Here is a 287621-nt window from a genome sequence, read left to right as displayed (position 1 = left end):
TTTACAAAATTTGACCCAAATACTGTGGAGAAAATTCAAGTGTAATGAATATATCCAGCAACTTGCTTGCAATTTTTATTCTTGAATGCAGGGCTTGTGCTCCTTCCAAATGTCTCAAAAATATGTGAATGTTAAAATCACTGTAATAACAGTGTAAAATGGGCTGTCTAAAATATACTGTCCCTGTAAGTTCATGCTGCAACTTACATTTGTTATCCTCATTAATGTAAAATAAAGGTAAAAAAAAGTAACCTCTTGTCTTTCAAGTCCAGACTAGAGAGTGATTCTGACTATAACCTTGTTGGGTTTCTCTGTCAGAAAACTCACTCGTGTATATTTGATTTACAGGAGAAAGCTGAACACCAAAGAAATAAAGGACATTTTTCAAAGTAGGAAGCAAGACAGAAGAGAATGTTATCTTACATCAACAAATGTTATTAAGCACATTATCTGACATTGAACTTGAAGACAGTCATGATGCTTCTAAGGATAAAAATCAGACATTTATGTTGCTTCTGTAATTTCAAGATTCATATTTAGCGGTACCGAAGCAGACTATGTAATTTAACTTGAATAACTGTATGTTATATAACAAAAGAATCTGAGCCACATAAGCAAGAGGTTGTGTCCCTGCCACGTCCTCTGAACTCAGAGGCTCAGTAGCTTCACCTAAAACTGGTGGCTAATACAGGAGGGTTGAGGAACAACCCAAAGGTGGCACTTGGCAAAAGTCAGCAGGGCTAAAAAATAACCATGAGGTAGCTGCAGGCCCCAACTTGGCAACGGTTGGCAGCAACTTCAACATACTTAGGAAAAGCACCATTAGCTTCAAGACTCTGTGGGAGACTGCAACCTAAGGACCTCCCCAGGTTCACATTTCCCTTCATATTCTGCTTTCCAGAAGGAGATCTTACCCCCTCTGTATGTAGGGATAAGAAATACATTTACAGTGAGATGAGAGCCGTAAGTCCAGTGCCCCAGCTAAGAAAAGTACGGGTAAGATTTTACCACCATTGCTTAGAAAAGCAGAGTTGCAAAGTGTATCATTATTTTAGTAAAAAATCTGATAGAAAGCGTGTAGCTAATAAAGTGCAATGTTGTATCAAATAATATCAACAGGGGATATTTTCTTTAATATAACCAACACCAACAGTATGCAAAACCCCTCCCCTGACTGGGTACCTAATGAGGAATTTTCCAAGACCCTTTCAGAGTAAAAGTAACTGCAAAAGACAAAAGCTCATCTTCTAACAGCGTTATCTTTGTCTATGTACGGAGAAACTTTTTACATGATTTGCATGCAAGTCTATTCCCTTCTTTGTGGGCATACCTGTTTAATTTGTGCACCAAACACCTGGTTATGCACACATGCTCTTTTTTGACAGAGCAGTTCCCAGTACAAGCAGCTGAAATCAGGACTCAAACACATGCCTGTTACCTTTTTTTTGTGGCAGCATGTTTATTCCACTATTCACTGCCCTCTACGTTTCTGAAAACCATTGCAGAACACCCTCACCATACCTCTCTGATTTTATTTTCCAAGCTTGTTTTTAAATGGCACTACCTTCATACTTAAAGCATGAAGTATTTCCATCTAAACTGTAACTATAGGTCCAACCAACATGTTAAGAAACAACACTGGAGTCCTACTGCACGTACCAAGCAAAAGCACTGTCCTCTGGTACCATGCCATCATTTTCTCTTCCACTGAACTATGGGCCTCATAGAAAACTTAATGCATACAAATTGCTAGTGTTGCTATTTCTGCACTAATGCCTCTTATTATATTTATCACCACCAGCTAATGATTCTCTGGCACCATTTACATGTTTACTTCTTTTTCAACAGGCTTTCACTGAAGCTGCAAAGGTTTCTCTTTTGACTGGTAATAATCATCTCTTCTTTCCCATTACTCACAAAATTAATGGAATTTATTGCTAGTAACTCACTGGCTATCACTTGTACATAAACATAATTCCGTTGTGTTTTTTTCTTTCCCGATACACATTTTTTGCCAGATACTGACTATGTATTAATAAACCTGAGTATTGGATTAAAATCAGCAAAAGATTCCCTTATCTTTTTTTCTTATTCACAGAACAATGGGTACACCTATTCTATTAAGTTTCCCTTTTATTTAAGGCCTCCACTGCCCCTAGGGTATCTTCACTGGTCAACCTCCTCTTTCCTCCCCAGTTGAAATAATTTCTTTCGAGCAACTTTTCTGCATCATCCCTTGAACGTGGTCACTACCTCCATGGGCTACAGAGAGATTAACCTGGACCCCAACTTACTCCTTTCCTATCAATCTAGAAATGCCTCTCCCCAACCCATGCAGCCTTCCTGACGAGGGGTGCAAAAAGAACAGGGACACTTCTGTGCAGTGTTTTGGCACTGATTAAAAAAAAAAAAAAAAAAAAAAAAAAAAGCCCTTGTGGAAATCAATCTTGGTGAAGGTCACAGCACAAGCACACCATGAGATAACAAAACCTCAACTAGAGCAGGTGCTTCCAGCACCTTGCACTTAAAAGCGGAGGGCAGAGACAGTAAGGTGGTTTAGCGCCATTAAAAGAAACCCAAACATGCACATACTTATTTTCTCCTTTTTGTTTTCAAAAGGCATATGGGAAAGAGACAGACAGAAGAGCAAGACACACAGAAAACCTGCTCGCTCACTGACAGTTTGCAAGGCACCATCTGCTCTTCAGGAGATATGCTATATGCACAATAAATTGAGATTTAGGTTTCTGTCACAGTCAAAAGCAAAACATTGTGAACACACACCTCTTTAGAGCACTTCTGGCACCAGCTTTCTGAACACTAGATTTTTGGGACCCAAAGAAGTGTTAAATCTGCCATAAATTTATATCAAAGAGGTTACAAAAACAGACTCCCCAAAGCCTTTTATTTACTGTGCCACAACAAGAAGATAACAGTAGCATAATTCCCAATAATACAATCCATCTTTCCCCCTTTTCCTGATTAATAGCTTTGGGCATCAGAGGTACGTCATTAAGGTACACTCACTTTTAAGAGACAAATAAAGCGATGCAGCACATGTGGTGGCCACACTTTGGGAGTGACAGATGATACTGGAGCTACACCCATTCCAGAGAGCCTAACAGGCAGGCACACAGCTGCCAGCTCCTTTTTCCCCAGTTGCCTTTAGAGGGAATTATCAGCAACACTTGATACCTGTGATGAACAGTGAAAGCTGAGATATGAGGGCCACTGACAACCACTTTAATAAAGTCAGAGCTCTCAAACCCCACATGTAATGTGCAATTAACATCAGAAGTGGCTGGCTGGTCTTACTTCCTAACAGTCATCTCATGGCTATATAATTATAGCTCATTAGCAGAGAGCAATACAGAAGATGCTGCACAGACATATGTAGATTTTGTTTACCCTTATTAAATGATTCAGAACCCTATTAACTATGCAAGGAGAGCTTTTAGAGGTCTTAAATCCCTAATAAAGACAGAATGCTCCATTCCTGGCCCATCTCTGTCCCATCTGGTGTATGGAGGTACTTCCCTGCACAACCTGACCCTGATACCTTTGATGTGGGCCGAGAAGAACAGACACACCTTGTTTCCAGATTTATCACCATATGGGGTGAAGAATGCCTTCTTGATATTGAGTTTGCTTAAAAAAAAAAAAAAAAAAACACAACCTTAACCACCTCAACCTTGAGCTAGAGTTATAAGTGAACAGAAAGGCTTTACTCACAACATCCGAACCAGACTGTCATTATAACTGTTCACAGAAGACACATCTGTTAAATAAGAGAACTAAGCCTAATTTGGGGTTGAATCACACACTTCTCTCCCACATTATTTTCCCAGACTGCAAGCTTTTCCTTGGGACAGATCCATATCAACCCTCCTTTCACACCTTGAGCTGCAGGTTGAAGCTCTTAAAGCTTTTTATTTTGGCCACACACACTAGATTTTACAGACAAACTCCCCACCGCACCTAACAGGGGAGCGACCTAACAGGACTGATGTATTTGGTACGCTACCAGCTTCAACGTAAGGTTGAACACAGTGGTACTTAACCACTTTGTGGTGGCAAGGCTTTTAGGGGTGGCTGAACCCCATTCCCCTTCTCTGTTTAAATATAGGGTAATAATATCCTAGCAATAAGCCACTAAAGCGCTTTAAATGTTCTCATAGGTTAATTTGTAAGTGTTCTCAACCACCTTCTACCATTTAAACAATGAAAACAAGAGCCAAGCTCTAACTTTAGGCCTTTTTTGTTCCTTTTATTTTCACATTAATATTCAAAAAACAGGTCAAGTTTAGTAGGTACAATGAAGATTATACTAGACCACACTTCATAGCACTGCCTAAAAACACTATTACTATCATTAAAATATAAGAGCAGCAGACTTCATTTTTATTCTATTTTAATACATCATGCAAGATAAAGAAGCATTACCACATTAGACACCTTTATCTTACACAGATTGATACTGTTCTGTGATACGATTTTGCAGTTTCATATACTCATACAATATATTGAAATGCCTGAAGCAAGAGGCAGAACTGCTCCTACCTCCTCACCACAATAATACTAATTGGAGAGACACTGAATCAGAGTCATTTTATCAACTGTTCTCCATGTTAATTTGAGGCGCAGAGGTTAAGTAGCTTATTGAACTGAAATTCTAGTGATGATTTAGTTTACTTGTCCATTAATGAGACTTTAAGCATTTATTTCATACTTTTTTTCCCCACAATTAAATAAAAGGCTTTGGTGACAGAAAGGATTAAATAAACACCAAGTGTTTCCTTATGAAGAACTGCTGTAGTACTGTGCATGCCATACTGTATATTGCTCACCTGTAAATTTGCTGTTACGGATCTACACCATTAGGTTGCACATTAGAGATGAACAATAGTAGCAGTAAGAAGCTTTACAGTAAGTAGTTCCTATGCTTGTTCAGCAGTTTCTTTATAAATTGTGTATCTGTACTATTCTATCTGAAGACCACAGCAAGCACCTAAAAAAGCCAGGCATATCTATTATGCCACTCATCTGATTTAAATAGCTTTTTGCTTCTCGGGTTCTCAGCAAGCAAACTGCACTTCTATAATGCGTAGAATTGAGATGCAGCATACAAAACCCAAAGCAAACCGCTTGCTGTGCGAAGTTTTACTGGTCCTAAAAAACCCCCAACAGGAACCTTACATTTCTATGAGCAAACCTGCAAGTACATAGTGACCATTTCACTGGAGGTTATAGTTGTAATGCAGCTCACCTGACGTGATATGTGGTTTTAGCAAGGGAGTTTTAATCTAATATTTATCGATAAGTCGATTAAAATGTTAGTTCAAAGATAAAAGCTAAATGCCACAGCTTTGCATAACACATTTAGTCTTAAGGGCTGTATTCAATCTCCTGTTGGCTTTGGACCACACTTGGTAAAGTGACAGTTTTCAAAGAAGTTTGTTCCAGCCATTAAAACATCATTATAACAGCAGTTTACACCATTAATTCTTCTCTTAAATGTAAAATTAATTTTATTACATGCCCACTGAAACAAGTATCCCTGACACTGCTATTTGAGCTGGTAATGATTCATTATCATGCTCATTTCAGAAATTATTTTCCAGTCATTTCTTCTGTTTTTTCGTATCTATGTGAAAAACAACAAAAACTTTGTACTGTCCAGAGGTGGTAGAAATAATCATCACTGAGGCACTAATTAATTCACTCAAAATAGTCAGGAGCTCTCCTTCCCTGAAGGTGAGAGAAGCTGGGTTGCACACAATAGCAAATGACAAACATTTATAAAGAATTTCATCAATAACTGTGCAGCAAAACACCATCCTAAGTCCACATTTAGGCACAGTAAGGTATTTGACTTGATCTGATCCACTGATACAGATGAGCAAAACATTTTGATCAAATCCTTACTGCATGAATCAGGTCAGCTGAAGTTATTCACAGAACAACTGTATCCTTTTGTACTTAACTGAATTATTTGAGAAGAGATCACCTTGTGGGTTTTAAAACTTGAGAATTAAAAATAAAGTGCTCTTTCATTTCTAAAAATATTCAATATCTATGTTTGCCTAAACAAAACACTTTATTTCAAATAGCATCTCACCTCAAAATTTAAAATCCTAGCACTTTTGAAGTAGAACTATTCTTTATTCCTTTTCACTTAATTCTTGCCCCGGCCTATGATTTGTTTCCTCCTGTTTTGCCAAACTCCTACTGCTTTATTCACAGCATCCTACTGACATAACCCTTGCAACCTTCCTGTAGGGATTTCCCTCTTTGCCCTACAGCCACTTCCACCCTTCCCCACATCCCCAGTGGAGTTACCAACCCCCAACAACAGTCTTCACAGAGGGCCTGATCTTTTCCCAGATCACTTCAACAAAATTTCCACTTCATCCTTCTGTAAGACATTTGATATTCTGTCTACCCTCTCACCTTCCTGATTATATTTATAGAATCATAGAATTGTCTAGGTTAGAAGAGACCCTTGGGATCATCGAGTCCAACCATCTACCCTACTCTACAAAGTTCTCCCCTACACCATATTCCCCAACACCACATCTAAAAGTCTCTTAAACACATCCAGGGATGGTGACTCAACCACCTCCCTGGGCAGTCTATTCCAATGCCCGACCACTCTTTCTGTGAAAAAGTCTTTCCTAATGTTCAGTCTAAGTCTACCCTGTTGGAGCTTGAAGCCATTCCCTCTTGTTCTGTCACTAATTACCTGTGAGAAGAGACCAGCACCAACCTCTCTACAGTGTCCTTTCAAATAGTTGTAGAGAGTCATGAGGTCTCCCTTCAGCCTCCCCCTCCTCAAACTAAACAGTCCCAGCTCCTTCAACCACCCTTCATATGATTTGTTTGCTAGGCCCTTCACCAGCTTCGTTGCCCTCCTCTGCACTCACTCCAGCACCTCGATCTCTCTCTTGTATTGAGGTGCCCAAAACTGGACACAATACTCGAGGTGTGGCCTCACCAGTGCTGAGTACAGTATTCACCACCCATGTCAGCAGTCCCCTGACCTTCTCCTTAGCATTTCTTAGTTTTCCTCAACTACCGATAGACTTTTTTTATTTGCCACAAGAGAGGCATCACAGGCAGCTAGGGCATGAAACGGTACTGAAGGAAAGTCTGAAGTTTCAAACAGGAAGCTAGATTATTCATTATGCATTAAATTAGAAATTTCATATCTTCTCTGAAGACATTGCATCAAAGCCTCCAACAAGAATGGTTTCTTATTAGCCTCTAAGTAAAAATTTTATCCTGTATTATCACAGCAAGTGGCTGAAACCAAAGGAATTTAATAAGCACCTCCGAACTGTGGGTCAGGTTCCTCACCGAGTCTTTAATTGGAATATAGTAGATCCTGCAGATGAACAAGCTCTATACCAAGGACACGTGCCTTTTGCCATTTCTGCTTTATCGGGGGTCAAACACGTCAAACTATTTTCACTAAGTCTCAAATTCATTTGTTCCTGAATATCTGGAAGGCTTTTTCAGAAAACCACCACCTCATCTCCACACCAATTGATTTAAACCATCTCTCCACCTTTTTTAGGCAAGTCTAGTGCATCTTACACAAGTGAAAGCAAATGCACAGCAATGCAGTAAAAACTTATTTTTGGAATTTCTACTGTGAATTCTCACTTATAGCCATCTGTAAATTGTGGCATAATTGGCTTTCTGAAATACAAACCTGAAATCAGCTCATGTTCAAAACCAGCTGGCTGAGGAGGGTTCAGTGACACAGTAGGCAGTGTCCAACTTTCTTCCATCAGTCTCTTCCTCTTCATCAGGGAAAGGGCTTCTCCGTCTGCTGCAACCCAGGAAAAGGCTCCAGGGATGTCTTTTCCTAACACAGCATGGGGAGGAGACAACTTCTGACATCGCAGAGTTTTTTTTACACGCCTGAGTCATCCCTTGGGGCATAACACCATTTTTTAATAAATTCAGATACAGTCAAAAAAAGCATTTCTGTTATCCCACATGAAAAAAACAAAACACTGCTTATTAAAACATGAAAGTCTTAGGGGGAAAAATATGCAACGCAGTCACAACAACCCAACTCTGGCGGTCAGCCACCCAAACCAAAATTCTGTTAAAGCAAAAAAAAAAAATCTCAAAGGAAAACAGGCAAATATTGCAGTTTTCTCTTTTCCAAAGAGAAATTCACAGGTAAAACAAGCAATCCTAATTTCAGAACTACATTCTCCTTCAGGGGAATTTTACGGAACACAAGTAGGCACAGCAGAAACAGAGGAGCTCAGAGGATGCATTGGACATAGGACTGCTCATGCTTGGGGCTTGTGGCACCCCCCTTGGAGAGGAAAACAGGGACAGGAGGAACAAAGCCACCCACGGCAGCCTGCATCAGCAGTAGTCATGCCCACGGGTCCCTCTTTGGCCTCTCACATCCCACATGTTACCTGAACACCACGAAGGCAAGCACCAGGTGGGTTTCTCCCAGACTGTGTAGAAGATAGCTTAAACAATGACAGCATATACACCACATTTTGAAGACTAAACTTAAAGCACCCTTTATCTGAAATATATCCCTAAGGAGACCATATGGCATCCTCTTCGCTAGAGTTCCCTCAAGTACTTCTCTGGAAAAAGCGCCTGTAGCTCAGGATTGAAAATAAAATATTGACAGTGTCTTTTCTGCATAGAATTAATAGCCAAGGGAAAAAAAAAATATATATCAAAATTTCACTTTCTGCATTTTTTAAGACTAGGTTTGGACAACAGCAAATCATCTCCTTTTATCAAGCCTGCACATTATGAAGGAATACACATGCTGCTGTCCTCATTTCACCCCTGCACAGCAAACTCAGAATTGCATGATGTTTGACTGTTGCAGGCAGCTTTGGATATGCTGCAGTGGAAGAGCCTGAAGGCCTACCCCTCACTCCACAGCCACCTATTTTCCTCCGTTACCAAAACTCTGCTTCACACAAAAGTGAATTGGGAATGCCCTTTTTCTATCTGGTACATCACAACGGTAATCTGTATATAACACCTTTCTGTTATCTTTTAAGCCACGTCCATCTTTAATTTGCCCTTTCAAGAACATTCATAGTAAATTTGCTAATATAACATATTCTCTCTAGGTTGCCTTGCCAAGGGGGCGCTGGATTCAGGACTTATTTCTGCTGACCCCATTCCTGTATTATCTGGGCTTCACACACCTGACAATTTTTCACCTCATTTGGAGTACACGCAGATATTCATCATTCCAGGATCTGGCTTGCTGAATTAATTCCAACGCACGTAGCCCAAGTTTTACTTACTCAAGTCTGACAGCATGCGATGTTTGTTATTTTCTCTTTGCTCATGTGGCTGATTTGCCTTTCATACAGTGTCATACAGTAAGTTTTTAAATCCTCATTTTTAAGGCCACAATAGGTAAACATTAAGTATCATAGAAGTTAGCATGAAGCCCACGAGAGCACAGGGGTTCAAACTGGCCTGGCTGTATGCGGCTTGAGTCAAGCTCTTCTTTCAGTACTTGGCAACCCTTTCTATTTTTATCTGGCAGCAGCTCCAACGCTTCACTTTTTGGACCTGGATTAGCTATTCATTAACATGGCTAGGTCCAAGTCATTCAGCACAAAGAAATTCTTTTTATTTCATGTGTCAAACTCAGAAGAAATCACTTCCCGCATTGCAAAGGTTCCTTTAGAACAGCAGTGTTGAATAACCGTTAAATCACAGCTAATAGAGGCTTTACAGGAAACATTTCTGTACATGAATACAACACTGAAGGGTAATGGACCTCCACTGAGCTAGCAAATTCTGCACAGGTAAGAGAAATGTTTTACCAGGATAGACAAGAGCTGCCAGAACATCATTTTAAAAGGGAAAGCAACAGAAATAACCTCAATAATACAGCACAGAGACTCTAGCATTGCAGGGATCCTTGATGTGACAGAGAATGAAAAGGCAGGTGGGCTTCACAGTGCTGCACCATTGCAACACAACACCATGTCACTCCAACACACAGGGGACATTCAGTCCCTCATGTAGTCTTGCTAAAGAGTGACATTGCCAGATGCCAACCTGACCCCATTGATTGCTACCTCCTCACGAAAGACTGTAAAAACCACACAGGTAAGTGCTCTTCAAAACCACCGGACAGATCACCGATATAAAAAGGTTAAAGTTAAGGAAACCAATATTTTTTCCCCCCACATACTTTTAGCAAAGCTGAATTCTGCTACAAGAAGAGACAACTATTCCTAGTCAATAAACAGGCAGAAGAAGAAACTCCCAGTCTTGTTAGTGTCTGATGTTAATTATAGACACAGTTTTAATAATATGGTGTTTAACAGCATGAAACAAGAGTCAATGCAAAAGGGCTTTCAGTAGTGGCAACTCCAGAAAAATACTACTTCTACAAATTCATCCTGATAAAATTCGGTATGATTTTAAACTGCTGTTTCTGATTTTTACTGTTCTGATTTTTAATACGTTTGGTAAAAAAAAAAAAAAAATCACAATCTAACCATTTTCTGTTTAAGTTATTAAGAGAAAAACCACAAAATTACAGGGACACAGGAATGCAATTTGCACTTCACGACCCACTATTCTAGACTGACCGGTGATAAAATTTTTCCATCCAAAGCCATTAGTGGCAACCTTGTTTCCTCCACTATGCTCCCCCAGAAAAATGAGTTTTCACTTCTGAGGGTCATAATTCAGCATTTCCTCAAGAAAACAAAACTTAAGACCCTAAGTTTTCCCTCCTGTACCTGCCTTACCTTATTAACTCACTTTTGTTATCTTTCAGCGAGGAGATGACTTAATTTCCTCTGAGTACTCTTACTATCACTGGATATTTTATTCAATTCCTACAGATCATACTCCTTTTAAATATTTTTTTTTTTTATTTGCAGTGTTTTAGTACATTTGCGGCTTTGCTACATTTTCTCCTCTATTATGCATTTGTCTTTTCATCAACACCTGTCTCACTCCAAAACAGATCTAAAGCCAGAGGGAAAGAAGTATTTTGCAGAGGGACCAGAGCAACTGAGGCTGCCTTGGAGAAAATTAAATCAGTGTCTCTGAAGTGATCAGAAATACCACGCTAGTTACAGTTGCCCAGTGCAAAGCAATTGGCTTTTCCCTGCTGAGCAGCTGCTATTGCATTTGCTTTACTGCAGCATTTTGTGTCTAGTACCTCCATGTGAGGAATTGCGCAATAACATGTTACTGGCAGCGTAAGGAAGGAACACGTGCTAAGAGAGAGCTACAGACCACTGGTTTTGGTTTTAGCAGTACCACACAGAGCATTAGCTACATCAAGCCCATGCAATACGATTAGATGAGTCCAGAAACTGGAACTTGGCAGAAAGCCGCTGAAAGTCCCCACAAAAAACCCCAAGATGTTCCCTAGAAGAGCAAGTATCAGTGAACCCTAAAAGCAGTAGAGATTGACCCCCAGGTGTCAAAAACATGAGCTATTTTCTCCTTTTAAAGTTGATCTTTCCCAAATTTCTCAGGAATATTGGGTCACAGCATGCTATTACTGTACAGAAACCTCAGCATGGAAACACAATCCCCCTTCCAAATAAGCCATAATCTTGATTGACTTAATACCATAAAGCAAATACTAGAAAAGTTGGCAGCAGAAAGATTAACATGTAGTGAGATCCAGTGGTTACCCATGCTACCTGCTCATGGTATTGGATAGTTCCACAATATCATTTGGAAAGTGTTAACACTAAAAGTGTTGCCTTAAAATTAACCAAAGAAATGCCCTTAGGAAATGAGAAGTCTTAGACATTAGATAACAACTTAAAGCTAGAAAATGGCAGGGTCATTCTGAGTTCTCAAGGATAGAAGTATCATGGCTGCTATATTCCATTGCAAGCAGAGGCCCTGGGGAAAGAAAAAAAGACAAACTTAAGATGAAAAAAAAGAAGGCAGGAAAAGTGAAATAATTTCCCATGCAAACGTTTTTTTTCCTTTAGCAGTAAGTGATGATGTTTTGCAGATATCTTTCTTTTACGAAGCAGGCAACAGACCACTCAATAATCTTTAAGACATTAAGAGACAGCAGCAGCTGTCTTTTTTTTTTTTGAAGCAAGGCAAAAAATGCAGTTGAGATGGAATGAATCTGCTGTTATGACAGGCCACGCCTGCTTCTTGAAAGAAAGACACAGCAAATAAAAAAAAAAAATAAAAAAGCAAAAGAATAAGGAAACTGAGTTTCTGCTTGAGGCAAGCTGCTTTCTCACGTGGCCTCTTTTCCAGAGCATAGCAAGTACAGTGCCAGGGCTTACACCCTCTCTAAAACCTGGAGAACTTGTACCAAACAATAGCATTTGAGGCACTGCTTTTAGCTGCTTTGTGGTCACAAGCCCATCACAGCATTAAAAGAAGCCATCTGAAGGTTTTTGCAAGAATTCAAAGGAGACAGGCCAAGGGGAAAAAGACAGAAGGTGAAGAAGGGTGAGGAAGTAGGGAGGAGTCAGAGGATGATGGGCAGCAGGTCTCAAGCAAGTTCCCTGCTGCTGATTAACCTTACCCAAAAACAACCTTTCCAAACACATGGGGGGAGAAAATGGAGCAGATTGCAGAAGGTTTAGAGAAAGAGGAACGTTATTAAGAAACAGCTAATGCATCTATAGAGGACAACAGGAACACAAGTGACCCATTGCTTGCCAGCCTGATGACAGGTAAAATGAGAGTGATGTCACCTGTGCCAGAGAGCAGGAGGGAGTTTTGGGTGGTCAGCCTTAGCTGTATTAAATTTAATCTGACAGAAAAATATCCAAGAAGTGTCAGAGGCAGAAATGGATGAACTGGTGGAGGAAGATAGGCAAGAAATGGAGAGGTATGCAAATAACCCTTTGGAGGTCAGTTGCAGCTGCACTGTATCTGTTCCACTATCCTTACCCTCCAGAATCTTTTCCCAACACTTACCCTTAGCAGCTCTGTCTGTAGCTCAAACCTATCACTTTCTTCCCTCTTTTAAAGCCAGTTCTCATGCCTCATCCCCATCCTCCTGCCTTCTCACATGCTGCAGGTGAGCTGGCCAGCTCTGCTGGTGAGCGTAGGGCACCCACACGATTTTGTCATGCCTGCAAGGCACACCACCAAGTAGAAACCCTGCACTCCAACTGCAGCTTTCAGCTTTTATATATAAATAAATAAATGTTTTGTTTCAAACTCCATGAAGAGTTCACAGCTGCTACAAGCAACAGGGCTGATACAGTTCTAGCAACTTAACAGCAACTCTCAGCCTTCAACTCCTCTGTCACGGTACAAATTTGTGTCCTAAACCCAATGTTATATTAAGACAATTTCTCAGCCAGATGTTTATTTTAAACGATGGGATAGCCTGTCTAGTGCTAGGAAATCACAGTTAATCTACAGATTTGCACTGAAACTGTCATCCTACAATAGTGTTTTTTGCATTGCAGTAGCTTCATTAGCACAGCCTCCAAAAAATTGCTCAAATATACTTCACCGTCATTTCAAATTGTAACAGAATTGTAATGATATTGGAATAGGCTGTCCATACATTTACATTGAAATTGGACTAATATAGTAATCACCATTCATCAAGCCATTTACACTGTCTCTACAGACTTACACAGAAGAGTTCGCCATTGAACTCCAGCACCATACAGCTTTATAACACTAGTTTTTGTTCTGGATTCCTTTTTAAACCTGTATTTATTTTCCTCTCCATAATCCAGATGGAAATCTGGATAAGACTGTTCAAGACAGAAGTTATGTTTCCAATTCCAGTGGCAAGGAAATATATATTGTAAAGTAATCATAACAAAGCTGCTACGTTTCTCACCTGCTCATTATAATTTCAGCTTTTATATGTCATTCAACACCACTGAGTTCTTTCTCCACCCTATTATCCTCTGCAAGAAACCTTCAATATTATTTAGGTCAACTTCTATCAAGAAGCTGTAGAGAACGACTAGATCTCTGGAAGTGTTATTATATGGTTAGTTTAGTAACCTGTACTGTTCACTTATCTAAAAATACTACATAATGAATGAAATTCTAAGCCATAGCAGCTGCAAATGCCTGACCACTGCATTGCAAATAACCAACCTGCAGCTTTTCATAATAATAATGTACTAAAAGCAAGTGCATTAGCCTCCAAACTGTCACTAGCAGATGGGAAGAGTCTTAAGGGCAGCAATTTAAGCAAACATGACCAAACAAATCTTTGCTCCAACCTGCCAAAAATTAAATTCTGAAAAAGTTAAGCTCATTTGCTTGAGGAATTTCCAGTTATGCAGCTACAACTGGGGTTTGGTGGGTCCCAGACAAAGCCACAGTGCTTAGATAGCTGTAAGGCAGTGGGTCTGGACATAGCCCCGTTTCAGAGGGGCTGGCAAAAATAACCACCCTGAGACAGCACTGCAGAACGGCAGCAAGGTTTGATCCGTCTCCTAATGGCTTCAGTCAACTGCACTGATCAGACTGTTTAAATGCACCATTAGCCCCAAACCAGAGAATATTATTTGGTTAGCATCACACATTCACATTCAAAAGCATGTAGTTAAAGTTCAAAATATGTAGTTTATGCCAGATACAGGCTGCTAATTCAATTTTCACTTTGGAAACGATATGCAAATTATTCCTTGTGCCCAGTGCAATCCCTGACGGAGACCAAGAGCAAAGAACGGTCCGATTTCCACTACACAGAGGTAGATGGGTGACCAGCCACCTTCCCGCAGTTTGACTTGCGATAGCATTTGCTAACCAACCCCTGCATTTTATCCCACAGACAGCAAACCACAAGTACCTGGGAAGACTAATGCCATCAAATCAGCCTTCCCCACACGATTGTCAAACTATTTGCCATTTTTCAAATGGGATTAATTTGCTACCTACCATCACCTGCTTTTTCAGAGATACAGCATTCTTATTCTTCTGACAGATCATATCTGGAAATACCTTTGCAGCACAAGAAAAAGCTCTGGCATCTTCAGAGACCATAGAAGGTGGCACAGCCATCAAACCGAGGGAGCCAGGGAGCACCTAGAAATCCTCCATTGCCTCTCACAGCTTGCTCTGTATTAACACAGGCGAGGTAACAGCCTCCAATACTTAATTTAGCACTGTTACTAGCTGAGACAGGTATCACCCACCTGTCTGGAAAGAGGGCTGTGACTGCAGGTCCTCAACGGCAGGAGTCAGGACAGTCCCCAAAAGGTGAGAGAAGATTGAGGAAAGTAACTTCAGCAAGTAACTTGGGCTTTATTCCATCCCGATCAGACAAGGAAAGAAAAAGCAACAGGAAGAGATATTTGCTGATTGAGGAAAAGGGAATCTAGGGTTTTCTTGTCTGCAGGTGCTGACAGCTACAAGCACACTCAATAGGACTCTGCAGATCACAATGGTTAAACTGGGGACTATCCAGCTCTATGCAGCTATTGCCTTTTATGCAAAGAAACATGTGACTTTTGCATACTCACACCTAGGCTAACACCTTTATCAATTAGAATAAAAATATTATTTTCCTTAAATTTCCTTTTTAGCCTCCTGGTTACAATTTTACAAAATTTACAAAAACCGTAGTCAAATGAATCGTCTAACAGACAGAAGAGGGAACTGCAAGCCAGCACTCCTAGATTTTCTTCCCAGCCCTGTCACTGCCCCACTACATGACTTCCGGCAGTCAATAAATCTAACTGTGCTTTAATTTAATAATCTATAAAGTGGATGTATTGCTCACTTAGCTTCACTGTCACCCAGTGAAATCAGTTAATATTCAAAAAAAGTATTTTAAGATTCACAGATAATAGGATATACTTCGAGTAGTCTCATTTGAGTATTTAGAGTTCTGCCCATGATTTTTTCCAGAGTAACAAACTCTGTCCTACCTCATCATGACTAAATCCAATAGAGATTAAAAAGCCTTAAACACTGCCAAAGGAATTAGCAAGAGTGGCACAAGCACTCTGTGATGCCCATGTAGATACAGAGCACCATCTAGTGTCACACAGAGCCCCTCTATCCCCCATCCCTGTGCCACTCCTTAGCAATATTTCTGTTCCCCTTTATTTGTATTGTGGCAACAGCCAGGGAGCCAGGTAAGAACCCTCATCATTTTAGATAACTTGGCCAACATGTAACAAGCATCTTCCTTGAACGTATCTCAGTGAATGGAAATATTTTCAAGGGCAAAGTTGTTAGGTTACTCATTTAGTTTGTGTTGCAGGGAACTGTACCAAAATCTGTTTTCCATTGACTCCAGTCAGAAAAGAGTTACACATTTCAAAGGAGTTTTCTGCTTCTTACACACACAAAAACACATCCACCACAAACACAAAAGAAAAGAAACATGAAAAAATGGGGGAAAAAAATAACATTAGACCCCTTCTAATGAAAGGTTCTCCTACAACAACATATAAGGGTAGCATGTCAGAAGTGAGGCTCTAATACACCTCCATGGCAGCTGCTGAAGTCCATGTAATAGAGCCAATACACCACATCCTAAAGTGGCAGCTCTGCCCCAAGAAACCAGTGGCAATTACAGCTTCTTCCCACAGTGGGAAAGGTGAGCATCCAGCCTGCTTGCACCAGGCATAAAGTCTGCAATACTGCTTCTGTGCTGGTACATTTACACCCATCCTCCCTAGAGCAAGGCCAGATGCCCATCTCACCTTGATGCTTGCAAGCTAACAGGAAGGGTATGGTGGGAACAAGAGAGGGCTCCCTCCATCTTCCTCCAAGTCTCCAAAAGAATAAGACTATGCCAGCCACCGCCACCACATCAGGAAGCAGGGGGAAGAAGCTCAAGGAAGTGATTTAACAGGTGTTGCAAATATCACAAAGCTGAGATACTAAAGGACTGAAAAGCTTCAGCTATCAAAAAAGGTTAGCAAACATTTACCAAGACAAGTAGCTCGATTACAACATACATGTACTTTTATAAGATACTGGTTAGTAAATTAACCCTTAATGTAACAGAGAAAGGTTGAAAATCAGCATGTGGAAGTAGAAGCCAAATTCAAAGTGAAGCAACATACTTTAAAACAATTTTAGCAATTAGCCAACAAGAGTGGCTAAGGAACTTGTATATTCTCCACCTCTTTGTGTTTTCAAATCAAATCTCAACCTTTTCAATATGCTTTCATCAAACACCCATCCCTGAGGCTCAGTACAGAGAGTATGTAGGTTAAATGCAATGACTTGTATTCACACACCAGAATGAATAGGGTGAACTAGGAGCTCTCCAGGCTGAAACACTGATCAGTCCCTGAAAATACTGCAAAGAAGTGTCATTTTGCTCATCTCCTGATGTGCTTCATAACTCTGCAGCCCAGAAACTCTCCTGAAGCACACCCTGGCAGCTCAGCTATCTCATTCTTCCTGGGTCTCACCTGTGCCATTTCAGCTCTGGTGGCACTTCTGCTGAGCTAACCGCTAAACATTGAAGAAAACAAGCTGAAACAGGCAAGCTTCATACCCTGAGACAAAAAAAAAAGAAAAAAATCCTATACTGCTCAGCTGAAGCACAGTGCTAAGCTCAGCATGTTGAATTTTACAAGGATTTTCAACTGGCATTTTACATTGTTTCAATATCAAGCCCCTTCTTTCATACATATCACAAAACCATTAGTGTTCAGCAGGAACCTGTATTTCCCAGAAGATCATACTTTCTCTCAATTGTTTTGACAAGCACTCATAAAAGCTACCAAAATCAGAATAGGCATTACCAAGTCTGCCATTGTGACACCTCTGTGCTGCCTTCTTGCACCGAGACAGATGCATGGAGCCCATTTGATGCAAGTCACATCTTTTTGACAACAGCCTCTCCATTTATCACATTTGCAATGTCAAAATGGCTGTCCCTATCACTACTACCCCTTTACAGACTATTTAATTTTTCTGCCTGTCATCATCTTAGTTAAGAAACATGGCTGCATGTTCCTCAGTACACAGAGCTCCCCAATACACTGTGCAGAGCCTACAGGAGACAATCACAGCAAGCCAGAGCTATAGCAACATGTTTAACTTGACCATGCGACAAAATGAAACCACACAGAAAAATGAAGCACTGTTTTTCAGAGATTTGGGTCCATGAGCACTTCTCATCCAGCAGAGCCTTGTATGCATGCAGGAGCATGTATGCACACATCTACATGCAAAATGCATCAGCGTAACCAGGATGGGCTTTTAGGGCTCATCCACCAAGGGACTATCAGGGAAGTAAGAAGTCCGCAAATGGGGGGAGGGGGTTCCACTAAGGAACAGAGAAGCCTTCAGCTGCTGTAACCTACTTAATACCATCACAACAGCCATTTTTCACCCAAAGTTGTTTGGTCAATTCAGCCATAAATTGCAAGTATTGAGGTAAGCAACAGTATGGATGGGACTATTAAATTGTCATATTTATACACGTATCATGATTGTATGCCTATGAAAGGCTGTGTAAGTGGAAACATAGGGAATCAGGGAAGAGAGAGGCTGGGAATCCTCGTGCACATACACACGGAGCAGAGAAAGCCCAGGGTTGAACAACCCTGGCACTTTGCATCTGAGACCCCTTTTCCTGCAGTCACCGCAGGAAGGAGATAGGCATGGGACTCCGTGCTGTCCCCACCTGCAAAGCCACAGTCACACAAACATCCTTTTAAATAACCTTCATGAAAATAGTCACTGAAGATAAAAATGCAGCAAGCTGCAGTGCATAACAGTGCTCCAGCCCCAGATTACACCTTTCAGCACTCCAGCAAGAGAAATAGTTTCTAACAACAGGTCTGCTCTAAGGGCAGGATCCTAAGTTTATGAGATGATCAGGTGTCAGCAGGTTTTACAAGACATTACCCTACAAATGAAAGCTCCCAGTCTTAATACCTCAGCCTCACATAACTATTTAGTCCTCAATGTTAGATTATGGAATCACAGAATTTTCAGAGTTGGAAGGGACCTCTAGAGATCATCTAGTCCAACTCCCCTGCTAAAGCAGGATTGCCCAGAGCCCATTACTCAGGACTGCATCCAGGCGGGTCTTGAAAATCTCCAGAGAAGGGGACTCCACAACCTCCCTGGGCAGCCTGTGCCAGTGCTCTGTCACCCTCACCGTAAAGAAGTTTTTCCGTGTATTTGAATGGAAATTCTTATGTTCTAACTTGTGCCCATTGCCCCTCGTCCTGTCACTGGGAACCATTGAAAAGAGCCTGGCTCCATCCTCCTTCAACCCACCCTTTAGATACTTGTATGCCATAATAACGTCTCCCCTCAGCCTTCTCTTCTCCAGGCTAAAGAGTCTCAGCTCTCTCAGCCTTTCCTCATAAGGGAGATGCTCCAGTCCCTCAATTGTCTTAGTTGCCCTATGTTGGACTCGCTCCAGCAGTTCCCTGTCCCTCCTGAACTGGGGAGCCCAGAGCTGGACACAGTATTCCAGTTGTGGCCTCACCAGTGCAGAGTAGAGGGGGAGAATGACCTCCCTCGACCTACTGGCCACACTCTTCCCTATGCAGCCCAGGATTCCACATCAAGAAGTGAGAGAAAATAGTCAATGATTCCTGTTCCAGCCTCCACACCACATTTGGTTCTTGAAATTTGGTTCTTGAATCCCTTTTCTGGGTTTTTTTTTTTTTTTTTTTGGTTTGGTTGGTTGGTTTTGGTTTTGTTTTTTTTTTTTTTTTTTTTTAACCCATCAAATGAATTATTGAATTTATGAGAGGCAGACTAAGCAAAAGCTAGCAATCAGTGAAATTAAGTGCAACTGGGTATACGCATCACATTGTAGACAAGTCTAGCAAAAGGCAACATTGCTCAAAGATTACAGATATCTGCTGTGATAACATTGCCAAATGACATGCACTTGGACACATCAAGTGCAAAGGTACAGGCTATTTTAAGAAAAAGAGTAAGATTTCTATGACACAGAGCAAAGTGGCACACAAAAAAATGCCATGTTTGTTGGGTAGTTTAGGAAGGCTCATCTGTAGACCCATCTCTGATTTAAAGACCTGATCTCGGAGAAACTTTATGACATTTTATTTTGTTACAATAAGTGTTGCCAAGTATTGCCTGCTGTTTTAATATTTTTACAGTTCCACATTGTTTACACACATACAGCACTGTAGGAATATGAAGTCTGAATCTGGCTAGCTGTATACTGATTGGCATTTATATATTCACTCCTAGTTAGAGGGGCATTTTCATTAGCCTGCTCTGTGTGGTAGGAGGGATGGTTTCATTTTCTTGTTTTAAAGCAGATAACAGGAGCTAGTGAGATTCATAACTCAGCTGTGTATGTTTCAGGTAAGGTATAATAAGAACATAAGTGTGTATGGCACATACATCTGTAGCTTCTGAGCAAACCTGTGGCACAGTAATAGCCCTTCCTGGGTGTATTTGAAATATACAAACATGCCGCGTGCTCCGTTAGCTGCCTGCACCAAACCACTGCACTGGAGAAAAGCACACATGCTTCCCTGGCAAACACCACAGCATACATCAGGAAGGAGGGCATCCCTCAAAGTGCAATTAGAAGCACCAAAGCCACAAGCATGAGACAGGAGGAGTGCCGAATTCCCAATGCAGCAAGCAGAAGTAACCCAGCTCTCTTCTTGCAACAGCTATGCACGCAGTGCAATCCTTATGCCACCTTAAAACAGGAAATTGTCCGAGATGTGGCCCTTGGAGTGAAGCCCAAGGGCCCGCACAACTTTCTGACAGCAGCCCTTGGGTTAGCTCACAGAATAGCCTACTCGGTACTCACCCAGGCAGCTCCCCTACTTGCATGAGCTCTAACAAACTCTTCCAATCTAATTTCAGCTTTGGCCAGTTTTAGGGCAGGTCTGACCCTTCAGGGGGCATGCAGCTGCACAGGATTCTCACTTCCTATTTTCAGAAGGGGAAGCAAGCCAACATAGCTACTCAAAAAGTGAATAATAAAACATGAACTTTAGAAAGAAAGAAGAAAAAGCCCACAGTTACTAGCCTTGCAACCTTAGGAAATCAGATGCTTTTTGTTGCAGCCCAGAACAGATGAGAAGTTCTGAAGGATTTTCAACACTCTGGAAATACAAAGTTTGGGTGTTAGTACAATCGTAATATAACAAGGAAAGTACAGTCCCCAGACAAAGTGCTTGTAACATTTCCAACACAGGCACAGAAGCTATCCAGTATCAGTTTTCTACTTCTACTTAGTATGTGGAGCACTTTGATCTCCTCAACTTTAAAATAGAATACTTAAGCATAGCGGTGCATCTGATATCATCTACCAGCACAATGATAAGAGGGTAAAATCTTGCATTTCAGGACAACATTCTTTTAAAATACACTCTTTGGCACAAAGACCAAGTATCAGCCACAAGCCCAGCAGAATATCTGAAAAAGTGATTGTGCCAAAAATAGCAGAAGTCTGCACATCCAACGGGTCATATCGGGTCCCCTTTGCAGTGTTTACAGTTGATTCACACTAACTGCTTCAAAACACACTTTATCATCACGATTTGTTGCACTGTGACAACATACAGCATTTGGATTCTAGAGTTTCCATGATTTTTTTGAGGGTAGACACATAACAAAGCAGAAATAACCAAAGCTCTATCCTGAAAGTGTGTGTAAGCAGAGTGAGCAAAGTGACATAAAAGCATGCACGAGGACAGTCTAGAGCTCAGGTTATTTGAGGAACAGTGATACTGAGCCCCCTGCTAGGAAGTACTCTTCCGTCATTCCTGGCTCAGAGATTACAGATCTTTCCTGAACCATGGTGTGAAAAGTGTTTTCTTTGAGGTCTCTTCCACAGGCAGATGCCTCATAAGATTCTTGCCAACTTTGGGCTCTAAGCTGCTCCTTCAGTGCAACTGTGGTGGCTTGCCCAGCTGCAAAGCACAGCTGTGACTACAAGCCTCCCCTTCACAGGGAGGTTGCTGTAGCTCCCTTTTGGGGAGATGAAAGCCAGTTCCTCAGAGACAATTTGGCAGAAGCATGTTGGCTACCGACTTGTTCAGCCTTAGTCCTCAACTGAAAAAGCACAGAGCTGGCACACAGCTCTTGTGTGTACTGCGCTATGGCATGGTCCAAGGAGAGGTTAATGAAGGTCATTTATTTTCCCTTGGGATTTCCACAGGGAGGCAAGGCTTAGTTAACAGATGAGCAATTAAGACAGATACCTCTTGAAGCGCTATCAGCATAAATACCAGCATCTCCAAGTAACTAACCTGGACTTGCACCTTTCAAAGTGGTTTGGGTTTTTTTTCCCCCTTTACCAACATAAAAGTAAAGCATAAAATGCTCTCTCCACTGAGTCTTTATAGCAGGATAATCAATGCCTGCTCATTATTACAGTGCAGGGGATAAAAAGAGAAATAAACACATTGTTTTGTCTACAAAATCCTACCATTAACATTTAATTGATTTCTTAAAAAAATTTCAGTGGTCAGTCTGTACAGATAGTCATTTACAGTAGTGCACATCAAGCACCGCACTACCTTGGCATGGCCTAGCTTCCTAGTAACAAAATGACTTAAAATACTCACAGAAGAAGTAGTCTTCAACGGTTGTGGCATTTTTTTGAGCATCTTGATTTTTTTGTGGTTCTTTGTGAGGCAAAGAACAATTCAAGCCAGCTTTTGCTGACAGAAGTTATTCTGAGGTTGCCTACATCTGCACAGAACCACGAATCTTTTTATTAGTACATAAATGATGCTTTGTGGTATGAAGTAGATCAACTGCTGCAGGCGGTGACAGCTTCTTCATATACTCCCAGCCCCAACACATTGGAGGAAGACTCCCCAACTTCCACCCAAACCTCAATGAGACTTTGGGACACGTGTAAATAATGAAAAACTAATGCAAATAGTAGTGTTCAGATATAGCCATAGTATAGGGAATAAAATCCACTCAAGCTCGATAAGAGGAGACACAGACATGTTGCTTATGGAACTGCATATACATGTCTTGCTATCAAAAGTCAAACTTCCAGACCAATGTTATTCCTAATGCCATTGACATTCTCAGAGTCTTTTTTTTTCCTGTAATAGTTCTTATACCTCCCTACCAGGTTGTTAGAGAAGCGGTACCCAATATTACCTTATTCAAGATATCACAGCAGTATTTTTCCTCACAAAGTTAACTAGCTTCTTGTATCTATCCAAATATTGGACTGATTCCTACCTTTAAATACTTATAGTTACTCTTCTTTCAGCAAGAAGTCTGTGAGAGCAACAATTACAGTTTCTCCAACATCCATTACTAACACATGAGATGCACTAAGATACAGACAGCAGTAGCACACATACCCAGAAGAATTACTACAGAAGCAGCTATAATAGGTACCCAAATTTTAAGGAACAATATAAGATTGTCTGCAAAGGCACTGACTTGTAGTTCTTTTTCCTCCCAACAAGCAATCTTCCTTTAAACACCTAAAGCAACAGCAGCCATAATAGCAGCCACTTCACATCCATTACTGCCTGCTTTAAGAACCAAATGACACCAAAGATAAGACCCACACCGCAACAATCCCAGGAGGCTAAACCTTCAAACCCAGCAGATCCCCAGAGGCAGGAAAAGGCTGAGAACACCAGGTCGAAGACACCAGTTTTTCCTCAGCATAAGGGGAAAACTAGAATTGTTATTCACAGGATCACAGGTGAGTCAGGCAGTCCAATGCCCCCCAAAGTAATTTGATTCCTGGGCATGCTCATGCAAAGTACAGAAGCCGAGAATAAATTCATCTGGCCTGTGGTATCCAGAGAAGGAAAACCTTGCTCTATAACATCCCCTCCTTTACAGATAAAGGCATAGGGGGAGCCTGCCAACCTAGTCATCCTTTTTACCTCGTAAGGTCATCCTTTTTACCTCGTAAGGTCATCCTTTTTACCTCGTAAGGGTAGCGGATGACGCAGCCCTGAGATGCTATTCCTCTGAAACACGTATTCACCATCCCTATATCATTACAGCAGCATTTTTCACCATTACTTTCACTGGGTCAGTTAATATCAGTCAGATATTCCAATAGTTTATAGATCCAGCAGCTGCAACACTAAAAATCACTAGGATTTACCCATGGGGTTTAGGGATTTTCAGCACCTAAACAGCTCCTGTGGCAATACAAATCCTGGTGAAACACAAAAGCATCTGAAGTATACATGCAGCTTTATAGGAAACAGTCTCAGTGAGCTACAGTTACTTATTTGACAAGCTTGAAGTCACCACAAAAAAAAAAAAAAAAAAAATCCCTCTGACTTATCGCTATTGCCTTCACTAGTGGGCACAGACCTGTGTCAAAGGGAAGATTCTATTGTGCTCATAATTTTGGAAGAAGATAGAGATTCATTCAGGGAATCGTACGAACTGAATAACTAGCCTGAGTGTTGGGACTCAGATGTGATATAACATCTTCCATCAAGACACAATGCTGTTCAGGAAGCACTTTCAGTACTTTGCTACTGCTGTTGAGAGACTCAGATTTATAATAAACACCAGTTAGAGGGAACACCAATTTTGCTTCTCTCCAAAGGGCTACTCCATAACTTTGGAGTGAATCATCTCCTTGCACTTTATGTGCAAACAGGATCCCACATTACTACCAAGCACTGCAGTGAATATGTGCAATAGCTCACTCAGAAAGAGAACACCAATTTAACTGGTTTTGTTAACCAAGGGGAATAGACATCTAGTCTACCAGCATGACAGGTTGGAAAAAGCTTTACTGAAATAAGGCAGGAACTTCTGATAATCAGATTCTAGACTGTCACAGTCTGATCAACACCTTTCAGTTTATATTTAACTATAGGTAACTCTGTGAAGCTACCTGGTGAACGGCTGGTGTAAACATGCCTTGAGGTCACTATTCATGAGCAATGGGGTGATCTGAAGTTGTACCACTGAAATCTCATTACCCTTTCACAACATCCTGCATTCAATATGTGTCAGTTTGGGATTTCATTTTCTTTGCACCAAAAATCTTCTAGAGAGTCCTTCAAGTGTTAGAGATTATTTTTCATCATTTTATTGATAACAAATAAGCATTTGGTCTTTAAAAAAAATATTTCCTGTTAGCAGTGTTGCAATAAATGGTTGTGAGGTAGAGCTATAGTGGACATTGCAAGGGCACACTCTTCTGTGCCAGCTAGAGACATCTCCAGGGCCACTTAGCTTTGGCTGCAGCTCCTTAACCATGCACAGACTAGTTACATACAGAAACAGCCTGCACTAATAAAAAAAAAAAAAAAAAAACCACACACAAAACGAAACATAGCCCAGCTCAACCCAAACACTTCTTCCTCCAGAAAGAGAGAGAGAGGGACCCAGAAAGCCATCAGAATAGGCTCAAGAGCAGCATTTTTGCAGCAAGTACCTATCCTCTCTCTCCTGCCACTGCAAAACAGTTTCACTGAATTTGGAGCCTCAGAAGATCGCAATGGCTCACCTACCAACTCAACAGAACCATGGCACATTTACGTGAACAACGTGCACATCCTTTAGAAATAGTTAATTTGTTACAAACATAAAGACACAAACACTTCTGAATGCATGCAAAATATACTTTCAGAGAACTTTCTACAATTCTCCACACGTCTGTAGAGCAATACCAATGACTTCCATACTTGCACTAATGGCTTAAAAGCCAAGCACCCACCATTAAAATGAAAACCAGATCGATTCAGGCAGTGAAGACATAACCTTGCTGAGAAGTTCAAGACACAAGTCGTAAAATAGTTTCATTGCTTCAGGTTATGGTTTTCTTACGGATTGCTGCCCACATTTCCATGTGGATTAAAAAAGGCAGAAGGACAACAGGAAAAAAAAGCAAGCTCACAAAAAGACATTGCACATGGCCTTTCCTTGACACACTCTGCCACACAGACTGACTCAAAATCAGTAGGTGAAGCCCGCAAGGGTAGACAGAACTGCACTTTTCTACTAATCAGCCCCAGGTGCCCTGACAGCTCCAGCACAGTCCTTCCACATCTGTCAGGCCACTCATGGAAAGTTGGAATTGAAGAAATTTGCACAAGAAGCAACTGTAAAAGTTGGGGGGGGGGGGGGGGGGGGGAGGGCAAAGGCTGGTCTTCTCTTCGGCTTACAGGGCTCCAGATGCTTTTTATTCCTTCCTCCCAGGCAGGGTTACATTTCCACCCACTGACACCCCCTACACATCCTTCATCAGGGAGTTCAGTGGGATTTCCTTACTGCCATCCTCAGCAGCTTCACTGCTAATGCTCATTTCTCAGCTGTTCCTTGCTTCCCAGCCTGACCACCTCAGCTTGAAAACAGCAGGCAGCTCTACCACCTCATCACTACCTCTCTGCACCTTTTACCAGTTTTACCTTTTTTTCAGTCTTCTCGGGTTTTCCCCACTGACCTTTTTTACCCTTCTCTTATTCAATAGCACACATTTCAAGGCACAAAATCTGCCTAATGAACATGAGCAGAGTCAAGAGCCAAAATTAGTAGCTTTATTCGGGAAATAACACTGTTATGAAAAACTCCCAGAGTACTCAGACCCTTAGGCTACATTTCCTAGTGATATTTCCTACAGTAGCTGTCAGAAAGGCTGCTCTGTGCTTTATGGAGAGCCTGTTCTGCTGTACAGAAAGACCCCAGCAGTAAAATGGCTTTTAAATCTCAGGCTCCCACAGCAGGAAAGGGCTGGTAACAAACAGCAGATGACAGCTAGCTGCTGGGCGAGCAGCTTCTGTCTTAGTACTAGAAGGTGCATTAGTTTTTCCTGGGACCATTTTCTCTCCTCCAAGCTAGAGGCAAGACATTACCACTTGCGTCTTGGTATAATATGAATTTCACAGAGGCTGGAGAATCACAAACACACCCAAGTCACACAGTCCTTGCTAAAGCCACATCCCCTGTATGTGCTGGGCCCAGGTAAGGAAGCTCCATCTGGCCCAACTCACCACCAGGACATGGATTTACATCTGCAGAAGATGCAAACACCAGGCTAGTGCTGTTCCCCCCTGTCCTGTTCCAAGTAAAGCATTCTTTTCAAGTTATGAAAAAAAAAAAAAAAAAAAATCTGCTTCAAGGAACTCAGATTTCAATTTTCTTTTCACAACAGCACATAAGTTTGCTTGGTTCCTTACCCACGGGTATTTCCTGTTTAAGTTACAACAAACTAGCTTTTAAAACTTTTCTTTTCAAAACCCACTTCTGATGAGGTACCTAGTTTTCTCTTGTCTATAAGAAAAGTCTCCAGGTTTAGTTATGTCAGTATGTCACTATGGAGAGGTAGGCTTGAATCTAACAGAGACTCCCATTTTATTCACTCATATCTAGCAATTAGCAGATCTAAAACCGTTAATACAGCATCTTTTGTGAGTGAGCCTTTCCACATCTGCATTCACCCACAGGCTGCTGCAGCACAGCTGAGTTTAAGAACTATTAAACTTCTCCACATCCCCATAGGTCTTCTGGATAATACCTGGTTAGTCCTGGCTTCAAGAACATTCAGGTTGGTTCACAAAAGTTCTTTTGCTAGACATCACACCACCAAGCCTCTTCCAAGTCTCTGCTGCTGCCCTTTACTTCCCCACTGCATAGCAGGCTGCTTTTCAAAAAATAATTCCTTCTATGCAGAACACTGCTGCCAGCTTATCAAAAATGGCACCAAAGAGTGTCACCTCCATCTTATCCTCTACAGCTTCCCTGTGCCTTTTTAAAGATTATTTGTTTCTATGACAAAAGTGTCTGCAGTCCCCAGCCAAGGTCTTGAATGAATGCACACTCTCCAGCAGGCTGGCCCCAATACAAAGAAACACAGTCTAAATACACAAGGCACAGGATGAAAGGAGAAACAGAGGTGCGAGGTCAACAGCAAAACCAGGGACAAAGCCATCTCTCTCGAGTCACGCACGAGTGCCCTTATCAGCACAGCACTCCCTTGCCTTGTGAATCAAAGGCCTCTCTGGACTGCACATATCCTACTCAGGGAATTTACTTACTTGTTTCTATATTGCATTCTGCCACAATTTGTATATCACTAACCTCTTCCTACCCTTCACTTCAAAACAAGCACAATTCTCATGGTACAAAAATCTCCTCCTCCCCCCCCCACCCGATATGTTCCTATGAGGACAGTGACCTCTTGTCGCTGTCAGTACTGCTAGATCAATCCTTCGGGAGGACTTACATCTACTTTATTTGTATTCAAGCAATTTAACATTGCTGTTTATTTAATTCTATATCAAATATTGGAATACTTTATGACAAAGTTAATAAAATGAATATTCACAATAAAGTTTGCAAATGCTATTGGAAGGCTAATGCAAGGTTTCAGATACTCTATGGATTTCTCCAGATTTGCTCACTAACATTTACAAACAGTCCTACCCAAGACCTGTCACAGGAGAAGGTCCCTGAAACTCCCAGGCCCTTACCAACAAAACCCCTCCGGGTTTGGGAAGGAGCACACACCATCGCATGTGCTGACACCATGCTTGATCTTTCACCAGCATTAAGTTTGAACAGACAACTATTTACTGCTTCGTGTGAACCCACCCGCCGCCTTTTGGTGCAGGCTGCAGGTGCTGATGGGCTATCTCTGGGACACTGTTGGAAACTCACCTCTGAAACTACGTGCAGAAGGTCACTGGCAAATTCACCACCTCTGGTGAAAGACACACTCGTCCAGGGACAGCGATCCCAGAACCTCTTGTGTAAGCAGAAGTGATGGAGCTTCTTTGTGGCCCTTTTAGAAAATGGTCTCAAGCAGAGCTAGGGGAAGGTCCTATTACTTGAGTACCTGCTCTTACTTCTGGTGCAGCTATAGGACAGCCCATCAGAAACTTTACAGGGAGAGGACAAGCTGATGTATAACAGAGCAGGAGGAATGGGATACAGACAAGGGAGCTGCGTGCAGAAGCGCCAGGGGAACCTAGGAATGACCTTGGAAATTGCTGCCTGCAGTGCCAGAACAAGCTCACTGTCAGGTAACATTTAACTTCACCAGCCTTATCTTCTTATAAATCATACATAAAGCTGGAGTTAGTCTCATTTGAGGTTCCACCACCAACACAACGAGGGGTTCCCAACAAGCTTTCTCCTATTTCATTCTTGACCACCATTCATCACCACAGCTCATCTCATTTCCCCAACACAACAAAAAAAGCACCAATTAGCAGCAGTAAGTAATCCACCATGTCAACGGGAGAGATGGGATCTCAAAAGTATGCCAACATCAGTGGTACTGACTGCACCTGCCTAGACCATGATGGGTCCACAGTAGCAAGACCTGCCCATCACAGGGTTAAGTTTTACCATCACAGATCTGAAAAGGTTCTTACCTTTGCAGTTACTTATTTTTCCAAAAAACAGATGTTGGAAAAAAGAAAACCCACCTTGAACTAACCACAATTCATTAAGAGATTTGAAATCAGAAAATTTGATCCTTTAAGATTCATAATCCTACTTTGGAGGACAGGATGAAGCTCAGTTTTCAGGGAACAATTTAAAAAATTGTACAGGATCTCTACCTTCATTTCCTATTTTAAAAATTGAGCTGTCCGGCTGCTTCAGCTCAGGTTTGCTGTTTAATATTTTTTCCCCCTCAATGTATCCCCATATAAGTGAGAAGAATAAGTGAATAGCTTCACTGAAATCACTTTCAAGTACATTAAATCCTTACTAACATAGCTACATTTACAGAATCTACTTTGTTAGCACCAAGCAAGCAGTTTCTCATGCCAGCAACCTATACAGCTAACAGTATCTTATTGTAAAATTATATTTTACACGACTCAATTAAAGTTGTTCATATAGATTAACTCAAGTATATATCTCCTTCATATTTGCAATGCCTGCCTTCGTGAGTTTTTAACATCAATATTATCCACATTATCATCTCACAACACTTTCTACTGTTATTAACTACAAGTGCTACTACTTACTGTTGTTGAAGATAGAGCCAGTCACCTTTATTTGACTTCATTTCCTTAGAAGGAAAGCAAAGCTGAGAAGTCTTAGCTTAACAGTAACACCTGACCCAATTCCCAATACTGGAAATAACACAAGAAAAGAAAATTGTTTTAGAGAAAGTCTGTGTACATAGAGTACCTACAGAGTCTTTTAAATTAAAAAGAAAAAAATTTTTTTTTTCCTGTCCTTTAGCTGCAAAACTCAGTTCAGCTGATGCCACAGAATACACTCAGGTTTTCATGACAGCACCTTAAATGGAGCAACACAAGATTATATTAAACACAGTGGGGTCCCAAAGTGGACACTCCCTTGCACAGGTTTGTATTTGGACAGGCTCTTCTAACCTTTTTCTTTAGTTTTGGTTAGCCTTTGACAGTAGTTTGCAGGGGCTGGACAGCAATGTTCACTGCCAGGGGAACAATAAGATTGCACAAGTGTTCCCATCAACCAAACACACTGTCTTTCAAAGCAATGACACATTTCTCCTCGTGCAGTGATTAAAAGTACCCATCTTACTGCTAGGCAGTAATGGAGTACATCACTCCAGTTATTGCTCCCTTGGTGTAAACCTGAACCTTTTGCTGACTGATGGTCACAGTCATTCTCAGATTGGCACAGGAGAGTCACTCTGGGTAACAGCTGCCTCTCCTACATACAGCTATTTGAATTGCAATAGACTGTACATAGAACATACAGAAACATACATACGCATTCTGCATGTCACATACACCTGTCCGTAATGGACAACAGGACTCGTATTTCATTTAAGGTCATTTTATGACTCATTTACTCTAACTACCTTACACAATTTGTACTTAGCCATTTGTTTCTCAGCTCTTCGCTACAAAAAAAAAAAAACAAAACCACACACACCTATACATGTCATTGTCTGAACAATCAGTATGTTTATAGTAGTCTATAGGTAGACGTAAGAGTCCAGATTTGTAAGAACTGCACTCAGGACCATCACAAATTGCCTTGTCTGCCCCCCCAGGAGAAAGAATGACTTTATATCAGGGTTCAGCACAGAGAACAAAGATAAAACCTTCTCTTCTAGATCACAGGGTTTGCTGGTCTTAAAAGCAACACGAGCTACAAACATCCCACTCAGCTGTCTTTGCCAAGAGACACAGACTTCGGCCCACAGTGTAGACTGGGCAAAGTCTCAGAGTCACCCTTTTGTTACTGGCTGCTGTAAAGCCCAGCAAAGCTGCTGTACGACCACAGTGCAAGCAGGCAGCAGCAAGATTTTGAAGTTTTAAAACATAATTTTGTGTAAGCCCTTGTAAATCCCCCAACAGTGACATAGCTCTGAGGGGAATCTACAGATCTGGCCCCAATACCACTCCCCCTTTAGGGACAGAGGAGAGAAAAAAAGGAAAAGAAAAGGAAAAAAGAAAAGTTACAGCTCCCAAATTGCTCACCCATCTGGTACACATGGGGACAGCCTGGGGATCCAACAACCACCACCACACCTCAAGGATCCCTGCCAAAAAGGAGGTGGGGAGGCGACAATGACACTACACCTCCAAGCACACACATAGCACAGTCTTTAACTCCTCTGCTGATCAGAGTGGGCAGGAATATTTTTAACAGCCTTTTCTCTCTTCTGTTAATTTCCTTTGGATTCTTCCTACCATACAACACAGCCTTTGCCAAGCTTCTCTACCCTGCTCAGTGACTGCCCAAGAAAGAAGGGGTTTTTTTGGTAGCTCCTCTGCCTGTCACCTTTACTTTTCTAAACACACATCTGCATTCTTAATCCCTGCTTTACTTCTCTCAGAGTAGCCTGCAAAGCAGAGGGAAGACCCATGCTTGCAAAATTCAATGTGACACCATCTCCTGCAAAACAATACCAGCTGAGCCCATTTTTGTAGTATTACTCGATACAGCCACACTCATGAACGAACAGAGTAGTCTAAAAGTAAATAAAAAAGTTAAGTCACTTCCGTTAGGTTTTGCCTATTTTGACTTGGAGCAACTGGAACAGCTGAGTTTTGTCCCCAGAAACTGTCTCATAGCCTAGTGATCAAGTACTGAAAAAACATTATATGCACTAAAGTTGCTAATACAGTAAATTAATCTGTTGTTAAGGGGCTTCTGCAGACATTTTGCATCATGTTCACATGATTTACTTCTGTTCTTAAGGAACTATTTCCTGAGGATGCCTTAAGCTACTTGATGAAGGAGAAACACCCGTGCCTGGATTAATTACTCTCTAACCTGAGGGTTCAATGGAGAACACTATGCTGTCCCACAATACCACAAACATCTTAGTGTTTTTTCCACTATTCTTATTCTGTACAGACCATAACAGGTGCCAATCCAGAATAAATACAAAGAAATTAGCCTACACAGTTGTAAGACCAGAGCAAGAAACACCATTTTAAAAAGAAATCTCAGAAACAAAGATAAATGGATACAAGGTTGTATTTCGATCACTCGGTTCATTAGAAGTAAACTTACTCTCCAGGCTAGCTGACTTGGCACAACAGCTGTAACTGACCATTACAGGGCCCCCAGAGGAAAGGCAAAGAGATGACACAAAAGTAAATATTACAGCTCATCTTCTATCTTAGAACTGATAGCATAAGGCGCGCAGATAAGATGCGCATACCTACACCACCCAGGTAAGGAATATATGATGATAACACTTCTTTAAAATGCAGCACTCCCTCACACAGAACTGTTATTTTCTTCTTGTTTTATTTTAGCATTAAGGATTTACTAATACTATTAAAAATAAGTTTCTCGTGCAGGACAGCTTCCCGGGGAGCTATGTCCAGGGCTGCTGGTTTTCTGATCTCCGGTAAAGATGGGGGTAACTTGTTTTTCCCAGCAGAAGTCTGTTCCCAGATGCTTATTTTCACAAAATACACATTGTTACATTGCACGAAGACAGAAAGCAAGACTAGTAGTAGGGATAGAGGTACCTGCTGCCTCACCTCCCAGGCTTGATACCCCTACATGTATCGGACAAACATCTGCTTATCCCCATACTCTGTCTTTGCCAAGGCCTTTGCACACTGTCCCCTGTTCCATGGATCAGTAATACCTAGATTCCTTGTCCCTGATCTGGCTCTATTTAACAGCTTTCAGCTGAGTTCCCATCAATTTTTATTCCCTTTTTCAGCACACTTAAACTTCTGCTGTTTGCAAGCCCCTGTGGGAATGCATTCTCCAATTTCACTGAGCTTTGTGTAAAAGATATACTTTGTTTGCTCCAAACCTGCCAGCTTACTACTTACTTGTTACATTCCCAGCTCATGCATTAGGAGAAATGAGGAATGTCCTTCCATCTCATTAAATCCAACACATGCATAAGGAGCATGGATTATCAGAAAGACTGCTGCTATTGGTATCTTGGGAAAATTAGCAATTTTCAAAGTTTCGTTCTGTGATTGAGATTCCTCTGGCATATTTGATGAGCTTAGCAAACTCGCTCTATACACAGCTTCCTCGTTTTTGTTTTTAAGCTTACATCTCTATTCACATACTGTGCGTAAGTGCTGCATCCAAGAGGTACAGCTGAGATCTGAACCCCATACGTTACCCAGCATCTAACCACACAAGGACAGCACCTGCCCTAAGAGGCTATAGGGACTTCCTCTGAAGACAACAAGGGCCAACATAAGACATACTTACATTTTTAGGATCACAGAATTATTTTGGTCGGAAAGGACCTTTAAGATCATTGAGTCCAACCGTTAACCTAGCACTGCCAAGTTACCACTGAACGGTGTCCCTCAGCACCCACGCCTATCCGTCTTTTAAATACCTCCAGGGATGGTGACTCCACCACTTCCCTGGGCAGCCTGTGCCAACGCTTGACAACCTTCTTTTGGTGAAGAAATTTTTCCTAATATCCATCCTAAACCTCCCCGGCATAACTTGAGGCCATTTCCTCTTGTCTTACCACCTGTTACTTGGGAGAAGAGAGCAACGCCCACCTGGCTACAACCTCCTTTTCAGGTAGCAATAGTCTCCTCTCAGCCTCCTTTTCTCCAGGCTAAATAACTCAAAGTCCCTCAGCCACTCCTCATAAGATTTTTGCTCCAGACCCCTCACCAGCTTCATTGCCCTTCTCCAGACACACTCCAGCACCTCAGTGTCCCTCATGTAGTGAGGGGCCCAAAACTGAACACAGCACTCAAGGTGGGGCCTCACCAGTGCCGAGTACAGGGGGACAATCACTGCCCCAGTCCTGCTGGCCACACTATTCTGATACAGGCAAGAATGCTATTAGCCTTCTTGGCCATCTGGGCACACTGCTGGCTCACGTTCAGCTGGCTGTCAACCAACATCCCAGGTCCTTTTCTGCCGGGCAGCTTTCCAGCCACCCTTCCCCAAGTCTGTAGTGCTGCATCGGTTTGTTGTGACTCAAATGCAGGACCCAGCACTTGGCCTTGTTGAACTTCACACCATTGGCCTCAGCCCATCGGTCCAGCCTGTCCAGATCCCTCTATAGAGCCCATCCTACCCTCAAGCAGATCAACACTCCTGCCCATTTTGGTGTCCTCTACAGACTTACTCAGACTAACTCCTGCCTGAAGCCAGGTTGAATACAGGTTGAATTTTTACAGCAGTGCATGCTTGAGAAATAACTACAGCCTCCAATAACAGAAATTTGGTTTCAAAATTTTTATGTTAACATATTAAATATTTCTCAGGGAAGAGAAGCAAGAAGTGGCTGTACTATATGGATCTGTGACAACACTAGCTCTAGTATTTTTTAGTAAGTATTATGAACCAGGAAACAGCCTAGTATTACCGTGAAAGTGTGTCTGCTGCTTTATAGCATTTTAAGAAGAGAAGTCCAAGTCCTTCAACCAATTATGTTACCTCCTTTCTACATTTGCTTTCCCAAAGCGTGATAAGAGACACTTCATTAAAGCACCTGGTTGACAGTGGCCTAGTTTAAATTTAATAAAGGCACACAGCTAAACCAGAGCTTTTAGACCTAGGGTATCATTTTACAAATAAGAAGTTCTTTGGTAGTGTTTGAACTGCTTTTGAAACTTCCACACCTGAATTTTAATGAGCAACGCAACAAGAGTGATATTTGCCAAGTTACAAACCCAGATTACCTCAAACCAGGACAACCACTAAGAACAAAAAAGCCTATGCATGATCTACTGAAACATCAGAGAACGTGTCATTTTTGGAAGTCAGTCACCGAAGATGGTTATTCACCAAGGACAGAAAAGTAAGAGAACAGGTATTGTTGAAGGACAGCATATTTGTACATTTTTATTCCGGAAAATACGGACTACAGAGTGGGCATCCGTGTGCCAAAAGCCATCAGCAAATCAAGCCTGCATCTGACACAGAAACTGGTGAAGCACTACTGACATCTAGTGCTACACCACTGCTTGTTATTATTAAACTGATAAGACTGCAGAGGCACCTATTTCTTTCTAATCCAAAAAAAGAACTCAAAACTAGATTTAAGACAACCATAAAATAAAATTTTAAAATTTAAAATTAAGAACAAAAGGTCAGGGCTTTTCTTTTCCCATCTTGGTACAGACCTGAAGCACCATTTCATAGTCATGCACTGCAAAGGAGTTACAGTACCCACTAATATTCGGAAAACTGCTTCTGCAAGATGTTGTCTCACTTGACATTGTTTCAGCAGGAAACTGAACCCTCGACTTACCAAAGTCAACAGCATCACTCCCACTGGTGGCAGCACAGCAGGACTTCACAGGAGATCTGAGCTTGGATGAAGGCTGGCTTTGCTAATAGGACAGCGATGTCATGAGCTCTACCTTTTTGATGGCTGCACTTTCATAACAGCAAACAAAGCAACACCCGCTCCCACGCACACAAAAAAGAAACACTTGCATGTAAAAAAAAGAAATTACATCCTTGACACAATGTTTATTTTTGCAGAGTAGGACTACATCACCAGAATCCTTGCTAGCCTTGTTGTTGTCCTGGTCCTGCTTGCTATCTAGTGGGGTAACAGTAAGCAACTTACAAACACCAAGTGAGAGTTGTCTTGCTCCTGTCATCAAGGTTGCCATTCCCCAAAACAACTGGATAAAACCTTGAAAGCCTGTTTGCTTTGGAATGAAATTGGGCCACACTTGGTTCCCCTACACCCCAACAAGTCCTGTTCCATCAAATTTTTGGACAAAAAGATTTTTTAAGTTTTTTTCTTTGCACAGGTATATCACTGTGTCCACAATGACTCATATGAGACATTACTATTCCTCCTACAGCTTTTACATTACTACACACCATAGACGTAGAGCAGAATGCTGCCTGGGAACATTTTTTCTTAAAAAAAAAAAATTCTGTGTGGCACACACCACCATTGGACACATGCCAAATAGTATTGTTTTGACAAGATGCGACTGAAAGCATGAGAAGAAGCCACCTCCTCCCAAGGAGAGCCCATGCTGAGGACCCACAGGGGATGCAGGAGGAGGCATCAGGAGTGTATGTACACAACAGCTCACCTGGCATGCACGCCTTGGGATGATTTCTTGTGTGTGGTTCCAGTATGACTTGGCATATCCCCAGCTTTTGCAGATCTAGTGTAGGGTTCTGCACCTAGGGAGGAATAACCCCATGCATCAGTACAAGTTAGGGGTTAACCTGCTTGAAAGCAGCTCTGCAAAGAGGGACCTGGGAGCCCTGGTAGACAACAAGATGACCATGAGCCAGCAATGTGCCCTGGTGGCCAAGAAGGCCAATGGCATCCTGGGGTACATTAAAAAGACCATGGCCAGCAGGTCAAGGGAGGTCATCCGCCCCCTCTACTCTGCCCTGGAGAGGCCGCATCTGGAGTAGTGTCCAGTTCCAGGCTCCCCACTTCAAGAAAGACAAGGGACTACTGGAGAGAGTCCAGTGGAGGGCTACAAAGATGATCAAGGGAATGGAGCATCTCTCTTATGAAGAAAGGCTGAGAGCCCTGGGGCTGTTTAGCCTGGAGAAGACCAAGAGGGCATCTCATCAATATCTAAAGGGAAGGTGGCAAGATGGGGCCAGACTCTTTTCAGTGGTGCCTAGCGACAAGACAAGGGGCAACAGGCACGAACTGGAACACAGGAAATTCCCTCTGAACATAAGGAAAAACTCCTTTACTTTGAGGGTAACAGCACTGGCACAGTCTGCCCAGAGGGGCTGTGGAGTCTCCTTCTCTGGAGATATTCAAAACCCACATGGCTGCATTCCTGTCCAGCCTGTTCTAGGTGAACCTGCTTTAGCAGGGGGGCATGGACTAGAAGCCTCTAAAGGTCCCTTCCAACCCCCCCCATTCTGTGATCAGACATCCCAAAGGTTACATATTTAATGGTGCACGTTCCCTTCCCCTTCACTTCCAGCTGGGGACCAGTTTTCTGCTGCATAAGACAAGATGACCTGTACACATAGCATGCAATATATTATTTAACACAGCAAATTACCTCTGCAGCTGCTGCTGCTCCTGGAGTGGGATCCCTCAGGATGCCGAGGGCGGTTTGCCCCCAAAACCCCTGCATGGCCGATCCTGTTGACTGGAGACAGACACTTCCCATTATCCTTCAGCTCAACCCATAGTTAGAATCATAGAATCAGTGAGGTTGGAAGGGACCTTTAAGATCATCAAGTCCAACCATTAACCTACCCTGATAAAAACACCACCACTCCTAAACCATGTCCCTAAGCACCTCATCTACCCTTTTCTTAAACACCTCCAGGGATGGTGAATCCACCACCTCTCTGGGCAGCTTATTCCGATGTTTAATAACCCTCTCAGTGAAAAAATGCTTCCTAATATCCAATCTAAACCTCCCCTGACATAACTTGAACCCGTTTCCTCTTGTCCTATCACTTGTCGCCAGGGAGAAGAGGTCAGCTCCCATCTCTCTAAAACCTCCTTTCAGGTAGTTGTAGAGGGTGATAAGGTCTCCCCTCAGCCTCCTCTTCTCCAGGCTAAACAACCCCAGATCCCTCAGTCGTTCCTCATAAGGTTTGTCCTCCAGACCCTTCACCAGCTTTGTAGCCCTTCTCTGGACACGCTCCAACACCTCAATGTCCTTCTTGTAGTGAGGGGCCCAAAACTGAACACAGTACTCGAGGTGAGGCCTCACCAGTGCCGAGTACAGGGGGATGATTACTTCCCTAGTCCGGCTCACCACACTATTCCTGATGCAGGCCAGGATGGTGTTGGCCTTCTTGGCTGCCTGGGCACACTGCTGGCTCATGCTCAGCCGGCTGTCCACCAACACCCCCAGGTCCTTTTCTGCCAGGCAGCTTTCGAGCCACTCCGCCCCCAGTCTGTAGCGCTGTAGTTCCCCTCAGCCAGGGGGAAAACAAACTCCCCGGGAACCAGCAACGAAGGCTGTGGTGAAGACATGGACCTGAGCATTGGCAAGCTTCGAATTTACCTCACTGACCGCAGAGGCGAGCCCTGAGGAAAGCCTCGCCAGCCCCACAGCTGCTCGGCTCAGGTTTACCTCAGGCACCGCCATTGATGGGGCGTGTCCCGTCCCCCGTCCCCCCCCCCCCCCCCCCCAAAAAAAAGTAATTTTCTTCACATACTTCACAGGCAAGTAATTTTAAAACAGTTAGGTTCGGCTTACCCGCAGTATGAGCTTGGCCCACACCGGGAATGCTGCGACCACCCGGGTGCCGCCTGCTCCCTCTCAAGCGGGAATCGGGCACCGCGCCGCCGGGCGGGAGCCCGCCATTTCGCGGCGCCGCAGGGCCTGATCTCTGCGCCTCAGTTTAAACCAAAAAACAGCCCCCACCAAATCTGCGTTTGCTTTAGTGGTAAATAGAGCATTAAAGAGCCGCAAAAGGGTCGTTTAGCCTGAGGCGGGAGAGCCCAGGGATACGCAGCAACTGGTCGGTAACGCTCGCCTGAGCTTCGCCACGTCTCCGGGTGCAAAAACCTTCCTCAAAAGCGTGTTTTCCATCAAGAAAAACGCTCAGAAACTGTACTGAAAAGGCGTTTGGTGAAAACGAGCACTATTTTACCAGAAGAAATAGCATACGTTTCTTACCATGAGGCATTTTTGATGACAATGGGGAGACCGGAGGCCAGCTCCTCACAGGCAGTACCCCTGCACGACAGACAACCTGAACTATTCCCGCGTTCGTGAGGAAAAGAAGAGCCCTTCCTGAGCGGACAGCACGCCCTAGAAGAAATAGAGCTGTCCCAAAACCACCAAAAATTAGGAGCTGCTGCGAAGGCTCTCCTCACCTTATACCAAAAATGCCAGCACAGAGCGGGACGGGACGGCGGCCCCCAGGGCCGGGATAACTCCCACAGGTGAGGAAAACGACGGAAAACTCCATGTCAGCCCCCGACAAGGCCTTCTTTTTCGTGTTTCTCACCCCAAATTTGAGGCTGTATAGCTTCTCAGCAGTCATTTGCCAACCAAAAAAGAACCCCCACCACCCCGGTAGTTTAGGCAGCTAAGTGCTGTCTTTTGTTTTTAAACAGGTATACATCTCAGGGGTTTGTGTCTTAAGTTGACCCATCCCCTCCTGTAATCACCATCTCAAAAACGGCAGTAACACTCAAAAAGCATGAAAATGCTTTACTAAAAAGAAAAAAAAAAGAGAGAGAAAGAAATCCACACCTCCTGTCTATGTAGTTTTACCCACCCTTTTGGTTCTGTATTCCAGAGGAAGTTGATATCCAACAAGAAAAACAGAACTCATACACTGATGAAAGCCACTTAAATTGGACCAGCAAAGGCACAGGTAGAACACCGCTTGCAAAGACTTCAATAACTACATTTGCAGCTTATAGAAGCAGGGGTAAGTAAAACAGTTTGTTTCTTTTCGTATCACTCAAAAATACATCCACTTTGAAATGCCCAACATGCCACCTCTTTAAAGCTCAATTTTAGCTGAGAGAAGGAGAAAAAAAAAAAAAAAAAAAAAAAGAAAGAAAACCCAAAACAAAACCCAAAACTGTGCTGAAACTCCGCACTTACAGCTCCCTCCAGAGTTCCTGTTGCTGGAGCCAACTTGGAAATCCTGCTGCAAGCACTAGCAGGGCTGGAAGTAGCTCCCTCAACTTTCCACTGGGAAGCAGAAGCTTTTCCCAGCTTTACTGATCCCTTAACCACTATATTCACATATTTAATCCTCAAAATCAACACTGGTTTCTTCAGCCTCCCTCATACACGAGGCAGAGCAAGGAGATGTGTTTTGCAAGGGAGGACCCACATCAGCTTTTCACCTGTGCACCACCCAATCCCCGCAGACTTCCTCTCGGTGGATTTTAAAGAGAAATCCCCATGCTAAATGCTTCAGTAAAATAAAAACACGTTGTAAGCATTAATCACGCTGATGTTTCCAAGCACATCAGGAAAGCCAACAGAAAATTGTGTTTGTCACACGATGAAAACTAAATAAGGTGAAATAGAAAAGGAAATATTTTGCTTTAGAGCTTTTCTTTTGTGTTTTGCCGTTTCCCAACAAAAACACAAGGAAGGCTTTGATGAGGCAGCTGTGCCTCATGTGAAGGGGAGATGGGGAGGATGTAGGAAGCTCTCATGTGTGCCAGACAGCACACGTCTGTGTCAGGGCACTTTCTTATTTCAGTGTTGCATTTTCTGCATCACAGAGCTGCTTTGCTGATGAACTCAGACACTTGACTGCAACATGTCCCCTACAAAGGACTTGGTCAGAGAGGATGGCTGACCAGGGGCAGGGCATCCTCAGGCCCTCTGTAAACCAATATAAGAGACCAAAGCAAAGAGAGGAACTTATTTCATGTTTTCCACAGACTTTCAGCAACTTCTTCCCAATAGAGTAATAAACACTAAAGAGCCAAACTGCAATACCTGCCTGGTTGTGGGCTCTGGGGATTTAAAAAGGAGGCAGATTTCTGCTGGTTCCTGGATGGGCCATTTGCAGCTGGGCCTGAAGCAGCTGTAACCAATATTGCTGCCAAAATCAACTGAATCACCCTAATACAATTCACTGAACCCAAAAAGATCTGCCTCCCCATCCTAGCTGGGAGAGCAGTTGGCACTGCAAGCTCAGTGAAGGCAGTTTTTCCCTTCCAGGTTATTCAGCTGCTTCCGGAATAATCCCAGACATCAGTGCATTTGTGCGCAAAGAGCAGGAACAGGCTCTCCTGTCATTGGGAGCTGTGTGTGTCCTGGCACTGATGCAGAAGTGTGCTCTGGAGAGTCTTTGCCTCTCCTCTATATAATCAAAAATAGGTCCTGTGGCTATTTCAAGAGCAACCGGGAAGGAGTGGTGGGAGGGAAAATAAGAGAGGATCAGAGAAGGGTAGAAATACAGAATGACTTTCAACAGCCTCATTTTTTTCCACAAATAGTTGTTTTATTTTGCACTTTTCTTAATGATCTTAAGTACTGCAAAACAGCCAGAAGGCCTGCAGTTGTGTTACAGTTTTTCTTCCTTTTACAACCTTCTGGATTTCCTTAAATCGGCCTTTGGATTTCCTTAAAGCGGCTTTTCCTGAGGCACTTTCCTTCCACAGTCAGGTGTTTTGGCAGCCTTGTGCCTGTGTGAGCAGATGTGAATGAGCTAGAGATGACCAGCCACAGAAACCTTGCAGGTACCTGCTTGGTGGTGGGAGCAGGAAATGTATCCAGAGTCAGGACTCATCTGAAGAGATTAAAAAAACTTGAGCAGCTTCCTTTTAAGCTCTGTGTACCTGTAGGTGAACCGGCTCAAAGCTCAGACTCTGCCCAGCCCAGAGGAGATAAGAATGGAGTCCTTGGCCACCTTACCTCTGCCTGCACAGCACCTTGTTGCTGTAATTAATCACTTGTAGGTGCCTTGGGGAGGAAAATGCCTTCTCACCAAGTCATGGTAGGGGTGGGAAGCTCCCTGCAAGCCCATGCATTGGAGGCGATGGAGATGGTGTCTCCAGTAAAGGCGAAAAAGCCAGAAAGCCCGTTCTCAAAGTCACTCTGTCTTTACAACCTCTGTCCTTTCTCAGGAGCTCTCTTGCATCCAAAATTTGGTCTTTGGTGGTGCAAACCTACAGCATATTTCATCCCCCATACAAGATGGCCAGCCAAGAGCTGCATGCCAGAACTCCTAAAATCCATGCTGCTACACAGACATGCACCAGCATTAGGGCAGCATCTTCAACTGAGAACATGCAAAGAGCTACAAAAGCAAATATTTTGTGAAATACGCTGTTCCTAACACAGAATGCAAGCCATCTGCCAGAGGGTAAAACCCAGAGGAAGTCCCTAAATGAGCTGTCCTAGAACAAGAAGGAAAATTATTCCAAAGCTGCTTCCAAAAGTGGCTGTAACCCAGCCCAGGCTGCTGTAAAGAAAGAAAATAATCAATCTTATTCCAACTTCCGCTATTATGCTACTAAATAAATAGAGGGATTTGGAAAAAAAAGCCTTTCCCTTATTTTTCCAAAAATCAGCAGGTTAACATGATGCTCTCAGGCATTCCAGCGAGGTTTCAGGTTGAAGTGGCTCTGCTCAGCTGGGCTGCTCTGCCTGCTGCTGGCAAAGATCATTGCCACTGTCCCCGGAGACAAGAGAAACCATTGCAGGGAGTCGCTAGTGCCCTCTTGCTCAACACCCTCTCTCTCTTGACCCTGGCAGGGCTGCTGGTTATGAGCTCATCTCTAACCTACTTTCGAGGGCCAATTTGTTGAGGAAACTGTGATTAAGGAGCTTTAACTGGAGGGGTGAGAGGGTGAAGGCTCAACCAGAGGCAAAACCTGGGATCTCTCCCATATCCCAGCTGCCAACAGTGTCCCCCTCCCTCACCACTGTCTCCTCATTACCTGACACTTCATGGGGCTGCACGGAGGAGTTTGGGATTTTCTCCCCATCCATTTCTCGTTCAAAGCCAGCAGCCTTTCCTCCTAGAGGAACTGGTATTTGCCATATACATACCTTGATCTTCCAGAGGGTCTCTTTTTTAGTTATATTATTTTGCTAGGTAGCATAACTTTTGCAGATTTTAGTTTAAAAATACATATCTACTACCACCACGCAGCTGACAGAATCATAGACTGATGTACTTAAAACCACACTTTTTAAGAAAATGCATCAATATTTGTCAGTAACACATTACACTAAGCATGTGCAACAGCTTCCCTTAGGAAAGTGTTCCTGCTTATTATCAGTAATTAATAATTAGTCCTAAGGCTATTTACCACAACCCCACTGATGTAAGAGCTCTATTACTTCTCTGCATCTTGTGAAATAATCCCATTAATGTATAGAATGGTTTCTCTAATGCACATTTATAAAGCCAAGAGATATGCAGTAGTAAACCTGTCTTGGTCAGGTTTAATGCACTGTCTCTAGCACTTTATTGGGGCAGAGCAGCTCCCTTTATTGACGGCAGTACCTCAGCTGCTACTGCCAAAGAAAATAGCTGTAGATCTCCAAGCAGGGGAGAGAAATTCAGGGAGGTTTTCAGCAGCACCCCCCTTCCCCCCCCCCAAACTCCTCCTCATCCTGACCTGATTCTGGGACAAGACACAGAGCATATCTAGCACCATGCAAGTTCTGGTCCTCCACAATTAACAGTCCAAAGTTTTAGCCTCGGAGCAGAAGAGTCTTTCCCAAACATACTCCAAGAGGAAAGCTCCTGCTGATGTCCCCAAGAAAGTGGACTCAAACAGTCTTCATTTAGTAGTATCAACTAAAATGCAACAGCTCAAGTTTTCTGTTTTAAAGGCCACTTCAAGGCGAAAGCGGCTGAACTGAACTTAGTTTTCCACTTTATCAAGAGTCACATGGAATATCTGCAGTGGTGCCCATGGGGAGATCCAGCATTGGGATTTAAGGATAACAGAGATGAGGTTAAGGGAGCCCTTCTGCAATTCCCAGGCTCTGTTTCAGCGTGACTAAATCAATTATTTCGATACTAGCCCATTATGCTGGTATGCCTCACAAGCAACAAATCCTTATTTTTGTTAAACGTTCTCTCCCCCTCTCCTTTCTTTAATTGATTGTCCATTCTGTCTTGATTTCTATACCCTGGGAGCTGCTTTCATTTAGGCAAAGCTAGCATAATTGAGGACTAAAAGTGGCAACTTCCTTTCCCGCTGGCAAAAAAAAAGTTTTGCATTATGAAGACTTTCTGATTCATTTCTCAGACTTTCCATGCCAGCTGTCCTGTCAACTGCTCCGACACACAGCACGGTTGCTTTTGTATTGGCAAGTACCAGGTGAGATGGAAGCTTTGAAAATAAAAAAGGGTCAATAAAGAAGCATAAATCAAGGGTGTACTCAGGACTTCTGTGTCTTTGCTATTTTCCTAGAGGCATAACAGCCTTTACAGATCAAGCGATTCATCATTTTACTTCTCCAGACAGAGTTTTAATAGTGTTCAAATACTAGTGCTTCTAGTCTTGCCCCAAGAGGATGTAAAAGCTGGTTATCAGCCCCCTCCAAGGCACCACCATTGCGGGGCAGAGACCTGGAGCCTTCTTGCTCCAAATGTTGGATACCAATGTTGAAAATGGACCCAAAAAGCTACCAAGAATGGGATGAAGTAGTCAATTCAAGCTGATTAAATGCCAACACGTGGTTACAGTCAATGGGCTGAAGTCTGTAAAGCCCTGACTAAGGAGGAAGTCAGGGGAAGCACAGCACTGGAGAGTTGCCACCTTCTTCCACTCTTTTCCTTTTTTACAGTCATATTTCCATCTGCACAATTAATTTGAAAAAGGCCACTGAGCAAAAAGTTGCCAGCTGTGGAAAGGAGTGTATTTTACATCCCCCAAGGATACTTCTCCTTTAGTGGCTGCATGAAGGTCTAACACAAATAAAGGCTTCACAGTTATATTACTCTCAGCTCTGAGTAAGCAAATGCTAAACTTTGGTCAAACTTAGGAACTGCCACTAGCACTAAAATTACTGATGTCAGATCCAAGATTTCAGAGCGTGCTCAATCTAGGCTGCTGAAAACCTTCAGGTTGTTTCAGAAGCCTCCCACAAACCTGTGGGAGCTGCTGGGCTTTAATTAGACTGAAAAATCCAGTCACGTGGATTTTGATTAGTTTTAAGGATAACTGTAATTTAATGAAAAGGATGTGTATGGGCCATGGTTTTGGTTTAATTTGTTTAACAACACAAAACCAAAGAGAAGTCCTTGTGCAAACTGCCCAGCTCTTGTCTCTTTATAATGCAGTACACTTTTCTAATTTGCAATGATAATTACAAACTCATAAAAATACATCTGTTGACCCAGACAGATCATAAGGGTTGCTTTGATGCCTGGATTGCTCTTTTTCCATTTTATTGCTTCCATTTTCCTCATACAGCCCACAAAAGCAGTTTAAATGATAAAAGCAATTATTCTATGTTTCATTTCATTTTAAAACTATGAGTTTAATACTCAAGTTTAGTAAAAATCAGATTTAAAAGAGAAGAAAGCAGGCAGGCTGAGGCCATGCTGTCTATTCACAAACACATTATTTTTCTTCGAAAAGAAGGTTGCACAACACAGTATTAACAATTATTACTTAAGCCTGTGGCAACAACTGTAGTTTAAGGGGTTATTCTGGGCTTTTGCTACATGCTAAGGAGGGCAGCGTACTTCTGGAAGAGGGCTCCAATAACCAGCCCAGCTACCTATGATCCAGAGCATCACATGGCACTTTACAGGTTTGTTGTGTTTTTGTCTTTTGTTTTTGTTTTTCCCAGATGGAAATAAGCAGAAAAAGTAAAGAACTTGGAATAAAACCTTGAAAGATGATAGGGAGTCCCTGAGCTCAGCATCTTGCGGCACAAGCAGAGGAGAAAGGAGGAAGATGCTCTGACCACCAGAGCTAGAGAGGAGACATACCCTGAGCAGGAGATGCATCATCACCGATGCTAAGTAAGACCACAGTGTTTTTAAATAGGGCGAGACCTAACAAAGCGCTGTGTGATTCCACCCAGCTTGGCTTTCCATCAATATTTTGAAAACCACACAGAGTATTCAAGCTACAGGAGGAGCATTGGTTTTATGGCCTTACGCAGTAGCATAACACCATTTTCTGCTTGGATTGAAGAGAGATCCAATACAAATTCCCAATGGTTTTTGGTTGCTACTGAGCATTATGTTTTTTCTGGAATTACCTCTCCTACCCACAAACTTACATGAACAGGGATGGCTTTTTGTGTGCAAAAAGGATGCCAATACATCCTAGAGGAAACGCTACTTGAGCTGCGGACTCACAGTGTTTGAGAACAAATGGTTTGTGTTGACTGAAGTCCAGGAAGTCCTTATTTTCTTCATAGCTGTTCCTGGTTTGTTTCTGGCTTTTCTTTTTAAAAGTAATTTTGCAAAATTGGTACTTTGGCAGAGTATCTATTTGATAGCTTCCCATCTGCTTGCCCAATTTATAGCCACTGAATTTGCTAACAAAATCAGGTTTTTATTGCCAGCCACATTGCAAAGCTTATATAGCTGTGGGAAAATGGGCTGCACTCAATTTCTCCTTACGCTTCATCAACCAATGTGTGTGCTGATGCTGATTCTTTACTGCCAAGGGTGGGGACATACAGTGCAGCAGGCTACAGGTTGCCCTTCAAACGCACTGCACAATACATGGGTAGATTTATTTGCTCTGCTGAGGGTCAAAGCAAGCGTAGAGATGACCAGAGGAAAACGTGTACAGACTGCGGGTATGTTACAGTTTGTATTCTAGATTACATTTATCCTCAAATTTTGTGGTGACCTAATCCACAAACTAAAATGTTACATTTAGTGGAAGTATACGTTTGGGGGTGGCAAGAAGGAAGAAAAGTACAAGCAAAGATAGCACATCGGCAACAAGAGATGAAGAGAAATGTCTGACATTAAAGGTAAGCCTCCTTAACGGCTCTCTAGCAGTCCCGTTCCCCTGCCACAGCCACAATTTTTCACCGTTTCCACTGCGCCCAGAATATGCACTTGTCTCCCCCAAAATGAGCCAAATTGAGGAAGTCAAGACAGCAGAAAATTAGTAATTTATGTGTCAAATTGGTTTCCAGTGAAGCCAACTTGCTGCAGAAAGCCTTGGCTGAGCTGGAGAGGGCACAGGAACAGATCACTCAGAGTGAGGCAGGAGCAGGACCATAACGTTTAGCATCTGTTAGCCTTTACTCACCCTTTGTGCAACAGAGAAGGGAAAAAATAAACCCAGTAGCTGAGCTAGCAAAGACCTGCAAGTAGGTCTTTATAAGAGAATAGTAGGTTTGCTCTTCACACAGGGCTGGATCCAAACAGCCATCCTGGATGGGATTTTCTTGCGGGGGGGGGGCTCTGCACAGTTCCCCAGCTCCCCTCTGCTCAGCCCCTCGTATAATTTTTCTTTCAGTCAGTTTTCAGCCACGTCAGCTCCCTGACATGTTTCACCATGCAGCCATTCAAACCCTCACATCGGCACAAGGAAGGAGACAGCAGAGATATCCCCAGAGATAATACCCACCCAGGCGATACCCCACTGGCAAGTGATTTGAGCGGGCAACGAAGGAGCACGGTTCCTCCTTCGCTCTAAAACAACAAGGAAATGGGGTTTTCTTTAGAGGATTCTTCAATGCATAACCACCACTCAGATTTTTTAAATTTAAAACCCCATAAAAACTAGATCCTCAGGAAACCGTGCTTCTTGCCACGGTTGCAGCCTCACCCCTTTTTTACTCATTTCTTCAATTCTGGAGCACAGGAAGGAAGGCTGTGCAGACCCACAGGTCTGAACGCATTTAGAAAGCTTATGGTGTACAAGCAAGACAACACATTAAAAAACAAACAAAACCAAACAAACACCACCCCCCAACCCCAAACGGATTTACAATGAAACCGAAAGGCTGGTTCCTGCAGGCTTTCAGAATTTGGCACCTCATCCTGGGATGCAAAAGGGTTCGTAACTGGCAACATACACAGCCTCTTGTGGACCTGTTAAGTGTTTTCCAGGATAAGTTTAAAGGATTATAGAATCTTTAGATACAGATGTCCTGCATAAACAATTTAATTCATTTACTCAAAGGTATGGTGTAAGATAAGACTGCTGTGCTCTATATTCCGAAATAGCTGCAGGCGTTGTCCACAAGTATCCCTTAGCTGGGAACTACTATTAATTGGCACCAACTGTTCCAATATAATTACAACCACGATGCCCATCAGTTGATTAATTTAATTTAGTTTTCTCATCTGCAAAGCAATAACTCTGTTGCCTACCTTAACATAGGCAGTAAATTCTTTCATGCACAACTCTGATTATGTCCTCTTTGAGGACAACTCACAGGATCCCACTTTACAACCCAGAGCACAAAGGGAAAGTGTAGCTTTTCCACATTTTCATCTCTGCCTTCCTTTTACTGCCCAACTACTCAACCTCTTCTAAAAGGATAAGAAGAAAAATCAAGTCAGCTTTAGCACCCTTAAGCTGTGATTTTCACAGCTTTCAATCAAACATTAAAGGTAATCTTGAGGTTGATTATTCTGGAGTAAGCCAGTCATTTCTTAGTTGCTCATCAAGGCCCAAACCGTCACAAATTAATGAAAAAAAAAAAAAAAACACAACCAAAAAAAACACACCATTTTTTTTTTTCCTCCTGTGTCTCAGTTAGGGGGATGCCTTTGTCTTTTCCAATCCTCTTACCATTCAGAGAAGCACTTCCTAGCAGGGAAGAAGGTTTTAGGAAAAAGACTGGTGGACCGCTATGGAAATAGAATACCGCGCTGACCAACAACTCACATGCAACACAGCAAAGCATTGACTCATGTTCAAAAAACTTGAAAACCCCCACTTGTGCGGGGGGTTGGATGGGTTTTTTTTCTTTCATTTAATAGAGGTGACTCATGTATACTAAGGCAGGTATTCCCAACAACCAATGGCAATGGATGCCATGACAAAAATATGGCGGTAAAGGAAACTTGTAAATCCAAGGTAAACACCCATTACAGAGCACATCGGAAAGAGAAGAAAGAAAGAGGGATTAATCAGTGTGGGTATATTCAAGAAAACTTTTTCTCATCAATCTTCCTGCATTAAAAAGAAAACAAATATACTTGCAAGTCACTTGCAGAAAATTTTAATAATTTGCCAAATATACAGCTATTCGAATTACCCTAAATATCACTTATAATTAAGTTACAAAAGTTGGTAGATAGCATAGTACAATGTTCTATAAAATAAACACATGTAATATTAACAATACCCCCTGCAGTCCAATAATGGCAAAAAATAGCAAATGAAATTACAAACACATACAAATTAGAGGAGATTGAGTGACGGCTTTAGACACTTGAATCAAAGAAACAGAGACCAGACGAGACTTGATACATTCATCCATCAAGCATAATTAATGTAGAATTTTAGATTTTTAAAACAATTAACACCACAACATCAGGTGTAATTTCACATGCTTTCATTTATCTTCCAGTACAGTTCCCAGAGTATTAAAGTGCCTTAGTGCACTCTAGTTTCATTTATAGTCAGGTGCAACACATCATATTTGGAAGTTACTTCATAGGTCACTTTTTTTTTTTTTTAAAAAAAAGATAACTATTTGAACCAATGCACAAAATTCAAACAAAGGTGTTTTTAAAGTACCTTTGTTCTGACTATTTGCTGTTGAATGTCATTTAACAAACAAATTAAACTCCAAATATATGGGGCCCATCTCCACTAAACAAGACTACAGTAAAAAATAGTCCTTGAAGTGTGTTTTCTGCTGTAGAATCCTAAACTTTTCTCATCCACCACCCCCCCCCTCCCCTTTTGAACAAACACTGCTCAAACAGTTACATTTGTCCTTTGGATGAGAATCTTCTCTGCAGCTTTCATTTCTAGATGGCCGTGAACATGGCTAACGGGCAGTATTTGGCCTGTGGCTATGGAGAGGCATGTACTTCACAGATAACATCCTACAAAGGTCTGTTGTAACTCGATGAATATGCACAGCATATTCTCCCTGCGAGATACCTGAAGACTTGCAGCCTTTGGATCTTATCCCTAGCGATTACCTGCACTGCAGAACCAACCAGATGTCCTACTCCGGGCTCCTTAGGGACTTTCACTGCTTCCCGCTATGCCACCTTCCTAAACCCAAACCTCAATACTAATTGCAGGAAAAAAAGGAAAACCTCATGCAGTTTAGCTGTCACTCACCTTTCCCCCAAAATGTCCTCTTCAAAACACAAATAAGTTTTATAAAACCTATGATCCAGTCTCCCATCGAAGTGCACTCTCCACTAACACTCCACTCCTACTCTTTCCCGGGAAAGAGTGCAAAAGGGAAATTGCATTTTCCACAGTATTTGAGGCATTTTGCTGGTGTTTTTCAATACCTGCACTTTAAGAGCCATTATGGGGCATAAGTTGTTTAGGAAACAAAAATTTCACTTTAAGTCATTCCACAATGATGCTCCAGGAGGTTACCAGTGGCAAGAGCTGAAGAAGGCACTCAGGAGGAAAGCTTACTCGGACGGGAAAAAGAAAATTAGGAGGGAGGATGAACAATTAATGATCACTTTAAACAGCAGATGCAGGTTTTTTTTTTTTAATTCCACTGTCCTCCTAAATTTGATACTACTTCCCATCGTGAAATGGGAAAACAATGACAACAATTTGTAAATTCAAGCTGTAAGCATCCCCGCCTGACATGGCCAGCGCAGGTGATGCCTTTGCTGCTGCTGCTGCATGTGAAAAGGCCCATTTTAAATACTGCGCGATCCAGACTCAGATCGGCGAGAGCTCTCTGCAGATGAGGAAGTTTTACTGGGCCTCTAGATGTGTATCACTAACATTACTTAAAATACCATCTGCACTGAAGTATTTCAAGAATGTATGCACTCTATTAATCAAACTAAAGGGAATTAGTTATGTCCTAATCTACTGAGTACTTTAAAAATTCTCCAAGAAACTGTATGGCTATGGAAAAGAACAATCTGAGTATGCATTACAGCAGGAAAAAAAGAGAAAACAGTACAAGTTTCATGTGAATCACAACTATACGTAAAGTCTCTGGTTTAGTTCATAAAATTATTTGATTAAAATACTTTAAACATTTCATAATGGTATAATAATTTCCAATGTCATTTATGCAACAAATTCCACCCATATCCAAAAATACCATATATGTAAATGCTTTTTTATAAAACTTTATACAATTCAAGCTCTCATTAGGTAAGCCTATACACAATTCTCACTATCGCCTAGGTAGAAAGTCTTCAGAAAAGTATATCCTCAGAAAGTACATGAACCACAATGCTCCCATGAATCTTCCCTTCTGACAATCGATTCTGCTAAATCAAACTCTTATTGCTTAAAATCAAAACAGACAGATTTCATCAACGACAGATATACCACACCAGTCTGGGGAAGGGACCCGCTTTCAGTTTTAAGGGACAGAAATACCTATAGGCCTTGTTTCCGTAAAGATTTCCACGTAACTGTCACCTGCCCTGTACGCTTCATACAGAGAACAAGAGAGATGTCACTGGGAGGGAGGGAGATCAATGGCAATACATATGTTTAGTGACCACTGTCTCCCTCTTCGTTTTCTAATGAATTCTGTAATCTGTTTAATGATTTCTGCGAACACATCTTCAACTATAACTGAAAGCAACCTGATCAGCTACAAGACACTAGAAACACCCACTCTAAAATGTGCAAGAAGAATGTGAATATAACACCTTTGCAGGCATAAATTCACAGTTGGTACTATGCCAAAACACCTTTAACAGTAAGCTTTATTTACACAACTTCCAATTAAAAATACTGTTATCTCTCAAGCTACATTTTAAATTAACAGAAATACATCCATAATAACTACTGGTAGAAAAACATGATAAAATTATTTTATTTTTTTATTCAAAATATTCTTACAGTTTAACAATATTCCAGGTGCATTACAAACACTGCCATAGTCAACACAACAATCAATACTTAAAGAGCATTCAAACACTGAAGACGTATATCTTAAAGCAGAGACAGGAGAATGAGCTTATACTAAGAGCGTACACATCATTTTCCAATAACTGACTTCTTTGAGGCAGATGTCTGATTTCTCCGGCACAAAATGGATTAAAATCCAGAAGAGATGAATTACAGAGGACAAAAATTCAGATGTATAAATGTTTTCCCCTATTTTTTTTTTTCTATAAAACATTGTGAATTTATCATACAAGGCCCACTACCAGCCTAGACTACTCTAGTGTTGACTATTTACGGGACAGAACAACAAAATCGTAACAGAGAAACCAGCGCCAAAGCAAACAAAACCACAAACCCTTCCTAGAATATGGCTTAAATTAGTTCACAGAGAGTTGGGAATATATTAACTACATGGTGCAATGGCAATACCAGGTAGAAAACAGAAATAGTTTCTCTTCCTGGTATTTTCCCCTCAGCCTTTGCCATAATTTGCATAAAATTTTCAATTAAATGATACTGCCCCTCCTGCGAGCATCTTTTTCCGTGCTTCAAAAACATTATGTTACTAACAGATCGGTTTCTTTCTTGAACGTATTGGCCAATATTAGCTCTAAAGTTTAAACAATGTAGTTCTACACATAATACCCTGTTTCTTCCAATTACCCCAGGTTCTCAAATAGAGCTAAAATTCCAGCTTTATTTAAAAACAGCACATTTGCTTGAAAAAGTATTTCTCTCTTTCTGATATAGAAAACAGATGTCAAATCGAGAACTTGCAAAGACGTGTACACAAATGAGTGCATAGTGCAGAACATCACACAGAGAGCGCGGCAAGGCCACGGTGTCACATTAAGTCCACAGGTAAAAGATGTATGTTTCCAATGAGCAAATCCATTCTGAACAGTTTTACTTCTGGAGCTTGCCTAAAGCGTTAAAATCTTGCTCTACAGATGGCAAGACTCCTCCGTCCCAACTTTTCGTATAGCTGACTAAATAGGCACGGTAGAACAGCCGTGTACATGCATACAGAAGAGACGCACCAAAAATGCTTTCAATACATCATCCTGATCTCAAATATTCCATATGAAAGCTTGAATTTTTCCTGTGAAAAAGAAGGAAGTGGGACAACTTTCAAATGACACCGCTTGCCTGTGTGTCATTCAAAAAAAAAGAAAAAGAAAAAAAAAAAAAAAAAGAGCCGGCTTTAGCTTAGGGTAAGAGAGCCCCAACTCCACTGCAACAAACGGAGTTATGTCTGGCTGCTCCAGGGCTGAACTGCATCCTCCCAGTGCAGGGTCCTTCACCTGTATTGCTCATCCTTTCCAGTCGGTGCTCCCCGGCAGTAGTAATGTGGAACGCTTGTTGCAAAAATACAAGCGGCAAAGGGCTGGAGGAAATCTCTGTATGCTTACTCAAAACGCTTTGTTTCTCCATTCAATTAGTTTGCTTTTAAAAGCAATGTTTTTTGGAGAAGGGCCATCAGAACACAGGAGTGAGGCATTTCCCTTAGTCGCAACATCAGACACTCCATTAACAGATTGACTTAATCTCCTAAACCAAATTCGTTCCTGGAACATCTCGCGTTTGCATTCTTTTAATCTTTCTTAGGAACAAACGGTTTCTCTAGCAGTTGTGCAGTTTAAGCCTGTTACGATACTTTACTCCAGCATTTTCTTAGCACCTCAACAGAAATTATGTTGTGGCTTGTCTACGGTGAACATCAGCTATGGACAACCACCATGGGGGGAAGGCGGCCCCACCAGGGCTGAAAGAACAGCAGTATCATCATTGGAAAGCACTTTTTGATACGCTGGCGTCCAGGTGAGGCTACTGACTCAAAACGGGATTTCTCTCAAAGTCGGGTTAACTCCAGTTATTCCGATACAGTAAACACAAGAGGGCAGTACTGAGGACATCAATCCTGCACATTAAGAGTTTTCAGTCCATTTTCTAAACACCTGTTAATGGAGATACGGCTCAGTGTCAAGGCTAAGTGGGCAAATGTTATCTACACTAAAGTCGTTACGGGAACTACCATAACCCTTGCTTATAGTACGGCTGTACTCCTTGGATTTCAGCCAACCATATACATTTCATCCTACTAATTTACCTATCTTGCTTAATCTCCAGTATCTTCATCCTTTCACACTCCCTAAATAACTATCAATTATTTTCCTGAGTGAGATTATAAAAAGTTAAACCCTTCTACCAAAAGTACAAAGACAAATAAAATATAGAACAATACAAACCCAGTTATACAGCATTACAAGTGCAGAAATTCTTCATGTTGTTGCTCTTCTTATCATTGGCCCCCAGTAAAAACCATAGCAAAGAATTTAGTTATCCAAAATATTTTGAAGTACTGTGATTAAATTCTTCAGACCATAAATGTAGCCCTCATCCTTTGTGTTGCTGGGAAACACATGAGCAAAATCAATCATTCGGACTTCTACGTTTGCGCTTTCCTTGATCTCTGCTGGCATGTGACAGAAAACTTTTTCCAGTTGGGGTATAACATTTCCGTTCAGATGCTCCTGTGTAATGCATGTGCTGCTTTTCCACACGTTGTCTTGCTCCAAGTTTTCGACTTTCAGTGAGAGCTGACTGTGGTGCCTCTTAGAGTATGCCTTTTTGTGAAGTGCATAAAATTTGGACAAGCCTTTACTTACAGAGGCCTCAATTTTTCCATTCTCTGTAGAATTTATTACATGAATATTATTATTATACTCCAGTATGTCTCCACCTGATAACAGTCCCTTGGGCACTCCTCTCTTCTCTGCCAAGGCGACATCACTCAACCGCACGGTTGTTGCCTGACATGAACCTTCATAAACAAAGAGTAATGAGCTTGCATAAAAGTTGAGTTGCTTCTGGCCCTCAAACCACTCCAAAATTTTTTCAATCTTCTGAATGCTGGCAGCTATCGCATCTTTCCTCAAGCAGTAGCCATTGTGGAAAAACTTTGAGATGCCTGCAAGAAATAGACACGTTCGGGGATTATTTTCACCTCTGAAATCAAACATTTTTCATTTCCTTTGGGAAGAGAATAGTTCTTGATTTGAAGAAACAGACAGTATTCACATGGTTTCCTTTCAGGTGATTATGAGCTAAATCAAAAGCAAACTGAGACACTGATACCTTCAGTCACCTCACCTGTATAAGGCCTACAGCTTGGGCTTGGAATATAAATAAAACTAACCAATCAATATATTAATCAAGAGACGAACATGGTTCCTGCTCCCCAGATGATTTTAGCAAGTATCTAGACAGTTTTGGGTGGGACCCCTTAAATTCCCCAGGGATAAATAAGCTCAAGCAGCACTTTAGCATGAGTGACAGAGCTGATAAGTTAGTGCCAGCTCTAGAGAGGGGTGTGTTCGTGTCTGTGTATTTGTCCTTCTATCCCTCGGTGGGGGCAGATGAACAGACATCAGTTAATAACTAATTTGAAATAGTTATCACCCCCAAACAGCCGTACGATGGTAGCATTTGTATTTGTTGTTAATGTAGAGCACTGAATTCTGGCACACAGATTCCCTTACCGTCCTTTACTGTTTCCTTTGTCAGGCTCCTTCCATAGTGCTGGTTTTGCGTCTCATAGCTGTCAGAAGAGACGTGGTAAACCTGCAAAGAAACAAGGAGGTAAACTGTCTACTCATTTCGAACCACCAATATTTCTGCAGAGCTATGACACACCTTACAGACAGGCTCCAAAATCTTTGGGGCCGTTTAGCCTTCGCAGAGCTTTAAGTTACTTGCAGCGGTCAGCGCTGCCCTCTAGTGCTCTGATCTGCAAAATCCTCTCCCTTCACAGCTTTGGGTCTAAGATACGGCTTTCCTGCATTTGAAGGACATCATTACGTTGGCAAAAAACAACATATCCATTACAGGAAAACATTTGATATGGTACCTGCCTTGAAAAAAAATAAATGTTATGACTTGAAACTATCATACTCCTACCCATGTTACTATGGATATTAAATCACTAAGACATAACAAGCTAAAAAGTTCAGTGCAGTTATTTTTAAGTTCTTAAAACTATAAGAATATTTAGCACAACAACAAAAAAATCCTGATGTGACCAATAAAGTCCAGATCCATGAGACGCATCTGAAACTATATTAAGATGTTTCAAATGAGGCTACACTAACTAAATGACAAACGAGGTTACACTACATAAATGACAGCAGCGGAGTGAAAGCTCGGTTCCAGCCTTGATAGCGGTACATCAGCTCTTGCCTGAAAGGGAGGCAACTCATACGGGTACAGTTTTGTCCATATCAGGAATTGTACAAGCTTAACAACTTAATTAAAAAATGCTTTACATAGAGACACATTTTCTCTCAAACTGAAATAATTTCCATAGCAGAAATGTGCCAGCTGGCCAGGCCCAAGTATAATTTGTTTATGAGAGTGCAGACAATCCGTATTTGCAGAAATAACGGTATTACCAAGCAGGCAGTTGTCTCTGGCAGAAACTCTGTGCTTGGCACTTGTTCAGACCACCCAACTCCACAGCACCCATCCCGGCTGCAGTGCTCTGCCCGCCCTTCACCCGCCAGAAAAAGGGAGAATCCCACAGAAAGCAAGTCAGGGGTGAGGCACCTGTCCCCAGTCTCTCCTCTGGGGTCTTCTTCTTGCTGTAGCCCACAGAGACAGTCCAGGACAGTGAAACATCAGCACATAAAAAGGAGTGGTATACAAGCAATAATTAAAAAAAAATAAGAATTCCCTGTTTTCATTGCAGCCACCCACCCTGAAACCTCTCTCCCCTACCCAAACTATGACGAGCACAATATAAAAACACAGGTCCATAACTTCTGTTTTGCAAAGCAGCTGGGAAGAAAAGTCACAAATAGCTCTTATTTTTACAAAAAGATAGAAGTAATTCAATTCAGAGGCCCCAAGGAACTTAAAACATAGCGTGTGGCAACTGATTTAAGTCATCAACCATGAACTGAAGGGGCAGTAAATAATTCTGGTTATTCTAAAGGGAGACCAGTTGTAAACCCGAATGTTTAAACTCACTTGGGTAGCAGAGACACTTCTCACTGTTATGATTCCTGTTTCCAGTGCTATGTTACTTACAGAAACTGAGGCCCTGATGTCTGTAAGTTTGCAGAAGAGCATAGCAGAGGTGAGTTATTCTAAAACAGCATCTGACAAATGTGAGTTTGCTTTCACAAACTAATCATTTTTCACCACTTCCCCCCCCCCCCCCCCAAGCACGAGAGGTACAGCATGCAACATATGAACCCAAGAATTACTTATGTAAATACTTCAGGTACCAAAGTTACTTTCAAAAATAAAAAAGTTTCAAAAACCTTTTAAAGAGCCATAAGCCAAAGGTAATTACATAAAGCAAGAATAAAATATATATATTGATATATATATTGCTTGGGAAGAGGATCAAGAATCTGATTACTACATCTAAGTTTTCACTAGCTGTGTCTTCATTTTAATAATATTAAACATTCTCATTTCGTTGGTCTAGGGACAGCTTCCTCCATATACCAGCACTGCAGCACACTCCTGAACGAATAATCTTGTTTACCAGAACCATTTATCTCTTCCCCATAGGAGCTAATGGGTTTTGTGACATGGGCACTTGCTCAAAAATGCCGATTAAGATCTGCAAGCTCATTTTGTTTTCCAAAGAAAACGCTGGAGCAGCACATAAGCCCCCTGTGCTTCTGAGCCGGGTTTCCCAGGAAGGCACCCTACCTGTTACACTTTGCACAGAGCCATTCCGCCCAAATGGCTTTCCATACAGGTTAAAAATACCTGGGCTGACAGGCATGTTTTGCATTAACAGTGCATTTTTAACTACACAAAACAGTTGATGACAAACTTCCAAGTCCCACACACATACCTATAGTATAAAGTATATATTTAACTACCTTGTGAACAAACGAAGACTCAGAACGCCCTTGGTTACCAATGGGCTTGGCTGCAGACAATAGCAGTAAGGGACAACACATACAGTTAATCACAAAAATATTCTCCACGTTAGCCAAAGAGCTGTCTCTTTGTACTGCCTCAAGCCTTTTCTCAACTGCAAGGAAGTGACTAGTTGAAACGTTCCTGGAAAACCTCAACCAAATACAAATATATTAAGCCCCATTCTGAAACCAGAGGAGCGGAAACCCGAGTTCAAACCGAGATGATCTTTCATCAGTTCTTGCTTCACCCTCACCTTCTTCCCCCAAAAAACACAGGGATGGCTGTGCTGTAGTAGCAGAGGACTAAATTTCCTCGTCTACAGACCTCTTGCTTCACCATGCTTTTGTTCATGCTGTCACCGCTACTAATCTGCTACTAACCCTTCCCAAAAGGATATTTGCCTTTGAACCCACATTTTTCTGTATCCCTGTTGTTGCAGCTGTCTGTACTTGCCCATTTCTATCAAAACTACAAGTCAAATAAGTCAGACCTGTAACCTTAACAGCAGCCAAGAAATGATTAGACAGGAAAATCTCATTTCTTGTCCACCTGCCACAGCTCATTACGTGCTTGCTCCGTATTCACAAGGAGTTTCACTGTATAGTGCAAGAAAAAGAAAACTCCCTACATGACCTGCAAAACCGCCTTCAAGACAACTCCTGCTTCATCACTGCCAACACAGAGGCTCCTCCTGGTGCCTACAAGCAGCTCCCATTCAGTGAGGTTTCTGCATAAACAGAACTGGAATCCAGCATGTTAACAGGGTCAGGTTTTTTAATTATTATTAGCAGGGACTCTGTATGGGCAGCACGTCAAAAAATCCAGATGATTAACTGTTGAGGGAAATTATCTTCGGACTTTCTCAACCTGCATTTGGCTTTTGCTTCCCCACGAGGTGTGAAATTATTGCTGCTTCCATACGCACACGTATTTTTGTACCCTTTTCTCAATTACTCTCAGTTCATCTAATGTTCTTGAACTGAGAGAAATCTTGAGCTAAAAGAAAAAGTTCGTCCAGTGTGGTCTTTAAAAAAAAAAAAAAAAAGCACAACCCTCACAAGATCCCAACAGAGAGATACACGGTTTGGAAACTTTGCAAGTAGAAGGTTAAGCTGAAGATTGGACTCAGGAACACAAACATCACGTTATGTAATGTTATTTACCGTAATTCAGTACTGACTTCCATGGCGAGGCAGAAAAATACACACACTGTTCAAATACTTATCTACGGCAACTCCCTAACTTCCAGAAAGTATAATTTAAATACATATTAATTAAGACTAGCCTGTTTGGTGGAGATACCGCTATCACAAATAAAAATCTCTATTAAATAACTTGCAGACCTCCTTCACATCTGCAAGAAATATTAACTAATCCACATCGACGAAACTGGAAGAAAGGTATTTTAACCAGGCTGGTACAGTACCACAGCGGGGTACATGCAGAGCGAAGACTAACTCGATTGCACGCACGATATGGACTCCTGCGCCTCCAACATTCCCATGCGCCAGCCAGGGCCTGGGAAGTGGTTTCCCACGGAGCTCCCAGTGCCCATCCCAGCTCCCCCCATGCCCCACCAGGGCAGCCCCGGACTTGCTCTTCTGAAGCAAGGACATGGAGATTAGAGACACGCTCTGATGCCAAGACATCCAGACTTCAAAGGGCAAAAGGCTGAGCTCTCCACCCCTCGTATTTTTTTCCATAAATATACTTAACAGTCACTCCTATTTTACACTTATGCAGGTAAGAGCGAGTGAGTGTTTAAATATTACACAGTTTTCTGTTTACAGCAAGGCACCTCTGCGCTCCTAACTGGCATCTGAAGGTCAGTTCCCAGCCTGCTGCCGAAACTGGAGCCAAGCCGAAAGCTGGAGGTAAGCGGGCAGTACCCCAGCTAACCCAGGGATATCCAACATCAGCATCAGGCCACCACCTTCACAGGGGGCAACTGCAGCACCAGGCCGAGACCTACACCCATGACTGGGTACCTTTTGCCCAGACTTCACAATTGTCCCTATATAAATATACAGGTTTCCTTTGCATCTGAAGAATCCAGGTTTCTCTGCAGTCCTGGGATCTCTCAGGGACTGATCCTGCCACAGCAGAAACACTAAGTTTTAACAAGCCTTATTTTTTTGTTTTTCCAAATGAAAATAAAAGAAGGATTTGAAGAAAAAATAACAAAGGAAGAACTTTCTTTTGAAATACGTTCTCTTATTTCATACTACTGCTTTATAGTAATGCTCTAACACTGTCACTGCTGCTGAGAGCACGCACTTTTATCGAAATCCATTTCTCAAAACACCCCTTCCCTCCTCACCCCCCTTTTTTAAAAACAAACAAAAAACACCCCTTATGGTGTTGTTGATAGACCACAAGTGATGAAAGTACACACATCCCTGCTTGCTGCTGGCTAGAAAATTCAGCACAGGACGACAGATGCATCCCAGCTCCTCTGTTTCTAAGACCACACTTACATATTATTCTCTCTGTTTTCCTTCTTTCTTTGTTCTTCTGGTGTTTGACAGAGTGCTTTATATGATTAAGTATACCACCAAATGCTCTGACAATCAGTATAAAGTTTTAGTAAGGTCCTTACATAAATAAGTTACAGAATGAAATTATGTTGAAATTAATTCAGTGAAAAGGCAGAAAAATAATCTCCCAAACAAAAGAAACAATGACACTGCAGTTAAATGATGAACCATTTTAAAAATAGCTTAACACATAATTTTGGACTCCTTTTTATATAATTGGGGGGGAGGGGGCGGGCAGGAAGAGGCCATCTCTCATCTCATCCATCATCAACTTTTTCTTATCATAAAGGAAATCTTATCAGCCACAAGGAGAGAAGCGGACCAGCTGTCACATCCACATTCACGTTAGGAAAAATTGCTGGGGAAAAAAAAATGCCAGGGTACCCATCTGCTAGAACTCGCTCAAAAGGATGGCAAGAGAATCTCCTGAGCTCTACAAATGCAGTCCTCCTGAAACACACCCTTCAATCCACTCGCCAATACTGGACTCTGAGGAATTGCTGCGTTCTGTTCCGCAGCACGGATTCGGCACCATCAGACCGAGAAACAGATAAGCCCAACATGACTGTGAGAACCAGGGAGTGCAAGTGAAAAGAGAGAAAAGCGGAGGAGGCGGTGGTGCGCAGAGGTAACAAAGCCAGCACAGACAAACCAGCCAGCGCCTTGCTTTACTGCTGGCTTCAACCCCTGCAGCATCTATTTCCAGACTTTTTTGGGGGGAGGAGGGCATGCTTGTTTAGAGGGTTGTTTTTTTTAGGGCTTTTGGTTGGTTTCTTCGCTTTGCTGTGGGTTGGTTTGGGTTTTTTTTTCAGTTTCATAGGGATTTTTTTTAGTTTTTGTTTAGTTTTTGTTTGTCTTTCCTGTTTTCTTAAACATCAAAGCCTGAATTAGATTTACAAATGTAAAAAACCCCAAAGAGTTCTGGACATCGTTCACTGTGAAAGAATATGAACACTAGATGCAGGATTTAATAGCTTTATTATTTCTCCCCTCCTAAATCTTGTTATTAACATATCAGAGCTTATGAAAATTACCACGATCCTAGAAACGGTTCATAAAGAACTCGTAAAACAGTCTCAGCTACAGTCAGTTTTAAAATATCTTGCAGGAACATGTGCTGTAGGTTAGGAAATTCATAACTTTGGGGAGGTACCTGCATTACTGCATGCAATCATTCACAGGCAAACACAATGTAAGTAAATGATGGATTATACCTGTAAAGTATAACTTGTGCTTTAAAAACATGTTTCAGAAATATTACGGACTACATGATATCGCAATCAAGATGTTCTGGAAGAAAAAGGAAAACCTGCAGAAACCAGGAATTGTGGATTCTGAATGGATTGTGAATCTGAAACGAGATCACAACCCACACATTCTGCTTGCATTCAACAGCATGCAAAATACTCTATTTTTAATACTGCATGCGCTGCGAAGATATTTCTTACATATTTATATGTCTACCACTGAAACCATATTGCAGCTTGTATTTTTGCTACTGGAACCGTACCTTAGATTTCCAACTTAGATTTGAGCTCTCACTACTTTCATAATGCATCTATGTCTTCATCTGTTAAAGAAAGGAACCTCTCCACTAAATATGGAATTGGGTTTTTAACCAATGTTATTGGAATAACTGCATTTTCTAAACGTGTTTCCATGCGTTTTTTCTGTCTATTCAGTGCATTAAAATGAAGAGAGTTTAGCACATGCCAAACGCCAGAACTATGTACATAAATCAAAGCTCTGCCAGATAAGAGACTCACTTCTTTAAGGAAAAACAATACATATTTTATTTATAAGTGACGACTGCTTATTTACCAGTGCATAAAAAAAAGCCTCATCAACGGCTATTGGGGTAAAACCCCACTATAGATAAATTTGGGGGTAAAACCCCCTACCTATAACATTTTTGCTTGCATCTCTTCATGGCAGCTTACATGATGTGTGCTTTAAAAAAAAAAAAAAAAGATAACTATTTTTCCTAGCCCTCTCTTTATTGCTCTTCTGAAATAGAAACTTAATAAGCAAGCCCACCTCCATGATAAAAATAACATTGAACAGAGAGATTAAAACCAAACCCCACTACTTTCTGAATCGTGTTATACCACATTTTGTCCAGCAAACACTAGCAACTGTTATCCAGCACGTCAGCTGTTATGGGCAGTAAATGCCCGTACAGGAGAGCGTGTGACGTTATGGCCAGAATCTTGCAAAAATAAAGCGAGCAGACAGGCAGAGAGCACCTCATAATTGAGAGGCCACAAGCTGCGCAGAGAAAATGCCTTGCGAATTTTGACTTTGCTAAGCGGTGCGGGAGGGGAGGAGAAACCTTTTGAATTCTTTTTGGAAAATAACTTCAACATGCAATTTGGTACCAAAGGCACAAAGCAAATCTCATCTAGTTAAACGCCGGATGGGAAACGGCAATGCTTGGGGGAACCATCCTTATACATACAGTTGGAATTAGGGGATCAAAAGAATTCCTGCAACAGGATAAAGGTACCAGTAAATGACAATGCTAGAAACAACAGTCACAAGCAAAAAATACCGTGGAAGCAAGTGTTTGTTCCTTTTGCACTGTCGTGAAACAGAGGATGTGAAGTACATTGTTTTACATGTGAGATAAGAAAGGTTATGTAACGACATAAGCCAAATCCAAAGCTATAATCTCCAGCCTTCCTTCTCGATCTAAACTGTTTGACTGGTTTTTGACTTGACTCCCACGTTCTTTCTCATAGGCTTACATAATTACTACTCATGACCACTATAATTTATAGCTGTAAAAGCTTATCTCAAGACAGAGTTAAGGCTGAGAGCCTGGGCAATTAAGTACAAAACATTACATAGATATTAGAATTATTTCAAACAATGGTGCAATCTGTCTGCTGTTGCTATCTAACAGCAAAGGGGAAGCTTATCAATGTCTTCAGCCATTTATGCTTGTTGATGCAGAGCTTGAGAAGCTCCGGCTTTCTGAATGCGAGATGGAAAACAGAAATCTCATATCAAAAAGAAAATTATTCCTGTGCCAATCATAGCATAAAAAAAGCACTTTAAATGCATTGCATCAGGAATTCATTACCGACATCAACACGTTTATGTTACTGTTCCATAAACATTCTGTACAGCTTTTCTTTACGTTGAAGTTGCCAATACACAAATACTGAACCTTCATCTTTCTCCTCACCTAAGATAAGGAAATACAATAGAGTTAGTGCAGACATCTGCAGGGCCTTATCCACCTCAAACGAACCTTCAAATGACAGTTGCTCCTTGAGTGCGTAAGCATCAAAGACGTTTTCTTCTGGTGAAAAGCTTTTTTAAATGCAGAATGTAAGCAGCTATTAATAACTACATGCATCATCTCCGAGAGCTAACTTACTCTTCCCTAAATAGAAAAACTACATAAAAATTATTTTTATTAAAAAAAAAAATCAAGATGAAAAATTTGAAGAGGATACAGCTCGTTATTAAATTATTACAAAGACTGGTTCAGTAAGTAAATCTCTGATATAAGCCTAAAGGTCAAAAAAATACTTTGATATTTTGAAATATCCACTATGCATTAAGAATTAATTGCAACTACATTCAGTTTTAAATAACTATGGTCTATCCCAACCCCCTTCTTGTATACATATACAGAACCCAGGTGGCAAACAGATTCCCAGAAGGGACGCAGCCAAGTTAAACACTTGTTGTGAAGGAGAACAGTGTTTTGGAACATATTTCACACGACAGTTGATACCAGTACTACCAACATATTCAGATAACGCTTTATTTACGTAAAACTCAAGAGGATTGTCATTTGCTAGAAAAACCAGCCCCTGTAACTGGTGTGGAAGAACAGGCTAGAGCATAAGCTGAATTTGAAAACAAAGCAAAGTTCTTACCCTCATGCCAAGTACCAAAAAGCCAATCTCTTCCATCAGCGGGTACTTGCTGACCTGCTGCTGTATCTTCTCAGCTGAAGCGTACGGATCGTAACTTTTCTGACCTATTTTTACATCCATTATGCAAGGCTTATTAAACTTACGGGTCACATCTTCCAGTTTTAGATACGTATCTGTGAAAAAGACAAAACTTTCATAAACAGTGGGTCAAAGCAAAAGAATCGTATTTTTTCTGCTGAGCTTCTGTGGAGGAAAGAGAATGGTTTAAGGCTTAACATCACATCAGCTCTTAACGAGTCAACTGTATTTCTGAACACAGACTAAGTCACAGTCATTGACACCCACAAATTCTACTGGCATTAAATTCTAAATGCCTTATTGTTTAGAAAACTGTATACAATTAAAGTGTGTTAACATTGCACTCAAATTCAAATTATTGCCCAGATGAAATTCATTGAGTAGCCTTTATTAAGCCATTAACATATTTCAAATAGCATTAATAAGCACATACAAATGCAGGTTACTACACCGCTGGTTTAGCAATGGAGATGGCTTTTTCTTTTGCTGTGTGAAGGGGCTAGAATTAAAACAGCGATTTTCTTTGCATCATTTTAAAAATGAAATTAACATTTCAGAGTCCTACCCTACAGGGGCCAAAATGCATCTATTTCTTCCTCTTTTTATCGCACTCCCACCTGTACTCATTTCTCACAGCACACCTTTTGGTGAAAGCACTCCTCAAATCCTAGGCTGCCTTTCATCCATTTCCAAAAGTCCCTTTGGGAGGGTGGGTGGGTGGATCAAAAAACCCCAAGCCCTTGGATCACCTGAAGATTTAAAGGAGCATCTAAAACCTGGTCAAACTGGTTTACGCTCTTCTCCGGTACAGGCAAGAGACTATTACCAACATGATCTACAGCACTGACTGTCAGAACACAACAAGAAAACAAACTTCAGTAACCGCTTGACTCGCAGACAACTCTGCTGGGAGGAAGCCTGCACAGATCTCCAGCCCTTGCCAGGGCACAACACGCACCAAGGCAACACACAGCATTAACACACGCCTCCTTCTTCACATCCGCTTCTGCAAATCCACTTGTTAGCAGTCATAAAACTTCACATTAAAGTTTGTTTTTTCTTTCAAGTACAGCCTATTCAATGAGCGTATTTCTTTGGCTTCAATGCAATCTGAATACACAGAAACATTGTATTATTCCCGATTCCTGCAGCATGATCTAAAATGGGATTGCCAAAGAAAGCAAAACCAGTTCAAGTTTAAAGAGAGAAGAGAGACAAAGTGCCTTGTTTTGATAGCTGTACAGGCAGGTAACAAAACCAGTTAGAATCAAGAGAAAGGGAACAAGCAATGTCCCATTTCTACTTAACAAGTAGAAACGCTTTCTTAAAGATAAGAAATGAACCGGATTTTATTACTTTAGTAAGTCCTACTTAGAGCATCAATTTTTACACCATGATGATCCAATGTCCCAGCTCCCCAAAGTACGTATGTATTGATCTGAAATAGGTTTGGTTTAATCCTTAGGTGCCTGCTTTATGTATAAATGGGACTAAGCATGCTGTTAATCAGGGAAGCAGGTCAAACTAATACACTATTGAAAAAATATCAATTTTTCTACTAACTCACTGTATCAGCTTGCGTTACTTTTCTCTGTCCTTTGGGCTACAGACTCTATCTAGCTATGGCAAAAAGAGTTTCGTTATAGACTAGCTCACCCATAAACCAGGTTTGTTAACTACAACCACAGGGATATCCAAGCTAAAATAACTCATGCTTAACTTTGAGAAGGCACAGGCAGCAAACATACTTGGTATCTGCTCACGAGATATCCCTTAAGGAGAAGCGGGACAAATACTCTCCCTACCAGGAAGTGAATTCTGTATTGCCTGGACTGCAGGCGCCGCTTTTCCTATTCAAAGCTTTTATATGCAGGTCTAATTCAGTCAGGTATTAGCACAGCTCCAAAAATGGCTGCCATCCTTCACCACTGACTCCAAAATGCTTTGGATTATGTTACGAGCACCTCCAGACTCAAACTGTTACATATACAAAATTATACAAATTGCAAGTTACTGCAAATTATACAAATTGTTTAGACATAATGTTTTTATCAACCCTAAAAATATAACTGTATATAAAGTAGTGTAAAACATCTATTTCCATAATGCAACAAAGAGTGAACCCATAAAAACAACTAGCTTAAAAAGCAGAATTTAAATCTCCCCAAACCTAGCGTATTTCCCTGCAGACAACACGCAGGCAAGATAGTCACGCTCTTTCCATCTAAGGCATTTGCAGAGCACCCATGGTTATCCGCTGTCCTCTGCTCCACTGGTCCAAATCTCTTTTTAAACATACAGCACCAACATCAGCACCTCCAAGATACTGAAAGGTTCTAAGTACCTGTCACTTTTTAGTCCCCCATCCATTTCAGATCTGTTAAGCTAGAATATCTCCCTTACTGACCTCCTAAAAATGTAACAATTGCTATTTTTAAAAAATTAAGCATTAAAATAACTCAGGAGCTCATGCTAGCCCTGGGAAATACTAATGACTTGGCAAGGCCTGTGATCTATCCAGAAATTACTCCTCTCTTTCACACTTTTTGGAATTACTCCTCTCTTTCACACTTTTTGGAATTACTCCTCTCTTTCACACTTTTTGGAATTACTCCTCTCTTTCACACTTTTTGGAATTACTCCTCTCTTTCACACTTTTTGGAATTACTCCTCTCTTTCACACTTTTTGGAATTACTCCTCTCTTTCACACTTTTTGGAATTACTCCTCTCTTTCACACTTTTTGGAATTACTCCTCTCTTTCACACTTTTTGGAATTACTCCTCTCTTTCACACTTTTTGGAATTACTCCTCTCTTTCACACTTTTTGGAATTACTCCTCTCTTTCACACTTTTTGGAATTACTCCTCTCTTTCACACTTTTTGGAATTACTCCTCTCTTTCACACTTTTTGGAATTTGAATTTAATTTTTCATTGTTAGCTAACTGCTGGCTCAGAGTTATGACTACGTTATATCTGTTCAATGTACACCCCCACTCTCAAAAAGCTTTTTGTCCTTGCGGGGAGAGCAATGCCACCACAAATAAAGCATTACACCAAGGTTTTTTTCATTACAGCTTCAGAAAAAATATGCATCAAGTGTTTACGCTTCGTTTTTCCTGGCAGTGTTTGGTTCTTGTTTGCATTGTGCTCAAGATCTATGGTCTACTGAAACAGATCCAAAACCCCCCAGTATCAGAAGGTATCACAGCTTTCAACAGTGAACCCCCACAATATCTTGAAGCATTAAGACTAAGGTGTATAACAGTATACTTCAGACTCAGGTGCTCTCCATAGTCTTTGAGGATCCGACCCCAAGGTCAGCAATAAGCTTGCAGCTGAGCCTAGATAACGGGAGCACTCTCCTTCCTCATTATGTTAAACAAACAAACAAACAAACAAACAAACAAAAGCAGATTTTTCAAGCAGTTCAGATTTTCTAAATTATTATGGAGTGCACTGCTAACCAAACGTGCTTCTGAAAACCACGCATTCGCCATCTAAAACCAGGTTAAATTAAAATCCCCTGCAGAGAAAAGAATTCATAAGGATTTGGTAGATAATCCTGACTATATATTTCAAGGATTTAACCAAGTCATTCCTCAGAGGCTTGCCCTCCCCTTTTTTTTTTTTTTCAGTAGCAGGGAAGGAGGCAGAAAGATGTAGCCTGACATATTATTTACATATTTTATTACAGTCCCAAAGGAGACGAACCAAAAGACCACCAAAATTCAGCAAGTATGCACGGCATGAACCACTGCAGACTTCAGCACGTACGCGCTGATGCATTCAGTCCTCACTGGAATAAGAAGTGACAAAATAACTTGAGGCATCTGACTACTTCTCATACCTTACAAGACATCTCTCAAAACATATGAATAAGCAGGGAAAAGCCTCAGTTGCTCCCAGCAACAAGGGAAGAAAAGAAAGGTTTGAAGCTGGCTTATATTTATCTACCCTGTTCTCAGTTTAGGCAACAAAAATTAGAGCACAGTGTGAAATGAGCAGCAGTAAAGTTACTGTAAAAAAAAATATGCAGGGGCAACAAGTAGGCAGCAAAAACCAGAACTCTCAGCAGGAGATATAAAAAGCTTAACACGGCTCCTACATCCTTACAACAACTTTTCCACTTCATTATTAATAAACTGCAAATGCCCACAATGCCAGTGAACCCAAAGTTCAAATCAAATTGTCTCACTCCCGTTTTAGATTAGCTTAGGGAGGTGCAGTGTCGTCCACTCTAACTCTGGCTCCCATGCAGTAGTACTCAGTATGTGATTTCAGCGTAACAGGAGAGTTATTTTACAAATTGTAGTGATACTGTGAACATCAGTCAATCTTTTCTGTCACGCTTCCTATATTCTCATTTACACTTAATACATTGCACCCCTTCCAGCTAGCAGTTTCATCCACTCGTCTACATTTTCAGCATAGAAGACTGATGCTTCTCCCTAAACGTTTCTCTAAGAAAATAGATTCCTTGTGCTCTCTGCCTTACCCACCGCAGTTCCTGTTGTCACATGGAAACTCAGAGATAGTCACAGATCAAGTTCAGAGTGGTCCTAAATTAAGTTACTGTTTTATTTCTACCACAAGCCTACGATTCTCTTCATGTCTGCATGAACCTACTCAAACTCTCAACCCTCTACCCAAGGTTAACAACTGTGATGCTACACATAAAGGACACCATTCACCAAAGAGCTCTCCTCCTTCTTTATCTCATAAATAAAAGAACTTTATATGAAAAAGGGTCACCAGTGGCCATCCTCTCTCTGCCCTGGCAAACCAGGCAAGCCGGTGTACCTCCACACAAATGCTCTGAAAACATATATATAGTTCAGAACATGCAGCAAGCACAGTTTGGTAACTGAAAGATTGTTTAATTTAAGTTTTGGGTTTTTTTAGAAGTCACCTATGTGCAATTTAGCAACAGTAAGGAATTATTGGGGTCACTACTCGTAGGCTGTCTGGAGCCATGTTCCCAGAGCCTGTAGGGCAATAACTGCCAAGGGAAAGATCCAGCTTCCAATGTCAAGCCTGCAAAAACCGACAAATACATCCTCAATCTAATCTTAGTAACTAGATACCTTTCTAGCAGCTAGATTCTTTCCTCTAATGTCACTGGGAATCACCACCGCAGCTGAACATATTGTTCAATCTTTTGAACTAGAGCTTAGTTCACAGCTAATTTGGGGACTCACGCTTGATTTCTCCAAAACAGCCTCCCCTCCATCTCCCTCCTCTGCTTGGTTACCTCCCCTCTTCCTATTTTTCAAAACTTGAATTCCTATTTTTTACGCTGTCTAAATGCACCACTGGTGATTCTTTTCACCCCTGGGGTCTTCTGGTGCTAAGTATCAATGCACAGACAGGTTTTTGTTCACACCTGGCATTAGCAAAACTGCATTTGCAAAAATATCTGCTAACCAACAGATGACTCCCAAGGTGAACAGCTGCCTCCTTAGCTTTGGATGTACCCAGCTCCGTTATCTCCAATGCATTCGATTTCTATCAAGGCTACCCAAAATTCATTAAATAGAGTTGGCAATGGAGTGTTTTGTTTGAACCCCTGCCATAGCTCTCTATGAAGAGGGCTCCTCACAGTGCATAGTCTTTTCAAGAAGCAAAACAAAATAAAAAGTTACTCTTGCTTTACACGGTTCTTCCTACTGGCTACACCTAGACTACTGGTGACCTGCCAAAATTCAGCCCAAAGGTGCACAGTGCTAGCTAGCGAATTCCCAAGGTAAACCAGGGATGTGTTGAATTACTGTATCTTGGCTAGACCACCTATTTTTACATCTTAAGATCCTGCTGAGAATAGAAAAAAAATTGATTTGCAGTTTAGAGGGGACATGAAGCGAGCTCCATGACACATATAAAATTATGAGGGAAGGAAAGAGACAGCTCCGGTAGAGCTATTTGAGTTAGTGCCAAATATGAAAGTGTGAAGGCAAATCCGAGCCAAGTCAGTGCTGGGTATTACCACAATCCTTCTTGCATTTCTTTTCACAGAGTTTAGATCGTGTCTTTGGACACTGTCTTACTGCTGTCTTTGGAAAACAAGTCTATTAAGTGGCAGCATAAGCAAAAGACAACAGAGTTCTATTAAAGGAGCACAGTGTCTAGTTTTGGTGCATTTAAATAGACTTGACAGCATCCTTTTGTTTCTGGATGTTCCAGAAGCTCCATTTCCCCAGTATGAATAAGAAAGAGCAGAAGAAAAATTAGTTTCTGTTTTAAATACATTAATAATACCTACTTTCTCTTGAAGAGAAAATCTTCCAATTGTCCTCCAAAAATATCTTTTCCTTCCTGACTCCTAACTTGTAATACAAACACAAAGTTATGATACCAGAGCTTTGTTCCATTCAAACCAGTAAGAGAGGATGACAAGCAGAGAGCCCCCCCTGCTGAAATAATTGCTTTCTATGATATGGCACAGTGATGGGATCCAACCTCTGGAGATCCAGTAGCAGATTCCAGTTTGAATGCCTCCCCTTAGGCCCCAACCTATCCATTTTTCCTTCCTTACACACCGACACAGAGCCCGTCTCTTGCTCTGATGGCCTGACCAGCCATATACATGCAACCAGCCTGCTCCTCCGACACGACCCCAGCCAGAGCAGCAGCTCCGGGGCAATATGCATCAGGTCCAGCTACTCAGGACCCATGTGCGGCACAAAGAGCCATGCCCCATCTGTCCTGTGAGGAAGAACCCAAAGATCTAATCCAGCCAGAGGACTGCAAACTGGAACTGGTTGTTAGAGGGAACATTAGCGGGTTACAAAACAAAACAAAAAAACCCCAAACCAAAACCCTACAGAGCTCACAACTGCCAAAAATCAGTCTCCAGAAGATTTTTCCAGGAGGTTTGGATTAACAGATAAAAATAGAACAGTACCATTTGGTGCAGTAGGTGGTGACCAGACACCAAAGTATTTTGGCAGATATTCCCGCAGCTCCAGAAGAATGCTGTCGCAACAGTCGGAGTCATAAACCTGAAATAAATTAGGGAGGGGTGGAGAGATCATCAGTTCAAAATATTCATTTTATACTTCCAATTGTCCCCTAATTATCATTTCTTACAGTCTTTGTTTTCATGTGCTTAAGATTTCTACTTTACATTTAAAAAACACACAAGATGAAGATGATAATTATCACAGTCCAACATGAATGAGTAGTATCTTTTCTTTCAAATTTTAAAGAGGAAAAGATGAATCAACTCTAACTAAGAATAACGTATGGCTTAACTGGAATAAAAATTTAAACTATATCTGTTAGCACTGAAGCCTCTTTAGCGAAATGGGTGTTCTCCCATCCTGGATCCAAGACTGTATAGGATTACTACATTGTATCGTGTATCCAAAGCTTTTTAAGTTATATCAAGTGAAGTATACAAGCTCAGACTGGATAGTATTTCCTCCAAAACAACTCATCCTGTAACTACATCACACAGACAACACACAATTCAAGTATATTTTTTTCATTCGCTTTAACGCGTTCAACATTTTTTTCAGTTTCGGTAAAAAAAAAACCCCAAGAACAGTTTGGGAACAGCAGCTGACGTATATTCCTGAAGGAGTAATTCTTTGCAGCGTTAAAACCAAGCCTTGGATACTATCAGCTACTGAATCGCATGACTGTCACCAGTGTGCAGTGTTGTTGTGAAGAGGGTTTCAAAACCATTCCCTCGACCAGATTCCCCCTGTCCCGCCCAAAGATCTCGTTACAGAGATAGGGGATAGCCTCCAGCACAACTCTACGGACTAAAAGATCCACATCCACACGAGTAAGAGGTTACAATGGCTGTTACTGCGTTTAAGAACCATCTCATCCTAGCCCCCTTGCAGCTATCCCGGTTCTGATGCTATCAGGCTGGCGTCCTGTCCCTCAGCCCTGCAGTGGTTGCACAGCCATGCCCACAGACGCCGCGTACGAGTAGCCGGGGACAAGCTAACAGTCCTGCTTTGACTTCAGCACGCAACACACAGGACTGCAGTCAGAGCCTGCTGCAAAGTCAGAAACAATGCAAAAAAAAATATTTAAGGTGTTAAGAGAGCTCTGCAGAGGTGGCTCAGCTCACTGCTTCGAGATCCACATTTAACCACAGTGGGAGAATATCTTGCGATGGAAACTACAAAGGGTAGGTATCACAAAATACATGCCTCTAGTACTGTAACATTAATACATCTAGGGTGGAAAAAAATCCCAAACCTGAAGTCCAGCTACTATTTTAGAACACCAAGGCAAGCCTCAGCTCTGATCATTGATGCCATGTAACTCTAGGCAGAGCCTCACGCAGCAGAACGTTAAAATTAGTCAATGCGGGTTTGTGCTAAATTTAGGTTTCATCACAGAAACCTCAAACCGGGTAAACTCAAATCACCAGTGTGCTTCAAATGCACAGCGGTGTTCCACAGCCCTTCAGGCACATCTAATCCGGGGCTCTTCCAGGCTGGTACCAGCCACAATTCTGACACTGTTGCTGGGCAGTGAGCGAGAAGGTGATACAACCAAATCCACACTGACTTTACGCTAGAGCATTTAATTTAACCCATTCCTTTAACTAGCTCATGGCATAAGCCCCATTTTAAAGATCCTAAGGAGGGTGCTGAATCCCCAAAGTTCAAACCACACAAATATGCACGCAGCGTGATGCAAAACACTGACGTACACCTACTGCTTGCACCCTCCACTACTGGTGCTATCTTAAGCGTACAAAAGTTGCTGGGCGTGTATGTTACAAGTCACAGTGTCACATCACAGGGCACTGATCTCTTTTCACATGTCCTGGTTTGACAAGCTATCATCCCCTCTGCGGACTACAGGTAATTGTACGCCTAGGCCTCTGTGTTAACACAAGCTGGTATGCTGATATTCTCGTGCTCTAAGACAGAAAACCTTGCTTGCCCCTGGGATCAGTGGCTGCTGTGTATTTTTATTTATGCAACATTTCTTTGCAGAGCCTCAGATCTTGCCAGCAGAAAACAGTGCTTTTCTCAAAAGACTGCGCCGTAGTTCGATCTTACTAGCTTAAGGAAGAAAAAAATAAAATTAAGGGTGGGAGAGAAGGGAGAGTGAAAAATTAGCACCACACAGATGCTGAGGCACAGACCCATCCACTGCTACCTTTTAGAAGAGAGTTCACTGCTCCCCACCATACAGACGGCTGTTTCTGGGCCAGGACTCCAAGCAGTGACTGGTGGAACTATGGGTATTTTCAGACAAGCAGTACAAACCCAATTCAATTTTTGTTTACTGTGGTAATTTATTATCATAGCACCTCATAGCCAAGACAGGGAATTGCACTGCACCCAGCACAAATGCTCTTCTCCCAGGTGAATTTATGCAGATCTGAAAGGCAGCGACCATCATGAAGTATCACAGCCTTGACACAGGAGCCAGTGTGCATATATATACACATATATATTTAGGACAGGACAAAGAGGAAAGAGATGGAAGCAAAAAGTGCAGCAGACAAGGAAGAGAAACACTGAATGCAACTGAAAAAGCAGGCAAACATAATAAGAACTTGTTTGCTTAATTTATTGGCAAAAAGAAGGACTCTGTGAAAGCGATATGTCAGGAGACCACACCTATTTTTTAAAAAGAGACAGTACTCTTGCTTTGACTTACTTTTTAATCATCAACATTAGGGTCCAGTATTAAATACTCAGCAAGTAACTACAAGCATGCTTCTGTGTATTTCAAATAGTAGGATACAATAAAGATATTCGGATAATTTATAATGGGGTGTAATAGCCTAAAGTCCAGGCCAAATGGGAAAAACAGCTCCAGGAGTCTTATCTTCCCAGTAGTCTGTCCTTTAATACACTGATATAAGACATTTTAAGTGGAGACAAAACTCACAGTAATGCATTGTTCAGTATCATTACTTCAGCGTAACAGAACTAAGTGCATTATTTCTCTCTAAAGAGTTATCTTGCTCCTAGAAACAGTAATAAACTCCCCTCGTAAGTTTGACGTAACATATACAAAGCACTTTATTTGACCTTAATATAGACCTCAATCTCAGCCTGTAATGTATTTGCATGTCAAACAAGAATAAGCACTCAGTTAATAAAGATCAGAGGAAGTCATTTGGTGTGGGCAAAGCAAGAAAACCAGACATTTCAGGAATTCATGCTCATTAGAGAGGGGCCTTGTAAACAGCACCCATGCCACGGGCATTTCTTCTCATTTCATACAACCTGGTAGCAAGCTACACATTTAGATTTACATTTGGCATTCTGAATGACATGTTTTACATTTACATGAGAAAATCACCCTTAAAATTACAAAGGAAATAAACCATGCATCTCATGACCCAAAAGGTACATCTACTAATATTGCTGGAAAACTCACGGAAGAGACAGGTTATCACTTACCCCAGAACAACCCTTGGAAATAAACCATTATATTTTTATTTATATCAGCAGTATTCCAATTTCATTTCAAGCACCTGCACTTTTTTTTTTTTTCTTTTTTTAATGCAACAACAGGTCCATTTCTCCAGCATACACTGACAAGTATAAGTTATTTCTGCTTTACAGGTAACTGTACATAACGTCTTCATCCAACAAATCAAGAACTGCAAAACAATTCAACATCAGCTCAGCCAGGGGAGATATCCATTCTACGTATCGCAGGCTACATTCTTCCAATAGCACAAACTGGAGACATAAAATGTAATAACTGTTGGGCTTAAAAGCAAGTAAACAGGATGCTGACATTTGGAGGGCTCACAACAGCACCATTACAAATTACAGCAACTAACTCATAGGAAGAATATGCCCCAGATATGTCCTGTGGCAGCTCAGATAGTCTAATAGACACCATGAAGTCATAATTTCCAGTTACTCAGGACTTTTTAATTCCGAGGCAAATTTACCATCCCCTAGTTTTTAATCCAAAGTACACTCTGTTTGTTTTGGTAAGTCTGATCCAAACAGATTCATCTGTTTTTTAATGCAAACAGGGACTGCTTGGGAGAATGGGAATGTTCTTTCCCTTACTTAAAGCAGCATGACATTCGGGGTTGGTTTTTTTTGTTGTTTTCTTAAGACTAGCTAATCACATAAATGACAGAGGAGGGGCAAAACAAATGTTTAAACTTCAACAGGAAACTAGTTCTGGCTGTACAGACCCATCTTCAATTGTCCTGATGAATATATACCACTTAGAAATGTAGTCTAAAGAGAGTCTTCTGAAGTACATAAGAGTTGATCTAAAAGAACATATGTCTTAAATTTGCATTTATTTTAAAGTTATTTGAGAAGGAGACTTTAAATGCCAGAGTAGGCATGTCAGTCTGAAGCATCCCTAAAGGAACAGTAGCACTATGGCTTGCCGAGCCTCAGGATACACAACCAGCTGTCAACATCAGGCAGAGTTCAGTTTCCAGCATGGTTTTGGGGGGATTCTTGAGGAGTGGGGAGCAGTTAATAAGCGAAGCGCTCAAATTAGCAAATGCAAGATTTACAGATGATAGTGCAGCCTTAATTCTGTCTCCTAATGTGTATGTATTACATTACAGACTTTAATTACCTGAGCGCACACTGCATTTCCCTCTGGACTCCTACATCACCCAGTTACACCAGGCAAGTACAAAGGCCAAAAAATTGAGGTTGAAACAGCAGCTGTGAATTTAGCAATTCATAACTCAGATCGGCCTTGCTTCTTTCTCAAAGTAGTACTATCTTGTTTTGACTTGCGAGTGTCTGCAGTATTTGTTTCCACAAATATAACTAGAATTGAGCCAGCCCTGCTTATATTCAAAGTATCTGATAGAAGAGTAATTCCAAAAGTTAAATATTTGTGAATTACGTTATGCTAAATGCTATTATACTGAATTGCTTATTTTACTATCCAATAGACAGCCGTACTATACATGAGACCGTAACCGTTATTCTCACAGAAGATAACTACAGAAATACCAAAAAAAAAAAAAAAAAAAAGCTTAAACCAGATCAGGATATATTCCCACCATCTGATCACGTAAATGGATTTTCAAACAAGAGTGGCACACACTTGTGACAATCATATCCTTCTTCCAGGAGTCAGGGGAAAAAAAAATAAAATTACAGCAAGGAGTTAGCCATTTTGCCTTCCAAAAAATGAAGGCTGTGAAAATAAGCTTCAAAAAAATCTCTCAGAGAGATACTTATTTGGTGATGTTTATCAAGCCAGTCATTCTCTAACAATGCCAGAAAAACAGTAGCTCTTATTTTATCCACTTCCACATGTTTTATACAGTCAAATTCAGTCTGACCCTAGCAAGATTTGCAGCCCCAGGCATGGAATCATCTTTATAAGAGGCAAAGCAAACCCTGACCCACTTCCAAGGACGTGGCAGAGCTTCAAAACTTCAGCAGACAGAAGAAGAACCCAAAAGGCAGCAGCCAGGCACAGCCACCAGCAGCAACGCTGAACAAATACCACAGTGGAGCCGCGAGTGAAGAGCTGCAGACGCCATACGCAGCAAGTCACTCTGAAATGGTCAGAGGTAAGCTGGGTAGAGATAAATCATCCAGACCCTCTTTCCTTCCAATAACCACTTACTACAGTGCCAAGGCAGTCAAGTATTTTGAAAGACATAAGCCTGTACCCCACCCTACCCCATCACAAGAAGAGAGTTGTTTCCCTCTTCACAAGACAGCAAACTCCCATCTCATCTTTCATCCCACAAGATTCCCGTGCAACTAAAGATTAACAACAAAGCAAGTTTAAATAATTTACTTTCCTCACACACACACCCCCCATTTGCTGCAAGCCACCCAGCTGAGCACGGAGCAGGGTAGTGAGCATCAGGGCCTTCTTGGTCAAAATTGCAAAATTAGAGACCACGTTTCATCACAAATCTCTTGCCACAGAACTGAGCTTCCTCTTGCCCTTCAGTCTCTCCTGGGTTCACAACTTGCTAGCACAATCGGATGTTACCATTCAGCTTTAACTGCTTAAGAGCTGGAGTCTTTAATGAACTTGAGAGCTCATTGACATCAAAGATAACCTTTCTTTCAGGATGTGCAAACAAGGCCCGATTGCTCAGGCACTACAATCCCATTCATCCTTCTCTTTTTTTTTTTTAAAAAAAAAAAAAAAGCTCTTAAAGAGGATACCCCGGAAAGTGTAGGTGATTATATTTACATTAACAGCACAAACACCCATTAAGCTGCTTCCTAAGTAGGTTATGACACTCTCAGGTGGACATAGTCCAAAAGTACATCGCAAATTGCACAAAGTCTCTACTCCAGAATCTACCTTCCTTTGGTTCAGTTATATCAATTTGCACGTACTACAGACTGGAGCAGAGTTCACATCAGGTACTCTCCACTAGAGACCAAAATAAAGAGAACATCGCCTAAAAAGAGCGGTTAAGACATACTACTGTTGGTCATCTGATAAGGAAGTTTCAATTTTAACACACTGAATACTTCTTCCCCCATTCTTACTTACTCTTCCTTCTTAGTTTGACACCATTCACCCAATAGAGCTGTAGTGACACTGGTCCTGAAGTCACCCACCGCAAACACTCAAGCCACCAGCCGCCAGAGAGATCTAGCAAATTTCAAGGCAAAAAGTCAAGGCACTTTGCCAATTGACACCTCCCTTGAAGAAGTACAGCACAATCAGTTTTCTCATCTATCTGTGCAGCTCTTGTGCCAAAAGACAGCTCTGTTGCTGCAACGCATGAAGAGGTGGCGCAACATGACTACTGCTTCGCATTTGAAGGGAAGACACGTACCTGGTCAGAAACCACCACCTTGATACATCCAAATCCTCACAGATGCAGAAGCAAGTTGAACAAAGACAGCAGCTAAAATGTTTTTATGCAAACTTTCTGCTACAAGAAGAAATATTTTTTTTAAAGCAACTCAAACTATTTAAGAGTTCAAGCTTAAATTATCACTGGAATTACCGAAATAAAAGCAAAACCGTAGAACAATAGGACAAAAGGCAAAATAAGCCAGTATCGCTGTCCCACTTTTGGAGAACATTAATAAGTATTACCCTTTGTTTCCGGAATGCTATCTGATCAGAGCTGAAGATTCAAACTAGGGAGCGAGAGAGAACAAGGGCTGGTAGGAACCCTGAAGCACTTATACTTAAATAGGCAAAATTTAATTTTACATTTCAAAGTGGAGACAAGTCCTGACAGACATAAGCTGGGGTTATTTTTTTCCTAATACTGCACGAGGCAGCCCTCAAAAGGCATGTGCTGCAACTCTACCTGAAAGGTGCAGTTTCATGGTAGATTAAGTCAATCCCAGCCAGGGCTACCACAGTCCCATACACATTTTCATCCCATCCCCTGCAGCAATGTCAGCATCCAGCTGGTCCTACAGCCTGCTGAGCACCCTGAGTTGGCTCACTGCCTAAGTGCCCGGTCAAGGCACTCAGTTTAAACTGCTGTTTAAGTACATCTACCATCAGTACCTCTGAAATGCTTGAAATTATGTCTTCACCTTCCTTTAAAAACACCTGTTTGCGTTACCCTTAATTTTCACAATTTTATTCATCTAAATTATTTGTATTTTACCAGCACCTATGTATTTTGTTATCTCCTACTATACCCTACCCCTTATTCCAGAATACTCAACTCCCACAGGCAGCCAGGTGTCAAAATTGATCATTTCGAGGGGTAGCCCACAAGCATTAGTCAGATTTATAGTCTCCATTTCTACATCAAAAGCTCCTCTACCAGCAACAGGCTCTACTTTGTCATGAGAACACTTGCCAAGACAGAGGCAGCTAGTAATAATCTTTTTATTTTATTTTATTTTTTTAATAGACAGAAAAGTAAGGCACCTACTAACAGGAATTTTAGTTGATAGCTTATGATTCTGGGAAAGCATGCAACAGCTCCTTCCACAAGGACTAAAGATAACAGCCCAAAAGCTATTCTTATGTTTTCTACCCAAGTAGAGGGGTTATCAGTAGTTAGAGAAGATACACTAACATCAAAACAGCTGGTTTGTAACAACTAGCAGTATTTTTTGGTTTGCTTTGAATAATTAACTCTTTGGAGTCCAACCTGCACGTAGCCTATGCAAAACCGGAATTTACAGAGTTGATTATGAGACTGCATCTTCCTTTCACTCACCAGTCTACTGGACAAGCACAGCGGCTGCTGCTTCCCAAACCTGCGAATAAGCCCCCCTGCTCACCATTGGCAAGAAAGGAAAGAAGCAGTGCTAACTTGTGCTAGAACACAGAGGGGGGAACTGAAGAAGAACAGGAATAACACTAAGAACCCTTTGATCATAGTCTCTTCCAGTAAGGCAGGAAAAAAAAAATATATATAGGCAAGTGAATTCTGTTACATTCAGGCATGGTGAGCCAAGTAATTTGTTTTGCTTTGTCTTCAATAAGATTTTTATATATATAAAAATACACATGTCTGTGTGTATATATGTTTATATAAAAAAATACACACACTCAGAAAAATTATTTAAAGACTGAAAAATAATTGCTCCCAAATTCCTCCTTAAGTATTGGATATTGCAGGAATTTTAACAAGCATGTTATATACACAGTGGGACATTCAATATAATACTTAATGGACTTTTTAATTTACTTATGGTTAATCTGGTACCTGGATGACCAAGAACACACCAAAACATTACATTATCACACATACACAGTCCTGGCTTCATGCAATATTCTCATATTACAAGCCTTTTTTTTTTTTTTTTTTTTTTTAAATCTGCAAACTGGAATTCTTATTTTCAGAGTTTGAATTTATTTTCTTTCAAGAAGGCAACCTACACTTTCCCCAATCCCATACTGGCAGTCCATCAACTATATCTTATTTTTAAACAAACTTATAGTGCACAAAGTACAGTATTTTCTGTATAACACCAATATACCTGTAGTAAATTTATACATATTCTTAAATATTCATAACTTAATTGAAGTTTAAACAATATTTGATCCAGTCTGAAAAAGTCAGCATTTGCATGACCCTCTAACACAGCAAGAGCACTGTACTGTAGCTTAATCCAATTCAACCTACTACGGATATGCACATTAAAACTACGCATTTTTGCTTTATTTTCAGCCAGATCTACTCTTGGGAAGGAACTTTCCTCAAAATCAGGTTGATAGAGAACTAGATTATTTTTTTTACTGCTTACTTACATAACATGGACTGTAGACTACTCAGTCTGTTACCAACTCCACCCAGTAGTTCCGCGATAGCATCAAATTGCAATAATGGCCTTTTATTGTCTCCTTTTATGAGGTTTTCTTAGATTTATTAAAGCAGGCTGTAGTTTATTCAGTGGCACACAATATACAAAGAGCTTGGGGAACAGATGCTCACCAGACCCTTCTAGGTTAACCTTCTACTGCGCGGTGCATCCCTTTCAAACTTGTTTTTGCCGCAGAGTGCAAGAATCACAAAAATCTGCCATGCTTTGTAGGTCTTACTGTCCTGGTACAGTATGCTTTCAGTCATTTAATAGCAATCTGAAGTACAAAAAATGCAAGTGTTTATAGGACAGTAGTAGGAACTCAGCAGACTCTTAGACCTACACTTCATCCTTCATCTCTATTAGACGACTCCTCATGTGAAAAAGATCTGCATAGAAGCTGCCAGTATTTCACAATTTAGTCAAAAAGCCATTTTCTTCTCATTAGCCGAGGAGTACTGCGTGTCCTTCCTTTTCTTACAAAGCCTCTGTCCAGGCTCGTGGTTTAAAGCCTAGAGCATGAGGCAATTTCACATGCTGGTTTGGGAACTTAAATTTGCTTATTTCCCCAGCAAACAGCATCCCTCCCAGACAGTTTCTCAGCAGGAGGAACGAGGCCGAGGGCAGAAAGGGACTGTATCAGAACGCACTTGCTATGTTTGCAAACAGGTAATTTGTATGCTTCAGTACCGCTACCTCTTCTGGAGACGCAGCAGATCTGGACATACCAGAACAAGACACAGCCAAAGATAACTTCACAGGACACTGAGCTACAGCTGTGAATGCAGTAGTACCGAAAGGTTTGGGCAAGGCATTGCATCCCCAAAATAAGATGTTAAGAGAACGCTGCATCCTGTTTCTCCAAGCTTTGTCCATACAAGACTGAAAATCAGAACCTTAGCTGGAGACTTGATCGCAGGATAAGGATATTTTAGTACACAATAGGAGCATGATGCCCATCATCAACTCCTTTTTCAGTCAAGGATAACCATCTAAATCAAGACCATAAAACCAGTTAACTGAGTTTACAAAATAGGGTAATTCATCCTGAAGCAAGGCATGCTTTGCCTCCCCGATCCCCTTCCTTTTCCATCACTAGCAGAGAACAGTTTACAGAACACAGGCTGCCTTATCGTGATTTGTGCTATATAGGCTGAAAGCAGGGCTGAGCCTTATGAGTCAGTTCTTGCAACTCTATGCAAAAGCTTCCAGGCCAAAACACATCTTTCAGGCCGCTGGCTTGATTTCATGCCATGGAGGGGGAGGGAAGTCATCAGAAGTCTTCTGCGCTGCCTGAAGCTGCTTGAATACTAATTAAAATTAGACAATGCAAAAAAGAAGCAAGTGTCAAGCAGCAATGAAAAGCCATGGCATAGGAGTAGCAGCAGGTTATTGAGAATGAAATAAGAAAAACAGTACGGAGAATATTATTGATAAGGGTCCAGATGGGCATATTTCCTGCACGATTCTTCTCTGTAACCACAGAAGCACAAGGAACGATGGCTTCAGGAACATTAATGTAATTGGGTCTTCACTAACATGTTAGTGTCTGGCCACAAACTCAAGGATTAACTGTTACAAGAGAGACAAGAAAAGTTGCACAAACAATATTAATTCTGCCTTATGTCAGGTCGTAAAATGAGTTAGCAAGTTCTTTAGGGGAAACAAAACAGAAAGACAGGTCATCGCCCTGTTGAAAGCTGCATTATAATGCATCCAACAAAAGTTCAGAACAACAATTGTGCGGGCAACCATGAAACCATTACTTCCTAGCTTTCAAGTGCCTGACTCTCACCTAACTAATGTAAATCTCTTTTACATGCTGGAGCTATTTGTGTCTCTTACATCCTGGCTTTGTTGTCAGGACATGTAACAAGAATGAAAAACAATTTCTATTATCTACAGTGGTAACAGCTTCCTTGCATTCATATTATATGTCAGCAGGGCTTGAACCCTGAACTTTCAGACTACTGCTACAGCAGTTAACAGAGATGTCGTTAATTGGCAATGGGTGAAAGATCTGTTATCCAGAAAGGCCAGATGACTAGCCTGATTATCTTTTCCCAATGCTACGTGGGGTGAACCAGCTCCCTCGGTTCCCAAGCACTGGGGTAGAGGTACAAGGTGGCCAGAGCTGAGCAGCAACTGGGAGAACCTCAACCGCCTTTTCATTCCTACTCCCCAGAATTACCCTTGCCCTCTGAGACAAGGGTATCTGAGAATTAGGGTAAGACTTGTGTTGCAACAGCCTTGGAAACCTTATAGTATTGAAGGTATATTATTTGGAGCCATGACTTGGCAACATCACGAGAACCAGCTATGACAATTCCAACATGCAGCCACTAGCAAACAGGAAAGAAAAAAAAAAAAAAAAAAAGAAAAAAACCAACTAGGTAAGCACTGGAAGTTGTCCATGCTGCAAAAGCTTTCTCAGGACTGTTTTTGGCAGGCAGGATGAGGGGGGAAGGTGTACTACTCATACCCCAAGCATCACAGAGTCACTGTAGGAGAGCGCAAGAGCGCAACAGCAATTCAAATAAAATTTTACAGGAACATTTATTGATCTATTAACCATAAAATCCCAGTTTATTAGCTACTGCATCAGCAACCTTTAAGACTTCAGTATGCCACGCTCAGAACAGGTACAGACAGTAACAGAGGTTTACAGCCCCACTGAGTGAGTGCCAGCAATCAGAAGTGAAAGAGCTGCCATTTCAAAATAGTCCAGTGACATTCTCCTGTTCTGTTGAATGTAAGAAACACTCCATCTCTTAGTGCTAAAAAACACAGCTTGTAGGAAACTGTACTCACAAAGTTAACCTCACCAACTGTAAATTCTCCCCTCCTCAGTTTTAAGTATTTGCGGCCCAAGCTCCATCTTTTCGTGCCCACACAAGCAGCTGCCCTATTTAGAGCCTGACATTCCAGCTTCCTCCCTCTCTTCAGGGGACCAACAGGACAGCAGTTTCTGCAATACCGCATTCTTGAGCTGACAAATTATGAAAACCCCTGTGCTGAAGAAGATAGCTCTTAATTAGGAAGAGAGTGTTATGCTAGCACACAGTGCTCCTGGGTACAGCCTGGCATGTTTGAGACAAGAGCTCTGTACTCAGTTGAGCAGGGAGGCTTTACTCATACAGTGACTGCACTAACCTTTCCAAAGGATGCTTTTCTCACAGCTCCCAGTTCACCTGCCAGAAGAGATCACCATAGGAAGGCTGATGGGCTTTTTCCCTCCCCTCTCCCAACGCTGATGAATCAAATCAGACTGTTTCAGCATGTATAAATGCGCCCCGGCACAAAGCAGGCTGAAGACAAATACTAAAACACACCAAGCAGTAGACTGCTTTTGTGGATTTCTTAGCATGCATGTGTAGGCAGCCTACCATAAACACATACTGCCTTTTACCAATTTATTTTCTTTAATGGAAATGGGTCACTACTACATAATATATTATACTGCATTTTCAAACAAGACTATTTTCCTGTTTCCACATCTCTGGGCACTGCTCCCTCCTGAAACTCCTTCAAAAGCAGTCCTTTAGAGTGCCTCCACCTACACATTCCCACCGAGTATTTCCATTAGATGGAAACAACTGATCATCAGTGTAGATAGTCCTTAAAAAAACCACAACCCTTCTAGTTCAATATTTTTAATTCTCTTGCTGCTTATATCTATTGAAAACAAAGTATTTTGTAGCTAGTGGAGGTTAAAAAAACTCCTTTTTTTTTTTTTTTTTTTACCCAGATAAGGGTACTAGAAGACCTGGTAAAACACTCCATGGTTATGCAGTCAGTGTTTGTAAGAAGTTCATGCCCTCAGGTACAGGAAGGGAGTTTGCAAGAACAACATTAAAATGTTATTACTTTGATTTGATAATTACTCAGATTTACAGAACTCAATAGAAAGTGGACATTACCACTGGAAAGTCACACTCCAGTGATAAGTTAAGCAATACATGGTAAGTTATTAGCAATGACTACAAATAGCTCATTGTTCTACTACATTTTATCATAGAAGGCACTCACGATAATCTTGTCATACCCTATTTTTCCCCTCCCTCATAACACAGAATCATGACAAGCCATTTCCCCATCAGCAGAGAATGACACATGTTGCTGTAGTAGAGATAATTTGGTTTACTTGGTGAAATAATCTCTTAAGGAAGACAACCTGTATTTAGATGGTGGGTTGTGGAGTGTTGTTTTCTTTTTTTAAACTGCTAAACTGAAAATATACTGTCAGGAAACCAGAAAGGTAACCTAATGGCAGCCTGAGTAGAAATTACTTGAGAGATTTTCCAGTTTTCCACTTTGACAGAGACCTGTGAAATTCTTCAAAACTTCCCAGTTGCCACCCACTTCTGAGCAGGTTTCAAATCACCATTAGTATTTTGCACTACAGTGCCTTGCTCAAGTTTGCATTCCAAAATGGAAGCCCATTTTGTTGGGGCTCTACCAGTCAGCACTCAGCTTCATGCTCAATAGAAAATAACCCATCAACAACCAGAGGAAAAAAACTTCTGGCGATTCATTGACGCAAACTATGGCTCTCTGTCATGTTCACCCATCCAGTAGAAGCCAAATCCAGCAGAAGCCAAATCCAGCAGTTTCAGAAGAGAAGACTCTCTTTTCCAGACAGAAGATAGTATCTACCCAATATTATCCTGGTATCAGGTTAAATATATCAGGGCTATATTCAAACTTGTCTTATTATCTTCTATCATAACACATTCCCTGCAACCTTCAGCTCATGAGCGCTCAGACTCCATGCTGAAATACCGCTTCCTGGTCACTGCTGGTCATTGGAAGACACTTCTGTCTCAGATCCACTATAGCTGCCGAGGTTTGCTTTACCCATAAGTAAACACCCTGCTTGTTTCTGGCACAGGTACTGGGGCACTAACCTTAATTCAGGCCAGGGTAAGGTAGCATGCAAAGGAAGCAATAACTGATCTATCACTATGGACAAAACAAGCACATATGAAAAAAAAAAGGTGCAGAAATAATAATAGAAAAAGTTCATGACTAATCCACATACACTAACAGGTAACTTTCTGGTTTGATCTTATAAACGGACTTGCTGTCTACTGCTGACAAAGTGACAGCCTAGGATTCATCAGTCTTGTTCCACTTGTTTCATTTCTGAACTGTTGCCCACCGTCTCTGGTACGTGACTGCCTTGTAAACAACCCCCTGTCTCAGGGAGTGGTAAAATTCTCCTTCCCCCATTCTCTGGAGGCTCATTAGACTATTTCAAGGTGATAATGCCTCTTTGATTATAGACCACAACATGCCTTGAGCTTAGTCACCAAAACCAGGGCAGTCTTGCTGTTGTTCCCACTGCTTACAAGTTTAATCACTAAAACTGACAGAAGACTGGAAAAACTGACAAGAAAGGTTTGTAGTCTTTTAAATAAGTCAAAGCAGTTCATTGATGTCCAAAAAGCACCAACATGGCACAAGGTAAATGGTAAAAATGGGAAGAAAGGGCTTTCCCTCTTGGCAGCAATGAGCTATTGTATCAGATCACGCTGTACATAAAATCGTACCTTACACTGAACCTCACAATCCGCGGTAATCCTCATCTTGTAACAACCATACGTAGTGCTTAGGTGTCTATATCCCCATCACATGGTCCTTGCCCGAGAGCAAACATGATAGTAGTTAATCATTGAGAAGAGACAAATCCCCAAGACCTTTCTCCTGTACTTTCACCTACATAATGTACATGCATTTCCTCTCCTTCCCTTCTCCCACAAAACTAGTCCACGCACAACTAATTGTCTATACAACTTTCCCTTTCTCCATTATTTTTCAAGAACTGCCCAACTCCTTTCCCAAATGGCTTATAACCAAAAAAATTCAATGTCGGAAGCGACCCAGCAAGGCCGTAATTGGAGCTAACTTTGCAAGTTATTGGCATTGAGACCTGACTTCTTCCACTGCAAAGGCATAGTAACAAGGGCACTGATATGGGCTTCTTTCTTGACGATTTGCTGAGGGCTTGTCACATGAATCTAAGCAACAGGGAAAGTGATAAAGCCTGTGCTGTGAATGGTTAGCGTCCAAGCTTACCACTGTTACTCCCCGGCTTTAGACAGCGACAACAAGTTACTGTCCATACCTCAGGATTTCACAAAGTAGCCCGACACTCGAAGGAGTCGGTTCAAGCTTTCTCCTACTGAAGAGTTACCACTCAGGCTGGATTGCATCTTTCCTAACCTCATCTAAAGGACAGTCACTGAGAAACCTCGGAAAAGTATTTACATTTAAATTTAACTGGCTCCTGCTGAGCTCCTACTAACTCACGAGCTGCTGTTTTGTCTAGCAGTCCCATCATGAGAATTATCGAGTAATGCTAGTATGCAAACACATTGTTCTCTTAGAGCACGTTGCTTAGTCTGTTTTCATGTGAGACATTTCCACAAAATAAGTAACTTCTTTTGGTAACTTAAATTAACACCCTTCTCGGGGGGGGAAGGAAAAACAAACCAAACACAACAAAAAGAGGGTCTCAAGACTCCTCTCATCCTGCATGAAGGTATTTACAGTTCTTCGTACCTAATAAGCCATGGAAAGGGATTACAGATCAAGCAAATAGAGAAAAAACATGTGACAGTATCACAGGGAGGTAGGTTGGCTCTAAAAACAGTTTACCCTCCTAAGACAAGAAGCAACAGCTTTCCTAGTTTGTGTTATTAAAGTTACCAATAAAGCAAACTGAAGATAAGAAATAGGGAGAACACAACAAACTAAAGTTAAAACAACTGGAGAGTTTTATTTTCTTATTGACTTTTTAAAGCAGCTGAGTTTTAATCCAGTGAACAGTTTTAATCCAGTGAACAGAGCAACGCTTCTAGCAATAAACCAGACTAGACGAAGTGTAAGACATGCTAAATTTAGATGCAACCAGTTCTGAGACACTTAACAACATGAGAAAGTTGGGATCAAACATACCTCCCTTTAATCATAGATGGAGATAATACGAGGCTTTTCAATAAAGTCTTAGATGCTGCGAAAACCCTGCTGTCCCATGAGCAAATAAGCAAGCTTAAATCCTGTGAGTGAAGTAGGTCTGGCATGGGGATAGACGTTCAAAGGGGAGAAAGTTCTAGACAGCACACAGATGCCATGACAGGACTGTCCGAGACCTACCATTCAGATATTTAGGTTGCACTTTCCCAACTGCACCAATAAGGATGTACTTCCACACCAGTCACACACATCATTTCACCTGCAGCAAGGCAGCTCCCCTCCATGCTGCCTGACCCTCACCTTGTTGTAGAACTCCTGCTCCCTGGGACCACGAGGTGGTGGCTGCAACTGCTTCAGGACAGTCCCATCTGGATGCTGCAGTATACCTAGAAGAGAAGCGTTTCCTTCAGGGCTTAGTCTTAAGAGATACAGATCTTATTTTTATTTTCCCAAAAATAGCAAATACACGTCAGGGACGGCCTATTTGCTCTGTCGCACTGCTTTCAGTACACACACAGTAGAATCTAAATTGGCAGCTCCTGCACAAACCCCTTCGCAGAAGGTTGCTTGCATTCCTCTTTTTCTAGCTATCAGATGATTTGCTGGGTCTAATCCTGCTCAAGGCCAACACAGCACTGGGATTTGACATTAAAAGTTCCACCCAAAAAAACCCATCCATTCAACTATGGAAAATTACATAGACACTCCCTTTTTAAATAACTGATAAATCATTTTTGCAACAATGCCAAGAAGTTAAAGCCATTAGTACCAAGTTTAATGCATTTCTCACTAACTAAAATAGAAATACATGTCCTGTGAACTTATTTCTATAGTAGGGGCACAGAAAGAGCACTTCTGTATTACTGGAAGTAGCACCCCTATAGCACTCCATGCTAATCAGGTGCTACTATTTGTATCACCCATAATCATAACACAATACAGAATTTCACCTCAGCCAGGCAACCACCTTCATCATGCCAGCACCAAAAAACCCCCAAAATATCCTCCCAATGCAGCCTTAATGAATCTCCAGCCAGCAAGATTGCTGAGTAGCTGTGTAAGAAACGCAACTGAATATCTGAGGGTACTCAAGAGGTGGATATGGGCAAGAATGGCGAAAAGTAACTGCATCCCTGTGAAGCGCACTCTAAATTTCAACATCGTAAGTTGCAAGGAAAAAAGAAAAGCCCACTTCTGGAAAAGAAATTTTCTCCTAGGATTTATTCACAGCTTTGCAGATGGTAATTTATTTTGTTTATAAGTGAAGCAAAAATGTCAACTGTATCCAAAATAGGTTCCATCTTCAGATTACCACTTGAGGAAACACAGTAAAATGAGCCAGGAGCTCTGTGTCCCAAAAAGAGTTTGCAGTTGTAACAGCAATTGTGCTTTCACCTTTTGGAAAGCATTATCTCTGAAGGGGCTCTGTTGCGCAGTCTTGGAAACTAAACAAAATCTTTAGAGCCCAAGATACTTACTTTAAAAGAATCACCAGACTTAAAAAAGTTGTTTCATTAGTTGGCTGCACCAATGAACAACAAGGGAGTTTAAAAATTTGCGTAAAACAGCTCTCAAGACAAGCTGCTTGCTGAAAGCTGGATTTTGTATACTTTCCAGAACTAGAAAAATATTGCCACCCAGCAATGCCCAGACTACCACATCATCTACAAGACACAACAGCTTCTTGCACACACCTCCCCCACACTGCCCCCTTTTACATGTGCTGGAAACAACTTAGCAAAATGCACAAAGTACCTGAACAGCACAGGTTTTGAATGCGTATTGCCAACGATCACAACATTAAAAAAAGGTTTTCGTTGGCTTTGATGATAAGACAAGACAATCCATAAGGGTAGAAAAAACAGGCAAATATTCCAGGAAATAGAACCCATACACTATTGGATGGATACATATTACCTGAAGAGTTCAATATAACCTGATGTTGTCTAAAGTTCCCTTATTCTCTGCATTTCTTGACAGACCAGAGCACCTACTCTGTGACTGAGGCAGGCCTGGAAACCAGATTCATGTTTCAACTCTCACCACAAAGATGAAAACTCCACAACCTTCCCTCTGACCTACAACAACCAATGCAGATCATACTAACATATGGACATTGGTTGTGGTTTTGTTCTAGGGTTCCTGGGGTTTTTTTCAGCACAGGTAGGGAGTAGTATTGTTTTAATACACGACATATAACATTTCTAAAGAAGCAGCAGAACTACACCAAGATTAAAATTCTGAAATCTCTCACAAACATTTCTCTGTGCAAAGCTTGCTAGTATTCTGGAACTCAAACCTACGGCACAAGTAACCAACACAAATGTATGCACTCTTCTAACAAAAATTATCACATCCAATCCACATGCTTCACTGAACTATAGACAAAATCTGTTCTGCACAAACATGCTGAACATTTACTTTAGAAGAGATCCTCTGTCCTCTGAGGGTATCTAATAAGGACTGACCTGTACGTATGTGCCACCTTAATCTTTGCATCGGGAAAACAGCAGCCAGAGTTAGAAGTTTTGTGATTTGCGTGACTGAGCATGTCACACCGAAAGAGAATAGCTCCTTCAGCTACAGGATCCCACCAATGGCTTGGGGACCTCCAGCACTTTGTGGGTACAGGCACCAAACCACAGCCAGGTGTGGGAGGCTCTGCAAGGCGGCGTATCCCATCAGCTCCTGCCTCTCTCCACCTGCCCGTGGAATTAAGCCACAAACCAAGGTGGTTACCTTACTTATTACACAGGATTTACACTGTCCTGGGGGGGAAGCACCTACTGAACATAGCATTTGAACAAAAGGTCAGTGGTAACGCCCAGAAGCCGAGGGTCCATGTGTGCATGCAGGGGGACTGCTAGAGCCCTTTCTTTGCAAGGTGGTAACAGTCACAGGGAGCAAAGGGAAAACAAAGGTTATTCAGGAGGGAGGGAACCCTACAGCAAAGAAATTTTAAGGCATATTTTAACCAGAAAAATAAAATAGTTAAAAAATACTTTGGATACCTTCACACCCTCTGCATGTTTGTATGCAGGGACAGAAGCACAGGGGAGAGCGGTGACAGGCAGGAGGAAGCTGGGCAGAACAACAAAGGCTCTGAGCTTGAATCAGTAAACAGCTTAGATATTAACACTAGCCGGGTACAACCTTCAAGGTACATTTGCCATGTTGTATGCATAGCAACAGAGGTATCCTGACAAAAAGGCATACTAGTTTTATGGATTTAGGCTTTTAAAACGCTAAAGGTTCAATGGGGTAGGAAAGGGCAGAACGGAAAACAGCAGGAAGGGGGACTGCTGTAAGAAAAGGCAGAAAAGGCAATGGAGAAGGTAGAAGACAGAATAGTCTCCTCACACATGCTTAATTAAAGTTCTCACAGATTCTGGCATACAGATTGTCTGTGATATTCCTTACCAGTGCTATTAGCAACTACGTATATCCAAACATCTGGCCACTAACTTCACAACAAAGACACCACGGGGAGCAGCACTGCAGAATTATACATGACCCTGTATCTTTAGCATCTCAACTGCCTGCACTCCTACATACAACATCTGTAAAGAAAAAAAAAACGAGAAGATTCAGTTACAAAAATGAGAGCTGCGAGTACCAGAGCAGCTTTGGTCTTCACTTAAATGTAAAACCCAGTTTATAAGATGAGATCATCAACCGTGGTGGTAGCTGCAGGAAAATCTTGGTCTTGCTCATGAGATGTCGTGGAACTAGCTTTACCTAATTGATTTAAGCTGCACCCACAATAGAGATAGTTTATCACCTACGTTGTCTTGATCCAACTGTGATAAAATTGACGTGCCAAAGGTGAGGCTCTCCCTGCAGTGAGCCTTTTTCGCCTGATCCCACCCTGCATTATGATATACGAACAACGAGGCAGATGTACAGCTCCAAGGATCCAATGCACCTCCCTTGACATTTTATTACACCGGTTGCAGCAGGAGCAAGGGACAAGAATGACTTTGCTGTGGAGATTATCAGCAGCAAAACATGCCACAGACGCAGGCTGTAGATAAGACAAACTCATGGTGCCATTAGGGCTGTAATTCCACTCACTGACAGCTGAAAGGGTTATGAAGTTCAGCCCTTGGCCTGTTCAGCAGAGGCAGCTCCTACCGACAGGGTTCAAAGGCAATGTGACAGCAGGTCCTCGTTATAGCTACTCTCAAAGGGCACACTGAGAGCTGAATGGATGTATACGTTACATTTGGCTCAGAGGCAGGAGTTACACCAAACTTGGTGTCCTGGAAGGGTGAGAAATGCCATTTAGCAGCGTTAAGTTGGCCGCTCGCTCTGGTGCTGACCACTGCCTACGTTAAAAGGCACCTTCATCAGAAGGGCCAACACCTCGCTCTGCAGCCTGGGATTAAAGCAGAAGTTTAAAGCTAGCGGAGGTACGTTTCAAGAACACCGTATCCTCGTTTTATTTGTATTAGCAGACCGCTTACAAGCCATTGATTCAGACTCACTCTTACCATCAAATAAACGAGCAACGAAGATGTTACCCCAGGTGGGTAAATCGCTTACTAATGTTTTGCTGCAGGTTTTGGCAGCCATAGGTTCGGGGGCGTTCCCTTCAGATAAAGTTTGAACATACGCTCTGAGGGTACCGTCAGGCCCTTACCCAAATTCCTGCTTTTTTAACAGCTGCCGGTTAAAATTAAGTTGAACTGCAGCAGCGACCCTTTGGCTTAATTAAAGGTGCCCACTAATTGTCCCATCCCCTTGCCCTGTCACCCTTTACCACCGAAACCCCGCGACACCGAGCAGCGGTGACATCTCACGGCGGGTGAGCTCCGCCAGACCCTCCAGCGGGGGGACACCGGGCCCCTCCGCACCGAGGAGACCACCAGACCCCATCACCGACCCGACCGGCACCGGGGGGGTGGTGGTGAGAGGGGAGGGGGCGCAGGTGCCGTTACCTCAGCCCGGGAGGCGGCGGGAGCCGAGCCCGCCAAACCCTGAGGTAACCGCGTCCCCCTCCCGCCGCCCGCGGGCGCCTCACGCCTCTCACCGACACCCCCCGCCGCCGACAGCGGGACGTGAGGAGAATCGAAGCGACACCCGCCCCGCCGCCGCGCCACAACCAGGTTTGCAGGACGGGGGTGGGGGGGAACCCCCTCACGGGCCCTCCCCGCCGTTCTTACCCACCCCCCCACCCCTTCCACCGCCCCGCCGCCGCCGCTCACCGCCTTTATCCTTGCCGTACATGTGCCCGGCCACCTGGTGCGACAGCGGCACGCAGCCGTTCAGCCCCCGCCGCCGGCCCCCCGCCGCCGCTGCTGCCGCCGCCGCGGGGCCCGGGGAAGAAGCGCCGAGCGCCGGCTGGGCCGCGGCCTCCTCCGCCTCGCCGCGCCCGCCGCCCGCGCAGCGCCCGCGCCCGCCCTCGGGGCGTCCCGCCGCGGGCGGCGCCGGCCGCGGGGGCTCCGTGGCCATTTCCCCGGAGGGGGGGAAAGGGGGTGGCGGCGGGGAAGGGGCGGGAGGGGGACGGGGCGGGGGGGGGGGGAGCACGGCCGCGCTGCGGCGGCGGGCGGGCGGGCCTCAGCGGGCGCTGCGTGGCGGGGCGCGGGCGGCGAGGGCCCGCGGCTCCATCACCCCGCGCCGCGCCGCGCCGCTGAGGCGGCGACTGGACGCGGGACCGCCCCGCCCCGCCCCGAACGCGGCTCCGCCTCCGCCGCCTCAAGGGGGGCGGGGGTCGCCGCCGCCGAGTGAAGTGCGGTCGCCCGAGATAGGCCGCACCCGGGGCCCGGCGCCCGGCGCCCCGATGAGGCCGGGGCGGGCAGCGGCTGGACTCGGCGGAGGCTAACGGGGCCTAGAGCCCCCGGCCGCAACCGGCCCCGACCCGCGGAGGAGCCGGCGGCACCCGCCCCCCGTGGGCATCCCCGCCCCGCCGGGCTCTCCCGGGAGAGCGGGAGCCGTGTGGTGGCGGGCGGGGGCCGTTTTCCCCCCCCACCCACCCCCCGCCGGTCCTCGGGAACCAGAGGTGCGCCCCAAATCCGTTGGGGTTTTATATCTGATGTGCCGGGGTTGGTTGGTTTTCACTCCTCTGGGTCCGAGGCACGACAAGCGGGAGCGAGTAAACCGTCTCAGAGCTTTAGAGTGGATAAGGACCTTTAAAGCAGCCCAAAACAGAGCTTTACCAAGCTCTGCGGGTGCTGGTCCTGGATTTGAGGTGGGGGCACCTGCCCGTCACCAGGTCCAATCCCTGGATAAGGGATTTTCATCTCTAATCTGAATTTTAACCCCCCCGGGTGTTAAACAGGAATGGAAATAGGAAAATGAATTTTAGCAGATAGATGACGTTCCCACAGGTTTTATAAAAAATGGCTGATGTATATCAGGAATCAGCACTGATGTTAGAGGAACAACGGTGCAGTGAGCACAGCTATTACCTGCCCCATCCCATAGTTGTGAGATACGGCAGGTGTTTGGGAGAACTGGATGGCAATCTGGGGGATTTACTGGGGGAATTAAAGTATCAAAGGAACAGGAAGGTCACAGGGAAAATGAGAGTATTAAAGAGTGAAAGGAAGGAGTATAGCATATAAATCCATCCACACTGAGTTTCCTTAGGTCATTGTTCATGGAACAATTTGTTTCACTCACTTAATTGGGTAAGATGGAGAAGACGCCAGTAACAACTCGGCAAGATCCTTTTTGAAGTAACAAAGCTGGTCAGAAAAGTTACGTTTCTCCCTCCTGAATATCCTCTTCTCATCATTCATTACTGCCCAGCCCTAAAGATTAGGAGTCAGATGGTTGTAAGTGTAAGCTCCTATCTGCAGTTCCCCAGCGCTGAATTTTCCCAGGGGGGTGCTGACGCAGGAGAGAAAAACCACAGATTGGTCAAACCTTGCACCAAAAAAAATTACTGAGGAGTACAGTGAAAAAAAAAAAAAAAAGCACAAGCGGTATGTCTCTGACAGAGAGAAGGCTCCCGGTCTCAGCAGCAGCAGCTGCTGCAAGGTTCAGATGCCAACCTGAGCCTTGCAGAAAGATATTTCCCCCTGCAGAGATGTGAGACGCTTTGTCTGATCTGGGTCTAAATGCAGAGAGAAAAACATAGACACCATTTCAGACTTGCATGAGTGCCCATCTAACACCGTGATCTACCTGAGCTCGAAATCTTAATGGGGGAAAAAATGGAATTAAAAGGCAAAAAATTGGAATTTAAAGGCTATTCAAGTACCTCGACCTGAGCTAATAGCTTCTAGATAACCTTAAATGTCGTGGTTTGGGCCAGACTGGCCACTGAGCTAACAGAAGTGGACCTGGAGAGGATTAAAAGAAATATGAAAGCATGAGTAATTGGAATAAGTAAACACTGACTATTTCCTTTTCCCTGATATTTACTTTATTCAGATTTATGCATGTAGAACTTAAGTGACGTGAGGCTCTATCTTCCGCTCACTCATTCCACCCTCATGCTTCAGCACACAGAGTTCACTAATCTTATCTGGGAAATTCTCCTAAAATAAAACAAGTGAAACCGAGAGAATACCCAAAATAACAAATAATGAATTCCTCCACAGAGTGTGATAGTGTAAGAGTCTGCACTGAAAGCTGGACCTACCACCGAGATTTCCGAGGAAACTTCTTGTTTCCGGGCTGTGCAATTGCACTTGAAGACAAAGCGAAAGAGGCTGCAAACAGCTCCTACAGAAGGGGCAGGTGGTTGGGAACCCACCCTCCCCAGCAAAACCCATTTGGCAAAATTATGCTTAATTCTGGATTACTTCTTACTGGAAAACAATCTTGCCTCGCTTGGTCTGCCGAAAATGTAAATGCTAACAGTATAATAATAATAATAAATATTACACACTCATTTATTTCACACAAACTGCTTTGTGCTGCAAGAGGATGACTCACCGGCAGATCTCAAAGCTGCCCAGAACTGAGCAAGGATTGCAAAGTATCACTTTCTGCTGAAATAAAGCCCTTTTTCAAACACAACGGCTAGTTAATGACTAACCGCAAGACGCACAGTAGTTCAGTACAGGAAATAAGCTCATACTTCAGTGGAAGTGCAGGGGGACATGAGGTAAACAGATTAGTGGGGCTGGGACTTGGCCAAAATGTTGGTCCTCTAGAGGTATGCTGACAGAAAGCACCGCTGGATTTTTGACTGTCCCTTTGGATGGTTCACAGCCACTTCTTCCCCACGTTGCTAAAAAATACGGTTCCTCCACCGCAGCCGTGTTCTTCCGCACAAGGTCTGTACGAGAGACATGGATCCTGCTGCCTGCAGAGCCACTTCCTGCAGCGGGCAGCCGCGCTTGCCTCGCTTTTGCCGCACGAGCAGATTGCAATGGAGCCAACCTGGACCGTACGTGTGCTCCTGATGAGAAACGTCAGTCTGTGAAACCAATAATTTGCTGGATGGGTGAGAGAGAACATCTATAGCGGAGCTTCTGCAGGCAGGAGGGCCTGTCCGACTCACTCGGCATACGGCAGACGTGTTCACAGCAGTGTGGAAGTTGTAGATGTGTGTTGCCGTTCTTTTTTTCTCCTTGTTTCACAGCAGAAGGGTTGCTGTATCGCGCCCTCTTAAAATAGCTCAGGGCTTTTAATCCTTTGATAAATTCACAGAAGCTCTGTGCTGGTTTTTTTGGTCTTGTTAAGTAAAGGAAAATCTTTGTTGTTGCTGTAATACTCAATGGTGCTGCTATCCCACTTTCTTTCCTAGCTACTGCCTTGTCACTTAGGCATCAGGTCCCACGATGATTAATATTTTACTTGGCTCTGACTGATGCAAACTCTTTGACACTGCGCTCCTCCCTGGCAACCAGGTACATCTGGGGTTTTCCAGGATGAAAACAAAGGGACGCTGTGAAAAGCCAACCTAGACTCTCCAGAAATAATACAGTACATTTCGAAAGCGACTGCGAGGTTAATTCACGGCAGTTGTGTGTTTTCTGGATCACCTTTCCTACAAACAGAACCACAGCCGTAAATTTTACGAAGTCTTTTGTATTAGAAAGCTACGAGGACTATAAAGGTGAGAAGCACGTTTCAATAGTGTTTTCCTCATCGTCCTTGGACTTTTTTTTTTTTTTTATCATGAAAGAAACTAAGCAAAGAATTTGGAAGAAAGGTTCGTTTTTGGACTGAGAGGCGGTTAAGGGGTGGGAAGCAAACGGAAGGGCTTTCAGGGTCAAGAGGAGGCAGCAGTGGGTGGGTGCTGAGGCTGGTTTTATTGAACATCTTTATTCATGACCTGCAGAAGGGAGTGTACACAAAGTCTCCAGGTCTGTGGATGCTCACAACCTCCTTAGGGCAGCCAAATGCCACGCTGATGGCAAAGTAGTCCTGCGAAATCTCACAAAACTGAATGAAGGGCACAGCATTGGCATAGGGGCTTTGGTGTGGATAAACGTAAGGTAACGCATATAATAACCCAAACCAAAGCTCCCCAATGCTGATCCTGGAACCAGCTGTCACAGCCCAGGAAAGAGATCCTGAAGTCACTGTTGACAGTCGTCTGAGATCATCGGCCCAGGGTGCGTCTGCAGCCAAAAGGGGCAAACAAAATGTTGGGCAACATCAGGAAGAGCATTGAGGAGACAAAAGGCATCATTTCGCTGCTATGTGTAGCCTCAGCGTGCCACATACCGAGTCTGGCTTCCACGCCTGGTCTCTCATGGAGAATAGGAACATAGCATTAATTAATCGGTGCAGAAGATGGAATTAAACCATGATTTGTAGAGAGCCTGAATAGATGAAACATATTTTAGGTGCCTCCAGCCCTAGAAAATGGCAATGAGAGATGTGTGTGCTTTGACATCCTTGGGCAAGAAGCTGTGCTTCTTTCAATAACAGAAGCATTAGAGCAAAGTCTTTAGTACTTTCTCCTGATCTTGTGGCTTGCAGGTAGATAAAGATTATTCCCTTTGTCCATCTAAACAAAGATTTTCCAAGTACAGTGTTGTATCTCTATGAGGGGGTTGCTCAGGGTTTACAAACGCATGATGGCATTTTACCAGTCACATCCTAATGCTGTAGGATAACCCCGGTACTTGATGTAAGATGATTAACATGCCAAGAGGTTTATTTAAAATGCCTCTTTGTCTTTCCCTAGAGGCTACTTACGTTGCCTCCACCTGCAGTAAAATCAAACACCTATTTATTGACTACACCCGCTGCCAACTGGCATTTTAAAAAGTCTCTTCTATTAAACGGTATTCCGCTCCCTGGCTTTGTCTGCAAAGCAACAGAATTTCAACCCTTGAAAAGTAATTTAACCCGCGCAGATGTGTTGGAGCCAAGAAGAGACTGAAAGAGCAAGATCACACTGTTTGAAAAGAGCAACAAATTTAATAATTGCTGCAGTGAAAGTCTCTTTTGGCTGTTGTTTTGGTATCCGAGTCTCGAGCAAGAGTCCCGGCGGTGAACAGACAGTGCGTCTTGACCATGTCTTAGCCATGTATGGTGATATTTGCCAGCTGCAGAAAAGTATTTGAGAAAAGTTACGCACTCAGTGACCTTATCATTCATTTTGCTGTGTTTCTGTTGCCAGCTGACTTGACTGAACAGCACAAACATTCCAGCTACTGCGCAGATCCTTGGACTATGCTGAATTTTGGATGCTTCGCACATTAATGCTATAATTTCTGGCACGCTCAGGAAGCTCCTCTTTTATGCACAGGCTTCTCCCAGAGAGCAGAAGGCACGTGTTTTTTTTGTTGGGTTTTTTTTTTTTTTTTTTTTTTTTTTTTTTTAATAAATGTGCCATGCATTCCAAAACACCAAAAGAAAACTGCAGCCTGAATGACAAAAAGGATGCAGAGCAGAGCGGATTAAGGGCAGTGCAATGTCAAATCAGAGAGGAGGGATGGTTCAATCTTCAGCTAGGAAAAAAAATAACACCAGAAACAATCTCTCTGTGCTTACGCAAGACGTATGTAACTTCTATTTATTGAAGAAAACAGGAGTTGGTTGGGAACCCCCACAAATCCTTTCTTACCAGTCCAACCTGCACACGAGAAAGGCGCACTGAATTCTGCTTTGCTACAATCACGTAAACCCACTGTGATTTTCCCAGCTTCAGGGAGCGTAGCGGTAAATATTCCTTCTATTTATTGTAACTCCACATCTAATTAAACACTTTACAAAGGTGGGCATGGAGGAGCATTAGTCTGCTGACAGGGGACCTGCTGCATGAGCGTACATTGCTTTCTGTCCAGTACTGCGGGATTTCACAAACAGTCCAGGATTAAAAAAAAAAAAAACCACAGTAACAGATGTCTGCTTGAGGCACATAACCCCTTTGGCTCTAAGGGGTAAGTTTTTGGATAATAGGACTGCTTAGTCCCAGAAGTGAATGAACAGCCGCTTCATACATCTTATGCTTCGTTCTATTAAGAGGTATAATGAAATGCAACACATCATTTTCTGCACTATGATTTATCCTTTTTGCCTCCACCTAGCAATGGTACACAGTGTTTAATCTTCTCTTCTAGCTTATGCTCTCCTCCCATCTGCCATTTTATTTCTTCTTTTTCCCCCTTCTTGTTTCTCTCTGTGCATTTGATTTATTTATTTTTATGTTATTTAGTTTTTATGCAGCTCCTCTCTGCATTAGTCTCAGCATTAGGCAGCCTGGAAATCATCCTGCCCGAGAAAAATGCCATGCACCACAGGCAGCTCAGCTACAACACTGCTACAGAAAAAAACGAGCAGCAGAGCACTTCAAGCAGCAGCCCCTGGTACCCATCCTAAATTAGCAATGGCTTTAGCAAAACAATCATTCTCCGGCCAGTGCAGAAAAGCCACTCATCAACGCAGGAAAACCAGGGCAGAACAAACCAGGGTGCACAAAGCAACTGGGGGAACGGGTATTCAGCGCTGCTGGGCTTAACATGTTCCAGTGACAACGGAAAAGGCATTTGGTCTTCTCAGCAGGTCCACATGAAATGTTCTGCCTGTGCTGAGTGCTGATAAACTCAGCCCGCTGGCAGCCATGTCGGGGCACCCCCTCTCTGCCCACATGCTAGATGGAGGTCATGCTCTTCTACCAAATCCAGCTGGGAACCCAGGTGGGTTTTGTCAAGCCTGGAAGCTTCAGGAGTTGAAACAAAAGCCAAATTTAGTAAGAGACTTCCATACTCAGGCTGGCTAGAGAGAAGCCAGCTGACAAAAAGGTTTCTTTGCAATACCAATGTTTAGTTTCACGCCTACGTTCTTATCCTTCCTGGTATTATAAAATGTTCTTCCGTTATTGGATTGAGTGACTGTGATACAGCAGTGACTCACATTTCCATGTCTTTATCTGGCTGTATTACTCTTAAAAGGAAAATCCCAGTCCCACTGATGTGCAACTGCGCAAAATAAATTTTACAGACCCCAGAACAAGGTCCAAACTGCAACAATATGGTGAAAATTTTATTAGGGGCTGCAGTCAGCTCTGCTGCCAGCTGTTGGTGAACCGGCGCTACAACTCCTAGATTCAAAGTGCATGAGCCTCCGAAAAGCTGCTTAGTCCCAAACATGTTTACGCAGCATTTCTAGATGCCTGGGCTCAGAGAGACAGCAATGCTGCTGAATAAAAACCAAACCCAACCAACCAAATACATGCATGTATTAAAAAAAAAAAAAAAAAACCACCAAACTTAAAACCAGCATTGCCCAATCAAGGAGTACCCATTACACAGCGTTTGTTTCCTCCTAGTGGAGGAGTGTGTCATTACAATGCTGGCCTCCACCATTAAAAATTACCCATGAGATTAACGGTGCTTAAACGTGCAGAAAATACCCGTAACTTACAGCCATTTCCTCTTCGAGAATGCCAATTCTAGAAGCACTTGAATATCTGACATTCAGACTATTTTGATGAGTCACACTCAATTACTGAAGAATCAGTGCTTTAATTTGTTCACCTTCCTAATGAACACTTACATGTTTGAAAAGTAACACACAACAGAAATACAGTTTTACTCGGGGACAGGAATCCTTCATTGCTTTGCTATGAAGGATTTGTACCACATTTTCACATAGGAGTTTCAATGTGATGTGAAAACTGCACATTTGCAGAAGAATTTCTTTATGGTTAAAACTTGGCAAAAATCTAACCAATTCGCATCATATTCTAGAGATTATTTGAGGAAAGCACTAAAGAAAAAAGATTTTGGAAAACACTGGAGCAGGCAAGCACTCAGACTATCAGAACATAATAACCTATTATGGTACTAAGGAAAAAAAATAATGAAGTGCTCTCTGTGATGCTCATCAAGACTGCTGGCAAGTTTGTTTACTCAAATTCAAGTATCTCTTTTCATTATCCCGTTCAAACCGCTCAGACACGAGTAACAGAAACTTCTAGGTATGGTACAGAAAATTGTATGTATATGAAAATAAAATTTAACCACTTTGTGTCAACATTTATAAATGTGACACTTCTGCAAAACAAACTCACCAGGATGTAAATCAGTAGAGACACTGCTTCTTTGCTTCCCAGGAACAAAAATTTCTCATGGAGCCCACTTCCCTGATGCCCAAACTCCAGGAAATAGTTTTATGACTCAGGAGACTCATTTGAAAGTTCAGGACTTAATCTCTCAGCACATTAATGCAGCTTTCAGCGAACTTTTATTCCTTCAAGAGCAGCCAGCTAGGCTTTGCTGCTGACAGGAAAAGAAGTCTCAGAAGGAAAACCAACCCAGACGCAGGTTTACAATTGCAGCAGCACTGGCGAACAGCACTGCTCGCAGCGTAACCCTCCACACCCATGAGATAACACAGACGTTACAACCTCGAGATTAAGATGAGCTCAAACGTGTATTTGACAAAAACACAGAAATACCCAGTGTCATATTCTAATAATACAGAAATAACTTTGTTTTGGATAAAAGCAATGTATTTGATAATTTACGGTTAAAACAACTTTCCATATGCATCAGTACTTGGCCACGTAAAAAATATCAAGTACCTTTACAGTCAAGACAGGAAGAAAAGACAGAAACTAAATGTATTTGACTGCAACTTCTTACAAACAGAGGTCTCTCACAGACAATAGCATTCCACCTGCAAACCCTCTTTCTCTGCCACCTTCTCTACTCTTTGTGCCTTCCGCCAAAGTCACCAAGGACCTCAGCCTCTCAAAGTCTCATATCGAGAACATGCAAAACATTTTCTTCAGTCTTAACCAGTCATACCAACCACACCCTTAAAAAAAAATATATTAAAAAAACCCACCCTCTACTGCCCCAATCATCTGAAGAATCTTTAAGGGTCCAGGTTAAAATGTCAGCTTCTTGAAAAGGCCTTTCTCCAAGCTCTGAGGTAGTCTCTCTGTCCCAGGACACTGAGAGCTCAATCTTACACAGGCTGCAATTACACTAATGGACTGGGTTTAATACAAAACTGCTCTCTGCCACCCTGCTCTTTGGGTTTTGCTTTGTAGTCATTTGCATGTTAATAAACCAACGCTACTTAATTTAAGAAAACCAACACGATAGCCATTAATGCAACCGTGTCAGACAAGTGCCATACAAAAGGAGGGCAAGAGCTCTCCTTGTCCTATCCTTCCTTTCTCCCTTGTTTCTAGCTGACGCCAAAGCCTTTCCTTGTCTATGTCAGTTATTTTGGTAAAATTAGCTAAACCACATTAATGGTTAGCCCAGGGAGGCAGGAGTTATTTAAGACACATAGAGCCTAAGGCCACTTAGTAAGAAAGGTGTGCCACCTCCCTCCGCAGCGGGAAGAGTCCTCCGGAACCAGCCAGAGCAATGATGAAACAGACAGTAATGACAGGTGGGGTCCAGTTTTTGTTTTAGCTCCTGGAATAAATCAGCATAGCCTCCCCCATCCAAGTGTCCTGTGGTCTGGGGAAGTCAGCTTCACCGCTAGAGACTGCAAGTGAAACAAAGGCTTTCCAGCAGCAAAGACAACCCTGCCATCCTCTGCCCATCACTCTTTGAGCACTTTGTATCATTCCACTTGTCTATTAAGAAAGCTCTTGCAGAGACCATCTTCCTAATCCTACTCTAAATACAGGTCTGCAGTTCTGGTAGTATGTTCTTGATACCATACAGTAGTAGGGTCAAGTTTCAAGACTGCTGTAAAATCAAAGGTAAAGTTGCCCTTTAGCCCCATCTTGCTCCAAGTCTTTTATGTTTTCTGTTCATAGTTAGTGATTTTGAATTTGTTCTTCTACAGAAGCCACATGGAACAGTAATGTAATATGCCAAAAGTGACACCTGCAGAAAATACAGAATAATCAGAGGTTAAGCTGCATTTTGGCACTGTGATTTCCTTCCTGCCGCTGCCTTTTACATAGAAATTTATCCAGATCTTTGACTTTAGAACCTCACCAGGATTTTAGGATCTACCTTTTGAACACACATTCTACTAAACAGCCTCAGAGTAGTACACACGTATTTGAAAATAATTTAATACCTATTTTCTGATGAAGTACATTCTGTGCGTCATTTTAGTTTCATACTCGATGAGAGGGTACACACACTTTACAGGACAAAAAATTTAAACCATGACTATTTAGTAAATTATGCATTGTAGTGATTAAACCAAGACAAGCACCAGAGAAAATACACATGCTGAAGCCTGATGTATATACTACACTGGAAAGTCTTCAGTGACATGACAAAGAATTTGTGGTTTTTCCCCCAATTACAAGTGAGCAGAGTAATTGTCAGACATTCATTTTGTAGCTTCTACTGTCCACTCTACGCCTCCTTCCTCTTGATGATCAGAGGCCCAACGTTGTCGCCAGTTTCCTCGTTGTGCTTTGTGTGGGAGCCATCACACAGCGGGAACTGAAAAAAAGAAAGAATAAACACATCTAAAGTACATCCAGAGTCAGAAGTAAGAACCTAGGTTGAAAGTTCATTAGAACGTCTTCTCATTAAATCCACTGTGACTGCAGACCACAACTTTTGTGCTGGCGTCTCAGCTCTCCCCGAGTTTTGGCTGAACACTAGTTTTGTCCATGTGAGCGCAGAGTGGACGAGAGGCTTGTTATGAAAAAGCAGCAACTCGGCTCCACTCTGTTTGGTGTTCTGCCTCAGGCCAGCATGAGGAAAACGCAGCCCCAGCTGACCTTCAACCATAACCTACCTGGAGTAGGGCTCTCAACCTTGCCCCACACTCCCTTTTCCCAGGCCACAGCCAGAGTTGAGTGCAGCTGCAGAAGGTAGGTGGGGTGAGGAAGAGAAACAGGAGGAGATCCTTAGCTGAATTTTTAACCTGGTTTTACATAGCACGTGATGAGAAAAAGGACAGTTTCCCTAGCTCGTCTCTTATTTAAGAGATACACCTACGTATTAGTCCTGCCTCCAGACAGCTAGAGTGGCAAGCCGCCTTTGCTTCGTCCTGACACAGTTAGCTTCTCATTGACACAAAAGTTCCCTTTGTGCAAGCTGGCTTCCACATTAGGATTTTGACCTGCTAATGGAAATAAAATGCACTTCCAACTGACATGGCTATTCATCAATATATATATATTATACATAGCCCCAAGGAAGTAATTTGAAGATATGTTCGTTCCATAAAAAAACCCAACCTTACAACAGCCTGGTCAGAGCAAGACCCATGGGGACTCCTTTAGCCAGCCAGAACCTGTAACTGCCCAGGTTCCAGACCAGTCACAACCACTTTGCTCCTGGGCAGCTCTTTTCACATGCAAGAGCCAAAGGACATTCTGTGAAGCAACAAGAGTGAGGTTAGATCCCATCACTTCTCAGGGATGTGTTTTCAGGGCTATGCCTCCTCTGCAGAGGACACTCTGGAGATGATCATAGAAATCACACACCAGTATTTTGCATTCAGTTACTATTTTGTTTGCTTAGAAGTAATGGGAATCAAAGTTGGGCATTACTCAGCTTTTGCAACAGCAATATTCCCTCACAGTATAGTCACAATCAGTCTTCAATACTCTGCTGATCCCAATGTTCATGCCTCAGTCATAGCCCCTTAAAAAAATTAACACCCTATCACCCATGCTTAGTCAGAATAAAAGATCTCAAAATACTTCATGAAAACAATATAATGGAGACAATATACTTGCCCAAAAAAAAACCCCAAAACCTACCAGAACTCTAAAAATAAAGCCACATGCCCTGCAGGGTAGTGTTGCGGGGAGGGGGGGGGGGGTCAGGTGGGGTTTTTTGTTTTTCACAGTTACAAAATGTCAAACCCCACACTATAAATGGCAGGTGACGTTTCTGAATAAAGAAACCCTGAATTCTGAGAATATTAATATAAACTGATTCATGCAGGAACTTTATCATCACACCAGTCATTTGTGACTCAATGAGTAGGTACTGACAGATACTTGGACAAAATCTGAGCAAGTAAGAACATACGTTCATGGGACACTGACCAGCTTCCAACCAGATGTTGCTGGGCCAGTTGTTTTTCCATGCAGCACCACACAGTCCATTGGTCTTCACAGAAGCGTCGACCCAGCTTCAGTCAGACATTAACACTCACATGCCACAAGGAGGCAAGCTCATGGTCCAGCTACAGCACAATCACTTCAAGTTTGCAAGTAACAAAAATCCACTTTGGGATTCATCAGCTTCAGATAGCATTGAGACATGTTTAACAGCTACCAACTCTGCTCTGAATTCATCCTCTGGGTCAGCTGGTCTCGGAACCAGTCGCTCCCAGAGGCTGGGACACTAGACTTGAGCTTCTCAGGAAAAAAATAAAAAACAACCCCAAACCAAATGAGGTTTCACTTTTCCATAGCACCCACTTGGTCACCTTGAAGACCAGATACTGAATAGATGGATCCTGTGCCTGACACAACATGTTCATCCTTGGTAAAGAAAAAGCAGGCTAGCAATAGCTGCCAAAGCTCAATCACTGAGGGAATTGTGCAGTGATCTGGACAGCTCAGCTTATCTCCCTTGACACTCAACAGGTTTAGATTCTCTACCACTATTTCTTCTGATGTTCTCCAGTAGTATTCCTTGACCCACAGCCCGGGGACTAATACTTCTCTGGAAGACACAGGCATTGCAGGTCATTGTGAAAGAAAGCAAATTAATTTCACCCCCTCCCCAGCTTACACACTTAAAAATGCAGAAGAGTAAGAAAACAAATGTACTAACTTTAGACTAGTTACAGTTTGGTTTTAAGACAAAACTCTTGCCTCTACACTGGTAAATTTGAAGATTGTTTTTTTCCACAAAACTTGACAAGCAGTGCTATGAAGTGCCTGCAGAGCACAACACTGAATAGGACAGGGCCTTTTAAAGAACTACCTACCACCTACTTTAACAGATAATTACATCCCAAGACAGACCTATTTGAAGATATCACATGTTTTTTTTTAAACACATGCACTCCATGAAGACTTTGGCGAGTACAAACAAACAAAAAAAGCCTTTGAAGTATACTATTTCAGAAAAAAAAAAAAAACACACAAAAAAACAACCCACAACTGAAAATAATCCTGCTCTTTTTATAAGAGTTACTCCAAAACATCCTGGTATAGTCCAACTGTTTCATTCTTCCCTGTACAGGAAGAACACCATGTGAAGTCAGCTGTAGTGCCTGCACACCATCAGTGCACACAGAAATATCCTGTGGTTCGTAAGGTTTCTGGTTCTATTAACAGCCTCATGCCTCAGATGAGGCTAAATCTGATGAGAAGTGCTCACACGATCATATAAGAGGACATTTCTTCTAACCTGTATATGGAATAGAGATCCCCATAGGCCACTTATTTAACAAGAACACAGCGGAAACTTACTGGTTTTGAAGTAATTGTAATTCCCTACCTTGAAAGCACACACATTCTACCATTTTACCATCATACAAACATTATCTTACAAATTTTAACAGGATCTTAGTTTGAGAACTGTAAGAAACAGATAATGCTAGCTGACTACTTCCATAGATGACAAGCATGTGAGAATGATGAAGAAATGTCTCTGTATTTTATTACTGCTTGGCAGTAACTGAACATGAGAAGAAGCACGCACACCATCTTAAAGATCATGCTACCCACCATACAAGGTCAACCGATCAGGGCAAGAGGAAGGCAGCAAAACTGGAAACTAGTCTTTGAAGCACAACACGCTGATTCAAATACTGATCATTAACCATCAGCAGAAGAAAACAAATGCCTTCAGAATTTTCCACTGACCTCCTTAATGCCTTTACAAGAACTTTCAGGTCAGAGTTCTAATAACAGACTCATCATAAGGTAGCCCCATCTACTTCCTTTTAGTGCGTGACTTCAGAGCCCTAACTCAGTAGGACAGTATGTTCCTAAAATGACAACACCCCTTCAATATATGCCAAAGCGTATTTAAGATTTTTATTTCATGCAAACCAGATAGTATCAAACAATGGCTAGAATACTGGCAGGAGCTGCAACACAACCATTAAACCCAGACACTATCTTCCATCTCTGTTTAGAAAACAGAGTAGGAAGCAGAAAGTACAAACACCACAGTTCAAGTTAGGACCTTTTTTTTTTTTTCTTCCCCAGAAGCACTGAAGGAGGTGCCTATACTATTATACTATTTCAACCTGAGGTAAACCCAAATTCAGATAATAAAACAAAGTGCAGATACTTAGAGCAGCCTTTCTCCTCCCCCTTTTTCTTTTCTGAAGCTCTAGCCCTCACAGCAGCTTCCAATACTGGATTCTGGCTGTCGGTTGAGACTTGCCACAAAGATTTAGTGGCAATACTGCTAGACACATGCATAGTACCTCCATGCTGTAGTGATGGGCACTGCGTGTAAATGTACACTCTCCCCTGTTGTATAATCATACGATATGTAACTTAGTCCACAGAGCACACTGGGGCAATGGTGGAGCGGGGAATTTTGTTTTTCAGTTCAGACTCCAGACAGAGCAAAGATGACAAGCCCATCTCCACAGGACTATTTCAGAATCAAGCCATGATGCTATTTAATCCTCAGTAGTGTTTTAGCGTTGAACCAAATACAGCTACAAATGTATAACTTCCTGGGTTATTTTCACCCACAAGGTAACAAGGTCACATCTGACAACAGCAAGAACCCAAAGTTACAGCACCTGGAAAATTGCAGTGTGGCCCAATTAGACCAGTGTCTAAGGCTCGAGAAGTCCAGTATTCAGTTCACTGATGGAGAGCAAGCTAGATTTCAAGGCTGTTGGGCTCAGTTATCTGTCTTTGAAGGTCTGTATTATTTCAGTCTCCACACATTAGCACCTTGACTTCTGAAACAGCTTGCGCCAGTGGTAAATGGACAGGACTACTCATGCAACCTGCTTTCTCTCATTACAGATCCCAGAACTACCACTGCAGATAAATTATACAGATCTTGGCTACATCAAATGTCAAGCATCTCTACCTCAGATTTAAATCTGATCTTAGTGTTACTGAAAGGCTAGGCATCATGCTTACCATTAATTTTACGCAACTGAGGCAACCCAACTCCATATGCAAGTAAGCTGGACCAGTGTCCAGGCCAGACTTTTAATTGCTCAAAAATAGAGGCCTAAAGTACGCCATCGTGATTTTACTGGCTTTACTTTAGGATTACCCTTATAACTATTTTGAGTCGCTAAGGCACAAACACATTAAGTCCATCTGTCTAGATTCTTCAAAAGCCTTTAACCACACCTCTTTTTAGATTACCTCCATCAGCACTGGAAATAATTCACCGCTGTACTCACTTAAGCGGCAAAAGGTAGCTATCTACAGCACACAGCAATGTTACAGTGTTCCAATAATAAATTCAGGACAGAACAGCAGTACCACCATAACACTGTCTGCGCAAATCAGGCTCTTCCCAAAACAATTCTGCACTCACTCTGTCTACAAGATTTAATGATGGGCTCAGACATTGCAAGTGACAATCTGACACCAGCTCTGGTACACCAAGAGACTTCTTAATTGATTGTGTTATTAACACCATGAACTAGTAGCAAGGTACTTTCTGACTGACAGAGTAAGCTTCCAATTTCCCCCCGCAGAAGGTGCTTAAGATCCCCACAGGCTGTGGTTCCTGAGCTCCTACTGCCAACAGGCCAGTATTTTTAATAAGCCTCCATATTACCATTTTGTGTGCTGGCTGTGCTATCTGTCATTCATGACTCTGCTTCACACAGCAGCTCTCCTTTCAACGGATCTGCTTCTTCAGAGCAACAGAAACATTTTGTTCACTATTACCACTGATCTGCAGGCTTTATTCTGAGTGACACCATAAATCTACATGGTTTTATGGATTAAAATACCACTACATCTCACTGCAGAATAGTTTAGGTGAAAAGACGTTAGTTTCCTCTAAATAAAGCAGTTTGAAACTAGTTTTATTGAAAGATGCACGCACACAAATGAAATTTGACCATTTAATTCTTCTCTTACCTTCTTAGATCTCCAACAACGACAGTACACAGCCTTGTCTCCCAGATCTTCCATATCAAATGCATGGACTACCTTGGGGTTATCCTTCTGGATATGGGGATTCACCATTGCTTTGCAGCACTTGTCTTTACAGAGGAATTTTTTGTAAGCTAGATACCCAACAGCTGCTGCTCCAGCAGCTAAGGAGACTGCAGCAATCCATTCAACTAGAATAGAAGAGAAGAAAAAGAGACTGTCAGTTTTTGACCACAACATTCTATTAATACTACTCAGTAGTAAATGTATTCATGCTTGTGGCAACATCTTTACTTTCCAACAGACATTTTTCTTCTGTAGTAGTAACGTAGTAGTTGAGAAGAATATTTTCTTTTGACACTCACCTAGTTAATCTACTCCTTTCTACTGATCAGAGCTCTCCTTCGACCCAATCCCTTCTACGCAAGGGTGAGGATTCACCTGGCAGAGTTTGGGATGTTTTCTAACCTTTTTTTTTGGGAACCTCTGATATCAGCATCAGGAGTATAGTGTTTCCAAGTTCAGCACATTAAACCAGCTATAAGTACACCTTGTAGCAGAAAAAAGAAAACCCTGTTTGTTTCAATTGCAGGAAAGTCACTAAAGAAGAATGCTCAGCATCAACGACCCAAGCAGGATTCCCCCAAGGTATGGGGCACTGAGTAGCTTTTAATATAACACATCTTGGAACTAAAAAAAGTTAACAGGTGTTTGCCTATGGGGAAATTATTTAATATACTATCACAAGTAACAAGAGCCAGCTTAGATTAAATCCCTACTGTGGAATACAAGAAAGAACAAGGATCCAAAAAGATTATATTTAAGAATAGAACGAGTTTATTTTAACTGGATTAGGTCCCGACTCTCTGACAGAGAACTTCCATTAAAAAAATCTTCTTTCTACCACCTTTCAGCCTCACTTTTCTCCCTGTAGTTGCCTCCAAAATCTTTGCGGTCTTGCTCACTTAGTATAATTTCCTTTTCTGCAAGAAGTTTTCCTACTTTTTTTTGGCTCTATTGTTTTCTCTCTGCCTCATGAAAATATGCTGGACTTCAGCCCAAAGGTTCTGGTTGTGGCAAGAGCCCTGGCTGTTTCTCTCAGAACAGCGGGTGGTTGCTCTTTCTTTGCTTTTTATTCACCACTTCTACTCATGCACGTACTCGTAACGTGCACGTACAGAGTTCAGCTGATTCTACAGACAAATAAATCAAGCAGGAATTTAAGTTTTAGCACATTTGCACAACTTACAAAAACTAAAACAGTCTCCAGTTGGGAATTTCTATCTTGCCCTTCCATGTTTGCATCGGATTTGAAAGATGCCAAGCCAGAAGGCATCCTTGGAGCAAGAGACATTACTACATTAAAGGTTAAGAAGAAACAAAAAGCCTTTGTTAGTTCTTGCCACTTTCCACTGCCAACTGACTTGCTGTATCACCACAGTGAGCTTGCACGAAAAGGATCCAGAAGGTTTTCTGCCCCTGTCCCACAGCCTTTTCTAAAAACCATACTAAAGTCTTTCCTCAGCTAAAACACTGCATTAGCTCATACACACCATGCTGATCCACAAGGGTCTGGAAGTAGCAATATATGGAATTAGACAAATGTTTCTATGATGTCTGCAGCCCTCTAAGATCAGGGAAGGCAGTCACTCCTTTAGAGTCTTATTGAAGGAGTAAAAGATGCAGAAATCCCTCAGAGTTCATTTTCTTAGTAAATGAAGCAGAAGAGACCAACATATACTGAGACCACCCCTGCCAGTGAGTGACAAACCCTCCCTGTAACAACAGGGTGATATTAAGACACAGAAAACCATCTTTAACATCAAAGAATTTAGGGCATGTTTCCCTGCTCCCAACTCCTTAAAACAGTAACAGCCCCAGAGAGCATATTGTGAATTCAGTGGTTTACATGCATCCAGTGAGTTCTCACCTATTTGTCTCCCCATTACAAACTAGCCAGAGTAATGCATTAGTTTTAACAGAGTAAAGAAGCGAGCAGGTAAAATGAAGGAAGGGATTCTATGAAAATCTGCTTTAACTTGGCAAAACAGCCCAAACTAATCCAAAGAACAGCCACAGCTTAAACCAGAGGCAGGAGGTTCTCCTAACGAAAGCCACCGCAGAGAGTCTGCAGCACCCTTTACCCTTCTCACTTGAGCATGCTTCCCCAAGCAAAGCAGGGCCGTGGCAGGGAGGAGGTACCCTGCCAGTTCTAGGACAAGCTGGGTCTGACAAGTTTAAAGTGATTTCTGACGAAACGTCAAGCGCAGCTACAACAAGCATTAGGCAAATCAAAGGGACTGCCCATACTGGGGATTTCAGACAAGTAGCAGTTGCAAGGACTGTCCGAGGCGCTAGTTGATGCATTGCCAATGGATCAAATCTTAACCAATGTTTCTAAATAAGTGATGAGGGGACAGCCATAGACTGTATCCATTCCCTTAAGGAAACTAAGGTGAAAGAGTGACTTTAATGGCGACCAAAGGTGACTCCTGTAACTGAACCACCCTTTAAGGTGCAGCACCTTAAGGAAGCTGACCTTCTACTGCACCTATCCAAAAGTCCGGGTCAGCTTAACAAACCAGCAGAGGACAAGGTTCTGATGATAAAAATACTTCTACAACTCACAGCACGAGCAGCAAAGTCTACTAAAATTCAGCAGCCTTGCAGCACATTCTGTACTAAAATTCAGCAGCCTTGCAGCACATTCTGTACTAAAATTCAGCAGCCTTGCAGCACATTCAGAAGAGCTGTTCTGCACATCTGCAGCTAACCCAGATCCTATAACCATCCTTTGGGCCACCTACCACATAATCATACACTGCACATTCAGCTCAACAACAGAGATCATTAATTTAAAGTAATTGTCATCTTGTATTTCAGTGACCCTCTACTTCTCCCGAGGGTCAGATTCATCTACTACACGCACGGACAGACAGTGTACATACTAACAGCTTAATATATTTTTTTCTTATAAAAGATAATAGTGTTTTTGTATTGGGGTTGAAAATTGTATCAACCAATAATATACGAAATCCAAATATCTAAAGCACTTTATTCTTTAAATTTCAGCATTGCCTTAATACACATCATGTAAATTTATGAAGAATGTAACAAATGTACTCTCTCTCACGATGGCATCATTCTGCAAGGTTTCAGAGGTAAAAAGATTTGTTATCAACTGTTGGTTTTGTGTCAGAAACAGATCTGGAAGAGCTGGAATGCCCATTTCATCTTTCAAACTAAGTCAGTCATAAAACTGCACCTGGAAGTAAAACACTTTTCAGAAGTGTTTAAATACTTAAGCTCTGTTTCAAGAGCCTCTGGTGCCAATTCAACAGTCTGCTGCCAAACTCTTAAGGTCATGCATGTATTACTTGAAAAGGCGTCTGTCAACAGAGTGACATTGATGTGGACTGTCAAGGTTTTTTATTTCTTTTTAAAATAAAAACACCAGGAGCAACTTTTAAGCAATTATTAAACAAATCCCAATTCTGGTACAATACCAAAACACAATGTTAGAACTCACTACAGGTCAAGACACTACAGGCCCCTGTAACACAGCTGAGAAATTGGTTCAATGTAATAAGCACTATATGATGAAAAAGGTTTGGCTAAAACTCCAGAAGAATTACAACACAAAAGAGAAGAGAAAGGAAGAAAGATGGAAAGAAGGAAACAGAAGTCCAAAGAATGCAATCCCCAGAGTGCAGGCAGTGCACAGAAGTAAACAAATAATCGGAAGATGAGAACACCAACAAGTGGGAATTTATTTTCTTCTATATTCTTTGGACACATCCTAATGGACAAAGGATTTGGATTACAAAGTTTCTCTTCCCTTCTCTCCCTAAACAGCTAGAAAATTGCTCTGGATATTTCCAGATCTAGGCTACTCAGGTACTTTTAGGATCTACCAGAGAGCTCAGATTCTATCTGCAGTAAGAACACACATTTACCATCTGCACTGACAAGCACATGAAGAAACTGAGATGGTCTTGGCTCCACCAAGAGTACACAATCCTCATTACAAAACCTATCAATTTACTTTCCAGGAACTGACAACAACATGGGGGATAGCTGCAACCCTACAACATTAGTCCAAGACAATCCTAACAAGCAATTTTCAAGTTATCTCTGCGGCTTATAAGAACGTTCATGTTATTTGACAGTCAGCTAGAGAATAATAACTCCAGATATGGAAATCCATATTTTGTCTTCAGAATTGCTTATAACTTTCAAGCATTGTTCTCTTCCTTTTGTTGCCAATGAAGAGGTTATTACTGTCCAAGAGTTGTTTATGACAGTCCAGTAACTGTTCACAATAAAAGGCCACCTTTCTGCAGCCCATGCTTGGAGAAACATGATGCTCACTTACTAAGGAGTCGTCCAGGATAACTGGCTGCACAGAAAGCCTAATAGTAAAAGCCAACCAGTCAGTCACATAAAGTCACTTCTGCCACTTCAGAGCATCCACAAGAAATGGGATTATGACCAACAGGTTTAATTTAACCAAAAATGTAAGGTAAAGAGGCCACCTGAGGGAGACAGATTGTTGGATCTGGCTGATAAGCAGCAGAAAACAAGTCACTGTGATCAGATCTGTAGTCAGTGTGGGGTCACACCTGCAAACAACCACACTGCTCACAACAAAACACATACCAATATGTACAGAAGCAATTAACTCTCCAATTACTACCAAGAATAAACCCCCACAAAAACATGGGAAATTTCTGCTGTCTGGTTTGCAGTAGGGAATAAGCCATTACTATGATTTCCAAAATTCATCAGTACGAGGCACGCACAGAGCTGCAGACAGAGCTGTGACCTGCTAGTCACCAGGTGCTAATTAAGTTTAATCTTGACAGAAATCACATTAACCATATGCCGCCTTCTCCTAAACAAAGCGCCCTCCAGACTGCTCTGATCGGCTGTTCCCCTGCTCTCCTGGGATAAGGAGGATATTTTCAGTTTCATTAGGAAATGAAACTCCCCCACAAACTAAGTTTTCTTCTCAATTCCTAACATATAGCAACTGTTCTAATTCTTGCAAGCTTATAAATGACAGTAAACAGCCCTTGGAAGCGCAACCTGGCTGCAAGCTACTATCAAGTCATCCTCGGGGCTTTGGCTTGATTATTTTAATGAGCACAGCCTTTCATCACTATAACCCATTTTAGACCATAGCGATGCCTTTGCCAACATCCTCTGTGCCGGAAGCAGGCCCCCCAAAAAATCACTTTGGATGCAGTCCCCTGACTTAAAGGCATAAATCACAAACAGGTCTGCAACTGGAATCCACAGCCTCACGGGGGAAGCCCATTTTTTTACAGGAAATGGGATAATTCAGCTCTCCAATCTGTCCTCCATCCATCCCATCCTGCCCGCGTGCCCAACAACATTTAAAACACATAGACATGGTTTAAGTCAACCGCTACCCAGCGCCAGCAGCACTGTTATCCCTATTGCCCAGCACCGGGCTTCCAGGAGAAGTTAAAGCCCCAGAAATGTACACGTTTTTGTGAAATTTACCCCCTGCGGCTTCACATTAAGTACGGGGCTGGAACAGAGGCGAAGCCTGGCAGCCAGGGGAAAGGCAGACATAAAACAGCGGTGTTTCAACAACAACAAAATAAGCCCTGAAACGGGCCGTCTCCCACCACCGGTAAAACCCGGCGGGTGATCGAGGCCCTCTCGGAGGGCCGAAGCGCACCTGAGGGCCGGGCGCGGAGCTCGACGCCAGGCCGGAGGAAGGTGGTGTGTGTGTTTGGGAGGGGGGAAGTCCCTCAGGCCGGGCCGCCGACCCTCACCATCCCCAGCCGGCCACGGACGGTGATTTCACCTCCGTTCGTACCCAACCCGCCGCCTCCGGGCCCGCCCCTGGGGGCACCCACCACCCCGCCGCCATTTTGTCCCTGAGGGGGTCCGGCGGGGCGCGGCCGCGGTTCCCCCTGCCCTCCAACCCCCACCGGCACGCGGGGTGCACGCGGCCACCTCCCTCCCCGCCCCGCTCCGCTCCTCGGGCGCGCGCCTACCCCGCACGGCAGAGTTCTGCCCCAGCCCCATTGCTCCCGCGGCGCAGAGGGCACGCGCAGCTCCACGCCTCACCGCGCATGCGCCACTTAACAGCCCTCCCTCCGGCAATATGGCGGCCGGGCCCGCCCCTTAGAGGCCGCTCCGCGAAAGGAAGGGGTGGAGCCAGCAGGGGAGGGGTGGGAGGGGGCATGACGTAATGGCGTCACGGAGCGTAAAGCGGAACTACACTTCCCGGCGTGCCCCGCGAGCGGCCCTCGCCGCTGCGCAAGCGCAGGCGCACACAAAGGGCCCGGCGGAGGGCGCGCCGCGCCCCGCCCCGCCCCATTTCACCCTGCCCCGCCGTCGCGGCGCGCGCGGATGCCGTTACCCACCCGCTCCACCCCCCCCTCTCCGGCCGCGCTCCCCGCCGCCGCCCGCCCCGCGCTCCTATGGCGCTGAAGCGGATACAGAAAGTGAGTGGGGCCGGGGTGGGTGGGAAGGTCCCTCCGCCCGGGAGGGGGTGGGGGTGGCGGCGGCGGCGGCGGGCCCGCGGCTCGGCGGGAGCCGTCGGCCCTCCTTGTCTCCGCCCGGGGCCCGCCCTCCGTCGGGCTGCCGCTGCTCTCGGGGGTCGCCTGAGGGGGCGGAGGGGCCCAGGCCGGTGCGGGGCGCGGCGCGGCTGTGCCGGTGGGAGCGGGCGTGAGGCGGAGAAAAGGCGGGTCTTGGGCTCCGTGCGGCTGCGGGACTCTCCGCCGTCCTGAAGGCCCCCCCCGCCCCAGTCAGCGCTTTAAACTGCCGTTCGCAGACCGCCTGAGGCGTTTCCCGCGGCCGTGTGACTGAAGGACTGGGTGAAAGGCGAAACGGTGTTACGGGGTTATCTTTAGCAGAGGTGTAAGTAGCGTATCTGTTGCCAAAATACCGTGCTCCCGCCCTGCGCGGCTCCGTTCGCTCCGTGCTAGCCCAGGGTTGCTGTTTGGGGGTTGGTTGTTGTGTTTCGTTTTTTTTTCCACATTAGGAAGTGCTGTCAGCCCATTCGTATGATCTCTGCAAGTATCCCAGTTGTAGAGGTTTTCTTGGATTATAGCTGTAGACGGCCGGTTTTTAAGCGAGGAGTGAATTTCTAGATTCCTGGGGTTTGGCAAGAGCCAACTGGTCATCCTACAGTACAGACAACAACAACAAAAAAAGGGTTATGGATGGTAAACATAAAAGTTGAATTAACCTTAGTGCATTGGCCGTGTTATAGAACACATGGTGGTTTGTTGCTGTTGACGCACCATGTTTAGTTGGTGTTTGTGCTGTCCTCGTTTAGTGACTGTGCTGTATTTTCTTGTTCTGAATTACCTTTTTGCTATTGGAAAACATTTGATATTACAGCAATAGAATTGTATAATGAGCAGCTAACCTTGCAGCAAGCAGGTTTGAGATACCCTACAATAGGTATGAAGTTAGTTTTACAGATGTCTACCAGAAGCTGGTAGTTAGGTCTCATGCTACAAATCTGATTATGTCTTTACAGGTAATTAGGGAAGATTTTTGTTATGATGATCATATCACATATTTGTTATGAATGTTGCATTTGAACATTATATCAAATATTAATAAAATACTACAGTGATTTTTCTGTAGCAGTGAGTTTTGTCATGCCTCTACATGTTACGGAAATGCTTTGTGTTTTCTTGGATTTTTAATTTCCTACCTTTTCTTTGAGTATCTCCTTACCTATGTGTTTCTATGAAAAGGATTATTCTGAATACCTTTTCTTTCCTCTTGCTCGGTTTCATGCTGCTAAGGTGAACAAAAACCAAGTGGAAAGTCTGGTAGTCTAGTATTTTTGAGATGGAGTGGTAGTTTGTGGGCTTCCAAATGAGGTCCTGCTAGAATAGGATTGTTCTCTGTGTTTTACTCTTATCACATTTCCCGGGTAACTTTTCTTTCTGCTTTAGAGACTTCCATATGTATTGAAAAGCCATTTTTTTTTTAGCGTGGCATTTAAAAACTTTTTGTTTGCTAGGTGTGAAATTACGGGTAGACTATTTATACAAAAGTATCATTCCTCCTGTTAGCCTTATTAGATTCTGTTTCTACTCTGAAAATTAAGAAATGCTTACCAGGATGCTGACTTCAAGGTAGTATAAGATTTCCTGATTAATAACTTCCGTCTGAAACACGAAAAAGATATTGGGGAATGACCTACCAGAAGAGTTGAGGTTAGATTCAGAACTGGTTACCTCTTGCTTCTAGATTGCTGCAGAAATGACTATTGCTGGCTTGCTTTGTTTTGTTAACCACCCTCATCACTATCTCCTGCCTTTCCAGGGTAAGAAAAAAATGCTACAAGAGGGACTTGGCCAGGAGTCTGCCTCCACAGCAGTAGAAGAGAAAAGTGGCAAGGAAATAGGATTGTTTCAGGGGGAAAGTTAAAATGAAGTAGAAAAGCTTGAAAAGACAAACTATCTTGATGTCACAGTAATATGTAGAGCTTTTCTGAAAACAAAGAAATGTATTTGTATGACTTCAGACTGGCTCTAAAGGTTGGTAGTGGTGTTGTATCTCAAGGGTAGGAACGCATTAGATCTGGAGTAGAGGAAATGCCGTAAGGACTTCATGGTCTCATAAAGTGCCTAGAGCAACTCTTTGGAGAACAAAGCGCTGTCAGAAAACCCAATGGTATTACTTGGGAGTTTGTCAGTCTAGACATACTGTCTCAAATTAAGCTTGTGTCGTTCAGAATTGTGCGCTAACGCAGCTGAGGGATTTTGATGGCAAGTTTGAGTGTTTGTTCGCAATAATTTTGATAATATGTGTGTTTAGGATGAGAGTGCGTACAGAAGAAGCAAAGCGGAGATATGAAGAAATGTTAGTAAGCATTTTTTTGTCTCATACTGGTTGGGACTCTAATTTCTAAATAGTATTGCCATTGTGATCTGTGTGCTTTCATCTTGTCTGTCATGAATCTGCCTTGGGGGACTCCGCAAAAGAGGACAGCCTGCAGACTTCAAGACTATACACTAATAATGGAAAGATGTGTTGTGCTTGGGAGCTTTCTTAAAATACAAGCAACTGAATAATGAATGAACAAGCTGATCATTGTCATGAAAGTGCTGAGGGTGGAAGAGCAGTGAGGACATGAAGCCCTGTGGTGCAAGCGCATCTGTCAGTGCCTCCTCCATGAGAAATTCATCTCAGAGTTCTTGAAAGGATGGGGGATTCTTATTCATCTTAAGATGAGGAGCCTGTATTAGTTTACCTTGTCAGTGCTTTACTCTGGCATAGCAGGAAAAAGATGCTGTCAAAAACTTTAGGCTGTGCTCTGTGTGTGAGGTAAAATAAACGTTCCTTGGGGCTGCAGTTGCTTCTCTGTAGTCTGTGATACATCAGCGTCAGAATAATGCACGTTTTTGTGGGCACTCTAAACTCCAAATGTTGCAAATTATGAAAATGAAACAAATAGTGTAGGTTTTAGTTGGGAAGTGATATTCTGCAAAGCAGCCTTTATTGTTACCGCCTCTGGAAATTGAGACACCGTGGCTTTTGTGCGAAGTAGAAAATAATTTAGGCTGTCAGGTTATGTAAGTTAGTCTGTAGGTCAGTTCTGCCCGTCTGCCCTGTGCGGAACCATTTTTCTGAGACTCTTGTTCCAAATCCTTTGTTTACATGTCTAATTGCAAGTCTGCTGTCCTGTCAGCTCAGTATAACAGTTGAGGAGACTGTCTTCATCATAAATCTTATACTTCTGGGTGCTCCTCTAGTGTTAACAAGGGGCTGATGTTATTCTTGTTAATGGCTCAGGCTATTCTGAAATGCGTACAAACCCAGTATTTACTTTTGTTATAGGCATTAAAAAAACAGATTTAGAAGAGATTTTGAAACCAGTGACAAACTATTTTCTGACACGTTTGAAGACTGGTTTAAAAATAGCTGTTGGGTTTTATCTTGTTGGTGCACAGTGCTTGATTGTTTTTCTCCCACAACTCAAAGAATAGAAGCATTCAAACATTTAGATATGTCAGTGAACTTTATGTCTGTTTGTTTCAGTATGTGTTTTGTATATGGGTAGACTAACAGGATATAAAGACTGGAATATTTATGTTGAAAGTAACTTTTGTTACTGTAAATTGAATCAAGTAAATAAAACTACCAATATTTGTGGTTTAGGTTTTGGCTTTAAACTGTTCAGTCACATGCTGTATTTGGATAGTAATAAACATATGAAGGAAATTTCTTTTTTGGATTAATAATATAAAATTCTTTAATTTGCTTTCAAAACATCAGCTGTGATATCCCAGCAATATTTTTTGGCATTAAAACAGTGTATAAAATAGAATATATACTTTATTATGAAAACTTAACTTTATATTGAGAAATGTTATGATAAATATTTGCTTTGCATTTACCAAATTTATGAAGAACAGAGAATCCTTTAACTAGTCTAAGTATAATCACTGATGGTTTTTTTGACAGATGGTTCCAAACATTAATATAATAGCAGCAGTGTATGCATGGAGTTGGTAGGAAGCGAGTCTGTGGTCTTTGTGCAAGAAATGAAGACCATAACGGGCAAATACAAACCCCGTATTTTAAATAACAGTGTGGAAAAGAGCTCTCGTTGTGGCTTTGTGTTGCTTAGAGTATTAAAATAGCTTTTAGTGATGCTGCCTGCAGTTTATTTTGGTCTTCTGATAGTCTGCAATCTTTTTTATTCTGACTTTTTTTTTTAAACTGAAAAAAGGGAGATATTTTTAGGGCTTTTTTTTTTTGTTACTATTCATGCCCATAGACATTGAGTGTCCATGAGTACTATCCTGAGAATATTTGTCTCCTTGCTATCAAAGTATCCTTTACAAGCTTGTTCCAGTAGCTTTTTAGGAGAGAAGCCTGACTGCTAATGAAGCATGTAACTGTTAAACTGGCCTTCCAGTCTTCACCAACTTCATACTTTTACGAAATACATCTTGTGTTATACTTTGACAAAGAGTACTAGTCTGCACATTCAGAAATACTTCCAGCATTTATAGCCTACCATAGTCTGTGTTTTACATCTGTTAAACTTGACTTTTCAATTTTTGCCTCATGCTGCCCACAGAGTTATTTATTCAGTGTGTGGTGCTACAAAAGGTGATAATTTGGAGGCTTTGCTGTGTCCATCTCCAGTAATTGTCATTTAGCTAATATTCCTTTATTAGCTACGCCTGGTTACGGATCCTTCCTTTTGTGCTCTGCTGCTGTGCTGTAGTTTCAAACAGGAGAAATAGTTTGCTGTAGTGCCTGTTCACTGCAACCAGTTAGAGGTATGGAATTACCGGTCTTCTATTCTACTCTGTAATATTTTCTATGTTTGAGAGGATTAGAAGATTTATTTCTACCGCTGTCCTCAGCTTAGCTGTTTTCTCTGTACATGTTTCTCCTGGCTGTGTTGGGATCGTCTGGCTCTTGATAGGTGCTTTTGTGCTGTGACATTCACCAGTGTTTGAAATAACTGATACTTCTGTTAGCATCTCTTGCAGATGAAATTTTGGGTTTGTATATTCTCGTAAAAGACATTGCACCGGTGTACGCTGTAATTTGTAGTGTTGACTTTCTCTTTTGAAACTGAATCTGCACTGCTTTGAGTTATAGATCATAGGTCAAATTCTTGCACCAGCATTTTCTATACCAGTAACTAAAAATATTGGTGTAGGCAAGGCCTTGAAGTAACTAGACCTGCATCATGCAGCTACATAGTGATAATGCATAAAACATGGACAAAACTGCTGGAACCAATTAACTTAAAATTAAAGGAAAATCTTTAGTGTTGACTGTGGAATGCCTTACATGCAGTTCTCTTGCGCTTCTCCATGAGGTTTCAGCACATTGTGCTTTGTAATTCTTCAGCCTTGTTTCTTGACGCAGCAAGGTTTTGGGCTTCTTGCGAAGAACATCTTTGCTGGTTCTTGTAGAGAATTCTTGTATTCAACACCTCATTCTTTTGCAAATATGTAAAGTCATGAAGCAGTTTTTCTACATCTACTTACTCTAGACAATCATCACAACTGTTCTGCAGTGTTCTGCTCTGGACACTGGCAAGTCAGTCTGACTCACAGGCGACATTCTGACTGTCTCCTTGCACCATTTCAAAAGATGTAGTGAAGCTTGAAGCCTAAATCTTACAGCTCTCCAGATAATTTTGCTTCAAATATGAAGCTTAAATGGCATAATTAACAGTATAAAGCTGAATAGTTCTTTGTTTTTATCACAGCTTAATCTGAGCTTCTGTATGTAAAGGTTCAAAACGTTAACGCTGTCAAACTTGATTTACAAAGTTTGATCGTGTAACCATTTGCACTTCTAAAACACATTAGCTTCAATACATTATTTCTTATGATTGGAAAATGACTTGAATTTGCTCTGTCAGAATGTTGAAGTTGGGTTTCGCTTTGTTTCCCAGCTGCGGAAGCTCTCTGAATGTATTGTTGCTTCCATTCAGTGAAGTTTGTTGAAGAGAGCCTTTTCTTCACCATTATTAGGGAAATATTAATAACAGGAATTGCTAGTTCTGTGCCTCATCAAGGTGTGATTAAAACCATGTTTTGTTTTGTTTTGTTTTTTTATCATGGACAAATTTCAGTCCTTTTAGCCTGAACAAATTGAAAGTGTATACCTGAGGAGCCTTCCCCAGTTCCTCCCAATTCTGAAGTGCATGTGTACATATGAATGAAAACCAATTTGTGTGGTCTTGAGGTATGTAAAGATCTTGAGAAAAGCATCTAACAAACGAGTGTACCATTATAGACTTGTGACTCCAAAATTAAGTGGTTGCCTAGCAGTTTGCATATGCTTAAAGGGATGTTTGCATGTATTTTGGAGACTTTCTGAGGAGTTAAGCTACGTATTTTTCCTTTCGTTGCCTTTAATTTAGTAATAAGCCATGACTGCTATAAAACATGTGATTTCTAGGCTTTGAGTTCTCTGTTTCACCTAACGATCTCATGTAGCTGGCTCTTTTTTTTTTTGTGGTGAACAAGACAATCTCTTGTTGGGTTAGATCTTGAGTTGCAAATTAGAGTATACAGTGGCTGTAACTGCTCTGCTGCTGGTAATGCTTGTTACAACTCTCGTGACTGCTGGAAATTTGAGACTTGTTGACTCCCTTCGTGTACTGGCAAGGACTTGGCTTTGCATAGATTACTGGTTCTCTGTGTCACTCCCTTAGTGAAATTTGAATCCTCCGATTAAAAGGGAACTGCACTTTTAAAGGGTTTTGCTGTTGCCTTTATTAGTAAAGTCTTAGCCTGGAGTGGTGTTTCTGGACCAGCATACAATTTCACCTACAGAAAACACTAGTTGGCAACCTGAGATATTTCAGTATATATCAAATAACTGTCTCATTTTAAATTCCAAAGATTGTTAGGATTGACTTCAGAGCAAATAGTAGTATTACCACTCTATTATCTGGCTGAATATAGGTAGGTTGTAGTGTCTGTCTTTGAATTCAGGGCCAAGAGTGGACCTGTAAGAAGTGTGCCTGAATTTAAGTGCCAGGTCCGTGGTAAAGTGGGTCCTTCAAAGAGAGAACTCTGAGTTGAAATGTTTACTGGATGTTGTAAAAGGATAAATATATTGCAGTAGTTAGGAAGTGCAGAGTTTTAACCCTTCAAATTGTTGGACACCCTTCAAATTGTATGTAAGGGCTGATCATGCTATGTACACAAATTTTATGCCTGGATTAAACTTAGTTCCAATTTAAACCTTGATTTTTTGGAAGTAGTTGTCTTGACTAATGATTTTTGGGTAGAAATATTTTCACTGTTACTCCTTACACTAAAATCAAGGAGCTATTTGGAGACCTGCTTATGTCTATTGTTTGCTTAAATGTGTATGTATTGAGTAATTACTTGACTGACTTACAACGAGTGGCTTAGCACACATCTTTTAGCATGTTTCAATGAAAATATTTGTGCATAATTGTTAAACTTATTGTAGCACAGTTCCTATCAGCTAAGAATTGGCAAGAAGTTTTTTCTTGTTAGTACAGTAAAACTTCAGACATCAAAAGTGGTATATTAAATTAAACAAGGAAATCAACCGACATTAATGCCTGGCTTGTTTTGCCTTTGATATAGTGATGATAAATCAGATGAAAAGCTGAGCTGGTTTTGTGTAATTAAATAATAATTTTAAATTATTTGGGACTGTATGGACTTCTGTAAGAGAAATAAATCAGTTGACCTGCAAGAGCTTCTCTGAATGCTTCTCTTAAATTTTAACTTTTTTGGGGCTTTTAATAGTCCTTTTATATATCATATAAATTTTTTGGAGGAAAAAAAATAATGCAGGGAATTAAGTCAAGGTATGTTAAGTAAGGTGTAGAGCTAATAGTTTTTCTTTCTTTTCTAGTTTACTTAGGAACCTTTGTTATCTTTATATGTCATCTCTAGACAGACTGCAAGCATTTTATGAGCTAGTTTAACTCCACTATTGTACATAGATAAGGCCAATACAAGAAGCTTTTGTGAAATCAAAAGCTAAAGGAACAATCAGATTAGTAGATAAACTTCTAATTTAAGTGTTGGATTTACAGAGAAATGAAGAAACCCTTCATTTTTTAATTTTTTTCTGTGTCTACTTCAGTATATCTAGCTCATTATGAACTTGGCTATAGCTCTTAAATACTTTCAGATATTAATTTATAGCACAGTGTTGTCTTTAGCTGCAGACCTGCCCGGCAAAAAAAACCTTTTCAGTATCAATGGACATTTCAAGTGATGATTTCTTTAAAAATACCACAGGTCAATTTAATAAAATCTGTTTGTGTTCTCACTGTTGAAGTGAGGCTGCTGAGTGGAGTGTATTTCCATGTAGATGTCTTTCAAATATTTGTGTGTTTCTTACAGGAACTAAGTGATCTGCAGCGAGACCCACCAGCCCACTGTTCTGCTGGACCTGTTGGAGATGACTGTAAGCTTGTTGTAGCCTGTTGTTACAGTTGACCTTTTTTTGGTTAAGAAAAAGTTTGGAAAATCTCTAATTGCTGTATCTTTTTTACTTTCAGTGTTTCATTGGCAAGCAACAATTATGGGACCTGTAAGTATATAATTTGTGCCCCTCAGAAAGTAGACCTCATTTCCCTTTTTGTTACGGAAGGATTCGTTTGGGTTTCTGTAAACATGGCAGTCAAATTCAGCTGTGCTGTGTACAGAATAAAGATTTAGGGTGATACTGTTGTTCCTGGTAGTCTGGTACTAGTTTCTTTCTGTAACTGTTCAAAAATCTGTCCTCTTCATGAAGTTAGGCATGCTTAATCAATTAGCCGCAATGTTTGAATTGGTGATGGGGGCTGCACAGTGAAAAGCTTACTTTTCAAAGATTATCATTTCCGTTCTGGAAGATCAATCCGTCTGAAAGGGGGAAGAGTGGGTGTAATCCGATGTTGAAGTTGGTAACTGTGAACAAGAGTGATGGTGCACAGGGTGGTTTGGGGGCTTTTAGATAGAGGTTATTTGATGGCTGTGATGTGGCTCTGGCAAAAACAGATGGCTTCTGCAAACTGGAGGCTGGCAGTTGTGGGTACTTTTGGTTTCTGTGAGAGAAAGGCCTGCTTTCCTTGGGTTGAGGGAGATCTCCAGAGACCCCATTTATGACTCTTGTCAAGGAAATTATGTAAGAAAGGACAATAAAGCTTGAGAATAGAAAGTTTTAAAGGAAAACTGAAAAGGATTTCAGCATAAAGAATGAAGAACAGCATGACCTGAGGGAAGTGGTGTTTATTAATATCATGGTAAGGAGTTTGTATTCCTAGCAGTTTTGTTTTAGACTTAGTAATTTGGAAAGAAGAGTTTCTGGTTCAGATGTTGAGCTGAACCACTGTGTGAGCTGAAATTCTGAGACAATACTTAATCCATTAAGATGCAGCATCACGTGGTGGAGAAAAGTGGAATTGTGACTGCTTTGAGGCTATTTGTGCATTTTCAGCACAGCTGCTCTGAGAGATCAGTTGCTAATTTGTCAGTGGTATGCTGGAGTACGTTGTCCAATTTGTCAATAGCCCAGCGGCAACTGAAATGACTGTGGCAGTTTTTTCTGTAGGATATTAATGCTTTTGCTATTTTTCTTTCTGTGATATTTCACAAAGTCATTCTGACCCTTTCCCTTCTGTGCTGCTTAAAGGTGAATGGCAAACCAGCAAAGAAGTTAAGAGTTACCAAAAGCTTATGTGCTGATTGCCACCAGTGTCTCTGTCCTGAATGACTCTGATGACCTGAGTAAGGGAAATACTAGCACATAAATCCCAACTTAAATTCCATTTTTTTTCTTTGAGCTTGCAATTCACCTTCCATATTCTGTACTGGAAAATACTTTTCTTCACTTCAGATTCTTCAGATGTCTCTAGTTAAAGACAAGAATGAACATCTCTTGTCAACCTTTCTCAGCAATATCTGCCAATAAGAAAAGAACACAGTCAGCACGTTAATCCTTTGCCTTGATAATATAAGGAGATAGGGATGCACACCCTGTGTGTTTCCTGATGGCCTGAGGGAAGCATGGGACTGAAGCTTACCTTCAGAATTCACTTCCTATATATGGAAGTAGGGTAACCTCTTTTCCTGCCTATGGGCATCATCAATTTGTTTTACGTACCTTACAAAGCATACTGTGACTTCACTTTGCCTTCTGTCTGACACAGAACTTGTCTCATCTTCAGCTTATTTTGACAAATCCATTTAGTATGCATGCAAGCAGTCCTTTCAAACCTAATTGGAAGTACAGCGGCAATCTCTTCTGATGTTACCTAATGCTGACTTCTTAGCAATACTATATATAACCTGCCTTACATTGCAACACTGTCTGCATTTTGAGTGTGTAAGATGACATGCCTTAGTGGACCATTTGTGAATTGACCTCTTGTATTCTTCTTTAAAGCGGTAATTTTTGCTCAATTCCAAAGTAAGCATTGTATTTAAAAAACAGTCTGCCTTTGCTTCCATAAGAAAACCCAAAAACTTGATCTTCTGCAGCTTTGCTGGGATTGAGTTCCTATGTTGCTGTTTTAAACTTGATGAGTAACAGAAAAGGTTTTCTTCTCCTTGCCTTAATCAGAAATGGCAGCAGTGCTCTCAATCATTTAGTGCTGAGACTTTTCCCCTCACTTTTCTAGTTAATGAAAATTAAAGCTTTCCTCAACAGATGACTGCAACAAAGTTATTTCTGTCTGTTAACTGTGTGCAACCTGGACGTAAACCTGTGCACATGTTCTCTAACAAAATGCATGTTCACAGATTTGTGCAGGTCACAAAGATGTTGTGTGTTTTAAAACTCCCTGATGTCATCATGATCACCTGAGTTATGTTGGAAAATCCTACTCTTTGCATCTGCAAAGAGAAACCACTTCTTAAGGTAAGTATATTTGTAGCTTAAGGATGGAGGAGGATCAGAGCAGCTGTGGTGTTGCACGGAGACAGGATTTGGAAGACCTGCTCTGGGTTTTGTATTTATTCCCCTTGGTGTGGTGGAGCTGATGGATCAGCACTTTTTTATAACTCTACCAGTCAAACACTGCTCCCTCCCTTTCTCTCCCCAAGAAGGGCAGCACTCAGTAGCCGCGTTACGCTACTGCAGTAGTAGCCATGGTTGGCTCTACTGTAGCTCTGCGCGCCAGTGGGAGGGTACAGTTCCCTCGGTGCCTTCCCAGTACACAGCCCATAGTGGGCTGTGGCCCATAGCATGGGCTGTGTACTGGGGAGAAAATGGATTTTCTAAGATACTCATAGCTTTGGGAGGTTATCTGCATTCAGAAGGGAAGCTCCAAAATAACTGAAATATATTCATATGTTTTGTTTCTTTTCTTTTTTTCCCCAGCCTGACAGTGCATATCAAGGGGGAGTCTTTTTTCTCACAGTACATTTTCCAACAGACTATCCTTTCAAACCACCAAAGGTAAGTTGTTTCTTTCAGAACTTAGCAATTTTTTGGTTAAAGCTTTGTTTCTCTGTCTTACCTCTTTGAGGCTTAATTTTGGAAGTTAAAACCAGAAAGACCAGCAATATAGGACACATGTTCATGGGGGATGAACAGATAAGACCGTACAATAGCTTGTGTTGGCAGATCTAATATAACTGGAACTGAAGGGACAATGTTAATGGTTCCAAATGTAATAAACAGAACTTGATGTTACTTGTTTTTTATTTATTTTTCTAATTCCAGATTGCTTTTACAACAAAAATATACCACCCAAACATAAACAGTAATGGGAGTATCTGTCTTGATATCCTGAGATCGCAATGGTCACCAGCTCTGACTGTATCTAAAGGTAAACTCACAGATTTGCTAATGGATTTATGAAATTGCGTATACTGCCATGGCACTTCTTTGTGTTTTACTGCATTGTCTAAAAGTGGCAGTGGGAACTCATTTATCTTGCATGTTACAGAAGTGGCAAATTCTATTGGAATTCTTGTTACAATCCCAGATCTTGCATATTTTATTTGGAGTGTCACATTACAGAAAATATTACGTGCATGGTGAAGAAATGTTCTAAAACAAGTCGACTAAGATAATAAATGTCCAATTAGCCTGAAATGCAACTTCTGTATTATAGCTGACTGTGCATGCAGAACTGAGGAGAAACTGGTGAAGAGAGGTTCAAAATCAAATTAATTTGGATGTAAATGGAAAACCCTGGTACTGACGTGTGTGGGCTTACCTGATTGCTTTTTGATGGCTCTTTGGGTTGCCTGAGCATCCTTGTGTGGGCTAAGGTCTTAATTACACTTTATTTTAAAATGAGATAAATTGTTCTGGTTTGCATTCCTCAAAGATGAATATTTTAAAAGGTAGCTGCTTTCGAAGTTGTCAGTAAAAGACTTATTAAAATATTCTAGTCCTGTAGTTAAACTTTCTGGAGTTGAACACTGCAGATTTTTGGAGCATTGAGGTTACAGTTGAGCAGTTCTTTTGTTGTAATCATTTTGCCTTACTTCAAAAGCAGGTTAAAATGTGGGTGCTATTATTGTTTTTTCTCGCCCATCTTCAAAATCCTTAGGCACACTCTTAGTCATATTACGGAAAGTTCTCGTGTGACTCAAAATGTTAAACAGTATCACATCTTGCTTATGTGCTTGAGAGTTCTCTAAACCATGTGTCTTTTTTTAGAACAGTGTCATTGCATTTGGTGTACAAGCAAGTTAAAAATTGTTAGTCTTTGTCCAATGGAAATTGCTCTGTGCAAGCCCAATTGCTATATCTCCTTGGAAAAGCAACTTCTGCTTATGCGTAAACAACCCTGTGCAGTAACCTCACAAGCTAAACAAAATCTAAGTATAATACTTCCCTGATGTAATTGCTGAAGACATGAATTACTATTGTGTGTAGTTGGTATTAACTTTCCACAGAAATTGGTTGATTGGTTTATTACTGAGAAAAAAATTTCTTGTTTCTAGTTATTCAGAAGGTATTTAGCAAATGAGAGTTGGCGCTTACACCATGTTTAACAGTTGGCATTTACAACTGAAAACTCTTTAAGTTTTTAAATCTTCAGTGCTTTTCTGTCTCTTTACTTGTTGAGTGTTCCTTCAGTTATAAAGAGGAGCAGTCTGCTGCTCCTATATGCTCCGATTTGACGTGCTTTTTATATTCTTGCACATTATATATTTCATAAACTGGAAATTGGCTTAGTGGTTTGTGGAAGTTTCTCCTTTATAGTTCTGGTTTTACTGAATCAAAGGATTACAACGTACTGATAGCACCCCTGATTGGTGTGACCAAGTATTCTAACCTGATTTTCTAATATTACTGGTGTGTTTGGCACTTAATAAAGTGAAATATGTCAGTATGAAGCATTCAAACTTACTACAGCTGAAAATAGGTGTTAGTCTGGGCTCTTTTGTAACAAGACAAAGCAAGGAAAAAAAATTCTATTCTGCATCAGATTCTCATTGTAGCATCAAATTCCCTCTCACTACGTGTTTAGAATTGTTTAACTGCGTACCCTTGGCTGTTAGCTCTGAGTCTAAAAATAAAAATTTTCTGAAAAGTATGGACAGACAATGTTAGGAAAATCACATATCCTTGGTTCAATACCAGAAAATTAATATGGAGTTATAAATTAATACCTACATGGGGTACTGATGAAGTATTTTCCCAAAATGGCAGTCACGCCTCTATCAAATTAAGTGAAATATTCATATAAAGGAAATAACTCTCAGCACAGAAGTAGAGAAGGATATGTACAAAAAGAGTATTGCATAGCAGTGTAATATTAACAATATTAATTATCTTAAATAATTGTAGACGGAAGAGTTCAGTTTGATCAAATATTTATAGAGAACTATGGAGTCTGTAGTTTAACATTCATAGGTTAAAACGTGGGAGAGAGTTCATTATAAAAGGTACAGATCCATGGGTTGCAAGTTCTCTAGGCTAGTATCAGGTGTTGTTTGCTTAGGACCTAGGAAAGTGGTGCTGTATAAACATTTCTGAGCATAACTGCTATGTGAAAGCTTAATACTAATATGCATTCTCTTTCCAATCTACCCCTCCACCACCCTTCTTCAGTGTGCTGGAATATATTAAAGGATTATAGAAATAAAGCAAACTAACTTGTTTAATCTAGTGTCTCTTTTATTTAGTTTTATTGTCCATATGCTCCTTACTTTGTGATCCTAATCCAGATGATCCATTAGTACCGGATATTGCACAAATCTACAAGTCAGACAAGGAAAAGTGAGTATAACATATACATATTTGTGTGTGTGGTACTTGCAGATGATTATCTGTTACGCACCTTCTATCTTAACTTTTAAAGATACACTTTTCATAGACTTCTACAGGATTAGACTTTTAAATCTTGAAAATATCAGTCAGTGGAATGGCAAGGAAACTATAGGTATACACGGCTCTTGGATACCGACTGGGTTTTTTTGTACTTAGTTGCATAAAACCTTCACACTTTTGTGTTGTGTGTTTATATTAATTGCATGAAAAATCATTTCCCAAATATGAATTACTTGTTGCTACTGTGATCCTCTGGTTGTAAAACCTGTGCCTTTAGTAAGATATTAGGTATGATCAATAAACGTGTTTTTGACACAATTTTGTAAACATAGGATAGGCTAATATTCAGCTCTGTCTAGTGCTAAGAACCATTGTTATGTTTACTGCAGTTTGCAGCATCTTACAGAGAAAAAGAACCTTTTTTACTTTCTGGACGAGCTGTAGAATTTGCAGGAAGTTTCTGATCTTGGGTAGGTAACATGGACAGCATGTAACTGAAGCATTACAGGCTTCTGGACCAAACCTAATTTTGATTTGAGGAGTTTTAACTCTAAAAGAACTATACTGGCTGAAACATCTATGCTGGGGTCTTTTACTTACAGTGCGGAGCGACCTGGATTTCCTAAAGTTCAGTTTTAAGGCTTGCTGACTCCTTGTTGTACATCACTCTGAAGGAGGGTTTTGAAATACTGTCTTATAACTACATACATGGATGAACCCTCACAGTACCAGATAACAGGATTTAGAGGTCACTAGCAAGCCCGGTGCTCGGCATAGCAAAGTTTGGGTTTTTTTCCTAGAGCGGTACCTCTCTAGAGTGACTCCTTTTGCCACTCAAACTTTGAATAGTGAAATTTATGGATATCTAAGCAGTGATGCATTGATTTCTTAAGACTTTCTTGCAGTTGTGGCTGGCAGGAAGCTCAGGCCCTTTATTCCACAGATTAGACTGCATGATTTCCAAAGGACTCCATGGAGGAAATAATACCTGTGTGAGATTTTTCCATCTTTGCTGCTTTCTGCTGATGTATCAGCTACCTGCTTCTCCTGGACTTACAAACTTTAAAAACTTTATGCATGGGAAAGATTACAGAATCAGTAATCCAGGAAGGAAATATTTTGTTTACCACTGTGAGATTCTGTTGAACTGTGCTGCTATAGGTGTTTTGAGCACGGGCCAGGATGTAGTCTGCAGTCTATCAGCATGCCCTGAGCTGCCCTCTGTAACAGGGTTTTAGCACCTGTGGATTTTCTAGGTGTGTGTGGTATTAAGAAAGACTGAAACACAAGATCAATTTAGGATAATAACAAGGAGTAGGATCTCTAAGATTTTCCAAATACATCCCGTCCTAATTTGCCAAGAATGGAATAATCCTTCCGCAAAATGAATCTGTTGCAAATTTTCTAGTGGCCTTGACAATGAATTAAATAATCATAGCTGTGCAGCGCATTCATAGACAGCCTAACCACCGCTGTTTCTCTGACTACTTCTTCAAGCTGCAGAGAAGGTTATGGATTTAGTTTGGGGCAGGCTTTTTATCCTTGGTACTGAAGCTGCTTTTTGGTAACCTTGTTGTTAACTATTTTAATTGTTAGACTTTTTGCTTGAGATTCTATGGAATTTTTGTGATATCCAAGAATTTTTCACTTTCTGGTAAACTGACTGAGAAACTGCCTGGCTAAATAGAGAACTTTTGCTGGACCTCAGGAAAAAAAGGAAAGTTTACATTCTCTGGAAAAGGGGGTTGGCAACTTATGAGGACTATCAAGATATAACAAAGCTATGTAGGGGGAAAATGAGAAGGGCCAAAGCTCAATCAGAACTCAGCTTGGCCACTGCAGTTAGAGACAATAAGAAGAGATTCTTTGAGTATATCAATAGAAAAGGAAGACTAGGGAAAATGTAGGCCCACTGGTGAATGAGACAGGTGCCCTAGTGGTGGAAGACACAGAGAAGGCAGAGTTACTGAATGCCTTCTTTTCTTCGGTCTTCACTGCTAAAGCTGTCCCTCATGAATCCCATACTCTGAAGGCAAAGGGGAAGGTCTGGAGGGAGGAAGATTTTCCCTCATTTGAGGAGGACCGTGTCAGAGACCACTTGGCCAAGCTGGACATTCACAAGTCCATGGGCCCTGATGGTATGCATCTGCGAGTGCTGAGAGAGCTGGCGGATGTTCTTGCTAGACCACTCTCCATCGTCTTTGAACGGTCATGGAGAACAGGAGAGGTGCCTGAGGACTGGAGGAAGGCTGACATCACTCCAATCTTCAGAAAAGGCAAGAAGGAAGACCCAGGGAACTACAGACCAGTTAGTCTCACCTCTGTCCCTGGGAAGGTAATGGAGCGACTCATTCTGGATGTCATCTCCAAACACGTTGAGGAACAGGAAGTTATTGGAAGTGGTCAACATGGATTTACCAAGGGTAAATCATGCTTGACCAATCTGATAGCTTTCTATGATGTTATAACTGGTTGGCTGGATGAGGGGAGAGTCGTGGATGTCATCTACCTTGACTTTAGCAAGGCTTTTGACACTGTCTCCCATGACATCCTCATTAGGAAGCTGAGGAAGTGTGGGCTAGATGAGGTGACAGTGAGGTGGATTGAGAGTTGGCTGCGGGACAGAACTCAGAGGGTCGTGATCAGTGGCACAGAGTCTAGTTGGAGGCCTGTAACCAGTGGTGTCCCCCAGGGGTCAATACTCAGTCCAATTTTGTTTAATATATTCATTAATGACCTGGGCGAGGGGACAGGGTGTATCCTCAGCAAGTTTGCTGATGATACCAAACTGGATGGGGTGGCTGACACCCCAGAGGGCCGTGCTGCCATCCAGCGTGACCTGGACAGGCTGGAGAGCTGGGCAGAGAAGAACCTAATGAGGTTCAACAAAAGCAAGTGCAAGGTCCTTCACCTGGGGAGGAAGAATGCTAGGCACCAGTACAGGTTAGGGGCGGACCTGCTGGGAAGCAGCTCGGAGGAGAAGGATCTGGGGGTCGTGGTAGACAGTAAATTATCCATGGCCCAGCAATGTGCCCTTGTCGCCAAAAAGGCCAATGGAATCCTGGGCTGCATAGGGAAGAGTGTGGCCAGTAGGTCGAGGGAGGTCATTCTCCCCCTCTACTCTGCACTGGTGAGGCCACAACTGGAATACTGTGTCCAGTTTTGGGCTCCCCAGTTCAAGAGGGACAGGGAACTGCTGGAGCGAGTCCAGCGAAGGGCAACTAAGATGATTAAGGGCTTGGAGCATCTCCCTTATGAGGAAAGGCTGAGAGAGCTGGGACTCTTTAGCCTGGAGAAGAGAAGGCTGAGGGGAGACGTTATTATGGCATACAAGTATCTAAAGGGTGGGTTGAAGGAGGATGGAGCCAGGCTCTTTTCAATGGTTCCAAGTGACAGGACGAGGGGTAATGGGCACAAGTTAGAACACAGGAAATTCCGTTCAAATACACGGAAAAACTTTTTTACGGTGAGGGTGACAGAGCACTGGCACAGGCTGCCCAGGGAGGTTGTGGAGTCCCCTTCTCTGGAGATTTTCAAGACCCGCCTGGATGCAGTCCTGAGTAATGTGCTCTAGGCAATCCTGCTTTGGCAGGGGAGTTGGGCTAAATGATCTCTAGAGGTCCCTTCCAACTCTGAAAATTCTGTGATTCTGTGAAACTGCGTGGTACCTATTTTTTAGGACTGAGGCATTGAAGACTTCTTGCAATGCATGCTAATAGCCTGTGGTTCATCACGTATCACAGGTCCATGAAAGTTTGAGCATTGCTCAAAAGTCCTTGAGGACTGGATAGAGAAGGAGTGGTGTAGAAGTTATGTGGAAGCCTCTGGTCCAGTATTTCTCCGTGTAGAGTAAGAATTACTAAAATGGCCTTTTTCTGACAGTTCGATGTCTGATACAGTCAAATCGTATAACCCACTTCTGAAGTGCTTGAACTCTGTGCTTGTACTGCAAAGCAGATAGTGTTCAAGTTGAGGATGTTGTGCCTCAGCTTCTGCCCATTTGTGTCTCAGCAGTTGTCCGTCTGCTTACTTAATAGTGATTTTAGCTATTGTGCCTCCTGTTTTTGAAGGAAGTGAACAAGGGCTATTTCTCTGTCTCCAAAACTTGAGATTTAATCATCGCTGGAGAAAGTGAGAGGTGTAGTCTTGACTGTAGCTTTATCTTCTTATGCTGATCACCTGTTAAATTCTTTTAATCTATGCTTGGATTTAGGAAATGAAAGGTATGGCTGGTTACCCCTGGGCATTTATCTATGGGTATTTTACTGTAAGTAAAAATCTAAAGACTTGAATGGTAGCATATTCTTAAGAACAAAACCAGTCAATACATGAGTTGCTTTGCTGTTCTTAAGAAATGGGTTTAAAAAACTTGTCACCGTTTTCTCTGAAGGACCTGGGAGAAAGTTAATCTAATCTGAAAAGTGAAATGTAATAAATGTGAGGACCAGAGGGAAAGTTATTGACTCTCTAAGGACGTTTGCTGTTGGGAGTGCTAGTCAGCTTCATATCAGAAGGAAAAGACCCAAGACTTAAAATGCTTTTCAGGAAATTTTCTGTTCAGGTTCTGAAATGCAGAATGGAGAATTAAAAAAAAAAAAAAAAAATTGCTGTGCCTTCTTTCCCCACCTTTTCCAAAACCAGTTAATTATACTGAATTTTATGCAACTAAAATGTGTGAACTTTGTCAGACTGTTAATAGCATACACATTTAGGAATAATTGACAACAAATTCCTGTTAAGGTACAAATAAGGGAACCAGCTGTGAAATGCAAATTAAGTATGCACAATGGTACGCATTTTAATACAAATCTCTCAGATTAGTTCTAAGTTTAAGTCTAAATACCTTTGACAGGTAGCCTTAGAAACTGAACATACAGTGAGTGTATGTTTCTTGGCTTTTAGACTATTTTAATGTTGTTTGAATCAATGCTAAGAAGTGAAAAGCTCAATAACATCTCTATTAAGTAAATATGTGGTCATTGTCAGTGTATCACTAATAGCTCTTCACTGTTATGCCTTCTTTCCGCACGTACAGATACAACAGATATGCAAGAGAATGGACTCAGAAATATGCAATGTAAACTTGTGAAGACTTTTTCATATACCACAGAGTACTGTAAATTCTAGGGTTTTTTTCAAAATTAGAAGGAAATGGAACACCTGTTTCAATGTATCACGATGCCCCTTGAATTTTTTTTTTTCACCCATGTAAGTGTGTTTCCGGAGCAAGGGAGGACAAACTTCCAAAAATAAACTTATGACTGTGATAAGAATATTTATCCTCTTTATATGCTTTGCAGAAGACATTTATTATGGTTTTTAAGAGTTGGACATCTACATCTTCAGACTACAAGACCCATAATGCAGTTGTAAAGCAACCAAATTATTTTTGCTGGAAAAAGTAGCTGTTTTTATGTGATGAATACTGTATGTGTGTCCTTAAAGTTTGTTGTCTGTTTCATAAGTGTGTTCAAATTTCATTTTGTTAGTTCACTTATATAATTTGTATTTTTTTTTACTGTATAGACTAAGTATTTTATTTACCACGTAAGTCATTTCATTTTAGACTTACTTGCTTGTGCACAGTATTGACAAGATACAACTGCTAGTAATGAAAATAATTGGAATATCCCACCCATTAGGATATTCTAAAGACAGACTGCAGATTTCTTAAAACCTAAAATGATCTTTGCACTGTAATTCTTTGTATGCTGATTATGGAGAAACACTTGTTTTTGATTCTGTTGCATACTTGACTTAATTTTATTGCAATGTGAACTAATTGCACTGCTATGTAGAAAGATACGTAACCGTTTTGTTGCTATTCACAAATGATTTTTGACATGTGGGCAACATAACACTATCACAGACCTTTTACAAATCTAAATGTAGCCTTTTCCATATAAATAAAACGCATTTTCTACTACTTGTCTTGGCTTTTTTTCTTTTAAACCATGCATATCCTTAAAGTGCTTGTTCTAACATTTAAAGAATCAAAATACTAAGCGCGCATGTGTCTTGTAGACAAAAGGGAAAATAAAGCCATGCAGAATGTACTGCTTAGAACTGTGTTGCAATTAATTTTTATGCTAGCTTTAGCCTAATTTATTTAGCATGCTATGCCTGTTGTTTTATATAGGTTTTCAAGTAGCTTAAGGACATGTTACATCTATATCCATTTCTGGAGGAAACATCACGGGTGTTAGAACATCAAACACTTCAGCTACGGCGGTGTGTATGCAATATCAGACTGTTATAGTAAACTTCTTGCACTTGAAGCTAACTTTTTCATTAATCAGCATGTCAGTTGCTTCAGACTATGTATGTGGAAAAACAGTAGTGCTGGAGAGGGGCAGTCTTCTCTTGACGTAGATTAAAAGCAGAAGAATGTTGCTTTCCTACTGCACATTCTTACTGGGTATCTGAAAATAAAAATGTGTGACTAATGTTTTTCTCTGTACCTTGCACATGAAAGAAAAGTGACTTGCAGTTGGGAAATGTGTCATCATAGAATACATTTTTAAGACTACAAAAATATTTGGCTTTTTTTGCTGTATTTGAATGACAAACTGGAATTTGGGATGTGGGCAGGAAGCTGTTATTCCTACCGATGGAATCTTGTTACCTTCATGCTTTCTGACTTACTGACCCTGATGGGGTAAGCTGGTCACGGACGGGGAAGATGTCGCTTCTGTGCTACAGCTTTTGTCTATGATGTACTGATGGCTCTACTGATCTTACACTATCCTTGCTCACTTTAGATTGTAAGCTGAGTAGACGTGGAGGGTTTTGTTATTGACATGAGTGCTTCATTATACTTGAACTGGGACAATGGCGCTGGGAAGGCGAAGCCGTTGTTTATACTTATTGCTGAAATGGTGGGAGGAAACTTTGCCCATCAGTATGTGTTCCCTGAGCTTTTATTATTTTTCTAGATCGGTAGTAATATGTTTGTACTAGGAGTTATTTAAATACGTGTATTGCAATATCTGCATTGGACTGTGTGAAATGGGAAGTTTGACTTGCATTTCACAATACTCTTTCTTTTGGTTTGCTGATACGTATTAGGGATGACTTGAAAACACTTGTATTTCCTCTGCTGTGCGCCGCATGTGTGAGAGTAACTTTCCACCACAGTGCAAGACCAGCAGCATGATGGAGAAAACAAGGACTGATGGCTAGGAGTAAGGCATTCAGCTTACAGCCTATTTATGTACTTTAAAAAAAAAAAAAAAGTGTAACGAACATGCTGTGTTAGAGGTGTGAAGCTGAGTTCAAAAATGGTGTCTGAGGCAAATGCACCATTACTTAAAACTTCGGTCTTGCAAAGGGATGGTCAGATTTCATCTATGGAGATAAACATCTCTGCTTGTACTCATTCAGTGTTCCTCTGTTAATGTTATTTTAAGGGGGGGAAGTTATAGTTGAAAGGTTGTTCCCTCCTCTGGTGTTTTCAGTGATGGGAAAAAACTGCATTATCCACCCATCCTTCCCCCCCCCCCTTCGTTTATTGCATGTGTGCTCTGCCAGTGCCACCTGGGCAGCCATCAGCTTGATGATGAGATGAAATAGGTGAAATGAGTTCTTTTTGGCTGGGGCTCATTATCATCTCTGTCATTGGTGTTTTTCCTCTGTATTCTTTTCTCCCTCTGCCCTCCCGCAATAAACGTGGCACAAATCCCTCGTGTCCCTCTCTCGGCGCCGCCTGTCCCCTGCGGGGGAATTGCCAGCCTGTGCCGGTGGGTGTTTAACCCGGGGGGGGGTGGTGGTGACACTGTTCCGAGGGCGTGACGCACACGCCCCCGCGGGGTCACCTTGGCGCGGCCTTTCCTGCCCACGGGGGCGGTGCCTCTGCCCGTGGCTCCGCCCCACCGCTCGCGTCACGGCGGTGGGCAGCCACGCCTCTCGCCGCGCAGCGGCCCCTCTCCCAGCCTGCCCCGCGGCGGCGGCCGCGCGTGCGCGCGGACAGGCGGGAGGCATGGCGGCGGCGCTAGCGCTGCTGGGCCGGGCCGCGGCCCTCCTCGGCGGCGCGCAGCGGCTCCTCAGGTGCGGGCGGGAGGGGAGCGGGGCGGGGGGATGGAGGGGGTGTGCGGGTGTCCCTCCTCGGCGAGCCGGGGGCGCTCGGCCTCCCCCGCTGCGGCGGTAACCGGTGGTGCGGTTGTGCGCAGGGCCTGCGGCTGGGCGGAGAGGTGCCTCTGCAGGGGGATCAGCTCGGACGAGCGCCCGAAGCGGCCTCTGACGGCCTATTTCCGCTTCTTGAAGGAAAACCATGCTGCTTTTAGGCAAAAAAATCCAGGTATGCTTCTTGAAGGAAAATCCGCTCCCCGAAAGGAAATGGTTCTGCTTTTAGGCAGAAGAATAATAATGTAATTATCCAGGTATGCGGCACGAAGGGAACGAGGGTACCCCAGTTGGCTTTGTTCGTGCTTTTAGAAATACAAAGTCGCCTCAAAAAGCTGCCACCGCTTTAGCTGCCTACGGTGTTTTCCCTCCAGAACGCGTGATGTAAAAGTAAAGCTGGGAGAAAGTGCTGTTTGGTAAAATTAAACGTCGTAAAGTACATCACCCCCATTTCAGGTAGACCAAACCCACCCCGGTATCCGTTAGCACACCAAAGGTAAATTCAGTATTGCCGTAACTCACTGCCTGTACACCTATTGGCTCAGTCTGCTATACTTAATAACTCAAACAAGGAAACGCTTGTATGTAACTTTAAAAAAATTTTGAAGAAAAAAGCTCACCTGGGCAATACACGTTAGCAATGATTTGTGGTTTTCCGTCACCTTTAAGTCTGTGTGCAATAATATATCAATATATTATTGATATAACGAGCTGTATATGATTTTATTTTGGTTCTTAGTAATTTAAAAACTACACATACTGGACTGCCTCAATGTATATGTGAGAAAAAGTAAATGTGTTTGGAGGAAAATGGTTTTCTGTGAATATGTTTAATTTACTATTCAATTTACTGTTACAATAAAAAACTTCATTTATGGGCAATATTGTCACTCCTGCTGTCAGAGAGCAGCAAAATGGAAAGCTACGCTGATTTTGAAAATACTGTTGAAGTAATTGTTAAAATGTTTAAAGAATTATGGTCGTATTAGGCCAGTCATGAGGTAATTTAAATAGGGAAAACCCTTAGATGCCCTGTTTCCCTTGGTAGTTCAGGAGTTCAACAGTCTGAAAGGTTGAGAACTGAACTTGCAGAACTTATTGTAGTTACATGCCACAGCAGTGATTTCTACTTGTTTCCAAAATTTGAATAATCTGCAAATAGATGTACTATATCTGATGTGCAAATTGAGAATTTTGGGCTTTCTTGTTCCAATAGAGGTAATGTTCAAAAATAACCTGATAATTTTATTTGTTTTCTTTTATCGTGGGCAAAGCATCATATTTTCAAAGGTTTTAAGACTGGAGTACTTAGAGTACTAAAAACTCCCCGTCTGTGTTGTTTTTCCAGAATTCTGGAAGTCAGGTTACTGATAAGAGCTTAGTTCTGCTTTTCCACCGTTGAGATGGCTGGACTTTACATTTGAGGTGGGAGAGAGGAAGATCTATTTTTGCTTTTAGTGTGAAGCAGAGGGAAAGCCTGTAAAGGATCTTTCAAGAGGAGAAAAGCTTATATCCTCTTTCCACCACCTTTGAGCTCTTTATTTTTTTTTTTTTTATTACTTCCCCTCCACCCTCCTTCAGAAATTCATGTCTGGCTGGAAACCTCATTGTTGAATGACCATAGCGCAAGGGTCAGAGTTAAAGGCAGGCAGCTGAAAAACAAAGCAAATTCAAGTCACTGTAATTTTGTTTGTGGGAGAAGGAAATTAGTTTTTCTTTAATCTTACTTCTGTTGAATAATGTTGTAAATAAAGGACTTAATTTTAATAAATATCAAGCCTGTGGATATCAGGTGGATAAGATCACATTGTACTGGATTTGAAGAATCCAGGAGGCTCTTTTTGCCAAAAAAAAAAGAGAACTGGAAATTTTACTTTGGGTTTCTTCCCCAGTCCCCCTTCCAAGTTCAGCCCATCTTGCATTGTATAAAAAAGGATCAAGCTCAAAAGAAAAAAAAAGAAACTGTTGTAATAGCTTTTTGTCTTGAGATGGTATTTCAGTTTATAACTGCACATTTCATTCAAGTTTGAACCAAGAGCAGGGACTTTCTCCCCTCCCCAAATATTAGGGTTCCCTGTACCTGCTGCACTAAGCTAATCAGTTTTATGAAAGGAGGAAAATATATTTGTACAGGGAAAAGATACTAGTGACAGCCTTCCTTGGGAAAAATTGAAGACGCTTACTGGAGATACAATATTGATCTTTATTTTCTTGCTTTCAAATTGCAATGTACAGAAATGAGTAACATCGAGCTGGTTAAAAAAATAGCAGGTGTTTGGAAGGAGTTACCAGCATCACAGAAGCAGGTAAGTTTGTATCTTTGCCCTGTGTGCTTTGAACTCTATAGAGTCTTAATGGTTGTTTTACTTGGTTTGGTGTCCTCTGCTTTTTGTTTTCTGTTGTGTTTTTTTTTGTTGTTGTTCTTGGTTGTTTTTTATAAATGACAATAAAAAAGTACTTGCATACAAAGGTTCAGACATTAAAAAAAATTCTGAAGAGACTTGAGAGCTCTGAAGTACTCACGGAAGATACTTTGCTACTTCTACACGTGACCTTATTTTAGTATTTTTAATCTGTTGCCAGAGAAACAAGAGCGAGATCTCACTGTCTGGGGCTGTAGGGCTGGGAACCAATATCTCATTTCTTTTAGAATGGTAATTTGTGTATGTGTGTGCATTGCATGTATGATAACGTAAGTGTTGTAAAGTTGTTTTGCTTTCGTATGCATAAGGGAGGTGAAACCTCAGTTGATTTTGATGAAAGGACCAACTTTTTTTTCTGCTGATTAGATAGTAACCAGAGACCTTACAGATAACTTTCTTCTAATGCACTTGTTTTTTGTCATAAGTAGTGAAGTTTCTTTCAGAGTGGCAGTTTCAAGGGATAATGTAAAACATCTCCATGAATTGCTAATCATTGCTGAATATAAGTGCCATTTATAGCAAAGTAATGATTGTTCTTCCTTGATTGCAGTTAGCAGTTAGATTCAGTTAGGAACCAATTGCAGTTTTCTAGCTGAAGTACTGTCTTTGTTCGATAGGATTGAAGTGCTGTTATATCCCTTCTGGACTTCGGGCTCTATGTGCCTTAGTATAAAATACGCCTTTTCATTTGTATGTCTGAAATGGAGAACAGGATGGTGATTTTTCACATCTGCCTGGATGCTTGGTGCCCTGGTACCAAGGCCATGATTTTATGATGCTCCTGTACCTGGTATTGGCCGGTGTGGCAATGCGTTTGGTGACTGGAACACTTGTGTGCTGCAGTGGGTATACACACTCTTAGTAATCATTTCAGCCAACCTTCAGCTTTTCCTTCTTGTAACTGCTTTGAGCTGCATCTGAAGGGTCATCTCATGTTATCAGATTAACCGAGATAATTCATGGAAAGAGCCCAGGTTTTGAATCTGAGTTCTTCTGAATCCATTCAGCTAATCAAACAGATCTGAAATCGATGCTTTACTTTAAAAATGTTATGTACCAGGTTAGTCTGTAATTTTTTTTAATAGTAGGTTAGAAGTGTTAGCTTGTTTAATGGTCAGGCACTTCTGGCTGAAAGCATCTGCTTAAGGCTGGTGATTGTTTGTGTTGTAGGTTTATGAGGAAGCTAGAAAGACAGACTGGCAAAGATACTCAGAGCAGTTGGCCGCATACAAAGCAAAGCTAACTCCAGCACAGGCTGCAGCTTTGAAAGAAGAAAGGAGAAAACGACTGGCAAAAAGAAGATCGTTCAGGGCAAAAAGAGTAAGTATTTTGAAGCTCCTGTTTTTCTCTCAAGGAACCTGAAGTCTAGTACACAGAGTAGAGTTGAGGCATGTTTAGAGATACAAAAGAAACTCTCAAAATATATAAAACAAACAAATAAACAAACAAAAACAACAAAAAACCCCAACCCACAACTACAAACAAAAAAGTCAGCCAAATGAACTACAAACCCAAAACAAAACCCAAACCTCTACCCATGGAAAAAATAATTGGTGGTATTAGCAGTTATTTTAGTGGCTTGTTATTTCCTCTGCTTGAAGACCAGAACTAGCACATACCTTTGTGCTCACAGGTAGCTTCTCTATGCTTTCTTCTTCCTATTCCTAAAGCTGCCTGAGGAATGATAGGTAATAAAAGACGTTTGACCCAGCAACACTTTCTTTGGTTGGGAAGGCATCCAGAAATAGCTTTTCACAAAGGCCTTGTATCTGTTACTTCACTGGCCCCTACAAGGTAGTAGCTGCTTGAAGTAGCTTTTTTTCCTTCCTTTCTTTGTGTTCTACCACTTTGCTACCCGTGTAGCTGCTGACATGTTGAATTAGGACTGCATAGAGGCATGTTTCTCAGTGTCTTTATTGACTTATTCATGCAGATCATCTTCCCTATTCCCTTTTAGCTGGTTTATATATAAATCCTGAGAGACAGAACCATCTGTAAAGGTACAATAGTGTGGTTTGTCCAGTGGCAAAATCACTTGAGGGTTTACTTATTGCTTGTTCGTTTCTGTGAATTAAACTGCAGGTGTGACATTGCCCTGACTGGCAAAAGTGAAATGAATTTGGTTTAAGAGACCCCTACTTAGAGGAAGTTTTTAATCCACCACGAGGAATGTAATTGGCATACCTAATACCTAAAGCAGATGTCAACTTGCAGCATCCAGGCTGCAGTGGGAACGTCTTAGGGCTGGAGAAAACAAGAGTAATTGCATCCATCACTTGCTGTACTTCCCCTCTCTCAGCATCATCCCTGTAGGCAAAGCACTCAGATAGCAGAAACCTAGTTCTGTTTCCCTGGAAATCCGCTGCTTCTGTTGCACCTTCTCACCTCCTACAGTTAGGTGTGTGCCCTCCTCTCTGCAAGTATATGGTATTTCGCACCAGAAACCAAAGCCTTATGAAGATAATAGAAAACTTAGTGTCGTGACTTTCTTACTGAGTGGAATTTAGTAACAGCCTTTGGTTTCTGGCAGGCTTAGCTGAAATAAGAATCAGTTTTAAAATGCCTTTTTTTTAATGTCTAAAAATTAAAGTTCTTATCTTTTCTTAATATAGTTTGGCATTAGTCTTGACAAGTGGTGAGAATAACCAAAGCATCTTGATGTACAGTCCAGTTTACAGAATAAAACACACAAACACAAAAAAAAAGAATTTGAACCTGATTTTTATATGAAATATAAAGACAAATGGTAAGTTTAGTTTTGGCAAAATGCATGCTTGGTAGATTGAATAACTTTTCTTGTTGTTTTTAAAGGAAATGACCGTGCTTGGAAAACCTAAAAGACCTCGTAGCGGCTTTAACATTTTCGTGTCAGAAAACTTTCAAGAAAGTGAGGGGATTTCACCTGCGGTAAGTCAGGAAAGATTGTTCTTTAAATAGATCGATTGTATTCAGAAAATCTGGTTTTGGATTCTGTGACTTTCAAAGACACTGTTCAACACTTCATTATCTGGATTTTGCTTTGCTTAGGTGGTTTTTTTTTTTTCGGCTGTCATGAATTTCTGGCTGTACTGCTGGTGGCATGTCCTATATTAACTGCCTTGTGGGTATACAGACTTAAAATATTTGCACTGGTTTTTGCACTTCAGCATTACAGACTTCCATCTGTTCCTTCTGTGAAGAGAGAATTCTACTTGTCTTTGTTGTACCGTAGAAATACGTTAGTTTTTCAAATGGTTGTGGTGGTCTGCTACCGTTTCTGTAGCAGTGCTGCACTTTGGGGTGATTTAAGTTACGCTGGTGGATTGCCGCACTTGAAGCGCTGAAGACCTCCCTTGTGTGCCTAATTAATATATTCCTTACCCTGTGCATTTAGTCAGCAAATCAGGATGGTGGAAATAAAAAAACGAGAAATAAACTGTGCACAAGGCAGGCATCTCCAGTCAGCTGCGGCCCAGTTTGACGCACATGTGGCAAAATACTCCCAAAGTGGTACAAAGTTTCCTGTGAACATGGTTAATTCTCTGGTGGGCTTGGCTTAAGTTAGGGCTTGGTTTAAATGAAACCAGTATGCACGGTGAGATGCGATCAGGTTACTATAAACCAGCTCAGCTGTTCTGTCTGTCCGCTTTCGCGGCGGGCTAACTTCAACTGCTGCGTGCTTATATTATCTGTAAACGCGGCTCAGATGATGCCCAGCAACTTGTTGAACTGTGTCTTTTATTATTTACCTACATTAAGAGGGTCAGGTATTAAGCCCACGTGACTTTGTGCTTTTTTTCCATTGGTTTATACTTCGCTTTTACTAGTGTGGCATTCATCTCTAACCTTCTGTGGTCAGTCTGCTGTTAAAATAATCCTAATGTATTGTGTATTCTGTATCCTATAGGCAAAGCTGAAACAATTATTTGATGCGTGGCGAAAACTGTCCAGTTCTCAGAAGCAGGTATGTCAGCGGATTTCGATGAGGCTCTGATCTAATCGGAAAATGACCAACTTGAGTCAAAATTAATAAATTCATGCAAAATCTTGAACTTGGTTGTTCAAAATATAATACTGAGGAAAATACTCATTACTTTTATTCTAGTAGTGACCATTTCTTTCAAAATGTTGATGAAATGTGAGTGCGTGGGATAGGATGGAAGTTCCATATGCCTGGAAATGGATGCAGAGTGGCATCTAGGGAGGAAGCTGGAATAATTCGCAACCATTTGATTTTTTCTAGTAATATATAATATTTTTAAATGCCAGTATAGTAATTTGCTGCTCACAGAAAGGCTTTTGACAGGTAAAAGCAACAAAATTCTATCTTGGGAATAGTTATTCTTTCTTGGGATATTGAAATATGAACCTGCAGATGCCCAAACTACAACACATGTACCTGATAATATATACTGAAATAGAATAAAACTCCAAATTTTCAAGTCTTCTGTACTTTTCCATCCCCTCTCCTGAATGCCCTTCTAGATTGTTTTGGATGTGTACTTTGAACGTGCACTAGGTTCACGTTCTTTCTGCAGGAAAAGAAACATTGAAGCAGTTGTGCAGAAATATCTATTCCTGTTCCTTACCTAAGCCAGCTCTCTCAAGCCAGTACTCCAAAAGCCTTAGCTGTTAGTAGTAATATTGAATAAACTTCCTCTTCAGGAACGACTCTGTGTTGAGGTAACCATAATTCAATGCTAAGGTTTTGTATTTTTGTGCAAGTTTGATGTTTGGGGTTTTTTAATTTGCTGGAGATGAAAGTGGACACCTGGGATGCTGTTATGGTTTGAGGAACCCACGACAATTTGTCATTTAGACAATTATTCTATCACCCAATGACCCCTTCCCCTACCGGGAACGGGAATCGAGGAAAACCAAGGAAGCCTGAGGGTTGAAGTATAAACAGATTTAATAGAATAAGACTAAATAATTAACAATAATAATACTAAAGAACCAGTATTGATCCCGATAGCAATATAAAATATACTGGGATTATACTCAGCCCATTTTATCAGTAGGAAGCTGTGCACTCCCAGCAGGGGACAGCAAATGTGGGATGCTGCCAGCACTGTAGCTTTGGAAAGGAAGGGCTCAGGGCTCCGGCACTGGGGCAAAAAGTTCTCGGGATCACCGCCATCAAGGGAGAAAGAGAACTCCTCAGCAAACTTTATCATTTATATTGAATGTGATGTTTATGGTATGAAATAATCCTGTTAGGCAGCTTGGGTCAAGTGCCCGGGTCTCGCTCCTCCTCATCCCCGCACCTGGTGAGTTCAAAAACACAGACCTTGAAACCAGCACACCATAGCTGGCTATAAAGTAAATATTTTCACAAATTCAGACACAAGAGTCTTCTAAAAGTGCAATTTTCTCAGGCATTAGAAGAGAAATCAATCCTGTGTTGCTCAAACCGGGACAGATGTGCACTGCACAGGTCTGGTCGCCTTTGTATCAAAGCGGGGGGGGGGATGTGACATGGCAGTTATCCTGAGAAAGACCCTTCCGTAACTGTTGATACCCGGTTTTCTTCCAGCCATACCTGCAGCTCGCCGAAGATGATAAGGTTCGGTACGAGAATGAAATAAAGTCATGGGAAGCAAAAATGGTTGAACTGGGACGCGAAGACCTGATACGTTCCAGAAAGCAAAAGCCAAAAAAGAGTACTGCTGAAAGCGGAACGGCCAAAGCTTCCTCACATGAAAGCAAGGCGAAATCAAAATTGAAAAAATCAGAGGAATAAAACGGTTAAGTATTTTATATCGAATCCCCTTTGGTTGTCATGTCTTTATCCTGCTGTGTTAATGCTGCAGTCAGCATTAGCACTGAAATTTGGAAACCCTACAAAGGGCCCGTTGGAGAAGTAGAAGAGGTGATCAGGTAGGAGAGGAGTCGGCGTCTCTCGGAAGCGACTGAAGTAATCATTGCAGGTGTGGCCTCAGCTGTCCCACAATAACCGGTTAATCAAGCTGTGAATAGTGATACTGACATCAGCAGAGCTCTCCAATAATGGTAGGTAGCAGCTAGCTTTTATAAGATTTTTTTTATGAAAGCCAGAATATTCTACAACATCACCATCTAAATTCTGTAAATAAGAGCTGAAACCTGACTTAAAGCTGCTGTGTTTTTATTCCCTCCATGGTATCAGTTGTGAAGAGAAATGTTCTACATTTCAACAAAAGGCACAGGAAATGTAAAATGCCAACTTTTATTTTACACATCTGTCCTTTTCTTTTGTACGTATCAATCTGTGTATACCACTTATGGTGCATTTAATTAAAGACTGTATGAGTTTTGTATAAATGTATCTTTATTGGGCTTTTATTCCGTGGTTTTGCTTGGATACATGCAAACACTTTTGCCTTCCTGTTGTCACATTTGGGACTGCCTGGAAGGAAAAAATGTGTGAATTGTTAGAATTTTGGGTTTTGATGGAATAAATACAGGTATTTTGAAGGGCTGCTTCTTTTTTTCCCTGGGATCTGTGTGTTGTAACAGAAGTCTTACAGGTATTTTGGAGAATATGTATTTTTAGAAGGCAGGCGAGTGGTGGATTTCATCCATCCTGAATGACCCACAAACCTTGTTTATCTGTGGGAAATGGAAAGCCAAATTGGAGTCCTTTGCCTTTTTTTCTTCCCCTTTTCTTCTGTATTTTGTAAATTTACTGATGGTAACTGTATCCGAGCTCTCCTGGCTTCCTTCCTTCGCAGGAGAACACACCACTGAGTTCACAGGCAGGAGGCTCATCCTCAGCAGGAGGTTCCCAGCAGGTCCCTGAGGGGGAGCGATGAGAGTCCAGATCGCTGTAACTTGCCCACGGGGGTGGGGGGGGCACCAGGCCGGGCATAGCCCCGCTGCAGCCCTGCACCCACCTCCCGCCTTCTTCCTGCCCTGCTCCTCAAATTAACCCTGCGGGAGCGCTGCCCTGCCGCCAGGGAGAGCGCTTATGTAGGATAATCCCTAAAATTTTCCGCACAGAGCCGCCCGCCCTTCCCGCCGCCCGCCTCCCCTCAGCTGCGCCGCCCGCCCTGCGCATGCGCGGCACAGCCGCCCGCCCGAGTCTCGCGAGAGACGGCGATTGGCGCTCTTGTGGCGGCGGGACGGGACGGGACGGGGCGGTGAGGCGGGATGGGGCTGCTGGAGCAGTGCGAGGCCGCCTTTGGCTCCCCCGACCTCTACTGCGTCCTGGGCGTGCGCCGGGAGGCCTCGCTCGAGGAGATCCGCCGCGCCTACCACCGCGCCTCTCTCCGCGTACACCCCGACCGCGCCGAGCCCGATGCCAAGGAGGAGGCGACGCGGCGCTTTCAGGTGAGGGCGAGCGGCGGCCCCGACGGACTGACCGGGCGGGCTGACTGGGCTGGGGCAGACTGGGGCGGGCTGGCTCGGGCAGACTGACTGACTGGGGTTGGGGCTTGGTGGGGCTGGGGCTGGCTGACTGACTGGGGCAGACTGGGGCTGTCTGTCTGTCTGACCGGCCCCCGTGTCCCCACAGATCCTGGGCAAGGCGTACACCGTCCTGAGCGACGCGGAGCAGCGCGCTGTGTACGATGAGCAGGGCAGGGTGGACGAGGAGGGCGAGGCGCTGGGGGGCGAGCGGGACTGGCAGGAGTACTGGCGGCTGCTCTTCAAGAAGGTGAGAACCGGGCTGGGGGCTGGGGTCCGGCGGTGGGGCCCCGCAGGGCTCACTTCAGCGGGATGGCAAGCCCTCCGGGAAGGGGAAGCCCCCTGCTTCAGAGTTGTAGCTTTGTCTCCCTCACGGGCTTTGTGTAAAACACTAGGTTTTCTTATGCTGTCTCCTAAATCCCTCTGGTGAATAAATCCTGTAACTCAATAAGTGTTGCCTCTCTGCTTCAGATCACTGTAAAAGATATCAAAGACTTCGAAAAGAGCTACAAAGATTCGGAAGAAGAGCTAGCTGATATTAAAGCAGCGTACATGGATTTTGAGGGTGACATGGACAGAATAATGGAGTCCGTGTTGTGTGTGGACTATACAGATGAACCAAGAATACGGAAAATCATAGAAAAAGCCATTGACTCTGGAGAAGTCCCGTCCTACAAAGGTTTTGTAAAGGAGACTAAGCAGAAAATGCTCGCAAGAAAAAGGCGGGTAGGTTATATCAATCAGTCAGGGACCAAAGGGAAACATTTATAGTAAGTTTTTAATGTCTCTTGGTAGAAATAAATGAAACTGTTCTTAAGACAAACGTTTGCCACAGGAATGCTGGGTTACAGATCTTGCTCAGTATCTCTGACTTCCACATTTAGTCACCTGTGTTCTTCGCGCCCACCTACCGCAAACTGTTGCGAAAGGCTTTTGAATTGTAATGGGTTGTTGCCTATTACTTCTTTCTTTTATTTCATTGTTATACACAATGGCTTATTACAGTTTAGCATGTTTGTGCATTTACTTACAAAGCCATGAGTTGCTAGAGTTGTTAAGAAGTGTACATGGGGTGGAAATATATTGTGCTTACTTTTTGGCAAGTGTGAAATAACATTCTAAACTAAGTGGAACCTGGGTTGTCCAATCTGGGTTTTTTTTAGACACTTTGTAGAATGTTATATGCACATCACAGTAACCTTTCTCTAAGGTAAAGAAAATGTAATAGCTGCTAGGACTGAAAAAGTGTGGGTGGGGGGAACACAGATGGGGATGGACATTGCATTCAGTGTTGTGAAACAGCAAAAACCTGTCCCACTTTACGAAATTGTGGAACCAGAATGGGCTTTGTTTCACTGATTTCTCATCAGTGGCCAAACTTGGAAACTGTTCATGTTTCCTTGCAGCTATTTGTATACAGATGCAAAAAAAAAAAAAAAAAAAAAAGTTTGGCAACCACTATAAGACTTTGTCAAGTAACATGTAAAATACTTTTTTAAAAACTAGTTTGGTATTTTAGGCAGAAAAAGAAGCTAGAGAGGCAGAAAAGACTAAAGAAGAACTGGGTCTTGGTGGAGAAGATGACTTGAAAGCGCTGATTCAAGTAAGGCTTTTTATATCTGTTGAAGATAATTATGTTACTGGCTTATAATAGTGTTTTCCCTGAGCATCTCTGTATTTTGGATCCTTGCAACTCTTCCAAGTTCCTGAGGTTAAAACCTGACCTTAATGTTAACTATACTTACTTTAATTAATAGTCAGAGTATGGTATGGATTTTATTACCTGTGTCTTCTTAAAATTAACAAAGCTATTCTAATATCCTTACTGCAATCAAAATATTTAACTTCTAGTTTTAGGCAGTTAGGAAGCGTTAATGATTGTTTCCTTCTGAGGGATTCCATAAAGATGTAGAAGTTTATAGGTCTTACTATTTTGTTTTTGTATCTTGGTGATCAGGAAAGAAACACTTCACATTTTGCTTTTCAGAATGTTTTCTCTTTCTTCTTTCTTATTGTCCAGTGGGCTTCATAGAATGTTCATGCCTCATTGTAAGAGTTTTCAGTCTAAACTAGAAATTGCTTTGCTTTTCCTAGCCTTACAAGTTTTTTTTTTATAGTTGTTCTTAACCTCCATCTTGATACTTCTGGAAGTTAGGTATAGAGCCTAGAGTATGCAAGTAGGCTTTTGCTTGACAGTACTATACCTCCTGTAGCTTGTACTGCCTGCCTAATATATTCCGAGATCTTATGTAGCTCTTTAACTTCAATAGTATAATCTGTATTGGGAAGTAGTAAAAGTTTTGAGGTTTGTTGTTTGTTGTTTTCCCTCCTTCAGAGCAGAAATAAAGATCGAAAAAAGGAAATGGATGACTTTTTGGCGCAACTGGAAGCAAAATATGGGAATAAGGCTAAAAAAGGAGGAAAGACAACTGCAGGAAAGAAAGGAAAGAAATAAAGAACTTTGTAGGCTGAAATATCAGGTATTGTTTTGTATGGGAACACGTGGATTTGGGAGAACCTCCGAGTTTTTTCTGGACTACTGTTTCAGAGTGTGTGTGCATCAACTTGCTGTGACGGGGCAGGTATGATACAGAATGCATCATGAAGAAGAAAGACAAAGCATTCTGGTGCTACTGTTTAAAATACTGTGGATGCTCTTCAGTTAAGATCAAACAGATTCTTGACTAAAAGTTTTGTTACAGTAAGGAAGTGGCATGATGTTTGGGATGCCTAGGTGTTTATGAAACTTGTGTTAAAGCACCTTCCTTCCAAACACCCAGCTGATGGGTAAAACAACGTAATCCCACACCTTTAAGAGTCTTCAGTGCCGGCTCCTGTGGCTTCTGAGTTGGAAAACCTTATCTTTTTGCCAGTCACGTTTCTTTTGTAACAAACCTTCTGCTGTTTTTAAAGGTCTTTGCACTTCAGCCCAACAGGTGTTTTTCAGGTATTCCAGTTGGTTTTATAAACTTACTTTGGAAAATTGCAGATTTAATAAATGAGAAGTTTTTGCAGAATTCTGTCCTATGTTGCTTTCCCAGGCCTCTGTACACTTTCTAAGCAGCTGTTCTAAGCAAGCTGATTGCCTTGACTCTTCTGACTGATTTCCGTCAAGTAAATATACTTTTCTATAGCAGCTGAAAATATGGCTGTATTGTTAACTGTGGCGTTAGTGCTGGTGATACCATGTTAGATGAAAGGGCCACCTAGTGTTTGGTCTTTGATTGCCTGTGGCAGATGCCTTAGGAAGAATATGAGACCGCAGCAGGTATGTGACTATGCAGAAATTCTCTTAACACACAGAGGTGAGGTACTAAACTTAAAAATTCACAGAACGGAGTTGGTTCTGTGTATTCCTAGGGTTTCTGATGTCCCATGACAAGGAGTTCCAAAGCTTAGAAATGTATTGCACGCTATTTCAGTAGCATCACAGTAAAGTCTGCTGTAGGATGGTAGTGATTGGCTACTTCATTGTATTTGTCAACACTTCTGTTATTACAGAATTAATTAACTTCTGAAATAAGATGTGCAAATACTCGGAAAGTTTTTGCTTCAGCTGGTTTTAAACCACTTGACATAGTGTGCAGGGGGATGAATCCGAAGGGTAACTAGTTTTCAACGTACTCTGTAGCTCAAAGGAATGAGGCTGGCTTTATTTTGTGGATCACTTTTTCAAAGGCTTACGAGCCACAGGGTCAACGCTTACTTTTTAATTGAAGGTCCTCACTGCATCAGTGATACCATTCAGGACCTGACTATTTAACGGAGCTTCCTGGGGGGAAGCTAGAGGTAGATGGTACTCTGTTCCCTTTTACTTGCCTGCTTTCAAAAGTTAGCCTGATTCTGAGAGTACAGCATATCATTATGTTGCATAACACGACTTGAACGTTACTTTTACTACAAAAAATAGGTATCTAACAGCCCAGGAGAAGTCTCTAGTGTCAACCATCTATAGAAACCAAGAATTACCCTACGATGAGACTGTTTTCACTTCTTTAATGCACTAACTCCTCTAGGCTATAAAATACTACATTATGTTACGAGAAGTCTGTTCAAGTTCATTTGTGTATTTAAGTAACTCTACGCACCAGGGCTACAGAAAAATAACTTGGTCCCTGAGGAATGGCACGGGATGCTTATCTCCAGTTAGCTTGAGATAACTAAATGACACACTATACAATGTTCTGGTAGTCTTAGTTCTTAAGAGAGATGGTATTTTGAAAGAATTGAGTGAACAGAGACTTCTCTTTAGCATTGGTTTATCTCTATGCAAACTTAAGAGGTTTAGATGGAGCTTTTTTCCCCCTTTAGAAATGCAAAGGAAAGCTAACCCAGTCACATTTGCACAGTTCTGGTTTGCTTTCTTTTCCCTTGTGGAAATCCCTGGATCAACTGGACTCAAGAACTTCAATACTGATTAAAAATTATTAGCTGTTCTGTAGGTACCACTAACATTTGATAGACTGCATAACTTGGAGTGGGGAAATAGGGGAGCCACTTCATAAAGAATACTGACAAGTTTTTCCATTATGAATTGTAATTTGGAAAATATTAAAAAGGAAATTTAGAAAAAAAGTGCTCTTTAATTGGATTATGAAGGAACAATTATTTTCATGCAGTGTCCTAACTTTGTTAAAATACAGTAAGTTGTTATCCTCACCTTATCTTTACACTTACTTGTAGTCTGGCACTTACTGCTTTGGAAGTAAGACCTTCAACTTATCATTTGTTTTGAGAAGCTTGTATTTCATGTGTTTATCTTATTTTGGAGCAACAAGGGCAACTATGGTGAATACCTCCGGTATGTCTCGCACACAGTGCAAAACACATCTACTAAAAGCGATGTTGCATCTGCAGGTTGTGGAACTTCACGGTGGAGTGCAGAAATCTTGTATAACTGCAGGTATTTTTAGAAAGGGAGTCTGACCTGTTCTGTGAAATGACCATAACATCTCTCACCAGGAAGACAATGTACTTTCCTTGAATACTGTCTGGAACTACTTGCAATAAGATACTCCTTTTTGCCTCTTAGACCTTCTTTAGTCACTCGAGGAAGAGGTATAAGTATATAAGACAGGAAAAATCAGTGGCATGCTACCCTTAAAACTGTCAGTTCTGTCCATCTGGTTTGCTACCTTTTTTTTACGCAACTGTGTTAATATCTGCTGCAATTACTACAGGATTCACAACTTGTCTAAATTGAGCAGTATCATGTGGAGTGCTTGCTTTTGATAGTATAGTATTGCTTTAAACATATAAATATAGCTTTAAAAATTTAAATTACTACTGCTACAGAAGGCCTGATCAATCTTTTGTAGAGCTAACGGAAAACTCAGCAGGTTCCACAGTACCTGCCTGTAACAACATGAATCAGACACAAGCCAGGAATGGGAAAACAGAGAGCGTTTGCTAGATTTTCTAGGAGCTAGGCTTTACTGTCCATTGGAGTATATTCACCCTTCCACTGGAGTATAACTTTTTCTACTGGTAGAAAATGGAATGTTTAAGTATACCCCTTCTAATCTTTGGCAGCTGCTTCTTAGATTTATATAAAAATAATTATTCATAAGGAAGGGTGTTTGAAAACTCTCTGTAAACAACATTGACATTGCTGAGAATGAGATGTGGTTCATGACTCTCTGGAGATGGATGAATACTTCTTCATGGCATGTCAGAACCCCTGTTTGCTTTTTGTGACTGATCCACTTCGATGGTGGGCTTTCACAGAACCATGCAGCTGAAGACCTAATAAACAGAGATTGTGTAAAACTTGAAGACTTCTGGAAGGTATTAAAATTAAGTTTCAAATACATCTCCTTTAGCTTAAAATTAAAATGCCTCTTTTTTTGGCATTTTGCATTTTGTTCTAATACGTATCAACTGCATTATGTATAACTTAACTCAAGTTTGAGACAAGTGACTGACCTTCCAAAAGAGGCAAAGTTTGTGCTTTCATGTTTGCTGCATTGCAGGGAACTACTGTATTCCTTGATATCTCACAAAGCATTCAAGTCTACAAACTTACTTTACTGCTATCAATTTTTTTTTGTTTGTTTATACAGCAGTCGTAAAACTCATCTTGCATTTAAAGATACCAGGTTGCTTTTTTTTTTTTGGACAGGAGCAGATAGTTATTGTTATTTCAGTAGGGACCACTCTTTTCTGGCGTAAAAACAGATTACTTCAGTTTAGTGCCTTTGTTAAACTCAACTTGCCTCTTGTACCACTTATAGTAGCAGTAGTAGGCCATTCAGCTATTAAACAAACTAAAAGACTTCTCCTGTCCTCCAGTGATCACCCACGTACTTGCTACCTTAACCTTTGCTGCTTCCATCAACTTTTGCAGCTTCAATCCTGTCTTGTTAGTTTATGTAGGAAATTCTGACAACTCCATCAGGTATCCAAAAAAACTGTGATGAAAGGAATCCCCTGTAACTTGTCTTGATGGACCTAGTTTTCAGAAAGTGCGTCTAATCCCCTGCTTTGTGCCACCCATTCCAGGTGGAGGTGATACTTAGCATCAATGCAAAGTTAAGTCAACAGGGAGTGCTCAGGGTGAACTCAGGTGAGAGTTACAAAGACAGCATTCAGAAAAGCTCTTCCAGAGCACAAAAGTTAACTTTTGCTCTGCCATAATCTCTGAACAAACTCCATTTCAACTGACTAGCCTAGCTCTTTGTGTGCGCCATGAGGTGAAAAACCGAAATCTCTGAAGGTAAAGTTTAAATAAGTAAGGTTCATTGGTCTGCTGTAACACTTGTGTACACACGTGCAACTTAGTCTTGTAGCTTCCTACTATGAAAAAAGAACCACAACCCTGGTTGTGACTGTGTGGCTATTCTGAAGCATATATGAAGACTATTTTCCAAGTGTGCTAACTGTAAACAATTTAAGGAGATGACTTTGCAGTGAAGGAAGGGAAACAGGAGGGAAGAGTATGCACTCCATTCACAACACAAATGCCTTCCTGATGCCTTGATACTTTGATCAATTAAAAAGAAGTCATTTTAGATGTGATTCGTTTTAGGTTATGCCAAGTAACTCTATAAAAGTTCATTTGAGTGTTACAAATAAACAGTACAACCATACTCTGATTTCAGAGCATGCATGTGAATTGTACTGGTACAGTTAACTGGCTTTAAAATATACTTTGAGTTGATCTAGTGCAATTCTAGTACAATCTCTCCCAGGTACAGTGGAAATAAGTTTCTTTTGGACATAATGCAATTTCTTTCAGTTGTATAGCTGAGCAGAAAAATCCTTGGCCAGAAAGTAGTTGTTGCTAGTTCTGTTTAAATTGGCAAGTTCTGCTCTTAATTGGACATGAGAGGCATTGGGGCTAAATACATTAAGCTTCCTTAAAGGATTTAACATACTACGTGTTAATAAAATAAAAAAACAACCACACACCCAATCGTACTCTACATGCAAGTATAAAACTTGTATAATGGAAAATTTAAAACGTGAAATAGGTAATTGTATTGAGGAGGTTTTTCAAAGTTCTATGTAGGAAATGCATCCCTGTCCCAAAAGCTTACCTCTTGCCTGATCTTACTAAATTCTGGGACTGATAAGCATACCTGAACCTGTCGATCCTTTGCTTGTCCAAGATTGACTATAATCAATAACAGTGCAAGAACGGCGGTGCTGTGGATCTGGCTGAAAAGACAGTTCAAGTTATTTATGTTTGCATGAAAAACTTTTAAACATCAGCATTAAAATAGAACTACAAACTACTTAAACATATGTATTTCCCAATTCATAAGGTGTTGTAAAGGTCTGACTTGAGCATTTACAAGACTAAGGAGACTTAAATCAACTTTAGGAGTGGAAAATATACTTTTATAGCACTCTTACTTAGAATGTTTACTGGGCCAGTTAAAGGCATATTCACCACTTCTGGAAAGTGTTCTGTTTCAAAATAGATTTAGAAAGTTTGTACATTCCTAATTGCTAAGTCAAGGATGTTGAAATTAAACGCAGAAACCAAACCAGCAGCTAATTGAAAGCTATTGTTGAAGTTATAGCTTTTAAAGCTTAGATAAAAATTCTTTGTTAGCTAGGACAAGATATAGCAGTAGAGTAGGTGTTTCAGTAAATTAAACCAAGAGTATTTAATTGGTTTTGGACATTAACAGCACAGCCACCTTGTGCAAGAAAGCAATGAAGACTATCCTACCCTTGGTTTTCCAAATATAGCTGTAGGAATGACTTCCTACTGTCTATGCAAAACTTTAAAGCTTCCTTTCCTACCCCACAGTTCTTAAGCCTTCACAGAAGACGCTGGATCACCAGTGCAGATAACAGGCTGAATGTTACACCTAAGGTAACACTTGGCTTCTTCCACAAGCATCTCAAACTTGTGTTTTTCAGGAAACCACCAGCTGCATATAGGTGTAGTCAGGAGCTGGCTGTGGGGGCTCTAGTGCAATAGCTATCCATGAACAAGTGACTTGCCCTGTTTGTTTCAGAAGTGCCAACCAATGATGTTTCTGTTAACCTGTGAGTATCTAATCAAGTGGCAAACTTGATGAACTGATCACCTGTGACATTTGGTTCTCGAGTAATGTTTACCTATGTTAATTGTCAAAGCACCCTATTCGGTAACTAAGGATGATTTAGTATAATTTGCCATACTTTACCAAGAACGTGCTGGCTCTGTTAGGCCTGGAGAAATGATCAGGTAAGAAAAGTCGCTCCTGTTGCTGCTGGTGGGTATCTTCTTGTGTTGTTACACTGTGAGCTCGACTTGAGTTCCCTTGAGATTTCTGCATTGAAGAATAACAGTTATGACTTTTTCTTACTGCAGCAGTACATTTAAAATAATTAGCCTAGGAATTAAAGATGGTTTTCCAAGTCAATCATGCTACACCTAGTTATGGGGAGGAAAAACTTCTAGCATTAATTGGAATTAAAGCATTCAATTCTGGGTGATGCTATAAGTCAAAATTTCTGTGGCATTTTTTGTGCATCTGTTTCAGTTGCTGTTACTTACAAGACAACAAATAAACTGGAACTCTTGGGTTGGGTAATTGATCAGCAGTGACTACAATTTTACACTGTTCAATAATAAAATTAAATGATTGCATGTATTACCGTTTGCCTCTGGGAGCCTGCAGTGCTCGTGTGCTCTGCCACACTGGTGGTACTGATAGGTGGCAGGAGGTTATTTCGGCTTAGCGGCAGTGGGGAGGGTGAGGTCAGCTGCTCATGTGCAGTCAAACTAAAATGTGCCAATAAGAACAGAAAAAGCATACAGTTTATATGTTTGGCATTGTGTAAACATACAATATTGTCAGTTTGTTTGGCATTATGTAGACAGTGTTAAAACCAAGAGCAAGGGTTGCAGCATTTTTCTGTGAGATCCTGCTGTTAGGGCTGACTATTGGAGACTATATTTGAGAGAGGAGTTCTGCAGCGGGTGAAGTTTTCAGAATGTTTAATATTAAGCACATAGGCAAAGTAAGTCTGAGAATGAATACCCCAGCAGAAATCCTGGGAATGGGTGTATATAAAAGCTAGTTGGTGGTTAAAATGCACCTCTCATCCAGTGCATTTTGAAGGAGTGTGCTGTGCAGCTGGTATTGCAGCATAAAGGTGTGTGTACGTAAAGGTGTCTTCATGAGCAGTTGCCAAACAATGGTAGAATCTTGTCTGCCCGTTCCCAGACATGGCATTATTTTCTGCTCTTTGTTCATGTCCTTGAGGATGAACTACTGCTTACTGATAACTTCAGCCTGGCTCATTGTTTATCTTCAATCGCTTAGAAAACAGCAGCAAGCTCTATTTTAAGCAGAGAAAGTAAAAAAAGCTACATAATGCAAATGCACATTGTAGCTCTTTCACTTGATTACAAGTGTCAAATAAAACATTGGGGGGGTAAAACAAGGCTTCTACCTTCTCCATATTTTGTTTGAGTATTTGAAGGAACCAGGTGCAAGAAGCTTTTAGAAGCCTTCTAAAGGGAGCTAAACCAATCTAATTGCACAAAATACAAAATGAATTAAGGCTTAGTCACAGGAGGCATGTAAGTATTCTATTTTCTAGATACAACCTTTTCATATGAAAGCCTTTTTCAAGTCTGTATATTATTGTGTGTCAGAGAAGCGCTAGAAATGATCAAGAGGCCTTAGCTCTATACATGTTTTGACTGAAGGAATGATGTTCTGTAAGAATACATTAGAAAAGCTTCAAACTATCATCACCATTTTAAAGACTACTTTCCTAGTGCTGTCTATATACATTTAAACATACATGCTAATATAATTAAAGGGGAGATGTTAACAATTGTTAAATTGATTGAAGCCTGAGGAAAGGGAACACAAGCATAAAATATTGGAAGAATGTAGAAATATCAGTTGCAAAGAGACACGGAACAAATCTCTAAACAGTACATGACAAAAATAACAGGCTGGATGAGTTTATAGGTAAACTGCAAAACTAAAAGGAAATTGCATCAAATTTACAATGTGGAATACAATATTTTAAACCCTGCATTGTTTCCTAATAGTTTGTAGTCCCTGTAAATGACTAAGCTCAATCACATCATTATGCCAAACAAAACCAAGATATTCTAGACATGATTGGAGGTTCACTGAGGTCAGTAAGAGCCCTTTGGTTATCTTCAGTTAGATTGGTAACAGGTTATCTAAGATGGGCACCTTTATAGCCCAGTCTGGGCTAGGGTAGTAACAGGCAGTTGATGACCAAAAACTGTGGACTTCCAAGTTCATCTTGAAAATAGGCTATAGAAAAAGAAAGCTGATGTCAAGAAAGAGATGGTGGCATTTGCTTTGCTTGTACTGGACAGGCTGAGAACTATAGTTCGTGTTCAAAACTGCCGATATATGTGCCTTGTAGCATAGTAAAAAAACTTTTGTCAACTCAGCTTCCTCAGGGGAAACTGCTTTAATGGGCAATTAATTTCTTTAATCAAATAATTCCTGTTCTTTCTATTCAACTGAATGTTCTTTGTATAAGCTGGGTTCTCTAAATACGGTAACTTGCAGTGAGAAACTGGTTTTGAAACATACAGTCGAGTTCCCCTGAAGGCATCGTCCACAGACGCTGGGGTCCCAGTATGAGAGTGGCTTGTGTCAATGGGATGCAGGGTACGTGGTGGTGGGTTTCGCCTTCTTGTGGAACGTGACAGGGATGATGTACTGAGCTCTAGAGCACGATTTGGCCACACTCTAGTAGAGAGGATGGAGCTGGAGCCTGGCCGTTTGTCATCCAGGTCCCTAACAAAACAATCACAAAACCAAAAAAGATATGATCAATATGACCAATAACTACCCTGTTACCAAAGTACTCATCTACAGGAGTCTCTTTTTTTCCTTTTTATATAACTATATAAAATAATTTACAGATAAATTAGAAAAGGCAAGGGGATGGAAAAGAAAAGAGAAGCCTATCTTCATTTTTTCCTTAACTATGAACTTTTTGATTGAGGATTCCAGTATAAAAGTCACAGACAGATTAAAAAAACCCCCACACATTGTATACACAGTTTTCACACCCGTAGTTCAGATCTAATACAAGTCCACTTCTCAGAAGTGAGCAAATCAGTTTCTCTATCCCATTCTGAGCTTCATCTCTTTTCAGGATGTCAGTGCCAACAGTAATGCCACAGCTGTTCACTAAATCAGCAGCAAGAAGACAGAAAACCTGTACTCGAGGCATACTGTTTCATACAGGATAAAAACATAGACAAACAAGCAGGAAAATAATTGAAAATTGCTTTCTCCAGTGTAGAAAATTATCTCACGACGTTTTGGGTTGAATTCCTCTTATTATGAGAGTGCTCTACTTCACAACTGATCGTCTATAGTTCTTACGGTGTTTTCTCCATTACAGGCAGATTCCTTTGCTGTAACTGGATCCCATGTATCACCATCAAGCCATTTAGATTACGTTGAGAGCTGCTACTTGACCCTTGAGAGAGATTTACCTGAAAGTTTAAAAAATAAGTTAATTACTGTTTGGCAGAGACATACACACATATTTATGGATTTTGTCCTTGTAAATAGTTTTGGAGGAAATAAATTAATTTCTTCTATGACATCCAGATAGATACTCAGTTATATTATTTCCCCCTCTAAGACAGGCATCTTAGCATTCCATTTTCCTTGCAAATGGTAATGCTTAGCAAATGTTTCCCACCCCAACTGAGCTTCTCATTTGCATGACAGGATCTTCCACCAATGGCTATAATCAAAAGCTTTACGAAACTGATTTTCAGTGTGTGCTGACATTTTATGTCAAGAACAGAACTGCAAACTCCTTTCTTGGAATACAGACTGATCTGGAAAACCATCAAATTCCACCCACCGTAACGACAGCAAATGGAAAATACCAGAGCTTTAATCTCTCCAGCATACATACTTGAGGTGTTTTTCTCCTCTTTTTGCTTTTCCGGCCACATCTGGGTTTTGGGCACTACGCATACAGTACGGGAAACATGAGGAAGAGGCAGGGGATAGAAATAAGGAGAAAGAAATAAAAAGAAATAAGACGGAAAGAGTTGAATTAAAATGGAGTTAAGCAGATAACACTTTGGTGCTCACTGCTCTAGGAGCAGATTGTCTAAAGCAGATTATATAGTCAAATTCAGTGTCTGAGAAAAAAAAACAGTTTTACAACTGCACTGAGATTTGTCCTCTATTGCCTGATGAGATGAGTTAACTATAGATAAGCTAGTGAGAATGGCATCTCATGCACGCAATCCTTGATCTCACAATTTAGTTCAAACATCATTACAGTATAGAACTATATCGTTAATGAACAGTCACCACATGGTTGTCTGATACATATATAAAATTTTAAGTTTTAAAGAGAAAAGTAGGAATTAAAACTTGCAACTGAGGAGTAACAGAAGCGTTGGAAAGGACAGTCAGCATTCATACAAAACCCAAATTAGTTATGCATCTAAACAGTTCCCTGACGTACTCAAATCTGTTTGCTTAGGTAGCGCTGTATTGATTTGTCCCTACACGAACTAGCTGGCTAAAAATACTTACCAGATTTGATGTCACTGAGGGCATTTTAGCTTGCGGCACACGAGGTAACAACACTGGCAGCGGATCAAACTGCAAAGGGCTTTCGGCATCAGCTCTGATTGTTTCTACTGTTATGATATTTTTCTCATCATCTATGCAAAGCAACAGAGAATTCCTGTCAATACAGACTATTGGCGTTGCTAGTTGTGGACAGTACTACGAATCCAACTTTTTAAAGGAGAGTCCTCTTAGATGGTAAACTCTATTAAATCTTTTGAAAGCATGCCTCGCACTGTTAGCCAAGTAAATACCCCCCAAAGAGATTATTCCCAAATACATCTCGCTCTCATTGCATCCTTGCAAAATTAAGTAACTGAAATCCCCTTGTGAATCTTCAGTTTAACTGTGATCCTTACCAGAGGCTGACCCTTCCCAGTGTCTGCAGATTAATTCTTCCATGCAGCCCAGGACTTCACTCCACACATCATCAAACACAAACGTGAGCACAGAATCCTTCATGCAGGAATACGGAGAGATAGGAGGGAACCCCAATTTCCGTCTACCAGAGGACAGTCCCATTTTCCTCTCTTGCAACTCTTCCTCCCTGTAAAAATGTAAGCATTACCTGTAACATAAACACATTTTCTTTGTCTCCTTTTTTTTTTTGCATTTATTTAGTATCATTAAAATATCAGCTAAGGCCACATTTCTGTTCTGTTTTCTCTTAAACTGAAATAGGTCAAGGCAGCTGGCCAAATAGCTCAAAGACACTACTTCAGGAAAAGTTTTGTATTTAGCACACTATTATTTTCTGAGAGCTGATAGTTTAATAAACAGCAATATCAGATAACAGTCTAATAGTGAAAGAAGCAAGCTTCTGTACATTGGGCACTGGAACTTTTATTTCTTCCAGAATCTACCACTGACCTAAATGAAAAGTGACTGAGACAATCACCTTATTACTGCACGCCTTGGTTTCCTCGTACAGAATGATTATAAATGATACTTCATGGATAATAATTTACAATGGATATCAAAGTTCCATTTAAAAATAAATATTAATAGTTACAGTGATATTTGTTTATCACATTGTTAAGCTCCATATCTAACATCACCACAGAATTCTGAAGATGAGAGAGGAACGTTACTACTCATGACTGTTTAATGCCACTCTTGGCCTGCTGTTCTAGCAGCCAGGAGGTGTTCAGGGCAAGGGCTTAATTCAGTTTTAGACAATTAGACATAATCAATGAGATGGGAGAGAAACCAGAATTCATAGCAGCAAGTGGTCTTTGCTGCAGACTCTCCCACAATGCAAGAGGTATCATAAAGTGTAAAAAAAAAAAAAGAAAGTTTACAGAAGGGAAAAATAATACTGATGCAAGCACATTTATTATGCTTTCATATGTACTCCCTGAATTAGTACCTAACATCAAAAGCTACAAACTTTGGGGGGGGTGGGGGGGGGGAGCGGGAAGAAAAAGCTATAATACTTCTAGCATTATTTTACAGAGACAGATGTATTGTTTGGTGCAGCAATGTCTCTCTGGCCTGGTCAATTTGAATCTCATGGTCCATGCAGCTAAGTGGCTTTATTTATTAAAACCAATTAAGTAGTTAGGAACTGACAGTACCATCCAGAGTCCTTACCCAGGCCATATGTTCATATTGTTGGGTTGAATAAAGTAAAGGGGCAAAAAGAATCCTCTATGCCACCCTTAATCCTTTCTTCTTAGGATAAAAATAGTGGTAATTATTTCTTGGCAAGCACCAAATCCACTCTAATTCCTAAATTACCACTGAAAATCTGCAAAGGTACAGTTCTACCCAAAATGCTAGTACAAAACGAAAGCAGCACACTGCTAGTGCATAACAACCAACAATGAATTTGACTTAGTATAAAAAAAGAATGGCATTTAAACAAGTTTTGTTAACTGTGCCAATAACATAGCAGGCTCTTCGTTATGGTGGAATGAATTATTTAAACCAGGCACAAAAATGGCTAGTATGAAAAAAACCAAAAAAATCAGAAAAATAATTTAGCAAAATAAATTGCTTTAGGAAATGCATTGGGAGAATTTCCGGTGCCCTAGCAACCTCAGGCCTTTGAAAGTTCTTTAGAGGAAAAATATGAACGAAATTAATTGATAAAGTATTTGATGAATTAACATCAAAACCAAATATATATTTTAACAGCAGAAATTCCAGGACACTGGTACTAGTTTCTGTCTTAATATCCAATACTTACGCATCTCTGTGGTCAAATGCTAAATATTCCTCCATTATGCCTTCTGAGACAATTACTCCATCTTCACCTTCTTCGCTCTCTGGAGAACATGAGGTCGGAGACTTGGAACGGTCAGCCTTTTTGTGAACGGGAGTAACAGAAAGAGGTACCTTCTTGCCAAAAACACTAAATCTGAACAGGTGACAGTTTTCAGAAAGCAGAAATGAAAATAAGTTGTTATTCCACTTCAAATTGCAGCATTTGGTGCATTCTAAAACATTAAATAGTAAAAGTAGTACTAATGTAGTGCTTTGTATTTTTGAACTTCTACACAAATTTAATAGATGATTAACAATAAAACCAGCTACAATACATACATATTCTTAAGAAGTCAGCAGCAGCAAAGGTATTTCTATTTACTGACCGGTTTATTGTCGTTAGCAACAAGCGCAGCTATGCAGTCTTGCTATTCAGAATGTACTGCTTTTAGTTAAAAAGTGTGCTGTGTGCTTTTAGATTAAAAAAAAATAATTATGTGATGCATCCAAAGCTCAGCCTAACAGAACGGAGTAAGGCTTCACGTTGTAAGAAGCCTGTCACTGTGGTCCACCAAGAACAAAATTACCTTCCCACCTTGGTACGGTCTGGGTTAACTGTCGGTACTTACTCATTAGAATCTTTTTCTCGTGGTGAACTTACATCTGAGGACCGTAAACTGCCAGAAGGTGAACTTGAATACCATCCATACCCTTCATCTGTGGGCATCACTATCTGCTTCCCCACAACCCTGCCACGGCAAAAGCAAAGGAGAAATAAATCAGAAAATGTTGAAAGCTAAGATTATTGAAGTGCCCAAGAACACACAGCAGCAAATCCTAAACATTCTACAGGGAAGCTACGTGGTTTTCTTGGTGATAGTTTAATGTGGTTTCCGGTGTTTTCCCTAGTACGGATTGCTTCAAGTCAGGTAAATACATAAAGAAAATTTTGCTTGGTTTTTTACACTCTGTTAATTGTCAGACTTTTGAATTTGACTATTCCAGTACATGTAATGAAGATTTAAAATTTAAGTTTCCAGATAGCCATAAGGACAGCTGGGTAGGAGGATTTTTAAATTAAGCACCTGGCTTTTAGCTGTACCATACACCTTTTCTAAGAGAATTTTGCTATGTTAAAGCAAAGCCAGTTGCAAATAGCAATAATCCTCTGGCAAGGAACCAAACATGAGATAGCAGAGCATTTATTAATGACAATGGCAGGCACACTACCAGAGTGATCTTTTTATCTCTATCTACTATATAATTGCATAAAACCATGCTGCTACTAATGTTGTTTTAAAAGCAGCTTGCCCTTTTATAACTCTGTGATGGCCCTAGCACGAATTTATTAATAAAATACCTGAGATGAGGAAAGTTGGCTGTCCACTGGTGGCATTCTTCCCGCAGTCCCTCAACGTGCACATTTTCTTTCTGCTCATAGAGAAGCTCATCAATTTGTCTGAACATTTGCTCAACTTGTTGCGTGGCAGCTTTATCAAACTCCTAGAAAGGAAAGTTATTGAATAAATACCCAGTGAATAGCATTTGGAGGGTTTTTTTTAATTGATTTTTTTTTTATAATTGAAAAAGAAAACTATTTATTTGAAGCTTAGTGGGACTGATTTAACCGTTCCATTTCTTTTGCATAGAAAGACATTAACTTTAAATCATTTCCACCCCGGAGATGATGCAGACTGCTGTTAGGACTGATGGTAGCCACATAAAAAGCTTACATTGACACAATAGAAAAACTATTAAAACATTTTGAAATATCTGTATTATGATATTAAGTTAAAGACACAGTAATTTACATAGAAGAAATCAGAGCAGGAAGGATAAAATTCAGTGACATTTTAATGAAATGGAAAATTTGTTGCTTGCAATGTCCACAGACAACAGCAAAACAAAAAGCAATGTAGACTGGTGTGAAACACTGTGGAAGTGAAGGATGTTTAGGACATTTGTTGTATGTTTTCGTGCAGCTAGAAAATGGGGTCAGTTCTTGGGTAATTTAAATCTAAACAGTTCCATCTCACCTCAGAGAAAGCAATAGCATGCTTTGTTTTGGTAGATGGGGAGTAAAACAAATATTTCTAAATGAAAATAATGTTTTAGGGGCTTACTATATTTTGAGAAACATGTGAGTATGCAGAAGTTTGATAAACTCACACCATGTGTCTGAAAGTCAGCCACTCATGTTTGGGATTCCACAGCAACAGCATTTATTATGCTGTAGAGATACACTTACGCATTCAATGATTCGCATTTCCAAAGTTTTAGATGGAAGTGCAGAATATTAACTGAATACATGAGCCTAATATGTTTTGATCTGAGAGAAAGGAAAGATGGGGAAGAGAGAAAAAAGATTTTCTTTCTATAACCACTATCGCGATTTATTGACAGATCCAATCCTCATTCTTATCCTGAAATATATTTGCAATGGTATTTCAAATGTCATTCTACCCACTGTGCTACATCTAGCTTGGATGATTATGTTCTACTCACATCATAGCCCCAAGAGAAGACCGAGCTGTCTTCGGTGGAGGCATCGGCGTAACTCTCACTAGCAGACCATGAATTACCATCATCAGCTGCAGCAACAGAGGGGTAATCCGATTCCTTCCAGATTTCAGACTCCCTGAAATGCACATATTAAGGAAGAAAAAAACCCAAACAACTATAAACAATGATAAGAACAGCAGGCAAGTAAACTTTTTTTTCTGTACAAAAAAGCATAAATACATCAGAAGAGGTCTTACCACTGATAGTGTTTTCACAGGTTAAATATTTACTTCTCAAGCATTTCAGCAGAAGCCATAGTACACAAGTAATTATAACAACTGTAACTCCTAATAATCTCAATGATATAGGAAGTCTAGAGGTCAAGCAAAACAAACACAGATTTACCTAAAATTATCTTAGTTAAGCTGCAGACTATTTCTAGTCCCAGTTCTGGACCACTCAGGAATTATTTTTATCTTTTCTCTTCTTGTTTCTGCCATAAAATTAGATGACACAGGCTATTTGGGAGCTGGGAACAGAACACGGCTACGCACTTTTTATTATTTCCAAAAGAAGGCGGCATGTTCTGCAGCGCTACAGGTCAGAGGTGAAGCCGAAGCCTACCGACTCAAGATAAAGGTAACTCAAACACCTGGTTTTGCCATCCTCTCTGGAAAAAGAATCGTTTTATGTTTCGACGGGTACCTTGAGCTCTTGCTGTGGCTTTCAGCCGTGGGAGTCGCTGGGCACACCTCAGCCCATGGTTCAGGCAGTGGATGATGCCGCAAGGCATGTTTTGGAAGTCCTGGTCTAAAACAAGAAATGGAACTCGTCATTATTTATAAAAATAAACATCTACAGAGTTCCTGAGCTTTACATGGTGGCAGGGAGTGGTTTCTGCTTTTCAATGAATGCACTGATTTGCATAGCAGAGCTCATTTATTATTATCAGAAGGGTAATTCTTGTTGCCAAAGCTTTAGAATTAAGGTATCAAACACGGCAATAATGGTCTTTGCTTACAAATCAGTGTCTCCCTTTAAACTTAAAATGTTGTGTTGTGAATTGGGCTACAGCTCTCTAAAAGCAGATATAACATCATTGTCCCTGTAAGAGACTTAGAATCAAACACAACAAGAGCGGCCACCAAACCAAGCAGTGGCAAGTGAGGAGAAATAGCTTTTGCTAGTTTTTTGTTTTTTTTTTTTTTCCAAAGTTTAGGTGTTTAGGGAAGAGGGACAAGAAAAATCAGAGTAGCTGGAGATGGAGGCATCAATGCAGGAACCCAGAGCAGCGACCTACCAAAACTGATGTATTTCTTTAAGCCTCTCGCCCCCCCCCCCCCCCCGAAAAAGCATCAGTTACCCCTTGGGTCAAGAAAAAATAGGCAAGAACAGGGATTTCACCGCGTTCTCTCACGCCTATATTTGTCGAGGGGCGAGCACCCCCCTGCCCCTGCTTGCCCTCACCCCGGCCGCCCCCCGACAATTCCCCCGGCACCGGGGCCGCCATCTCCGCCTCACACCCGGCCCCGCGGTACCCGGGGCCTCGGCTCGGCCCTGCCTAAGCACGGGGCCCGGTCTTCGCGGGGTAGCGGCGCCGGGGACCGGGACAAGCCGGGGGGGGGGGAGACGGCGGGGACTTACATCTCCAGAGCGCCGGGGGGCACCGGCTTCCGCGTGTATCGCGAGATCATCCTCAGCTCCGCCGCCCCACCGCTACAGCCGCCCGCCGCCGGCCCGCCGCCATGACGGCGCCCCACCCCGCGGGGAGGCGGAGCGCCGCCGCCCGGCCAGGCCCGGCCCGCCGCCATGGAGGGGATCGGGCGGGCGGCGGCAGCGGTAGTGGCGGAGGACGCCGTGCGTTACCGCTTCTTCGCGGCGGCGGCGGCGGCATCGGCGGCATCGGCGGGAGCGGGCGGCGAGGCGCTGCTGCGCCGTTGCGCTGAGGCGATCGTGGTGCGGCTGGCGCCGCTGCTGTCCGCATACATCTGGCAGCGGCAGCCGTTCCGCCTGCGCTGCGTGCCGGCGCGGGGTGAGCGCGGCTGTGAGGGGAGGGCCCGGCGGGCGGGAAGCGCGGCCGTGCGAGGGAACCCGGGGCGGGAGAGGCCGGCAGGGGTGCTGAGCCGCCTTTCCTCCCCCCCCTCTCCCGGCCAGGCGAGACCCCGGCGCACATCGGCGGCACCACGGTGTTCGGGGACAACGTGGAGGACGAGTGGTTCATCGTCTACCTCGTTCGGGAGATCACCAGGGAGTTCCCGGGGCTGGCGGCCAGGTAACGGGCCCCGCTGAGGTGGCGGCGGTTGGGGCCGGCGGGGGAAGGGGCAGCAGCGCCGCTCCTGGCAGGGGCTGGCGGGAGGCCGTGTCTTAACGCCAATAATAATAATAATAATAATAATAATAATAATAATAATAATAATAACGCAGACACGGGGTTAGAAGCGTGTGTTAGTGTGCTGGGCGAGACTTCTCCTGGTAAGAAACCGATTTCTCCTTGGCCAGGATCGATGACAACGACGGGGAGTTTCTCTTGATAGAAGCAGCTGATTTTCTCCCAAAGTGGCTGAATCCCGAGAACAGTGACAACAGGGTGAGTAAAGTTTCTGTGCCGGTGGGCAAGTGGCTCGCAACGGCCTTGTGCTTACCAGCTGGGGTTTTCTCTTGCGTCTCTATCTGGCCAAGGGGTCTGGCTGCCACTGAAAATCCCTTACTGCTTAAGAAACTTCTGGTCAGGGCTCAAGACTTGTTTTAATTAGCAGCATGTTTAGTTTGTCAGCACCGTCTCTTTTCATTCTGGCTTTAATGAGCTGCTTTATGCTTGCTGTGGATGTTGAACGAGAGACTTAACCACTGGAAACCTCTGATACTCAATGCTGCTCCGCGTGCGCTTGCAGAATGCTATGTAGAGCGAGGGTGTCCTGAGAAAATGCTGTAGGGGTATCTGGAAATTGCTGCAGGTATCGAGTGGTTCTTCTAGAATTGGTTTGTTGATGGAAGGAAGGAAGAGAAAGTTCTTAGACTAATATGTTCTTATACTAACGGCAAAACATTCATATGGAGACTATAGACCTGCCTGCTGGGCTCTGAGTCTGTGCTGTTCAGCTAGATCTGACTCTTGCACATAAATCATTCTTTGAGAGTTGTTCCATAATACAAAGCTGACTGAAATTTTAAAACTTGCTACTCGTGGTGGCAAATGTGAAGGCACTGAAGCTGTCCTGCTATCAATTGATCTATAAAATCAGTAAGTTTGGCCAGCTTTCCATTTTCTAGGTTACTGGGATGCAAGGAAAGCTTGGATAACATGGGGACTATGGAATGTATGTGGCGGTGTAGTACAAACATACCATATTCCTCTCCTCAGGAGCAGTCTTGGATCCACCTGACCTTTCTAGCTCTGCTGTAGCCACTTGGATTTTTTCCTACTGTATTATCGAGTGCTCAGGCATGAGGGTTTGCTGCCCTCAGAGTGGGGAATCCTCAAGACTGGAGCATTGCTGACTCTACAAGGAGACAGAGTGGGTCTGGTATAGGTGAATTAATAAGAGGACTGCTTCACCTGGTGTCTGCAGCCAGATCATCTTGCTGTGGATGACTGCTAGTAGTTATGTGTCTTGGCAGTGGATTTAAATGGAAAGAACTTAGTCTTTCATTAGCAAGAGTTGTTTAATTTTCTTTTTTCCTACCGTATGACTTAAAAGGGGTGGAACACAACACAAAAATTAATTGTAAACCTGTATCTGGACTATCGGGGCTATATTTTCCTTCCATTTGAGGGAACGGATGGAGTGAGGGAGTTGATAATATTATGTTCAGTTGTTTTCTTAGGATCAGGAACCAACAGAGGTCACGTATAGCACCTGAAATAATGCTTTTTAGTCCCTGTCCAATTCTTCAGCAGTTGGGTTATGCTGTCTGATTCTCCTGAAGCAAATCTGTAGTTGAGGAGAAACTTTTGGTATTACTGTTATTAAGGAAACAAGATAGACCAAACTTGTTGCAGTTAAAATAGGGGGTTTTATTTACTGGTTGGATCATGGTCTCTGACGTCTGTATTTACCTCATCTCCCATTTAAAAAAATATCATGCTGTTTCCTGTATTATTTCTCTATTTGTACTTCAGTATTCTCTGTGTTTAAACAAATGCATTCATATATGAAATTAAATTCTCCATTGCTTAGTGTGTGACTGTTCTTATCCTGTCTGATGAGAATGTTACTATCTGCCAGGTGTTCTTTTACAAAGGAGAACTGCACATCATTCCGCTGTCAGAGACTGACGAGCAGGAATGCGACCTATCTGCTGCCAGTCCAACAATCTCGCAGGCGTTAATGCTGTTATCCAGCCGTTCGGAGGAGTTCCTGGCTGCAGAACCCATTAGAACAGCAGTGTATAAACGTATCAGTGGGTACGTGGCTGTTTTATTTTGGTCTTCTGCAAGAGTAAGTTTTGATTCTGGGCTGTCTGGGGTACTTTCTTGTATTCAATCATTTTCCTGTTAGACGTGATAAAGTTGCTTCCTTTTCGGAAACCACCAGCTAGAGGCTTTTCTGTGGCATTCTTCTAAAGAGGGGGACCAATATCCAGTGTTACCTGGGGTCTCTTAAAGTGGTTCACTGCTATGATGCCACACCTGACGATGACGAGTTATTCTTCCTTCACATTCTTCTTGTACTGAAAAATCTGAAAGTTCTGTGAACCTTTAGGAGCTGTTTGCAGGGGGGGGTGGAAAGAGGGTTGCAAAGTAAAATGCAGAACCAGCATGCTTTTCAGAGCATCAGCTTGTCACTGGTGTGTTCAACACTACATCATTTTTTGGATTTGACAGCGCAAGCCAGATGACTTCTACGCTTGGTGTAGTGAAGGATACTGTATAGCTGGGCATGTTAGTGAAGTTCACAGTGATTCATTTTACCAATGTAGGGATTAAATTTTTATTAGCTACGTATATATTTATATTTATATATATATATATATAAAAACAGACATTCCAAGTGTTAGGTTAGCTGAGTTTTGACTTTAGTTTAGAATAATGTTCTGGCACTTGGCCCATAATGTAGATTAATATTAACGTGAAAATGGAAATAATAATTAAAAAGAAGTGATTCGGGCTTGCAAGACACTTAATACACTATGTTGCTGTTGCATGATACAGGTATCCTGAGAAAATTCAGGCCTCGCTTCACCGAGCCCACTGCTACCTTCCGGTAGGCATTGTGGCAGTGCTGAGGCAACGCCCTTCGTTGGTGGCAGCAGCAGTCCAGGCCTTTTACCTGCGAGATCCTGTAGATTTACGAGCATGTCGCTCTTTTCAAACTTTCCCTCCAGACCAGTGTGTGATGACTGTAGTAAGTGATCCTTCTTCTGATGCAACTTGTCACTTAATTAGGTTCTGTAACTGATGGAGGTTCTGTGGTCAATTGATTATAAATATACGTTGATTTAATTTTTAAAATATCCTGTTTTCTGATTTATTTTTTTCTTTTGATGTTAGACATGAATTTCCAGTTCATTACATTAATAGCTTTTCTGCCTTCAGATTGATGTGGTTAGACTTTCAAATGGCTAATGAGGAGATAAGTGTTTCTGGAATCAGAGGTTACTGCTAATAGTTCCTCTGCTGAAATGCTTGCTAAATAAATTGATATAGGTCTGTGATCAGAGCAGTTTGATCTTCTCTATCTGCCAGCCAAAATAAGGAGTTGCTCCTAACTACCCCTAGCTGTTCATTCCCAGGCTTTTCACCTTCTCAGCTCTGCTTACATAGCTCTGTGAAAGGTATTTTATGGAGTGTTTCATGAGCATTGTCCAAGCAGTGTTGTATCTGATACCTTTGCGTTACAGAGTTGTACCCCTAAACTCCTGAAAATAAGCTTTGGAGCCAAATTTTAGACTTCAAGACTGTTTTTGAAGCCTCAGCTTTAATTTCATTAATTGAAAAGAGCCTTGCATTTTTCAAAATATATCTTGTTGGCATGAATGCCAAGGATTTTTTTAATGTATGTAGACTGAATGACGTTCCTGTTTATTTACAGATGTCAACTTGGAATATACTTTGTAAGATCTGAAGAGCAACATATCTTAGGCAAATGTATCTAAGGTGGAATTTGAATACAGTCTCGGGTATTGTTTGTAATATGGGTGCTTTAAAACAAAATTCAGATGAGACTGGTGGAAAGTTGGTGCCCATACACAACATGGTCACACTGCAGTGAGTGTGTTTCTTTTCCTCTGTCTTTTTCAGGTTACTTTCACAAAGTGTTTATATGCACAACTGGTGCAGCAGAAGTTTGTTCCGGACAGACGCAGTGGATACATGCTGCCCCTCCCATCTCACCCTCAGTATAAAGCCTATGAACTGGGCATGAAACTGGTAATTATTTTTTATACATTTTGTACTTAGGCTATTTAGTTTGATAGTTTATAGATGTCTGAGAAATTACACTTTGCTTGTAAGTTGTCTGCTTGTACAGAAAAAATTGAGCAAATTCACGGTTGCCATTTTTCTGGAAGTACAGTATCATGGGATTTTTATTTTACAGAATAGAGTGCTCTTGTACTTCCACCCTAGAAACTACCCCAGCCAGGATTTACGTGTTTGTGTTACCATAGCTGAACTGGTATCAAACCCAGTTAATTTTCCTTTAAGCAATATGGAAAATAGTTTCCATCTCATGATAGATGAGATCTATTTTAGCCTCTGTCTGAAGTAGCACATCCTATGATGTTCTAAGTTGCTGTTTATGGCCTTTGTGCATGAAGATGTTTCTGTGGACTAAATTTGCATTTCAGTTTAGAGCTCTGCGTAAGTGTGCATCAAAACTACAGTTGCCGTGCCTCAGGCACCAGAACGCATGACCCTGTCCTGCACATCCAATTTAGCACCAGGCATGCAGAGCTTGTTATGAAACATCTTTGCCGCACAGAGCAATCCAGAACTTAAAACTGCCTACACGTCGCAGTTACTTTGATCATAGGCAGCATCTGAGTTGCGGGCGGGGAGGATTTGGGTGTTTGGAGGGCAGAAAGGGTGCTGGGTCCAGTGTGCCCTGGGACCTTGCTGCAAGTAGAAATGCAGAATCTGAGTTTTCTCTTCTGAAATTTCCTCTCTGGAAACTTGTGCCTCAGTACAGCCAGTTTGCATCCACAAAATGTATAGGCCAGGCAAGTTTGCAGTTCAGCATAGATTCTAAATACAGGTAAAGTCTTCATGCTTGTGTGAGAAGTAGCTTGTACACTATAGATCTGTCTTCTAGGTTGCTTTGCAGTGACTTGCCCATGTGGACAAACTTTGCAAAGTCAAAATGATCCATTATTGCTGTGGAAAGACAGATTCCAACTTCCGAAACAAGATACTGCTACTTCACTTACAGTTGGGTTTGGCACCTACTTCTCAAATGGCAACATCAGGAGCTCGATGATAGTTCTTTTATGCAGTTGTTTAAAGGTGCACTTGAGAACCTTTTGTTGCATCTCCTATACAGGCTCATGGCTTTGAAATTTTGTGCTCCAAGTGCAGCAAAGTATCTCCTGATTCCAAGAGAAATGTGCTAAGTGGTCCCCTGTGGGAGAGATTCCTCAACAGCCTGAAGGAAAAAAATTATTTCAAGGTGAAGTAGTGTGTGTGTGTCTTTTAAACGTTCCAGGAAAAAGATGTTTTAGCTCTTGAACTTGTGTAAGTTCTTACAGCAGGGCAAGAGATCTAATGCTTCTGTCTATAGAAAAATGAACGAATGTCTTTAAAAGAGGTATGTGCAGTTTGTTCTCCTTTGAAATGAATTAATTTCTTTTGGAAATTAAAAGGGAAAAAGCAGGATTTGGGCATAAATTCATTCATCTAAAGAAAGGGGAAACACTTGAATAAAGGAACCTACAATATGGTTGTGTGTCAGTATAGCTGTTTTACATTTTATTTACATTTCTCTAGAATTAATTATCCTTAAAGATCTATACTTAACACCCATGGACCCGTTTGGGCCTGTGGAAGCGTATGTTTTGTTTGTGGGGGTTTTGCGGGTTTTGCTTTTTGGTTGTTGTGTTTTTTGTGGTTTTTTTTTTTGTTTTTTTTTTTTTTTTTAAAGATGCCTTTGACTACTTACTTGGGGTTTATAAATTGGACATAAATTGACTACTTATTTGAAGGTTATAAAATCGGACAACTCTATTGAAGTGCTTAGGTTAATATAGGAAAAGGGGAATATTCTTACAGTACTGCAATGCCACTTCTGTGGATAATTCCCTAACACTAAGAGATTTATTCACAATTCCTGTACAATCATAACCTGGGCATGGTAAATCCAACCTGTTGTGGGAATCATAGTATTGTCTTTGATTGTTTTTAGTGTACACCATATGATACTGCAGCATAGGTCTTTAATTCATACCTGGCTGTGAAAGCACCTTATGCCCATTCCCTATATTCTCTTCCAAATATATACTGCAAGTCAGTATTACTTGTTTTGATTTTCTCAGCACTAAATTTCTGTGTAACAAACAGTCATTGTTATGAAGCCTGACTGAGAAAAGGAAGTGGAGAGAGAATTGTTTAATATTCGTGACTTGCATTGAATAGGGAGAAATGGAAGGATCTGCTAAGTACTTGGAACTGTTGCATATGGCAGAAGATTACTTTCAGCGATCTGTTACCAAGCCAGAAAGGTAAGAGCTACTTGAAATTCAGGAGTACAGTACCTACAAGTACTTTAACTCAGCTTTTTTTAACGCTTATTACAAAATCGTCAAGCCTTTTCTCTGTTGTACACCTAACATAGGTGCTGTGGCTAGGACATAAGGGTATTAATTTCTCTGGAATACTCTCCACTAGTAGAAGTTACTGCTTGAGTAACTATTTATCTTGGATTTGTAAAATGCTAAGATATTCCAAGTGGGTTAAGAGGTGACTGAAAAGCATCATTTCGTTGGTTGGCTATAGAAATTGTTTAAAAGTTTCATTGAAAAGCAATCCCAGTGAATAATAAATATTGAGTAATCTGTCTCTTTTACTCATGACAGGCAGCTGGCTGTAGATTCCTCCAAAAGATCAAATCCAAAAAATAAATCATAACAAAAATATCTGAGGGTTAGCCAGTTCATAATATCTTCACTGTTACTTGCTCGAAGTTCCAGTCTGTGCTGTTTGGGATCTGGCAATCCTAATGTTTACCAAGGCAAAATAAATATAAAGAACAAAGGAAACTTGAGAAAGGGGCTTTGGAGCCATCGATAAGGAACTACAGTAATTGACTGTGTCTTGTTTTGGCTTATACTATCCGTGTACTATTCTGGTACTTCCCCAAAATACACTTATCTTTTTTTTATGTATTTGCACAGAAGGAATAATGAGGAATTTGAGTGAAAACCTGCATGTAGAGTGTGAGATGCCATTGGCATTGTAATGATGGTAAAAATCCCTTTCAGTAAATTGACATTTTTTCTTCTAGCTCTGTTGAAGTGAGCCCAGGTGACGAAATCTTGACATTGCTACAGACAACAACCATAGATGTAAAGGAATTTGAGAGAGAAGCAGCTTGTCTTCCTCCAGAGGATGGTGAGCAGGACGGAGGGGTGGCCTCATCCTGTCACAAATGATTATTTGTGGGGGGAGAGGATGAATGTTCACATTACTGTACCAGTCTCTGTATATACTTAGTTTGTCTCCTATCCTGTGACTGCTAGAGGTGTTATTCATGGGCCGTCGTTTAAGATTGAGGCAACCAGTTCATTTGTATAAGCCACAAAGCTTAGGGCTGCGAAGTGGCAAGATATGCTATCTGGTTTCTGGGTTGATACTACTAGATCAGTAACACCATGCACACTTACTCCAGATCAAGTACTTTGTGTCAACTATCTGCCAGACAGAAAGTATTTAAACATTTTGCAATAATAAACCAGTTCCAATACTGACAATACAAAGTTAATTACTATCTGGTCTACTCTGATGCCCAATATAAGATGAGCGTAAACTTTTATATAATAAGTTTTTTTCACTCATTTGTCAGAACTGTAGCTGTTGCCAGTGTGCAGTACAGGTCACATCTGTATTTCTGGATGATGCAGTAGCACACAGATGCAACGTTTCAGTGTTAATGATCAGAGTCGAAGGTTGGATTGGTCCTCCCTTTGTAGTGTAAGCCTTTTCATCCTTTGTTTAGTGGCAAAAGCATTATCTGTGACTAGAACAATATCTGCTAGTTTGAAGCTGCATATAAAGCAGAGTTTTAAAGTAGTAACCCAAAATCTGAGCTCTCTTCTTCTCAGCCTCTCACTGCCTTATACCCTGTGTTATCCAGTATCAGCATGAAAACTTAATAGTGCAAAAATAAGCTACAAAATGCTAGCAGTGCTCTCAGCCATCTGGATGGGGCCTTGTGGGTTAACAGACTTGTGCTGAATAACAAATGTGTCCTATATTCTTTCAGATGACAGTTGGCTGGAGATTACACCAGATGATCTAGACCAGATGCTGAAGGAGGCAAGAAATGAGTCCCCTCCTTCCTCAAATGAGGAAGAGCAGAAATATGACTTGGAAGCAGTTGCTGAAAGCATGAAGGCTTTTGTATCCAAAATCTCAACGCATGAAGGAGCAGAAATGCCATGGTAATAGTATTTTTAAGTACGAGGTCTGGTATGGAACGTGTTTTCATTCTGCTGCAGCCCTTTGGTTGATTCTGTAAAGCAGAGAATCAAAGTTCGAAAGTGTTCTACTTAGCAAAGGCCTGAAAAAAAACCTATGTTAGTAGGGAATATGTAGTTGCTTTTAAACCAACTTGGTAACCACTCTGACACCGTTGCAGGTAAAAATGCTGGCAGTTGTGCTATTTTCCAGCGCCCTTACTTAGTCTGGTTTTGTGGGTTTTAAAAGTTTTTTTAACCCTTTTCAGTTGAAGACACTGTCATTAAAATGTACATCTCAAGTTCATTTGTGCTGAAATTTTTCTACCATGAAGGACTAATTGTTCAGACTGCTACGATGCTTCTGATGAAACTGTGCAGAAATAAAAATGAAACTTGAGGGAATCTGTCTCTGTGAACTAAGACTGTTGATTTTTGTGGTACAGCTGTGTTTAGATTTCCTGTAGATTAATTTTTCTAATATTCTGGGCCTGGTTTTGCACTACTGAAGCACATACTGTACACCTAGAAGCAGGAACAGAGAATTACTGCGGATCCCTCTCATTGGTCCCAATAGTGGAAGAAGAGTGCTAACTGAAGATCCTTAACTATTTAGACAACAGCCAAATGCCACTAGATTAATTGTTGGAGTTAAGAAAGCGTGTGTAAATGGTGTGTGGACAGGCCTTTAATTTTAAAAACCAAGGAATTAGGTATTGGCATATTGTCTAGGTTCTTTTTCATAGCTTTAATATTGAGAAAATAAAGCTGTGTAAGCTGTATCAAGTGTAGAAGGGTCTACTCAATTTATTCTTTTAACTGTTTGGTCCATTTTAATTAGTGTTAGTGTCAATGTCTGTGTTATAATGTGGGTTTTTTTTTTCAGTTATTTAAAAAACAAAAAAAAACAAATGACAATAGAAAAGACAAACCACTGAACCATGCGACAAACCAGAAGGAAACCTTGAGTGTTTTTTTTAGGTAGAAGATCTCAGAGATTTCAGGGTTTTAAATCTGTGTCTAAGGTATAACACCACCATTTCATTCCAGAAGGATTCAGGCGTGCTTATTGTGGTTCCCTTCAGTACAATTTTTGTTTGACCGTGACAAACAATTAAAGGTGTTGGTTTTCTTTTCTCCTTCATGCCAGGAGTTCTCCCACTTGCTGTCTCATTTCTAATTCATACAGGCCTCAGGCTTTTAAGCACTTCCAGGATCATCAGTTGAAGACATCCCAACTTTCATCTAGGCTTGAGAGAAGTCACTATGCCATATGGTTGATGCCTGTGTCAGGCTTATGCAAGAATAAAAGCTTTATTTATTTAAAAATATTTTTTATATTTCAGGTCATCTGATGAATCCCATGTTACCTTTGATGTAGATTCTTTTACAAAAGCATTGGACAGAATTTTAGGTGAGATTGCTTCTTTGTTTCTTTTGTCAGAATATCCCATGGTTATTTGGCTTCCCTGGGTTTTCTGATCACCCATGGGCACTGTGCCGATTTGTTTGCTATCTGTACTGACACAAAACAATATATAGGGGCAGACTCAGAAGAGCTGGATTCTGATGATCTGGATGAAGAGGAGGAGTTTGACTTCTCAGATGAGGATGATGAAGACTTTGATGCTGAAAATCAAAGGCAAGAGCAGAAGGTATCACCTAATGAGCTTATAGGCAGTCTCAAGTCATACATGAAGGAGATGGACCGTGAACTGGCACATACCAACGTTGGTAAAAGTTTCACCACCCAAAAGAAAGGGGTAAGTATACCCTGAGTTCAGGTTTGTAGCATAATAGTTTTGAGAGCTTTAGTAGGAAAGAGGAGATACACCGAAATTGGTCATTCTGAGTAATGTGATCAAAAACTTGTCTTCTCAAAATGTGCTGTCTAACTATTAAAAAGAAGTATTAATCCCATGTGCAAGCAAAATGTGCTGCACTTGCACCACGATATGTTTTTGGGGGGGATGCCAAATCAACTTAGCTAAGCTTTAATTTGCACATCATTTCCAAGACTTAGTTTCATTTCCCCGTTTGAGTAGTAAGGCAAGCAGCTGCAGCTTGAATTCTTGAGTTCCTGTAGTAGATTACTCGCATGGGAAGCTGAACCAGGACCCAGTAACCCTCTCTGTCCTTCTCTTGGAACCTAATCTGTATAATGGAAAGTGATGATTTTTAACTGGCATGAGCATTTGGTGACTAAATTCTTGTCTGTCAAGACAGTGTGGAACGTACTGAACTTTGTTGGCTGCAGAACTGTTTCCTTGTTTCTTTTCTCTTGTGGTTTGTCTTTTTCTTTATTTTTTTTAAACCCTCTTATACAATTTGATAAAACATTCTCTTTATACTTACTGTAGGCAAGTTCTGTTACTGGAACTATGTCTCAAAATGCTGGCCCTGACTCTGGAGCTGAAGATACTGAGTTGACACCAGTTGATGTGGATATGAACCTAGTCGCTAACCTGCTTGAATCCTACAGTGCTCAGTCTGGACTGGCAGGACCCACCTCTAACATTTTACAGAGCATGGGAGTGCATTTACCTGAAAATGCAGATCATATTGGCTCTAGTAAGGGAGCGAGAGAATAAAAGACTGTCTTAATTCAGAAGACATGGCTGATGGAAGAAATGAAGCACAGAAATACTAGCAGTATTTGGAAGAACAGACAAAAGGTTTGAATTTAAAGCAGTTTATGCATTAGTTATATGTGACTTTAAAGATGCAAAGTGAATTTACCTCCAAAAGCCATTTGTTTGGATACTATCTTGGATTTAAATCGGATTTTTCCAGTGCTACCATGTTTTCAGAAAATTGAAAAGTAATGTTGTGACTTGAATGAAACTTTTATAATAAAACCTGTCTTCGGTTTTTCAAATCAACGATGCAATTTGCTGTGTTTCTAAACTGTCATTTTACCCATTACTAGGTGGTTTCAATATCTGGAAAGCAGTTCATGTTCTGAAAATGCTGCTGCCTTCAGGGGGGAGATGGAGGAATACCATATTACGGGAACAGTGTTCTCTTGTGGATTTGGGAACGCTGGTTAAACGTTCAACAGACACTTAATCGCTTTTCCACAAGAACAATGCTTCATTGTAAGAACTTATGATAATTACTGTAAGAATCTGTTCTTTATTAACTGGGAGGATTTGAAGAATAATTGGATTGAATATGTAAATATTGGCTATAAGTATTTTTTGAATTTATTTAAATAAAACCAGAAATACAACTTGACTAATGAAGATTTATTTTTTTCTTTGAAGGTATGCATAACTTCCTCAGTGCAGTATCAGAAGTTCTTGGAGTTAAAGCATTTTCATGATTGTGCATTTTTTGAATTCCATTATTGCTGAATGTTGATATCATGCCATCAGTAGCTGTATATGAGCCCAGTCTGAACAGTTTAGCTTTGTTTTATGGTGAAAATGTAGCTAGAAGACGTTCGGCATGTTGCTTTCACATGGAACAAAAAAGCTGTTCTAGATATGAAGACTTACTTTTAACAAGATAAATTTGAAATAAAATATGTAGACATTCTTAATTTACAGACAGAAAAACGCAGTCCTGCTGGATCTGAATCAGTTTCTACGAGTCTTTTGTTCATTTTTTTTCTTTCACACAACAATTAATCAAGTGTCTTAACTGGTAGAAGACAAGCTCATTGGTTGAGTTTTTGTTTTTTTTTGTGTTTGGATTTATTTAAAATATATTCTGAAAAATAATATTCAATGATAGAAAAGCCTGATTGATCCTGAAGACATACCTAATTACCTTTAAATGACTGAATAATAATAATAATGTTTATTATTATTATTGATGTTGTTATTATTAGTCTTAAGGTTTGGAGTCCATTTAGTTGAAGTCTTTGTTTTAATTTTTTTGCATGTTAAGTCTTGGCATTATTTAAAGTGACAAAGCAGAATGTAGCAAAAGTTGTTTCCATGTAGGACTTGGACACTTCTTGGATGATGAGTTTTAGCATCTGACTGCCTGTGCCAGCCGAGTTTGAACAATGCACAGAAAATTCTTTGAAATTGGCTTAGTTTCACTGAAATTGATGAGACCTTGGCAGTGTACAACCAATGCTTGCTTGCTGACTTCCCTGCCGATCTATGCTCATGGTGGGCTTTTTTTTTCCAAGTTTTTGTTTGTTATTGCAAATGACAAATATCTTGTAGAATGTTCCAGTAAAATATCATAAATACTTGAGGATCTGTACCTGAATGCATGGAATGAATGTGGATGAAGGGTATGATGGCTATGCTACTTCCACGTTTGTCCTCCACTGATGTTGTATAAATTACTTTGTCAAGAGTTTAGGGAGAGTGCTAGCAAGTTGGACAGGGATCAGAGATGGACAACAAGAATGCGGAAGTATAAAGATGTTGCTGAAGTTCCAGGAGTTTGGATTGCAGAGAGGTGAGGTGGAATGGGATCGGGTTAGACAAACCTACACTGGAAAAATTGTGGGTAATGGGAGTTCTTGAATCTGGCAGACAAGGATAACCAGGAGTTAGTGGTAGAAAATGGATGTACTTGAAAGTGTTAACGTTTTAATAAGGAAGGTAATTAACACTGAAGGTACATAAAATTCTCCACTGATGAGTAGTTAGATCAAGCTTAGATACTTTAAAAAACAGCTCAATTTCAAGAACATGATCATGTGTAAACTCTTTTGTGGCCTGTATTGTACAAAAGGTCAAAGTGGATCAAAGAACTCCTCTAATGTAGAAAACTTCTAAGCTAATGTTCAGAACAAAGCTGCTCTTTTGGAAATGCTTCAGCTGATCTTGCTTCTTGTATAATCTTACTTTTCCATCAACTGGACTGTTATTTCTGTGGGGCTGTACTTATTCCAACTATTTACATTTGTGTTTAGCAGCTTCACAGTGGAGACCTTCAGGACTCTTGCATTGCTCACGAGAATTTGCCATCGAAGAATAAGCATTTCCATGCTGCCTCTTCCACTGCTTTGAAGTAACATATGAGGCGTTTCTGCTTTTAATTTTGAAAGGGAGTATTTTTAGCAAAGGAAGCCTGATGGAATTAATTAGGGAAGACAACTGCAGTGTGGTTCCCTTTCAACAGATTGCTATCAAAGTTTCCATTATATTCTAAATTAATTTAACTAGAACTGCATTCCAACACAATGTATTCACTTTGCTCATTTGAGCATCTGCCTTTTGTGCAGCCTTGTTCATCCTAGAACTTCTGACCCTTCCCAGAAACGTAGTTTTCTTGTTTGTGGCTTGACCCCTGGAGCCCCAGTTCTGAATCGCACAGTTGTTGACAGGTGTGTTTCAAGCAAGAAAACAAACAGTGGATCTTTCATCTTCTATATATGAGATTGAAACTAATCCCAGGGGACAGCAGAGACCTTTAACTTGTTAAAACTCTTCCAAACACCTGGGCAGCTTGGCTGTTGCCACTCTTTCCACCGAGCGACTTTATGGAATAGCGAGGAGCCCGAGAACGAGGGTTTTTATTTGCTCTGTGTTAATGGAAGGTGCGTAGTTCACCTCGGAAGTCAGCAACCCACAGGCCAGCAATGTCTTCAGCATGAGTCTTAACTCTTGTGTGGTCAGCAGGGAGGAGATGTGGCTCAGGAGGAGTGGTATTTAACTACAGCTCGCTGTGTTCAAGTGTGGTCCCTGTGCTTGCGTTGATCTGCAAATAAACTGTTTTCAGCATCCTTGCTGTGTAAGTGGATGTCAGCCACCTCTGTTGCCATGAAAGATCACCTCCCTGCGTGACACTTGCCTCCTGCCTTTCCTTTCTAACACTGCAGTATAGGAGTAACAGTTACCTCCAGGGCATGTGCTAGTTACAGCGGTGGAAAAGCATATTTTTATGAATGTTTGCGCAGCTCCTGCTGTAGCTACTTATCTAACTCATATGAGAAACTGGATTTTGTTTTTAATAGCAGCGGGAGTCCAGGCAGGCCCTTTGTACCAGCTTGAGATCCCTTGGGATGCTGCAAAAGCTGCAGCAACAGCTGCCTGCCCTCTTGCCATTTACATCTTTGGAATGGAACACAGGAGCATCTGTTCTGGCAGGTCTAAGATAGAAATTTATTTCTTTTTCCAACATTGTTTATTCCCTTAGGATTATATCACCATGGAGGGCAGTTGGGGTTCTCAGCTTAAACAGCAGAATACAGAGCTATTGAGAAAAGTTAATTGCGCAACGATACGAGAAGTCAGGGGTGTGAGGCCTAAAACATCACTTTAGTTGATGTGCATTGAGTGTGTTCTTTGGCCACCAGCTCAGGAACCTGATTACCACCTCATGAGGATGGAGAAGGTCTCCTATTACAGATTCCAGGTGCCAATAGTGGATAATTAATTCAATAGCAAAACTCTGCTTTTGGGGCAAATAACTGAGATTGCTGTTGTGGTCATGATTCAGTTTATCTTGTGTTTGAATTCTTACAGTAACAACTTGTCCCGTTGAAATAGGACAAAAACAACAGGCAGATGTAGGAATACACAGTGCTGGCTATCCTTCCAGGCAAGAAAACGGTCTTGTGGAGTGCAGTGTCATGGAAAAGGATGTCATGAACAACTTACAGGTTTCTGGTGTGAAACTGTAGCTAAGAAGTGACGTAATTAATGGAGGCAGAAGAATATCACATCATGTGTTACTCCTGTGTAAAGTGTGGATTGCTGTTTGGAATAGAGCCTGTACTTAAGTGGGTCAGCACTCCCAGATGGATATTCACAATTTTGCAAGCGTGCAAGGATGGGAAGTGAAGAGCAAAGCTGATGTGAAGGTAACGCTCAGGTTATTCAGAAAAAAATACATAGGTGACTTGACCACTGTTGAAGGTAGGAGGCGGAAAATGAGATATTTCCAGTAAAGACTATAATTTGATGGGGAAAAAGGAGTAATGATATCCAGTGACTGCAGTGATGTTAATCTAAAACAGTTCAGACCAGATCTTTTTTTTTTTTTTTTTTTTCAGTTGGTGAGGGTTATTAACCTTACCTGCAGTTATAAGGCCATACAGTTATAGTGTTGGAATATTATCTAGTTTAATCCAGGCGTTCTCCACGCTGCATACTCACAGCAGCCATATTTAACTATCGTATTTCCTCAGATCACTACTGTGTACCCCTTGTGACTGTAGACATATTTTCTTTCACTTATAAAAACTTCCCAGGTTTTTGTTGTTCAGATGGATCACACTTACTGAATTTTGCGCGGTATCTATTTCCTTTTGCTCTGCTCCTATTCTACAAATCAGTCAACGGCATTTCATAGGTAAAGCTGTATAGCTGCTCTTGTCCTAGTCCAACACACAGTTATTTAGCACCCCGACTGTAGTGTCCGCCTTACCATTTATGAATTTTCAGCTTCTCATTCCTTAAGAGATCTTGTTGAGATTCTTAGACTTTTATTAATAAAGTGATGTGTGAATTTGCTTCTGTCCCTATCCCAAATCCCATCTTCCTTCTTTTTCTGCTTCTGTTAATATACTAGGAAATCTTCTGGGTCCCTTTGCAATATTTCCAGTAACTGAAATTGTTCTGTTTGCATTTCCTGCCATTAGAACGACTGTACTGTGTATCAGTCTTTTTTTCCCCCCAATCACTTCAAATCTTATTGAAAAATCTTTTCCTTGCGTTGCTTCCTAACTTTTGCTATTTCTCTCTGTAGCTGTGTTTTCTTTAGATGTGAAGTTTTGTGAAGAATGCGATATAAAAAGATGCTACGTACGGTTGAGCACAGGGACCAGTGGAGAAGGATGTTGTATCAGTGTTTTCTGTTCCTGTGCCAATATTGGGAGCCAGGGAACCCTTGTGTTTCTGCTCCTGTGATCTGTCTCATGTTTGTGACAGCTGATGCCAGCTTCACTTTCTACATGTAATGTTGATTCTGGACATCACTGAGTGAGTATATCTGATTGTCTACAAAATACCACTGGTGGATCTTAAAGAAAATGCAAGTCACACCATTTCCAGACTGGCAACTTGGCTTTTTTTTTTTTTAACAGAAGTAGGTTTGGTGGTGCTCAGTCGTTCCCAGGTGTATGCGTTGTTGCACGAATGATGTCTGGCAGTATTTTTTTTTTCCCCTTACACAGCTGCTCGCCATCTGTTGCTAAGTTGAAAAATGAACAAGTTTTAAATGGGAGCTGAAGGCTGGGGCTGCTGAATTTGTTTCAGCAGCGCTTCAGACTGAAGCAAGGGAATTGTTATTTGTGTAATTACAAGTTGTTCTGACAACCTGTCCCTTGCAGCTGCCAGAGTTGAACTGCTCGTGGTTACTTGAAAAATGATTACCTGAAAAATGACTTTAACATGGTCACGTTGTCAGGGCGTTCCATTAAGTGCTCATGTCCTCTCAGGCTAAACATCACACTCAGCATGTGTCCACTGTGTCTCAGAGCATGTTTTAAGGTGAAGTAATGTCTTGATGTAAGAGCTTCCTCCTTGACCTGTAATGCTGAAGTCAGGCTTTCTGCCGTTCACAATGGATGGGTACCCCTCTGGGTAGGAAAATGTGACCTTTCCGTGCAGCAGCGGAGCAGGCCAAGGTGATGGGAGTGCATGTGTAAGTGAATTCTCAACCCACACTATTTCCAGGTAAGATTTTTCTAAGCTGCCTCAGTCAGAGATGGACAGGTTGTGTCATGTGGTTTGGTTACTTTAATCCTCTGGTGGCACCTGTTGGAGATAAACATAACTTTTATGCCCTGCTGCTTTTGCTAGGTAGGTGGAATGCTGCTCTGAACCTGCCCGCATTGCTCTCCGAAAAGCTATTTCAGATTAATCAGAGGAATGTTATTATTTTATAGCTGCCTGTGTATCCTGCGGGCTGGCAATACTTGTAAGCAACTGGGTTGTAATGCCACAGCCTGACTGCTTTTTGGCCTTACTTGCTGTAAGTCCCAAGCCTTTGCAGTCTCTGAAAGCAGTGGAATTTATACAAGTGATTTTATACAAGCCAAGTGTCCCCAAAGAGTACTCATTTAACGGATGTGTTTTGGAGAGAAATATGCTGCTACATCCCTTTTGCCTGCCTGATATCTTTTACCTGGACAAGCCCTGCTGTGTTTTGTTGAAGCAGCATCTGTCAGGAATTGCCCGTTTCTCTTTCCAGGTCATCTGCCTTTATGGAGCATGTTCTGTCTTGACTGCAGTGGGTATTATTCAGGCTTCAGCCAGATTTGAGGCAAGTGCAAGTAAGAACAATGTCCCTCTCACCTTGTTTTTCTGTCCTGTTCATAGCTGTGTATTCCCTATAACTGCCTGTAATCACTCCTGCTTTCTTAACATTAGGAACAGAGACCACCATTACTGTTTCATACCTAAGTCAAAAGGGTATAGATTAAGGATTTTATAAAACAGTTTAAAATTGAAGGCTCTTCAAAAGATGTAATGGGAATATTGCCTTGTAGTTGTTCTTGCTCTACAAAACCCAAGTATTTCAGTAGATTGAAAAGACTTTTTTTCTTATTGATAATTAAAAGGAACGTTTAAAACTGTGTTTTAAAAGGTGAGTCACAGAAGCAAACAAATGAGAAGATAGCTTTGCTTTTCCTCTTTCTTCTTGTAGAAAACAGGCAGTAACTGATGAAATATGAAGAAGCCTGGTATAGTCAGAGTATTAGACAGACTGCAACTCCTAAGAGTTGTCCTGAAGACTGTGGATATCGAGCAGCTTCAGCCTGGGCAGTGTCTGGCCCATGAGCATTGAGCCGAGGAGGCAGCAGTAATGATCACAGCTCCTGTGACCAGCCTGCCTTCTGCTGTGGTGCCCACCTCACCCCAAAGGGACACCCTGCCAAGGCAGGTCTCTATCAGCAACGTAGAAGGGACAGTTCAGAAGGAGCCAGGGTCAGTGGGTACTTGCTCTCTTTCGGTTCCAGCTCACTGATAGCCTGCATGTTGATGTTAAAACCCCTAATTTGATAAGCAGAGTAACCCAGTGTTTCCCAAACACAGGTGAATTTTCTCTAATGTTGAATCTGATCACACACTGCAGCTGGTTTGACAAAGACATACACTGTGAATATGTACTGTAAAAGTACAAAACCAAAATACATGAAGCTCAGATCACTGTAGAAGTCATACAGCTGTTCCTCCTTTCACTCATATGTACTACTTTTTGCCGCTTTTACTTCTTGGTCCTTTTTCTGCCACTGGGAGAACAGATGATATGTGGATATTAAAAAATACCAAGTACATCGAGCTGGATGTTGTACACCAGAAGCAAACTCGGGGCACATTACTGAACTACATGAGGGTGAGTTGGGAAGGCAGTGAGAAGTAGGAAAGAGGAATATCTTGCTGGCGGGTATCTAACTCTTCATTATCTTCTACTGCAGAGAAGGGGGAGAAAGGAAGGAGGCTGAAAATGAAAACGGCAGATTCCAGAGATGAGAGAGGAAGAGGTGAATGCTGGGGAATTAAAATGGTGCAATGGGAGAGAAAGCAGGAGGAACTCCTACCAAGAGAGGCAGCGAGACGTGTTTCAAAGGAAGGTGGAGGCAGGAGTGTTGCAGTTAAGTTCAGTGGTGTGTGGGCTCCTGTGGTGTGTCTGGTTGGGCTGGAGGGGAGGAAGCAATGCCCTTGGCTGTACCAGAGTACATTCTTACAGGATGACTGACAGATTGAGTTCACCAACATGAAAGATGTGCTCTGACACGTGGGTTTTATTGACTGAGAGTTAGTGAGGGTGGGAAAGGTGTTTGCACATGCCACCATGGCCTGAACGAATCCCCTCCCACCCTCCTAAAGTAAAGTTAACTCTGAGGAAAAAAAGCATGTCTCAATGGTGTAAGAGGCCTTTTTTTACTTACTGCTCAGGTGTCACAACTCCAGACTTTTACCACTGCTCAAAAGGTCTTTCACCTACAGTGAATCCCAATAGTGACAGACAGTGATACATTCCTGTTCCCCCTTCAAATATCGGTACTGATGGCTTTGCAGTCTCGGCATTTGAACTCTGACCAAGTAGGGAGAAAGGAGCGTCAGCCTGAATCGGCAGCAGATCAAACATCCTTCCATCTGTCTCTTTTACTAAGCTTTCCTTGCCCAGACTGTCTCTTTGTCGCTCTCCCTCCAGAGAAATGATACCATTTCATCAGTAAAACGAGACCAGCTGTCCAGGCAAGCCACAGACTTTTGGCACAGGGTAAGAGGCGTTGTGCCTTTCAGGATTTTTCTCTGTCGCAAGTGCAGTCCTTTCTTGCAGTGGTTCTTCTCACCGTTTCATTATCTGGGTTCTTCTAGTATGCTTATTTGTAGGTTTTGCTCTTCCACTCTCTACCAGCAGATAGCTCTGTTCTCTCTTCCTTGGGGTGGAAGTAACACTCACTGGTGGAGAAAATGGTGCCTCTAGACATATTTTTAGTTGCTCAGATACACCAGTGAAGTAGGAACCCATTTAACATTTGCAAAAAACAACAACAACAAAAAAACCCAAAAACAAACAAAGAAACAAAAAAAAGGATGTTTTATATGAAACTGGAAGATTGAATGGGAAGGGAAACAGATGAAGGGGAGAGCATACAGGCAGTGGCTTTTCTTGTGTTTTTTTGATAGTTCTTCCAGATCCATATAAATGTAAACACTGAAAGGTGCCACTGTCCTTTATTTTTTCCTGGAAAAAGTGTGTGTTTGATATCCATCCAAGATGGATAAAATGGAGGAAAATGGGACATAGGTGCCAGGGGCTCACTGTTCTCTTGTTTGCTGGGCAACAGCAGCAGCTGGTCACAATAAGTTTGATGCTTTGGAACTAAAAAATTTATTGTACATTTACTGCAACTCATGGGACTTCAAAGGTGATGTCTGAGGATGACCAGTTTAGAAATGGCTTTGTAGTTCTATGTATCTAAGACTGCCATCAGTCTGGTGCTACCCTCACTGTACCACAGCCTTTGCCTTCAGTAACTTTGGAAGCTTTTGTATCCAGCTTTCACAGTTCTGGTAGAATCACAGACTTGACAAAGTCATGCCTAAGCTGGCTGGGAAGTCTGCTGCTTAACCCACTCACAAATCAGCTGGTGAGCAATGGCCTGTTTGGGAGGGAACCAGGGTAAAAAACTACCATCGTCTTGCTTTGAAGATCTGTGGTCTCTCTTGAGACCATCCACAATTTCCTCTAGGCCAAACCAACGGGCTTCCTCGAGTTCCAGGCTGTTCATACTGATCTGGAAAGAATTCAGAGAGTACCAGTTCCTTAAATCAGATTTAAATGTGGCCAGCGGTACCTTGCTTGTTCTTGCACCCACAAAGATCCTATGCTAGAATGCTCAGAGCGCTTTATCCATGCCCAAATTAAGTGTTGATGCCAATACAGGAAAGGACATTACTACCCACCACTGCTTTCTTGTCTTGGTTTCCTTAGGGAAGCCACAAATCGGATAGCCCTATTTCATCATGGCACTGGCCATGGCTGAGCACAGTAATTAACATGGCAGGATCTACAGCAAATACAGTATTAATACTAAAGAGTACCTCCTCTGCAAAGTTCGGAGGAAAAAATATAGGGGTGTTGGGCTCTGGGCTTGTATATATACAGTGACCTGTGCAAAATCTGGCACGTTGCAGCAGAAAATATGATTATTTTGCCAGGGAACCGGGATCTGCTCACCTCAGCCTGCTGTGCTCTCACCAACGCGTGACAAGCTATCATTAAGCAGCTGCTGGGAAAGGGCCAATGCTGAGAAGCTGAGTACCGGAGTGACTCCACCTCCAGGCCCACCTCTTCAGCCACCTCGCGCCGGACTGTCTCCTCCACATTTTCACCTAGAAGCAACCAAAGTTAGGTAAGGACAACCTGGCCTCAGGGCAGCAAACCATGGCAAAGAAAATGTAGGCACACTCATTTGTGAGGTGTTCCAGCCCTGACCGCTCATGCACACACACACGGGAGCTCTGACTGTGCTGACCTGGAAACACTTGTCAGCAGGATGCTCAATTAAATTCATCAACAATGCTTACCTCCCTTAAACAGAGGCATCAGAGACATTTTTGGCTTTGTCTATATACAGTTGGTGGACAGAACAATGCTGCCTCTCGTCATCATTTTCTTTTAAAGCCATTTTCCCTTCTGTAACAAGAGGTCTGTAGTTTTTCTTCTAAGCCAGACTGCACTAGACACAAAATGGACTAAAAAAGTATCCGGGGTTCTAACCTGGGGAGTCTTGTATTTACCATCAGGGACTAGAGCAACTGATACACACCCATGATTCCTGTTCTCTTCAGATACATGCAGCTATTCTGAATTTTGTCTGAATGGCAACACCGATCTGTTTAGATCCAGTATGTTTTTCCCTGCTATCACTGATGTTTCCATCCTCCTCTGTGAACAGGCCTTTGCTTGATGTTCTGCCCCCACGCCCTGCATGTCCGAGGCCACCACGCTGGATCAGAGACTGCCTTACCCACGTCACAGAAGCCTGACAGAGCAGTGTACATCCCCTGGGGAAACGAGGGCTGTCGTGCGAGGAGGCACCGGCTCCCATCAGACACCAGGGTGATAACCACTGGAGACATCTAGAAAATGCATCAAGAAGCAAAGCAAGGAGTTCAGACCAAACAAGTACGTGCAAATTGTTGCTTTTCCTAGCTGGTTGAGGGTCACTGGATGAACACTAAAGAAAAAGCATCCAGCTACATGCAAAGCACTCCTGCTGCCTTTTACAGGTTCCCCTCCATGAGACCCAGCAGCGTTGGCGTGTCACCAGAGAGCCCCTGTGTTGCTTACCATTGCTGTTCAGGTGCTCACCTGTGGATAGTAAGTTATTCCGCTGGCATGGCAGACACGCTTACTGCCAGCTACATTTTTCTGAGTGGGCTGCCCAGTTTTGCTGCAGTACTGGTGGGAATCGTGCCACCGGAGAAGGGACTGAGCCTGCGAACGCCAAGAGAGAAACAAATCTTATTTATAGCTGGGCCAAAGAGATGATTCAGAGCAGTCTCCCTGAATAGTATTTTGCTGTCTTCTCCCCAGCATGCGGTTGTGTGGATAAACTCTGATTATGTTTGGAAACCTCAGAAAGATAAATGAAGTATGGGCACTGCTTTGAAAAATGGCAGATTCCGCAGTGGATGTTTCATGCTTCTTGCTTTAACATTCAAATCTGAGCATGTTTGGGGTAGGTGGGGAAGAGCTGTTCTTTATTGGGATATAATGGGAGTAGTAATGGGAACTGAACTATTCTAGGGAGTCTCCAACCCTGAATACCTTCTTGAAAAATAGCCCAAACACCACAAACATTATAGAGCAGGAAAAGAAACATGAGCTATTTCTACTTATGGCTTAGGACAGCTGATTTGCACACACAGGTCTTTTCTCAGGGCTTCCAAACATAGAGTTTACTGTAGAGTAACAGCTTATAAGTGAGTAGTTTTAAAAGAGCAGCTCTGAGAGAAGATCTTTAAGTTAGTTCATGACATTCAGTTTGCCTAGAAGATTACAGAAAACTAATGCCTGATAGTTCTTAAATTGAGGACAAACTGTGATTGCTGTGACTACTGATAAGATCAGTGTGTTTCATGCTGGACATACAGCAGGTTGATGCTAAATGGCTAATTACTGCGGTCATTTTTAAGCCACTCGCCCATTTCTGTTTCAATTGCAGCTTGCTTTTGGGATCACAGATGTGGGAAAACTGCTATAATTTACTGTGTGTTTGTACCTAGGTCACTGAAAGTGTATGGTAGGTACTTCCACGATATGTATTAAATCATAAAACAATATGAGAGACAAGGAAAAGGGTTGATGTTAGAAGTCGCAGCTTCTTAAAGTAAAAAATCCTGTACCATACCGAAGCCAGCAAAGGAGAATCTCTCTCATCCACTACGAAGAGAGCCTTTCGTACGTCAGTAAATGATCCCTTGAGTTCAGACTCAATGACTGATTTCTCCAAGGCTCCTGTTTAAAAAAAAAAAAAAAAACAAACAAACAACAAACGACAACAACAAAAATCTTTGATCTCCTAAATTGCAGTTGTTATCCCAACTTTACGCCCTTCATTGTTCCGGTATACAATTTCTGGAAGTTCCCATGGAAGTGACATCACATCAGTGGTAACATTCCCAAATGTTAAGTGACCTGCCAACAGCCCACCTTCACTAATACACACATGGGAACAGCGGTGCAGTTCTGCAGCTCTGACCCGATGCGCTCACAACAGCTCCTACAGACTCAACTGAGTCTTCTCTGGCAGTAAATGTTCACCCAGCAAGGACTAGGGATGCTGCCTCGGCAGCATCTTCATCTCAGTGCATCAAACATGACGCTCACATGGATGGGAGAGGAGTTATCCTAACCTAAATCCAGGGCAAAGTGTGGTACGTGCTCATCCGAACAACCAATCAGCACTGACTTCTCTATCCACTGTTCAGTCTCTTTGAATTTCTCCAGGATCCTTTTCATCTCTAAACAGCAGGGGAGAGGGGAAGAACAAGCTGTTAGTAAACAAATTCATACAACTGTCATGCTCTCCAGATCTTCAACACACACAATCTTGGCTCAAGGTGAGGTGCTCACGTGAGAGAGGGGACCAGACAAGTAGACCCACCCAGATGGAGACCAAAAGTCTGGCTTTCCTCCTAGCTGTTGGAAGTTTTGACCGTGTCAAGCTAAAGATGACAATGTTGTAATGCTTGGGGAGCAGCTGTCCATTCTGTTTCTGTCCTACACCAGCCAAAACCTTTCTCTCAAAGAAAACTTTTCCTGCCTTACACCAAATCACCTTTGTCAGTTAGACCTTGCTTGTTTTCCTGCCAGCCCTTTCCCTTCAAAAGGTGATGGTCCCACGTTTAAAACATATTGTGTCAAAACAGATCAGATATGTGCTGATACTGCGTGTGTGTGAAGAGAGTGAGTTTGTGTGGGCGTGCCAAGATTTTAACTCTACATAGTCTTTGGTTGTTAACAAATGGCAGGATGTTCCTGCACAGCTTGGTAGATTTTCAACCCCCATGTAAGGGGTTGCATATTGCAAATGACTCCGTATCATTTCAGATGTGTGATCCAGGAGGTATTTCTTTCCAGACACCTGCTTACCTGCTGCACTGAGCTGTGGTACTAAATACTTCTTCCCAGCTTTCTGCAGGAAGGGAGAGAGGTTGTGAAAGAGGTAGAAAGTTCCTGAGGTCTGGGCTTGTCTGCAAAGGCTATCATCTTCCTTCAGCTCATTTAAGTATCTGTAGTGAGAAAAGAATTAGGAAGAGGAACTCCAGGTCATGTTCAGACTACCTGTGTCACACTTATTTGGACGTGTTTATTTTGCACAGAGCCTGGGGCTGAATGGACAGTACAGATTTTACGTATTCCACATGCTTCTAGAGTCTTTGATGGCTAAGTCTACTCTTTGGTGGGCTGTAGCCTCTAGCGAAGGTGCCATGTGGCAGGAAATATTGCGATTCTTACTACCACGCAAGCAACCTCAAGTCTCGGACATCTGAGATCAGTAACCCAGTCTCTTCATCCAAGAGATCTGTTTTATAGACACGATCACTTGTCTGCAGGAAACCTTGATCTTCCCTTTTACCTCCACAATCTGAATGGCTCCAAGTCCTGCTGGGCAAGGCTGCTGAGCGCTTCAGGTGTTGAATACGCTTCCCATCAGGCTACATGCATTTCTGCAGGGTACGTTCTGCCTGTCACACTGACGTGAGGGGCAAAGACCAAGCTGAAGTCTAAAGACTCAGCTGGCCGTGGCCTGAGTTAGGAAAAGCAGTCACTGGGAACAGGGTGTCAGGATGTGCTTCCTTCAGGCTGTTTGAAGCAGTATTTAAAACGAGGTGAGTAGCATCACTTCAAGCCTGCCTTGTATTTTAAGAGATCTTTAGCTAGGATAGCCAGCATAGGCACTCATTAACAAAGCTTCAGCCTGAGAGAACCAGTTCTTACCAGCGGTGAAGGGAGGGGAGAGGAGAGGCTTTGACTGTTATCATTGACAGAGCTCACATAGCATTACTATATTATTGCTGAGCTGTTAAAAGATTAACCCCCGGGTTGGATTTAAGTAGGGCTGCTTGTGACAGTGGGCACAGGAGTGCCCAACTCTGTTCTTTTCACTGCACATGAGAATTGGATAGGAACTTACCTCATTTTTCTAACATAGGTAGAGTGTAACCTGCAGACGAGAGAGGAAGCTCTTCTGTACACCGCTTGATAAATTGCAGCCATAACCAACGCCTATAGGTAGCTGTCTCTGCCTAAAAAGAGAAGCACAGAATATAATGCAGTGGCCCTGCAAAGTTAATCTTGATTTACAAGGTGCAATAACCCACTGCTACCAAAAAACTCCCTCTCACAGAGTCTGCAGCGTGCTGATGTCTGCTTTCTAAAATGATCACTTTGGTCTTAGTCATACGTCAAACCCAGTGTCAGGCAATTTCAAAGACTATTTAAAGATATCTCAGTTTGTTTCCATCTGTGAGTGTGCACAGGTCTTAGAGAAATTGCTGTAACACTGGATTAAATGTTCCTGCCCTGAACTCGGGTATCCCTGGGGAAAAGAGCAGTGAAGGTGGCTGCTCTCTTGTTTATTTCCTACACAGTTGTAATGGCCACAATCCAACGGAACAGCCTATTGCAGCACACAGCAGATCTGTGGGAAAGGCACCGATGCCAGAAGAGAATGAAAGACAAAATATCAGCTGCGGAGGAGTATTCCCCAAGTTAGACGAGAGACAGCAGTTGCAGCTGAATTGGATCACCTCCAGATATGAATGTTTTTTTGTGCCAAAGGATCCTACCACGTTTTCAGCTCAGGCAGTCACAAACTGCAGTCTGAACTCAGCTTCAGGATGTCAGAAAATAGCCAGAAACGCCACCATCTCTCTAGCATTCATCTGAAACAGAAATGAACTGTGATTCATAATCCTTAAACAACTATTTTGAATATTTCACTTTTCAACCACAGAACTCGAAGCCCCTTTAAGGAGGAAGTTACATTTGCTTCGATTTACAGATAAGCGGTGCCAAAGAAGAGGCTGTGAGTCCTTCCTTTCGGGAAAGGTCAGTGATGGCTCCCACGCCTGAGCGGTGCCTGAGCAGAGGCTCCTATCTGTATGGGGAGGCAGTTTCTGTAGCCTTGTAGCTCCTGACATCTCTGCCCCGGATCCCTTTTTCCCACTGTCTCAGCTGAGGGTGGTCCTTGCTGGGATGATCCCCAGGGAGACCCGGGAAGCCAAGCCTGCTGGGGAGAGCCTCGGCGTCCCTGCTCGGCGTTTCAGCCCTGGCAGCGGGAACTCAGCACGCTGCTGACAGGCTCAGTCGGGCAGACACGTGCAAGGACGGCAACTGTCGCGGAGACCGTGTCGGAAACAATTTTGTGGTGCGACGATGACGCGGCCGTCGCTTCTCCACCCCCGTGTCTCGTATAGCCTGGCGTGTGAAAACTCTCCGAAACGAGGAGTTTACAAACTGCTCTGCACTTTGCTCTGTAATGAGCAGTGGGATGTGACCGGCTGGGGGACAAGAGGAAGAGCCTTGTACCTGGCAGGACAAAATACGACATATGCAGGCGTTTAACCCCTTCTTTCCTAGGAACCACAATCATGGAACCGTATCTCAAGTTGGAAGGGACCAGATTTTGGTGAGGATCGCTGAAAACTCAGTACAGACTTGATGTCAGGAAGTCAGCCCAAACTCCCCTGCCTCGCCTGTGGCTCTCGGCTACACTGCGCAGCCGGCCGGAGAGAGGACTCGGCCTCTCGACCCCACGCCTTTTCCCCACTCACTGCGTTCTGTGCAGAAGGAGTGCTGCCTCCAGCACCGGGGATCGGCGATGAGAGTCCCACCTTGACCCCGGATGGACGCACGGCTCCCACCGCAAACAGCAGGACAGCTGTCCTACTGGGGCTGAGCCGGTTGTCCCCCACTGGGAGCGATGGGAAATGTAGTTCTGCGCAGGCTGCTCGCAAGCCCTGGGCAAAGCGCGATGGCTGACTCTCTCTGCTCCGGATTTTTATTAACTTCTGGAGTCTGTGAGGCTGCCTGAGAGTAAACTTTTTTTTTTACTTCTTTTTTTTTCTTCTTTCCTCCCACCTGCTCCACTCTATCAGAAATCCATATGCTGTATTTTGCCAAGCAGAAGTTATTATGAGAACAATGCTACTGCAGTAATTTGAGCTGTTCTTAGCAGAGAAGTTTGTTCCTCTTAGTTTCTCTTTTTTCTGTTTTTTTTTTTCCTTTTTTTTTTTTTTTCCCAAGCTTCCCTGTTTTTTGTATCAGTAACATAAGAGCATTGTTTAAAGTTAAGGACCATATGTCCTCAAACAAGAAAATATGCCAAGAGGCTGCCTATATCTAAAGGAGGGAGCTGTTTAGCGTTCAAGCACCCAAACCCGCAGCTAAATTTGCAAGTGAATAGCTCTGATTAGAAAGCATGCTTTGCCAAGACAGATGTCAGAATAATGACAAATATTTTTCGTGCCTTTATAACTGAACAAACAGATTCCTCTCAAGTACTGAAAACATTATTCTGGGCTGGAACCTACCTGCCTATATTTAGCACAAAGAGAATTTTATAAACATATGAAAGTAAACGTTTTCAGGGCAGCCTTTTGCTTTTTGGTAATGAATTGAGACATTCTAATCGAGAATTCACGTCACGTAATTTGAGAGCATAGCTTGTAAAAATAATAAATTGAATATGCAGGGAAGTAGCACTCTTGTTACCAACGTTACTTACAAGTTTATGTTTAATTATGCCTGACTGCTATTTGTGTGCTTCCTGAAACAGAGCAAGCCCAATCTTATTAATCCACTAGGCTAATTGGATTAATGGACAAAACACATCTTCCCTTAATAAGATAAAGGATTGAAATATAATCTCTAAGGGAAATATCCACCCTGCTGTTAAAAGAAACCAACAGATTTATTGACCCTAACTGCCCCCAGAAATGGATCTTGCAAGAAGAGCTAGCTTTAGAGGCAAGCAGTTGGAGGAGATACTTTGGACCTCAAATCTAGGGACAGCGTCTCAGCCTTCTTCAGCCCAGAGCAATCAGTCATTTGGTAAGTGCACCCCTATCCACATGGAGGAGTAAAAGCCAGAGCACTATGCTGCATCGTAAAGACTTCTTCAAAGGCAGCGCAGTGTCATAGCCTCTTGTTGCTATACGCAGTTGAAAAAAAATCATGGATTAGCCCAGTCGTGTGTACCTGGGTCCAGTGCTGTGCAAAGATATGCAGAGAAAAGGAGTTCAGAGTCAGTTCTGTGACTGATCTGACCTATCTATGAGAGATTCCTTGTCCTTGTTATTCCTTGTTATCTATGAGTGTATGAGAGAATCCTTGTCTCTTCTCCATGGGTCCATACAGAATCACAGAATGATAGGGGTTGGAAGGGACACCTGCTTGTGATAGCACATTACCCAGTATTTCTGCAGCACATAAGCAGGGGAGATGATTTTGAAAATAACAGAGGCTTTCTCGTCATTTATTCATGTAATTATTGAATTGAAGGAGCACAAATACCACTTGTCGCTTTAGTGCCTAGTTGCTTCTTTGCAACTATTTTTGAGGCAGGCTCCGAGTTGTATGAATTGCATCTATAAAACTGTTCTTTGTCCCCTGCAGATACTGTACTCTGTGCGAGAAGCAATCTTGCGAGCAAAGTGGAGGCCGGGCCATACAACTGCATCTCTGACAGCTTCCTGTAGCTTACTAATTTGAGCTTTGGCAGGCCACCAGAGGAAGTGAATCCCTGAGACTCTCCTGATGCAAGAAGAGCAAACATAAGGAGCAGGCAAGGAGGACACAAGCAGTAGGAACACACACTGGTGAGCTCTTACACGGACAAGATTGCAAAACAGGCAAATCTTTGGTTCTGTATTGCTAAGATTTATTTTTTTTTTTTAAATCTGGGTTTGTAAAATACTCATTTTGGTATTAGCAGTTGGTAAAAGATTTTTCAAGCCAAAGAGGTGGCTGGAAAATGTAATTGTAGGCTAATAATGGTTATACTAGTAATCTTGCTTTTTCTTGCTGTTCTGGTTTGTGTCTTTCCAGCTGCCCCCAATAAGCAGAAATAAGCATTAGAATTGCTAACAGCTGGCCCTTGCAAAACAACTGTTAATTGCTTTAAATACCTAAAACTAGCAAACTTGCATTGAAAACTCATGGTCAAGCCACAAGAAACTTCTTGGTAAAAAAAACCCCCACATTTATTTTTTAGGAAGAGACCGAGGAAAGACAAACCACTTCTTTATAGAGAAAGTTAATGAGTACTCTTTCCCTCTATCATTAAATTTTAGATGCAAACTATCCAAATCTGGCCTTGCCCTAAAGTTAGACTCGTCGTGTATATTATGCATACGAGGGACTCCTACAGTTTCTCATACTCAGGGTGGGGACCTTGGAAGACAGAAACTGTCTAATTTGATACTGCTGATTACATTCTGCTTGCACAGGTGTAGAGGAGACCCCTTAATATCTGAGGGACATTTTTAACAGGATTTGCTCATTTCAGCTTGTTGGGGTAGCAGGTGTGTGTTTTGTCTTTTCCCCCTCCCTGCTGCTGCTGGCTAGGGAAGATCCTCAAATTCTGGCATTAATTTGCTGCGCCGCACAAAATAACTGATGATACAGGGTTCAGCCTCTCGGCTGCGGGTAATGACTTCATTTTGGGAGCAGATAAGCATGGACATACAAGCACCATTTGAGGAACATGTGTGAAACTAGATGAGGCTTCCTCTCCTCATGAAGGGTACACCTAAGTTGTGAATACACTTAAAAAACCTAAACACTACTGTGAGCTAACTCGGTATGATATCAAGATGATTCACCTATGTCTTAAAACACTGCACGCAGGTCGTGGCTGGCTGTCTCCAAAAGGATACCGAAGAAGCGGAGAAGGTTCAAAGAGGACAACAAGCACGATCAAAGACTTGGAGTATGGCTGCTGCAAGGAACTAGGTAAGTTCTGATGCTTTAGCCTGTGTAAGGGATAGGTACCAACCCATGCAGGAACCCGGTTAATCAAATCTAATTAGCTGGAGCCATGTTCCCGATGAACAAGCTGAGGTGGTTTTCCATGGCCTGGCTAAGGGATGGCGCAACTGCTAGGTAAAGGATGTTGTGGATGCAAACCAGTTTTAGCTCAAGAGAGGAGAAATACTTAATGGAGAACTCTGTTGAGGGTTACTAAATAGACGGACCACATCAGGCTGAAAACACCCCTGAGTTAAACATGTTTGGAGGCCGTGACATTATTCTAGGCAGCATGGGCTGAAAGAAAGCTTTGGCGCGAGCCAGTACAGTTGCGTGCTTATGAAGCCTCTTGTGCTTCGCTCTTGTTTTAGGTGGACCTTTCATTTATTATCCTTCAGCTTAGGGCCTGTGGAGAGCTTCTACAGGATCGCTCAGAAAAGGAACCCTGTTAGGCTACAAAGGAGTCGGTGTTTCTGCTAGAAAACACACTGGGCTTGCAAATCCTAAAGAAAGTCTGAAAGCCTCCCGAAATCCACTTGTTGTGGTTCTCTCTCAAGAACCGTTCCTGTTGCACTTGTTCTTAGAGACAGTGAGTGCTTCTTAACAAGGTGCCGACATAACAAATTGCTCTGCTAAGGCCACAGCATAAAGCAATTAAAAAAACACCAATCTTTTAATGCAACTGGGATATCAGTGACTGTGCTGGAGTCTAGGAAGGCAGCAGAAAATGCCTAAGTGCTCTCTAGTTAATGGGCAAAAAGCGCCGATAAGGGGCAGAAACAGATTCATGGAGCAACGTGACTATTGGAAACAACTCCTGACTGCTTGGTAGATGCCAAAAAAATCCTGGGCTCCTTTGAGCAGAAATGTCTTTGCCTTCAGCCCCGTGCTGCCCCATACAAGTGAGTCCGCTACTGAACATGCTAGTAAACCTCTTGTTGTTCTCTGCTGTCTGCCTTACTTCCTAAAAAATATCTGAGTAGTGCAAAAGATTATGAGAACACATTGCATCTCTCTAGAAAGAATCTGAATGCCCCTGCCGTGTGTGAGGTTTTGCCAAATCTCTGGAAGCTGCTGTTAAATCTCTGGCGAGATCCTATGGACTCTTTGGATAACAGGGCTTTAACTAGATGCCTCAGCTAGAAGCTTGGATATCATTCCAGTGTTTCCTGCTAGTTGTAGGAGTTGTATTTCTGTTGGAAGATGACCAAAACGAGAGGAAAGGAGAGGAGGGGAAGGCTTATTTTTTGACAGACAGTTCCACTAAAAGCTGGCGTTCTTCCTGTGCTGGAGCAGCGGCGCTCGCAGTACTGGTGATGTAGTCGGCTGTGCGGACACATCTGTGTCAACATCTGGACATGAAATGACTAAATTCACTTAATGTTGTTGTTTGTTTCTCGTACAAGAGATGTCGTGTCTCATAGTCTTCCCCAAAATGGGGCATAACACCCGATGTTGTGATGCTTGCTCTTTAAAAGACGTTGCGGAGGGTATGGAAGCTGAGGTAATGACTTAGGTACAGGGAAGAAATCGTGATTATGGATCATGCTGCAACCTCCAGTTACCTCTTATGACTGAGGTGGGTTTAATCACAGAATGGTTAGAGTTGGAAGGGACCTTGGAGATCATCTAGTTCCAACCCCCCTGCCCTGGGCAGGGACACCTCCCACCAGCCCAGGTTGCTCCAAGCCCCGTCCAACCTGGCCTTGAACACCTCCAGGGATGGGGCGGCCACAGCTTCTCTGGGCAACCTGCACCAGGGGCTCACCACCCTCACAGTCAAGAATTCTTCCCGATACCTAACTGAAATCTCCCCTCTTTCAGTGTAAAACCGTTTCCCCTCATCCCATCACTCCTCTCCCTGATCAAGAGTCCCTCCCCAGCTTTCCTGGAGCCCCTTTAGGGACTGGAAGGGGCTCTAAGGTCTCCCTGGAGCCTTCTCTTCTCCAGGCTGAACACCCCCAACTCTCTCATCCTGTCCTCATAGCAGAGGGGCTCCAGCCCTTGCAGCATCTTTGTGGCCTCCTCTGGACTTGCTCCGACAGGTCCATGCCCTTCGTGTGCTGAGGACTCCAGAGCTGGATGCAGCACTACAGGTGCGGTCTCATGGGAGAAAGCAAGATGAAAGTAACCCTACTAAAGAACGTGTGTTAGAAGGGGGGTTTGACCCCTCTTGTGTGTTTGCCAGCACTCTGTAATTTTTGCTGTGAAAGCGTTCAGCCAGGGGTGACCAAAAACGTCCCTCTTAAAAGAAGGAAGGTGACAGGCTGGCCAGGTGAGTAAGGAGATGATTCTTTTATCTGAAGCCCGCATCTAAAAGAAAGGAAAAATTGCTTATGAATATCCCTGATTCTAACTTAATTGCCGGGACTACAATAAACAAGTAACTAGTTTATTTATGAAGTCCTACAAAACAAAGCACAGTGACCATAGATCCATCACGGCCAAGCATCTTCGTGTCCATCTGTGATGGCCGAGAGCTCCTGCAAGCCAGAGAGGGGAGAGAGGTGATCTGCTTTGTGATACAGCTTTGGATGCTGCTGGGCGAGATGCCTTCATGATCAGCAGAGCGGGAGGCTGCTCCGGGACCTCCACGTGACGACAGCACCATCCATCTGCAGACATCTTCACTGGGGCTTTGCAGGAGGAGACCAGGGCGAGTATCTGCTGGGCGGGTGGTGGCATGGGAAAGCATGCTGTGAAATGCCGGAGGTGCCACCAGCTGGAACATGGGCGGTGGCAGATTGGTTTAGGATCAAAATTACACATAGGCGTTAAAGCACCGGTCAGATGGGAGTGCACTTTTACTCCAAAAAATGCCACTTTGGGCTTAATGCTTCCCACAGTTTTGGTTGTCCTGGCCCATTTCCACCCCATTTATTCTCCCACGATGATTAAAAAAAAGATAAACACCTCCCTCCCCCCATACGCACGTACCCGTTTTTGGGGTGTCTCCGCGCTGGCCATGGAGGGGGGGGGGTACCCCGAGGGCTGCGCGCCCACGTGGAGCGGCGGCGGCAGCGCCTGCGCAGTGGGGGCGGCAGCCGCTGTGACCGAGCGCACGTAGCGCGCGCCCGCCCCGCCCGGCAGGGAGGGGGGAGGCGTGGCCTGGGCGCCTATAAAAGCCTCGGCGGGGCCGGCCGCGCGCGGTGGGTTACGCCACTGGGCAGCTCGAGCCCGGCCGTTAACGGCACCGCCGCCTTCCCCCCCCCCTCCTCTTACCTCAGGTCAGGCCCGGCCCGCCGGTGGGTCAAAGGGATGGGGGGGGGGAGGGGGGAACGACGACGGCGGGGCGGCCTGAGGGGAGCGTCAGGGGTCCGGGAGCGGCGGCGGCCGCTGCGTGGGCGGCGGGGGTGGGGGCGATACGTGGCAGCGCTCCGGTGGCGGCGGCCGCTCTCCCGGCGAGGGGGCCGGTGCCCGCGGGCCCGCCCGGCCGTTGCGTAACGGCAGCCTCCGGAGGGGGGCGGGAGGGCGCCGGCGGGCAGGGCCCGCCCGGCTCCCCGCGGCTGCGAGACTAAACAGTGCCGCCTCCTCCTCCGCTGCCTCCTCCTCACGGGAGCGGCGGCCGTTCGGCCCCGGCCCGGCGGTTCACCGCGGCCCCGAGCGGCTCGGAGCACTCTCCTGCGGGGTTTGGAGGCGCAGGTGGGCTCCCGGTGGCACTCCGGCCTTGCGGGCACCCGGCGGGAGCCGCTGCCGCGGCGTGAGGGGGGTTGCGCGGAGCCGATGGGGCGCTTTGATTGTGCTGCCTCGGGAGGGGAAGAGCGCTCAGGCGCGATTTCGTGCTTGGATGGGTGCAAAGTTACTTTGCTTGAGGGGGCCGCGGTGGTTGTCGCACGGTGGGGTTATCTTGATTTGCCGTTCTTTCTACCGCTTTGGGTTGGAGTCAGCCAACCGCATTATGTAAAAACCTGCCTTGCGTCTAACTTGGCGGTGAGCTATGCCCTTGAGCAGGTATCTGGATAGGATCTGGGCTGACTAGAAGGAAAAACCTCCAGCGTGGAGTCTTGAGCGTGCAGTTGAATGAAGAGAAAATGAAAATATTAGCTGGGCTTAGAGTAAATCTTCCGCTTTACCTGAAAAGCTGGATGCTCTTAGAGGAAAAATACTTCAAGGTTACAGAGAGAAGATATCAAAAGGATTGCCCAGCACTCGGTTTCGCACATTTTTTTTTTTTTTTCCTGCTGAATTCAGTAAGAGGAGTTGCAGAGGCACTCCGGTGCTGAGGTGTTCACCTACTTCGGATACAAAAAGATTCAGCACTCAAGATCTTAGTAAATGAAAGAAGCTATCGATTACAACAAGTAGATAAATGTTAAATGCAGCTTCTTATGATGCCAAAGACTATGCAGCTAAGCATGCAGACAGTGCGCTGGCAGGGGTGGAAAGTAAAGTTCCCAGTTTGGGAAGCAGAGGCCTGCTTTTGGGGTAAGAGATAGTTCTCTGCTTTATTGTTCTGTACCTGTTACTACTTTTGAATCGTTGGACACATTTGAATGTCTTGGGCTATGTTGTAAAGCATTTGATTTGACCTAGAGTATTCTGCACTGTGTCTTAATTATGTGCTGACAGAACCAGTACTGATTTTTTTTTCCTTTTTTTTTCTTTTTTTTTTTTTTTTCTTCCTGGGACTCAACAGGAATGTGCCTAAATCTTGCGATGTTAAGAGTGTTAATTCTGCTGTTTAAGCAGTGGTTGTGGCATAGGTAGGCACATCTCTTCTAGCTGTTAATATATTTAGAAGCTGAGGAAGCAGCACCATTTCATGAACTGCTGTCCAGTGGCAGTGCTGTCCTAAGCAGTTCCTGATCTGTGCTCCTCACATGGGCTGGTGCATTGGATAAACCAAATCAGAAATGAGTGTATGGGGGGGAAATCACTACCTCGCCTCCCAGCAATAAAAAAAAGCTGATGTGGATTAATTCCCTTTGCTAATTCAGTGTGTAGCCCTAGGCATGGCTAAGGTGGCGGTGTGGAGATGAGGAGCTGCTGCAGAAATTTCAGTTGAACGATGGGGTTAATGTGTACATTGAGAGCTATGCATTGAGCCAGAGGAGAGAGCGGCTCTCTGACCTCTAGAGATTTAAACATTGCTGCATAATGAATGGTTTTAAAATCTAGCATTTAAACCTATGATTTTGAGGCATGCACATAGATTAGAAAATACCTAGTGCAGTTTGAAAAACATAAAGGATAGATAACGAGTAACATTGTGTAAGAAGTGAGGATAAATAGATGTTCATGGGAGGAAAATGATGCCTCCATGTTGACGTTCATATAGATAAGGACACTTAATTTTTAAAGAAAATGGTCTGAAAGAATATACTTGTTGGGAAAAAAAAACCCTTACTTGATAAGTTGTGTCTGTTTAGCTGAGGAAAGACTGAAAATAAAGTCTGTGCTGAAACAGCATCTTTGCTGTCACTTGTGCTGTGTGTTTCTAGGCAGTGTTCTTGCAATAACTTCAGAATGACTTGCTGTTCCCCTTGAGAGGAGCACGCTTTCTGCTACTGCAGAACCACCTGCGAGGCTACAGCTTCAGCCTGAAAGAACTCTGCTCTGTTACTGGTTTTCAGCTGTTGATCATTGGGATTGTCCTGCTTTCTTTATAATCGCTCTTAATATCTGAAAACATTCTGTATATCTCTATAGATATTCTGCTAATCCTTGAGCAGAAGAATAAGTAGAAGGATAGCCTTCTGCTTGTTGTGTCTAATAAGTGCTCCGCTCCATTGCCAGTGTTCTTTGTCTTGGCTTAGAAAGTTAAAACAAGTGGGTTCCGAGAGGGCTGTGTCCATTCAGTCTTACTCTGGAAGAAACCAAGGAAATACTTCAGTTCCTTGGGTACAAATCTGTATGAACACGCCTGTTCTATAGTTAGACTAATGAATGTTGTCTTCAGGTTGGCAATAAATCATACTTAAAATGCATCACCTACTTGAGTCTAAAATTGATTCTTGTTATATATAGATTATATAATTAGATTATTATATTACTTGTAATACAAACATGCTACATTCTTCTGTTAGCACCAATTCTAGCAAATCTTTCTTCTCTCACTGCTTGGATCTTAATTTTAAAACAGCCTTTAAATACAAAGTGCTGGAGAATTTAGGGAACTGGATTCTAATGTTTCTGTCCTGTGAGACTGTTAAGCAATGATGACAGCTAAATGTTTGTGGTACTTAGTACTTACTCTGGGAAAGTTCTTTCATTTTGAGTAGTGTTTCCAGTCACATCATGACACAAGACTATAACTTGAGTCGTCCTTGAGACAGGAGAAGATTAGTGCAGTGAGCAGCTGTTGTTTGTTGGTGCTGTTCTTTTCTCCCCCCTAACTCAGCTCGGTTTAACATATTTTATTTTTTTTAAACATAGAGTTTGATACATTGGGGATTGTGGGAGTGGGCCAGTATTTAAATCAAAAGTTGAGGATCTTGCTGATGGTTTTGACTCCTGGCCTTGCAGCAGACTTAATTTTAAGTAGGTCACTTACTTCTTACCTAAGTAGAGAAGCTGTTGAGGAATTAAGTTAGAGCTATTCCAGAATAATTCCATGTTGAAGTATACCCTTGGTTTCCATTTTCTGTCTGTTCTCTTGGTAAGCAGCTGGGAGCTTGGAATGGGCGATGAGGAGACTTGTATAATAAGCATCTTCAGTGAAACGCTTCAGTCTTCAATTAACATAACTGATTGTTGTGAGGTTATATCACTCGCTGTAGTTTGTATGAACGTCATTTTTCCTTCTGCTTTGCATGGATGCTACATGCACGTCCACTCTCCTATGACTCTTGCAGGTTGCTTCTGCTTGTAGAGCAGAGCTGAACTCTTTAGAAGGCCGCTAAGTTTCGTCATTTGAAATGGCATTTGTTGTGTATCCCTGCTGTTCAGGGAATCCTGTGCTGTGCTTGGCAGTATCATTTGTCTACTTGCTGCTTTGTTTTACTTGCATCTTTGTGTTTGTTTGTTCTTTGCTATTTTTTCCCTATTCATTTCTTTTTCTGCTCTGCCATGTTTTACTGTTGCAAAGCTTAGCAAATGCACGTCTCATGAAAAGTCAGGAAGCTCCTGTGTTAAAGCTGTCAGCTGGACTCCCACTTCTGTATGTGGGTAGTGGATTCCCTGCTCTCCAAGATGGCTCAGCTGCTGTCTCCATGTCTGTCTGAGGGACACAGCTGAGGAGGAGAGTCAGACTGACAGGAATAATTTAGAGAGGATTTCCATCTTGTTTTACTTCATGTCACTGATAGGAAGACGTTAAGCCTACTTATTTGGCAGCTTGTGCATCTAAGAGATTTCCAGCATCTATCTCAACTGAGCTTTATTTTCTTTGATTTGGGAACCTGTAGCTGATCCTTTTGCAGTAGTTTTGAAAGCTGTGCTACTTAGCAACTGCTGTTAGGGCAGTGAAAGCTTGGCTGGCCGCTGCCTTGGGCTCTGTTTCCAGCTCTGAATTCTGGCTGGGAGGGAAGTAATCCTGGGTGGCTGAAAGCTATTACAGGAGTCTCGGTCCTTGCAAATGACAAAAAAGCTGGAGACTGTGAAAGGAAAGAAAAATGGAGTTGGAAGTTACCTCTGGATGTTGTCTAGTCTGACCCCCTGTTTGAAGCTGGGTGAGCTTGGAGGTTAGGTTAGGCTGCATGTGGGCTTGTCCCATTTAGTTGGTTTTGAAATTTTTCCAAGAATGGGAGATCCAGTTTCTCTAGACAACCTCTTCTAGTGCCTGACTGCTGTCACCGTGAGAAACTTTCTCTTCGTACCTCCTTAGAATTTTCCTTGTTGCAATTTGTGACCATTGCCACTTGATCATTCTTTTGCTGTGTGCCTGTGGAGGTATGAGGAGGGAATAGGGTTGCAACTGCGTTCAAAGTCATCCCAGTATTGGAGAAGGCTTTAAAGGCAGGCAGAGAGAGGAAAGAGTTTCCAAAGCATGATCCTCAAACAGGCTTTATGGCATCATTCTATTGTGCGATGTAGAAGACTGTCACCAAGAGCCCCAGGTGGAGAGGAGACATCGTTTTCATCACATTTTGGTGTTTGTTTGTTTGTGTTTTAGAAAAGTTTTGTATTGATTAATAGCAAAAGGTAAACTTTCTGAAGCTTTCCTTGTGTTTTGCTGAGTGCAGTAAACAAATAGCTCCACGAATTCTGAGTACTGATAATGTTAGCAAATATTTATCATGTAGTAGAACTGTTTGTGCTTTGTAATTGATTCACAGATGTAATAGCTTGAGTGCTGAATGAGCAGCAGGCACTTGGCTTTCTGCAGAGCAACATATGAATTGAGCAGTGTTTTTAATAAGAGTGCAGGTACATATCAGTGTACTTGTGTATGTGGATACAGCTTCTTTTAAGAAAATAGTGAAAGGAGATTTGCCAGCAAGAAAACTTGATTCCAGATGTGACCCATTAATTTATAGCAATTACTCAATTGGAGCTCTTATTAAATGAGACTGACAGTCACAGAAGAGGTAGGTACAGTTGTATAGACCTTACCAGGATCCCTGGTTTATGCTGAAAACTAGGTAAGTGTTACAGGCTGGCTGGAGGATTGTCTATTGTTCGTTGTGTTAAGGGCTGGAGTTTCATAAATGGATTAAACCTGTGCCGCTACCAGAAACAACAATTTTGCCTTCCTTTGCTGTCTTTGGCTGCCAGTTCCTGCCTCCAAATTGCCTTCCTGTGCTGGCATGGTACGTTACGTGGCCATATAGTGAACTGTATCAGAACTGAACCAGGGTGAAATGAACTTTGGGGGGATTTTTTTAGATTAGTTATGCTTGAAATAGTCTGATTTAGCTTGTTGTCTGGCTGCTTGTGCGGGAGACGAGCAAGTGAGGAGGTGAGGAATACTGCTGTGGACAGCAGGGCTGGTTTAGAGCATTGGTGAGGCTGAGGCGCCTAACTCGACTGGGGAAAAAAAGCAGGATTCGGGGCTTCTCTTTTCAAAGTTTTACTTTACAGCTTGCATTCAGTTGGTGAATGTGTCAGAATGTTTCAGCCTTTCAATTTTGGTCATGCAGATTTCAGATGGTTTACAAGAGTTGGAGATTGCGCTGCTTTTCTAGGCTCTTAGGGGCTTCCTGTTAGTGCCAGTGACACTGTGCTTGTCCTGTCCAAGAGGCAGTTCACAGAGTCAGTAAATCTAAACCCAAGCAACCGCTCTTTCTGTAGCGCTAGGGACGGAAAGAAAAGGAGGTAACTGCTTCCTGACCCTTCAGGTGCAATATGAGAAGAGATCCTGCACTCTGGAGTCAAAGGAGGGTTTCCTGTTGATACCTCTACTTGTGGGTGGGATGATTTTTCCTTGAGTGTGACTTTTGCACTTTCCTGATTATTGTTTACATCTTCCTTGTGTGAATGGACCACCTGATGTTATGTTGTTCACTATCGGTACCGCCAACTCGATCAAAAGCATATTGCTTTCTTCCTTAAATAGGCCGAGCCGCTTTGTAGCTGGAGTTGCTTTTTTCTTTTTTCCCCCCTTCATTAGTTGTCTCGCTGTTGGAAGATTTTTAAAACGTTTCCTGCTAGTACATGCGGTTGTTTTCATTTTTATGAGCAGATACAATACATGACAGTTTTAGCTTTCATGTTTGGAAAAAAGTAAATCTTGTGAATTCCAAGGCAGGGCAATTACTTTTAAAGTATGCAGTAGTGAGAAAATCCTGGGCTGGTAAAAGGGTTCAGGAAGGCTGAGAGCTTCGTGGGTGTTTGTGGGAGAAGGTGCTGCCTGTGAGCCTGCTATGGACTAATCCAGGGACTAACTACGAACCAGTTGACAGAGAAACCTTTCGTGTCGGGTATGCAGGCTGGCTTTGTGATGGTGGCAGCTGAAGGGCAGGAGCATGCAAGTAACTGATTGTGTGGGTTGGTTTTGTAGGGTTTTCATTTAGACCTGTTCCACTGTCATCTTTTTAACTGATCAAAGTAAACTTTTTTTTTTCCATTGGGTAGATGAACTTGATAGTATGTACTTTAAATTGGCATTACGGGTTTTTTTTCAGCGTTTGGTCTTGGGTTTTTTGGTATTTTTTATGAAGCAACTGTGTCTGCAGTGTGGCTTAGATGTCAAAAAGATGAAGAGTGCTTGTAAAGACCCTGTCTCCAAGCTATTTTTTCTTCTCCTACCACACAAGACAAAAGTATAAGAAAGTCTGCAGAAGGGCATCAGTCCTCTGTGTGAGCTGCTCAAGCTTGTCAAGGTTCTGCTACCTCAGTAACTAGTGGCAGCCCCAAGAGAATAAGCTGTCTCTTTTGAAGGTAGATTCAACTCTCCGGTGAATAGGGATGTTTTACCTACTTTGTTTCTTTCGTAGGTACGTGGTGAGGTGACAGCTATTGAACTATGGCATTCAACAAGATTTGGTGTACTGTAGCCCTTGGACTTCTGCTGCCTTTTTCTTATGCCCATACGGACTTCTTCACTTCCATTGGTGAGACATGCTTTGGTTGAAAGAATTTCTTGACAGCTCTCAAAACTGATTCTGCAATGATGTGTTAATGACATGCAAGGCTTTAATTGGTACAGAACTAAATCCGCTTACAAGTTCTTATGACCTTATTGACTTCTTTCTTTTGGGAGAAATGTGCTTTGAGATAAGTCTGTCCAGTTAGTCTAATGACCCAGACTAGGCTTTGTATTCATTACGTATTCTTATAGGTACTGACCTCTAAACAAAATTTTGTTGTGGGCTGTTGCACATATATAGAAGCAAGCAAAACAGCTGTTGAGGGTACATAATGATACCAGTATGTTAGCATACTCTCCCTTGGGTTCTGATGGCCTGTGACACAGCTGAAGATGTGGACTGTATCACTTCATGATGAACCAGTTCAGCTGCCTCCTTGCAGGAAATGAAGCAATTATTAATTAATAACCGAGTCTGTTAGGAGACCCATTGAAGTCATGCAAGTAATCTTAAAAATAAAACACTGGATTAGTATTGTATATCAAACATGAAGTCTTTGTATATTTCTGTAGCTTTGTCTTTATTTGCTCTACATTATATAGGCTCGGATGAAAGATTACTCTGTTGCAACCTGCTTCCTTTTCCAAATTATTCATAAATTAGTTCTAATAATAAGTATGTGATATTACGTTAACTTCCATGGCAACAAGCTTGGCCCAAAATAAGATTTTCTTCTTAAAGGAAAAAAAAAAAGGCAAGAAGACTTACTCAGATACTCCTTCACGGTCATTTAAGTAAATGCAGAAGGGCTGTGGGGAAGAAAGTTGAAGAGGGGAAAAAAGTAGAAGAGAGGAAGAATGCCTCTTAATTCTCAGTTTTTTTGTTTCTCCTTGTCTAACCAAACTCATTTGTTTTTTAGGTCATATGACAGACTTAATTAATACAGAAAAAGATCTGGTGGTGTCACTGAAAGATTACATCAAGGCAGAAGAAAGCAAGCTGGAACAGATCAAGAAGTAAGCAGCTTGTTTCATAATGCTAATAGTTAATAATTTGGGTCCACCCTTATGTAAAATGTGCTTCCCAAGGCTGATTAAATTTGTGGAATTTTTCCTCTGAGGCAAAGCTTAAACTAGCAGGTTTTGTCCTAAGTTATTATATCCAAGCCATTGGTTTGCTTTATGCAGCTTTCTAGAGATGAAATCTAATCAACCCGCTTTCTATACAATACCTTCACTTTAGGACTCCTGTTTGCACGTAATTCCCAAGGGGATGTAGTTCTTTGAATGACAGTTTGCCTAGTGGAAACTAAAACCCAAGTCTCCGAAGTCTCCGAATGAGCGTTACAAAGACTGCAATGACACACTAGATGTAAAAGCGCTAAAAAGTGGTAGTGTTGCCATATTGCTTGTGAGTGGCTAACTGATGAATAGTAATAACCCACTACAAGAGCAGAGTCTCTTTCTACATGCTATATTTAGATTTAAAAGTAAAATAAAGCAAAATAAAACTTATACTGCTTTTAAAAATAACAAGAGACCTGGCTGTTGCCATTACTATGTTGCTCGGCTCTATAGGTGTGAGGATCAGAGTCCAATATGTCAAATTTTATCATAGCCTGAAAAAAAAATTTTGTATCACTAAAGAGGATGGTTTCCTGGCTTTCAAAAATATGTGTAAGTTTGTCAGGAAGATTTTTAAACAGTTTTAGATAAATGCATGAATTTTGTTTTAGCCTTTGTGTATTACATTCTGTCATCCAGGATGAAAGATACTTATGTTGGTCTGTATTTATTTTTATGACTTAAAATACAGAGTCAGAAAAGTTAAAATAACTGCCACAGGTAGAACTTGGAAAAGATGCCAGCATCGTATGAGTTTGTTGGGCTCTGTACTTTGGCTGAAGGATATTGGTAGCTTCTGTTGACTTAAACTCAGTGAAAGTTGGTAATTCACTGAAACACGGAGAATGGCTTGTACCTTGTGGGTGGCTTGTGGTGGAGGCTTTTATGAAACAGAAACTACCTGAAAGAAATCCTGGCCTTGTGGTTGTGGCTCACAGTTGCGGTGACCTTCAGCTATTCGTTAGGTTTGATAGTCATGCAGTGGGAAACGTACGATGGGTTTGACAGTGTGCAACGTGAATGCGCAATTTGTTGAAATTGCTGTCTTCAGTCTTTGGCTTGCTAGAAGCTGGAGTTGGTCCACAGGACCGCTTCAAGCACTCTGTTTTGGAGGGAACCCCTGCACTCACGTTGCTGCTGGCAAGAACACAGACAGGGGCTGTCACAGCATAGGAAAACAACTAACTAAAGGCAGTGTGGGAAGAGTGAATGCAGACAGTGGCACTTTTAACAATAAACATCTACCTGTCTCAGGTAAAGCAGGCAAACTTAATTCAGGCAAACCAAATTCTGGAACAAGCTGAATGCCGGCTTGTGTACAGAGTTCCTCTCCAGGCTACAGATTTTGCATTTGCTTTATATTGGTGCTGATGTTTGGTATTCTCTGTGGGGTGTGGCTTTAAGTTAATTTATCCTGTTTTCAGGGTGTTGTTACATGCCTTAGTGTTCTAGATCTGCATTGTTTTGCCTAGAGAGGGGAAGTGTGGTTGTTTGCAGACCTGTAGTAGCTGGTAGGGCTGGTGCTTATAGCATGGCTGATGTGCTTCCTGACTGGAGCAGACTTCCTGGATGTTTCCATTAAAATGATAGATGAACAGCAGTAATTGCTGAAAGATGTACTTGTTTCAGAGTGCATTGGAGTTGTGAATGGCTAGTGTCACTGAGGGTGTTAAGGAAGTTTGTGGAGTCAGAACTGTAGCACCAGAAAGTTGATCTGGGTTCCCCATTTGGGAGCGTGGGAACTACATGGTTCTTAATACAAGCTTACAGTACAGAAGGCAGTTTTGTGGTTGGAGGCAAGGAGCTTATTGTAGATTTAAGAGCCTGTGTCTGAACGTAAAATAATTTGAGACAAGCATTGAAATACCTTTTTGTAAACTTGAGAAAAAAGATAAAAAATGTGGGTAAAGCTTTGTTTTTGATTAGTCCTGCATTCAAACTCATAATGAAACTGCTGGCATACTGCATTTGGTGTTTGTAGGAAGGAGTTTGTTCAGCACTGTTCCGACGAAGACCACAAGAGCAACACAAGATTTAGGCTGCAGCTGAGGAAGAAGATTTTTAAAAATAAATTTTTATTTATCTCCTTCTAGGAGAGCTTTATATATCGATAATGTATAAGCTTGAAATTTGTGTTGGGGTTTTTATTAGCGAAAACTGAGTAGCTTGCAATCAGTTTTATAGTGCGTTGGCAGACTTTTGCAAGAGACTCTAACGAGTGTGTATTTTCACTATAGATGGGCAGAGAAATTGGATCAGCTGACAGATACTGCTACGAAAGACCCAGAAGGGTTTTTGGGACATCCTGTAAATGCATTCAAGTTGATGAAAAGACTGAACACAGAGTGGGGTGAGCTGGAGAACCTGGTTCTGAAGGACATGTCAGATGGTAAGTGTGCCTGTAGTAAGAACAAGGATCACATTATAACTGCGTTTACTTGACTATGTCTTTCATGTGTCATGGTTTGAATTAGATTTGTAAGTCTGCTTTTGAGGTGACTTCATAAAAAATAATCCTAGAAGACCTGCCATTCTGCTGTCACTGTGCTATAATTTGAGCTTTACAAGAACTTAGGAAAACTGCTATGTTTAAACTGAATAATCTCCTTGGACACTTTAAGTTTTGCAAGCTGTCAGGGCGTGCTTCGTGTACTCTCCCTCTTCTTGCAAACTATATTTTAGGAAATTTCATCTCTGAGTGCAATGACTTCACTGAACAGAAAAAAGGGAATAAAATTCAGAGGGCAAGACATGTTGGAATGTCTTTGAGTATGGTCAAGTGCTGTTGCTGCTGTGATAGGCCCAGTGTTGTTAAGGTGTGATGGTTTGAAACCTGAACGTTGGCAGAGACTGAGCGTTTGTGGAACTGGTCTGAATTAGTGTAGTAAATACTTTGCTGCCTCTTTTCTTCTGCAAGAGTGGAAGCTTTTCAGTAGGGAACAGAGCACAAAATAGTTGACTGAAAGAGACTTTTAGCAGTAAGGAAGCCAAGATGATTATATTTGACCTGTGAGTATCTGTCTCAACAACTAACTAATAATAATAAGTAGGTTTGTAGTAAGAAATGTAAAGAAGTGGAGCTTTCAAAATAGACCCAGGGTTGGTCTCTAAGGATTCGGCACATTCGGCTTCTCTGTTGCTGCTGTGAGGGACTGAATGTGCCAACTGAAAGAGCTCTGCACCTGCCAGGCAGGAATCTGGACCAGTGTATCTTAAGTCCTTGTTCTGAATGGGGGGTGGGGAAGAAAAAAGCTGGACTGCTTTGTTTTCATAAAATTGTCAGGAAAAAGGAAAACATTGAGGGAAGCATAGAGTAGTAAAAGAAAGGATGCACGGGAGTGAAAGGATATGGTATTTTTTTAAAGCAGGAATACTTTTCCATAAACCAACAGTGTTATCAGGCCTAAATAGTTAAAAGGACTACTAGAATGTGGCAAAAATCACAAATTTGGCCAGTTCATTGTTTATGGATGATTTTCCAGCTGAGTATTGCATACTACACTTTGGTTTTGGTTGTGCTGTTTAGTTTTCTACTGGTGAGTATTAGGTGAACTTAACAAATGTCATGTTGGCACCATCCTTAATTAACACTGTAAAGCTTGTTATGCTGCTGGATCTTGGGACAAAAGAGTTTGTTGAGCAGAATAGTTACTTTTCTGAAAATGCCAGAGTGGCTGTCAGTTTGTTCAAGCTGAGGTCCTCATGGTGGACTTTGGTGCTGTTCCTTTTTGTGGCTGTGTGTACCAGGATGCTGGTGCTGCCCTCCTGGCTTTCTGGAGTGCCGTTTCCCTCATCAGGGCAAACAGCCCACCAGGCTCGTGACTGTGCAGAAGTGGAAGGGGAACAAATAGTGTCAGTTCTCCCACCGGAGAGAGGATACTGTACTAGCTCTACAGGAGGGCCCTTCAAATAACAGCAGTAGCAGTGGGGGGGTGTGTGTGTTCACCAGAGAGGAGTAGGAACCTTTCATAACAGGGGAGATGATGACATGCGACTCTAAAGGCTGGGGAACAGATCCTAGAGAGAATATTTTTTTTTAACTTCATAGAACCTGCTTGCCACCTTTTCCATAAATGTCACCCTGGTGCTTCTTCGAAAAGCTGCCACGTTTTTCTTTCTGATAGTTCCTTTGCTTTCTTTTCGAAAAAAAAAAAAAAAAAATTGAAATGCTAACTTTTCAACATGTGCCTTGAGGTCAATTCAGAGTTGTGTGAAGATGGATCTTGAGAAACCTTTTTAACTTTGTGTGTTTCTCAGGTTTCTGTGTAAATATGTCAATGCCCAAGCTCACAGAAAGCTGTTAGGTTCATAGTGGCTGCTCAGTTGCCTAAAGTCTCGTCAAAAGCTGTTTACAGTTAGACACCAGCATTTTTGTTTTTCATCTTTTCATTGACCAGCTGTATCTTTACACTGCTATTCTTGGCACTGGTTTGGGTTTTTATTTTTTTTTCCTCTTATAAATTATTTCTAAATTCCATGTTAGTAAATGAAAAGCTTTTTTGGAAGGCAGATTGAATGGAATGGTTGCAAAAACTACCAATATATTATCTGTAATGTTCTCCATGTGGGGGTGGTCTTTTTGTTCTATGTAACTTTTTTCTTTTTTTTTTTTTAACCTGTTGATTCAAAATTAGTTTCTACATGAAACTGAAGGGCTACTCCTGTCCTTTAGAAACAAACAGCATTTGTTGCAGCTCTGCAGGTCTAATTGCTCTTCCTGACTTACTAGTGGCCTTTCTTGAAATGTTACATTTCCCCAGAGTAGGGAGTCATTTAATGCGTAGAGTTTATACTGTTCCTGGGACAAAGAAGGCCAAGTGTTTTCCTGTTTTCCTAGGCTTTATCTCCAACATGACTATCCAGAGGCAGTTTTTCCCAAATGATGAAGATCAGACTGGTGCAGCAAAAGCCCTCTTGCGGCTTCAAGACACGTATAATTTGGACACAGACACCCTCTCAAGAGGGAATCTTCCAGGTAAGAGTCATTGATGTTATATTCAGAAGCTGCTGTGAACTTTTACTGAATGTCCTGATTGCAAATCACGGAATGCAAGTGTCTTCCTGAGTTGAGATTCTTCTTTGTCCCGTCGTTCTCATCACTCTGCTCACGTGCTTATTTTCTGCTTGTGCTAAACTTAAAAATTTCTTTTTAGTAGAAGCCTGCATCTTCTAGTTATGGTAAGATGATTTTAGTGTTAATAGTTTTTATTAAACGATCAATAGCAATAAAATCTTGCCTGGGTGAGGATTTTCCTTGTGTTGAAGTGGTTGTGCACTGGCAGAAACCTAGTTATATTGCACAATGTAATGCATTCTAACAAAACAGTTCTATCATTTATTATTCCTTTCCCTGTCATGGATAAGATGAACCTATCCCATTGGGAGTGACTGAAGTTTCTTTGAGCTTAAACTTCAGGCAGTGTATAAACTGAAAAACAAAAGACAGAGGCTGTATTACAGGCATAGACAGACTTGAGCTTATGTGGCATTACCTAAGGTAATTTTTAATAAGTTTACGTGCAGGAGAAGACACACTTTCTTGTTAGCAGACTCTTTCTCTGCTGAGCTTTCTTTGCTTCCTCTGTTCAAAAATGGTACTGTGCCAACTGGCAAAAAATCAACTCTGTACAATCCATCTGTGTTTTTGCAAGCACTCATTGTGGTCAGATGTCTAATAAAATTAAGGATAATTGGCTTTATATGCTATGATGTATAACCTTGCTTTTGGGTTTAGTTCAAGACTGTCTCAAAGATGTACATGTTCATTCTACTACAATAAGCAGTTGTTATTGTTTTCTTAAACCAGCACAAAAATACAAGGTGAAGTGACTGTAGTTTATTATTTCTTTTGAAGTAATAAGCTGTCCAGACTGTGTGTAATAAAGTGTTAATTGCAGAACCCAAAAGTTTTAGAGTATAAAGAGAATAGGTTGGTTGCTTCAGAGAGGAACATCCCACGTGATCGCTTGGCTGTGCTCTTTGCCTTTTTTCTGGCCAGGGCACCAAGGTTTGATCAGAATTTTAACTACTGTCACATCGCTTATTAATTCTCTTTCCTGCATTGCAGGTTGTGCTGTTTCTTCATAATCAACCCTATTTGATTGCTGACTTAAGCAGCCTTTGAAGAGTTCCCTTTTGACGTGTGGGTGTTATTTTGCTTCTAAATATACCAGGCTACAGCCCCACAACCTGTTACTCATTTCTTAGGGTCTCTTTGTCTGAGAGCACTCCGCCACCGCTGCGCCCCATTCCCTCATCTTTGTGTTATTTTAGAGTTTGCAGCTTCAGGCTCAGAAAACTGAAACCACTGGCTATCACAGGATGGACCACAAGGTGTTTTAATTAGTTGTTTTGTGGGATACTGCTTTTTGTGGACTGTCTCTTCAGCTACTTAATCTCTTAAGGCATGTCTTCAGCAGAAGAATTCCACTGTTGGAACACAGCTGTGGGAGCTGCTGTTAGACATTTAGGATGTATTAAGATGTAATCAGGAATGTAATTTTAGCTGTAAAACTGGCAGGTCCCGTTTCCTTTTTACAAGATTAAATTTGGTTTTTCTTTGGGCCTTAATTTACAGTGGCAAAAATAGGAATCTGTAATTTTCTTACTAGTGCTTTAATCTTTCGGAGGTCTCTTCAAATGTTTCTAAAAATGAGTAACTTGAAAAAATCTTGAGCAGCTGGGAATTTACTGACTGATGTTTTGATTTTCCTCCCCCACCAAATTGTTGCTAACAAGATGTGCTTCGGTAACGTTTTGAAAGTGATAATACCATGTCTTTGAAAACAGATTTCTGAAACTTTGAATTTGGCTTTGTGTTGCTCGAAGCGTTTGGGGTTTTGAAGAAGGAAGGTTTATTTTATTTTCCACCAATGGTAAAGACATTTAGCTAGTTGCTGGTATTCTGGCAGTGGAAAACTGCATCTAACTGTGTTTGTGTTCTGCCAAGGATTTACAGGCTTTAGATACTGAAACTGAGTCTTCAACAAATAGCTACTGCAGAAGGGACACGTTGAAGAACAGAAATAAACTGTGCTGTGAAAAATATGAAATAACTGAACGTTCCTCTGAAGACTGGTCTGGAGTTCTGTGTAAATTCTGTTTGGTTTGTTTTGCTTTAAATGCAGGTGTGAAGCACAAATCCTTTTTAACAGCCGAAGATTGCTTTGAGCTGGGAAAGATTGCCTACACTGAAGCTGACTACTACCACACCGAGCTCTGGATGGAACAAGCTCTGAAACAGCTGGATGAGGGAGAAGTGTCTTCTGCAGATAAAGTCTACATTCTGGACTACCTGAGTTATGCTGTGTATCAGCAGGGGGATCTGGGCAAAGCCATGATGCTCACCAAACGCCTTCTGGAATTGGGTACGTGAAAGAAAGACCCGCAGCTCACCAGGATCTAGCTCTGTGTTTGAGCAGGTGCTGGCTGTGGATTTGTACTGAGGGGTGCCGTCTGCCCTGTATCCTGACTTGTATTGGGGTTTTTAAAATGAACTGTTACTGATGTTATCGTTAACATCTTGATGTGTAGTTTTTCAGTAAAATAAGACTTGTATTACCATAAATCGTATTTTGCTACCATGTTTTTAGACAATTTAGACGGGACAGTTACAGTCTTAACTACCACGTCAGAAAGTGTTGTAGTTAAGGGTTGCTCCTTTTTGTTGATGTATTTTCTGCCTCCTGTCACTGTTGGCTTCTAACCACTTATGTGTCTTAGTCATTACTGCCTGAAATTTGGGTCTCTTACTCTATCTTACTTTCCTGTGTTTAGATTACTTCCACTCGGGTACAGGCAAGAACAAATAAATGAAATTAAAACTAAATAGGTGATACCAAAACCTCTGCAGATTATTGAAATGCAAATTAAGTGTACTTGAGATGAAAAACTGGGGAAAAATAAGAAATACAAAATGCAATACAGCAAGCTAAGATTCTGTCTGCTTTATGAAATACGAAGAGTGTCTATGCCTCTAAATAGTCTACTGATTGACTGTATAAGGGACGCGGTGGGAAGTTCAGAACTAAACCTAATATAGCAAAGGCTAGCGAGAACCATTTATTAATGAACTGAAGCTAATTCTGTAAGTTTAGTGATTGTTAAAAGCTTTGTCACCAGAAATCTTAATTCCTATCAGGGAAGTTTGTAGGTTTAAAGGCAGTCATGCTGTCCTAGCTCCCTCCCTGTCCTGTTCCCTTGTCTGAGCCTCTCTGGTGAGATTGGCTGGAATAGCCAGACCCTTTTTCTTAGTGCTTGGACCCCCGTGCCTGCTGAGGATCCAGGCCTCATGGTGAACAGCTTCTTAACTGCAGATGAGTTGAGCTTAGCTCTGAAAGCTCATTGTGTCTTTTCCTGCAGATGAGTAAGGATAAGCACATGGTGCAGGCTGGCATCGCTTCCAGCTTTGCTCGGCGTTTTAGCTATCCTGTGAATGCTCTCAAACCAGAGTAGATGTTTCTAATTTCTATTTGTGAAGCAGTAGTGTGCATCTGTTTTCTTTTTCTGTTTGTACATAGCCTCCTGGGGATACTTCTTCACAAGTTGGAAACTCGCCAGTGATACTTGTCTGTTTCTTTGTCAATAGATCCTGAACATCAAAGAGCAAATGGGAACATGAAATATTTTGAATATATCATGGCTAAAGAAAAAGAGGCAAATAAGTCCAGCACGGATTCAGAAGACCAGGTGGAGAAGGAAACGGAGGTTAAGAAAAAGGATTACCTGCCCGAGAGAAGGAAGTACGAAATGCTGTGCCGTGGGGAGGGTCTCAAAATGGTAAAGTGGAGTAGACTGTTTTCAAATGTATGAAACCAACCATAACAAAACAATGTCCAGAATTTTGTATGTGGTGTGGCAGTTGGCTGAGTGCGTGGAACTGAGGATTAGTGTGTGTTGGATTTCTTCCATGTTTCATTCTGTCCAGTAGACAAAAAGTAATACTGCCACAGGCGCTGCTGACTAACTTGGATGCACTACATAATTGTACTTAATTGGATAAGGATGCTGGAAGTCTAGAATTACATACGGAATTGAATGAGGGTGTTTTTTTAGTGATAAAATTATTTTTAATAGGACTGTGCAAAGTACCGCTTGTTGCAGTATTACAGAGTAACATGAATATGCTGAAAGTACTAATTTCTCAAAATTAAAGCATCTCTTTAACTTGTAACATAACATTAAGGTAGGGAAAGTGAATTGTTCCTGTCTCTTGTTTTCAGGACATCTTCTGTTTCTTAGAGTGTCATGTGGAAGTTCTCTGACTGTCTCTTGTTCCACCTTGCTTTCAGACTCCTCGGAGACAAAAAAGACTCTTCTGCCGCTACTACGATGGCAACAGGAATCCTCGATACATCCTTGGCCCTGTCAAACAGGAAGATGAGTGGGACAAACCTCGAATTGTTCGCTTCCTTGACATCATCTCCGATGAAGAGATCGAAACTGTGAAAGAACTAGCAAAGCCGAGGGTAAATGCCTTGCACTTCTTTGCCTCTTGGAATCTTAAATTTTGTGTGTAGTTTTCTGTGTGAGTATGCATGATTCTGTCTCCTTGAATGCAGATGTGTGCAGCGTGCTCACACGTTGCTTATCTCACCTTGTAGCTGGTGGTGACACGTTCTTTGAAGGAGACAGTGGGAAAGCTGGAAGTTCTGTGTAATTAAGGGAGTCAGGTAACAGTGGTGCAGGATTGTCAGACTTCCGGCAGACACAATTTCAGCACATGCTGTTTCAGATAAGGAGGAGAATGTTCTACAACAGAAAACAAATGTACTGCAGCTAGGTTGCCTTGAATATACCTGTCATCTGTTTTTTTTGTTTGGTTTTCTGGGTTTTGGTTGTTTGTTTTTTTTTTTTTTTTTTTGAAGTCCGTATTTGCTGTAGTTGTGACATGGAGGAGTGCTGTCTAGGGAAAGGCGACCATCCCTCTGGTCCTGGAATGTCACGTCATTGTATAGACAAGAATGAGTGGTTGTATTTTCCATTCAGCATAAAACTGACTTCTGTCTCCCAGGCTTTGAAGTTGCCTGCAGATGAAGGGGCTTTAAGAGGGTCGTACTTAATCAGTGGTACTCAGCTTCTTATTCACAGTGCCAACTCATCAAATCCTATTTCAGAAACTGAATCCCAATGTTCTTGTTTCTGAATGCAGCATACTCCAGGGCAGCTCAACTGTCAGTTGACAGGAGTCTCCAAGACAAACAGGAAACTGATTGAGAAGTTTGGCAACTTCTGTATCCAGTTGGTGCAACTCCGCATCTCAAGATGTGTCTTGAAGATGTAGTTAGTTGAATTGATTTATTTTCCCATCAATTACCAGTTACTTATAAAGTAAGATTTAAACTTGCAGAAATATCATTTTCTTGCTTTTTTTTTTTTTAGCCTTATGTGGCTTTTTGTCCAGACAGCTGAGCAAATGGAGATTAGTGCATTAAATAGAGGACAAACTGTTAGCTTTGCCCACTGCAAAGTAAACCAGCTGTGGGTTATACATGGGCATATCAAGGATGGGGCTGTCTGTGGCCACTGCATTGAGTACTAGGTAGCCTGAAGGCGATTTTAAAGCTTCCTAGAGGCTGATGTGTTGGATTTCTGAGGTAACGTTCTGAACTGTAAGCAAGAAATACAAGCAATTGTCTTCACTCACCTGTAAAACATCTCTTCCTGCTCTCCTGTCAGGCAGCTTTGCTGCAGGTCTAAAATCAAAGCCCTGGTGGTTTGTAGACAATTAAGGCCCTTTGCTACTGCAAAAGCTCTGGCATTATGTCTGTGGAATAGGACCAAATAACTTCTTTATGGAGTAGAAATAAGTTTCAGCACTGAAAATAAAAACCTGTGAATGTGGTGTTTTTAACTTCTGAAGTTGCTGAGATAATTGTTTTCCTATCAAATGATTGGCTCGTGGTAAAGACTTGGGGATTCATAGTTCATTAAGGCAGAAGCATCTGTATGCGTTTAGTGTTCCACATATTTCCTACGGCCGAGGCCTTGCAGGGCTCAGTAACGAGCGTAGCAAGAGGATCGTGGTATTTTTGAGACTGAAAGGTCATCTCCTTCTTCCCAATGCTTGGGATGTCACCACTGCGCCTCCCAGAAGGCAGCACTGTCTGATCTCTGCCCAGCCTTCTGCTGTGCTGGTGGTGTAAGCTGGCAGGATAAAGCCTTATTATTCAGCTTTGGGAGCCTGGCTGGAATTGCGATTTGTGCCTTGATTCCTATATGCGTCTGCATGGGATGAGAGGAGAGGCAGCATATTAAGAGTTCCCAGTACCTTTTCTTGTTAGCAGGCATGGAGAGGCCTTCATTTACTTAGTTTATTTGAACAATAGAAAAATACTGCTTCTAATTGTTTGGGACTTGGTATGTCATTTGTGCCTCTTTCAAAATTTGGGCTCTGCAACTCAGCCTTTCTGGTTATGAAGGATGGAGAGTGTCTGATGGTACATTAATGAAGAGAAAGGGCGCACATGAGGTTGTGAATCAGAGTATTAACATAGATGGGATGGTGTCAAGTAAATGGAGTGCAGTAGAGGGAAAGGAAGGCCTTGAAGTTCTCAGTCTGCATCATTTAGGAATATAATATAAACATGTCCATGGACTAAGCAATTAGTTTGTGTTAGCAGGCAGTGTTAAAGGAGTTCAGTGCTGCTTTTGGTATAGAAAGAATCAAAAAGGCAGGGTTTTATTCATCTGTCGCTTTATATGAGATCGCAACGTTGCCTGGATTCAGTTTAACTGTAAAACTAATCATACACGCAGAGTGCTAACAAAGGACCAATTGTACACGTGCCATAATGTTGTACCGCTTCCAGCAGTTGTTACAATGTGAAGGAAATGAAAGCTTCTAGTTTATTTTATTCAGACGACTGTTCTTGCTACAGAAATGGAAACATTACTTCCTGGAAAACTTGATCTTCTCTAACGCTCTGTTTAAAAAAACAAACCAAAAAAACCCTAAACCCCCTCTCTTTTAGTAAAATCGGAGACTCTCCCTCCTTCCCCATCACTGCTTTATGAATTTCCATCCTCTCCATGAAAGAAAAACCACCGCAAAAGGTGTCTGGGTGGCTTGCGTTGGCGGCTTGCGGGACATTTCCCTTTAGGCTTCTGAATGGTCGGATTGCTGTGATGCAGTATGTGCTTTGTAATGCAACTATTCTGATGGTTCGCTTCACAGCTGAGGCGAGCCACCATTTCAAACCCCATAACAGGAGCCTTGGAGACGGCACATTACAGAATTAGCAAAAGGTAAGAGAGCTCTATGCCAGATGTTTTGGGCCTGTAATGAGTGTGTAGATTCTGCTCATTACGGGGAAAAAAGCAGTGGTCTAAAAAGACAACTTTGGCTTTTGTAGTCCACCGCTTTGTGACGTGCAGATCTGTAACAGGCTGTTACTGCTGAGTTTCTCAGTCTTTTCCTTCAGCTAGAAGTTCTGGGGGCATATTTTGACTTCTTTTTGGTTTTTTGGTCACCTTCTCGGTGTGTGTTCTTGAGTGATGATCTGATCTGTAAAAGCAGCAGGTGTCTACAATCAGTGTAAAAAAAAAAAAATACATGATGCTACAAAATCTTTAGTAGAATCTAGATTATTTCTTTTTTTTTTTTTTTAATATTCCCATCCCCTTGCTTTTCTCACCAACCAAAAAATCGTCCTCCCTTTCCTTATAAAATCTAGCTGACCACTCAGAGTGCCTTTATATCTGTAAGAGATGCTTCAGGTCCTTATTGTGCATGACAGCTGGAGTGGCATGCAAAATACGTTCATTAGTCACACAGCATTTCATTGTCTGAGATAATCCCAGGCTCTCCTCTGGCGCTTTTACCTCCTGCTGACAGGAACGCAGGCTCGTTTTAACTGGGCTCCTAGTTCTTTGCAGCTTGTCTATTAACTACTACAAGTCTTGAATTTAGCCAGTGTTTTCCAAAATTGGCTGGCTCTGAAAGATACCACCTGCCCCCTGCCCTCCAGCGCCCTCTCCCCTAGTCCCTCTCCCCTAGTTTTAGCAGTGGTGATTAAGGATTGGCCGCGCGTTCCATCAGCATTAACCCAAAATTCTGAAAGGAGTTAAACTTCTGGGTGAAGAGGAATTGTCTGTGAAACTCAGCATCATAAATTACTTGCAGAAAGTCTCTAGTTTAAAACAAAAAAAAAAAAAAAGAAAAGAAAAAAAAAAAGGAGGAAAAAAGTGAAAGGACAATCTAACCAAATTTTTCCAACCAATTTGTTTTGATTTGGACATGGCAGCTACAGCTTCTGTTGCCCTTCTAATATTGCTAATTTAATAGCATTGCATACCATCCAGACCAATCGGAACCCTTTCAAACACCTGTGGCTTGGCAAAAAAGCGGCCTATGAGGTGGGTAAGCCCTTGTCCTTTCTCTTTTTGTAGCTGAGCCGTGCTACTGTTCATGACCCTGAGACTGGGAAACTGACCACAGCACATTACAGAGTCTCTAAGAGGTAAGGGGAACGTCTTCCAAAGGTATACCCTGTCCAAGGAAGTCTGTTCTGGGACTGTACTGCTTCATCTCTAAACGTGGGGCAAATAAGGATTTTGCGTAACTTTTCTATTCTTAGTCTCTTTAGAAGAAAGAATGGCCTAAAGCAAACCAAGCTGTCCTATAACAAAGCAAGCAGTCTGCGGAAGTAGGAAATAGTTGTAAATGTCAGTGGTATTCAAGATGGAAGTGCCCTCTTCTGCTTAGCATGGCTTGGCTAGGGCGACTAACGTACTAAAACGTTAGCACAGCGTGGGCTTTGGCTGAGACTAACACATGGTGGGAAAGGCCTTGGCTGTGTACCTCGCCTCTGCCCCGAAGCTTGGGTACCAATACTGGCTGCTTTAAACTAGGCACTCGTGAGCTGCTGTAATTTATGGGAATAGCGCAAATTAAAGCTAGTTGGTAATTTTAAAGAATTTCTCTGTTTAAACGATTGAAAGTAGTTTGCTGCTTTAATAGAAAACTAGTGTTCTTTGAACAAAAAAATGAAATTAGAATGGCTAGTAGCGTAAGGGGTTTTACTTAGCTATGAGTTTCTTTAAAAAGATAAAAGTGCTTCAAAATACTGGATCATGAGAAGTCGATTGAGTGAGGAACGATTAGAACTCTCATGGAAACTAGAAAACCATCACAGCTGAAGTCTGATCCTTAAAGCCAGGCTTGTTACAAGTAGTGGCAAGTTAAAATCTTGTTTTTAGACATTGAAAAGTGCCTTGCACCTTCAGCAGCGTGCCGGTCTACTCACTCATCACAGCGTGTGCAGGTAGCGGGAGTCCTTTGGAAATTGTCTGGTGAGCTCTTACGGGTTTGCTCCTTAAACCTACCTCCACAGGCCCCCACCAGAATGACTTTAGGAATGTACCTTTTCCTGTTTGATGTGTGCTGCATTTTTTTTTTGTTTGTCTTTTAATTTTAAAGTCTGTCCATGTCTTCTCTATCTTGGTTATCTGTGACTGCGCATTTTAAAGAAAGCATTTACTCGGTCTCAGGGTTTGTCCTCTGTGACACAGAACACTCTGGGGCATTTACTTGTTAATCCATTTGAACATACCCTCATGGTTTCTATCAAACTTGATGTGCTAATAATAGGAATTAGAGAAGGTGACCAGATCACTAATTGAAATTGAGATGCATAATTGCCCCCTATTTAAATAGATAATCCTTAGTAAAAGAACTCTTTATTTAGTGTGTTGATTTTTCATTAGTGGGAACAGTCAGAAAAAAATAGTACTAGACAAGACCGATCATTAAAAGCCAATTCCCTCGTGCATGGCTGATGGTGCAGCCCGACCCTGTTTGCTATCACCTTGTTATTGGCTTTGTGACAGAGCCTGGTGTCCAGTACCTGGTGAATGAGACCCTGAGATGTTTGTTTGGTGCTCAGAAAGGTGCGCTCTGGGACTTCCTTCCAACATACCTAAGGAACTCACAGAATTAAATCAGGTTTTACTGAGCTAAGATTTTTTATTCTGTATCTCACTGGAAACAGGAAAGAGAATTGGAAAGAAACATACAAGTAAATGGGGCACACCATGTTGTAAAGTCAGCAAAGACAATTTTTTTGAGGGAGGAGGGGGACTTTCCTTCCCATGCTTCCCCTTGCCTTTGCATTCCTCCATGTGCAGATTGCTTAGGATGTATACACTTTAAAAGAGAACTTGACCCCTAAATCTACAGTAGGAGGCAAAAGCCACCCCCAAAACCCCAACCCTCAAGCCAGACTGCTTTAGAAGGATCATGTCATTAACGCTGGATCGCTGAACTTCTCCTACGGAACGACTGCTAGAAACATCTCTCTGTTAGAGCTGTTTGAGCTGCTTTGGATTCCGGATGAATCATTGCTCCTGAAAACCAAAAAAATGCTTGCTTTATTTTTTTTAATAGATGACTGCTTTCCCCCTTTGAACATTCTTTCCTAGCAAATGCACTTCTAAATTACAGCATTCCTCTCTTTGAGAGGACTACTGTTCGCTGTGCAGTACGTGGCAGGCTGTATAAAAGGGGGCGCCTTGCCAGCAATACGAGGAGCACCATCAAACCGTGCTGTGTGCAGTACCAGAATAAACTCAGCCACTCTCACACCGCTTTTAAAGAAGTGGCTTTTTTTTTGCCCCTCTCCTCCCAGCAGCCAGTCAGAGCTGGTAGCATATGAGGTTACAGTTTCCACTTCAGAAATGCCAGTCTGTGCTTTTATTCATTCCCTGTTGCCTCTCTGCTAGTACTTTTTTACATACTGAATAAATTTTAGACAGTTCTTCAACATCAATGCCAGTATTTTGTGTGACCAATGACTGTTACAAAAGCAGCGTTGAAATAAATTTGGTGCAGTGCAGGTGCTGAGCCTAAGGAGAGAGCCATTGTGTGTCTGGTACTGGACCGACTCATGCAGGTGGAGAAGGTGGGCTTTTGGGCACATAAGCCCACATATGTTATGGAGCTCTGGACAGTTGTCTGTTTTTTTTCTCCTAATATACTGCTTAGTCTAAAATTATTTCTGCATATAAATATTGCACTATTAAAAATATCTAATAAGATACCTGGTACAGAATTAAAAGAGGGAGGCGTAAATGTAATTACTGCTAGCTGTTTATAATGAATATAAGAGTTGTTAAAAGCCAGATCTTGGTGTAAGGAAGAAGACAAGCAACCCCCCAGCATGGATTCAGCACGGTAATTAAATTCTTTCAATTTCTATAACATATTGGCTTAGTTCCTGGGTGTCCTTTTACAAAACCAAGCGGGACACCAAAATACTATGCCTTTTTTTAGTTGGGGAATTTGGGGTTTTGGTGTGGTAGTTAAAGAAATATCAAATCCTCCTGTAAGTAAAGTCGCCCACATCTTCAAGTGCCATGTTTCTGCCTTCCCAGAAATAAGCTTGTCCCTTTTTTTATGAAGTCTTCTGCCCATAGTGAACGCATAGGTGTCAGCTGGACAAAAATAAGACAGAGCTCTGTTCATGCCAGTGAACGTGTCAGATAAGCAACTGAATTTAACAAATGTACATTGAAGACTAGAGCTGTGAGCATTTACTGAATTGTACTGAACCTTGGACTATGCATATGTTAAAAGAATAAAGTTTGAGGACAATTTAAGGCTGTTAATGCTGCACCACATACATCACTGGTGAGGGAGTCCTTTTTTTTTTTGTGATAGACAAGAGCAGGGAAAAAAGTTGCCTTTTGTGTGAAGGAATACCTGCTGTAAGTGGTCTAGAGCTAGGCACACACTTACTTTGATGGCAGCAAAGGACCAAGGCTGGGACTAGTGACTTCTGTGGAGCCTGCAGCAACAGGAGGTCCTTGTTCTATGATGTCCTAAACACAGCAGGCACAGAGACCTCCTGGTGCTGGCCACTCGGTGTAGGGCTCTGCAAGCCCTCCTGAGCGCTCTGCCCTCATGGAAGCCCATTTCATGACGCTTACAGGGTTAAATCAGGCTGTAACTCTTCACATGAAACTGTTCGGCAGGACATGCCTCCCCCTAAGTTCTGCTCAGCAACCAGCAGGCAGGCTGGCACTTGAAATGTGGTTTCAGTTCCCTGTTTCCTCCACCTTTCATAGACTTTCTTTGTATCCTTGGGCAATTAATTTTATTTTAAAATATATATATAGTAGTTTTCCTTCATGAAAGGCTGTAGTATTCTCCCTGTTGAAAGCATTCATTGCAATGCTAAATAACCAATATAGTAAGAATGCTTTTTGCTGCTTTTTTTTTTTTTAATTAAAAAAAAAAAGCATAGACTGGCCACAAGTAGCATGAGGCTGTGTTGAGGCTTTTCTTGTGTATTCAGTGTGAGGTTAGATTGCTTGTGAGTGTTACCTGTTCAACTTGGCTGCGGAGCATGTGGCTGCATAGCTGCTGGTTTTTGGGAGGGAGAAGGGGGAATGCTTTGTGTAAGTAGTCTTTCTATTCTTCTACCACCTTAAATCAAAGCAGGTTGCATTGTAACACTTCCTTATACTAACAGTGTTCAGACATGGATGAATCTTGGTATGTGTTTTGTGCAAGTCTGTCTGGAGAAATCTTATTTCTTTTATCTATAGTTCACTTGTCATTTATAAAAAAAAAATGCTCATAGAGATTCTGTAACCTGTGTCAGTGCCTTGTGTCACGTGTCATGCTACTGTTCCTCCCATACAAAGTGTATTGGTGGGGTTTTTTTTAATACATTTTTTTTTCAATTAAAAAAAAAATTTGAGTAGCACTACTATGGTGTACTTGCCAACTAGGCTCTGTGTGCAGGTATTGCTGTCCAACAGTCTTGAAAAAAAAAGCAGCAGGAACCACTGATGAGCTGAAAAGGCTGAGTCAGATGCTAGAAAAACAGTAGAACTGGCTGTCTCCATTTTCCTGCAAAAAGGGGAAAACGTGGCATTCAAATTATCAATATTATCATCCATATTAGTGACTAGCAGGGGACTGCTAAAGTAAATAGAGGCCCAGGGAGGGCAGCGAGCACGCCAAGAGAGGAGCAGGTAAAATTAAGGCGCATTGGCTAGACCAGGAGTAGTAAAGCAGCAAGAGAAACAAGCTTCATGTGAGCAAGAGGAGCGGTTTAAAAGAAAAAAGACAAAGAGAAGATGAAATTGATGTTTTTTCAAAAAGAACAAAATGTTTACTATGTGAAGAGCTGAAAAACGCCTGTATGTTTGTTTCCAGGTAAGCAAGGGGATGTGTTCAGGGCTGGTAAGTGTCCAGTGGGGACGGGCAGAGCTGCGGTTACACTAAGCTCATGCCCTTTCTGCCAAACATCGCTATTCTGGGTGTGTGGCTACTGCTGGAGGACACAGCTGCTGCCCAGTCAGGCAGCTTTTGAGAATGAGCAACCACTTAGAGTAGGAAATGCTCCACTGGGTCTGGGTGAAGGCGGCAATTCGCATGCAGAGCTGCTTCTCTACCTGTTTGTACCTTTCTCTGCTGACTAGTTTGCCAATTAGTTTAAGTGCAGTATTTTTATCTGAAAAGTTCTAATTTACAGTAGAAGGCTGACATTTTGGAGATGCCTTTGGAACTGTGAGGCTGACCTTTCACATTTATATTTAAAAGAAAGTTGGGTTGTTTTTGTTTTGGTTTTTTTTTTTTTTGTCCCCTTAAAAAAATCATTGTGTACCTGAAACATGTGCTAAATACCAAATTTGTAATAGGCTATTTTGGAAGAAATTGTCGAATAGGAAAATGGTAAAGAAAGAGTTCTATGCATTATTTAATTGTTTTCATGATTTTTTTTAGTACCATTGCACAGGTAAGTAATGTGAAAGGATAGATTGCAGAGCGCTCGTCTGTAAGTGCATGACGTGGAAGAGCAGAGTTACTTTATTTAGCGTATGCAGAGTCTGTGTGACTGTAATGCACCTATTCCTTTCCTAAGTGCTGCTTCAAAATGCATCGACTGTGGAGGTCTGACTTAGCTGTTTGGAATGGGTAAGATCAAAACTGTTTTGTACCTGTTTTAGAAAACAGCTTGAAGCAGACGTCACTGTGCGGAACACTTTCTTCAGTCATTTGGTAGTCCAGTATGGGAATTAAGGCCCTTTGTTTTAGAGCTTCCTTAAACCAGTGCTGTAAGTGTTCTTTCTAGAAAATGTGGTTATTAAATGCAGGCCTTTGTAATGCCCTGGAAATATTTCTGATAATCCTATCAAATTCTTGGAAAGTACAAAAAACCAAATAATCTTAAAGTAATTGCAAATGTTGCATTTGTACTGCTAGCTTACTGCCTATTACTACCATATTTTATTAATTATTTCCCACCATCCCCCTTAGTGCTTGGTTGTCTGGATACGAAAGCCCTGTGGTATCTCGCATTAACACGAGGATACAGGACCTAACAGGACTTGATGTCTCCACAGCAGAGGAACTACAGGTAAGGACACGTATGATGGTGAATGTCAATTGGCATTTCATTTTGGGTGGCTCCGCGTGCAGCATCGCACTTGCTCAGGTAGTGTTGGTGAGGTGGCCACAAAAGCGCCTTCGGCCCAGAGGTGGCTGATTTGGTGGCTGGTTTGATTCCAGGTCATGGGAGGAATGAGCAGTTTTTTTACAGGAAGGAAGTAATGAAGTTGTCTTTGCAGAGTAGCACTTACTTTAGTGCGTAATGGCTTGCTATTGCTGGAGTAACAACTGAAACTCCTGCTGTGTGTTGAAGTGGATGTGTAATTCCTTTTTATTTATACTAATAAAACTGAGTTTCATTGCTGCAGGGTCAGACTTTGCTGCTGTGGTGATAGTGAAAAGTGTAACTTGACTGATACTTAGGGAAAGGGGAAGAGAATAGGTGTTCAGATTTGCCATCCCATCCTTGGTCCTAGAAGGCCAACAGCGTGTCTGGTGTCACTGTAATGTGGGAAAGACTGACTGTAGATGTAACTTGAGTAAATTTAATTTTGGAAGTACTTGCTTTTATTCATTTGCTTGAGGCTTTTAAATGAACAGCTGCTTCATCAATTCTGAGAAAGCATTAATACCTAGAAAGCAGGACACCTAAAAAGTGGTTCCTGAAAGCTCTTGTGCTACTGTGCTACTCCCTCAAGACTCCTGATGATAAAATGCCTAAGCATCTGGTTGAAAATTGAGGTTATGAATACATAGAAGAGATGAAAAATAATAATAAAAAAAAAATCAATCAGGAAAAAGGACTGTGGATCCTCTTTATTGATATAGAGATCAAAAAGGGATTTAAACTTGAATGACGTAAAAATGCCATGACCTATTTTGAAAAGAATATAGCCTTTAAAGGTACCTATGGAAGAAAAATATTTTTCTACCCTGGGGTAATACCAGATTCTGTACCTGGACTACAGTGCATCCAGCAGTGCCAGTCGTGGCTGTGCTGCAGCTCTTGTAGCCAAAGATCCTGGAGCTCCTTGGAGCCTGTGGCTGGCCAGTTCTTCATGAGTTTCGAAAGTTTCATGGTCAGGTTCTGTGACCTGAGAGTAATGACTCTGACAGGTCAGACAGTAGCAGGCACTCAGAAAGGGGAGAATGTCTTTGACACCCTTCAGCTGGGGGCGGACAGAAGAGCTTTCAAGGAAAGCTGACCCTGGGGAAGGGAAGGTTCAGCTGCGCCTTTGTTGGGAGCTGGTGTCCAGTCGAGACCCCCAAAGGCAGACTGAAGGGCTGAGAGCGTAAAGCTGAATGCCAGGTTCTGGCTCTGCACTGATGAGGAGTCTGGGTGAAGTCAGAGCTATGTGTGAATAAACCCAGGAGGACTTTGCTGCACACAGTACGTGTTAGCTGGCAGAGACTTGTAATTTACTATGGCTTGATTTTTAAACTTCATCTGTTGAAAGCTCATAGATGACAGTCAAATTCTTGTCTGGATAAAGTACTGCTTTACTAGATTTGTGCTTCTCCTTTCACTTTAGGTAGCCAACTACGGAGTAGGAGGCCAGTATGAGCCTCATTTTGATTTTGGAAGGGTAAGTCCTGTTTTCTGTCTCCACCTCTTTCTTCTTCACAAGTGTTGTGTTTCTCTTTTTCAGGTGGCAAATTATGGAGTGGGAGGACAGTATGAACCCCACTTTGACTTTGCACGGGCAAGTAAAGAGATGGAGGAGAGATAGTCACCTGGTGAAGCCTGGGCCTCTTGGCTGTGGCACAGTTTCCATTCTTTAATGTGTATTAAATTTTGTAGTTCTTCACCTTTTCTAATCCATGTTAGTGGAGAAAGCCCTCTAAACGACCAGCTGAACTGATAAACATTTTAGGCATTACAGAGCAACAAGGTTTTTCTTCAAAAATATTATTTAAAAAGAAGTAATCTAAGGAGATGACTTATAGTTCTTAACAGAGCAAAGGGCATTAGCTTTATTCTAAATCTGAGGAAATGTTCAGAAATATTCTAGCTGGCCAAGGTACTGGCTCTGTAAAGCCATTTTGTTTAAAATCGCTGAAGGATATGCAGCTAAACTCTATAAAAACTTTCAGCATATATCCTGTGTGCCTGACACATGCGGCAGCTGACGGTACCAGTTAACAGGCATGCGGGCACTGCACGTACTGTAGCTGTGGCTGCAGTGCTGAGCAAGGCAGATGTGGCTGCGTGGGAGAACGCCTAATGCCCTCTTCTGTGAGGCTTTCTAGGCAGCGCAGGAAAACTTGCATTGCAGCTTACCGTGTAGGCCTGCGATGCAGAGCGGGAATGTCTTTCCCTGGAGCCGAGACACAGGCATCATCTGTGCTGTTGAAGAAATTTTGGAAACACAAGTGCTCTGTTACTGCAGCTGACATGCTGAGCACCAGCAGACCCCTGAAACTGGGGAAAAAAAGCCTACTGAGGTCTTCTCATCTCACCATCTGTATTTTTTGCTTTTATCTGATTTAAATTCCCAACCTCTTTCTCTTCCAGCTTAAATTGCAGACTGCTGGAAATAACGCCACTGAATTCAGTTGGTTATTTATTGGGCATACTTATGTGTGATTTAACACCTTTAGATTAACCTTACGCTGTGAATCCAAGCCACCAACTATTAATCAGAATCTCTGCTCTGTAAGCACATGCTCAAAAGTGCATTGCAAATAGTTAACAGTTTTTGTTTGGAAATGCATGGGTTAATTTCTGGAGTAAGGACTGCCAGAATTATAGCACATGCAAATAGTGGTCACAGGGGGTGGGTTCTAGAAGTAAGAATGGAAAGATGAGAAAAGTTGGTATTGTAACCCATCAAAATGGGGTTTTGTTCTTATAAGTCAAGTGATAAAATCCTCTTAGTTACCCAGTGGCTCTCTGGCTAGTTTGTTAGGCTGTTACAAGCACCACAGGCTCTGCTGAGGCGCACTCAGCTTCCTCCCTCCTTCCTGGCTGTAACCAAGGAGCGATGGTAAAGTGCACATGTTCATTAAGTGCTGGAACATGGTGGGGGGAGGTTTCTCCTTTGACCACAGTGCTGGGCTGCTGGTGGTGTTCCTGTGCATTGAGAGAGGGAGGACACGCCTTACTCCTGTTGAAATTTTGGGAATGGCTGCCGCAGACGTCCTGCAGCTGGGATTGCACATGGCTTCATGAATCACTGGTTGGATATTTGATGGCACTCTAAAATGCCTGTGTGCCCGGGAGGAGCACAGCATGAAGGAGGCCAGCTAGGTCGAGCAGCAGCCTGCCTGGCATGGCAACTGGTGGCTCCAGTGCGAGGTCGGAAAGGCTGGAGCAGAAAAGGGGGTGAGGGCCTCAAAGGCAGACCCACCCCAGGGGAGCAGGGCCAGCAGCCGCCCTCAGGGCACGCTTGGAGCCGCCCCCGCAGCAGAGCTCTGCTGCAGTGTCAGTCTCAGTGAAGCTGGGGCTGAAGAGCTGCCCTCGCTGTTGCTCATCTTGGCCAAAGACAAGAGGGGATAAGTGAGTGTAATTTACTAATTAAGTTCATGGTTGTGAAGAGGATTTATATACTCATTTTCAAACAGTACAGTTCTTACCCATTAGCAACTTGGGCTTATGCCCTCCCTGTCCTACAGAATTTTAAAACGCCTGGTTTATTTAAATGAAGAGAGACACTCATACTGCATTCTCCCCTCCTTCCAAATAGAGGGACTGAATTAATTTTTCTGCATGAGTTTGTCTGCTGCTGGCTCTGCAGCTGTATATCATTGCCTCCTCTCCATAATCAAAATGAAATGCTTATTAAATTTGCTTGCTTTTATTCACAGAAAGATGAGCCAGATGCTTTTAAGGAATTGGGAACAGGCAACAGAATTGCTACTTGGTTGTTTTATGTAAGTGATATATTTCTGTCATGTGCTAGTGCCAAAAATACCCATCACTGCATATTCTATACTGTTGAATGATTTCGTTACCTTTTTTTTATTGAAGTATCTTGCAAATGAAGGCAGCCACTAACTTAGCAGTAATACATAGGGGATAGCTTCTTCCACGTGTGTAATGGTTCTTCCATATGTTCTTAAAGAGGTTTTTTTTTTTTCCCCTCAAAGGTGAGCATCAGCTTAAATTATTTGGTTGTCTGTTCACTTTTATATCTGCATCAGCATTTATAGCATGCTTATTGCCAAAATATTTGAGAATGTAATGTTCGGGGACAAGGCTGGCTGTTGCCCTTTGCACAAAGGGGGTGGTCTTCTGCCTTACTTAAGGCTGTTAATCACACAGCCTTTGCTCACTAATTGGGAGGTAGAAATTAAGTTGTTTGATAACCTAATATGTGACCCTTGGGAATGTATCTGGTAGCAACTTACTTGTGCCTTCCCCCCCTTTTCAGATGAGCGATGTGTCAGCAGGGGGAGCTACTGTCTTTCCTGAAGTAGGAGCTAGTGTTTGGCCTAAAAAGGTAAGCGGGGCTTTTTAGCCACTGTAACCACCCCTCTCTCCACCGACTCAAAAATATAACGGGTGTATAAATGCTTAGAAAAAAGCTTTTTAAAATGAGTTCATATAAAGAAGATTAGAGCACTGTTCACGGGAGCACAGAGGTACTTACAATTAAGCGAAGTGACTGGAGTCGTACGGGTGATTCCAAGGGCCTCTGATGTCCTGTGCGTTAACACAGAATTGTGTTTTGGATTGAATTGCTTCTACTGCATAGACTTTTCAAAACACATTTTGAAAATCCCCAAATCAGTAAGTAGGTTTAGCCTTGAGGCATCTGTAGGGAATTCTCCCTGAATTTATGTTCCTGTTATGATTTTTTCCTTCCAAGGATCACAAATAAGGTCTGTCTTTGCTGGCCTGCTGCTCATTTTTAGTACATTACCTTGCTTTCCGAAACTGGTCAGAGTTGAATGAAACTGGGTTAGGGCTTAAAAAAAAAAACAACAGCCAAGTATACATAGAGACAGAGCGAGTCAAAGGAGACTCATTCCTTAAGAAAACAATTGTTTAGAATATGGAAAAGATCCTTCAACTTAAAAGGAACGTCTGAAATACAAATACACATCCCTTTGCCTTATCAATAACAAGTGAGTTGGTGTGAGGGCGTGTTTCATGCAGGGCAAAACGCTGAGGGTTTCCACTGCAATTTCCAGGGAACAGCTGTATTCTGGTACAATCTCTTTCCAAGCGGAGAAGGAGATTACAGCACACGGCACGCGGCCTGCCCGGTACTAGTTGGAAACAAATGGGGTAAGTACCCCTTACGTTGTTCTCGCCGCCTGGGGCCTGGAGGTCTGGGGGCTGCTGGTGGGTTGTCTTGGTTTTCCTTTTCCTCTGGGCTTCACGGTGGAGTAAAATGCAGCCCAGAAATTAGGTCCTTTATAAAGAAATCTACTTTATGTCTGTATGTGCTTCATATCTCTCTCTCTATATATTGTAGTAATACAATATAGTAGCATATTTTGTTACACATAAAATACATGTAATACTATTATCTACTTTAATAGCCTTTCATAGTTTTGCAGTTACTGGGAAGTTTTTTCCCTCTTGGATTTATTTGACCAACTTCACATTTGTGTGTGTGTATTAAAATACTTTAGGAAATTAAGATAATTCTGTGCTTAGCTGAAAGCTGACCAATAGCCCATATTTAGCTTAAATAGAAGCATGAGCTAACCAGGTGCAGTGATCAGATACCTTTATGTCTTTGCAGTATCCAATAAATGGCTCCACGAGCGGGGACAGGAATTCCGAAGGCCGTGCACTTTATCAGAGTTGGAATGATGCAGACGTCTCCTTCGTCTCCTCTGTATTCAGTTTGTGTAAAATGCACACATCTCCTACAGTTTACAATTGACTAACACTCCACTACAGGTTCATTCTTCAACTACACCGGTGTTTCATCTGTGGACAAAACAAACATGCTTTTAGTTCCCTCTAAAATATCCCCTTAAGGTTTTATGAACAGAATATATTGATTTTTAAGGTTTATGAGTGTTACAGAGAAAAAAAAAAAAGGACAAAATACACATCAGGGCCACAACTAACAGTGGTGTTGTGTGTGGTGTTCCCCTTCACCATCACCCCTCTGATCAGCACAGAAAGCCGGCGATTGTTCGCTTAGAGTCCTCCTCGCAATTGTCAGTCTGCTAAGGGGGGATGATTTAATGGGAGGCTCTCTTCTAAGGAAGGCTGAATTAAACCAGTTCATCCTCAATCGCCAGACATTCGACTCCTTGCTTTTCTCTAGTGCCTGCCTGCTACTGTTGAGAGCTGTGGGCACAGTTGGTGTTTCTCTGGGGAACAGGTTATCATCAGGGTTTAGCCTGTTTTTCCACTTCCACAAAAGCCCCAGTTTTTAAACTGTCTTCCTTCTCGACCTCTGTGGTGAATTTAGCTCTTAACCTTGGAAATGTGAGCCAGCAGTTACATACGTGTAGATGAGATGCTTCAGCAGTGGTGTCAGACACATGCCTGCATCAGAGCAGCCTGACAACAATCACAGCCCCTCTTCCCTCCTTTTTTTTTCTTTAATGTTTGTCCACATAAACAGATGCTGCTTTTATTCTGTCTTAGCAATCAACTCTTACATCTGTTCCTTGGGCAGTGGGGATGGGAATGTCACCATCTTCATTAATCAAAGCAATTGTGCCTTAGGACACTGGAATTTCACATTGGTTATGAGAGTTCAGGTGATGAGGTAATACATAGTCCTCACAGAACACTCTCCACCCTCATCCTCCCAGTTCTTAACATTTTGTGAGAAATAGATGGCCTATTTATAATCCTAAAGCTTTTTATTTTGCAAATGTTTTTTTCTGCTGCAGCTGCTGAATGCAGGCTGCAGCAGTGACACATGCCTTTAAGTCACGGGGTGACGGTTGGCACAGAGTGCTAGAGACGGTGCCTGCTCTGGCTGGTTTGGTGTTGCTCACCTGGCGGAGCTGCCGTCACTACCGTGCCGCACCTTGCGCCACCTCCTCTCACCGTAGCTGTCGCTGGGAAGGGGCCTCCTCCTGAGGCTCTGGTGCTGCTCTTCCCACGAGCCAGGCCTGGAGCCGTTCTCATTCATGCCACCCACACAAAAAGTGTCCCCAAAGTCAGCGGTGCCCACACTGGAAGAACTCACTCACAATGACCTTCAGGGACCTCAGTTTGTGAGGAGTCATCTTTACGCTGAGATGAAGTTGAAACTTCTAAGGGAGATGAGACTGTGGCTGCTGTAGCTGTTGAACTTCTGTTCTGCTTTTGTCAGATTCCTGCGGGAGGAGTAACAGCTGTCCCCACTGCTCCCCCTAAGCAGGGCAGGGAGAGGCTGCAAGGAGCTTTGCTTCCCTACGCCGCTTCTCTTCAACAGCAGCATTTTTAGCAAAATGTGTAAATACTCCACTAGCACAAGGACAAAAATCAGTGAGCTGCCCCAGACTCTACCTAACCAGTCTGATTTTCTGGATGATGATGGTTTTACTGATTTAGGGGTCAAGCCTGAAGTCTTTACCAAGGAAAAAAAATCCAATTTTAGTAAATTGGATTTTCTGCCTCAATAAAATCTTGAAAATTGAGCCAAAAGGTAGATGAAACCAACTGTTAACATGTTAGAAATACCTCTCCATTACTGAGCATGCAGTTTAAGGTACTATACGTTTGAGAAACTGCATACTTTCAGAAGACACTTTAAAATCTTTGCTGGAAAATGCGTTGTTAAATTTCTACTGAGCCTGTTAGCAATGGGACCTGTGTAACTGTTTATCCTTAGCCCTGCACCTTCTTGCATTTTGCCTGTGCTTTTGGCAGATGTGAAACAAATTCCATCCAGCACTAAGGAAAACAAATAAAAAGAAAAATTAGAAATAGTGCCAACTTCATGTCTGTACCGCTTATTTATTCAAAATAGCTGGTACACCACAGCAGTATCCGATATAAACAGATTCACCAAAGAAGGAGGTTATCAGAGCAAATTTTTTGATCACTAACTTGTAATCATTACACAAAAGAACTCCATAGCATTTCTACTTACCTGAGTTTACAGTGTCAGACATTCACCTCCATTCCTATCTGTCATTTTCTGTTTCTTGTCTTTCTGACCTTCTTAAGCTCCAAAAAAAAGGTAACCGTGACTTGCAGGTAAGTCCTGCCACGTTCCTGCAAGTAAAAGAACACAACAAACAATGTTGTAAGTAGGAGTTTTGCTTTGGGGCATTCGTTTTCTTTCAGTAGCTCCGAGGCATCTATAAATGCTTTTAGAAAGCCCAATCCTGCATAGTTAACAAGCACAAAACGAAATCAACATATTACCACCATGACCACATTTAGAAAATGGCATCTGGTTTTGCTATTACAGAAAAGCTGGGAGTTACCTGACACATTAAAATAATTACAAGTTAAAAATTGTAGAATTTATGTAAGGTAAAAGAGAAATACTGAATAAAAAGTGTCAGCGACTGCCGTAGTGGAAGAAGAGACTGGTCTTGTACATACTGAACGAAGAAAGAATGGGTTAAAGCAATGAGAAATCACAGTTACATTACATTAAGCAATGGGGGTTGGGTTTTTTTCCCCCCCATCTCTGTTCAACCAACACCAAAAGATGAATGACAGGCTTGAAAGGAGTTGTGCCTTGTCTGGGGAAGTTTGCTAAACAGTTACAGCCCTCACCTCACCTCCTGTCGAGTACTTCCAGTGTTAAACAGCATTTTTAAGAATGGTCTCTAAGAGGCATTGCTTGGCCAGTAAAAGTGTAGTAATGCATGACTTTTTAAAGCAGCGAACTACTCAATAACTTGCAATTCTTCGGGGAGGAAAAATGGTTTGTCTTTTAACAGTGGAAAATTTCGCTTGGTTTAAAGAAAAAGGAAATAAATCCCTCAAAACTCAAACTCGTCTGCTGAGGCACGTCAGACTGGAACAGTTCCAGATTATTAGAAGAGAAGGGGTAAGCTTATTATTTTAGACTGCAGACAATCCGTATTTCCTCTTTCTCCACTGCAGTAGTGTCCGTGCGCCCAATGCTAAACGTGTAAGGGATTACACAGGTGGTGGTGCTGCTTCCTGCCTTACCCCTTTATTTCTCAAAGGGCTTCTGGATCAAGAACGTGGCTCCTGCGTGAATCTAGTTTTGTATTAAAGATGATTGACAACTGTTGGGCTCATAGTGACTGACAAGTGAGAAACTGCCTTACTGTTAAATTTTTGTAATAAAATTTTTAATGTAAAAAAAAAAAAAAAGGGCTTAAAATAAAAGCCACTGCCACTAGCAGTGAAAAATCCTCCACATCAAACTCTCCTCGTATATATGGCTGTTGTAAATCTGATCACGCAGATTTTTATCACCATATGTGTTTCCTGGAAACTGAGCTCATTTCACTTCGTAATCTGGGTGGGCAGGTGCAGGAGATGCTTGTACCACAAATTACTATTAAACACGTACTCAGACCCAAACTTTGTGTCTCAGGTGGAAACACAGAGCACTAATGGGCTGCAAAAAGGGAAGGGCAGGTAACCCTGGGCTGAAAACATGATGTACGCAAAAATTTACAAAAAGGCCCTGAACTGCTCCAAGGGAGGAGTCTGGCTCAGCCCCTTTGTCTCTCTCACACATCGATTATGTCAGTAGCTGATGTGGGATTTAATAGTGATGTGGGAACCGCATGAGCTCCTGGCTTGAAACTCAAAACGGGCACAGCAAAGGGTCAGCTGCTAAGAGACCCTTTTCCAGGCATTACAAATACTTCCATTTCCTGAAGCCAAGAGGTCAAACAACCAGTTATTCTGAATAGTTCTAAGGAGGGGAGAAAGATCAGGCTATCCTGTGACACACACACCAACAGCCCGATAGAGGGACAGCGCATGCACTTACATGTAGGAATGTCAGGTTGATTTCTTCCATAAACAAGGCTTCTGCAGTTTAGATGCTACAGCTGTTCCTGTGCTTCCATCTTGCAAAACGGTGGAGCTTGTACTTAATTTGGGAGTCATCAGGAACCTGCTAAACAGCATAGCAAGAGCTGGTGAGAAGCCTTGATCCTTTTGCCTGTGGAATGGAGCCCTGCGCTGCTGATGGAGCACTCGGCTTGCAGTTCAGGAACTGCCCTCCCTTCTCCACGCAGCCCACCGACACAGCTAACGGGCTCACAGATTTGGGGTAGGAAAGCAGTCTAAAACAGAAGAACATTTTTTTTTATTTTGGAAACATGAATTGATTCAATCCCCAGCCACCCCATGTGTTCTGCTGAACTGCTGCCGTGCCCCTCTCAGCAAGGTGGGCCAATGCCAGGAGAACAGGAGCAGCTGGATGGTGCTCTCCTTTCAGAGGACAGAGCTTACTCCAACCCTCTGGGCTTTTTGGAGTGTTTGTGGGCTTCCAGCCCCTTGGCTTGTGAGGCTCGTGCAGTCAGCCTGGCCGCAGAGCTGGCGTTACCAAGCCAGCAGCGCAGGCGCCTCGTGGGGCGAGATGCAGCCCATGTCTTTCCTCTGAGACAACAGAGGGGCTACCTGCCCTTTTGCGTGTGGCCTGAGGCACTCGCCCAGGGTTTGGGGGGGGCTTAGGCAGCCTCTGCCACCTCCCAGGGAGGGAGGATTGTGGTTCAACCTTGCTTATGCGCTGTGGCTTCCCACCATCCTCCCTGGGTATCCCGGGCTCTTGCAGCACAGCGGCACCTAGAGCAAGACCACGGGGGATCATGACCACGCGAGGAACCCCTGTCTGGGTACTGCAAACTGCAGCAGCTGCAGCTAAACAAGGCAGGGTAGGGTCAGGGATAGCATAAAAAGCCTGCGAATCACCGCAGGGCAGGATGAGACGAAAGGAAAGGAAAGGGTCTGACAGTATCAGCACCTACAGATGGGGGAAGGCAGCACAAGGCTGACTTGATCTGTCCAGGGACTCCTGGAGAGACTGGACCAGACCATGAACTTGAGCGCAAGGTCCCTGAGGGAGAGGGTCTTTAACCACCCGCCCATCTTCCTCCAGCTGCTGGACTCTGACCTGCCTCTGTGAGGGACTCGGGCATTTCATCATCGAGCTACATTTCTCGTTCCGATAACAAGTGACTCATCTGGCTCCCAAACCAGATTACCCACTAACCTTAACCACAGGCTGCCTATTCCCCCAGGCTGCCTATTCCCCCCCTTTAGGCTGTGCTTAAACATGGACCAGCAACTCATCAAGCTGGCCAAAACATAGAAAAACAGCTCAGTCCCTCCATCCTCTGTCTTCCCTCCCCCCCCCCCCCCCCCCCGAACATCCCCAGCAGGATGTGAAGGGAAGGATCCTGACAAAGCATGAAACCACACATCTCTGGCTGTAGCAGCGTGCTCAGAAAAAGAAATGCACAAAAGGAGCTGGACCAGCCCCTGCACTTCCCTCCCAGGAGCCCAGCCCAGGATGCAAGGGTCAGCGTTTGCTTTGGCATGGCTGATACGCGAAACCAAGAGGGTTTCCAGCTTCACCTGGGATGGGGTTCACCGCCGTTAGTGTGGGGGACACAGGCACACACCTCCAGCTGCACTGCCGCAGGACAGGTGTAGTCAGCTCTACCTCCCGTTTGAGGGGAGCAAGCTGCCAACAGTCTGATAGTGTCATTAGGAGTGAGTGACTCATCACAGCCCGAGGGCTGCTCTATATTTAAGCATTACAAAGTCAGAAATGAATGCGTGGAGTCAGGAGCTGCTGATCCTGAGGTCAAGACGAGGTTCAGAAACCAGTTGTCAGAGTTCACCATCATGGCAAACACCATCTGTATCTCTAAAATCTTTAGAGAGAGAAAAATAGGCATAGGGAGGGGGAATTTGGAACCACAGTGGGTCAAAGGAAGGTCAGACAACCTGCAGGTACCCGCTGTGCACAACCACTTCAGGAAGTCCTCATTTCTGCAGCTTTTGAGCCCAAGCAGCAATTCCCTGAGATAACTCTGTGTGCGGGGTGGGGTGGGGGAAGCGTTGTGTAGCATTTGTTAGTTTTACTCAATCCTCCATTTTTCCTCATCTTTAGATCTTGAAGTTTGGGTGCAACCAAGCTATTTGCAGCTGGACTGAAAACATCTCGTGAGACTGGTGTGGGGAGGGGTGAAAGGAAGCAGGAGGAAGGAAGGAGAGTGGCTCATCCCCAGGGCAGGGCAAAGGGGCTGCCACGTTTGGGGAAAGCAGTTAGACTACTTTTTTATTCACAAACTTTTGCTTCGGGACAATAAGCGACGAACTAGCAGGAAAGTTTCTGACTCCTCTTTTCCCAGGCTTCGCATTTTGCCAGCTGCTCCCCGCCCCTGCCCTGCTCAGCTTTCCTAACTCATTCCGATTGATTTTGCAAACAGCCCGGGCTCCGTGCTCTGGCCAGAGCCACCCCCTCCCGGCTGCACGTCCTGCCTGGCGCAGCACAGACAGCTCATGCAGCACTCACTGTGTTTTGCATCCCCTGCAGTCCTGCCAGCGTTCCCCCCCCCCCCCATCTCTGTTCGTGTTCAGCAGCACATAGATCAGCCACCAGGGACTAAGGGACGATGAAGCCATGTTCTGGAATTGCCTGCAGAACAACCCTAAAAGGCTCCGCATAAAAGCACAGCACCAAGCACAGCCACCCAGGGGCTCTACACAATGTTTCCAAGTTATTCCTGAATAGCTATTTTGCTCCTTTTTTATATTAACTTATGCCAGGCCGTTCCTAAGGGTGGGGAGTGCCAGGACTGCAAACCGGTGTGTCACACAGGTCAGTGATTCAGCCAACAGAGACACAAACCGCTCCACTCCATTTAAGACACAGACTGGGACTGTTGAACCCGGTTTTCCCTTCACTGGGGCTCCCTGACAACCAGTTCCAGGGACAGCAGCCCATTTCCACCCATAACTAACAGACCAGTCCCCAGCATGGTCTGAACAGCAGGACAGACCCAAGCTACCCAGTCCTGCCCCGCAAAGTGGTCACGCAGGGGGAGTCCTCACCTCACGAGCATCCCCACTGCTTTGTGCCATTGATTGAAGAAAGGCTCACCAGAGGCAGGGACTTGCTGGTTCCCAGGCTCCAGGGAACAGACCACCTAGTAGCAAGCTGGCACCTCTAGCTCAACCCAAAACGTCACCCTAATTTCTCACCAGGCATTAGAGCACTCCCCTTCTTCATCTGCAGCTTGGACACTGCCAACCTCCCTTCCCAATCCTCTCTGTCTCTCTCCTTGGGTTCATCTCCCAAAAAAGAAAGTTGGTCTGAGGTTTCCTTGGAACCTCCTGCACACCTTCTATGTCTCCTCATCTAGTAACTCAGCCAAGCTTCCTCCAACAGACTGGGACAGCTCTGCACAGCTTGGGCGACATAACAGCGTTCAGGGAGACATCACACAGGTATCACTTGTGGCTGTACAACCAAATCACCTCTACCTGCTTACCTGAGGAATGCTCACACCCCCTTCTGAGGGGTACTGAGCAAGATCGCAGTCAGCTGTGGGCACCAGAACAGATGCAACAAGAAGGGTGCAGCTGGCTCCAGCTCCACACCATTTCACGGGAAAGGCACTAACCAGCTAGTTTGTTCCTCTTCCCCACTTCTCTGACTCACTTGTCTGAGAAACCAAGACTTGGTTGTGGTCCCTCCTCCTTATCCCAGGTCTGGAGCACATAACGCATGACCGTAGGTAGACAGGCGCAGGCAGTCAGGTTCTGCAGGGCTCTGGCACTTCAAAAGTAACAATGCAGTGGGGCTGAGTCTCCTACAAAACAATAAAATGCCAGAATTTGCCCTTATGTTTGCCATAGATTTGAAAGACCCGCTGCCCAGCTCCCCTTCGCCCTCTGGAGAGTCTCTGACAGCCTGGCCACTTCCTCACTCAAACAGAAGTGACTGCTGCACTTGGCTGTTGGAGTCCACAGAGATCGGCCAATCTGCCAAACAGCTGCAGAGCAGCTGTTTCTGAGAGGCAGTGTGTGCTGAGACACATCCGAAAACCTTTCCGAGAGCAGCCAGAGCCTTCCCATGCTGTTTCCCTTCCCTATTCTTTATCAGTGGTTTGCATCGTCTTTTGCTGTTAGTGTTCATTCGGTTGCTTTCTTTTAATGAGTAACTTCTTTGAAACCTCCACCAGCAGTGCAGGCCCCCTGAGCCCTGGCAGGCCAGTCCCACCCCAGAGCCAGGAGCTGCAGCTCCCCCACAAGCCCGTTACCTGACTTGGGTGTCGGTGCCAGCCCTTCCTTGCTCTGGGCCATCTATGCTACACGTTTAATTCCGCAACACTGGCGTTACACAAAAGCTGTAACAACCAGCCATCTAACGTCAGCCTTCAGGAGTCCCATCAAATACTCACCTATGGCATTGGTCCTATAACTGGAGGGGGCATGCCAAGAAGTTATCCTGAATGCAGTGTTTCTAAACCCAAACTACTCCTAGAGGCTGGATCGACCCCTACAAGGCCCAACTGCACCCTGTAGCCATAGCAGAGCAGGACACGGCACAGAGCAGGACACGGCACAGAGCAGGACACGGCACAGAGCAGGACACGGCACAGAGCAGGACACGGCACAGAGCAGGACACGGCACAGAGCAGGACACGGCACAGAGCAGGACACGGCACAGAGCAGGACACGGCACAGAGCAGGACACAGTGTTTCTGTCCTGGGTATGCTCCTGCAAGGCAGCCTGTCCTGGGCGTGCAGGCGTGGAAAACCCCTTCACATGACAAGTGTGTCATCCCTGCAGCATCAGAAGTTTTCCTGGGAGCAATTCCCTGCAGCAGCTAGGCTGGGTGGATGTCTCATCCCACCCCATTATGTTCCCAGGAGGCCTGGGAAAAAGGTGAGGGGTTCTCCTCAGTCTGCTGCTCATCTATTACTCCCATTGCCCGAACTGCAGAAATTTTGGACAAGGAGATACTCTTCACCTCCCAACAGGTAGGGGAGAGAGTGGGGCAGCCCACGCAGTGCCTCAGTGGGGCATGCAGAGGGTCTCCCGTGTGCCACACAACCTGGGCAGACCCCGCTCAGCACCCCAGGGAGCGGTCCCTTTTGGGCAAGCTGAAGCTCTGGAGCCACAGGGGCTGAGCCTGTTCCAGCGGGATTGTGCAAACTCAAACCCCGGTGTTTCTCTGTGAGACAAACTCAGTCCAAATCTCCCTGGTGCACTTTGCACTCTGACTGTGGTGACCTCATGCCGGCTCCCTCGGCAGTGTTTAAAGTCCAGGGCAGAGGGGTGCTTACCTGCCTCCTACGCACAACAGCTCGCTCCCACTCCTCCCTGCCTGCACATCTGCCTGGACGAGGACTGCGGGGCTTGGATCCGGACTGCAGCATGCGGCTGCTTTTCGAGGCAGCGGTTCTGTGCCTGACCCTGGGCTTAGGGCAATGCGCTGAGGAAACAACACAGGAGAACACTGTTCACCAAGCTCCCAAAGAAGAGTCATTCTATTCAGACTGGGGCATCGGGGCCATCCGGGACAGCTTCGAAACGGTTAACAACTACTTCGACTCCTTCTTAGAACTGCTTGGGGGTAAAAACGGTGTTTGTCAGTACAGATGTCGATACGGTAAGTGAACCTCACTCTTGCTGGCTCCTTGCCCTTTCCTCTCTTTCCCTCTCGTGCAGACACACGCAGCACTCTCCTTCCCCAAGACCACAACCAGCTCCTATCCATGACCTGACACCCTGCACTGTTCGGCACAGAAAAGTCACTGCAGAGAGTCACAACTTCTCTGCCAGTGCCAGCACAGGGACACTGAACCCTCATCTATCCCTCTCACCAAGAACAGCCTGTTCTTGAAGCCACTGTGCTGTGTGCCAGGGCGCAAGAGGAGAGGACACAGGTTTTACAGCAAGGGCATACTGGTAACCAGGCTGCCCAGCTGCCTGCAGCCCTGGAGAGAAGGATCACAGTCAGCAGTGAAGCCCTCGAGGGGAGGACGACCAGCCCGTGCAGACCTGACTCCGAAGGGTTGTTAGTGCCGCCAGCAGCCCTAATCTCAGCAACCTTCGGAGTGTCATTATTCAGCAGTTGCGAGTTGGCTAATAACATGGGCTGGAGCAGGGGAGATAACAGGAAGGCAAATGAGACCTAATGTCACCATAGAGGAACCTTTAGTACGTAAGGCGGAACAAGGCAGACACTGCTTGACTTGGACTTTAGAGTGATTTACCAAAAAGAAAGAGTTTGGTTTGTCCTGGGGGCAGGACGAAGGGGATGACATCTCAGGAAGAGCAGGGCAGGGACAGGGCTTGCAGAGGCACAGCGGGGCAGGTCCCTACGGTGCAGGTCTGTGGGGCACTGGGTAGGCGGAACCACAGGCAGCACCAGCCACGAGCAGGGTACTGATGCTGAAACAACCTGTTTGGGAACAGCAAGGAGTTTTCTTACAGACTGTGTCCTCTCCCCAGCCTTCTATAACTGTCCCCACAGCAATAGTTGTCCTCTGTCACCTCAACCCGCCCATCCACAACTGCCTGTCAGTCCTTTTCTCCCCAGCTCCATCCCATGTCCCTTGTGCCGGGAGAAACAGATGCTGCAGGGCTGGGACCTAAGCTCCCTGTCAGGGTGAGAGGGTATATGGGACACCCTTAGCCAAAGTGGGACCACAAGAAGAGTTTAAAATCAGCCTTAAAGTTATTGGTGGTTTTTTTTGTACTGTTTTGTTTTAAGATAATTTTTATATATATACCTGTCCTGCTCCTGCCAGCTCTGCTCCCCAGGTCCCATGCTAACAGCAAACAGGGAGCAGCAAGCCAGGCACCCCACAGACCTGCAGGGAGCCAGGCATCTCTGCCATCACCTCAGACCCACAGTGGCCCTGGACTCTCAGCCCTGCAGCTTTATAGTCCCTCAGCCCAGGGCCCCACGTCCCTCCCCAGCCAGCGCTGCCTCCCTGCAGCAGCTCAGGAGGGCCACGGCTCATCTGTGGGGCCCGTCAATGACAGCACGCGCCAGGGGTGCAGTGTCTGGAGGAGACCCCCATGCACACCATGGCATCGCCCCAGCACACAGGATGAGGCCATTTGCCCATCAGGCAGCCTGTCCCCAGGGCCACACTGTGGCAGTCACACGCTGTGTGACTTCCCTTTAGGTCCGCACCATGCTCCAAATTCAGAGCAGAAAGAGGCTTGCCCTTCTTAAGGCAAGGACTGAAAACAGGGATTAACGGGGCTGGTACTGCAGCATGCCTAAGGCAAGGTTTGGGAAGGTTGATATTCAGAGCTTGTTTCAGGGAGTCTCAGGACTCACCAAGTCCTGGAGAAGACGTCACTCTTGGGCACATCCCGAGGCTGGGGCTCTCCCTGCCCCTGGCCCTGCGCTTTCAGGCAGGCGGAAGAGCATCTCCACAGAGCGACGCAAATACCTGCTTACTCTCTGACAGCATTCCGCATGTTATTAGAGAAATGCTTTATCTGAAAAGAAAAATAAACCAGCACATTGTTAGCCCTGTTCTTGTCCTGTGCCGAACAACTCATTAATCACTGGCTGAAGGAGGAAACTATTGAAACGCTGCCTGTGTGCCTCCAAGGGTCTCGCTGGACCCTTCCCAGACCATTTGCCTGTGCTGGTCTCTAGCACAGACATTGCAAACTACAGGTGGAGGGGATGTAGGGATGATCCTAAACCAGCGAGACCAGGTGTCTATGCCCAGAAGAATGAACACAAACCATCTTTACCATCTTGCTGCTGAATCAGAGCCTGACTGCATTTCCCCCAGGCACGAAGCAAAAATTATGCCTTCTACTTACTTTCATTTCAGCCAAGAGACACTGATAATAGCTTATTTTGCCACAATAAAGGTCAGGACTCACCTGTGATTGCCACATCCATCTTCAGCTGAGCATGAAGCACTTGGCTGTTCTAGCTGTAAGACTCTCCTCCTGATTTTTCAGCAGCTAGCGAGGTCTGAAAACAAACAACTTGATGGATTACTCCCTTAAATCAGGACACTAGGGTTACACTAGTGTTTGCTGGTAAATATCTCCTCCTCCTTACAAAATCTCTCTGGGAGTCTCAGGGGTAAACAGCCTGGACTGGGAATGAATCCCTTGATCGATTCCTTCAGCTGTCTGGCCAGGCAGGACTTTAATGTTTTGCCCAGCTTTTAGTCCCAAGGGGCTTAAGATGAGGAGGCACATCCAGGCTGTGGGACTTCAAAGTCAGGCTCTCCAACACAGCACTAAAAGGCTGTGGTGAGTATGGGACACATCTGCCCAAAGCCTGCTTGCCTAGGGCAGAGAAATAACAATGGACCACTGAAAATAGCAAGGAGCACCAAAAGACCAGAAATTCACCCAGAAATACATTCACTTCCCCCTGCCAGTGTACCAGCACTGCAGTGTCTGAGACCTCCTGCATCGCCAGCAGCTGTTCTAACCAGTTGGTTGTTTTCCAGTCTCCTGGCACAGCTACAACAGCCTGGAGATATTAAAATGCATCAGGGAAACTCGCTTCCCATTAGAAACTCAAACTTCATTTCTCCTCTAAGGCCATGCCAACAAGGCAGTGCCCTGAAATATATCTTCTTCCAAAGAACAGGCTTCCTCAGCAATGCTGTGCTTCTACACATCAGCATGGCTCTTCAACGTGCTGCTGGGCAGGTCCTGCTGCTCTTGCAGCTGTCCTCTGGTATCTCTCCCCAGCTACCCTGCAGCAAGCAGACAGACCACAACAGGCCCCTGGTGAAACACAGCGAGCAAAACAGCCACTGTCACCCACCAAGTCCCTTCTCCATCATAGACGTGCCTATAAAGAATAAGGATGGGCAAGTAATAAATAACATGAGTCGATGCTCATGTAGAGTCGGGAACGCCTATTATTTCTGCTGTGCTTTTGTCTTCCTGTTAGCTAGAAAACAAGATGTAGGAGAGAGGTTAACTGTGGTGTCTTGGACTTCATCTAGTCAAGAAAGAGTTCACAAAGGGGCACTTTATAAATGATTAAGCTTTGTTTTTCAGAGAGGAGGGGGGCAGACTTGCTACAAGGGCTCATCTTGAAGGCAGTTCAATGTTTTGTTGATCACCACAATTCTCAAGTGAATTTTTTTTTTCTTAGGACAACTTTCTAAGATCTTATAATAGCTGTAACTTCAGCTTAATGGAAGGTTTTCTCTGGAAACTCACTTATCTCCATATCCCCAGACAGTCTCACTCCTACTCTGACTTGCCACCTTATCCCATTAATTGACAATGTGCTGCAGGAACGTAACTTATCGTCAGTATTACAAGCAAGTTGTTAAAATTTGATCCCATCCTGCAAAATCCACCTTGGATTTTGAACTTTCCTTTGCCTCCTGCCTCAGTTCAGGAACACTTGAATTCTGAGTTCCCAATTCTCGCTCCCTTCCAAAAGAGCAACTAGACTGTGAATTGCACAGAGACCTGGGTGCAGCCCTTCTCTCGTTATATTGCTTGGGTTATAGATTCAGACCATATATAGACATAATTCCTTCTCTCTGTAGCATAACCACCAAAATAGCGTAATGTGCAACATGTCCTGAATTCAGAAATTACCTTGCGTCAGCGTACCTCAACGGACTTGAGTTATGTTTTGGTGCTAAGATAATCCTATAATGATGGTATGCTGCCACCAACTGATTTGTGCTCTTTGTCTACTGTGAGCTCAGCTCTACCTGCTCAAAATAACAATGCTTTCTGCACTAGAAAATTACCTCTGGAGCACGAAGCAGATCTGATCTATTCAAAAGGGGCCAAAAAGGTAGAAACGCAGTAGCAGCTGCTGTACTGAGAAATACCTTCACACACAAATGCCATCAAGCCGGTGGTAATGTCAACTAGAGAGCTTTATCTTGGCTTACAGACAGCTAAATCCTTGGTGCATCCTGCATTTCTGTAGGAGAAAATTGCCTATTGGTGTCTCACAGCTGGACAAGATTTCAGTTTTTTTGTTTATTTGTTGCAAATCTGTTGTTTAAACAAAACCACTCCAGCAATTTTTAATTTGGAAGGTGCTGGGAACATTTCCTCATAAGACTTTTTGAGGGATTTGGCTGTGAGGTCTTCTCAAGGACACAAGTACTTTTATGGCTATATTAACCACTGGTACTTTAGGTACCTTGACAGAAAAAAGGAAGAAAGCGTCTTAAATGATTATCAGTGCTGACAATAAGAAAACAGTGGAAATCGAGTTTGAAAGAACCCAACCCTGCCTGAAGGGCTAAATTAGACATATTTTATGTCTATATAAATTCTCTAGCGGTGCTCAGGGAAGCAGAAACTTAACCATAGAGGTGACAGACTTACAGAAGGCTCAACTTACACATGGTTTTGTTGGAGCATTTACACAGCTCACAAAGTTTTCCCAGAGCAGGGTTTAAATGTCTTGTTTTAACACTTCACTCTGCATTTGGGATCTCCCTTTTACAAACCCAGCTGGGACAGAAACAGAACAAGCACTGAACACAAATCAAGGGACAGTACAGAGAAACTTGACTCCACTGCTTCTCCAGGGGAGAACCCTCTCTCACCTTGTTCCTTGCACAGCTGATCAAGGCACACAAGCAGCCTGGAGACTCATCCTCCCCAAATTGGAGGTGTTAGGTTAGATGGAGATGAGGGTTGAGGTAGGAATGAGAGCAAGAGGATGAGACAGGGCAGGGAATAGTTCGATCTCCTTTCCACATGGACAGTTTGCACCCCGACCCTGGGTGCCCACCCCTCACACCCAGAGCGCTTGGTCAGCCATACACAAAGCCCCAGGAAGGGCTGACAGGCAGACAGGAGGGCTGGCACACCTTCAAAGCAAAGTAAAATAGATTAAATCGCTGCTAAAGCTACTGGACTCCTTCTACATTGGTCAAGTAATTATTCACAGAGGAAATTCTTGCTCCTCTATGCATATTAAGAAGCATACTATGGGAGGGCAGAGAAAAAGGGATAGAAACGATTTGTGAAATGTGGCAGTGCATCACCACATGCAGAAAACGGACCAAGACTTCCTCCTGCTCCAAGCAAGATCAGACATGCAAGGTCTAGCACAATTTTGCAGAGATCCATAGCTCACCGACCCTCAGAGTGAACTGAGGATGGAAGGAAATCCCCTTGCTAAGCTAGTAGTTTCTACTTGCCCCTTTCTAAGCACCTGCCCCTTCTACTTGCTCCTTTTCAAGAGCCGGGGAGAGTCCCAGACCTAAGGACTGGACTCAGCCCAGTTTAAACATTTGAGAAGTGCTGGGGACTCAGTTCACATACAACACAGTGCTCCAGTGGCCATACCAGAGGAGCTATGAGCTAAGTCAGGTTCTAAAGCCTCAACAGAACCGAGCTGAGAGCATGGCCAGTGTCTCAGCCAGCTCTAGCACCTATCCTTCACTCTCTGCATCTCCTGGAGGAGAATGAAGTGTTTGGGGATGCAGACCAGAGGCAAGCTGCCTGACACTCCTAGCTTTTTGGTGCTACTTTTGGTAAGATTGGCTTTCCTAACATTTTTCCTTTCTTTCTCAGGGAAGGCTCCAATGCCGCGACCTCACTACAAACCCCAAGAACCCAATGGCTGTAGCTCCTATTTTCTGGGGCTCAAGGTACCCGAAAGTGTATGTACTGTCATACCCACAACCCCTAAATGATGTGATTCTCTAATCACAGTAACCAGATAATAATATTGGGGAGGGAAAAGGCTTAGCTGTGTTAAGCACGGTGTGATGGCTTCTCTTCACAGCTGAAGCCAGAGCTCTGGTAAAGGGAGGAAATATCACTTATATTGGGACTGCCGAAAGACATGGCTGCCTGCTGACAGCAAGTAAGGCGAACATGTCAGTCAGGGAGGTATTAAGATCACAACTGCTGGTGGCCATGAAACAGGAATCACATAGACAGGAGTTACATTTATGAAAGACTGGCCTGTCCCTCTGGTTGCCTCAGTAGATACCAAAAAAGAAAGTTTCCTGAGCAGGTTGGCACCAGAAGAAGAAAAAGGGTTACGTGGCCAAGCAGAGCACCAGTGCAGAGAAACATATTTCTGTCAAGGCCCTGATCAATGCTATGCCTTTGTGATAGGAAAGGGAACATGTTCGGCGCTGGGCAGCTCAGTGACATAGCATAACACACAAACAGCAATACTTGAATCCACTCTGCACACCTGGCCATCCGTCCCCTCCCATGCTTTTTGCCTCTGCCAAGCACTGAAATAAACCTGCGGGCTTTAATACTGCACCCACACATTATTTTAAAGGCAATTAATGAAATCTTATTGGAATCACCAGGAAAAGCACTCCCAGGAGGCTCGAAAAGCAGGAATTACCATTTAGCACATGCATTACTATTGCCCATGAATTCTGCAGCAATTAGGCAGATTGCTGGTCTGAAAACCCCTCCCTTTACAGCCCATTTTTCATGTAGATTAGTTCCTTAAACTACATTTCATTGCAAACCTTGTGGGCATTTCTGCGGTATCTCCTCCTTACACAGGCAGTCATAAGCGCTGAGGCACAATGAAGAAAAAATTCATCTCCTAAATATTACATGAGGAGGGCCAAAACCAGGAAGAATTTATAACAAGCTAATGAGTCCAGTCTCTCCAGGAGACAGGCCTTCTGCCCCATCACCCCCCTGGTTATTAGCTAAGCTTGCTGTTTACCTCCAAGCGAGCAGAACTCCCCTGACCAAGCTGTATTTGTCCTTGGCCTTGCAAGCGCATCTGTGAGAAATAAGGCATTAATAACACTTAGAATGGATTTATTAGGCCAAAAAGCAGGACTCGTCAGGTTGTGGGAAAACGAGGAAAGAGAAAAGGGGCCTTTGCCACTGCTAGCAAGGACAGGCAGCTCTCTGGCGAGTTCTGACAAATGAGAACTAGCAAATGGTCATGGAGGGGTTGTTTCCCACCTCTCTACCAGAAGTTAATACCTGGTGACAGACAGGAGAGAAGGGAATGTGGTCTATACTGCATTGGACCTGCATTACTGTCGCCACTTTCTTTACATGGTGAGGGAGAAACGTGTTTTCCCTCCTTCTGCCCCAGCTATTGAGGGTAGCATCTGGAAAAGAAGCCAGCTGGGCCCTGCAAAACCTCACTCAGTTGCAGCTGTTTGAGTTAAAGGCCAGGATGCAGCCAAAGGACACTTCTTTTCTCTCTTTCTCCAGCTAGATTTGGGCATCCCTGCCATGACCAAGTGCTGTAACCAGCTGGATGTTTGTTACGACACCTGTGGGGCCAACAAATACCGTTGTGATGCCAAGTTCCGCTGGTGCCTCCACTCCATCTGCTCTGACCTCAAGCGCAGCCTCGGGTTTGTCTCCAAGGTGGAAGGTAGGCTTCCCAGCTCACGTGCCCTGTGGAGGGAACAAGCAATGGCAGGGAGGGGTTAGTGTGGGCAGGGAGTACTCTCCTTGCCAAAAGAAACAAAAATCTGCAGTAGGGAGCAGCACATCCCTCCTGCGCTTGTCATAAATGGCTCAGAGCTGAGTGAGAAGCCACCACTCTGAGATCTGCACAGACACACTCGGTCCCAAGTTTAGTCCCAAGAATAAACACCTAAAATTATTTACATTTGGAAGACATTACAAAACACGTGGAAAGAAGAAAAAAAAACACAACAAAACCCCCCTAGAAGCAATTCCTTCAACCCTTGGATGCCCTCCCTAAGAGTTCAAACACCTTAATGGGAGATGAAAAAGCCTTCCAGAGCCAGTAAACTGCACACTGAAATCTGTATGTGGCCAAGGGCCAACAAAGTGGAAGAGCCAAGGACAGGGGCTCTCTGGGATGTGGTTCACAGATAAGAGATGACAATGGCACCAGGGACACACCACAGCGTGGGTGGTGGCTTAGCCATTGCAGGGAAGATCTGGATTGCTCTGAAGCCCTCATGCTAGCGAAGCTCTAGTGACGTGTCAGCAGCTCAAGAGCCACCCTGGTTTTGCCTGATTCTAAAAACCTCAGTCCGCAAGTTTGAGAAGAGCTTTTTGGCAAAGGCTACATTTGGTAACCTCTGTGAAGGTTACGCACATGAGAGCCCAAGCCTGCCTCTTGACCCTTTGTGCCAACAGCAAGCACTGTGTGAGGAGGGGGAAACATCTACTCTGCCACTCCCAGAGGTCACCCATGGCAGCAAAGCCTCCCCCAGGCTGCTCCTCCTGGGGCCATTTCAGAGCATTCCTATCCTCTGTAAGGCAGGTGGCCATCTCTTGCAGAGCAGCAGTAACACAGGACAGGCAGAGATAAGACCTACCAACAGCAGATGACACAAACAGTTAAAGATATTTAGAGATCTGGTCTGAAAAACTGGCAGAGCCCTCGAGAAGAGCCCATTCACAATGCCAAAGTGAACTCGTGGTGCTGCTGAGTTTCTCCCAGCTAACCGCAGCGAGACCCTCTGGGTTCATCCCCGCTGCTGATGCCCTGCTGTAAGGTATAGTTAAATATGCTTTTGTTTTCCAAAGGTGCAGCCTGATTAGGACACACGGGCAAGTCTGCATGACACCGGTACTAGTGCAGATAGCTTTCTACCTCGTCACAGATAAATGTTTGGAAAGACTGTTCAGGCCAGCAAGAGAAAACAAAGATGTGGACTTGAGATATACGTGCTACAGGCCAAGTACAGCCAATCTTTCATGGTCACCCTTATCTACAGGCTCTCGTGCAGCCAACCTCTTCCTATCTCTTCAGATTTTCCCCTGCCAATTTTTCAGATCCCTCCCTTTTTCCTTTCTGCCTGCAGCAGCAAAGCCAACAGACAGACCCTAAAGGAGTTAAGGTGGAGCAGCACCCACACTCCTTGGCTGAGCCAAGACACCTCTGCCTATAGCCAAGTAGGACCAGATTCCTCCAGCATCTCTGACTTGGTTGCCAAAGGAGGCACAAGCGTTGCCAACACAAATACACCTCTGAGTCATCTTCTCCTTCCCTTGCCTTGTGCTCTATACATGCTGCTCCCTGTCCTCAGGGCTTCTCTAAGCAGCTCCTGTCACACAGTCCTCCTCCTCCTCCTCCACCACCACCATCCCAGTTCTTCTCTGGGATCCTTTCCACTGAGTCACCGGGAGCTCAGAGAAAGCAGCCAGGGTGAGAGCAGCTGCACTCCCTTCACGTGGGCACAAGCATCCCAGCTGCAGCCGTGCCAGTGCCGGTTAAGCAAAGCCTTGGCTTTCCCACTGACTCACTACAGCCTCTCCAACGCCTGCCAACTGAACAGATTCCTAAAGCGGCAGGAGCAGAGCGAGGTAGTCGGAGAGGCTGAGATGGGAGGAGACAGTCCCAAAGGCAGGGCCTTCCCAAATCTATTAAGCATACAGCAATGACTGTTAGTGCCAGTGAGTAAACCCTAGAAGACCTAGTATTAGCCTGTTTATTTATTGACAAGCAATTTCTGGCTTGGTTTTGGGGAAGAGGAGGGGCAAGTAGTCAGGCAGACCATATCAACAGCATTGCTGTCGCAACCACAGTAAGAGTTTTCAGGCTGGCTGGCAGCCAGCATTGTAACTCCCAAGAGGCAGAAAAGGTTGGTTAGTAGCGGCTATAGGCAACTGAGGGGAGAGGGAGCCAGGAAAGGCACTAATATGGAGGTCTTCTGGGAAATCTGCTTGGTAAACAGTGCTGTTTGCAGTGCCCCAAATGATCCATCAACAAGAAAAGCCTGAGAGGCAAGAAAGGAAGGAGGCTAGGGGGGAGAAAAGTTAGTGCCATTTTGGTGCCACCCTAGGGAGAAAACAGCCCTCAGTTCAGCAGAAAGGAACCTCAGGATTTATAAAAATGCAATACCCAAAGAGAAAAAGACAGCCCGCGCTTTCAACTGCAAATACCACACAACTCAGTGCAGGGGGCTCAGGCTACGGTGCTTCCACCCAGCCCCCAGACGTCCCGGAGTACCTACCTGATCTTTTCCTTCTCCACAGCTTGTGAATCTGTCGCAGACACAGTGTTCAACGCCGTCTGGACCCTGGGCTGCCGGCCCTTCATGAACAGCCAAAGGAGTGCCTGCATTTGCAACGAGGAAGAACGAGATGAATTGTGAGGAAGAGCAGATGCCCGGCCTCCATGAACCTGCTGCCAAGCGTCCCCTCTCAGATACGGCACTTCAGCACAGTCATTTCTATCAGCCCTCTGGCCTAGCATGGGATGGGGGGCCCTGGGCCAAGCAATACACATTGACTACAGCTTTTGGGCAGAGGGCTGTGAAAGGGGAGACAGCCTGTGAATACAGGGCAGTGATGCCACCTGTCCACCACAGATGCAGTTCAATAGCCCTACCCCTTTCCAAGTCCATCAGCCTGAATGATCTGACGCCAATTTTCTCTACAGACTGATGAGGAGAGGCAAGCAGCATGCAGTACTGGTTATAAATAAGGGGCTTTACTTGTTTGCCTTAGACACATGTGTATTAGCTCCCCCTGCCCCTTAACTCTCTAATTTGCGCTGCAAGGCATTAGGTTTCTGCAGCTCCTGAGAATCCCAGTCCATGGACACTATTTACATTTTTCCACTACTGGTGACAGACTGAAGAGGGGTAATTTGCTTTCAGCATGTTGCTCACACCCATCCCTGACATTTTCCATCCTATCATTACACACCCTGACAACCCTGCTTATTTAAACACTTGGTGGATCCTAAAACTATTCAAAACATCTGGGGATTTGGTAAGCATGAGAAGGACTTTAAGCGTTTGTGATACAGGCACAATTCATATTTGACCAGAAAGGAACCAAAGCCCATCACGTCTCACATGTGAAATCACAGCGCTCTCCCACAGTCTCAGGAGAGGAACCTTCTTTTCTTTTGCAGTGTCCTCCAGATCTATTTAATTATTTTCCTCCTATATAATTTTCCCTTAGGATCCCTTTTTAACACAAAATGGCTGGGTATCCACCTCCATCTTTTGCACAAGGGAAAGAGGAGGCTCCCAGTTGCCTTGGATGAGATATTCAAAATTCTGGAGGCTTATCTGTCAGGTGGCAGGGCTTACATGCCACCTCTGTGGGACAGAGACACTGCCAGCCAAGGAGCAATCAGCAGCCTCAAACAGCATTCTTTCTAAAGCGTGGTTAATATTTCCATCTGCTATCAGGAGCTTTTATTGCATGCGAAATTAGAATTTAGAGGTATATGGAATTTCATCTACATATAACGTTTGCAGACAGCTTTCATCTGTGCTTCTTTTTGAAAGGAAATTGCTACTGGGTGCGCGTGCCATGCCACATAAATACTTCAGTGTCTTCTGCAAACATATTTATGGTTATGTTCTTCCATCTGCCACAGAAAAGTTAAGACTACAGAAGAGTAATTTAACAAGAATGGAAAGAGTCTGTCTTAGTTACTTTTCTCCTAGTTTGTGTTTAAATGCATGCATGGAGCTATAAATTATTTAAGCCCTGTACTCCTGTTCTCGCCAGTCATATTTGCTTTACAGTGAACAGCAACGAGACATTCATCTGGTCCCAGATAGATTGAAACAACAACAGCCCACAGGTATGAAGACCAGGAAAATGGAAGTGACCACATGAGGTGCACTGGGATGTTTTCCATTAAGGAGGACCTTAGTTTACGCTGATTAGATGCAATGACATCCTTTCCTAACTGTGCTAATGCCACTGGAGAGTGAATACCGCATTGCCAAGGTTCATCGCAGTGTCTGTCTATCAAAGCATGAGGCTAGACAGACATTCTGATTATCCATCTAAGAAATACACACTTTTGGCTAGGGATGGGAAGGAAACATTCCATGTTCCAGACACTTCCCAAACTTTATGTTTCATTGGTGAAATAGTGCCTGTTGCCAGTTGTAAATGTGAGCACATTCTTATGATTAAATGACAATTTTTTTTTTTTTTTTAAATAAAACTACCTTGTCCACACTCAATAGCTGACTGGCTGGCAAATGTCTTAAAACGTTTTATAGTTGAAGTGATATCAGATTAAAGCCAGGCCAAGCAACCGATGACAGATGGTGATATACACTAGACAAATTGAAGTGTTCTGAACAAAATCTATCCACACACTAATGCTGTGGAGACACCACTAATATAAATCATAATTTCTTCACACTTTCAGACCATCCCAAAACACTACAGACTGCAGCACACAGGGCAGCTACTGAATAAGCACTACAAAGTTAAGCTGTGGTAATCAGAAAAACCCTATGAGTAGCTCTACAAGGAAACTTTTGAAACTTCAAGTGGTGGCAGAGACTCAAGAAAACAACCAGATAATCCTGCATAGGAGAAAAACAGTGCGTGAACTACAGTAAAACTTCTGCAGCCAAACTAAAAATCGCTTCCCCTTTGTGCCACTCCTGCTACTCAGTGGTTATATAGCCACTGAAGCAACTGATCACGGGACTCCCCAGGTCAACGCCCAAACTCTGGGTCATCTTCATCTCCACCCTGCTGTGAACAGGAAGAAGATAACTGTGCTCACCCAACGGCTTCCTGTTGACTTTGTATATTGACGGGACTATTTGCAGCTCTTGCTGACGTTCAACCCATTCAGCCAGCATGCCCTCTCCCAGTAATGGTTCCTCAAACAGCAATCTCTGCATTTCTGCCGAGGGCACAAGAGCAGGGACTACAGCAGCAGGTAATAGGTGTTTACTCCTGGACATCCAATGTTCAGACTTTCACTTTGCATCCTAAGAGAGAAAGAGGTAGCACGCATTGGGCAGCACTGACACAGCTTGGACTTTGAACTGTGGTTGGCAGTGCTGGTCGGACCCTCGGGAGCACTGGTTGGGTATGCTGCCTTCTCGCACACGCACTGCCTGCTTGTGCAGTGCGTTTTGCTCCCACTCTGTGGTGCGGCAGATTAAATTAACCAGACAAACCAACCCCTTGGCTCTCAGATGAGTGTGGCCTTTGATTTCATGTCAGGCTGACAAAGACGACAGATGGAAGCAAGAGGTAAACTGGGGAGAGCTAAAAGACTTTGAGAAATGGTTATGTTTGTGCCTAGGAGGCATCCCCTCCACATCAGAGGAGGAATGGCCAAAGGGCAGTGGCAGATAGTAGACCTACTATCCTGCTTGCAGAGCAAACTAAACACCTTCCCAGACTGCTCCATTCACACGGCCACACAAAGCAGTGTTTCCTCCTCATTACTCTTACAGATTATTTAACTAAAAAGCTTCAGAGTGGAAAGGCTGCTTCATATGAATTTGTCAGGAAGAACCAAATAATGTGCACAATAACTGAAATAAGCCAGGAAATGAACCTCTCTCTCCACCACTCCCCCACGTCCCCTTCACACGAACAAAAAAACAGCAGTTGCCTCTCCAGAAGGCATCAGCTAATTAATTTCATTTCCCAGCTCTTGTTTTATCAAAACAAGTATATTTAGCAGGGGCTGCCTGAACAAAGAAGTGACAGTGGGAAATTGCCCGTGTGGTCCTAATGCAGACATGAATCAGCAGAAACAGGAGATGCACGGATGCAAGAAGGAGGTTTTAAATTTCTTTTTCTTTCACATATGGTCAGATAACACATGAAAAGTGTCTTTCCACTTATACCTACTTATCATCATAGAAAGATTTTCATTTATTCTAGCATACACACACGCACACACATACTCCTAAATTGGAAAAGCAGCCATGAAGCCATCTAGAAAAATCATGAAACTCCCAGCCCATCAAATGTCCATTCCTCACTGGAATCTCAGTCACCAGAAGAAATAAATCTGCGAAATGGAATACTGCTGAGGTGATTTGTGGCTCCCTTCTAAATGGTCCCTTCAAGCAGACTCCCCATCCATTTGAGAACAGCAACAAATTTTGGCCTTGGCAGCAATTTGGCTGCTTCCAACCAAAGTAGAAAATGGGTAATGCAGACTAGAGGGGGCTTCCAGCACACTTAGAAACATACAGAACAGAGCTGCGCACTGTGAAACTTCATGCAGGAAACCTTGTGAACACACTGCGGTACCACAGCCAGCGGCAGAGACAGATCCTTCCTCTTTCACCCTCCCAGCCCTGCCTCTCCTACTTTGTCCTTCACTGCTCGCTGTGTGCCTCCTTCCTTTCCCCCCACATTTTTAATCCTTCACCACGCAGCACTCCTGCTTCTGAATGAAGCCCAGGGGAGCCCGAGCTGATCATCTGTTATATTTTCTTTGGAAGGAGTCTGATGGTCCGAAGGGATTCCCTGACAAGCACGATGCCGCCACCATCACCAGTAATTTTGTCTCTAGCCAGCTCTCACCCACCAGGGGACTGCAAATGCACACAGTCACTCAAACAAGGCTGCCACATCTCCTGTCACCAGGCTCACTGGGGACAACACTGTCCCAAGAACTACCCGTATTACAAATGATCACTATAAATACATAATGTGCATTTCCCTAATCCCTTTTGTTGGAGCCACAGCCTCTCTAGACCAGGATAATGCATTTCAACTTTCAAACAAAGACTTGGTAAGCCGCAAGGTTGCGGGGTGTGTGATTATAGATATTTAATGGTCTTTTTCTTACAATCAAGGTGCTATAGCACTTACGAAAGACACCACAGTTTTGGTGGTGAGAGAAGAGGGAGAAAAATAATGATACACTAAATACAAGAGGAAACACTGTTAAACTGCATGCAATTATCAAAAGGCACTAGAAAAATCGTTTCATTAAATACCTTTTACTATTTAAAAATAACATTTAAATGCATCTGTGATAAATCTGAGCTTTAGCTGCCTGTAATGACCACTGTTTTATAGCTCCAAGGAACTTACACATTATGATATATATACTTTTATACATGTTTTTATTAATGGTCATCCAAAATCTCAGCACATCCGAAAGCTTCAGCATCATTCACAGAAGTGCATAGCAAACACATTCAGCTACGATACTATTTGTATTGCCTGATGAAAGAAGGGCTCGAATAACATTTTTTTAGTCAAGGACAAACAGTCCTGTGGAGCCTGCAGGTGGATGCAGGGAAAGACAAAGTCAGGTAACACTTCAGGCCTGCAAAGCCATAGAGTCCCTTCAACCGAAGGGTTGTTAGGAAGAAACGCAGGTAAAAACCAAGCTGTTCTGCAGTCCAGGTTGCACTTAGAGGGCTGCCTTGTGTGCCCAACATACTTCACAAATAATCATCACGCAGTTAGGGAAAAAAGTCCTGAGGTTCAAGTGAGGCTTTACCAAATACCTCTTGTTTCTCAAACAACCACAAAAGAAGGCATTGATAAGGAAGGTTGGTCTCGGGCAGAGATGCCGTTCCAGTGGGTGAGTCTTAGTCATCAAAGTCGATTCTGATGGGGCCGCCTGTCAGGATGTGGTTTGCCATGTGACCAGATTCCTCCTCCTCCTCCTCTTTCTCCATCGCAGCCGACCTGCGCACCCGTCTCCGGCAGCCCTGTGCGCAGCGAGAGCTCTCGTCTAGTGCCCCACACACGAGGATGCGGCAATGCAAGAACACCTCCTGGAGGGTGGCAAGACAGCAGACCAAGTCAAGGTGCAGGTCTGGGAATCAGACTGGCCATGCTGCCAGCTCTCAAAAAGCGTGAGTGATACGATTCCCACAGTACAGCCATTTCTGTCCCCACATCAAGGTCCTTATCCACCATCACCATCCACAGCCAAACTGGCTGCTCCATCTGTTTTCTTATGTGCCCAAGAGAGGGCACATTTTCCAGAGTGCTCGGCTGAGATCACAGAGCATGGCGTTTGTCTGTTTGACAAGGGCTAGACAGGGAACATGAAGGCATGAAATGATCCTCCTGAGGAAGGGATGAAAATGCCAGGAATAAGCTTGGAAGAGCTCACATGGACTGGTAGGAAGCAGGCCAAGAACGCATGAAGCCTCACAAGGAGATGGACTGATAGAAACGTGCAAGAGAATTTGACATGAGCTGAGAAAACATAAAGCTAGGAGACCAAGGGGCAAAGGAGGAAACAGCAAGTTGATGAGGGGCTAAGACTGGTCGTTGAGGGGAGAAGGAGGACACAAAGGGAAGGGAGACAGCTGCCTTTTCTTTCTGCACAGTGAAGGCAGACAGTGACAGGATCATGGCTCCCTGCCCTCTAAATGACAAGAAGATCAAGCAAGATCCCTGCAAGCAGCAATTAGGGAAGCAAATATTTGTGAATGTTTGGTCAGTGGTGAGGTTTGAAGCAAAATCCATTGCACAGGCCAGGAAGATGCAGGTTAGAGGCAGCAGTGGCAATCAGACAGCCAAGTGAAATTTCTGAATTTTGAAAGATCTCACCTGTTTTAACCCTACTGAGGCTCTCCAGGAGCTGAAGAGGCACTTTATAGTTTTTGGAACAAGCAGCATTGGCTGAGCATAACAACAGGGACTGAAAGACCTGATTTCTTTTAGCACAGAAAAGGAAAACTATTTGTGTTAGGAAAATGGCGTTATCCTTCAACTAACTGTCTTCCCACTACAAAGCTTCTGCCCCAGACTGCCACCAGCCTGGACGGCCTGGTTTCACATCAAATTAAGCAGTGTGGTGTATCTGGAAACCTGGTATCTGTACTCACAAGAGCTAGAGAAGATAGAAGGTTGAAGAGCTTCAAAACCATAGACTGTCTTGTTTTAAAATAGGACACTGCATAATGTGCCTAACTCCCCAGGTTTCTGTTTGGTGACTGGGAACGCTCTTCTTGTCCAGCATACAATGGCCCACTAAGACTAGCCTAGAAGCAACAGTGATTTTAACCTGCTATAGACACAGATGCTGGAATAGGCACAGCAGCACCTGCCTTGGGCCAGCCATTTCTCCTTTTTGTGCTGTAAGACAGCCAACTCTGTGCTGAGGCTCTTCAGTCACAGCAGGGCTGATGCAATATCCAAGAGGTGGGTTTTGAGCTTACCTTGTTGTCTTTGCCCACAAACTTGAACACAGGAACCTGGAAATGCTTGGCAAGATGGTCCTTTGACGTGTACTGTTTCACCGAATCATCAGAAACGCAACTGAGGAAAGCAGAAGGATGGGCTTTAATGGGTTTCCCAGAAATGGAAAAAGAAAGAGAAAAAACATCCCACCCTATTTAACCAGAGAAAGGAAAGGAGGGCTTGGCTGTCTAAAGCTAGGCTACCATCCTTGTTACTTCCTGTTTGGCCACAGGAGAAAATTCAGGAATGATGGGGAAAAACACCAGCGATGATAATAGCATCTCCAGACAACGAACAGCTCAGCAGCAGAGAGCTGGCAGGACATGGTCCAGTCCCCTCGGCAGAGGGACTGCCAGAGAGCTGCAGGCAAGTTTGTCCTCATTTCACCTTCCTGTGCAACAGTCTGCAGTGATCAACAGAACTGTTATACAGTATGTAATGTATTATGTACTTTCTGTATACACATATATATGCACATAAATCACACTTAAAATAAGCTGCTACCTACATTACTAAAATATCACTGACGATATTTTTTTAAAAAAAATCAAGATCTACTTTGCTTTACATCATTTACATTTTTCTTCCTGCTGGACTTGATCAGACAGCTCAAATTCACTACAGCTAAAAATCACAATTTCAATTTCTCCATCACTAGCACTATACAGTCATGTGAGAGGTCACAGAACTGCAAGAAAATAAACTACTTTTATAAAAGTTACATTTCAGGTGCAGTCTATTTATAAACTATTACAGCCTATTTAGAGTTTGACAGAGAAACAGCAAGACAAAAATTTATGGTGACCTGATATTTACTGCTGCCTATTGCAAAGCCTGAGGCATTTTGAGAGGCCCAGATGCTGCTTTTATATTGCATTACAATGCAGCTTGTCCTTTCTAGCAAGTTGATTCCAGAAATGTGGACTTTACAAGATATTAAAAAAAAAAGTGGTGGTAGAAGAGACAAGAGGTAACGGGTGTGACAGCTGAAAGTCCTACTCTTGCAGCTACCTTTAGCTTCCATCTTTACACCAGAAATATGCAAGGCATTGTCAGAAATGCCGACATTTGACATGTTCGAATATCAAACAGCAGCAAACCCCACATCTATATGTAGCTCTGCTTTCACTAGAATGTGTGTTTGGAAATCTCTATACTGCTCAGCTGACTCGGCTCTGTGGGCGGCAGCTTACTGCAATCCCTCCCAGAATCGCCCTTCTGCTACGTACGTAGAACAGTGTATGTTCATGGCAGCCCTAAGCATTGGTCTGATCCTAGCATTATTTTCACCACCATGTGTTTCTGTAGCTTTTTTCAGCCAGTGGAGGTCATGGTCCAAAGGGATATCCCTGTCTGCAGCGCTTGTCTAGTTAACCTGCCTGGGAGACAAACATAAAAAGCCATCCAAGGGAAGCTAATAAATTAACATTGTGCATCTAGAAAAATTGACACAGATTCTTCCCCCTTGAGGCCAAACACTAGATGTTACTAAGTCGTTTAAGATAAAACTGCTCTTAAAAGTAGCATTCCTGAAGGCATCTGATTGTAAAGAATGACAGTTAAAGACTTTTCATAAGTGACTGGCCGAGCTTTGGGGCCATAAAGTGCCAACTCATAGTTATGTCCTTATTTGTGAGCCTATAAACAGGATGATTCTTAGACACTGGCTCAAACTGACTCCTAAATTGCAGGTTTTCCAAAGGTTCACCACACCAGTGACAGGAAACCTACTGGTTTGGGTCTAGGGAGAGGGAAAAATCAAAGAACAACAAGGAGGAACCAGGGATACAATAAGCCCCTACTATGACCCTAAGTGTTTCTTACGGAGGGTTCCAACAAATGCATTGTGGCATGACAAAGAGCTCAGAAACCTTCCAAGTCACAGGGTCAAACTCTTCAGCATTGGGGGGGGAGGAGGTATACCATGTCCCACCCTCCTAGGAAACCCCCAGATCCCGCTTCCCACCTTGGAGGGGTGAGAAGGGGCAGGGAGTACAGATATGGAAGGAGAACGGGCGACCCTGGCCAGGATACAGGGAAAATAACCCTTTTCCTGTGCATAATGTGCTTAGGTTAGGGGAGCAGACAGTGGCTGTGCCATAGAAGCTGTGCTCTGACCCTCTTATTGGGGGGCTGGAAGGTAGAAAGGAGGGCTTAAAGAACAAAATAACCACCTCAGCCTGCAAACAAGGGGCAGCCCCAGGAGTAACAAGATGAGCCTTGCAGTGGAACTGCCTTAACCACGTAATTCTCAGACAAATCGCAGCTCTTGACCACATCAGCTTACAATGGATCGCCCTCAGTGGCATGACCTTGCTCCAGATGCCCCAGAGAGCTGCAATATTTATCGCCTGTGCAATCAGTCAATGCTTTTTATTTATTTTTGTTTTGAGAAAGAGGAAGAACAAGATCAGAAGCAGGAGAGCTGCTTTGGGGTTGGCTGCCTGGGCTAGCAGCAGTACAGGGTACTACAGAGACAGCAGGGAGGGATCTGGGAAAATCCTGATTTCCAGTGCGGTCACATGAGCATAGGGAGAGGGTTGAGGAGTCCCACAGAAGGTGGCTCCCACCTCTTGCCAAGTGGAGACAGCAGGGAATTCACAGGGAAGAAAGCAGGAGAGAGAATTTTCCTATCCTCCAGTCTAAGGTATATTCCCTCAAATTTAAACAGTGTTTCCCTTCTGGAAGCTGCAGTTAACTCCTGCAGGTCTGATCCTACACAATCAAACTGATTTAAAAATCCCATCTTTATTCCCTTGGGCTTTTGGGGCTGGGTTGATGGAAGAAAACTGGGTTATTACAGAACTGTCTGGAGCAGGGACAAATCAGCAGCGCATTCAGCTAATTTTACTTTTTAATTGCTGCAAGCACACTGAGAGACAAAGAACTCCAGTTAGCTAAATAGCACATCATTAGCCTTTGGTCTAAGTGAGCGGTTCAACTTAAATACAGCACAGCGCACAGTCTGCCATGTCTGGGGACACCGAGGCCTGCAGTGATGGCTGGAGAGCAGAGCAGGCTGGATGAGGCTCCAGCCCTCTTTTCCCTTTGGTGAAGTTTTAATGCCCTCTGCAGGATAACAGTACCAAAGGGGCTGCTGGTGCCATAAATCCTTCAAGTGGTGCTGCAGTGAATTCAAGAGATGACATTTTCTGCCTTCTCCCTTCGGCTCAGGTTTTGGCCACAGTTTTGAATCCCATCATTTCACTCATGGTGAGAAATGAAGGAACGTTTGGAGCCTTGACTCTGTGAAGGGGAGTCAATAAATCAATCCTTCCATACAAATCCACTTATAAACCCCAGAAATGTCAGGCACAGAAGGACTGCAGCCTAGGATGGAGGGAGAGCAAGTTAATGCTGAAACCTTTGTCAGAAAGAAATGAAAACAGTATTTTTATGTACTGTACTCTGCAGGACCCTTTTGCTACAAGACAATCACACAGGACTTGTCATCACCAGCTGTAACAGTGGATGATTTAGCCTGCCAGCTGAAAAAATAATTGTTGTCCTCATTAGGTGGACTGGCAGACAGAATACAGGACTTAAACAAGCACAGGCCCTTGACTGTCAGGCTATGACACTTGCGTATGTCTTAGATATTACTTTGGCTGGCCTTTCTCACTAGAGGATAGCAGACGGGTTCCCAACTGTGACATTTCCACAGCATTGTCTGGTTTTGAGCTGCCAGGCGCTGCTGGATGCAAACACTCCACAGCAACATTGCACCATGGCACTACCCATGTTAGCACCCAAACAAGTATCTGAAAACAGGGGTCATCATAGGAGCCACAGCAGAGACCACAAAAATGCTCCCCAAACCTCTGACAGAAAACCTGTTACAGTGAACCCACAGAGCCACCCCGAGTTTTTTACTAGCATATCCTGGAATGATCACTAAACCCAAACACCTCAGAAAATTACAGCCAAACTGAGGGACCCTAAGCTTATTGCACTGACAGGCATCAGACAGAGAGCAAAGCAAGGAGAGCTCCCGGAGCTCCAACCAGGACCAGCCATGGAGTCTTCTTGCTCATGCTATAATAAAAGGAAATGGGAAAATTAAGAAACTTGCTCCAGTTGCTGCATGGCAGTGGCACACAGCCATCAGGGGGTTGTGCCGATTGGTTTGGCACTCTGCAGGCTGGCAGAGAGAGGATATCAGGAAGGCTATCGTTTCTACTGGAGCCAACTCAATTATCCACAAAGCTAGTTACAGGGAAATATGCCCTGTAAAGGCCACACTTGGAGTAACCTCTTTCACTGCCTCCCACTGTTTCTCCCAATCACTTTTGATGGGGCAGGTGGTTTCAGATTGATGGCCTAGGTACTGGTGATTGTGAGGAACACAGCAGATAGGCTGCTGTGGATAGCGTTTCCTGCGTCACACAGGCAATGCAACTTAGCCCCACTGTCAATTCCCATCTAATAGCCAGCAACAGAGGGAACAGTGAACTCACCCATCTTGAATCAGGTAGTACTTTAGGATCTCATCGATTTTTGAGGTGGGAGTGGCAAAGCAGCTTTCTACCAGTGTCTCTAGTCCATTGACATGTACCAAGGGTTCAATCCCAAAGTACAGAGAGTCCCGAAGCTTGAGGGTGGGAAGTGCACCCCTGTAGGGTTCATCAAAGTCTTTGTCTTTGAAGATCTCAAGAGTGAAGGGAAAGATGCCCTGGTTGCGACTCATGATTTCCAAGGGCGAGTTCTTGAGGTTGGGCACATAACCTTCAGAGATGGTATACCGGCGTGGGAACTCACAGGTCACCGGGATCAGCAGCTTGCTGGTGCGGACAATGATGTCCCCGTTGCTTCCTGGAGTCTGCTTTGGCAAGCCAGTCACCAGATTGGTGGCAATGATTTTGTCATTTATTACCTGCAGCAAAAAAAGTAGTTTAAGGGAAAAGGGAGGTCATTGAGAAAGACATCTCTGAGTTCAGACTAGCAGCTGAGTTTACCTTGTTCGGGAAACCCAGACACTAACCACTGAAAGGACAGCTTGTGAAGTTATATGCTACGACCAGAATGATGTTCTTCCTAACCTACGATCTAAGGGGCTGTATCAGTTTGCTGTCATTTTTAATGCACTGTATTCCTGTGTGAAGCAGAGGAATTTGCTTCCAGTTACTACCCATCTGCTAAGATGAGCTCTCTGGTTTCTGACCAGTTGCCAGTATAACCTTTGAAACATTATTGGGGGAACCAGATTCTGTCTCAACAGGAGGGTGAAGAGTCACACCACTTGCGCTTTCTGCACCAGAACGATGATGAAGCTGCCTCTATGAAGTGCTGGGTGCGCAGAAAGCAGTGCCCTTGCTGACAGACTCACACCACTGGGGAGGAAATGGAACAAGCTCCCCTACTTTGGGATGCCACCCCAGGTCTAGTCTGAGGCCAGCTACATGGCAACACTGGAAACTGCTCTGTTGGTACAGCTAAATCAACTTCATTCCCCAAGTAAGCCATAGCCAAGTCCCCAAATCAGAGAGATCCCAAAAGACAGGACAGCAGTGGGTATACATACGTCTACGACAGTGCCGCAGGACTTCAAGGAGAAATGGATGTTGACATGAGTGCCATTGGATACTCCTTTGCAGGAAGTGTTGATGAGGGAAAGGTCCAGGCCTCCAACCAGGTCCTTTGGGATGCTCACCTCAATAGAACTGGACTTGCACAGCACTGGCACTACAAGGAAAGTCCCCAGAATAACACTTTGCACTACAAAACTATCAGGGAGCACGAGTATATTGGGGAGGTGAGGAAGGGATATACATCAACTACTATTGGAAGAAACAAAGGGCAATCATTATGCTAGGTTTATGATACTATCTAACAACAGTAATCTAACTACCTATCTTACATTCCCATCTACACAACACAAACCTCCCAAGCTACCACTGCCCGAAATTCTCCTGGTGTGGTTACACCACAGAAGACGATGAAGATGACCGCTATACGTGCAGCAGAAACTTAGCTACACATTTTTTCCAGCTATACTTAATACTCAAGCACAGGTTTGATAGATCTCTCTTGCACTGCTATGTCCTGGCAAGCGCCTTTCCCAGGTACAGATATCAAATTCAGAGCACCCCAGGCAAAGCCATTTTTTAAGACCCTTTATCAGGTTTTACATCAAACCCAGGACATGTCAAAACAAGGCAGAGTAATTCCATATAGATGCTGAGCCAAAATGGAAGCACCTCAGAATGCCATAATAATATTTTTATAACCAATAAACCCAGCTCTGACAAACAAACCCAATTAGCTCACTGATTCCACCTTCCAACTTTTGAATTTTAGTACAGATCTCCAGGTGAACTTTTTAAATTAAAATTTCATTACATAAGAAATGGAGAAAACATAGATATTGGACAAAATGAAAAAGGAAAGAAGAGGGAATAATCTTCAATAAAAAAGTAATTGCTATATATATTCCTTGGGTCTATACATATCTATTCAGTTAGATACAGGACAAGCATACTGGTGCATATATTCTGGTCTCTTCTCGGCCAGAAAAACAAACACCCTCCAGAATTTCCATTTATCATATTTTAAAATCACATGACAAAACTTTCTGCAAATATACTAGTTCCCCAAGCTTTCTCCTAAAATTAATTACAGTCCCAATCCTTGACATTCATATGATTTCCCTCCCCTTAATTTTCATCCTCATTATATAATCCAGGATTATGGATCTTGGATACAAGGCACACTGCTAAAACATGCCTTTTACCCCCCTTAAAAAATTCTCCTCTCCCAGCTAAGGTATTTGTAACAGCTACTGCGTACCTGCAGGGAGCATTTTTTATTAAAAGTTGATCTTTTCAAGGTGATATGCTAAAATGTATGCAGTGTGCCCAAAGCAATATGCTCTCATAATGACATTGCTGGGTTAGAACAGAAAATTAAAGAACTAAGAATCACCTTAACTTTTTCTCCATCCACAGTAGAAGGCAAGTGGGAATAACTGAGCATATCAAATGGCAAAGCTCACAAGGAGACAAAGGGACTTTAAGAAACACAGTGCAATGCAGCCATAAATATCCTTTGGAGAACTGATTGGCTCAATGTGGATTTAAAGCATCACTGTTCTAGTGACTCTTTGATGAATAAGAAAATTTAATGCTTTTACAAAGGTGTAATTCAGGGCAAGAGAGTTTGGATCCCAACCGCAATTCTCCAAAGTTCAGGACCATTTTGGTTCAGGGTAACTGTGTATCTAAATGTCTTTGGCACAAAGGGGAAGAAAGAGGAGACACCTATTTAACCTCTGCTCTAGCATTGCAGGAGTTGCACCTGGGCACAGAAACAAGTGACTGAAACCTGTGAGCAGATCCACTTTTGATTCAAGCCAACTCATCACCATTTGGGGAAAACACTCTGGGAAACTACTTATACTAATGATCTCAGAGTAACTGGTAATGTAATTCAAACCACCCTAGACATTTGTACACAGAAGAGTAATCAATACTGAGAACAGTGTTTCAGTTCTACCAGTTTAACAACGGTGGTGCAAGCGGAGAGACTGCGTGCACCAGCGTGATTCAGCTCTGAGCAGGCCTGATTCCCCCAAGACAGACTGCCAGCAACAGCATTAGAGGGGGAGCTGAAAAGGAACTGGCAAGGTAGCCTGACTATACGCAGACATGTTATTCCAGGGCAAGGGATGAGGTCCCGACTGCCAAGACTGAGATGCCCAGCAGAAATGAGTTATCCTGGGTGCCAAGGAATCCACTTTTATTCACAACTTACATCCAGAGAGCTGCGCTCTCCTGACTTGCTGCCAGCACCCATCTCTTGCATCCCTGCCCCAGGCTCACCCCAGCCTGCGAGGCTCCTGAGAACCTCACCTAGTCTTTGCCAGGCAAACATTTCAGTTCTTCACCCTCATACACCGCAGAGTATCTGTAAGTATTGGGAAAGCCCCCTCATTACCACTTGAAACTCAGCTCTGCACCAATGCCTGCAAGTATCCTGACACTGGTAGGAAGCTTCTGTGGTGAGTCCAACACTCATTTTGCTGTCTGCTGTTGTTGGCACCATGTTTTGTCCACCCTGTGGCTCCTTCCTTGGCCTTTCAAAGCTGCTTGGAGCAGAGGTTATCTTTTTGCATAGACTGCTCAGTAGAACAGGTTCTCTGGTGCTGGGGAGCCCTGAACCATTGCTACAAACACAAATAAACTACACCATTGTACCCTGCTTAACTGCACATAAGACTTGGGCATGGGAGAATAGAGAAATGCCTTTCACTGCCACGCTTCAGAAAGAGGTGGGTACTCAGGTGGTCTGCAAAATTCCAAGTATTTCCCTGGCTGGTATCTTTGTGGGAAAATTGCAGCCAAGACTGTGATTTCTGTGGAAGATTATTAATGTTTGTTCTGAATGAAGAGACAGTGCAGAGGAGGGTTGATAAGCTGCAGATCCAATTGCTTCAGGCAACTGTGCCTACCCTGCACTGTTAATTGCACCACTATAAACCTGATTAGATGCCATAAAAAATTGTGTGGAACAGTTCCAGATATATTCTGTCATATCGGCTCAAAATTGCAGACCACTGCGTGCAGACATAAATTCATGAAACACAAAAGAACAAGCAATTTTGCTTTATGAGACGCTGTACCCCAAGCCCCAGCTTGGCACCCGGTGGTGCTGCTGCTCTCATTAGCGCTGTCAGAAGAAGCAAAAACACTGGCTGGGAAATGCATGGTCTTCTAACCCTGCTGGGGTTGCCTCAGGGAGCCAGAATTGAAGAACATTGCTCTTTTCTTGCCTGTATCCATCAATCAGACCTTCAATCAGTAAGTATAATCACAGCTCTTGGAAATCTCCATCTCCTCCTCCCCACCTGGCTCTCTGCTGGAGCAGTAAGCACTACTGAATCCCAAGGGTGCAGTGTTCACCCCTGAAAACAGTGCCCTGCATTCCTAAAAAGCTTAAAAAGCAGAAATTTCATCAGGTAGAACCATTCCAACTTCCCCTCTGAGGCATACCTACCTGCCTTATTGACTACCATGAAGTCTGAATCTGTTCCTCTAACTGATGTCTGGGCACTTTGTAACATGTCAGACTGCAGGGGGTTCGGAGCACACCAGGTAACACCAGCTTATCGATATTTTATCTAAAGCCCAAGTGAATTAGCCCATGACAGGCTCCCTTTTATTGCATCTTGGATCCTGCTCTGGCTATGGCCTGAGTCCAGCCCATTAGCGAATTCCCACGGAAATGTCTGAAAGCAACTGCACAGGTTCTTCATGGGCCCACCAAGGCAGAACACAAGCAGAGAGCTATGAGGTCTGTCTCTACCAGGGCAGCAGTGTACCTTCTCCAGCTTTGTGCTGAGCCTGACAGGTCTGAGAAGAGGCCAGGCAAGTCAGATAAGGCCCAAGAGAGCATTACCTCTGTCTTTCATGCACCCACATAGCTCTCCTCAACATGCAGTTTTGACTGAATGTCCCTGCAGCAGCAGATCATAGTAGACGTCTCTGTAAGACACACAGGCTGCTCGATGCTTCTGGCACCTCAGAGGCTCAGGTAGTTCTGGGACCATGAGACCCAGAAGAATCCTGGGTGAAGTCCTAGATTATAAGAAGTCATTGCGTGAGGAGCTACAGACCCTCTGCTTAACTCTCAATGCCCTCAGGAACTTCTCCCTGATCTGCTCCCTGTGCTCATTGCTGCAGAGCTAAATTGACCCCTGGGAGCCTGGATGTATTTGCAAAGGAAATCTCACTCGGCTCTTGCAAACTCAAAACAGGGAACACGCTTATTCCATGTGCAAGCTATAGGTGCAAATGAGTCAGCAGGAAGGACTCCCTGTGCAAGATTTGAGTAAAGTTCAGATGGAAGGTCTTCCAAGAATAACATTGCTCTTGCCTCTGTGCAGCAGAAGCAACAGTCAGTCTTCACATGCTATCTCGGGCACTTTTCCAAGGGACAGCAGAAACACCTACTATCAGAACTAGTGCCCTGCTTCAAGACATAGGAATGCTTACTGGAATGGCTACAGAGATACCTGGGCAAAAAAAACCAAACAAACCACCTCTCTAGCTCTATTTTTGGAAGGGAATGAACCACTTCAGCTGAAATTTTAAAAAGCCCAGTTTGAAGCACGGAAAATTTCAGTTCTAATAGCATAGATTTGTCAAAGGCATGCACAGCTGAAACAGAGCAATATAATGGGACATGTTAAGCAATCTTAATTGTAAGTGAACACTGCCAAAACCGCCTGTGAATGCAAGATGCACCCAGCTGGGTCCTGTGTCTCTGTTCTCCTGCCTGGTAATAAAAGCAATGTCTCCAGGCTCTCAGTTTTGGATGATGCGTCATTAATGACAAAGCCAAACTGGAAAGGACAGACTAAGAGAACACAACAAAAACATGAAGAAAAGTTCCTTCAGACATACTTTTGGTGTCAGAGGGTTGTTGGGGGAGGTTTTGTTGACTTACCTTGGCAAGTGTGATTGTCTTCTGACAGAACAAGACCCCTCGGACATTCACATTGGTATGTGTCTTCGACTTCAATACAGGTATGGCTGCAGCCTCCATTGTTATTGTGACAGCCTTCAATTTCTGCAAAAGAAAGGAAAATCAGCACACCCTGCTCCTCAGGCAGCTGCGTGACAGCTACGCAGGCCCCAACATATACTCCTGGCATGACCAACACAGAGCTTGAAGGCAACAGCATGGTGAGAGCTTGCTTCCAAGAAAATGCGGTGGAAACCTATTTTTAATTGTACAATTTCCTGTGTTTGTTATTTCACCATGAAGTTAACAAGGAATTCTGTGAAAAAGCTTACCAAGTTAAATCACATGCTATAACTAGCATACATAAGAAGGCTGAAGAGGCAATCTTCAGCTTGGCCGTTTCTAAATTCTGAGACATCCTTTTAAACGAAATTTTTGTGTTGTTTCTTACTTCAAAAAGGTGGGGGGAAATCCTCTTAGAACTTCTACCATGTGGAGGCGTACTCACTCCCTTAGTCATCAGCAGAATTAAAGCCCTGGGATTTGCAAGGGAGGTGTCTTGTGGCGGACAGACTCGCAGGTAGCCAGCTCCTATTCCCATCATGGAACACCAGAGAGAAGATGATATGCTCTTTGCCTGTGGGTTTCCCAGCTGCGATGGAAGTAGGCATAGCAGATTCTTGCATCCCCTTTGTAGGCTGAGGATGAAACTCTGCTCGTAGAAGTTTGTTTAGCAGGAATTCTGCTAGTTTGTGAGTTTTAGGCTTCGAGGCTGGCTATCCTGAGATGCATTATCACAGAGACAGAATGACACAAGTTCACAGTGTAAGGTCAGTTCCCCTCCTAATTTCCCCCCATTCTAAAGTGCAGAGGAGACAGGGCAGAACAGCTAATTGGGGGATTTGTCATGTCTTGTCTTACATCTTTTCTGTTCAGGTGAGGCAATTCTCTAGGGATCTGAGTTTTCGTGTAAAACATGTTCCTAACAACTACAGCTGCAGAAAAGAGCCTGAAAGGTCATCCAAATACATCCTGAATTTGAAAATCTAAGGCAAGTAAGGCCATTTCCAGTTGGTTTTGATTTCTATTATAAAGAAAATAATAGTATCGTCATTTATTTTTTTTAAATAACCCTCACTGCTTTTTTTTTTTTTTTAAACCTTTTAGGATGAATATTACTAGATGTTCTCAGTAAAACAACAGTACATATAATATAATATATATAAATAGAAAATATTATTATAAATATAATATATAAATATTATAAATACAAATATATAAATATAAAAATATAATTATATATTCATAAATATATATAAATATAAAAATAAATATAAATAAATATTATATATAAATAGAAAATATTTCTCCCTAAGTTTGCCATCAGAAATGACTGTGTGGTTTTCACTGAAATGTAAAGAAAATAATGGAAATCCCATACTCAATCCCACACATTGCTTGGAAAACAACAGCCTGAACACGCCACATGGGTAAAAGCATTACAAGGGAAATTTTGAGACACTCCTAACCCTACTCAGCCTCACCAGCTCGTGTAATCAAGCTAAATCTCCTGCATTTGCTGAAAGCAACAGCTGTGAGGTGGCTCACAAGTAAATCACATACTCTAATGGCTCATAAAGCGAAGGACACATCTTTAGAAATAAAACTCACTAACAAGATTGTAAAAATCCTCAGCAGCAGTGTTAAACTTGAGAAAAGCACCATCCTTTTCACAGAAGTGGAAGTTAAATGATATATCAAAGGCCCTACAATCCAACTTTGGGAACGCCAAAAACAAATGAGTTTCCAAGCACAGACTATTCCAGCCCTGTCAGAAGAGCTCAGGAATAAAAAATGCCACGTAGCACAGCTGGTTTACGTGACACCCCACCAGCTCAGTGCTGGATGTGGAAGGGACAAAGCCCACAGATCATTTTTGGCCCTAGACAACTTAACAACTACTTAAGGAGCACTCTGCACAGCAGCTTTTCCCAGGGAAGTGTCACTGTCTGGATGAGTGATGTTTATTAACAGAGCTCGGAGAGGAGATTTTCACAGAAGTGAGATGAAATGTGTTTTGGTATCAAAGAGGGGGAAAAACAGCAACAAAAACTGCAGCTTTGAGCCAGCCGTCAGTGAACCATAAAGAAGGGTGGAGTCCAGCCCCAAAATACAATGGCAATCCCTCTCTCCCCCTGCACTAGGGATGTCTGCCATGCAGCAGCTAATGTAAGGTTGCATGCAGGCTGCAGATGTATTCAGTTCTGGCAATTGAGTAGCTTGAAAGTGAGGCACATCTGTAGCTATTATTCTTGTCTGAAGCCACACAGTACCTGTGAACATACAACAGATCAGCTTTGTCTATGAGGGCACACATTGCTCTTCACAGCTGACCACAGAAAACATCAATGCACGGGTCAATTTTTGCTGGTTTTTCTTATTTCTGCTCAAAGATGTTTGTACATTGTTAGTGACAACAGGTCAAACCTACAATTTGGTCTTTAAGCCCTTGCTAAGCTACCACTCTAAACTTATCAAGGGTTTTCAACCTGGCTGTGCCACAACTGGGAAGTAACTGTAGCAGCTTCACACAGCAGAGCCCACAAACCACTTAAAAAAAAAAAAAAAAGCAAAGAGTCAAAATGGAGCCCTAATCTCAAATCCAGCTTCTGGTTACAGACTGGCACCCTCTATCCTCCATCTCTAGCCTGGGACCTTCAGTGATCCTCATACTCTCATCTAACGTCATGACACTACCCCACACCTAATGCTAGCTGTCAAAACCAAGCAGTGCTAGATCTACCAACACACAACTATCGTGCAAATCTCCAGAGCCAAATCCCAGCATCTCCAGCAATAACTAGTTCTGTCTGGACAACCAATCTTCCAGATCCACTGCTGCCTCTCCTCGCATGCAGATAAATACAAGCAAATCCTAACAGAAATGAACGAGGCAGGGAGAACAACAAGGAGACTCCTCTCTGCTTAATTAGAAGGGTATTTCAGTAACAACCCCACTGGCAAGCACAGAAGTGATATGAGTGACATTTAATCCCAGCTGCAAGGAGCCAAGGGAGAACTAGTGCTGCAAGGGAAGGGGAATGATTTATATTGTTTCCAGCAGACTGCGATAGCCAAAACCTCACCTTCACAGGTTTTCCCATCACTTCCCAGCGTGCGCCCGATCCCACACTCACAGCGGTAGGAGTTCTTCAGGTTAACACAAAATTCACTGCAGCCTCCGTTGTTCTGCTCACATTCATTTTCATCTGAAAAAAAAACAAAAACCACCACACTATCAAAACACGCTTCTGGTAAACACACTGCTGGCAAAAAGAGGCTGCTACATGGGAGCACTGGGATTGGACTGGGACCATGGACTGGCTTTCCTGGCCTCATGACCTGGATTAGAGCAACAGAAATGAGTAATCACCACTAAATGCTAAAGACCACTATCTATTGACAGGAGCAGAGTGCTTTGCCATGCTGTGTCTACCTCAGGAACAAAGCAGACACAAGGGGAAAGACAGCATGCACACAGCAGCCATTTTGGAGTGAAGATGGACACAGTCCCACTGGGAAACTTCCAAACTGGTTCCATGTGCTGGGGAGTTCATGTTTTCATTTATCTTCTCATCCTAAACTCTGCTCTACTCCACTCACAAAGACATTAAAATGGAGTTAACATGACTTCACTGCGTGGTAAAACTAGGTGAATACCAGAATCAGTCAAAAATAAACTCTATCTATTTTTGTATCACACCTGCTACTGCTACACGTGGCCAACTACCCTACAGCAATTTTAAATGATTCAACCTTTATTTCAAAAAAAAAAAAAAAAAGAATGAAAACCAGCTGTAAACATATAAACAAAGCTAAATCAAATCAAAACACTTTAATGAACACTATGAAGCTTCCCCAAGAAAAGTCATATCATGAGAAATTTCATTATTTTTGCTTCTTGACCCAGCTCTGGCTGTTCCATACCCTGGAAGGCTCAGGTGTTCCTGCAGAAGAGAAGTGTCAGCTCATCATGGTGAGACCTAACCTGGGTGCTGGTGCCACACAGGCCACCTCAACCATTAGTTGCTTAGACACTCTGTACCAAAGAGCTCAGTTCCTCATTGCCACATGACAACCCTCCCTCCTCTGCCCTGCTACTCCGTAGCCCTCTACAGAGCTGTGGCACCTACCTTTCCAGCTCATAAGAAAGAGAAGTGCCTGAGCCGGCATCCCACACTTTCAGGAGCACACTCAGTAATGGTTGCAGAATAACCTTGTAATGGGCCTGGACTGAGTTTTTATAACCTAAAGCAATATACCCATAAATAGTACCTGTGTCACGTTTCTGTGCTGGCTGCATTCAGCTCTACATTAGAGCCCTCCAGGGTGCTGAGGGTATTTACTGAGGAAAAAGCACAGCAGATGCTTTTGAATCTCTTGGTAAAGCTCTGAAAACTCCTCCTAATTTTCTCTGTTTGAAAGATTAAATTTCCTCTATGCCTGGCTGCTTTTTTTTTTTTCTTTTTGAAACTTACTTTGTTCTCTGAGATTCTCATTCTTCAACCTGATTTAATCTCTGCATGCAAAAAGCGAACCAAATAGAAAAGAAAGACAGCCATTGCTATTGCTGAGCCACAAAACTAACGATTTCTCATAGGCAGGCCAGAATGCTGAGGTTATCAATCAAAGTTCACATGGGGTTTCACCAAAACAGCTTAGAAGTTACCATTTACTATACGTCAGAAGCTTAAAACAAACACAACAAAAAAAGAAAAACACCATTTTAAGAAACAGGTCAGAGATGAGCTCTCTTTAGTATAAGTGATCTCACACATACACAGTGCTTGCAGTTGGTAGTGGTGTGTCCTTTCACAAGTGATGCAAATTGAATATTTTTAGCTAAAGAAATGGCTGGTACCCTGCTTTGGGAGGGAGGAAGCATGTCCAGAAGACACACACAGGCCCTTCCCTTTTCACACGGGACAGGCTCCACACTTTCCCTTCTAACAACAAAACTAAAGCTGCCTAAACAGAGGGTGGAGAGGTAAAGGGCTACTGGCAAAGGCATAGAGATGCTGTTAGAAGGTCCTAGAGCTTGGCTTGGTCAAGAACCGTATCTAGCAATTCACCTTGCTGGTCCTCCAAGTTCTACAACACACAGATCTGTCCTTGCTCTTCCACACCAGTGACAACCAGAACCAGAAACAGGCTGGTTTTCTTGAGACTGGATCAGGAAAGTTGCTGAACTGATTTTAACCATGGCTTAGTCCAACATGGATCCAGGTATTCAAGAGGTCAAAGGCAATGCACTGAGTCGGTGGATCCATGACAGAAAGTCGAAGACCTAAATCTAACCCCTAAGTAAGTTTGCATATGAAAATACAATTTGGGATCAGCAGTTCTACTCTGGGATTCAAAGCATATAATGTACTGAAGAGAAGTCAGCCTAGCACAGGAAGGTTCACAGACAGAGCTGCTTAGCATTACTGCAGCATCTTCAGTCCCCTCTTAGGGCGAGCTGGGAAAGGAAGAATATTCTCCATATAGGAAAGGCATAGGAAAGGCTAGTACAGATTTATTTGGTTTCTCTGGAAGGCCAGCACAGTTCCTCTCAGATATGATTGCACAATTACTCAGCATAACAGAAAGTCATTAGAAAGATGAGAGAGCCATACAAGAAGAAAGGTTGCAGGTAGGTAAACCAGTGTGATTATTACAGCTGAGGTGTTGTGCCATCTGGTTGTCATGAAGAGAAGCAGCAGTGCACAATTCCTGCCTAGCCTGGCAGCAGGGGGACGAAGGCAGCTCCAAGCACATGCAGACGGACTCAGGACTCCCGCATGCCTCCCTGCTGCAGGAAATCCTTCCCTGCGAGCCTGCCACACATTTGTTGAGCACTGGTGCTTGTCAAGGGCACTTCTGTGCTTGGAAGTCTGGCAAAGAAGCAGCCAACAGATGATTTTAATTAGCTGAGAAAGCTAAGGCAGCCACTCAGCTGCAGAGATGTGGAGCAGCTTTAGCAAATCGTTCTGTAGAATCGGTGTGAGCAAGTGTAAATATGCAGCAGGGCCAGGCTGCTCTCTCCACAGATTGCAACGATTGTGGCCCCTACCCTGATGCCCACAGACATGAGGAGTGTGAAGAAAGAAACCACCCACACCTGCTCTGTCAGCTATAGTCCGTATGGAAGAAACTCATTTGCAGTGCAGCCTGCTGGACCAACTCTGCTGTCAACTCCTCTACCAAATTAAGCCTCAAAGACAAAGATGAGATCCCACTTCCCCCAAACACTAGCATCCCTTTCTCCCTCCATTCCATCTCTTCTTATCTGTCAGCGTGGCTCTGCCGCTCCCCAACAGCCCCTTGCACTGCCTAATTGGCCTAAACCACAACACCCACAGACCATCTTAAGACCTCGCTGCCCAGCTGCTCTCCTCCCAGCACCACACACAACCACAGCTGTCCTTCACCTCATGTTCATGGGGATGCCCTCACAAATCCCTGAAACCCATGTTCCCCGCTCTGCTCTCACTTACAGCCCTCCACCTTCCTCCTAGTCTTGTTAGTCTCTACCTGCGCTGTCACCAAGTGCGAGCCCCTGAATATCACCTTGTCATGCTGCCTAGAGCCACTGAGGCTGTGCTGTGGCCTGCAATCCTTTGGCTCTCCTCAAACCCTGGGCCCTGGACAATGCCCTACAAGGGCAGTAAGTATGGTGAAGCTTAGCACATGGCCCTATGCCAGCCAGCAAAACTTCTTGGAGGAAAGAGGCATTCAACAGAGCAGGCGAGAGGAAATCTCTAATGACAGACTGCACAGCCATTCCTGAATACCAATGAGGCTGAACCATGATTTTGCAAAGAGACTCCACTACTGACAGTGAAGTTGCTGCCTTCAGCAGCTGGACCATGCAGAAAGCAAATTCAGCCTCTGTACTTATGTAGCTCCAGGGGCACCAGAATGTATTCAGTCATGGGATGTCATATCTCACCCTGGGGGGAACCATTTACAGAATCAGAGACCTGATCTAGGCAACAAGGGTGAAAAACTTCTCTAAGAATACTTTTCCTTTTTTATACTGCTTTGTGAGACAATGGATTGAGATGCGAGCAACAAAACAAAGCAGAAAGAAAGCGTCAATAACCGACAAGTTATTTCTACCCTTACCAAGACATGTCTGTCCATCTGGTCCTAGTGTTGTCCCCAGGGAACACGTACAGTCACTGGTGTCCAGGCAGGAGTCCTGGCAATCCACCACATCACAGATGTCATAAAAATCTGGGGCACAACAAGAATGTTGTCAGCACAAACCACTGAGCATGCACTGAAAATACTGTATTTGTACCAACAGCTTCACGCCCTATGTCTAATCCATTGGTTACAGACCTAGCCCACACTAGAAAAGCTGAATGACTGAAGCTGATGAGAAACAATCTAGTTTAATTAGTGTAAGTCAGAGATGCAAATTTTGGCTTTGGTAGCATGCCAAGACAAACCACTGGGCCCACAGAGAGCATTAAATCACTGTGGCCAGGTCAGCTACAGAAGATTTCCGCTAGCTGAACAAAGGCTAGAATTCATGGAGGTGAAACAGTCTAATCGATCTCTTATAGACAGGCCACCACCTCCACGGCATCACCTGACACGCTTCTGGGTGAGAAAGCCAGAAACCAGTCACTACTCTCTCAGGTATATGGATGCTCACTACCTCTCCTGCATCACAGGGACGAAGGGGTTTCAGAAAAGCAACCTCAGCAGTTACTTACGCCCACAGTATGCATGGAAACAAACGCTAGGCTTGGTTAAGTGATACACGTAGTACCCGCCCGGACACGCCTTGACATCAATCGTGGTATTCCAAAGGCAGCAGTTCCCATTGAAGCTGGCACAGGCCTGGCGTGGGACGATGCCATCTGACTCTCGCGGGTGGCTGCCATTCAGCCAAATGGGAGCATGGGTGCCACAATGGTTCTCCGGGATGCAGAAGGTAGGCATAGCATCGCCAGCCATGCCAGTGAAGCGATACCATTCCCCGTCGATTTGACTGTCGCATGTTGGCTGGCCGTGGGAACCGTTTATCTGATGATCTGTGTTCCTCCAGGGCTCGTTCAGGCTGATGTAGGCAGAGCAAGGGTCCAGGGCTGAGACATGCAGCAAGAGACAAGAGAGAACATCTGGTAGATATCAAATCAAGTTGTTGACTGATAATTGCAAGGAATGCAAAATAATTTCTTTTTCTATTCCTGACTTAACAGAATCATTGTGATAGATAGAGATCCCCAGGGAGAAACAGCAATACCAGCTAACTAATTGCCTTATGGAAGATTCTGACAGCTCAACTTAAATGTCTTGGAAGAAAAAGTAAATTAACAGAGCTCTTACACCATTATGCAAGAGTCTGACATGCTGTTTAGCTGCTGTAGAGTACGACACGGGAAAAAAAGTAATATAAATAAACTTGAGGTGCAGGGAGTGATTTTGCCATAGGAAATGTGTCTTGGAAGCACTGGATAAAGCCTAGGACATCCACCCTTTGGCGACATGCTAACTGAGCACCTGCAAGCCCCTCCTGAAGTCACTGGTAACTCGTCCACATCTTGGAGAAGAGGACCAGGCCTCAAACAAGTTACGCAGCCTCTCTAAAAATCCATCCATAGCCCTCAAAGTTGAGTTGCCGTAACCATAAGCCAGAGATCACCTTGCAAAGCATCAGTTAAAACATGAATTGCAAGATATGCAACAGAAATGTTACACTTAAAGTGTACAAAAAGAAAATATTCCATTTCAATTATTAGACCTCTATATAACTGTAAGCAATCTCTAAGCATAATTTATCAGTTCCTACTCACTTCAGAGTACAATTTTAAACAGCTAAATATAAGAGCTACTATCCCAGGTCATAATGAAGTTGATCTATAGCCCAGCAGGCTGTCTCTAACCAAGAGTGCATGCTTAGAAAGGTGAGGTGGGAGAAAGAGACTCTGCTCCATTTATCTGGAGTTTTATTCTCCGCTGTCCACATGCCCCAGTCTCCTTTAGACACTCTGTCCCCCACCTCCCTCTCTGCCAAATGCTAACCACCTCCATGATTCACAGTATCTCTTGTGGTTTTATGAGATGTTGCCACCTCCCTGCATCTACAACAGCTTCCCAAAATCTTTTTGTTTATTATCTTAAAATCTACAAAGCATGAAGGTCTGAATCAGGTCCTTCTGGGGAACAAAATGTTCAACTCTTTATGCGGTCATGGTCCTTGCATGCCCACAAACCCACAGGAGATTAGATGTTTATGAGTGAAGTGAGTGTTTGTGAGGGCAAGATACAAACACATGCACTTCCTGGTATGTCTGTGTCTGTTTGTCCAGTGCTCAAAGAGCATGTCCCTTTTCAGAGGCCTTTCTGAACCTTCTGCAAACAATTAAAACATAAGAATAACATAAGGAGAAAAAAAATGAAAAATTGAAGTGTTCATTACATTTTCAGTCTTCTCCTAATTAACCCCAATTTGGCAGCTTCCTCACTAAAAGTCCAGAGGTTTCATTTTCATTTACATCTAATACCTGGATCAAGCACCACTTACCGTGACTAGCTATTCCCTATTAAGCAAAATGAATGCTAACACTGTCTTGAGTAAGGAAAATTGATTACTATTTGATAGAATTAGGGTAATAAAACCAATCATTCTGATTAAATGCATCTCAGACTGGAACTTCCCCTGTACTTTCCACACCACATTTCCTTTCAAGTTCTAAAATTGCTTTCTGTTTGTTTTGTTTAAGCAATAGGGTGATGCAATTTGGGTGGGGGGAGACATTATCTTGTATCTATTAGAATGCTCTGGTGCAGACAAACCTTCTTGGTTCATTATTTTGATTTGCTTCACTGACTTTGACGTGGGAACTACAAGTGCTTCAAGTCACCCTTATTTAGATGCAACCTCTGTAAATATCTGTCTCACTGACATGCTATCTTGTACCTTCTCACAAATACAACAACTCTCTTGACAAACATCCTTATGCCATCCTCAGCCGTAGACACATTTTGTTTGGCCTCGAATGCAGCATAAAAGGCAGGGGCAGCTGCTGTAGTCATAAGAGCTGCACGCTGGCACAGGGAGCGCAGGTCTGGGTTACAGAGAACCTCCAGTACCATAATTCATGAGATATACAGAGGAGCAGAGTCACTCCCCACCACAACCAGCCCTTAGTTCTCCTGAGCAGCAGAAGGGGGGACTACAGAAGGAAATCGCTGATGAGATTCACCAGACGAGCCCCTGTGAGCTCTCAATTTCACCCACCTCTCCATGCCTCCCCTTGCCCACAGACAGCAGCAGCACTGTTAAATCCCATCCTCCAAAAGCTTGCTTGACTTCTTGCAACAGGGAAAGATGGGTCCTGCCTTTGCACACAGCTGAACAGAGCTTCCTCTGGGCTTCCCTCAGTGTAACTCACTTGGTTTCCACAAGATGATTTGGTATGGCCTTAGGGTGACTCACTGACTAAGATTAAAAGGTTCTTGTATTGTTAAAAGCCAAATGAAGCGAAGCGAGGAACACCCTGTCGGTTTCCCAGCTGGGGAGCACCAAAAATACACACACTCTCATTAGCTTTCATATAGTATAATTAACTTTATGAAATATTATTTGTAGACAGACTCTGAAAACACTTATCTAGGGAGATCACATAGTCTCCTGAACATTCAGAAGATAATATAAAGACAAAATTTACTGAGATGAACATGCAGCAGCTCAGGGACAGCTGGAAGAAGGGGAGCAGGGAAATGGGGTAGTACACCCTCCCATCTTTAATTTCTGCAAGAGCTTCAGGCAGGAGTGAAGAGGAGGCAGACAGGCAGAAAAAGCAGAACTTTTGAACACTGCAGACCCTTATGGCAACCCTCAGACTGCCAGGACTGCCCTAAGCCAACCTCCCTGCAGACACCAAGCAGTCTTTGGCAGCACAATTTAGTGAAAATTAATCTGAGCTTTTAAGAAAAAAAAAAAAAAAAAAAAAGAGGCCACAAAAATATATAAGCAACCAATCAACCTCTCATCTCTTCTCCCCAAACAACAAAAGCATGGGGGGTTTGCACAAGACATATAACTGTCTCCAACTCCCCTCTGTTTTTCATTTTTCTTGGCTCAATTTTTTCCTCCCCAACACTTCTTGCGTGGCCTGAGCAATTCAGCCTGACAAGCATTAGCTATGAAGTAAAGCTTTTCAATTTGTAATCTTGATGATATCATTAGTTCTCCAGCTGACATGCTAGTGTATAAATTGGATGACAAATCAGGCTCTAGCAAGCATTCATAAACCCACCATTCTGCAGAGAGATTAATCCTGCGCGTGTTGTGTAACTGGAGGTCTCTGCTGTGGCCTGACTAAGCAACGAAAGGAGCAGCACTGCATTATGACACTAAATTCACTTAAGATTTGTCAAAGAAGCAGGTGAAAAAGTAGCATAATATCTACTCATAGAGTCTCTCCTCCAGAGGGAGAGGAAAATCCCACAGTGCCTTGGCAGTAGAGATTGTCCCAATATGGGAGGCTTCACCCTCTGTGACAGAAAGATCTTTCCAATTGGAAAGAATTTCACACCACCTTCCAAGAAACAGGATATTTCTCACGTTTTTCATTCTTTCACCTAAGAATACCAAGGCTCTGCATGAACCTTAAAGGTGGCAAATAGAAATAAGCTTGAAGGCAATGCCTCTTTACTCACCCATCGAAGACACTGGCTGCAACTGGATGATGAAGCAGATAGAGAAGAACAAGTACTGGAACATCCCACTCTGCCAAGGAACAGATACCACTCAAGTAACAGAGGCTTGAAAGCCCTTGCACACGCTGTGGCTCTTGCAGCCTTCCTCTCGGTGGAGCTTCTGACCACAAGCTTTCTGAAGAGCAAGTGTGACAGCTCTCCTGGGAGTTTATCAGAGGAAGAAGCCGAAGGGATGTGGGCTACAGCTCCAGCCTTGACCTCCACAGAGCAGTTCTGCCCCTTATTGACAACAGAGATGTACTTACTGATCAATCTTGTTTTTTGGACTCAACCCGCTATTGTTTTCTGGCCTGACCGCCCCACAGTGACACCTCCACTATCTTATCTGGAGAAGAATTCTAACCAGGGACACCCGGACATCCCGAAGGGATGGAAAAGAAGAACAGATGGGTGCTTGTTGTTATCTCCGCTCCTTCCACAAGTCATACGACTTCATGGCTCCCCACAGGCAGAAAACACCAGCTAGAGAGCCTTAACTGCAGGAAATAGTGGCCAAAGGAGGAGAACCGATCCTTCCGAGCAGAGATTGCAGATGAGTGCCTGGAGCAGAGCTACAATGGGAACATCAGTCAAAGTGAAAGACGGATGTCCCACAGGGAAATAAGCTGTTCCTATGCTACACAAAGGCCCTTTCCACTCCTGGTCACACAACTTGACCATTGCAACGAGATTATCAAACAAGGCAAATAGACATTTTTCTGCAGTAGTCTTATGATCTGTCTTTAAAAAGAAAAATCAGACAAACAAAAAAAAACACACCAAAACCAAACCAACAGTCAAGAAACCCAACAGTACTGAATTAATTTCCATGCAAAACTGAGTAATTAAGAACCTCTACCTTACTGGTTGAAACCAAACTAGGTCGAGTTGCAGGTCACAACCACAAGCTCTAGCTATAGATGAGATGTAGCACACTGAAATCTGTTCTCTACTAAAACAAACCAAGCAGCACGATTAGCAGTGAGAGATACCAAGGACAACACAAATAAGCAGAAAGGGATCTTCCCTCTCATCCCACTAGCTGTAGCTCTTATTATAGAGAATAGATTTTTAACATATATATATATATACATGTACACATCTACAGGTGCCTTCCTGCTTATGAACATTGGTCGTACTCCAGGAAATCACCTAGATTTCTGGCAGGCAGAAAGCTCCCCATCAGCAAAGAGTACAGTTAAGCCTACAGTAATTGCACAATCAAGCAAATGTAGGCAGTTCCCTGTTTCCTTTGCACCCCACATTTCTGTAGGGGGTTGGCCTAAGGGATAACATCAAAGTTGATGTGCTAGCTTCAAATCCCAGTAGAAAAAAATTAGCTGTATTATTTTCATATTGAGTTTGCATGAGACGAGGAGTTGGGTATTTGCCTGCTTCGTAGAGATTGTACGTTATAGAAAGTTCTCCACGGCCTCTCTCTGTCTGGGCTTTCCCCTGGCAGTGAAGTGCAGTACGCTGCTCTGCTCCACCCCAGCAGAGGAGTAGTTTTCAGCGGTGAATGACTCTAGGGAACAACAAAAGCAGCTTTATAAATGACTATCATTGCTCCCACCACCACCACCAAAAAATAAAAAAAACTTTGTGGCTATATTGTGCTGACAGCTGTGCAGTACCAGAAAAGTTTTTTCAACAACAGGAAAGGAGAACAAATTCACTATGCAAAGCTAGCAAGGCAGATAACCCTCAAAAGATGGTTATGTGAATTCCCAGAAGAGAAACTAAAATTGAACAAAGAATAATACAGCAAGCCACAGGAAGTTATATTTTGCCATTTTCATTGAGAGGTTGATTCATACATAAGATCCTGGGTAAATAAAACTGACAAGCTTGAATTGAATTTTCTATTTGTGTTAGAGGTGCGTGTATTTCTCTGAACCACTTCATTAGGAGCTGCTTTCATTTTTGTAGGTGGTATATTAGGTCTGACACTAGTAATGTTTTGACAGTGACATGTGACTGACAAATGACAATTAACATAAGGAAATAAACTGCATCATAGCAGTTTTGAGCCTCAAAGGTGTCACAAATAGGCCTTATTAAGTTCTCCTAAAGGGATTAAAGCAGGAGCAGCATTCCCAGAGATGACACTATCCCAAAACCACCATTAACTATTTAGTTCAAAGAAACAGTCTAAAGCTAGACAAGATTCAGTGTGCTGCCTCTAAACATTTTTGGGATCCACAGGAAAGACAAAGACCATCTCAGTCTTCCAGAAGAAGCACCAGCAGGAGCAACTGTTCTATCAGAACTTGGTCTTTCCTTTGCAAGTTATTGCAGATGACGTACATAGCTCCAGATGCCCCCCAAACAATAGTAGCCTGTATTAGAGTAGACCACTGTAAATCTGTGTCAGGGAGCTACAGCAATTATTCCTGAGATAGGAAGGGAGAAAAAAAAAAAAAAACAAAAACCCCCTCCTGCAAACAGACCCTCTGGGAGAGAGGATACAATTCCAATGAAGTACTCTAGATGCTGTAGGGCCTGCACTGTCTAGACAGATCTGGTAAATCTGTTGTTCCTAACCTCTACTTCCTCAACGCAAAGATGAGTGAGCCTGACTTCCCAAGAAGAATCACAATCAAATTAGTATTTCTTTAAAATATTCATCAGCGTGGGCTAAAAGATATGAAGAGGGAAGCCAATATTAAAAGAGGGCTGGGATTTCATTTTGGTAACCCAAGAGATGGTGTCTTCTAAACTTGCAGCTGTTTAAGCCCAGATATATCTGTTCTTAATGCAAGAAAGGAAGGTAATTTTGCAGGTGGCAACCACACTTCTCACCCCTCCCAGAGATATTGAGGGCTTTACCATCCTTACACAAAGAACTCAAATTCTTTAAAGCGTTAGCTAGGCTGGAAAGCCTCCCGGTCTTTGTAATGGACTAATGAATAAAGATGCTTTCCTGTTTGCTGAAGCTGGCCTTGTCTTCGCCAGAGCCACCTCTCAAGACACACCAACGGTTGATGAAAGGGAGGTGTGTGACGACCAGCTCTTGGTGCCAGAGAAACTCCTGCAGCCTGCCTAGAAGGAGAAGGCGGAAGAGCTAATCAGCATTTCCTGCCACTGAGAGAGAGGAGAACCCGCTGTCTGCAATTGATTTGAGGATGTATGTTCACAATAAGCCTTGACAGGCTGCTGAGATGGATTGCACAAATGTCAAGGACTTCAAGATAGGCCTTATTTCTGTAAACAACTTGTCCCAGGACACTGTGCCAATGGGAAGGGCTGTTGAGATCAGGGAATGAACATGAGTTTGAAGCATGAGCAAACTCAACACAAGAACAAAATACACCAAGACCGCATTAAAATCAGACAAGTACAGAACTCCTAGTGAAGAGAGGCAGCTATTTCCTTTGCCTTAGCGGAGCCCTGTGATGCAGGACTTGGGTGTTCTGCGAGTGTTTTTCCCACAGCTCCTACAGAACCCAGTGTATTTTCCACAATCCTCAGTTTCTAGATGGAGGATTTAGGGCATAGACAGCATATCCACAATTGCAAAACCAGTCAGTTGCAGAAAAAGGGGTAGGACCCATCTTTTAAAAGTTCACAGAGCCACAATGAGACAGCATAACACCAGCTTCTCCCATACTTCAGGTCTTAGATACAGGAACGGAAATTAAACTTGCAGTGTATTTTACTTTTCATGCCTTTAATATCTGTATAGAAATAAACCTGATTTTTTCTTTTAAAGGGAATAATTGGAATCTCTAGGGATAGGTAGAAAAATACTTAAGATATAAAAAACTCCTTCCTGTGTGAAAAAAAAGTCATACAACGTGGCACAGAGGAGAGCAGTGAGGAGCATTTACGACTCCACACAAAAACCACAGAGAAGATCAAAGAAATCATTCCACTGGATCAGAAAGACAGGGCAACTTGGCCAGCTTCACTTGATTGACACAGTGCCAAGGTCTGACAGCCAACAGCAGCTTTAGAGCATCATGCAAACCCTCTTAGAGCCAATGTGGAGATGTAAGAACTTGCAGCAAGGTGATCATCTTCGCTGCCTACCAGGTCAGAAGGGTTACGGGGAAAAGAAAAAGGGTTTCTTCTTTGCTCTTCAGGAAAAAGGAGCCATGAACACCTCCCCTGGAGAGGTTTGCAAGGTAGAGCCTTGCAGGCATGGCAAAAAGGGAACCCAATACGCTTCTCCAGA

The 287621-nt window shown here is 42.8% G+C and overlaps 11 protein-coding genes and 2 long non-coding RNA genes across 18 annotated transcripts; 6 read left to right on the top strand and 7 right to left on the bottom strand.

Moving 5' to 3' along the window:
- Positions 1-48856: 48856 nt before the first annotated feature.
- Positions 48857-92797, bottom strand: IPMK (inositol polyphosphate multikinase; the record flags this gene model as incomplete). The annotated part of the gene is made up of 6 exons (XM_082486130.1): positions 48857-54689; positions 55261-55342; positions 64092-64264; positions 71074-71170; positions 87644-87729; positions 92551-92797. The coding sequence occupies 6 exons, from the start codon at positions 92795-92797 to the stop codon at positions 54055-54057; spliced, it is 1320 nt and encodes a 439-aa protein (XP_082342256.1). The 3' UTR covers positions 48857-54054.
- Positions 92798-100590: 7793 nt separating this feature from the next.
- On the bottom strand, positions 100591-114828 carry CISD1 (CDGSH iron sulfur domain 1). Its single transcript, XM_082486334.1, has 3 exons — positions 114734-114828; positions 108687-108892; positions 100591-103131 (listed from the first exon to the last, which is right to left on the bottom strand). The coding sequence occupies exons 1-3, from the start codon at positions 114762-114764 to the stop codon at positions 103042-103044; spliced, it is 327 nt and encodes a 108-aa protein (XP_082342460.1). The 5' UTR covers positions 114765-114828; the 3' UTR covers positions 100591-103041.
- Positions 114829-115085: 257 nt separating this feature from the next.
- Positions 115086-137139, top strand: UBE2D1 (ubiquitin conjugating enzyme E2 D1). 3 transcript variants are annotated; one of them, XM_082486640.1, is made up of 7 exons: positions 115086-115186; positions 123584-123647; positions 123742-123773; positions 126546-126623; positions 126891-126996; positions 129356-129407; positions 134494-137139. In XM_082486640.1, exons 1-7 carry the CDS (start codon positions 115163-115165, stop codon positions 134537-134539), a joined length of 402 nt encoding a protein of 133 aa, XP_082342766.1. In that variant the 5' UTR covers positions 115086-115162; the 3' UTR covers positions 134540-137139. The 3 variants fall into 3 exon arrangements, with proteins under 3 accessions (XP_082342766.1, XP_082342765.1, XP_082342767.1); XM_082486639.1 differs by having other exon boundaries at positions 129314-129407; XM_082486641.1 differs by lacking the exon at positions 115086-115186 and adding an exon at positions 125966-126083 and having other exon boundaries at positions 123616-123647; positions 129314-129407.
- Positions 137140-137419: 280 nt separating this feature from the next.
- On the top strand, positions 137420-146284 carry TFAM (transcription factor A, mitochondrial). Its single transcript, XM_082486489.1, has 7 exons — positions 137420-137504; positions 137627-137754; positions 139815-139885; positions 141173-141322; positions 142814-142909; positions 143889-143945; positions 145518-146284. The coding sequence occupies exons 1-7, from the start codon at positions 137437-137439 to the stop codon at positions 145722-145724; spliced, it is 777 nt and encodes a 258-aa protein (XP_082342615.1). The 5' UTR covers positions 137420-137436; the 3' UTR covers positions 145725-146284.
- A 778-nt stretch (positions 146285-147062) lies between these two features.
- Positions 147063-150529, top strand: DNAJC9 (DnaJ heat shock protein family (Hsp40) member C9). 2 transcript variants are annotated; one of them, XM_082486252.1, is made up of 5 exons: positions 147063-147292; positions 147477-147617; positions 147839-148093; positions 148891-148970; positions 149703-150529. In XM_082486252.1, exons 1-4 carry the CDS (start codon positions 147113-147115, stop codon positions 148954-148956), a joined length of 642 nt encoding a protein of 213 aa, XP_082342378.1. In that variant the 5' UTR covers positions 147063-147112; the 3' UTR covers positions 148957-148970; positions 149703-150529. The 2 variants fall into 2 exon arrangements, with proteins under 2 accessions (XP_082342378.1, XP_082342377.1); XM_082486251.1 differs by having other exon boundaries at positions 148887-148970.
- A 2509-nt stretch (positions 150530-153038) lies between these two features.
- Positions 153039-166826, bottom strand: FAM149B1 (family with sequence similarity 149 member B1; the record flags this gene model as incomplete). The annotated part of the gene is made up of 15 exons (XM_082486047.1): positions 153039-153112; positions 154948-155026; positions 156010-156135; positions 156464-156590; positions 158401-158607; positions 159205-159317; positions 159752-159805; positions 160387-160517; positions 160782-160969; positions 162614-162784; positions 163260-163379; positions 163991-164133; positions 165136-165268; positions 165838-165942; positions 166777-166826. 15 exons carry the CDS (start codon positions 166824-166826, stop codon positions 153039-153041), a joined length of 1821 nt encoding a protein of 606 aa, XP_082342173.1.
- Positions 166827-166926: 100 nt separating this feature from the next.
- ECD (ecdysoneless cell cycle regulator) lies at positions 166927-178977 on the top strand. Its single transcript, XM_082486718.1, has 13 exons — positions 166927-167164; positions 167287-167404; positions 167632-167719; positions 169359-169537; positions 170285-170477; positions 171374-171502; positions 172614-172739; positions 173702-173787; positions 174570-174676; positions 175548-175725; positions 177087-177154; positions 177283-177503; positions 178101-178977. Exons 1-13 carry the CDS (start codon positions 166942-166944, stop codon positions 178329-178331), a joined length of 1947 nt encoding a protein of 648 aa, XP_082342844.1. The 5' UTR covers positions 166927-166941; the 3' UTR covers positions 178332-178977.
- Positions 178978-186399: 7422 nt separating this feature from the next.
- Positions 186400-191853, bottom strand: NUDT13 (nudix hydrolase 13). The gene is made up of 7 exons (XM_082486488.1): positions 191773-191853; positions 191034-191141; positions 190529-190635; positions 189487-189612; positions 189143-189254; positions 188350-188504; positions 186400-187906 (listed from the first exon to the last, which is right to left on the bottom strand). The coding sequence occupies exons 2-7, from the start codon at positions 191137-191139 to the stop codon at positions 187712-187714; spliced, it is 801 nt and encodes a 266-aa protein (XP_082342614.1). The 5' UTR covers positions 191140-191141; positions 191773-191853; the 3' UTR covers positions 186400-187711.
- A 9317-nt stretch (positions 191854-201170) lies between these two features.
- Positions 201171-234363, top strand: P4HA1 (prolyl 4-hydroxylase subunit alpha 1). Its single transcript, XM_082486497.1, has 15 exons — positions 201171-201297; positions 207972-208088; positions 208984-209080; positions 211426-211577; positions 214026-214163; positions 216316-216555; positions 217776-217966; positions 218479-218655; positions 222578-222648; positions 228456-228555; positions 230060-230113; positions 232335-232400; positions 232901-232969; positions 233664-233760; positions 234224-234363. Exons 2-15 carry the CDS (start codon positions 208001-208003, stop codon positions 234292-234294), a joined length of 1611 nt encoding a protein of 536 aa, XP_082342623.1. The 5' UTR covers positions 201171-201297; positions 207972-208000; the 3' UTR covers positions 234295-234363.
- LOC309674463 lies at positions 226921-233130 on the bottom strand. Its single transcript, XR_014269394.1, has 3 exons — positions 233120-233130; positions 230809-230874; positions 226921-227042 (listed from the first exon to the last, which is right to left on the bottom strand). It is a non-coding gene; the product is annotated as an uncharacterized lncRNA (long non-coding RNA).
- On the bottom strand, positions 233151-238426 carry LOC309674462. 2 transcript variants are annotated; one of them, XR_014269392.1, is made up of 4 exons: positions 238367-238426; positions 236528-236652; positions 234208-235769; positions 233151-233172 (listed from the first exon to the last, which is right to left on the bottom strand). It is a non-coding gene; the product is annotated as an uncharacterized lncRNA (long non-coding RNA). The 2 variants fall into 2 exon arrangements; XR_014269393.1 differs by lacking the exon at positions 238367-238426 and having other exon boundaries at positions 236528-237918.
- A 5349-nt stretch (positions 238427-243775) lies between these two features.
- Positions 243776-254418, top strand: PLA2G12B (phospholipase A2 group XIIB; the record flags this gene model as incomplete). 2 transcript variants are annotated; one of them, XM_082486455.1, is made up of 4 exons in its annotated part: positions 243776-244010; positions 249911-249987; positions 251549-251714; positions 254300-254418. In XM_082486455.1, the coding sequence occupies 4 exons, from the start codon at positions 243776-243778 to the stop codon at positions 254416-254418; spliced, it is 597 nt and encodes a 198-aa protein (XP_082342581.1). The 2 variants fall into 2 exon arrangements, with proteins under 2 accessions (XP_082342581.1, XP_082342580.1); XM_082486454.1 differs by having other exon boundaries at positions 249911-249999.
- Positions 254419-258825: 4407 nt separating this feature from the next.
- Positions 258826-283469, bottom strand: OIT3 (oncoprotein induced transcript 3; the record flags this gene model as incomplete). Its single annotated transcript, XM_082486773.1, has 9 exons — positions 258826-259800; positions 261199-261298; positions 265678-266093; positions 266742-266902; positions 271664-271786; positions 274828-274950; positions 278852-278962; positions 279451-279825; positions 283406-283469. The coding sequence occupies 9 exons, from the start codon at positions 283467-283469 to the stop codon at positions 259612-259614; spliced, it is 1662 nt and encodes a 553-aa protein (XP_082342899.1). The 3' UTR covers positions 258826-259611.
- Positions 283470-287621: the final 4152 nt, after the last annotated feature.

The sequence above is a fragment of the Vanellus vanellus genome, assembly GCF_965231255.1.
Source record: "Vanellus vanellus genome assembly, chromosome: 7".
Lineage (NCBI taxonomy): Eukaryota > Metazoa > Chordata > Aves > Charadriiformes > Charadriidae > Vanellus > Vanellus vanellus.
This window is presented reverse-complemented; position numbering and strand designations above follow the sequence as displayed.

Bases quoted from the DNA above. Each gene is read 5' to 3' on its own strand.
- CISD1 (XM_082486334.1), bottom strand. From the start codon at position 114,764: ATGGGGCTGGGGCAGAACTCTGCCGTGCGGG. The intron at 108,893-114,733 runs GTAGGCGCGCGC...CTTCTATTCTAG, and splicing joins GCAGAACTCTGCCGTGCGGG to TTGAATGGATTGCTGCAGTC. The intron at 103,132-108,686 runs GTAAGAGAAGAA...TCTTTTTTTCAG, and splicing joins GTTGTTGGAGATCTAAGAAG to TTCCCGCTGTGTGATGGCTC.
- UBE2D1 (XM_082486639.1), top strand. From the start codon at position 115,163: ATGGCGCTGAAGCGGATACAGAAA. The intron at 115,187-123,583 runs GTGAGTGGGGCC...TGTTTCTTACAG, and splicing joins CGCTGAAGCGGATACAGAAA to GAACTAAGTGATCTGCAGCG. The intron at 129,408-134,493 runs GTGAGTATAACA...CCGCACGTACAG, and splicing joins TACAAGTCAGACAAGGAAAA to ATACAACAGATATGCAAGAG.
- TFAM (XM_082486489.1), top strand. From the start codon at position 137,437: ATGGCGGCGGCGCTAGCGCTGCTGGGCCGGGCCGCGGCCCTCCTCGGC. The intron at 139,886-141,172 runs GTAAGTTTGTAT...TTTGTGTTGTAG, and splicing joins TACCAGCATCACAGAAGCAG to GTTTATGAGGAAGCTAGAAA. The intron at 142,910-143,888 runs GTAAGTCAGGAA...TGTATCCTATAG, and splicing joins GTGAGGGGATTTCACCTGCG to GCAAAGCTGAAACAATTATT.
- DNAJC9 (XM_082486251.1), top strand. From the start codon at position 147,113: ATGGGGCTGCTGGAGCAGTGCGAGGCCGCCTTTGGCTCCCCCGACCTC. The intron at 147,618-147,838 runs GTGAGAACCGGG...TCTCTGCTTCAG, and splicing joins GGCGGCTGCTCTTCAAGAAG to ATCACTGTAAAAGATATCAA. The intron at 148,971-149,702 runs GTAAGGCTTTTT...TCCCTCCTTCAG, and splicing joins ACTTGAAAGCGCTGATTCAA to AGCAGAAATAAAGATCGAAA.
- ECD (XM_082486718.1), top strand. From the start codon at position 166,942: ATGGAGGGGATCGGGCGGGCGGCGGCAGCGGTAGTGGCGGAGGACGCC. The intron at 167,405-167,631 runs GTAACGGGCCCC...CTCCTTGGCCAG, and splicing joins TTCCCGGGGCTGGCGGCCAG to GATCGATGACAACGACGGGG. The intron at 174,677-175,547 runs GTGAGCAGGACG...ATATTCTTTCAG, and splicing joins TTGTCTTCCTCCAGAGGATG to ATGACAGTTGGCTGGAGATT.
- NUDT13 (XM_082486488.1), bottom strand. From the start codon at position 191,139: ATGAAAAGGATCCTGGAGAAATTCAAAGAGACTGAACAGTGGATAGAG. The intron at 189,613-190,528 runs GTATGGTACAGG...TGGCGTTCGCAG, and splicing joins ATTCTCCTTTGCTGGCTTCG to GCTCAGTCCCTTCTCCGGTG. The intron at 189,255-189,486 runs GTGAGCACCTGA...TGCATTTTCTAG, and splicing joins GAATAACTTACTATCCACAG to ATGTCTCCAGTGGTTATCAC.
- P4HA1 (XM_082486497.1), top strand. From the start codon at position 208,001: ATGGCATTCAACAAGATTTGGTGTACTGTAGCCCTTGGACTTCTGCTG. The intron at 214,164-216,315 runs GTAAGAGTCATT...CTTTAAATGCAG, and splicing joins CTCAAGAGGGAATCTTCCAG to GTGTGAAGCACAAATCCTTT. The intron at 228,556-230,059 runs GTAAGGACACGT...CTTTCACTTTAG, and splicing joins CCACAGCAGAGGAACTACAG to GTAGCCAACTACGGAGTAGG.